Here is a 288358-nt window from a genome sequence, read left to right as displayed (position 1 = left end):
TGACAATATTAATGCAGGTGAACAGAGATGACAGCAACACTTAAATCCACAGGTAAATAAAGTCTGAACTAGTAGCACATAATGCAACTAGACCTGACAAAGCACAAGACAAAACACATGGCTATCTTAGATTTTACTTTTGATAACCTGAAACAAGTTAACTTCCAGAAAGTATTACTGGACTTTCTGGAAATGCAGAAAGCATCATATTTGGTCAATTTAAGAGACGACTGAAGATTCACCTTTTTTGTGAACATTTGACCCAATAAGTTGGTGTTTACACTTGTGAGTTTTCCTTCAAAGACGCAAAACTTTTGCTACGGTTACGCCTGGCATACACAACAATACTCAGGAGCTTTTGACCCCCAAAAACTGAGACTTTTGGAAAGGCTGCAGACCCCGTTTTAGTTTGAAATCTCCGGGGTTTGGGTTAAAGTCTCTAGAAAATGGAGACTTTTGAATAGGCAGGCGTGGTTGCCACATTCTCTTATTGGTTGGGTCGTCTGTATCATTGCGTTTGCTTTCCTGATTCGTTAAGCCCCAGTCCTTTGAGCCATTACGATACCTGAGGCGAGAATGACCAGCCTCGCACCCCAAGGACCGTTGCCAAGAAGGTATACAGCTACCTCCACTGGGCATGCGCACTTCAATATGTGAAATTGCGTTTTCGATGGTGTTAGTGTAAATGCAGATTTTTCTCTTAAATGCATGTGGAAACGGCAGTAGTTTTAAAGCGGCCATGCAACGATGTGTAATGCCATCTGACTTCTTTACTATGTTAAACGTGCTGTCTTCTCATACCAAACATGGTAAACTTGTCAAAAAATGAGTTGGGCATATTACGTAGAATTTCCCCCAGCGATCGTACAGGAGCCCAGGTTTCGGAAACTTTTTTTCGAACATATATTTTTACATATATTTTTATTTTTCCGGAAAAGGACACGGCACGGCCACTGGAGAGCAGGAGGGCATGCACAGACGTCACTTTCACTTGTGTGGAGGAGAGAGAGCATGCGTTCGCGAAGTTCAGGTGTTGGTTTGTTCACAGCATTTGGGTGATGAATGTTATATAAACTGTGGATATAACGCTGGATTTGGAGATCATTTGAAACTGATATGTTGAGCCGTCCCAGCGCTATAAGATGCCGGACATGAACCCCATGCGGTGAGTGAAACTGATGTCTGTGTTTTGTTGACAATGGGTGCGCACGTGCTTTGGTTCAGCCTACCCCTCCTCCCACATGCGCCGTATGTTTTCGGAAACAATCGTAAAGCTGTTTCTATCTTTTTAAAATGCGATCAAACTAAATACTTGTCGAAGATACGAAATATGAAATTCTACTCCATAAGTACTCAAGATTAGTCTGAGATTGGCAGAAACCCTGTATGTTACTCCCACTTTAAAACACTGTTTTTGTATGACAACTGGCGACTGGGAATAACACCTTACACTAGCAGTAACTTCTGTTGCTTTTCTATCTTTTCCATAATTAATTAAAAATAGCTATGTATGATGTGTTAAGCAAGTGTTGAGTGTTGAGTTAATGTGCTGAGCCCAGTTAACAATGTACTTGCACATGATTTCCCATTTTGCTTATGTGATTGCTTATACTGTTTGCCTCATTCGCATCTGTTAAATGATCAAATGTAAATTTATTTATACCATCTCCTGCACACTTATGAGTTATTTTATAGTCAAAAGCGACAACACACAGAGATTAAGAAAATAGGGTGCATCAAAATCACACCCAACAACACTTAAATTATGTAATAGTGTGTGAAGAATTGAATTACGAAGACTCACTTGTGACAAAGGTTTTAGTTTCTGGTTAACAGTGGCTCCAATCATGACCATGTTGGGCATCAAAGGACGTGGGAATTCTGTGGCAAAGTCGAAACGCATGAACCAGAGAGCAGCACGAGTCATAATGTTCACCACAGATGTTTTTCTCTGAAGAACACGTGAGGCAATCTCATCTGCATGTGTAAATAAATATCGACAAGTCATAGGTTGTAGCAGAGACCTTACAGCGTTCACACTTCTTTGCCATAAACTCATGCGGTCAGTAAACTGAGTAAATATTTGAGGAACATAAGAGGCTGGAGTCGGGCATTGAGTGGCAAGAGTGTCCACACCACAAGGGTGATTTATTTGCATATATATTGCTGGAACCGAAAGATGTTCACCAACAATAACCCCGACAGGCTCAAACGGATCTGTGAGGATAGCATCAAAGTTGTAGTCTTTCAGTTTCTTCATCAAGTCCTCGTTGAAAAGCAGACTCTCAGCGCTCCTCGTGGTTAACGTCTGAAGAATATTCAGTGAAAAGAGGTATCCCTGGAACTTGGCCAGGTCTGAAGACATATCAATACTCAGAATAGTGTCTAATTCTTCTGCCATGTTCCCTTCTATCTCAGCTTTAGTGTAGGGCACTGGGTAAGTAAGAGTGGTTGTATGTTCTGATGGACCCATAGTCAGACTTGCCTCTGGGATGACGACCACCACCTGGTTCCCTCTCCTCCCTAGCTCCTCCACAATAGGCTTCATACCAAGCCAGTGACTGCCATCTGATGGAACAACCAACAGTTTTCCAGCTTCACATGATCCAAAGAGGAACAGAATCAAAAGCAACCATACGATATTCATTCTATTAGTGGTGTGAAAAAAATCAACAGCTGAAGTGTGACGCCCACACAATGTCACCATACAGGTTAAGGTACTACATTTCTGAGCTGTCTGGGCTGTGCTTAAAAGTGTGTCAAAGTTTATAGCAGATAGGAAGTGCTGAGTACAAATATGTTAACACTATAAACAACTTTACTTAAAAAATATTTTACATTATACTTGAGTCACCAAAATGGCACAGTTACCTCTTGCCTTTATAAAAATAGAAAAAAAAGTAGAAAAAAACTAGAGAAAGAGTATGCACTGTTCGTATTCAACAATGGGACGTTTTACTTTCTGTAAATAAATAACAGAGCATGTCCAATTACAAAACGATCCATTGCTTCTTTTATCAAGCTATTTAAAGAAACATTTGCCAGTTTATTTGGTTGTTTAAACAACTTACTAAGAGACACATACTACCACACAAACTCTTCGGTAACAAAAGAAGACTGAATGTCTCTGCAAAAAAAACAAAGATTATATGAAGTTATATTTATTAAAATGCCCTTCTGTCCCAGGATTGCTAACTCTGTGGATTTCCCTTGGAATTGGGGTAATTTTAAAATGATTCCGCAGGAGTTTTATTCTTCTGGTGTAAATTTTACATATTCATAAATTGTACTTCACCTTAATGCATGTGGGCAATTCAGTTTTTACCAGGAGTTTGTACTATGGTAACATCACAGATTTTAACATTTGGTGGTTCAAATACCCATGTGAGATCTCTCTTCAAATTTCTAATGCATTTGTTTTATTTTTAGTGCATGATTTTTCATAGTCAGGTAAGTGCTATTTTCAGGATTGTCACATCCATACTGTACATATTCCTCATAAATGGATACATGAAAATAAAATAATTATTTTATGTTCTATAAATAGGCATCACTTCTTCATTCATTGGGTATTTTTCCTTCAGGATTGTGCATTTTTTTTCACAGAAATCCTACAAAGTTTGTTGTCTCCTAAAAACCGCATCCTTTTATGACGCATCCATAACACACGTTTATTTCCCTTTTTAATATAGAATTTTCATAGACAGATGGTTCAATATATTCGTAACAAATTCATTCTCTGAGCATATTTATGTCACGTCCATAACGCAAAATGTCACGTCCATAACGTTGGAATTGCCCATGTATTGAAATAATTCACTCTACACAAATGTATATTCCAACAATAATAAGACTGAATCGGACAGTAAATCTTTAAATAGTTAGTTCAATCAAGTTCTAAAAGGGTTAATCACCTTTCCTAAATGATTTTGTTTATTAGTTGTAAATATGGAGGTAAGATTACTATATTCATGTAAATATGTCAAGATTATTTCTATAAAAATTATCATTGATTGAAGTGTCTAATGCAAAACATGAAGTAAGACACTTTCTGGAACCGTCAACACGTAAATCTGCAAAAAGAAAGTCAGTTTTTGAAAAAGCAGTGATCAAAAAAACGTCAGGATCATTATAGAGGAAAAACTCGAATCAACATCGGTTCAGCTTTTGCACGATGAGGACAGCTCCGGCAGGCAAAGGGTCTGAAAGACGTACCATGGTTGCTCTCTTTCTTTTAGACAGTTATGTACATGTTTCGAGAAGAATTTAGTTTGCGTTTTGTTACGTGGATTTGCAAAATACATTCATGTGTTTGAAGGAGGCATGGCTTTGGACGTCGAATCGCACAGAGGGTGGGATTATAAATTCAGTGCTAGCAGGCTAAAGTTAGCACCTTTCTAAATCGACCAACCCACCTTGAAGTGTTTGGACCTGCCAAACTGCTCCTTACAGAGTCCTGTAGGCCAGGAAAGGTATTGCAATTTGTCACAATGTGCATGTTTTGAACATCTGTACATGTGTACAAGTAAAATTAAGTATAATTTGCAAGGCTGTGTGTTCGACTGCGTAAAAACGAAACTATAATGAAGCCATAAGGTTGTAGCCTATTTGCCATTTTTCATTACTAAGCCTCATTATCCTTGTTTCTCTATAATTAGAGGATTCACAGTTCAATTTATTGATGGATGATGAGATCCTCAAGTGAATCAATGCCATGGTGATTTTCCAACAACAACAACTATGTTTCACGTTACACTCAGTTGGTGTGCCAGGCAGTGATCAAGGAAAATAACATTGTGGGTTAGTGAGACACCACCTTCGACATTAATAGTTAATCATTAACAATTAAGACCTAAAAATGAAGTATAATGTAGTGACTCTGTTCTAGAATTCCTGCTGTAACTGGATGGACTGAATACTTTTTGGTAACTATAGCCTTTCTGGTATTTGCAGTCTATCAAGAAGAATCAGATGTACACAGCACTAAAAATGTTAAAGATTTTATTATGAAGGCTTACTTGTGACAAAGGTTTTGGTTTTTTAGTCGCCATCCCTCCAATCATTACCATGTTGGGCATCACCGGCCGTGGAAACTCAAAGACAAAGTCAAAACGCATAAACCAAAGAGCAGCATGGCTCATGATCGCCACCACAGATGTTTTTCTCTGAAGTAAGCGTGAGGCAATCTCATCTGCACGAGTAAACAAATGACTACACGCCATGGGTTGCAGCAGAGTCCTTGCCATGTTTACGCTTCTTTGCCAAAAACTCATACGGTTAGTAAAATGAGTTAAAGGTTGTGGAACATAAGAGGATGGACTTGGGCATTTACTGGCAAGACTGTCAACTCCACATGGAAGGTTTATTTGCATATAAATAGCTGGAATGGAGAGATATTCACCCACAATTACTCCAACAGGCTCAAATGGATCTGTGAGAATAGCGTCAAAGTTATAGTCTTTCAGTTTCTTCATCAGGTGCTTGTTAAAGAGCAGACTCTCTGCACTTCTCACAATAAACATTTGTAGTAAATCCAGAGAAATGAAGAATGTCTGGAACCTGGCCAGGTCTGTTGACATGTCAATACTCAAAATATTGTTCAGTTGATTTGCTAAGTCCTCTTCTACCTCAGCTTTAGTGTAGGGCACTGGGTAAGTAAGAGTGGTGGTATGTTCTGATGGACCCATGCTCATACTCGCCTCCGGGATGACGACCACCACCTGGTTCCCTCTCCTCCCCAGCTCCTCCACAATAGGCTTCATGCCAATCCAGTGGCTTCCATCTGATGGAATAACCAACAGCTTTCCAGCTTCATATGAACCAAAGAGGAACAAAATCAAGAGCAACTGTACGGTAATCATTCTAACAGTGCTGTGAAAAAAGTCAACAGCTGAATGAGATTAAGGCACTATGACGCCCACACAATGTTACCGTCCAGGTTAAAGTACTACATTTTAAAATGAGTCTGGACGGCCCTCAAATGAGTGCTTGCAGCTGGAAGGACATGCTCAGACCACTATAAACTTAACATATTTGATTCATCTTAATAAAACAACAAATTTTCACCTTTGCCATTATAAAGTATAGAGATATGGTTTAGGAAAAAGTGAAACTGCACTGCTCATAAAGTAAACCTTTCAGCATAATGTAAATGTGCGAACAAATACTCTATTTAAATGCTATTTTCAGAAACTTAATAATTATGTAAACAGTTACAAAAACTCCCATATATTGCAAAAAAGTTTTTACACACACAAGTGGTGTTTTTTGAGGCAATTCGAAAAAGGAATATTGAAATATTTTTTTTTATTTTATACATAAACACAAAAAAAGCTTTTGATGTCTATTTACTGTAATCACCATTGATCTTAGGTTTGGCCAACATATGTATATACTAAATCATGCGAATGTGCAGTCAGGGTAGGAAATAGTTAACAGCAACTTTTCTCACAATGAAAGATGCCAACCTCTAATAAAGGTGAGGCTGCACTTTGCCTTACTGACCAGAGATGGATAAGCTGCTTTAACGTAACATAGAAGAAGACAAAAAAACACTTAAATCTTTGTGGAGACATGTTTTGTTCTCAAAAAAAAACAGCAAAATTCCAAGCCCACCAATCTTCTGGCTATATCTCAGATCATTTTGCAAAGACCTATTAAGATTCAACTATTCAAACAAAACCTCTCTATGTGATATATGTGCTGGTTTAAAGATGGCTTAGACTGTATGTCTCTATTTTTGGAGACATTTTCTTTCATTCAAATGCTTCTGTACAAAATAGCCAAAGTAAGCATTGCCTGTCAAACTGTAATTGAATATCATAAATGGTTGTAGTAGCCTACTTGAATAAAGTGTCCATGAAATCCACAATTAGAATAATTATAAGGAGTGTTTAGACGTGCCTATCAGCGGGTAAGTGTTAACAGCAACCCAACAATTTCGGGCATGTTTCATATAACCACTTTAGGTAGGGCTGGCAGTGACTAATACGCACTAATTTGCTTCGAATGAACACTACACTTTAGGATGTCGGCTGTAACTAGACAGAGAATTCTTAACTTATAAGAAAAATATAATTTCATGACAAGCAGAAAGGTATTGCTCTGAAAATTGTAATAATGCTAATGTTAATATGGAGGCTTACTTGAGACAAAGGTTTTGGTTTCTTGGTTGCCATCCCTCCAATCATGACCATGTTGGGCATCAGCGGCCGTGGAAATTCAAAAGCAAAGTCGAAGCGCATAAACCAAAGAGCAGCATGGCTCATGATCTCCACCATAGATGCTTTTCGTTGAAGTACACGTGAGGCAATCTCATCTGCATGAGCGTGTAATACTTTACAAGCTGTGGGTTGCAGCAGGGTTCTTATTAGGTTTATACACCTCTGCAAAAAGCTCATCTGGTCTGTAAAGTGGGTATTACGTTGAGGAACATAAGAGGCTGGAGTTGGGCATTGGCTGGCAAGAGTGTCAACACCACAAGGAAGGTTAATCTGCATGTAAATGGCTGGAATGGAGAGATATTCACCAGCAATAACTCCCACAGGCTCAAACGGGTCTGTGAGAATAGCATCAAAATTGTAGTCTTGTATTTTCTTCATCAAGTCTTTGTTAAAAAGCAGACCTTCTGCGTTCCTCACTATGAAGCTTTGAAGAAGTACCATTTGATTGAAGAAAACCAAAAACTTGGCTGAGTCAGAGTCCAACGAAATTCCACTACTCAGAAATGAGGTTATATTGCCTTCTAAGCTGTCTTGTAATTCAGCTTTAGTGTAGGGCACTGGGTAGGTAAGAGTGGTGGTATGTTTTGATGGACCCATGGACAAACTTGACTCTGGAATGACGACCACCACCCGGTTCCCTCTTCTACCCAGCTCCTCCACAACAGGCTTCATCCCAAGCCAGTGACTGCCATCTGATGGAATAACCAACAGATTTCCAGCTTCAACTGAACCAAAGACGAAAAGACTCAAAAGCAACTGTTCGATAAACATCCTATTAGTGGTGTGAAAAATATCTCACAGGGCTTTTGCCAGTAGGAGATTAAGGCAAATGAAGAACCACCAGTTCTAGTGAGCATGCAGCGTAAAGCTCTCCATATGTCTGAATGACTGACTGGTTTATATTCAGATGAGGTGGAGACACAGCTGGGTGGGACTTTATCTGTAATCCACCAATGAGGTAGAATGTTTTAAAATACATACTGACGCGCTGCAAAACATAGATATTCTTATATACATGGAATAATGAATGCAGAATGTAATGTCATATAGAAAAAATAGTTCATATCCACATAGCTGAGTGATATGTATAAGCAGCCTTGAACTTTAACCTGTAAGAGGTAGCTTTGACATTTGCACAGGGAAGTATATTCCCTGTAAATGTTTCTGAAAAAATGCTGATCATACTGAAAAGCAGAAAATGTTGCCAGATTCTGCCACACAGTTCAATGTTTAAAGAATGAGCACAATGATTTTTAACAACATTTAGAATTAGGAAAAAAAATCTGAGAGTGTGGTATATTTGTATATTAAGTTCGACTTCATCTTTCAACAGAGAGATTTCATAATTCTTACATAACGCTAAACTTGAGTGTATACGTTTAATTGAGACGCTTCTGCATGCTTTCCTGGAGTGCGATCGCCAGTGATTAAAACCTACTGTGCTCACAAAACGATATTGTACGGCTTTAGAAGACTCAAAATGCAAAGGAACTTGTTAGTAATATTTTTATACTGTTTTTGGTGTGTGTTTTAATAAATCCCGCATGACTTCTATTTGCTTGCTTATTGGGAAGTGGCTAGGTTAAGGGTAGGAGTGGGGTTAAGTGCACTAAAATATATTGTTTTACAAATAATATGCTAAAATAATTTCTGTTTTACAAATGCAAGGAACCCCAGAGTGTCATTTTCAAGCCTGACATGCATTTTTCAGTGGACAAGCGTGTCTATTAAATGCTTTGCAGTGATGGGTGGAAGCTACACTCTGCAGGACAGTGGCCCTTCAAGAGCAGGACTGGGAACAACCATGTTTTTAATAATGTAAAACCAAGTGTATTGTTGCATCAGTGTCAGCAAGAGATTGATGAAGTCTATTAAATAATGTCTGTTAGAAACTCTTGCTTGTGGCAGAGGTTTTCGGTTTCTTGCTATCCAGTCCTCCAACAAAGACCGTATTGGGCATCACAGGTCTTGCAAATTCAAATTCAAAATCAAACCCAAACCACATTAACCAGAGAGCACCACAACTCATAATCTCCACCATGGAACTTTTTCTTTGTGGAACACCTGAGGCAATCTCATCTGCAATGTGTACAAACGTCTACAACCCATGGGCTGCACAAAAGTTTTATCAGGTTAACACTTCTTTGCCAAAAACTCATCTGTTCAGAATAATTAGTTCAAGGTTGTCGAAACAAAAGAGGGCGGACTTGGGCATTGACTGGCTAGATTGTCAACTCCACAAGAATGACTTATTTGCGTTTAAATAGATGGAATTGAGAGATATTCACTTATAATAACACCAGTGGGGTACAAAGATCTGTGAGAATAGCATCAAAGTTGTAGACTTTTAGTTTCTTCATCAAATCCTTATTATAGAGCACACTCTCGAGGTTCTGTGTTGTGAGAAAGTTAAGCATATCCATAGTGTTGATACAACCTCTAAACCTTCCCAGATGTGTAGATACATTTAATATAATTACACTATTGAATATGTAATTAGTAACTAGTAATTAATTACTTTTTCAGAGTAACTTGCCCAACACTGTTAGTAATGTTGATCATATTTGATAAAAGCGGTGATAAACTACATTCTTCACGCTGTAAATGCGGCGCTTGCGAATCCTGTGTCCAAGCACAATAAACGTGTTAACTATGTCTTGTTAGTTGCTGGAATAAACTTTTTTAATGCACCGCAACAGCTTTGCGTGACCCTACTTATGACCCCAAGTGAGAGAACCTTTGATATAAATGACTATACTGCCAGGTAGTGTAGCAGGTTGTAAGATTTGGGCATGAGATTGCGGGTTCGCACACTCATTTCACAATTAAATAATATCCATGGTTGGATTCAGTTTGCAATTTGTTTTATTTTTATCCTATGGGTCCTAATACATGCAACTAATACTATTTCTAAATTGCTTATAATTGCTATATAATGATTATATAAAGAATGGCGCTACCTCACTTAAAGCAGTGAAGCAGTCCCAGTATAGAATGAATAATGGATTGTTGAAAAAAATCGATTTCCATTAATTCAGCACCCCCGCAATGGTATGCACCTGGTAACGTGAGACGTATGAAAGTAACCTCCTTAGGAAGGCTATAGTTCGGGACACATGCCTAGAAAAGGTATAACTGCATTTAAGGTGTACTTAAGGTGTCTTTGTAGCACGCTTAGAGACAATATTATAAGGAAATGCAGCCGCACACATTCAGGCGGTTGCCTGTTTTTGGAAATAACTTTTATAAAATATCTTTTATAGATGTGAACCAACTAAAGACTCTTCGAAGATGCAAAGTATACTCTACAGGTGCTCAAGATTAATATGAGATTTGCAAAAACTGCATGTGTTACAATACATGCTTTAAAGAATGCTGGTAACCAAACAATGGCAGAACCCATTCACTTTTATTGTATAGACACAAAACCTATGCAAGTCAATGGGAACCTCTGTTGTTACGTTACCAACATTCTTTAAAATATCTTCTTTTGTATTCTGCAGAGCTCATACATGTGTCAGCAAGAAATACCGATATCTGGATACATTAAATTAATTTGCTTGTTGCCTATATATCTGTGGATGATGAATCAGCAATACCAAAATAACAATTGTTAGAAACACTTACTTGTGGCAGAGGTTTAGTTTTTTTGCTATCTAGTCCTCCAACAAGGACCATGTTGGGCATCAACGGCCGCGGAAGTTCAAAGGCAAAGTCAAACCGCATTAACCAGAGAGCAGCACGACTCATGATCTCCACCATGGATGTTTTTTTCTGTAGAACACGTGAGGCAATCTCATCCGCATTAGTAAACATATGTGCACAACCCATGGGCTGCACCAGACTCCTTAACAGGTTCACACTTCTTTGCCAAAAACTCATGCGGTCAGTAAAATGAGTTAAAGGTTGAGGAACATAAGAGGACGGATGTGGGCATTTAATGGCAAGAGTGTCGGCACCACAAGGATGACTTAGTTGTAAGTAAATGGCCGGAATTGAGAGATGTTCACCAAGAATAACTCCAATCGGCTCAAATGGATCTGTGAGAATCGCATCAAAGTTGTAGTCTTTCAGTTTCTTCATCAAATCCTTATTAAAGAGCGCACTCTCAAGGTTCCGTGATGCTAGAGTTTTTAGCATATCCATTGTGTTGATGAAACCTACAAACCTTGCAAAATCTGTAGATACATCGGCATTCAAAAGTTTAGAAACGCCTCTATCTACGTTCCCCTCCAGCGTGGCTTTTGTGAAGGGTACTGGATATGTCAGAGTAGTGGTGTGATCAGATGGACCCATACTCAGACTTGCTTCTGGGATGACAACCACAACCTGGTTACCCCTACGTCCAAGTTCTTCCACCAAAGGCTTCATTCCTGTCCAATGGCTGCCATCTGCTGGAACAACCAGTAACTTCCCAGCCTGCACTGAACCCAGGCAAAAAAGACACAAGAGCAACACTAAAGCAGACATCCTAACACGAAAGTAGTTTAACACATACAGTACTAAGTATATGAGGAAATTGCAAGGCCAAGAGATGGCCGTCTTGAAAGTTTGCAAGAACTCTTGATTTAGACTTCCCGGCACAGAGTTTTATCATAAAGATTGTCTTGGAACAACCCACAATGAAGGAGTGTTCTGAATAGAACCAAATTCATTGGCAGGTCACACCCACAGTAAAGGGGTGGGCAGAGCATGACATGTCAGCAAAGGAGAAAAGTCAATATTTGTTGAAAATCATTTATGGCTTCACATTATAACCACCTGTACATTAATGTTCACAGTATATAGCCTTCTGTCTATATTGTTCATAGTACATACCGACTGTCACATTTTCATAGTACATGGCCATTGTATAGTATTTTCCTAATATTGTATTCTGTATTTATTCACACTATATCCTGCACTTGCTAATTGCACTTCTGGTTAGACCTAAACTACATTTCGTTACACTGTACTTGTATATGTGTAATGACAATAAAGTTGAATCTAATCTAATCTAATCTAATTATAATTTAAAATAAAAAACTGGAAACGATATGAATTGTGTTCAAATTTTCAGTTTGAAAAGTGAGGCCGGAGAAAAGATCCACTTTTAACAAGGTCGGTCTGAGTAAACTAAGATTAGTTCAGGATTAGATTACAGTATCACTTTAAAAAAAAAACTGACATTTATTTTCAGTTTTCTTACTAAAACCATTATAAAAATGCAATATATCATCCAAATAACATTTTCAATTAACTAAATGTAACCTTTAGTCATCAAAGTCTAGCTTGAAATAGTCCTATATGAAAGTCCTACAGCTATTTTTGAGTAAATGCAAGATATATTAATTGTGTTTTTACCCACAGTCTGCTCAGTAAACTAGCTGTTTTTCTGGTTTCAATTTTCCATTAAGTCTGTTTTCCAAGGCCACATTAAAAGAAAAGTGGACTTTGTGCTTATATGAATTATCAAGTCAACTATGACAAAGCACCCTAGAACCTCTCACACCATTTCTGTCTGCACCATTATATGGGACTTGCCTGACAAGTTTTTACACAACACTTCAGCCAAACCCTTGCACTGGAGAAAAAGGAATCATTTGAACTTTGCTTACAATACATTTTTATAAAGTGCACGGTCATGCTTGCACTTCAGAATTCAAACGGTGTAAAATGTAAGCAAGGTTAAGCAAAGAGATTCAGATTAATTACATTTCTATTAGAACAGTGGTCACAAACCTTTTTGAGCTCATTTGTTGAAAGGCAAGATCTTACACTCAAAAAATTGGAAATAAAAACAGTCCAGATTGAACCTCCAGCTTGAGGCCCTTCATTTAGCCTATAATTGTATTTGAATGAGGCTACCTGAAATACTTTGTTCCACTTTTCAGATCCAACTAAGTAAATTCTGTAACATGTAGAGTTGCCACTTTCAGTGTGCCAAAATGAGGTGAAAACACCAATTTAAACACCAGTCCAAGGAATTTAATTCACACATGACAGCTTGACATTTAAACCAGGTTAAAAATTGGTTTAACAATACCCTAATTATTTATTTATTTTCTATCTAAAGATATATATTTATGATGCATTTATTTGTTTTTACTTTTATTAAGTAAATAGTATATGGATGGAAATGTTATAAATAGGCCCTAATAATAACAACAACGTAAATCATTCATTGTCAATCATTTAGGCTATATATTTACTTTTATCCATCTAATAATGTCTTGGTAATAATTATCCGTTTCACAAAAGAGCTAAAGGTCTGATAATGTAGTATGGAATGGGCTATATTAGGCTAATTCCATGGACGTTATCTACCGAATGAGATAGTAATGAAAACTGTTTACCATCACTGACAGACCCAAGGGTCATTCGCAACTTTGTGAAGAGACTGTTGTCTTTCAGAAGCTCAACATTAAAATACAAGCGCGCGTAGGCTAATTGCCAGGTGGGACATGTCCCACCACTTTTTGGAAGAAATTAAGAAATGCTGGCGGAATGTGTGTATTGTTTAGGGGCCATTAATTAACATCTAAAACTCCTGGAAAACGCAGGATGCACCGCTTTCTCCCTTTGCTCACACTTGTAAGTTATATTCGCCGAAGACAGAGAGCTGCGAACATCCGCACACTTGACAGTTACGCCACTGCATGCGCAAGTCATTTTGTGTGTCATCACTGATTACCGACATTTTATGCACTGAGTGATCACGCACAGGAGCACGGACTGGCGAGTTTTTAAAGAGCAAACACCCCGGATATTTATGTTGGACGCGTAAAGTAAGCTGTCTAATAAATTCCCCGCTGGGGTTGTTTGTACTGCCATCTTGTGTGTGTGTCGTGTCTCTTATCCTGTCACACTGGTGGAGAATGCGGGCATTGAGAGACCGACACTTACCTTGTTCGTGTACTTCCCTGTTTCCTGGGTCCATCGGAGGATTGAGAAGCTCTCTTTTCCGCGTCCAATGCGGCGCGTGCAAGGACGTCGAAGAGGAGAGAGAGAGCGAGAAGGCGATCGACGGCACCGAAGCGAGGAACGAGCCCAGCTGGCAGAGAGTGCTGTACCGCCGGCCGAGAGCGCTGCCCAGCTGCCAAAGAGTGCTGCCCAGCTGCCCGACAGAGCTACCCAGCCGCCAAAGACTGATGCCCAGCCGCCCGACTGAGCTACTAGCCGACAGAGGAGGAGGCCGAGCCGTCCGAGAGCACTGCCAAGGTGGGATTCCCGTTCGCATACCAGCCGGCGAGTGTGTACAATTCGGTACCAGCCAGTGATCCAGTCCATCTTCCAGCCAGCCTGGCAGTCCGTCTTCCAGTCAGAATGGAGCGGACTGTCAGGCGACATTTTCCCTCCCACCCCTTCATCTTTCCGAGGCGCCTACAGGAGCCGCCCGGATACCAGGTTGACGCTTGGGGGGGGAATGTGGCGAGGCACAGATCGGAGATCAGCGTCGCCTGGGAAACGCTGATTGCATACACCTGACGCTTATTAGCTGCCGGGCATAAAAGCCGCATGCTCCCAGCACTCTGGGTCCCGTATCTGGCCGCACCCACCGCCGTGCCTTATTGACCCCCAGAGCGCGAGAGTGGAGGAACAGCGAGGGAGACAGAGAGAAGGCACCCCAACACGAGCACGGACTGGCGAGTTTTTAAAGGGCAAACACCCCGGATATTTATGTTGGACGCGTAAAGTAAGCTGTCTAATAAATTCCCTGCTGGGGTTGTTTGTACTGCCATCTTGTGTGTGTGTCATGTCTCTTACCCTGTCACAACAGCCATAAAAAGATTCATGCAGAACTTAAAAACATACAACCGCTGAATAAAGAGAAAGAGAGATGCGCTTGCATAACTGAACATTAATCAGGCACAATATATTTGTCTGTTCATTCTTCTTTTAGCCTACTTTAGGGGATCGAAAGGTAACGTTTCAAAGATCGACGGGTGGTCGACCACTGTTTTAAAGAATGTGAAGCTACGTCACACCGTGTTGAATGTTTCGCCATCTTGGGAGGATCAATGCTAGTACGTTCAATTAAGTGTTTTGTTTTTCTTGTTTGATTAGAAAATAAGTTTGGTAGGTAGGTCTTGCTGTGCTAAAACTGGCAATAGCATTAAGAAGGAAAAATCCCCAATCTGGTTCTTTCGGTTTCTCCATATAGCCTAACAAACAAAAAAAGTTAACAGTAACATGTCAAAACTATAAAAGAAGGGAGTATGATCCTCCCAAGATGGTGGCGCGACATCAGCTTCACATTATCTAAACTGCTGTTGGTAAAACATTACTTTTTGGGGTCTTTTATGGAGACTCTCATTTATGAGGCGTTTTAAAAACAGCATTCATTTAAGGATGACAACTTCCCATCTTCTGTCCTGGGGCTGCTGGTGCTGCAGTTCAGAAAGTAGCCTACTTTTTGGTAAGATTTTGACAACAAGCATTTCAGCGTTATCTTAGCTAGCATGGTATGGTTAGCTCTGCTGGTAACTAAGGTAACTACAACAGCAGCCAGGTTTCCATTACAGATTTACACAATATTTTCATAATATTTATGTTGACTAACAAAGTACTGCAGAATGACTACGTTTCCATTAAACAATGTTACGCGTTTAAAGGTGTCATGAACTGGCCTTTTTTATCGTTTTATATTATAGTATGAAGTATACTTATGACGTTTGTGTGGTTTTTCAAAAACATAAAAAACTATAAGTAGACTATATTCTACCTGGGTTTTGAGGCCGGCTTGACAAATGGTCAGTTTTAATGGGCCTGTAGCATTAAAGACTTTGAAGTAAATGCCCACTGCTATGATTGAATAGCAATTTGCGTAGTTAACTTAGTTGGCCTTCTGTGAATTTGGTTGAACATGTAACGTTAGGTTTCCCTATTCGCATGGGTTTAGTATTATCTGGGGACCTTGTGTGATTTAAAAAATTATCTGTCCTCATCTCTATTTCATATGTGCATTCCCACTGGATAAGTGAAGAAAGTGATTTTACTCAAATTTACTGACTTACTGTATTTCCCGGATGTGATGACAACGCTTTGCGTATAGTTTGTATAGCCAAGAGTTGTATGGTGATTAATGATATATGACTGTACCTGTCAGCATTTAAGACCCGCGATTGTGAACCGGACAGAAGATCACCACGATCGCAGGTCTCAAATGTTACAAGAGTTTCCATGATAAATAAACAAATGGGAGACTCCCGGCCAAAACTACAGTGTTGACAAGTATGGATATGACACAGCAACCGAAATAATATCAAAACACTTCAAGACAGCCTCCATTATTTGCAAACGGTGGATAAAACCTTGAAAAATGATATATGAGCCCGACAAGTCACAGAGATAACGATTCACACACAACTAATATTATAACAGGACCTCAGTGATCGTCAAAATATTGTGTAAATAACAGTTGCAAGTTACAAGACTGTTTTCAGTTCTGACACTTACAAGATGTTCGCTTGAATACGATTCCATTTATAAAACAAAACTTCCTGTTAAAATTGATGTCCTTATTCATGACACCTTTAAAAAAAATCTTCTCGCGATAAGTCATTCTCGCCATACTTTGTACGTTTTATGGCAGGTTGCAAACAAACTTTGGGGAATAGTGCCAGCTACTGAAATGAAAGAGTGAAGAGCATATTTCCTTGTATGTTGTCCTATTATCACTGTTCCTAATACATCTCCATACTGCACTCACTCGTTTCCCTACATTTTGGCCATCATATAAGATTTCTTTAAAATTCTTTGCATCCTATCTTTAAAAATAATCAAAAAATGTTTCCTCGCTGTTTTTCAAAATAGGCCTACGCCTGACAAAACAACTCATGCACATGTGATTTTTGTTTGCGATACATGGGAGTTTTCTCGAAATTGATCTGTTTACATCGGGCGTGATTTCAATATGATATTTCAATTTGCGCATTTTGAAGGGTAATGGAAACGCAGATACTATTTGCTATGAAGTACGGGGTCAAAGCATATTTCTCAGTTGTCACTAAGTTGCCACGCATTCTTATGAAATAAAATGTTGTTTACAAGCAAAAAGTGTAAGTTACATGTTACAGAGTAAATATCTCGCCATTGACTAATTTACAACTACTCGCCGCCAGTCATGTCTCTCACAGTTATCACAAATGCACGTGCGTGATTAGTGTAGATCATTTTTTTTGCAAAAGCAATTAGTTAAGTAATTATTTGCTTATTATATTACACGGCGGCATGTTTTTTTTCAGTCTAACAAACAGTACAGTATTATATGTGCCGACGTGTGCATTACAATGCCACGTGGTGGTGCTATTGACACATATTTTATATGGAATGACTGTACAGCTTAACCGTTAAGTTTTATACTGTAAAAAAGTACCCAATGTAATGCATCTTTAAAAGCAGATGTAATATTTACATTAGAAGTTACAATTTTCTATAAAGAAATCATAAACGTAATGTCTTTATATTAAATACATATACAGATTCATAAAATGTATCCTACTAAACAATAATAAACACTTGCAATGCGCTACACTCAGGCTACTGTCCAATCTAATGTAATGCAGTCTTATAAGATATTAACTGTAGTGCCGGCAGTATGTTTTCTTTAACCAGAAAAAAAAGAGAAACAAATACGGAACAACAAAGGGTTAATAATTGACGTCTAGCTAAGCACCGAGTTCCTCACAGGCGCTAAGTCTGAAGAGCACTTCAAAGAGAGACACACACGCACCGTCACTCACTCACAAATCAAACTACAGACGAACAAGATGTGGAGCTTTCTCTCAAAGAGTTAGTCTACTGTACTTGGAGTTGGTCTAAAACTTCAAACAGGACAAACTGCCGTAAACAAGACGACAAGGCGTCAGACGATCGAGGAGTCGGATCCATCAAGGAGGATGCTGCGAAGACCTGCACCTTCACACTGATCGGACTCGCCTCGTGAGGGGCCGCTGCATCCCGTCCATCTATTGGCATTACTTTACGATATAACCTATTTATTAAGTAAGGCTTCTGTTTCAATCTTTACATTCATCAGTATCAGGATTTTCATCAGCTGTACCTTGCTGGTCAACGTCACTTTTCAACATGATCAACATCATTTGCCGAGGGTAAGATACTTTGGTTTATGTAATCGCATCCCATTAAGCACTTCAGAGTACAACAATAAACGCATTAATTTCCTTTTTTTCAAATTTAGGTAGTTGAGAGCAATGGCACTTTTTTGTCCTAAACCCTGTGAACTGGATATTTGCATCTCACACATCAAGTAAAAGTCGAAGATCATTTTTCCGTAGTCAAGATGCAACTTCTTTCAGCTGTTCTGCTCCTTTTTTGTTTCCACAAGGTGGGTGCCTTTTTATTTCTCCTGATTCATGATTAGTTGCATTGACATTGGTATTTAAAAATATATGGTGTAATTTTTATAACTTTTTGAATTTACGAGTAGTCTATTTTGTATTTATTTTCTATTTCGAATGTCTATTACTCAGTGGTAATAAATGAGTCAAAATGAATTCTCAAAAGTGTCATCACAGAATGATGCCACTTTTGAAATGTACAATATTTTAGTTTCAAAATGAAGGTGATATATTGAAGGAAACAAGCTTCATTAGATGCTATAGCAAGATCATTAAAAGACAAATAAATGTAGCCTTCTGTAAATGTATGATATGAAATATATGGGCGATGTATTTTGTTTTTTCAGTTTGTGGTATGTTTGTCTTTGTTTAAACCTAATTTAAAATGAAGGAACATACACATTATTTTAAAACAAATTAATTAAACCGTAATATTAAGTAGAATTATGACAGGCACACAGAATATACAGTATCATATCGAAATTATACGTAAAGTACAACATTGTCAATATCATGTATATGTGTAGTGTATACATACACAATTATCAAACAGACAGTTCAATGAGATGCATGTGCAAAGCAGCCAAAGCGTGGACACGATCACATGTGTGCTTTGACTGTCACTTAACTGTGCGCACTTGATACACAGTACATGTAAGGATGGCTGTATGTCCTCTTTGAACAATCCTCCAAAGACAGCCTCCCAATGGATTAGAGTCCCAGCAGTCTCTATCTTTCTCTCTTACACACTTTCACACAAACAGATTCAAATACTTGGGAAGTAGCCCAACATCTGTGCTACTCCTTGGGGACAGATAAGAGGGTCAGCGTTCACACTAGCAACTATTCATTTCATGACATCTGCTGCAGTCAACCTCCGAGAGCAAGACGGAGATCAATGTGATCAGCACTAAATTCACTCGATCACTACCCCACGCCTCTATTGTTTATACACGTTTTATCCCGTTGCTCATCTTTGTATGATGATGTTCTTTGTATGTCTGAAGTCCAGCTCAGATGCACTTTCCTGTCAAAGCGGGGCTCTCTTTAACCCCCTCGGTCGTTCAGCGTTTTGCTTCGCTCCTGTTCATGTTGCATAAGGGTATAAAGGCTGTCAATCTGTGCTCATGCTTGTATAGAATGCTTCTGTTGACTTAAAGAAGAAAGGAAGAATATTTGAGCGCAATCATGAAAGTCCTCGCTGTTTTTCATTTGAAACTCTTGCCTGAAAAGAAATCAAAACTTAGAGGGCACACTCGAACACACAGACTTAATAGGTTTACAGAGAGCAAATTTAAAGCTGGAATAATGATGTTGCAGTGAATTCTTTATCTCTAGGTCGTCCGCGGCTCCCGTCGTCTTTGTGCGCAATTAGGTTTGATTTCATTATTTATTTACTTGAGGAAAACTAGCGGTGGGGAATTTACAAAAATGTACAGTGCCGGGATTAGAAGGCACGCTTTAATCTTATGGCTCTGATAATGCGGCATGGGCTGATTGATTAGTTTTTCAGGAAGCTTATGTCAGAAAAACTAATCCGCCTTCGGATTGTGCCAGCTGTAAGGTTCTCCGCTCTGGTGCTGTATCACGGAGGCGAATTACAGAGCTGCTGGGCTGTGATAAGGCCCTCGTCTCTTTCACACGCCCGTCCCTCCGGACAATAAAAACGCTGTTTATATTCTTCAGAACCTGCTGCAGCTCGAGTCTTCACATCAAGCCCTTGCTGGATTTGCCATGTGAGGGAGAACTTACGTCAAGCTTTCAGAATTGGGCGAGGACACCAAATTAGAGGAAAAAGAAGTGACTGGAATGGTGAAATGTGTTTGTAGGTCCACTAACCCAGAAATTCCTGTGAGAGAGATTACACGAGGATTTTGCAGAGTCTTTCTGTAAATATGAGCCTTTCGCTCTAGATTGGCATTATCACTTCAGGGCTTAAACACCAGTGATGTGTATCTGTGTCTATATTGCGGTCATTGCTGGGTTTAGGAAATCTGGCCTCGGTAATCCCTCGTAAACAATATTGTCTGTGACATTTAGAGCTCTAAACATTGCCAGTTTGTTGGTGTGAGGCTTCCAATTTTGTGTTTGTTAATTTTATGTGGAGAAGTGCACCATATGAACACTATACCAAGCAGGTCTATACACGCTGTTCTCCATTTTTAAATCAACCCGCAAACCCCATATCTTTTTTAAATGAATGATCAAAAAATAGGAATATTTTTCTTCTGATATTGTAAATGAACAATGTTGGAAAAGTTGGATGTAATTATATTTGGAATAAACTCAAAACCAGACCAAACTGAAATATTTTTTTACACTGGATCAAAGACATTAGCTCATACAGAGAAAGATGGAATCATGGGGGTGTATTTCTCATTTTCAATTCATTTTTAAAACTAAATTACATTTGAGTCAGGTAATTCTATTTATTGTTTATACTATATTAGTTAGGTTGAATTCGTTTTTGATGTTTTTCTTTTAGAACCCAAACTATACATAGGCTACTATCAACTAAGATTTCAATTACATTTACCAAAGTTCCTTTTATTTTTGTCATAGCATGGCAGCGTTAATCATTACCAAAAGATATCAAATCAGTTCTTCCCCACTGATAGACGGGAAACATGTGATTTCAGAATGTTCATCCCTAAAGCACTGAGAATTTCAAGCTTCAAGATAGATGTGTTGGGTATAGCATCCCTGGATAATTCATGTGAAGTGGTCTCGTTCTTGTACTTGTCAACCTGTTGTCATTTATTTACTTTGTCATGGTTTCCCAGACAGGGATTAGTTTCAATCAGGACTAGGCCTTAGTTTAATCAGGAAATTGAGATGTTTTACCAGAAATGCCTTACTAAAAAGATTACTTGTGTGCATTTTGAGACAACACAAAAGCAATGATGTATTTTAAGATATGGCAGTGCAAGTTGTTTTTGGTTTGGACAGCTCTAGCATTTATTTGAGTCCTGGACTAGTCTAACCCCTGTCCGGGAATCCGCCCCTTTAAGTCTATCGTGTGTAAAAGTTGCCTGTCCCTGGTTTCCCTATATCTCCCACTGAAGATAGTCATAGAGTTTTTTAGAAAGACAAAAAATAGCAACATTTTTATTTTATTATACAACTGTCCTTTAAAGCTTTGTTTATACATGCTCGTTTTAGAATTTGTAATATGGTATAATAGGAATAAAGAAGTCCCTTCTTTCATACTCTACATATTCTACATGTTCTGAATGGAAGCAAAAATATTGTCAGCATCATCATCATCACAATATTAGCACCTTTTTTCATTGTTAGTACATTTATCTCCCCTTTCATTTTTTCCCTATGATGTGGTGTTGTAAGTCGTTCTGCTGAAAACTTTTCTTTTATATGCTGGTGTTTCATTGTCTTCAAGAGATAAGTACTTTAAATTATATCTTAAAACACTTCTAATAAAAAAAACAAAGACATCTGTACTGTCAGTTATAACAGAGAAGAAGGGCTGAATGCATAATCTTTCACAAGCGTGCGTCTCGCTTGTTTATTTGTAAGGAGGTGTAACAAAGTACCGTTTCAACATCTGAATCGTTTTCAGTCAAATGTCCAAAGTCTCTTAAGAATCAGATTTTTCATTTTCACACATATTTTGACACTTTCTCTCCAGTTTTGTTTTGCATATGAACCCTGTGATCATCGCTGAGGAAACTTCAAACACATTTGTAAGAACAAAAACCAGACAGATGGTATAATGGGATTGTAGAGGTGTTGATGGGATGCTATCTCCACAAGCAGCTTGTGGAACAAAGAGCCATTTTGACAGGTATAAAAAGGGAAAAAACAAGCATCTCTTCTCACCTGATTATCCTCCTTGGCCTTATTAACAAATGGTGATGTACTGTATAATGCCACACAATATCACCTTGTCTGACTTCCTTTGTTTTGGTCCTGATGCTTTTTCACATACTTTTCAACAGTTTTAAAAACTGTTGACTTTAATATTTAGTATAGCTGTCACATTAAGCGTGTTTTTGCATGCAGTTAATTAAACATGCTTCACGCCAGTAATTAAAAAAAACAAAAATATTAACACGTTTTTCACATATATTCATTTTGACATTAGAAATGATTCAATCTGCTAGTTTTAACCAAACACCCTCCATCTAAAACACATAACAAAAATGTTAATGTTATTGTGCACATATTCACAAGTTTCAGATTAAATCAAAGAAGGATAGCTTCTCTGTGGCATGTTTTTCTGTTTACAGAGATTACTATAGCAGCAAAAACATCTTGGTTATTTATAAATTCATTCCATAGAATGTGCGACTTTTTTCCCCATGAAACACGAGCAGAAAAAAGGGCAGTGTCTTGTTTGTGAAGTAGAGAAAACTGTAAAATTATTCATGTCCAGCCATATACATTATTGTTAAACCCAATAAATTGGCAATTACACTTTTTATAAAACATCCAGTTAATTAAATAGTGGGGGCTTGAAACGTTAGGTCCTCAATATTTAATTAAATAACCGAATAAAATACAATTTATTTTAATATTGATATTTTGCTAGCCCAAAAACAGTAGTAGTGGTCAAAAGTGATGTAAGGGAGGTTTACTTGTGCAAAATGTGCCTTTATGGAGCCTCAGGTTCGATTTTTAACCCTCAAGAAATAAGGTTCATTAACTTTACACAATTATTTGGCACAACAGCAAACCACAGCATATCAGGGAACATGAGTTCTCACTGGAAATAAAGCTTTTATATTTTTATAATACTATCGTTTTTTAATAATTGTTGATCTTTTCTTGTGGTAAGATTTTGTGTTATTCTTCTGGTCTAAGAAATTCTTCTGGTTCTAAACTTGTGATGTGTAATTTATTGTAAAGTTTTCCTCAGCTATAGCCTGAGCTTCAGGTTATACTCCAAACACACCAATGCAACATACACACAGATTTTTAATGCATCTTTAATGAAATATTTGAATTTTTAGCAAAGACATAAATTGTGGCCACTACAGTATATTCAAATATTTCAGGTGAAATATTATAGTTTTATTATTATTACAATATGCTTTACATAACACAAAACATAAGCAAAAATCTGAAGATATTTATACTGAAGTGTAGTAATAAATAAACATACAATGTACTGTATGTTTTTTCCACCTAATCCCAACAATTATCATCAGGAGATTTTTAAAGGGAAAGTTATTAAACATCAAATTACGCAAACATGTATTTTGTTTGTCTCACATGATTTTAATTGCAATTATTGAAAGGAATGCATTGGCGAGTTATAGCAAGCAGCTATTGGCAGCAATCACGAGCAGACGATTCAATGGTCCGCTGACTGAAGCAGCCATGCATGAGAGTTTGGAGCTATAAGGGTCAGGTGTTAATGACAGTTAGAATTATGTGGCATTTTACATGCAGGACAGAATACAGTGCACCGATCGGTCCCGCCTGAGGATTTCTCTTTTGATCCTCTACACAGAACACCTGTCATTTGTTAGCGGCCCGGCTCCTGATTAAGAGTGATGGGTTTCGGGTGTGAGGCTGTTTCACCCATCAGGGTAGCAATCTATTCTTCGGCCGAGTGTAGACTCAGGTGCCCAACTGCCTCCTCGAGGCGATCAGGATCTTCTATTGAATCTGCTAGTGTGTGAATCATTACAAATGAAATGCTGTGTAACACCACAGAGAAACAGAGAGTGAAAGGACAGGGAAAATAAAGAGGGAAAGACGGGTTTTTGGGGTGTAGGGCCCTTAAAGCAGACTTTGGGGAAGGTGAGAGTGAACACTGGAACTAATGGAGAGGCAGTCATGGCATCTATGATTAATCAAACCATGCTCCGTTTGCTGTAGTTTCCTTGGGTAAAAACAATGGTTTAATAAATAAAATCCTCATAAAAAGTGTTATCTCTTTAAGCAATGGTATGTATTAACAGATCTCTGGGGCTGAGAAAAAGGGAGGAAGAACAAGAATAGAGGGAAAATGACAAGAAGGTGCAGGTCTGACATCCAAACAGATTCATGGCCCGGGGCTGGAGAGCCATCACAGCTATCACAGGTGTGCTACTGCCAGACGAAGCAAATGCATTTTAACAGCATCCTCATCCATGATCCGCCACTGAGATGTCCCTGACTTCTTAATAACTTTCTAGAGGGCTAGTTCTGGTCACCACGGCAATTACCTTTATGTCAAGCCTTAAAAGATATGTCCACCCCAGGGACCGGCAGACAGCTTGCTCCATAATGCTCATTACAGATGAACGTCTAGACTGATTTTTCTCCCACTTTGTGGATGTCAGATTATGATCATGTCAGTAGGAAAATGGGCCACCTATTGGTATCAGAGACTGACACCTTGTACAATACGTTATCAAATTGCAGATATTTATGGGAGGTTTAACGCCTGTCCAGTATGCACATTTACATATAGACCAACCATTAAAAATAAGTGCGTTAATGAAACACAAGAACATGTCCTACTGTATGTGAAACCGGCCTATAGTTATAGACACTAACGCAAACAATATTGAATTCTGTAAAAAATCATTCTTACATGCCTCTTATGATTACAAAAAAAAGACGTTTTAATGTCTGAATAATTCCTAAGGCATCTGGTGCAATATAACAAAATGTATCGTCTCTAATCTTGATCTATCATTTGGGAGTTATTGTTATTGATTTTCTTTGTTTTAATGATTGAACTGTACTTTACGTATGCAAGTCTGGAATTATATATTAATTATTATTATTAGCTATATTTCATTATATTGAATACTTCATTTTGATCGGCTGACCAATGTTTTATGGTTGTGCATTATTTTTCAGTAAAACGCACATCTATAAAGTAGTTCCAGATCTGTCGACCAGATTACAGTGTCATATCACCATATCATACCTTGGGATTTGCATTACTTTCAAAGAATTCAACGGCTAGTAATTCAGTCATATATAGATAATATTACATACATACACACTCCTTACTCTCTCTCTCTCCACCTCCATACAGTTATATAGTTACGGCGGTGGAGAGAGACATGGTTTCTATGTGTATTGCTGTTTATATACAAAACGGTGCTCATAAATAAATATATTTTTTAAACCAGTCTTCAACTGTGGAATCGGAGCCGGGAATCGATAAGTGGAATCGGAATTGCTAAAATTCTAACGATACCCAACCCTATTGATCAGTAAAAGAAAATACATAAAACAAACAAAATTATCAATGCAAGCTCAGGCAAAAACGAGGGGTTTATTCATATGAATGTGTTCGAGCTCATTGGTACATTTAAGTATTATTTGCTTTCGCGCCAGTGACGTTATGGTTATGGGTGGGGCTTCAGTATTCCTTTTTCTAGTAATCCTACGATTCACAACCTATGAATAAGCCACCTAGTAACGAATTCCAGTGAGATCGGTTGACATTACAGATGAATGATCGCGTTATTTCTCTGTATTTTAAAGATCACAGATAGAAATATCACAATAAAATCGTAATCTTGAATTATTTTCCCACAAAAATCATGTAGTGAAAATCTGATTTTGTTAAGGCTCTAATACACTCACACATCCTGCATATTGTAGACCGCATATAAATGGTGCTTGTGAAAGACGACAATGGAAGGTTATACAGTATATCTGTCTAATACTCTAGCCTGCAGGAAAGCATTGTAGTTTAGTTTAAATATTAATTATTGTCTTCAGAATTTACCCTCAGCAAACCTTCCACGCTTTACCTGAAATACCAAAGTCACAGCTTTAGTCGACATCAAACACATTACCAAAAATGTGTCGAATTATTGCTACCCCATACAGCTTGAGAGAGAGGGACTGAGACGATTGTCAGCAGAACCTTTTAAGTTTTCCTCTCAAGGCTGTACAGGGTTTTTTGCCTGTGATCTTCCACTTGTCACAGCAATTTCCCCAGTTGTTCATCATCCTTTAACTGCTTCCACATTAGCATTATCATCTCCTGCCTGCTTCACCTGAAGTTTTCTCTCACCACATTTTCTCTAAATGTGAACGGTATTCATCTTCCCTTGTCAAGTCATTGATGTCTACCAAATGAATAATGTAGCGGCTTACAACAGAGAGCTAGAGAAAGATATGAGCAATCTGTTTTACTGAATTTGTACAAGGCCAGTGGGACTTGAAAAGTAAATTAATGTTTCACAGCAGACAGAAATCACAATTTCTCTTCTCAGAAAACATTTTTCTGATTGAGGATTAGCTTCTATCTTTGTGCGACACGTTGCGCTGTTTTCATTGCAACCGATGTATAGTTGATTTAAATATTTACTCTATATTTTCTTTCTATACCTGTTATTTTTTACATGGAGGTCTTGTTTTATTTAGACTTTGTGAAGCTTTGTGATTGATGATCAGACCCCTCAATCCGCGGGGGACCCATTGATTTCACATTATACAGAACCTTCAAATTACTGGGCTATAATTGGCCATATGCAACATTTATAATGGTGTGCATGATGATGACATGGACATTTAACACCATGTACAACATTTTACACCCATAACTAAAAGTTCACAAGGATGGATGGTCCGAAACATTAATGTTTACGAATCTTTTAAACACGTATCTGATTAAGAACAGGCCTGAAATGCTGATGCCACAGTTTGGATAAGCTTTAGACTACTTTAGATGGAAATGTCCTCACGAATGTGGTTTTGTGCTGAATGAGTTCTCATATGCTGCTGTTAAGCTTACAGCAAAATTAGTAATTATAGAGAAAATACAGGGTTGCTCGTCTGTGCAATTTCAAACAGCCTTACTTTCACATCTGCTTCCGCAAATGATCCCCTCAGCTGTGCCTCAGGATGGCAGCCTGCGCTAATTACCAGCAAAACTAGTTTGGCTTATTTCGACAAATTATTAAGACTTTATCTTAAGTGGACCAGAACTCAATCCTGGAGCAAAAAGGTTATTTGGCACACGGGATCAGTGCTGCAGTGTACTGCTGGAATCATTGCTGCGGTGTTTACAGTTTTTAAAAAACCTTCTGAACATTCGAATATTTTTAAAAACTTAAAAGACAATGGCAATGCAAACATCACAGCGAACTTTCAGAGAAGATCATTAAGTTTGCCACTGCACTGCAGCTCAAAATGCTACACTAAATGAATACTAATGGGATATGTATGATGTATGACACACGATGTTGTGACTAAAAGCATGCAAAATATATTAATTCTGTTATATTTTAGCATCTTCAAAGTAGTCGCCCTTTGACTAGAATTTGCAAGGTCACAAACTTGGCTTTTTATCATTCAGCTTCTTGAGGTCTCAACCTGAGAAGACTATTGTAGGAATTTCCATCTATGTTAGACTTTTATTGACTGCTTTTTTATTCATTATTGGTCCAAGTAATCCATGACATTTTTTAGTTTTCTAATGAAAGAAATTGATATGTTGGCACAGTTTTATTATTTGTACAAAAGTAATTTCAATCATTGAAACATACACTTTAGGATTAAACGATTTTTTAAAATTATGAGAAACACTAACCGGAAAGTTTTGGCCGGTAGTGTACATATTTTTCTCATGTAATAATAAGGTAGGGTGGTCAAAATATAGAAGTATTCACAATAAATGAAATGTACCATGATAGGCTATAGATATTGTGCTGATATTACACCTATAATAACATAAATTATTTAGCATTCTAAAAAAAAATCCTTAAGAGCAACAATGGTTCCCTCTATCCCTGCTTCTCTGCACTTGTATTTTCAGGATGACTCAGTAGCCAAAAAATGAGATTTTTTTTTAAGATAAATTTGACTGACAGCTTTATATATTTGAAAAGATTGCATTGCTCGTTAGAATGCTTCATTCTGATTGACCAATCGCGACATTTGCTGGTTCGTTATTCCCAGCCTCTTAACTAACAACACAGGGTAACCCAATATAAATAAAATCTAAATATGTCTCTTAATAACACATATGACATTATATTTACACATTTTGAAACCAAATTGCCTGTTCGTGACATTTGTAAGTCGTTTCTTACCTTAAAAACAAAAGTAATCTGCTTTTCCTCAAGGAAGGTTTTTAATCGGTAAAAAGAGCGAATAAAGTATTTCAAATTTACATTTTTTGTCCAATTCTTTATCATGTGCCAAGTAGGCGTGTAATAAACAGGATAATGTACAACCAGCCAGCTGTTATCGTGAAATAAGCCCCTTCGGTGTGATACAAGACCATCCGCTTCGCGTCGGTTCCTGATCACACTGTCTGATCTTATTTCTCCGATAACAACAGGCTGCCTGTTCATGCACAGGGCCCATGGGATGGGCGTTTTTCAGCATGCCTGCATTATTTGCTACCTTTGTTTTACATGAATATTCAATCAACTATCAAAAACTATGCGTTATTTGAAAGTTAAAAAGTTCAACATTCACATGAACTTTTTGCAATCAATGCAATGCTCAAAAACAGGGCCGCTTGTTAAAAGGGTGCAAAACCTTTCCTAGATATCGAGACAATATCAATTCTTCAAATTGAAAAACTGATATCATGACAGCTCTAATATGGGTAATAATAATCTATTCCTGTGCACTAGATATCAAACCCCATGAATTTGGCATTGCTAATGAGTTACAGGATTGTATGATATGGGAACACATTCTGGTGCTTTGTATATTATATTGCACAATTTGTCAAGATGCCATCTTTTGTTCTTTTGAGCGTAATAATGGTCATAGATTCTAATCTTTGTGTGTTTCTGTATTTCTCCGTTTTGTTGTTAGGTCACGTGCAGAAGGGTCCAGATTCCTGAGGTGGGCCTTGGGGACTGGGGGGATGCTGAAAACAAGAAGAACCCCTCCCCCAAAAGTGCCAGCCTTCGTGTTCTCAACCCCCTGCGCCTTTTCGCCAGGGGATCCCCTGGGCTCAAGAGCAACATGAGGGAGATAACGTATTTGGAAAACATAGAGGACTCCTGGGACTGGTTATCTAACCAGACAGATGTTAGAGAGGCGCACAGCAGGACTAGACGCAGACCTATCGTGAAAACAGGCAAGTTCAAAAAAATGTTCGGCTGGGGAGACTTCAACTCCAACATCAAGACTGTTAAATTGAACCTCCTCATAACGGGAAAGATAGTGGACCATGGAAACGGTACGTTCAGTGTATACTTCCGCCACAACTCCACGGGTCTGGGGAACGTCTCCGTCAGTCTGGTGCCGCCTTCTAAGGTGGTGGAGTTTGAGATCGCTCAGCAGTCAACGCTGGAGACCAAAGACTCCAAATCTTTCAACTGTCGTATCGAGTACCAGAAAACAGACCGCAGCAAAAAGACTTCACACTGCAGCTTTGACCCGTCCAACGTGTGTTACCAAGAGTCCACCCAGAGCCACGTCTCCTGGCTCTGCTCGAAACCCTTCAAAGTCATATGCATCTACATTGCTTTCTACAGCGTTGACTATAAACTGGTGCAGAAGATCTGCCCAGATTACAACTATCACAGTGAAACACCGTACGCTTCCACAGGTTAACGTTCATGTGGTACAAAGCTTGGTTCTTCAACGGTGATGTTCATGAGAAACAGATCATGGTCCAACCCGTTATCACATGTTGACGTCGAACCTCATTTTTTTCCATCTGATTTAAAAGCTATTAAAACACATCCAGATGTTTTGAATAAGGCTAAACTACTGTAATGTGCTTCAACCTTTGCTATTTGTGATAAAGCAGTCACAATGTTTTACTAGCTAAACATTGACCCAATCTTTTAACAGAACACTTCCCATCCTGCTCAGATTGGATTGGGAGGGAGTTTTTTCTCTCCAGAAAAACACCATCTCTTGCTATTTGTCAAACTAATAAATCTCCGACCCACAGAGGACAGAGTATACAGTATACGCAAAACGCCTATTCATTGTGCGCTTTATGTGTGTGTTAGTACGTATGTGTGTTATATTGAGCAACGTGGCCACTTTTTGCACTGTTGTTTAGAACAAAATCGTGGAAACTGTTTCAATGTGAAAAAAGCAAACAGTCATCTGAATTAGAGGTGCAATCGGGTCATTTCATCCAGCGAAGACATCGCATACAATTTGTTCTTAGTCATTTTGTATTTCACAAAAGATCTGTTTAAATTGAGATTGTGTATAACTTCAAAGAGTAATTTGCGACGTCTCACGAGAGCACAATTCAGTGGACAGGTGGATTTAGTGGATCTGGCAGCCGGTTAACAACCCTTTGTCATGGTCTCGCCACAGAGATCCACATTTCCAGGCTCTAATTAACATTAATTATAGTGGGAAATTTCACTTACAAACCATGACAGAAGGGACTGAAGCCAAAAACGTAAATTTAGCCTGTCAGTCATAGCAAAGCTCTATTCACGCCAGTGACTTTGGACTGGAATAGAACTCTTATTCTTTTGACTGATATTTGTCCTCGAGAGGTGATCTCATATCACACGGTTGCCAATTTATGCAAACGCTGAATAATAGATTAGATTAATTTAAAAGAAAAGAAAACAATAAAGGGCCATTTCATTTATTTTCCGAGTATACTTCGTTCTTTTAATTTGAAACAGTATGTACATATGAACTGATGTTGTTTTTGTTTACATTTTAGTCTAATATCACAATGAACCAGTTGAAATGCCATAGTCTGATAATCAGAACTGCAATTCTCAGGTTCCATATGTGTGTGCCAAATAGATGATCCAGTTTATTTCATTCTTCCCATATCAGGTGAAATAGTCAGAATCAGACAGATAACTGCATTGATCACTCCGCACCACTGTCTTGCCACTGTACTTTAACATCAAGAAAACGTCAATATTATGATAGCTGTTTATAGCTGTATTTAGTTGATAATCCAGTGTGCAATTTTGTGAATAGTGTATAAATGTGACAATATAAATCGTGTGTATTTTGCCTTTCAAGAGAAAAAAAAGAGTTTCTTTAATCTCAAACGTAGTTTCAATACAGTATGAACTTTTCCTACTTTTGGTGTTTTACAGTTATTGCTAATAGACAGATTTTGGTGATCTGGCTTGTCACGGCTTTAATTTCCAAAATGCAAATTGTGCTTTATGTTTGTCCTCTCTGTAAAATACAAAAAAAACTAAGGAAAATGCTTGAGTTGTCAGCTTTCTTTATGAGTTATACGTGACCCATTATGGTACATCACTGTCCTTCCAAAACATCGGATGTCCAAATTCCCTGCAGGATGACAAAACACTGTACATTTTGAATGATTAAATACTGTCTAGTCAAAGTTGACAAGCACTTTATAATACTAAATTGCATAAATATTTGCAAAACCCAGTGACAAACAAAGGGTGACTCATTAAAAACTCTAAATATGGAAATACAAGGTTTTACAAAGACAGCCGTGATATGTTGTAACAATTGTGTATTTTTTGCCATTTGATTATTGGACATAAAACGGAAATTATGAAATAAATGGAAAAAAAGAAAATGTTGGCAACTTAATTTTTCATTAGAAATTTCTTGTAATGTTTCTTTCTTTAATGCTACTGTCAGATCTGCCAGCTGAGTGAATCTTTATTATAATACATCAAGTTTGTTAAAAGCACAGAACAAACTCATTTAATAGGAATTCAAGGAACACTTCATCATATGTCTTGCCTCTGTGTGACCCCAGAAAAAAACCTACAAGACAAAAGTAAAGGCCATGTGGTTGCTTTAAAAAAAAAAAAACGTTCTTTTTTATGTTCTTGTTCTTTTTCATAATAAAAGTAAAGGAAAAAATAAGTTGCCATATGACAACACTGTACTGCGGTGACATTTTTTCAATATGACTTTCACAAAGCTAACCATAAAGCAAATCCATACCAAATATATGAGATTTGTAGTAAAAAGTTGGCATATATTGTTCTTCATTTTTATGATCACATAAAATAGTGATCAGATAATAAGCAAAATCCTATAACCTCAGGATGATAATGATACATCTCAGGCATTTGTTCTTCTTTTCTTTAAACTCTTAATATATATTCAATAAATAATCTGATGGATATAATTATGTTCTATAAATATATTTACAGGAATCATCAGTTCTGCTTGCTAGTTAAAGATGAACCATTTAAAATGTATTTTCTTACCCTCATGCCATTCCAAACTCATATGACTTTCCTAAATGAAATACCAAAGAAGGTTGATGATAATAGTCAGGTCATGTAACCAGTGAATTCTGGCTTGTGGTCTCAATCCTCTGCTTGCTATATTGTTGCAAACCACCCACAAAAATCACAAGGAGATATTTAACCAAATGCAAATTTTTACTTTATAAAAGTGGATGGGGACCAACAACATCAACACATTCAGCATTTACCCTTGTTGTACCGAAGAGAATCTCAGCAAGGAAGTCAAATATATTTGCCACAATTTTTTCAGGTTAACTACCATTTCATTCTTTTCTTTTGTTCGAGTGAACTGTCATGTTTTTTTGCTGTATCTCTTTGAACGTGGACGCCCTCCTGCCCACAGATTCAAAAAGAAAGCAAAAGAACAAAAGCCAAAACTGAATTGTCTGTATGAAGCCTAATTGTCTCATTAGCTCAGTGGTGCACTTACAAATTGTCTCGCAGACAGGAGTGGAGAGAGGTTTTCTAATAGTGAGATGTTATCACAGAGTTCCCTAGGAGCCATAGAAAACGTTCGGCATGAAGCGGCATGTTGGCGCGGGAACAGATCCGAGTTTGATAGCTCAGATTATGCACTGCATGCTGTTCGCTTTAATTAGCCCTGATTTCCCCATCATGGAGGGTGCGAGAGCGATGCGACGAGACTGCCGCAGAGACCACAATGGTCATGGCACCACAACTTGTGCTATTGTTTATCTGCAGTTAACCAAGAACTTTGGTTACAAACGTTCTTCCAAATATGTGTACATCGAAACAAAGAAAAGTATACAGACTTGGAACAACTCGAGGGTGAGTAAATGATGACAAAATCTTTATTTTCGGGTGAACTGATCCTTTAAATGTGTTATTATAATGGAGTGTCTTACAATGATTTCCAAAACACCTCTGAATGCTGAAAAACTTTTAATGAGTTAATGCAGGAATTCTTGCAGACCGTATTTGTTTAAAAGGTGAAACAAACTCCAGAATCTTCACAAAACATGTCCTTTAACAGAACAAGTCGGTATAGCATGACACCCCGTCCTCGAAAATTCTGTCAGTTTGACTGTAACACAACAGCTTATGATCTGTCCTTCTCAATCCATCCATACGACATACACAGTAATAATGGCACACTCCGATGCTCAGCATCCAAATATTTCCTGATTACAGAGGACAGTGTGTTTAAAGATGGATTGTCTCGACTACAGTTCGATCAGTTGAATGCAATTGTGGGCCAACCATTCACCTTACTAACAACAACTTGAAACTAGTCTGTATTGCAGACCATCTCCAGGGAAGCAACATTAAAAACACTGTTCATATTTAAAAGACTAAATGTCACTGCATGATTTAGTCATACGTTAAGGGGCGAGACTCAACAATAATTCCGTTTGTTACACACATCGATACACACATCTGAAATGCATATTGTCCACAATATGGAATAGTACTAGCATTTTTCATCCCCACGTGTTTTCACATAGAAATCGTGCCATCAATATGGGGCATATCTATCTTTTCCAAAACGATAAAGAAATGACCTTGCGCTCATCATGTTAACGTTATTAAATGTCTAGTTTCACAACTAAACATAAGGAATAATATATTATTTCCCTTCTGAAGCATTCCATATCAAAACAGCAAGACTTTGGGAACTATAGTGCAACAGGGAAGAGGCCTGGTCTCGTGGGACAAGGCAGGCACAGAGAAGAACTGAGAGAACGCTCCACACAAGAGTCATGGCAGATAGTTTAAGGCTGTTTGAAGTGACTGTAAGATTCGCAAAATAAAGCTCGGCTGCCGAAGCCATCGCTCGGGACTTTCTTTCCCAGTCGCGTGCTTTCGGCTGGAGGACGATGGGATAGAGTTGAAACTCTGTGGTTTTCTGGCGTTTGTCCCAGGACAGGCCCCAGAGAGCAGCAGTAATGTTTTCAGGACTGTTTTAGGCGCTTCCTTGGCAGGCCGAAGGGGGGGCACTGTGCTGACGCGAGCGCGCGGAAAGCCTCTGCCACTAAGTGAGGATGAGACTGGATCATTGACTTCCACCCTGCGGTCTCCATTATATCCGTGGCGTGGCTGTCAGGAAAGGGTGAAGATATTTAAGTATTAACACATTAAAAATCAATAAAAGCTATCAGTATCATCTAGCCAAATGGAGTAAAGAAATAATAGATTTAAAGGTTAAAGAGATGAAATGATTAAAGTAACGGTGGAGATGATAAATTCCTTCAAACCGGATACAAAATGAGTGCACTTGTTTCTAAAAGCAAGACGCCGGGGAACTATAATAAAGACATTGCGATATGTTTATAATGCAGAAATGTTCCCTTCCCTTGACGTTTCAGACAGTCAGAGTCTATTAATAGCCGGTATCAAGAGATACGGAGGCTGAGGGTACCAGACGAACAGCTCGGGCTGGCCAGAACCTAAAACAATGAATTCTAATGCATCTAAGAGAGCAGATAAGAGCCCGGTATTAATCTTGTGTCACATATATCAGCTAATTACATACTTGCTATTCCAGTTTTTCCCATCTTTACAGCCCAGCTGTCGGAGGACACTGCACCTATGGATAAGATAGAAGAAAAACACTTTCATTCTCAGGCTGGTAAACAGCCATGGCAGCAGGAATTTATCAAGCAGAGTTTCTTTTGCGGCGCTTGCCTGTTGATAAAATCTATGGCCTGTGCTTTGAGCTGCTCAGCGCTGTGCAAGTCGGCCAGGATGAGGGTATCTGCCACGTTCTCCACCGAGAGACTGTTGCAAAGGGCTTCCTCACACATGACCTTTAAACGCTCCAGAGCGTACTGTCAGAACAACACAAACATGCACACGCATGCAAGAGACTTTTAGAGAACAACACTAGAACAGGTTTATATTTTGTTCACATCTCTCAAATTGTAACTGGGTACAGTGTGGGCAAAAAATGTATCCCCTGCTGATTTTGTAGGTTTGCCTGCTTACAAAGAAATGAAGGGTCTTAACTGATAGAGACGGAATATAAAAAAAGGGGGACCTTTTTTATATATAGGTTATAAACTGATTTGCATTTAAGTCAGTGAAATAAGTATTTGATCCCCGAGCAAAAACATAACTTTGTACTTTGTGGATAAATCCTTGTCGGTAATCACAGAGGTAAGACATTTCTGAAAGTTGTTTTGGGTCTTTGTCATGTCAAAGGCACATCCACGACCCATATTCAGCGATCTAGTTAAGGGGAGGAGGTTCTCTTCCAAGATTTCACACTACATGGGCCCATCCCTCAGCCCCTCAATGCCATGAAGTCATCCTGTACCCGTAGCAGAGAAAAATCCCTAAAGCATAATGTTTCCAACACTGTATTCTTGGGGTCATAGTCGGCATTCCTCTACCTCAAAAAACAGGAGGCAATTTTGATCCCACAGCACTTTCTCCAAAGCCATTCCTGAATCATTTTGATTTTCATTGTCAAACTTTAGACAAGCCAGGCGGGCATTATAGGGCAGGAGGACCTTGTGGGTGCTAAAGAATTACAATCTATTGTGTCATAGCGTGTTCCCAATGTTTTGCTTGCAAAGTGTGGACCCACCTGTCTTGAAATCATTAACAAGCTTCTTCCGTGTAGTTCTGGGCTGATCTTTAACCTTTCTCATGATCCCCTTTATCCCATTGGGGAAATCTTGCAATTGAACACTCAGACAAAGATCACTGTAGAGTACTATGTCCTTGTAGTAAATTGATAAACACTGTATACTACAGTAAAGATAAACAACACTATAGCATCTAAGAAGTTTACTATTGTAAATACTACAGTATTCTACAGTAATTTATGTGGACAAATATACCAACATTGTATAGTAAAAAATTAAAAACATAGAACTTAGAAAAAATAAATCAAATTAAGAAAAGTCTAAAAATGATATTGCCCTAACTTATCCATCTGCATGTCTCATTAATGTTTTTTGTCAGTTACCTGCCTATTCATGATGAACTGCACTTGCATATGTATTTTTTAATGATGACAACAGACGATTTATACTTGTGCTCCTACTGTTTGGCCTGTGCTGCCAAACTTATCTCTACCACCAGTGCTATGTGCACAAAAAGCTAACTTATAACCTTAAAACTAATTATAATTACTGTTTGCTTTTGTTTAGTAGCAGTCACAGAGAGTAGGCCTATGACCAAATTCAGGCGGTCAAAGCGGACACTCGTTAAAATGCTTAAAAGCAAACTTGACCAATCTAAATCCCAAACAAGTAAATAGATTATATTATATTACAATTCAAATGAAATATATTTTTTCTTTTGGCAAGTAATTTTTGTACTCGGACAAGTGAATGACAAATTTAATGCTTAAATTTAAATTTTTTGGTTGATATTCGGTTTATATCAGTTAAGATAAACCTACCATAAAGATTGAAGACCCTTCATTTCTTTGTAATCAGGCAAACTTATAAAATTAGCAGGTGATCAAATAATTATTTCCCAAACTGTATCGATATAAACAAACAACTTCTGAAAGGTTCACACCTATAAAAAAATAACAACAAGTTTCCTTCCGGCTCTAAAATGAGGCTCATATTACCTGGTGGAAAACATCTGTCATGTTCATCAGACATATTAACAGATTTTACATTAAAAGCATCTGTACTAAAAAAGGCAAAGTCTATAATAAGTTGTCATTTGCTAGATAGAAACAGCTGTTTATTGTTCGGTAGTGTTAACATGTGTATTAACTATTGTTAAAGGAATAGTTCACCCCAAAATAAAACTTTCATCATTTTACAAACCCAGTGGTAATGGTGCCACAGAACTGATTGTTTTCCCCCATTCTTCAAAATATTTTTTTATGCATTCAACAGAAATCTAAACAGCATTTATATAAAATGATGTAGCTTTGGAATAATAATTTCAGTGTGAGAAAATGACAGAATTTTTATTTTTGGGTGAACTATCCATTTAAAAGCTAAATTTTTGATTATAAAATTGCAGCTGTAAATGTTAAAATTAACAAACTAATAGATGCTATACATGTAATAAAATGTACATTATAAATTCTGTACATGTATTGCTTATTGTTAGTTCAAGTTAACTAAAGTAGTTAAAAATGTTATCAAGTGTAACCTTAGAGTTCAAATATAGCAATATTAATTAGCAGACTTACTTTATCAGCAGCGGCTAATAAACTATCAGCCATTTTCTCTAAATTGGGTGCTTTGCCTGTGTATATGAAGCCCATCATTTCCTTAAAAACCTCTGGTTCCACATCACTGATGTCCACTCGGTTCTGTGAGATAAGAAACATGTGAAAAAATTATATATGTATAGTTCACCCCCCAAAAAATTCTCTCATATAGATATATATATATATAAAAAAGCAAATTACCTAAAACAATATTGCAATATAAGAGCATCACATGCGTACCTTTTTACTCTCTTCCATTTCATGCTCAAACATGGCATTAAACACCGGTGATCTTGCTGCCAAAAAAGTAATAAATCTGTCAGTCAAATGATATGAGCTTCTTTCGATATATGGCCACACTACAGACAAATGAAACAAATGTCCAGTTTTCATTATGTTATTCCCGACCAACAACTCTACTGAAAGACGAAAACAAAGCCAGAAGAAGTCACACCCCCTAGTCGTCCTCTATAGACATTAAAAGTGCATCAGAGAGTAGATTTTCAGTGATGAATCTAGATCTGTCATACTGAAGAATTATAACCTCAGAAAGTGAAAAATTACTGTCAAGGTCACACGTACTGTCTAACCGCACACACACACAGCCCCTCATAAGGGTGGGTGCTGAGCTAGCGTAGTAGGGATCAAGGGGCAGGACGCTGAGCCGGTGTCGTCAGCAGGGCTGGGGGTCTGGATTAGACTCACCTGCCAGAATGGATTTGTGGGCTTTGAACTCCTGCCCGCCCACATATAGAGAGCAGTCCGTGAACCTTGAGCACTCCCACAAGTTCCCCAGGTCGTCGGACAACTGGCATTCTGGAACCTTCAGCATGTTCATATTGGACTGTCCGGAGATGTTCACTGAATCCTGGACAACACTCACCTAATAAACATGCATTATAAGGTAAATATACAGTAAGGTACAGCCATGCAATGTGACCGAATCGTTCAATTACACAAAGAACGCTACAGCCACAAACCTTGTCTAAGTGCCAATGTACAGAAAAGAGAGTTCTAGCAATCTGATTAACCCTTAAATCTTTAAGAGGTTTGTGTGAATTGATGTGAATTAAACTCAAAATATCAATAAAATAAATTAATACATCTCTGCAGTTGCTGGAAACACAACTGACATATATCTCCTGCAGTTGGGTTATCGTATTTTTTTTCTGCAACACTCACCTACTATTGTCCAATTAATGAGGGGAAACATATAATATGCAATTTGCATTTAATTTCTACTTTGCATTGTGATATTGGTAATATTCCTGCAAATATTATACCTCGTAGAGGATCTCACCAGGCATGTAAGCTATTTTTCAAGCAAGACTCATAATTGTGTTACAGTATATTCATTTGACAACCCATTTCATTTGGCGCTCGAGGTGACGTCTCTATTCTGCTGGTTTCTGAAGAGAAGGGCAATCCGTCAAGCAACTACTAGCATATTCATACAAATGGCACAAGGCGCGCTACGTGCAAGAAATTCAATCTGCGATCTACGTCAGGAGAATACTGTACTGTAAAGTCTCAGATTTTTTGGATTTCACATTTCTGAAATTTTGTGATAAAAATCCTCCAAATGAACTCGAAAGCATGAGTGAAAGGCAGATTTGGAACAAGATCACGTGCTTGCAATGAAATTTGGCTTAGATTTATAAACAAATGACAAACGATCAAGGCTCAGAAAATCTGCAAATATAACAGTTATTCAAAACGCTGAATGCCCAGTATGTATTATAATAACAATCTATCACTCAAGTCTAAAATGCCTTTTTAAACATTTCATCAGACGGGTTTAACCTGAACGATACGTTCACGAGCTGAGGATTTGAATCAGAGATACTGAACCCATTATGCAGTAAACGCATACTTGCCTCGCAGAATAATGTGAGTTTATCATCTGGTAGCAGCCCGTTTGCCTCATCAAGCAGAAAATCTCTTCTAATAAATTTTTTGAAGCCCCAGTCTTTGCCCTGGACGAACCGATAGGCTCTTTGGCTTTCTGCATCGGGAAGACAAGACACAAATGCTTAGTTTGCGGGTGTCTAATACATAAACTCAAACGAGTCAATGTGTATGTAACAGTGATCAGGGTCTTACCCATAGCTTTTGTCTCCTCTCTTTTAGCATTCAGTAAAGAAAACTTGAACTTGGCTCTGACTTCACTTTTCGGACAACTAACTAGTAGCAAATACAGCGATAGATAATCTTTACTTTCATCATCGAGTCCCTTCGGATTGACCCGCAGGCACCTGAAGACCCATAAAGAGATGTTTTAGAAGCGGTATGAATGAAAACAAAGCAGCATAATTAAATAAACTGAATAATGTTCAGGAAACCTCACCATTTCATTTTATCATTAGGTCCTGAGGAGAAGGTAGAGCTCTTCAATACTTCACCCATCTCTTCTCGACAGAAGCTAAAGTTATTTATGGTCCACATGTAAGAAAACTTTACAACCTTGACCTAACAGATAAAATATCAACATCAGTGGGGTGAGATAGCAGTCAACACATATATCAATGTGCAGTCTTTCATAGTTGACCACACTATGGTTACTATGACAACACTTGCACTTCCTGTAACTACCTATTTTAATGGAATTCCTTTTACTAATATTTTATTTAATTATTTCCCTTGAACAGCATCATACAACGTTGTTGGTGACCAAACTACAGCGCTCTCATTCACTTCTATTGTATTGGGCAAAACCAATGTAACTCAATGGTACCACCGTTGTTTGGTTACCAACATTCTTCAAAATATCTTCTTTTGTGTTCCGTAGAAGAAAGAAAGTTATAAAGGTTTGAACTAGCAAGGGTGAGTAAATATGACAGAATTTTTATTTTGGGGTAAATTATCCCTATTAGTCTTACAAGTCAGTCATTTGTGTTGGTATCATTATACCACACTAAACCAGCAGGACCACATTGTGATAAGCAAAGCTCGAGTTTCACTATAGTTTGTACTATAAATTGTCATCCTATCTACTTTAATTCGGTGATTACCCTTTATTAGATCAAACTGTGCCCACCAATGTAACACAAGATCACAACATGCAATTACTCGAACCACACTATCACAGAGTGACATACCAAAGTGATTTAAACATAAATTTAACAAAAAGCACAAAAGCAGTCTTAAGTAGCACGGGAACATTTTTTGTAAAAGACAAAACTATGGGTCAAAATGATCGATTTTTCTTTTATGGCAAAAATCATTAGGATATTAAGTAAGGATCATGTTAGATGAAGATATTTAGTAAATTTCCAACTTTAAATATATAAAAACTTTATTTTTGTGAGTGGGTGGCCTGACTCAGTGCCCTTGATTGACAACTTCAAAAGCAATTTTCTCAATATAAAGATTTTTTTGCACTCTCAGATTCCAGAGTTTTAAACGGTTGTATCTCAGCCAGACATTGTCCTATTCTAACAACTCAAACATCAACAGAAATCGTATTTACTCATATTTCAGATTACGTAAAAATCTCAATTTTCGAAAAATTTACCCATAAGACTGGTTTTGTTGTCCAGGGTCACAAATGTAATAACTAAACAAATGTTTATTTGTATATTAAATACATCACATGTCCTTTATTTTGAACACGGTTGCAACAGGAGTGAAAAAATGGACCCCGCGGTCTCACCTGGGTATAGCACCAGCTTTCTGCCACAGGGCCACTGGCCATCTCCCCTGGAGGAGGAGGGGTCGGGACACCCGACATGGTCAGCTCTCGCCCCACTACGAGAAGCGCTGACGGTCCCAAAGCTTTCGCCACTAAACCTTAATGGAAACACAGAGCAAAGGCATCGTTTAAGAAAAAATAAACAGCAGCAATTTCTTCCCTCCTCCTGACCTGAAAATATCAGATCCTTGACTTTGCCATCAGCAAGCCATTTCGTGGTCAACCCTGACTCGGGGCACAGAATTTATCGAAATACATTTAGGTATCTAAGCCGAAAAAAGGGAAGCGAAGGAAAATAAGCCTTGTGAAGCCTAGGACATCGGAAGAATGCAATATCACAGTCCAGGTAAAGTGTGACAGAACAACAACATTGAAAATTATGTTTTTAAAAATAGTCTCTGAAAATGCACCCCCCCCACCCCTCAAAAAACAAATGCTGCTGTGTTTGATGATGCCACAAACCCTATGACCGGTTATGTCTTATGGCGTCATCTTATCGCTTGTTGGCACAGGCCTGATAGGCAGGCCTGTACTTGCCCTTGTTGACAAGGTATAGTCAAGGGCACGTTAGTTGTAATTTGACAAAACCAACGGTATCTCAGACAAAGCCACCTGACTATATTTCGCTCCTAACTGAACTATTTGAGTTTGCATAATAAAAACTACAGCTTAGTATGCAAAATCTGAGATGAAACCAGACAGGCCAACCAACTTACCGAAACTTCACCAAAAACCTTATATTTCATTTCTTAATTTCATTTTGATGTATGAGGTAAATACTGAGGAAACAAGTGTGTGCTTCACTGTGATACTACAGTTGTTCCAAAGATTTCACATCCCAACCTGTAAATAGAAATACACATCTTATCATATAATACACTTTGCAGTCAAAATAGTTTTCAAATTAGTAATAAAATCAGTATTAATAGCCAAGTAGAATAGAAAAATAAAGCAACAAAATAGTAACGTAGAAGCAAATTATGGATAGGATCAGTACAGCATGCATGATGAGACCCTAGTGAAATCATATAGTTTCATTACATTAAGTTGCTTCAAAATCTGATTTGACATTTAGAAATGTCAATACGAAACACACTTCCCAATATTCTACAAACATAATTACATATTAGAAATATTCACTGCACCATGTTTTTTTTAAATAACACGAACTCATCTGACTGTTTACAAACATCATTTGGATATTTGCAGAGTTCAGGGAGTCCAAATCCGGATTGACTGCTCTTACATTCAGTTGACAACCAATTCAACTAAACCTATTAAAAATAAATGTTTACTACATAAGCCTGAATACCAAGTAATAACAGACTCTGTCTTATGTTTTTGTAAAATTAAGATTGTTTTCTAGTCTCGGCCACTATGGCAAAAGACACTGGTTAGCTTTAAAGCAAACACCAGCATGAATCTACTTTAAAAATATATATGGCCATTTCTATCGTTTTATTCTATATAGGCTGTATATCAGTAACTAAAATCTCAGTAAACCAATCAAATAATCTTGCTTTGTGGGGACAAAAGGAATGAAGTCTTTTGTCTAAGCTAGTCAGATTCTTGTCGGCTAGTTGGCTATGTGGTTAGCAGGCTAAACTATGTCCACAACATTGACAAAAGTAGATCGGTTAAACCACAAACCTTTCCTCGCCATTCTGTCAATACTGTTAAAGTCAAAGGTCGGACGCTTGTCGAGGTCCTGCTATGTTTAATGGGCTCTATTTGAGACTGAAGTATTTTTGTATATTTTCAAAAGCAGCCCATCTCAATAGCTTGCAGTCTGCTGCTTATCCTGCCAGTGAAGGATACGAGAGCGCATCAGTGTGCAGCACAGACGGCCGCGCTCACGTCTTGCCGTGTGCAAGTACTGGTTACGTCGAGAGGGGGCGCGCCTCGGCCCAACAATACAGCTCCATTTATACTTCCATGTCAAGTCCTGGATTTGGAAAATGCTTTTACCCAACGCAGTTCATCTACAATATAGGGCCCGGTTTTACAAACAAGGTTTAAGGCTATTCCCAGACTTTTTCCTAACATATCATAAAATATGTCAGTGCCATTGTTCTGTTCAGTGTATTGTTCCTTTCCAAATCATTTTTATAAAAGTGACTCAAAAAACTCATAATCCAACTAAGGCGTAGTCCTGGCTAAAACTAAGACGGGCCTGTAGCCTATGTTTACAGTAGCATTGTTTTACTTAGGATTCAAACCCATGACCTTGCTCAACTGAGGCAATACTTTATGAACTGAGCATTTTAAATATAACTCAAATGTATAAAGTTCTGCTAATGAATCAAAAATATATGCAAAATGATTTAACATAAGAATGTAGGCTATTTAAACCTGTAACTTTAGCCTCTATCCCATCTCTGTTTGAAAGATCAAATAACAGGATGTAGTGTGTACCCCACTGTATTATTACATGTGTCCAAGTCATACTGCGTAAAACATATACAACTCAAATCATTTTTGTAAGCTTACCATTGTGGAGTTATAAAGAGCCAATTTTCAACATTGACTTTTATGTACTTGTAACTCATACTTGTTAATTTTGAACCAAACAATTACGGCTTGTAGCTTTATATCCTTTCATTACTCTTAGGAGAGTGAATTATGAGTGGTTTAAAATAGAAAGCAGTGGGAAAAAGTTACACTTCCTTATATTGGTGTTGCTGTGACATGTTTCAACAGCATGTCAGCTGCTAGCACTTAGAAAGCAGCTAACCTGTTCAGTCGGTTTTGCGTTTTTCAGTTTATCCAGCACACTGTTAAACATTAATCAAAACGTAGTTTTTGTTTTGAACATTTAAAAACAAATTCGCACATTAAAATAATTCACCAGTCTGCCCAATAGTAAAGCTGAGTAAACAAGTTAATCCCCCAATGATGTTTAGGATGAATTAGGGAACATCTTCTTTTGCCATATAGGTTTGGCATTGTATAGGCCATGTATCTACTTGTTGCTCACCTCAAACCTTCACTACACATCTGATCGGTTTAAAAAAAAAAGCACTCCATGTGTGGCAAGTTTCTCTATTGATTTCCAGTGCTTCTGTGCCGATGTTTCTTCCCTCATTATGTCCTCTACAGTGCTATGGTGTCATTCTCCTGACAAACAAAAAGGAGCTTTGGTTAAGCCACTCTGAAACAATGTGCTGTGATTATACCCTGAGGCCTTGTGATAACTAATTCCCATTCATCAGCAAAGAAGTATAACACTTTTGTAATGGAATACCATTTTACATGGGTGCCAAGGTTCCCAAAGCAAATATTTCACAGGGTTACATGCCTTGATCATAATGTCCAAGTCTTTGTTGACTGTGAATGGTATAGAATAATGTACATTTCGAGAAAAAAACTAAAGATTTTTATCAAAGGACAACATTTTCACGAGTCTATAAAATATTGATTTCACACAATGTTTCATTTGAAAACTGATATAACTAGTGCAAATTAGAATTTACATCGCCTTTGAATATGTTGACATAATTTACCAATGAAACCACATGCTGCATGTTTAACACAATGCATTTAATAGATTCTCAAGTGATGAAATAGAGTAAAACATTCTGTATTCATCAATGCCTCTGAATAATAATTACTCAGTAGCCACAAATACTGTAAAGTTGCAAATTGAAAAGAAGTGAAAATCAAAGCAATAGAAACGAAGAATAGTGTCGTAATTGCACAAATCTGCCATTCTCTTCAAACACTCTGCAGTGTGAAATGAACATCTTAAGATTGATGACAGGGGGCAAGGTCACGGTGAATGTGAATACAGTTAAATGATCATCATACAGTTTGACAGGCTTTGAAATGTCTAATTTTGTGTCTCATTCTATGATGTAGCTTCTTACTAAACTGTAGATGTAGCAATTACAGTCTTGTATACAGCTAGAGTGCACTGGTGTGGTAGACAGACCGATCACACTGCCATAAACATTTACAGAAGACGGTACATCACCACAAAAATAAATAAAAAGTACATCTAAGATCTGTTCCACAGCCAGACTGCACAACAGTCTATCAAGATGTTACTATTATTATTTTTGATATATAGCAACAATCCTCTGAGTTTGATAAAAGGAAAATAAAAGCCCAGTGACCAGCTGACCCCAGGACTGACCTAATCACACCACAAATGTGACATGATGACAGCCAAATAAAGACCTTCTTTCAGTCTTCTAAACATTGAACATTGAGTACCTTTCTCTTTCTGCCTTTTTATTTATATTTCTATCTTTTTGTGAGACAAAATTCTTCAGTACCACTTTATCTTACGGTGCCCATGTTACACATGTAATATGTATTAAATATAATGTTTACTATCCATTATGTATAATGACATGTATCTAACCTTAAACCTAACACTGTAGTACATGTCCAAAATTCATTTTTATTACTCATTATGTATGGTGAATGTATAATTACACGGTAACACTGGCATTGTAAAATAAAGTGCAACCAATTATTTTTATTTACAAAAGCTGACACAAAAGCTGAAAGCATAATGTAGTTTGAAGTTGTTTGTAGCATAATAATGAAACGTAACAAAATCCATTATGTCCGATCAATCATACCAGTTTAAAATGTTTCTCCTATAACAGATAATCCTTATTTATTCAGTCTCATGTTATTCCAAACTCATTTAATGTTATTTATTTTTGAAACACACAAGCATAAAATTTGAAATATGCAGTTTTATGAATTAAAGGAATTAAAATTCTGTCATCATTTATTCACCCTGTTATCCATTTCAAACCTGTATGACTTTCTTCTGCAGAACACAAAAAGTATTTTGAAGAACTTTGGTGACCAAACAACAGCGGTAACCATTAACTTGGATTGGTTTTGTATCCATACAATAGAAGTGAATGTGTACTGTCATTTTTCAGTGTCCGATCCTAGTCTGTGTTCCCCTATTGTTTTGGACTTTTATGTTATATGTGTTGCGTGTCACGTTTGTAGTCATTTGTAGTTTTTCTTGTTAATTAGTTTCCCCAGCTGTTTCTTGTTTCCTTTGTTACCGCAGTGTACTTAAACAACTGTGTTTCCTTTGTTTGGTTTCTGTCTTTGTTATATGCTTCGTTTAGGGTTTGGATTACCTTGGTTTGTGTATCGTCTAGTTTTAGTTCATTAAATTAAAAGTTTTCTGCAGGTGGATGTGCTTCTGCCTGGTTACTCTCTGTTACAAGAAGAACAACCACTGTGGATCCAGCAGTTGCACTTGTCCGCCTTCACCAAGGAACTCTCACTTTCGATGTAACCGTATCTACTCGAACCGGGTCGGTCCGGCATGGGAGTCGAGCTCCTAATGCTACGGCGCCTCTTGATGTCGAGGAGTGAGATTTACACACTGCACAGCTCTTCACTAGCTGGCCTCCGTTACACAAACACCTCAAAACTTCTAGATTTTATGCTGATTGATATTTTTTGTTATGGACTAATTTTTTGTGACTTTTGCAAACATATCTCATCCGTGATGGTCCTCGCTCTGTGATGGGCCCCCTCACAAGACAACCGCCAGCCCATAGCCCGCTCGCTAGACGGCCGCCAGCCCAGCCCAGAGCCCAGCGCCCACAGTCATTGTGGCCACCACACTGGTGGTCCCTATTCCTGAGGTCCTCTCCCTGGAGTCGGCTCTGCCGGTTGTGGTTGGAGCCTTGTGGTGTGTCTGGGCTGTTTATTGCCCTCCCGCTCTAGAGGCCGCTGACTAGATGAACATCCTGGACTCTTCAGTGCCAAGTGTCTCTGATAAGGTGGCCACTCTGACTTCTCCTGCAACATCCAGGCTTCCAGCCCTGCCTACGCCTCCATGTCGTCCAAACCTGCCTGCGCCTCCATGTCGTCCAAACCTGCCTGCGCCTCCATGTCGTCCAAACCTGCCTGCGCCTCCATGAGGTCCAAACCTGCCTACGCCTCCATGTCGTCCAAACCTGCCTGCACCTCCATGTCGTCCAAACCTGCCTGCGCCTCCATGTCGTCCAAACCTGCTTTCACCTCCATGTCGTCCAGCCCTGCCTGCGCCTCCATGTCATCCAGCCCAGCACGGCCCAGGTCTGCCACTACACCACGGTCCTATGTTCCCTTTTTATTTTGGACTTATTTCCTGTTGCGTGCCATGTTTGTAGTCCTTTGTAGTTTTTCATGTTAATTAGTTTCTTGTTTTCTTTGTTACCCCAGAGTATTTAAACCCTCGTGTTTCCTTCGTTTGGTGTCGGCCTTTGTTTTATGCTGATACAAATGTATAGTATTATGCAATGAAATTCGCTCTGGATAAAAGCTTCTGCCAAATGCATAAATGTAAATGTATTCAGTGTTTGTTTTTTGGCTCGTTTTATTTCATAAAGTGTTTTCTGCACATGGCTCCGCTTCCTGCCTGGTAACTGTTATATTAAGATACCAATATTGTTCAAATATCTTTTTTTTTGTGTTCTGTGGAAAAAAGGAAAGTCATACAGATTTGAAATGACAGAATTTTAGGCGAACTATGACTTGACAATTACGTTAACACTATTAAAGTAATTCAAACAATATACTTTTTAAACTATGTAAAAACTATGCTTATGTGCTATATTGAATATATAATATACTTCAAGTCTTTTGAATTCATATGACAGATTTGAGTAAATAACTAAAAATCATTAATGAAATTACAATACTTGGTAAAAACAGCACACAGATTTAAAATAGCATTGTCTACCTGCATGGATAACAGAATATGATCAGAAGTGTACAGTATTTTGTGCATTTTTCACTTTTCTCTGCACTTTTAATCACAATATGTTGCTGGTATAAAACACTCTCCCATTCTCTCCTTTGGTCATGACAAGTCACCTTACAGGAAAACGAGTTGCTCTGCGTATTCAAAGGAACATTTCATCATCCTTGACATCACCAATGTCCCTTTGAAAGGTGAATTTCATTTAAATGCAATTAAGAGTTTTACAACGTTGTTATACTTACTGAAGGACAATAAAAATTTAAATCATTGATAGGTGAAAAAATGAAAAAAACTGAATACATTATTTGTCCAGGATTATTAAATGTTGAGAATGGTTTTATATTTTTCCTTATATGCAAATCAAGCAGCAATATGTTTCTCTTTTTTTTTAGTGTGGACAGGCAGTGATGTGCACAGCTGGATCAGTGGGAGACTAGCGGGCACACAGAACATTTCACACCCGAGCTGGCAGAGCCACGCATACACACGCACACACACTGAAAGCTCTCTGCATGTATAATGAGCTTGATACTGCTAAATCTATCATTCCCAGAGTCCGTGCATGCAGGCCCTTTAATCTCTTTAACAACTGTGTTGGCTGTGTAGAAGCATGGTAGACTGGCCCTGATCATCTGAGACTTGCCTCTCTGCATAATCCACTGTATTACATTACTCAGTTCAATCAAGGCATCTCAACATTAGAAACACTTCTAGATCTCACAAACTTAGATATTTAAACCGCTAAAAACATAAAGTTGGAATTTTACACTTCTTGAGCAAATACAAGGTGTGAGACTAAAAACACAGTTTTTTAAATCGTCTGTCTCTAAAAATAGTCAATGACGTCCACTTATGATTTTGGTTATTGTATACCATCAGCCATTTTTACTGATTTCTTAAAAATGTGCAGTTTACAGTATATTGTTTGCATTGCTCAATTTTTAACCTACAGTACATCCACTTTTGCAATGCATTCATTACATTGTGACAGGTTCACAAAAAAATACGTACTAAGATGTCCCACACAATCTTTTAGATTCAAACTGAAATTATTTAAGGGAATATTTTTTATGAATTCTGCTCATGTTTCATCAAAGGGGCCATTGTTAGGTACACACCAAGTGAACACTGCAGCTGGATGAGTCAAGTTTACTGGCCACTGAAAGCAGTAATTTGTTTCTATATTTAGCATTCTGTTGTTTTTGTTGCTTGGTTGCATTATATGGTCTTTTTCGACTGAGGCAAATGTTTGATAACAATATGTTTACATAGTGCACAAAGCACTTTTATTTCAAATGACCATGGAAATGTTTATTTTTATCATATGGTTTCTTTTAATATAGTGAAAACATCTGCTGTGTATCATTCTAAATACTATCAGGGAAATTTATTGCAGATTAGAAAACATTAGATTATGCAAAAAATTATAATTTACACAAAAACATACACATGAAATAGCTGCCTCAGCAAAATACCTTGCTAAATGTGCTAAAGGCAAGTAATAGGCCTAAACAAAAAAGAAAAAAGAAACACCAAACTTTATAAACCTCTTTCAGACTGTCAAAAATAGCATCACTGTTAAAACTTTGTAATCACATTCAGATCTTAAATATAAACTTTTGAGAAAAGTGTTACTATGTGTATAGTATAAGAAAAGTTAAATACGGCATGCAATAAAAATCGGATAAACATATTTTTTTAATGTACTATTGTAGTGTTTTGTGTGGCTTATCTGTGCACTTTTTTTTAATTCACGTGCCCTCATAATTTTTAATCAAAAACTTCAACCTCCTTCCTCGCTCGAAACGACATCTCATCACTTCCTGTCATGAGGAACGCCACGTGAGTCAGGTGGGGAATAATCCTCCACGATTGACTGCAAACTCATATTCAAATATGTTTCCATTTTGTTAGCATTGCCCATCTTCCAATGATCCAATCACTTCTCGATGTGGGAAATCAAGTCCTGCCCTACATTTTCTTGCCATTTCACTCGGGTATAGCTGTTATATGCCGACTTTAACCTAAACATATATTTAAAAGCTATTGTCTTCTTGACTCAGTATTTGAGGTGCATTCCTCTACCTTTAGCTCTTTTGGACTACAACAGGGTTGGTTATTATGTAGCATGAAGAACCAGAGCAGATGCTCTATCATGATGAGATGTCCACTGACAATTACAATCATTCTTCATAGGTCATTTCCCATAGACTGATGAGAGAAATTGCACATATTGCTCCCTATTTAGTAGAGCTTCTTTATATACATAACTAGAATATTTTTCCTGGTTGCTTGTGACATAGTATCACTGCACAACCTGAAAATTTCTGTATAATTAGTAAAACATTATACTGGAATCAACAATATAACAATTTAGATTAATGAGCAGAAAATAAAAAATGCGTGCAGATGTCTTACATTGCTGAAAGTGTTTTGCATTTTTTTTTATTCCCTGTAAAATAACATGCTTTTTTGATGTTTTTCTGTAATTTTCCAGTTTTTGACTTCCCATAACCAAACACATTTTCCAGCATTTTTTCCCTGTAATTTGAAAGTTTCATTGTATTTCAAAAACACGTGAAAAAACACTTTTGTGGACATTATACATGAAAAATGTGTAAAAATATGTGTAAAAAGATAAAAGTAAGATTACAGTGTATGTTACACTGTAATTTTACAAGGAATATTACAATTCTCACATGTAAAGGAATTCAAGTAAGACATTTAGTTCAATTAGACCATTATCTGGTGATCAAATTCAGTGTGATAATATCACTATCATTTCATCTTATACAATTTTAAAAAGTTGTGACATTTCATCTTGTAGTTGCAGTCTTTATGCCATCATTATAAATTAATAAATTCTCCACATCCGTGCTCAGAAGATCAGAAATGTGAGAAGTTTAAGAGGAGAAGATGGCAAATCAAAGCAATGGCAAGTGTACATCTTATTACTTAAGAAGGAAGCAGAGAGATAACGTTCCTTTCTTCAGGTCTTACTCACATAGCTGGTTCCCGCTAGGCTGACTGCACCCTGACAAGCTCCCTTCGGCTTCTCTCTCCCTCTAATCTCACACTATGACAGGTTAGCTCAGAGCCCGTATTTGTTTCGTGTCTAAATCTGTATTTCCACCCTGGAGCAAGGCGAACAGGGGCGGCTTGGAGCGTACAGTATGCCACAATGGTGTTTATCATTTGCTGCTACTGGATTCATCGCAGGTGAGTATAATTCCTTTTAATGTGAAATGAAGGTATGATGATGTTACAATAATAAATAACATGTTTCTCTGTCCTTTGTTCCCTGTTTACACTAAATGCTAAATAAAACAGAATAGCAAGGAAACTTTGATGGTCTCAGTGTTATTGGTAATGTGTCGGGTTCTGTTAATCTCTGGTGGATGGGAACCAATACAACAACAGGATCAAGGCCTCCTAAGCAAACTAAATAAGGACATTTGTAATGGTTTTAATGATAAACAGCCAATGGTGCCTATTGGATTTTGGAAATTGTTTTTTTTTCAGCAGGTGTGTTTTGGGGTGCTGGTTTTTCAACAAGGCTGTTTTTTTCAGCTGGTGGACAATTCTGTGAAAATGTCAACCTTCAGTTTTTACCAGCGGTTTTTACTCTGGAAACAGTACAGATTTTAACATTTGGTGGTTCAGATGTGATATCTCTCTTCAAATTTGTAAAGCATTTTTTTTATTTTTAGTGCATGATTTTTCATAGTCAGCTAAGAGCAATTTCAGTATTCTCACATCCATAACGCTACATATTCCTCTTAAACGGACACATGAAAATGATTACAAATTACTATTTTTTGTTAAAAGAGGCATCACTTCTTCATTCATTGGGTATAATTGCTTCAGGATTGTGCATTTTATTTTATAGAAATCCCACAAAGTTTATCGTCTCCCAAAAACGTGTCCTTTTTTTTACATCCATAACGCATGGTTATTTAAAATTTTTTTAAATATATATTTTTTTCAGAGTCTGATATTTTTTGATCTTAAGACTCTATCAACAAGGGTTCAGTAAAATATAAACAGATGGTTCAATATAATTGTAAGAAATTCATTCTCTGAGCATATTTATGTCACGTCCATAACGCAAAATGTCATGTCCATAATGCTGGAATTGCCCAAGTGTGTTTTGGTGTGTTGGTTTTTCAACAAGGCTTCTTGACCACGCTGGTTGTCAACCTCACTCTTAGAAATGAAATGTTGTATTTAATTAATAAAGTAATGTCAACAGGTCCCACAAAACTTAGTTGCTTAAATGGAAAAGGTAATATACAATTAATTGTAACATAATGTTTTAAGTAAATCGCTCATAACTGTGTTAATTAAATGGTACATCACACACTAATTTTGAATAAATGTAAATCATTGTCTTGAATTTAATGACTATAGCTTGATCTAAGATGACCTGATTAAGTTCAATTTATTTAACAGAAATAAGCTTTGCTAATGTTATCCATTTGTGTTGATTGTACTTAATGATTGGAACTTAGAGCAACTAAGTCTGTAGGTCAAATAAAAACACTAAAATAAAATGAAATGTTCAACATTTCTTATATTATACATTTGTAACATTTATTAGACATTATCTCATTTAACTTCAATAAGATGATATTGAGAAAATAGAACTCAACAGAAATGCAAAAAAATTATTGTAACCGCCCACAACCTAACAAAAGGCAACACTTTTCTGAACAAGGGTAACCACCAAACTCAAAAATATAACTAACTCTTTAAAACTTTAAAAGTGTTTCTTTTTACTGAAAAATGCACAATATAAAACACTTATTTAAGAAAATAACTCTTAAAATGCAGTGTATGCAAAGCATGCTGGGAAATATAAGTCCTCTGCCCTATTATAACTATTTTATGTTAACACAACACAAGTCCTTTATCTTGTCCCAACATGAATGGATTCAGTTATATCACTAAACATAAAACAATCATGTTGTAACCATATTTTCCAAAAGTTGTGTTGATTTAACTTAAGCAAGTTAAGTAAATTGAACAGGCAGCTAAAATATTTTTTTGAGTGTACATAATGTAGGATTGCAAGGTGGTCCTCTATATAGACCAACATCAAACCAGCTTAACTAGTCTTTTCAGCATGGGTTACGATGTATAATTTTATCTTTAAAACGTTCTTTGCAAAATTTTTCCCTTTTAAAACATTAATTGTGCTGCTTTTCAGCCGATTCCATCCTCGATTTAAACCATGTTGAGCACTAGCTTTCATGAGTTGGCCTTTAATTTCAGATTCACATAAATGAATGTGCTTTGGTGGATCTTCCAGGCATTGGTCTTATCACAGAGAGACTGTCCCCTATAAAACATTCCTCCTCTCTCACAACAGCTACTGTATTGGACTTTCTTGCTATTGTATGTTCAGCGCTTTGGGAGGACAGCGGACAGCCCTTCAGACGGGATGCATTAATGTGAGAGTGGTCAGTGAGCAATTGCTGATCCTGGAGGGTGATAAAGAGTAGGAGCCGACTACAGAGGGTGAGGATCTGGAGGACACAGTCTGCAGAGAGAGGTCAGTGAATGTCTCTGCTACACCCTTTCCTGATACCGAGTCTAGGCGCTCAATGGTATTTCAAGGAAAATAAAGTTATTTTAAGGGAGAAGTGAAACACTAAATACAGTTCAACCCTGAACCCAAGTTTAATTTTGTGCTTATCATGGCATTCTTACCATGAGGAAAAAGAGCATATTTTAGTTTTTGTTTATGATTGGACTGAGTGGATGTCAAAGGAGCCCTTAGATGTAGAGATAAAGGAGTATTTCACCCAAAAATGAAAATTCTTTCCCTCCGTCATATCATTCCAGATCTGTATGACTGTTTTTCTTCTGCGTAACACAAAAAAAGAAAGTTGGAAATATTGGAACCCACTGACTTCCATTGTATGGACACAAAACCATTGACACATTTTTAGAAAAATATTGCCTTGTGTTTCACAGAAGAATGAGTCAGGTTTAGAATGACAAGGGGTTGAAGAAATGATTAAAGATTTGTTTATCTTTGGTTGAGCTGTCATTTTAAAACTGAGATGTGGTTGGTTGCTCGGTTACAACAGGAATGGAAATATGAATGTCTGAGTTTTGATTTTATGCTGCCATTGCAAAGAAAACAAACACAATGAAACTGTAAAATATTACAACTACTTAAAATTGTGGGTGTGACTAAGAATGTCCTAGTAGTTATAATGACTGAATGCACACATGAGCAGTACAAGCATTGATCAAATGATATGCAAAGTACTCATTTTATTCTGTTTGTGTTTTCACTGAAAATCAAACTTATGATCTTGCTAACATCATGCTCTAAAAGTTTACCATATATCAGTTTAGCAGTTATAAATGCTACGGATGAGTAATCGGACAGTGGAAGTCATTACCAAGTGAAACCCTTCCATGCCCTGGAAGCCATGTGATTTCCACCTCCATCTTATCACGTTTATGGGCAGGTGCACGGCTGCCCTCCACAAATTAAATGCGGACTAATTTCATATTGATTAATGCAGATGCCTTCTTTTTGGCTCATATTTACTACCTGGAGCCTCTTTTGGCGAAAATTACCGGTGCCATTTCAATGCACAAGGCAGCCCTTTCCAATAAGGTACTGGCTCATGTGTCAACTGGGGCTCCAGAAGTACCGCTCTGCCTGCAGGAAGCACTAAAGCTTTTAATTGCCTTCTGTGCAAATGGTCCTTTTGTATTTTATCAAGAGTCAGGGCATGCCTGGAGTATCTCTCGCTGCGGGTGAGAAAAAGAGGAAAGATGGACAGAGGGAAAAAGCCGAAGAGAACAGAAACTTTGTTATGTTCTGAAATGTATTGTTTTCCTTATTCTTACATTTTGACAAATCTCATAGCAGTATTTCCTCCAAGAAATATTGCGTCCAACACCACTGGAAATAAACAGCCTCTCCTCACCTTCCTTTCTTGCTTTTTCTTTTTAAATGTTTACTTCAGTTCGCTGGACGATAACCTGAGGTGCAGCGATAAACAATCAAAGTGCAGCTTCAGTGGAAACGATTGCGGCCAGTATCCCAGCCTGAGATGGGAGCCATTATTAACACCGGCCCTGTCCTGACAACGCTATTTTCTGGAAGGTAATTGCAGATTCAGATCTCTGAGAGAGCCTGACTAGGAGTAAATGCCACCTCTTTAATTATTGTCTCCTCTACGTCCCCTCTATTGAGTGTCAGAGATGTCTATCGGCCAGCGGGATCTTGGGTAAAATGACTCTAATGGGAAATGACCAGTGTCTGTGAGACTGTCATAGATTAGAAGCGACAATTCTAATTGATAACAGCAGAATTCCCTGGATGGATGGCTGGGAAAGTCACTTTGGAGCAAACCTAATTGGAGTGATTTGTTTCTAAATGAGGATCACTGAATAATTTCGCCTCGCATACAGTGCACACCTCAGTTGTATTCAAACATCTTTTTAGTTAAATATTCTAATGGGTTAAAGGGATAGTGCATCCAAAAAATTAAATTCTGTCATTTATTCATCCTCATGTCATTCAAAATCTGTACATGACTTTTGGAACACAAAAGAGGATATTTTGAGAAATGTCACAGTGGTTGTGTGTCCACACAATGGAAGTCATTTGGGACTGAATTTCTTGCGTTAGCAGCATGTTATCAACTTTTGTGTTCTGCAGCAAGACAAAGTGTGAACACATGATGAAAGAATTTACATTCTTGGTACCCGTTCAATTTATCCATATTGTATGGACACAAAACCAGTGCAAGTCACTGGTTGCCTTCGTTGTCCAGTTATCATTCTTTAAAATATCTTCTTTTGTGTTCTGCAGAAGAAAGTAAGTCATACAGGTTTGAAATGAGAAGAGGGTACATAAATGATGACATAATTTTCGATTTTTGGGTGGACTATCCCTTTAAGCCCCAGCCACACTAAGCATGATGGTAACAATAACTGTGATTATAAAGTTTTTAGATTTTTAGAGAACAACAGAGTTCACCAAAACAACAACAATGACGATGCTGAGGAAGGTTATTGCTGGATTCAGTTTTAGAGCATTTTTTTCAGCTGATGAACAATAAAAGTTGATAGTCAACCAAAATCCCTTAATTTATAGAGTTTGTGCATTTACAATGCAAACCTGCAGCGCTCAGGTTCAGTTATCATCCACTAATGTGAACACAAAATAGTTAGCTTTAAAGTTATAGAAAGATTTTACTATAAATGTTATACAGCAAAATCATCACGCCCAAGATGAGAGGTAAGATAAGTCAAACAATTTAGCCATTTTTTGTTGATATGATATTTTCAGTATTGACAAAAGTATAATTTTCAAATTCACAAAAGTTTCTTTCTTTTCATTCTATTTTTAAAGAAACAGTTTTGCCTGAATCAGTTTACTCACCAAACTCCTTGCAACACATTCTGACATTCTTTTCACAAAGGATGTGTGCCTCTGAATTTGTTCAAATCAAGATATCTTTCGGAAGAATGTTCACATCAGGGGTGTGTTAGTTGTTCTGGAAATACGGTAATGCACAGAAGAATCGATTTATCACGTAATTGATTATTTAGTTGAGAAGCATGTGTGTGTTTTCTGCATAGTTAAGCTAAGCAATTACACAGCACGCAGTAGTGCACAGTTAAGCTAATCAATGGTGCGACACACACAAATACCTCAACATAATGGCCATTCAATACAGATGCATGTTTAACGCTCAATATTTGTGCACACCAATGTTTCTATCACTTTAACGCTGATAGCATATTGTGCACTTCTGCTGTATTGTGTTAGCTTCTTTTGTATTTGTGTTGCTTTTCAGCAGAAAATCCATCACGTTTGACTGTCATTCGTAAGAGATGTGGTGCTCTTTTCTAAGCGTTCTCATAATATCTGACATTCTCTTGCCGCTGAGATGGACACGGTGGATCCCAAATCTCCTGCTAATGTTGAAATGACAAAACAATAACAACATTTGTCTTCTGTCAGGAGGAATTGACATAGCATCACAGGTGCCAAATTGTTTTGTGTTGTGAAGTGTGTCTTGGAGATATCTCAAAGCTCATGAGCAACTAGGATGCTGTTACCGATGTGCTTTTCACAGCTAATGTTTGACTCAAAAGATGATGGACAGAACTCCTCAAGTTAGCCACAGGGTTGTTAGGTGATGAAGCGTCTGTAAACTTTGCTTCAGAATCAGAAAGCGTTGTTCGTAATATACGTCGATAAAACAGCTTATTTTCATAAAATAAAGCATGATCAATAAATAATTTATAACCATTCGAGGCAAACACATCTGTATGTGCTTGGCTTAAAAGTCAATCCTATAAACCGGCTCTGTGTTCACATATAGGAATTAAAGACTTATTTTAACTCCTGTCTTCAAAGGTCAACATTCACCTCTCATTCAATAAAAATTTACTGACCCTGTCACCTACTTTGTATAGTTTGTGGAAGAGCAAATTAAGATTCAGGGCCAGGGTAATGGGAATGTGTTTTAATTTCCGTGTGACATTAAGATGTTTGTGCCCCACAGGCATGTGGTGGAGCGGAGAGCCGGTGTACCCACCCCCAACTCCATGTATTACTCTAACACTGCAGTCACAGGGAAAGATCAAACGAGCTGTGCAACTCATCAAATAGGAGACACTGGAAAATACGTAACGGAACAGTTTTTCTTCTCATTTGTCGGATAATAATGCTCTTTTCTCTCATTACCCTTATATCACACGTGTCAATGTACAAACCATCGTGTTTAATTATTTGCAACATTTCTTAGCCAGTGAGAATGAGTTGTTTCTGTTAAAACACACAAGCACACATACTTTCATAGCTGTGTTTAAGATGTATTAACACTTTCAAAAGCCAGAAGACATTTGTGTTTAATCGATTGTTTTCTACAAGAGAATATCAAAGACTTTGTCCAGTGATGTTGCTTATCGGTTTTCTCCAAAATGATGTTCAATTTATTGTTGGGAAGCTGCCTTAAATGTTTATCTTGCGCTGCATGATTATGTAAATTAGTTATTCTATCAATCTACTCTTTTTAAGGATCAGTTCACCACAGTCACTGATGTTCACAAACAAACATTCGAGTTTGCTAACTACATTAAAGCTACTTCGGGGAGCAAATTAATCACATAAAACATTAAACAAATATTTACCGAAAACAGATAAATGACAGATTTACTCTAAATGCAACAACTGAAATTTTTGTGCAGATGTGAAGACCTAAAATGCTTGCAGGGATTGAATTGGGTGCCACCAAATGTTTTTGATTGTTATTATTTTTGTGCCAATATAAATGAACCCAAACCTTTAAAGGCCCATTGTATGAAATCTAACCTCATCTAGCGGTCACCTCCCTTTGAAGCACTACAATGGCAGTACAGTTCAGTTCAGTACGATGCGTTTCCTGATAACGTTATCTCTAAGCATGCTACGAAGACTCTAAAGGTACACCTTAACTACAGTTGTACCTTTTCTATGTGTGTTTCCTTAGGAGGATACTTTATATTTCCCGCGTTCCCAGGTGCTGACCATGGCGGTGGTGCTGAATAAATGGATATCGATAGTTCGACTCGAACTACTTTCGAATAGTAGAAGTTACATGTATTACGACTCATAGGATAAAAATAAACAAAATCAAACCATGGATATTATTTAGTTTTAAAATGAGTGTGCAAACCCAAATGTATCAACCAAATATGTCAACCCGCTACAATAACTGGCAGTATAGTTATTTAAATCAAAGGTTCTCTAACTTTGGGTCATAAGGCGGGTCACGCACAGCCACTTGCTGTTGCGGTGCATATAAAAACAATTATTCCTGTAACAAACAATTAGACATCTATAGTTCACACAATTATTGTGCTTGGATACTCGATGCGCAAGTGGCGCATTTACAGCGCGAAACATTTAGCTTATGGCAGTGTTTATTAAAATATAATCAACATTATTAATCACAATTACAAGATCAAGGGGAATAATATAAACAAGAATGCCATAATTGTGCAGCTCCTTCAATAAGGTGTTTTGATATTGCAATTAAACTTATTCATTCATGACATTTTCTATTTAAAAGGTGTGCTATGAGAGAGCCTACCTTTGATTATACCTGTGTTTGGGAACCCCTAATTTATAATATCATATTATATTACACGGCTCGTTGGAATGATTGATTCCGATTGGCCAGTCGCAACATTATTACCAGATAACAACCGCTCAAAACTGATTACACACTGTTACCAGGATGCAGCAAATCATTTTGACAAATTTAATATAAATATGTCTTTTAATAATAAATATCTCATTATATTTACATATGATAAAACTAAATTGCCTGTTCGTGGCATTTGAACGTTGTTTCTTACCTTAAAACCAAAAGAAAACAGCCTTTTCTCACGGAAGGTCTGCATTATTTGCAAATTCACATTTAATCACCAGTTCTTTTCTCATGTGGCAGGTAGTTGTGTAATAAGCGGGATAACGCACAATGAGCTGTTATCGCGACGCTTGATGTCTGGTCCTGATCACACTGTCAGGCTTATTTCTCTGATAACATCCAGCTGCCTGTACATAATCCCTTACATATGTTGCTATATTGTCTTTATTTACTCAATAAAAGCACAGAATGTGGAACATAATCAACAGGTATAGCAGGAAAAACACCTAGATCTCAATTTAGGGGCTGCTCTGTTGAGTTTGTCTTGACAAAGTTAGACCAACAAGATCCAAAAGCTGCTGAATTTGCTGCCATGGCAGGTTAACTTTTCTATAATTATAATTGCAGCAAAGATTGTAGCCATGATTAAATGCACTGAAATGCTCCGCGGATGCCGGCGTCTTTGATTTGACAAAAAAAAAACTTGGAATTCCTACCAAAGTCTTTCTCTTTAAATATACTAAAAATTCTTTGGTTTCCCAGCACGTTCAGATAATGTCATTATAAAGCTAACAACCATCAGTGTTAAGAAAAGAATATTATTTGAATGAAAATACGTCAATATACTGGTGTATTTAACTTTAGAACTGTATTTGTATAGACTGCGATGTAAAGAAGCTTTTTTCACAGTGGCCACTAACGGAGTGAACACTTGATGGTGACAAGGTATGGCTAAAAGCGCTCCAGACAAACCTTCCGAACTTCTTCTGTGTGTCTCAGTTTTATCAGCCTAACCTTTTCTCCGGCATTGTGGGATTTACTGTTCTTTCAACACTGTATGAAGAGGAACTCATCAGAGCAATATTTATGCTGCACACAACAAAGTCCAATATGGCTCTTGTTGAGGTCATGCTTTCCTTTTCAATCCATCCTTCAAGCCTTACTTAAAATAAGATGCTTTTCTTTCTGGGCACAGGAGAGAGGAAGCTAAGCATTATCTTGTTACCAGGCAACAAGGATAGTGGTCTATAGCGAAAGGTCACAAGGTGATCCACCACTCATTTTCTACCATTAGTCTCAGAGTCATCGTCGCAACTTCAAATAAAGCAGTATTTATGACACATGGAGCAACACAACAGACAGTTTCTGTTCAAATATGTGAATCGCAATTCGACAAAACACAAGTTGCACCGCACGGGAGCCCCCCGAAAGATGTGTCGTTCTCCACACAATTACGTCGGATGGAAAACGTAATGTAGTGGAAAAGAGGTTAATTTGATTAGATTTCACATTTTGTTGGTAATTAACTAAAGGTTTCAGATGGGCACGATTGCTTAAAAAGAATGAAAGAAAGCAAGAAAGCAGAAAGAAACAATATTGATAGCTGTAAATGCATGTCAGGACTAAAATAAACAAAAGCAACATTACGGAAATGATGCAATTCATCATCAATGACAGTAGTTCATTACTCTAATGGGACAACCGGGGGACAAGTAGTTAGTGTGTAACAATGGGACGACAATGGACGCCAGTGTCTGCTAAATTGAAATTATTCCCTCATAGTCGAAAAATACAGTAAGTCTGTTTGATTTGACAAGCTCACTTTGCACACCTCAGAGACCACATTATCCCAATATAACACTTCACACAACATGACGTTTCTATCTTTGTCTCTCTCTATCTTTGGCATATTCTTTCCCTCCGTCTCTGTGATTTCCATACTAACAAACACATTCTTGGAGGAGGGAAGCAAATAAGAAAAAGTTTCAGTCTAATTAATATGGAAGGCTTGGTGGCACATCAGCTCTTCCTGAGTCTGCTTTGACTTTCTCTATGTCAGTTCTTCCAACAGGAAGTTAATGATCCTGGCAACAAGATGAATCACTCCAGACATGGTGCAGAGCAGCTCTGACAAGCCAGCGAGACGACTCCTGACACCTGCTCGTGTCGAGCTGGAGAAAGAGAGAGAGAGGAAGACAGAGATGGAATAAGAAGGCTTACCTGTTGGAGTTGAGCTATGTCTGTTCTAACCAGAACAATCATATCTGTCTGGAATGAGAAAAAATACTTTGAGATAAAATACCATGGTAGAACATAAAGGCAGTTTAACCAGAAAGATGTTGATGCTTTTTTCTAAACCACGTAAGGAAGGTGACACAGATCTCCAGAAACAAAATAAGGAATTAACAAGGTCATTGATGTGAGATACATATTCAAGCTGATGAAACGCTGGTTTTATGAAGAATAATTGTATTCTTCAGAAGATGAGATTGCAAAGTCTGTGCGTGTTACTTCAACTAAAACCACTTTTGGGTCTTTGGACTATCAATTTTCTTTCAATCTTTTTAATTGGTTCATTGGTCCAAAAAACAGCATTTGATATGCATGTGAACAGATTGTTATTATGTATTATTTTATGTATATAAAATACATGTTCAGACTATATCACTTTTTGCAAAGATCTTAAAAATGATTGCTTGATTAGAAAAAATATTAAGACACAATACTGTATGAATTGGTTTTCAAAGTCCTGACAAATGTCAATATAATAATTTAAATAACATTTATAAGAATCATTAGCTGTCAACCAGGCCAACAAATAAGTGACATTTTAGAACCATCCCTAAAATATTTAGTCCTTGTCAAAAGAGCACCCTCAGATGTGTCCGAAAATGCTCAAAGTGATATACGAGCCAGGGCCATCAGTCCTGGGGTCTCCAGTGATGCATGCTGGGGTCTATCATTTGCTCCTTTCATATTAATGATGAGATCATGATTTTGAGGGTCACAACGATACCGATAAAAGTGTAGTGTCAGATATTTATTACTGTCACCATTTGAGCGTTCATAATTCTTCTTGAAAAGGATTTTTATTTTCTGTTCCAGCCAATGTTTTATGTATCACTCCCTAGTTTTAGCCAGGTTTTGGTCATTTACAAACTAAAAAGGAATATCATTTTTGAACTCAATGAACTGAATTCTTGAGCAAATGAAAAGGAGTATCCAGAAGTTTAAACCAAAATGTACACTATTGTTAACTGGTGATGTAGATTTACCATTTCTCTCTCATACCAGTCCTGCTCCTGCTGTTTATCAGACACACATCAGGGTAATAAATGAATCACAGCTATCTGTAGGCACATATTCAATCATTTAGATTACCTTATTTCCAAAGGAGTGAAAGCTGTGTAAAAGCTTTGGTCATTAATAAGAAGTGAGCGGGACACAGTAGGATGTAGGATATACCTTATGAGAAGACAGGAAGGAAGTCACTGCTGACAGGAAGTCACATTACAGTAGATCCTCAAGCATTTTAAACAAGCACTCAATTTGAAGTTACAGTTAAACAGTCAGGTAAATTTCAAGTTAAGTAAAATGTGAATTTAAAAGTAAAATGTACACTCAGTTTGTCAGGGGGCAGAAGAACCCAAATGCGGAGGAGCCAAGGTGCAACACAAAAACAAAAACCCCACGATGGGGACAAATCAAACAAAGTCCAAACATAACAAATTATTGATCCAAGACATGACAGGGCAGGGCAAGGCGGGAACAATCTAGGCAAGACGGGAACAATAATCAAGACGGGAACTAACACGAAATGAAACAGTGAGTACAAGGGCTTTAGGTAGGGAACACTAACTAGGTAAGTTAACACTATCAAACACTAATGGGAAATTGACGGGGAAACAAGGAGGCGGGGCCAAGGCACACGACAGGAGGACACGTGGCGCAGTCACAATAAAAGCCACATGTCTCCACACATAACACAACAGGCACAAAAGAAACCTAATTTAATCTTATGCAACCGATCCCATCGTATAATGATATTTGTATATGTGGTGGCTGAAAAAAAATCATCATTATAATATGACAACCCAAAATGTAGTTCAGAAGCCTTTAGGGTTCACGACATAGAAACGAAACCCTGCTAAGACGAATTTCTCCATGGAGAGTGAAACTTTAACCTTGAAAATTAACAATGTAACAGTATGTAATTTGACAGTTTGAAAGGTAAAAATGTATCATAATTAATAATTAATGCACATATGAAAACAATAAAATGAAAAAGGAAACTTCAGCAAAATCACCGATAAATTGGGCCTCAGAGGAATTGATCTTACATCAGAAACACCTGTTAATTATTTAATATACTTCTCCATACCCACCTAAAAAGCTACTAATTTTTCATTTGTCTAAGTAAACAAAACATGAGCATCTTTCATTTTTTTTCTTATTCACAGTAAAAAAATTAAAGTTGAGAGAAAATAGTTGAGACAACGTAAAAAAATAACTCAACCTGATGCAGTAAGATACAGGCAGTATCTCTTGCCGCTTTGCGTTGGGTCCTTTTAACACTGTCGGGGCTTTTATCTGCGATACCAACTGGCTGCTTGTACATTATCCCGCTTAAAACATGGCTACTTTCCAAATGAGAAAAAAACTGGACATGAAATGTGAATTTGAAATATTTTACTAGCTAATTTTTACAGAATCCAGACCTTCCGCAAGGAAAAGTCATTTACTTTCGGTTTTGAGGTAGAAATTACATTCAAATGTCACGAACAGGCAATTTAGTTTAATCGTTTGTAAACATTATGTCATATATGTTATCAGAAGGCATACAGTATTTATATTTAATTTGTCAAATTAGCATCCAGGTTACCAGTGGTATTCATCTGTGAATAACGAACAGGCAAATGACGAGACTGGCCAATCAGAATAAATCATTCCAAGGAGCCGTCTAATAAGATTGTTCAAGCCAAAATAAATTTGTTCTTCCCTGCAATCATGCAACCAGGTTGATCCACCTGAAACTACATTTTTATTGAACTGTTAGATTTTTGACTTCAGAGAGACCAAAACCATTGGCCAATTAACTGTTATATGCTCTATATACTGTAGGTCATTTTGAGATAAAAGAGTTATGCACTTAGATCTAAGGATCAGATTTTGGTAACACTTTAGGATAGGGACCAAGTCTCACTATTAACAAGTTGCTTATTAGCATGCATATTATCAGAATCTATATTATTAGAATATTTGCACTTAAAATGCACATATTCTGATTGACCATATTCTACATCCCGAATCCTACCTAATACCTAAACAACAATTATACTAACTATTAATAAAACCAAATTAGGAGTTTATTGAGGCAAAAGTCGTAGTTAACTCATTCGCCGCCAGCCTCTTAAAAAGGCTGGCGGCAGCTACGGCAGCGTTTTTTAACGTTTTCACCCAAATTTATTGGCTCACAGTAAATGTTTTGTAAAGAATTGTGACGCGGGTAAGAGACACGACACAGACATGGCGGTGGTGTAAGCAACCCCAACGGGGATTTTAATGCACAACGCATAAATAAACATAAACAAAAGGGTATAATCCAGGGTGCTCTCCGCCGCTCCGCCGCTCCGTGCTTGGGCAATCGGGTCCTCCGTGTCCCCCTCGCTGGGGACATCCTCACTCGGGGGTATGTGAGACACAGCATAGGGTGCTGTGTGTCCTGGGACCTCGAGTGCTGGGAGAAGGCGGTTTATATGCCCGGCAGCTAATCCCAGGTGACGCTGATCCCAGAACAGCGCCTCGTCACACCCCCCCCCCAAGCGTCAACCTGGTACCCGGGCAGCTCCTGGATGCGCCTCGGGAAGACAATAAGGGGTGGGAGGGAGAATGCCGTCTGACAGACGGTCCTATCCTGACGGGACCACGGCCTGCAAGACGAGCTGGACGGCGGACTGGATCGATGGCTAACGCACAACTGGGACTCCCCGCTAGGCAGCACTTGCAGACGGCTGAGCAGCATCCTCTGTCGGCTCGGGAGCCGTCCACGGGGCTGAGCCAAACTTCTCGGCAGCTGGGCAGCGCTCTCTGGCATCTGGGCAGCACTGTCGGGCAACTAAGCAGCGCTCTCTGGTGCCTGCGTTGTACTCTCGGTCGGCTGGGCTATTCCCTCGGTCAGCTGGGCCGCATTTTCTGCCGGCTTCGACTGACCTCCGGTTCTGAGCCGTCGATCTCCCTCTCTCTCTTCTTCAACGTCCTTAGGATCCTCCCTCTCGAACGCGCGGAAAGTGGGTCTCACCGTCCTTCGCTGGTCCCCGGAAACACGGAGGAAAACCCGCACGGTTGTCGTGTCGGTCTCTCACCTCTAACGCCCGCATTCTCCACCAGTTGTGACGGGGGTAAGAGACACGACACAGACATGGCGGTGGTGTAAGCAACCCCAACGGGGATTTGAATGCACAACTCATAAATAAACATTAACAAAAGGGTATAATCCAGGGTGCTCTCCGCCGCTCCGTGCTTGGGCAATCGGGTCCTCCGTGTCCCCCTCGCTGGGGACATCCTCGCTCTCACTCGGGTATGTGAGACACAGCATAGGGTGCTGTGTGTCCTGGGACCTTGAGTGCTGGGAGAAGGCGGCTTATATGCCCGGCAGCTAATCGGCCTCAGGTGCGCCGGGCTGTGTCCCAATTGACGCTGATCCCAGAACAGTGCCTCGTCACAGAATATATGGACAAACAATATTTCAAATGAAAGAACTGAGTCTCAGCTTGTAAACAAAAGAAACTGTTTTCTTTTATCTTCATTTGTTTGTTTTTTATCACTCTGTAGATGTGGCTAGGTTTCTTCAAAAATGCATCATTTTGATTAAACAGCTGAGATAATTTACGTATTTTGTCAAAGATTCCGCCCAGATTCCACTCAGAACAATCATTAAAAACCGCTAAAACATATATGTTCTAGGTTCTGGGATTCTGTACTTTTTCCCAGTGGTGTGTAATAGCGCCACCTGCTGTACAACAGTACAAACACTGATGTAAAGACTCGTCTTTGGCGGGGAAGCGTTTTTTTTACTCGTCAATGGTGGTGAAAGAGTTAATGGTTTGTTAATAGCGAGAATTGGACCTTAATATAAAGTCTAACCCAGATTTTTTTTTTGGTACAAAATCAAACAGGTCAAAAATGAACTAATATGCAAACTCACAAACTGGATCGATGTTGACCACATGTTGAAACTTGATGTGAGATTTGATCTTACCCACGTGTCCACATTGACAAGTCTTTGTTTTATAAATGAGGACCATTTCTTTAGACTTGATTTAATTATGGACATAAAAACTGTCCCTCAAATTACTCTATGTGCCTCGATGAGAAGAGCTATTGCTCTAAATGATCAAACCATAGAAAAAAGCAAAGCAATTGCACCACAATGCCCTGACGCCACACTAAAAATAAAACATTGTAAAGCTACTCTTATTTTCTTCACATGATGCAAATGCATCTTTAAGATCGTTATTGTCTGCTGTAAGGATCTGATCAAACTCTGGGTGTGTGTTTGTGTGAGTGACCTTATGAGTCACTAGTTAGTGACCTTACCTTCCGCCACGCTTCCTGAGACAACTCCTGACTGACATTTAAGTGCCTCTAAGTAATGAGAAAGGAAGTAAAAGCATATTCACCAATCAGTATTAAAAAAGCCAGAGAGGATAACAAATTAAGCTGTAACCTTGTGGCTAGACATGAGCCGGAGGTTCTCATGAACAACAGGGCTGACATTATTGTCCTGCCCGATCATGATCAGATGGTTCAATGATTTGGTCAGCAAGTTGAAAGAAGAACTGGTGTGTGTCAAAGCTTAAATCAATATCCGTGCATCCTTGAAGAGCGCATGTATTATGCCTCGGATGGCTGTCATTGTTACGGAGATACAGAGACAGTTATTTTGTAAGCTATTTCATAAAGTCAAGAACGTAGACAAACAAAATTATTCCGACCCATCATTCCCCCACCTGTCTCTGTAATAGGTTTTTCATATCTCCCACTCGAGAGTGGAAATGTAAACCACACTCTCCTGTTCACCAGACCATTACTTGGATTTGAAGCATGAGAGAAATCTTGCAGCCAGCTTAAAGGAATAGCTCACCCGAAAATGAAAATTCTGTCAACATTCACTCACCCTCATGTTGTTTCAAAACCTGTGTGCTGTTATTTTTTCTATCAAACACTGGGAATACAGTTCCATGAGTTATTAAAGGATACTTTTATGGTGATTCATTATTATTATTTACTTCATTTTGGAGCTTGATAGCTACTGCTGCTCATATGGATTTTTTTTTTTTAAATCAGTATAGTGTTTGCAAGCATACAGTTCAAGAATAAAGACAGAATTTTAATGTTATAATGACTATCATAAAAGATTTCAAGAATAGAGGAACCATAGATGACTGTCACTAGTAGAAAATAAATGAATAAAAGAGAGTAAAATAAAACTAGAGACTCGGTTGGAGATAAGATTAAAGAGTGTTTGGAGAGAAATTGAACAGAGTTTAAAAAGAAGGTGTGAAAATGTAGCACTAGTGAGAGATAGGGTCAGAGGGAGAGAGAGAGGGAAAATAAGCTGTTCTGCTTCATTTGTGCTTGAATTACCTGAGCACGCAAGGAACAGATACAGAAAAAGGAGACCAAGCGCCACATATAGATAATGTGACAGATGTAGAAATGTAGAAATATATACTGTATTGTATTTAGACATATACTAAAGTATGTTTACAGCTTTTTTCAGAATTTACTATTTATAGATAGGAAAAATAACAATTTTTGCTTCATTCTGGGAACTACTAACAATTTTTCTCCCAAATGTCAAATAAAAATATTGTTTCTATTTGCATTTATCTGTAGAAAATTACAATCGGAGAAACAGGTCAAAATAGCAGAAAAGATGCTTTGTTTTTTCAGACCTCCAATTCAGCATACATTCACTTTTTAGCAATACAATAGTAATATTTACGCATGTATTTATGAAAAGTTAAAAAAAATCTTTGTGAGAACCTTGATTTTTTATGTCTTGTCATGCTGTCAGTTTTTACATTGCTGTTGGATGACTTTGTCACTCCTGAGGTTTGCTTTTGTTGAAATTCAGCAGACACTGAACAAGAATAACCACAATATATCTAGAAATTATAAATACTTTTTTTTGGAATGGTTCCTTACTTTTTCTGTGGCTATATTTGTGTTTGTGTGTGTTTAGAAAGAGAGAGATAAAGATAGCGATAGGGATACAAATTTGAGCGTAAGCATAGTGTCTGTAAGCAAGTCCAAATGGGTGACTTTCCTTCCCTTCTTGTTATTTGTAGCCCAGTCAGTGACTAAATGAAGCGGATCTTTCATGAGGCCCGTGGGGACCGACAGCACTTCTGACGGAGAGAGATCATAGGTGGACCCAGACCAGACCTGCCAGAGATTAGCATGTCTGCCAGCAGTCTGCCAGCAGCTCTGCTGTTCCATTTGTTCTTAACTGATGAGATAATTTTTCTAATTAACCTTAAGAGCAACACTTGATGTCCAGTGTTGTTGTTGTGGAGCTGAAAGAAACACGCTGCCCTCGTCTCACTGCACGTTGAAAACAACAACAGTTGTCCTTCATAGATCAGCCTTAGGTGGTGGACAGCGTCAGATAATGGATGAGTGTTGAAGATGGGTGATGTTTGGACAAGCCTCATGTTTCACCTCTAACACACAATCCTTTAAATAGGTAGAACAAAAGAAGTATTGATTTGATGTTAGATCTGTGCTGTCTGTGGTCACTGCTCATAACTAGCAAAAAACAAAAGCATCCAGATGTCAAAGTATTTTCAGAACTGCTTGCGCTATTTTGTGTTGGTTTGAAATATATGTTCCACAGTAAACGCATTGTAACACTTTACATAAAGCCTTTATGTATTATGCATTCTAAAGGTTTGTTAAAGGATATGGTGCATTGTAATTGTTCATAAAGTGTTGTAAATAACAAAAATTGTTGTAGAGAATTATAACTAAATTAAAAATGCAAAATGTAACGTTGAATTGATAAGTGTTATTGTTTAATAAAAATGTTGGATAATGTGGTCACTAATATTTCACTTTTTTTAGTTTACAGTCACAAAATAGCAAAACACTGCTACTGTTTTGAATGTGAATGTGATTTTGTTAGTTACTCAATACAGACAGTCTTATAACTCTGGGGATTCACTATCATATTTAAATGAGCTTTTAACACTTTGCAATCTGTATTAATGTGTAGCCATTGAGCTGTGGCTCTCAATTTCAATCATATTTATATCCCGTCCACTCTCTAATATGCTATGCATAAAAGTGATCTCAAATAAAAAGTATGTCAGTTGTTTGAAAAAGCATAGTCAATTTACCTGTTATTGTTATATGACTATAAAACTGACAGATAAAACAAAATGAGATTCTGCCATAGCAGGGTAAAGAGATGATGAGGACATCTTGTAAATTCCAACAAATCCCAGGCACATCTTATGTGTGTCTCCTTGTGATATATTTCCAAAACATTTGATCCTGAGGCTATAGCATCACACACTTAGCAGCAAATAAATCCAGAATCGAAATTCCAGAAAAGATTTCCCCAAGCCAGGAGAAGTTCATGGTTTCGATTAACTGTGTTTAGCGCAGTAGGCATCTGGCTGGAGAGCAGGAATTTGAGAATTTAATGCCAGTTCTGTTCCTCGTCTTGGAGGGGGTTACTACTTCACAAATGGCTCAAGGCAAGGGGTTCTTCAAGTATTTGTGAAATGGCTTTAGCGTATCAATGTTTCTTCTCACTAAGTTTAAATGTAATCTTGACTCCAAGCAGCCTGATATGACATGAAGTCTTAACTGGGTCAAGGACTAAAGTTGTTTAACTTAGGAAACAGTACATTACTGCATTTGTTGATGCCACAATTAAACAGAGAACAGTATACAGCTCATGCTGAGGACATGCATCTTCATGAGTGAATCTCATGTATGGTATTACAATTAAGTCTCTCCTCTTATGCCAATGAGAGACGCTTGGGACCGGTGCATTCACTAATGAGCATGTAAATGCAAGAAGGTTTTGCTTATGTTCTTATTATGTTGTGGAAACATTACAAAACAGAGTTTTTATGTTTTAGAACATACAGCAGTGACATAAAATGATATTTAAATGTTCCAGCAAGAATAATTTTGATGAAGATTAGTGAATTTGAGAGGAGAACGTTAGTCAAAGTTCTGTTAAACTGAACCAGACTGCTTTTAACAATCATGTCAATCTCAGATTTGGTTTCAAAATGCTTTATAATATTAGTTTTCCTTTTTGAACAGATCTTAGCTGTACAGTTAATGTCATCACTTATTTTCAAATTGTTAATTTATGGACTGATTAAATGATCATACGAAACTATGGATTCACTTTAAAAACAAAGTCTACTGATATCACAAAAGCACCAAATCTTGTAGGATAAAAAGTATAATGACATCTGTCACAGTTTCCCCACAATGGGTACAAATGTGCAAGGCCAAACTTTAGCTTTCCTGTAGCTCAGTGGTAAGAGCATTGCGTTAGCAATGCAAGGTTGTGGGTTGGATACCAGGGGATTGCACTCACTTTGGAAAAAAGCGTCTGCCAAATGCATAAACATAAATGTAAATAGAGGCAAAAGTGGGTCTTCAAATAGGTCCCATGACTGACTATTTATACAAAAAACACTTTAAACTGGAGTAAACTCTAGCCCAAAAATATAAGATTAATGAAAAATGAGCCAAAAGGAATAATCTTCATCCAAAACGGGTAAGAGATTATAAATACATAAATAGATTTATAATAAATTAAACCTGCAAGCAGCGATGTTCGGGCCCTGGTGCAAGTTCCACCGCAACCCCGTCCCACCACCACCCGTTGGCCTCAGGAACAGCGAACGGTGTAAAATGTGCATATAGGAAGTTACATTGTAGATGGACTGTCATTTATCACACGTACCAGATTTACTGCAGCCAGTTTGTGGCACAATACTCCAGGTTAAAATTGACGTATTTAACACGCCTTTCAGGACATGACTCATTTCAAACTTGTGAAGTTTGGAGCAGACTGGACAATGGGTCTCATTCTCTAAGCATGCGTAGGCATAGATTTTTGCGTGAAACCGGCAGGTGAAAGTTCAATGTCAAGGTATAGGCCATATAAACTTCACATGAGACTATTTAGATAAGATGTTAATCATGTTAAAGCTCTAGGAGGAGTTTGTTAAAATATGACACCTGGAAATGGCAAAAGTTGAGCAGACATGCAGTGGAAATTGAAAATAAATGACCTTCCGGTGGGTTTAGAGCATGGATAATTAAATTCCACCGCTACACGATTACATAAGGAAAACAGTAAATGGTAGGTGATAAAATGACTATGAATTATAGAAGGATTTGTAATTTATTTATACGTGCCATATTTCCTGTTGCTAGTTGGTGGCGCTATGACTCTAAGTGAACACTGACATGAATATGTGTTCAGGCCAGGACTTTTATCAATTGTGTGATGTATGGGGCCTGTTGGAAATTGTAAGCATGAGTTACGCCAACTTCCTGTTCATGGCGAACGCCAAACTTTGGCAAGCCCCCAGGGTCACGTTCCCCCACAAAAAGTCAGTATCTTCACAATTTAGCATCGCAAAGGCCTTAAAATTAGTATATGATGAGAATATGATGTATATCAGATCAAAACTCTAGGAGGAATTTGTTTTAGTACGACGCCTGGAAATGGAAATTCAAAATTATTGACTTCCTGTTGAGTTTAGACGTTTGCTTCATGAGACTTTTTGGTTGGTATTGGGGGGTTTCGTGAGATTGCCAAATTTCTAAAAACATTATCCAAAAGGTATAATAGGAAGACAAATGAACATTCCCAACATCAAAAATCAGGTTCCAAAACAAGAAAAAGCAAAACACAAACTTTAAAAAAACAACTTCCTCATTATAAAAATTGCAAAAATTCCCAAAGACTACAAAACTAGAATTATACCTGTCGGCTATAGAGCCACCTCTACCCAGTAGCAAACAATCAAAAGACTTTGTCCTTGACAAAGACACACACAGTTTTACACTGGCGGCCAGCGACATTTCCCCATAGGGTGTGACATACACCTACGCAACATTTATCAAACTTTTCTAACAGTATTAAATTCTTGGTTAACATTTCATAAAGAAGGAATACTCCATTATCTTATGCAGAGGGAGAGAGATATACAAATTGAAGAGCAATGAAAAGGGATTTTAACAGGAGCATTCTCCCTGTACTCTCATTCTCAATTACTAATGGTAAATGTTTTTCCCTTGTTTGGCAATCTGTGCTGCAACAGGACAACAGGTATTTGACAATTCCTCTTTTTCATTAAGAAAAATAAACACACAACTTGTGTCAATGTGTATATGTATGAATCAATGCGTGTGTGTAAATGTGTGTGTGTATACAAAAGTCCAAAGTAAGAACAAAAATGAGGTCATTCCGTGATCATCACAACAACTCTGGATTCTATCTTTTGAGGATGTTCCAGAACGTTTCTGACCTTAGATTAGCTACGCTCAATAACAGTATACGATCAGAACTGTTTCCGAGAAAGAAAGCGATTTTCATTCTGACGTGTGATGTTGGCTTCTCTCTAGTGAAAATATTGGCTCATACATCAACCCCGCACCATCTTTGACAAGCTTCTCTGATAATAGACAATGAGAACCAAAGCTACTCCTGTAATAAATAAACAAATGAACCAGAATGACCATCACCACCATTATTAGAGTCACCGGCAAACTTCTAAAATACTATTTAAATAATAGCAATAAGTGTTTCTTAAAAGAGTTTTTGCTATTTTACTTTGAAGTAAATGTACATTGTTTCTGCATTTTATAGAAACTCTTCATGTACCTTAAAACATTTCCTTCTCATATCAATTTAAGTAGAAATCATTTAGCAGTTATTTTGGATTTTTTTTTTCTTAATATTCATATCATCATCATTTCTATAATTCATATAAACTTTGTACTGTAGTTACCAAGAAGGCCATTTTTTTATTAAACCTTAGTATGTTTAAAAAATGGCATGACAGAAGGATAGATTAAATTATGCATGGATCAGATTTATGTAACATCCCCAGTGTGAAAATGTGAAGAGATTATAAAAAGGCAGATTTATTCATTTCACTGAAAGATATCCACAAATAGAAACACATATATAAGGGAGAATAGAGTAAGCTGTCACGTGGCCATATATTTAGGGGACATACAGCTGGCTGTGATTAGAAAAATGTAAAACATTGCTTGTGCTAAAACATTTTGTAAAACGTTTTCAAAATTGTATTTTCAAAATGGTAGATATTTACATTGCGGGTGGAAAAAAATTCATATGAAAGCAAAAAAGTAACAATACATCACACATATTGGTCAATTGCTGTGAATGCATACAGCTAAATCATTTAACTAATTATGCATAAAGTCATGCATTTTTATTATAAAAATACAAATTATTATTAAAGGTTTGAATCATTTTTTTATTGTAGCTCTGCAGTTAGGTTAATTTGTGCCAGCGGCTCAGTAATTACATAAATACTAAACTTCTTCCTGTCAGGTTTGTGAATAATATATAGCAAAATACAACCCAGTCTCAAGGCAGACTGTGTTGCAAAATAAGACATGGAATGGGATTATGCATTAGCATCTTGTTTATTGTTAAATTATTATCATAATTAATGTTAATTCATATTTCGGGAACACTTTACATTAAGGTACCCTTTATAAAGCATTTATAAATGTTTTCATTAATGATTAATAAGTCTTTTACAAATGCATTATGAAGCAGTTAAAACTGCATGAATAAGAAGAAGGATTCTAACAAAATTCCTGCAACATAGTGAGCTATGTTTAACTCATATGTTAAAAATGCTAAATACATGTATTTATTCATTATTTATTTGACTCGAAAGCATATTGATTATTATCTTGAAGTTGCTTGCATTATAGGCAGTCAGACTGGACACTGTAGGGTGTTATGCTATATTTCTTATACCTGCTCACTATTCGGCAGGTATGTCGTTAGAATCGCCCTTTTTGTTCATATATTTATAATTGCTTCATAATGCATTTGTAAATTACTTATTGATCATTATCGAACACATTTGTAAATGCTTCATAAAGGGTACCTTAATGTAAAGTGTTATCCATTTTCTTTGGTCCTTCTTCAAATTTAACTTAAAAGCATACATCTTAAAATACAATTACATATACAGTATTAATTTCACCTTGTTTAGAGGACAACCAAAGCAAAATATGGCACAAGTATATCTTCTCTCCCCAAGAATAAAACCATGCACAAACATCTTGTGACACCTGATTGTCTGCTCTTTCTATAATTGTTCTTCATTAACTTTCAATATTGAAAACGCGATACTGACATTCACCTATTTGAAAAGAATATATATTTATAATAAATGCAATAGATATACTGTAGTCTGTATACCGTCGGTCTAGTAAAGTAGGGGATTCCAGCTCACACTGCAGATGCCCAGTTTTGAGCTACGGCTGCCGAAAAGCGAAAGAAATTGTGCTTTATTGAACTAGAGCTTGTCAGCATTTTCAGAGAGCTAGTAAAGTATAATTGTGTCATCCTTTACAAAGCAGTGTTGGGTTGACAGCAGCCACAGAAGCCTCATTACTCTGTGTTTTATAGGGCTGTTTGAGGATGGCAAGATCGTTTGGTGATGAATAATGTCTTTCTCACGGGGAGCTACAGTAAAACATACACCAGCACCGATCTGCGAAGAAGATGCATAGATCATCTCAAATAAGATCAAGTCCCCGGAGGAATTCAACATGGTTAATGGTTTCCGTCTGACACCCCTTGACATGCATATGGACGGTAGTCGGGAGTGAGGAGGTGAAAGGAAATATTTGGTGAGAGAGTGACGAAAAGACGTTTGATAGCTAAAATTCTATAGCAACAATTATCACCTGCATTAAAAAAAAAAGGAAAAGGGAGAAGCTGCTTAAAACAATTGCAATTTATCTGCAGAAAAAAAGAATCTCACACATTTTTTTGTCCACATCAAAAAAGAAGTATAGTTTGTATGATACATGCACAACAAAAAATGTATTAGTTCATCAACATTATTACTGAATGTTGTATACAGTCACAAAGCAACAGCATAAACAAACGTTACTACTATTACTACTGCAGATTATTTAAAAAAAACAAGCAAAATAAGTAAATTACATTAGCTAGCAAGTTAAAAGTATGTCTGCCAGTAGTATTTTGGGTCACCAGCAGAAGAACCGTTACTTGGCTAAACTTAAATGAGACAATTATTAGATAACAAGATATTCATTTAAATTAATATGATTTAAATTAAATACAAATAGTCATAGTATTAGCCACAAGCTAGACCGATCAACGAACACAGACCGGATGTTTACTTCAGGCCAGGCACGTGCTCCCGATGAAACCATCTATCGTCCTGTTTAGTAACAGTTTGTAATAAGACAGTAAAGGATAGCTTCAGTCTAAAAGTAATTGTGTAAAACTGTCTTTGTTGTGTCTCAGACCTCAGTGGAGCTGTGAACAAGTCATACAAATCCAAAACAGGCTCATTTGACAGTTTAATGCAGTCTACATTAATTTTCTGCTGGAAGCACATACAGTGAGCTGATTCTGAAAAGAAGACCAACAGAACTTCATTACACATTATTAAGGCAGGGAGCCACTCCTGAGACCCCCGTCTTCAAATAATGTATTAAGTTTGAAACTTAATTTTGTATGCACAATTGAACGGGGTCCCATGAGGGGGAATAAATTTAAGATTCACAGAATGGATATGGGATGGGAATGGTTTTTAATATAACCAAAGTTAAAACGCGATACGATTAAAAGAATGAAGCGGATCTTCCATTACTTCTTTGAAAGAACGCAGTCCTGGATATAAGATCCATTTAATGTGATTTGCTCCAGATTTCCCCTTGAATAGAATCTGATGGACTGACAGCTCCAGTGACTTACAGATTGTAATGAAGTCTCATCATTAAAGCGAAATTACCGCAAAAGATATGGTCTGATGCACGTTGTGTCGAAGCTTCTTGTTAAAGGTGTGTTGCATGGGAAGGAAATATGAAGCTGAGATTTTTAGGTGAGAAGATCAGCGGAGCATTGTTAAGGAGGCCAGGAGCGCTCCATATTGACTAAAGGAACATCTGACGGTGAGTCTTAATTAAGCCAACAACACACCGGTGTGCCTTAAGAGTCGCCTCATGGCTCTCATTATTTAACTCCAGCAATGCACCATTGCTCAGCCCTTTAACGCACATTAAAACCCCCAAAAGTTTCGCTTAAGTCACTTTCTTTGTAACTAAAGTGCTTGAAAATTACAAATTGGTCCAGGATTTATGATTCTCAATTACACGTATTTATCTTTGATACAAATCAAAAGATAAATAGCCTCAATCAATATAAATTGCGTGATGATTCCTTTTCAACCGTCCAATGAATGCTTTATAACAGAGAAGTACGCTAAGCCATGATATATTATTAACACATCGTAAATCATTGCAGTCTCTGTTAATCTGCTCCATTCTTTCAAGCCATCCATTTATTTCAAGAAATAAATGTTTTACTTTTTCCTCTCAGTCTGGTTTTAGATAAATGGGCAAACCGAGTCTAATCTTGATTCTGGTACCAGGTTGGACCATAATTCCATCCTTGGAAAACTTATTTCAACCCAGGATTTCAAAGTGCGTGGTTCATGAACCCAAGCGCGCTAGAGTTTCACGGAGACTGTAGAAGCATCAGCCCATCGTTTTTGATGTTACCGGCGTCCTCCAATAGGTAATAGAGGCAGAAGGCAGAAATCATCAATCAAAAGGCGGGTCACCATTCATAGCCATCTCAGGACGGGCACTATATAACGGCAGCTGCTAAACAGCACTAATTTCCCCGAATGAAATACGTCGTGGCCACAGCGGCTATTTGCAGGATTTGTATCGGAGGCCATATTTCAAGGTCATGCTTCAGCTTCTGCCCATTAAAGCCTGTTTGAAACATTGAAGGGGCAGTTTATGTCTCGTCACAATCTCACCCAGGTCTCCACGCTGGCAGGTGCAGGGAGTGCTGGGTGATGAAAGAGAAGGGGATGGGAAAACGAAACGAAATAGAGGTGGAGTAAATGAGTTAATAAATGTGGGTTAATGGACAGTGTTTTTTTATTGACCATCAATGAGATCTGAATAGGACAACCATGTGAATAGATGTTGATGTTATCTTTGATTATATTTACTAAATAAAGATAAATTTTGCATGCTTCATGTTTTAAAGTCTCCAGTTATTTGATGACAAATTGAATGCACTGAAATATACAGTATTATTCATACTGTGGTCACTAGCCATTCAAGTTTCCAAAGGCATAAAATAAATAAAATACTGATTAATATGAATGTTCCATTAATGCCTTAATTCTTATTCAAAATTTCACAGCACACTTTTATGCATCTGTTTGTTTTTGCAGAACTTGTCAGCAGTGCTGCACACACTTATATATACAAATTAGGGTGCCTGTCGTGGCTGTCCTGAGTACAGGTGCGTTTTTGCATCACAGCAAACATTTAATTCAATTAGGTTTTTAAAAATTCCACGCACTTTCCTTAACAAAATGTTAAGCTGCTTGACACGTACCAGTCTGCAGTTGTTTCCTGGTGGAGATGTTCATTACCCTCAGTCATGCAATCTGTGCAGCAATAGGGAAAACTAAACCAGTGGCAGGTGTTGTTCTTATTGGAAATGACTGTCTAATTCCGCCACAATATTTTTTAACTAATGCGTCTGTGATTTTGCGTGTGGGGTATGAGAACAAAATGAGCTTCCTCCCAAGTTTACCCTTGTACACAGAGCACAAATGGGGCATGGAAGATATGAATGCTTGGCTTTATTTGCACAAATAGAGCACACTTCAAAATATATAGCAGAGAAATGTTTAAGAAACACTTCAACGCCACCTGCTGGCTACTATCGTAATCTCATGTGTGCAACAACCACAGCCATATGCAAACATATGGACGGGTTCCACTCCACTCATTTCAGAGCAACTGTGCTCATTCATCCATAGCTCAGAGCTGCAGTGTTTCAGACCCCCGTCGGCAAAATGACCCCTGCACTACTGTGAAAACTCCCCCATTACCATCAACATTCAGTTGCAATGTGAAAACTTTATAACACACCCAGACAAAGGAAAACATATATAACCTTTTTGGTTATGGCACATTAAATGTATCCTAAATGTAGGTTTAGAAGGCACAGTATGCCCAGATGGTGAAGCACTGAACATTCTAGTTTTATTTGGTTATTTTTAGACTAGTGCATAACACCACATACACATTTAATCTTTATTTTGGGACTTTAAAAACAACCTATTAACAGTTAGTTATGAGTTTGCATGATGGCATGTTTGATATGTACAAAGACATACTGTAAACATTGCTTCTAACGTTGTTTGTATGGATGGGTATAGCCTATACCTGTAAGTTAGTATATACGTTTAAAATGTTGTTTTATATATGTACAATTAATCTTTAGACACCTAAATCACAAACTTCATAAACAAGTCAGGGATGATTCATTGCGAGGACCATTCATTCATTTATTCATTCATTGTTTTCTATTGGGGACACTGATCGGGATTGCAGGAAATGTACAAAAATATAGACCTAGCAACTGAAAATACTAAATTCTTATGTCACACAAAGTTGCCAGTAGATGGAGACATGATATATCTTATTTCTCTGGGTGGACGCACTACAGTGTGTGTACCAGATGACTACAATCAGAATCAGTAAATTCAGTTGCAGAACGGTGGACGTTTATAGCAAACTTATAGGAAATATTATTTTTATTTATTGCACATTACTTACATGAACAGTTATCAATTATTGTTTCCTGCGTTCATAGTGTAGAGTGACTTTACAACTACAACACCAAGCTTTCAGTTAATATGCTTATACACAAAAAATGACTAAATGTCACAATATAGCTGAAATGCTTAAGTAGAGTTATTCTTTAAAGGAAATAGCACTTAGGAAATGATGCACATTCACATGAGATCTAGTCTCACCCACCTCCTTAAATGCTGATTTAACAAGACAACAAGTGCGAATCCATTTGAGTGAGATTCACTGATTAGAATATCCAGGAAATAAAGTCTAAAAAACACTTTAATATCTTAATAAAATATGAAAATATACCCGACAAATATTGTACTCGACGCCATGTTGAGATCACATGTATGCAACAAATAATAGATATATACATGGATAAAAGAACATTATAGAAAGATATATGGGAACTGTATTGGATTTATTATAAACTAAGGGCACTGGGGGTCTTTACTGTACTGTGTTTTCTGTTAGATAGGAACCATCAGACAACCATTAAATCCTAACCCATCGCATAAAGAAGTGTAATGGTTTAAATGGCAATCAACTAATGCTTTATAATGTAATAGTAATTATAACGGAACCAGAATATTTTTTATATTTTCAGCAGAATGTCTAGCTTGCCTGGATTGATTAAGAATATGGTCATTTATATAGGCTATATTTTCCGGTGCGGTTTAATAAGCCAATAAACAATAGAGGCAGATGCAAGTGCAGTGATGTATGAGGGATGATGCAAGCTCATTGATGTCTTTAAATGGGCATCAGGAGAAATCACAGCAGATTATCAAAACATTCCTGCTCACCACTGTAAAAAGTTTTTTGGTTGCCTTAAATATTTTGAGTTATCTTAATTTAAGATTATTATTTAACACAACGAGACACACTATATTGATCCTATCAACAGCTTGTTCAAAACAACTAAAGATTATTTGTTACCAAAACACTGTGTTTAGTTGTATCAACTCAAACTTTTTAAGTTATCTGAACTATAAGAGAATTATAATTGTAATTGTCCCAATATGTCATTTTAGGTTGAGTAAACAGACAACATTTAGATCAACTAAACATATTTATTTACATTTATAATATTAATCCGTCATAAAATTCTGTCATGTTGACATACAGTTTGTGTCATCGACTATCTGTTTTTTCAAAAGAAGTCTTTATATGTATGTGTTGGACTATTCTTGTTCTAATAAAACATCAAAATGATCAGACACTAAAAATCCATATTTCATGCAGATTTTTGAGGGTTCCTCTAGATACTGTCTTGTACAAGAGAGATTCTTCAGGAACCACTTAAAAGTTTACTGATCTTACAAAACCATTTTTTTTATCCGAGTTCCTTCAATAACCTGCAAAACATTTTGAGATCCACGTGAAAAGATGACTCCAGAACTTCAGAACTGAATATGTTTTTTTCAAGAATCTTATAAGTTCTTGCGAGAACCACAATGTTTATTATCCTATTATGAGATTTGAAGCACTTAAAATACAACCGAAGATTCTTTGAGTACACAACAGCATTTTTGAGGCACCTTTTATTTTTGCAGTGTAGTTCCATATCACTTCGCCAAGTTTAAACATAAGAAAGGTTATAGTGTAGCCTACCGGCGATCACCGCACACAGCACACTGTACTGAAATCGAATAATAAAATAACTACATAGAAAAACAAAATGCATTAATAAAAACTGATAGCCTACTGGTTCGTTTTCCTCATGCTCCTTATAACTGACAGCAAATATATTTTGGTAGACCTTCATATGAGGCTACGTATAGGTTTAGATCAAACTTCGCTTATGAATACATATATAAATACGTGCATACACACAGGCCTACATAAATGACCCACATAGATCTAACTTCAGGGGTGTGCATTAACTTTCGAATAACGACCCGCGGTCAATTATTTCTTACATTCATTGGTTCATATTGATATTTTTTTATATAAAAAATAAATGCAATTTGATGTATTTTTGTAACTGTTTTTATGAAAATCTAATATACAAAAAATCCAAACACTTTAAAATCTTGAAGTGGAAGATGAAAAATGTGACTGTCAACACTTAATAGTGGGAGATGAAATGTTCAAATAACATGAGTCACAGAAATGTTTAAGGGATTTAAAAATCAAATTGTTTTAATAGACACTGTAAACTACAGTATAGTGGAAACTGTGGATCTCTTCTGTACTGTGTTAAATTTTAGTGGTTATCTGGCAGATAGGAACCCTCAGACAACCACTTAATCCTATTGGAATAACCCACTAGGCAGGCATACATGAAAGAATGTTGTAATGTTTTTAATGCTAGACAATCAAGGTTTTATCCTGTAATAGTATTCGTATCGGAGACAATTAGGCCTATAATTTGTTTTATTCTAAGCAGAAGTGTTTTGCATCTTGACAGATAAGAAATGTGGTTATTTATTAGACCCAGTGCCTTATCCGGTGTTAACAAAACATAAACTACAAATAAAGGCAACATATCAATGGAGACAGATTCAAGTGCAATCTGATGTTTGAGTGATGAAGTGAGTTCAATGATGTCCTTAAATGGACACAAAGATAGATCACCGCAGAACGAATGAACAGAACTTTCCTGCTCATCCTTCCATTCACTCATCATTTCTATAATGGTCCCTTTTGGGTCAACTGAGCATGTGCTTCTCTTGTCTCGACTCATCCATCCACCGCACACACTAGACACTGAACTGAGTTTATTCTGCAAGTTCACAGCCCTGGAGCAGTGGGAATACACCAAGGGCATTTTGTAAAACTTATCCATTGTTAAAGCAATTTCACACCTGAAGTGGGAGTAACTTTGAATGAAAGCCCACAGAGCAAACAACCCTGGCCGTAAAGCTCTAAATATGCTGTAGGGTAAACATGCAGCTACCCTACTTGTACTAAAAGTTATACTGTCTTTAGTTACAACAAAAGGACATGATTTCGATGTGCAAGAAATCTTCAACATACAGGTATAGGACGTCAAAAAAATGCCAAAGATCTCAATGCTTACACGGTTTAATGAAATTAATGAAGGACATTTGGAAGCCTTTGTAGTGTCAGGGTGGGTGAGGCAGAACCCAGGCGCAGGCAGATAAAGGGTTGAACTAAAGACTTTATTAATAAAACAAAAACCCACGATGGGAAAAGCACGATAAACAAAACAATTCAGAACTAAAACTTTCCACAAGATATTGTAAAAAGTGTCCAAAACCACGACAGGAAAACGGTGGACAGGGAAATGGCAAACAGGAACAAAGTAAACAGGAACCATGTAATCCAGACTCAATGAAATGTGACGTATGAAATAAAAATTAACCGACACGGGACAAATAAAACAAGGTGTTAATGAAGGGACACTAACAAGGGATAATGGCATGTGGAAGGTGACTGGAATATGAACGCAGGGCCAATGAACGCAAATGTAGAAACACGTGGCGCAAAGTAACCACAATGGCCACGTGTCTTCCACACATAACAAAACAAGCATAAAAGACATGATACTGTCACAACTGTGTTCACAGAACTAGAAAAGTCATGAGAAGGAGGACAGACTCATGACATATAGCTTTCATCTGTTTGTTAAGTTGAACACAAGTTTATTTGTTATGTAGGACAGACACGGAGAAATGTTGATTGACACACACATTTGTTTTTATATCAAAATACGATTACGGGCAACAACAGGAAATAAAAATTGAAATGAAAGTGCCCAACACATTAGAACCATTGACTTGATATAATGAATTCAAACTGTTTGATTTTGAGTTTTAAATGCAGAATACTTCAACCTTTGTCCTTTCTGGTTAAGTATTAAACTCCTGTCAAACTCACAAGAGGTGTATGGTCACATAAACACAGCTAGTCCTCTAACCATACATCTTGTTTCATCATAAAGAATGTCATTGTAAAATCATACACTCTCAGTTAATAAGTCATTACACATTTGAACTTCGTTACTGAGGTACGTCTGGGTTTTATTTAAAAAAGTTGCACATACATGAGGTTTTATGGTCAGGCCATGCCTTTTGTAACCTGTATTCTATTGGGCATTTAATAGAAACAGTGAAATCAATACATACATGCAAGTAATGATGCTTAGGGTATGTATTTAATGTTTAGTACAGTATACCTTAAGACCTTGAAACAATACAATATGTTTATTTTAATTTGGATTGTTAACACAACTATTGTGCAGTATATGTTACAATATAACATATTTATTTTCTTAAAAACAGAACAGACAATTTGAGTGTATACACGTTCTGCATTTCTATAAGACTGAATGCTAAACACAAGACATACAAGACATAAGGAATCATGGCTCAACCACTAAGACTCCCAGATTGTTGTTGAATATTACCCTGCCGTCCACCTCTTTACTGCAGTCTGGATGTCTTAGTAAATCCAGCACTCCTTTCTTGAGATCTTCAGGAGCATTCTTACTAAACCCTATCACCTCGGTTAAGAAATCCAGCAGCAGTTCTCCAACCTCATCTCCTTCTGTAAAGCACTCCGTGATGTCCATCTGGGACGGGAGCTCATAGTTACGATAGGGGATGCCCTTGGCGTCTAAGCAGGCCTTAATATCTCCTGTAGTGACACACTGGCTGATCTCAGTGTGACAGAGTTGGGTTTTGAAGGTTTGCCATAATTTCCCCCATCCACTCTCACCTATGCAGACACAGGATTTTGTTAAGGTCAACTTTCATAACTAGGAGACTGGAGAGACTAACAAGGTGAAATGCATCTTCAATTGAGGATCCCATTTGCACATGCAATCACATTCTTTATCATGTCATAAAACATAGATGAGATTGTTTCAATCCAACTTCAAAGGGCCCTTTAACACCTTTTAGATGTACTCCTTACCTTAGTCACAGTGCTTTTTGACCCAAATCGGGTTTGTCAGACTTTGATTAGATAATCTGATCTAAATGGATATATATAAATCGTGTAATTTTGAAGATAGAGCATTTACCTGACACCAAAATGACTAAGAGTTTTCCATCTTTATCTAAGAGGCTCCGGAAAAATGAGATTGTGGCCTCTGGATCTTTGACATAGTACAGCATCTGTTAAACATATATAAAATATTAATAAACTACATGATTGACTGGAGGCCAAAAGTAGATTGCACTGGGATTCAAAAGCTAATTTAAATCTAAATAAAATGTTAAGATGCAAAATGAACATGTAATAGTAAGATCAATGGTATCATCGCTGTTGGTCGCTCATAACCTGTATCATGTGAACGAAGTCCATCTTTTTTCCAAGGTGTTTCTCTTGCCAGTGCTTTTCAAATTCAGCAGCAGTCATCTCATTCCATTTAAAGTTAATATAATCAAGATTTGGCGTTGTTGACACCCGAACTAAATGAAAAGAAACAGCGAATCAAGAGAAACAGAATGAATATCTATTTATTACAATACCCATTTAAAAAGTACGATCAGCTTAATAGAACTTTGGTCAAATGATGAGCACCTTTATACTTGTGTAGCATATCTTTGCTCGGTTCCACTACTTCATTGTCAACTTTCACATGTGGATGTTTCATGTGTAGCTGCGCCAACATTTCCAGATCAATCTCACCTGAATATAAGATGAAATTTCGAAATGTGTAGACTTTGTAAGGTATTACATCGAATGGGTAAAGTTTAAGATTTATTAAACAAAATGTTAAGAATGAATTGACTGTACCTCCTCCACTCCCTACTCCCATTACATTGAAAGTGGGTCTTCCTCCACCAATCCTGAAGAAAGATTTTATTGTATAGTATATTTTGTCTGGACACGTGACACATTTTACAGTCTTAACATGCCCCAAGAATAAAATTCATTAAAAATGATGAATCACCTTGCCAGTATGTCTGGTAGAGTATTATGAATGAAGTCCAGCATACATTGGTGCTCTGATGAACGTTTCAAAAAGAGTTCAAATGATTTGAGGTATCTTGAATAATCTTCCACAAGTGATCTGAGCGGAGCTGCCATGGTCAGGCTGGCTGAAACATACAAAGAGTACTAGGTAAACCCATAATATACATGTTCCTAGATTATGCCATGTTTCCTGATGTGAAGTCATTTACAGAGCTAAAAGGGGAGTTTATTCAATAAGCCATTTGTGCTTCTTGTGCAACATTTTAGTTTGTTGAACTATTATTTTCATAAAAATAACCCAACCAGAATAGAGGGTATGGACATGTCGTCACTTTATCACGTGAGCACCTCATGAGCACACCGGAGCTCGCCCCCTGGGTGGCAAAACACTCAGCAAAAAGACTGCTTACAATATCAGGAAAATAATTCCATGCCACATTTCAGTGTCCAGGAACACCTGAGTTAGTTCCTAGGGAAGCCGTAGTTGCGTCTAGAACGCTAAACCAACGGCAGGAGGTAAAGCCACAGGAAGTGTTCGCACCACCATCTTAGTATGCCCAACTGACAGAGAGCGTCACGATCAAAAAGAACACATTTTTCAGCTTATAAGGGGCGCGATAAGTTTTTAGTTCACATGCGTGTTTAAATTAATTGTTACTTCTGATGTTTTTCCAATGTTTATGTTTATTTTGGGAAGAAAAGCAATGAATAGAAATCAATGTATCTAGGTGTAATGCACACTGTTATAATAGCATATGTGTAAATGTTTAGAAATAAAGCTTCATGACTTAAAGAACATATACAGCCTGTATTAAGATTTCAGAATAAGCACATTTGTCATATATTGATGTGTTTTGTTAGTCAGCTGATCTGATATGTACGCTACTGTAATGAAAATTAAATAACTCGCTCTATATCTAATAAGACGGGAAAATCCCTGACTTTAAATAATTAACTTTTAACATGCTTAAGACATTTGCGTTGTAAGAACGTACTGTGAGACTTTAGATATAAAAAAGATACTTCTGTTAATGTGTGATTAATGATAAAGCAGCAGACTGACAGTTGAATATGGGGAGGAGTTAACAGATGCTCCGCCCAAGCCGTCTTACACATGCCATTTTAAATGCATAGTCGTCACAGGAAGGAAATGCAGATTCAGATTTTAACTAAAGATTATGAGGGCACACGAATTTTAAAAAGAGAATGACCCACATTGATCAACTATTTACAATATACGCTGCAGCTGCACTATTTCATGAAAAAATAGGCATTGTAATTTTAAATTTCCCTGGGACTTTAATCACACTATTATACGGCCCTCAATCTCTATCGAGTTCCACGTTTCTCATCATTTTGGCAAATAACATCACTTAGACATTGAATAAAGCATGGCAGGGGTATGAACTAGAATAATCTCATTTAATTTCTCAACAGCATTTGTCAGGATCCACTCAACGCTGTTTATATATTTAAAATAAGTCACAAAAGAAAATAGTCACATGAGCAGGTGCTTAATTTATTAGGAATACGTACATCTACTTTAGTTACAACTGATGACGTCATATTAATAGAAATCATGATTTTTCGTCATAATTCACCAGCCGGTTCATTGAAAGCGTTGCATTTATTGTTATTCCTTGTTATTTGACACAATTGTCCAAATTGTAATGTATGATTAGCACTAGGTGATTGACACTAGGTAAACACTGTCTCGTGTACACATCACCGGTCTATCAATAACATAAAACAAGCAGAAGCGCAACAGCTTACCTTCACTGTCATCCGTGATACGATCAATGTGTGACGCTGAGCACAAGCGCAACCAGAGAGCTCTCTGGTCACGCCCACCTATAACAACACGCCCTCTCTCTTAAAGCAACAATGCTGCGTAAGAGAAAGAGCATTAGACACTTTCTAATGATTAAATCACACATACAATCTTAATTTTTATCCGAATTCTTAACGAATCAATTTTTATTTTGTACATGTATGTTGTGGAGTGCTCTAAGCATTGTGTTAAAACTAAATCAGGCGAGGCAAGGCAGGGCAAGTTCATTTATATTTCACACACAAGTGCAATTCAAAGTGCTTTACATAAAATGATTGACAGAAAGAAATAAGACGTATCTTTAAAATGCAAATGATTTAAGATCATAAATACTTTAGATTTAAGAAACAATAAAACAGCAATACAATTGATTAAAAATGTGAGTGTATATATAAAAAGAGTAAAAGAAAAAGAAAAATAAATTAAATAAAAATTGAAATGGAAGTGCAGTAAATGTAAACCAGCACAGTGCTCAGGTTGTGAATGCAGAGTCTGATTTCTACTGGAAGAAGATTCCAGCTATAGGTGGTTACATAAGCTTTATGTAAAATTGATGAAACTCACACATTTACAACAAATTAACTATTAGTCGTTAAAATACGAATCTATGAACTAGATAAAGTGACTGTTATTAAAAACTACTGAGAGTTGGTGGCGATGCTAAACTGCACGCTTGAATTTGTTCACACGGAATTCATAATTGATAATTGTAATTCAACGTACTCGCCATTCTTCTCTATTTTTCATGTCTTCTACAAACGTTAACAAGCATTTAAGCAGCCTATTAGTCACCATTCCACTTTAACATACATGTATTAATTACTAATAAAACTGTTGTTAAAATTATTAATCATTATTATTAAAAAAGTTATTAAATCTCACTTTTTGTAATAAGAAAAGACACAGACACAAAGCTGTATGTGTTAACATAACAATTCACAAAATTTTATGAGACATCGCATTAAACCCCTCTTGTGTTCCTCAATGTAATTTCTCATCACTATAACGTGTATTAAAGTTGAACACAATTTAAACTGCATTTTAAAGTCACAAAACATGAATTTTATGTTGAACCATGGTACTAAATTAGAACCATTAAAGAGTTAATGAAAAGACAAGACTATATGTCTATAAGACACACCTCATGGACTGGTGCACTGAAGATCTTGTCAAGACTCTCAAAAGACTTAAACAAAATTAACTATGAATAATATGATAATTATAATCAGCCTACTAATAAACAATTACTTAATAATAATTAATGTTATATTTATTTTATATCAATTGCTTTTTCATTAAATTATCTGTAGTACTGACATATACTGCCTGACAATTAATACAGATACAGGTCTCTTAAAAAACATATAAATAATTAAACTGCATTCAAAGTTTTTATACCTCAAAGTCAAAACATACACAGTTTATATCTTTTGTGTAAGTCACAAAGCTTTATGTTTCGTTATGTCTCTCAAATTATCAATTTAAAGTTTAGCAGCAATAAAAAAATGTCTCACTAGTTTGGTGAGAACAACCATCTGATCTTTCTTTTATCTGTCTTTTACAATACCTTAATACATACGAGACACATGAAGAAATTTTCTGAATTCTTACCTCAGTCAGTTTGATAATGTCAAACTTTGTTAAACACATTTGCCTACTGGTGAATGAAAAATTATGATTAAAATGAAAGTGCCTTTTTTTGCCAGCCCGCAAAGATTCATGGGAAATTCATTCATCTGCAGTATTATTAGGGCTTAATGGATAAATGAATCCTGACAGAATCACACCATCCAGACACGTGTCCCCTAGGTGGTACTGACAAATCTATTTAAATTCATATCATCCTTGAACAGAAATGACAGGCTTTACTAATAAAATCTGATTTAACAAAAGATTTAAATGATTAAACATCCTGGAGTGTAAGTATTTGATGGGCTGCACTTTCAAGACATTCAGTGTTTCACACAAAGTGCATTTGGCAGAGACAATGGGCAATTCAGCAATACATTTAATATAATTATATTCTATAATACTATGACAGGATAGTTTCTGTCTTGTTATTTCCATCTTTTGACTTATTATCAGTAAAGTGTATTTTAAGTGATGATTAGGGCTAACAGACATTTTTTTCATTAAAAAATTTGATAATGACTAATAATAAACTTTAAAAGCTATTATCTGGAATATTCACTGGATCAAAGCTATCGTTGGGGATATACTGGACCAAAGCTCAGTAATTTATTCCCATGGCATGCTGTCAATATTAGAAATATCTGAAACCTGACACAAAGTTAAACTATTCCTTATTTAACAAATAATAATTACTGATAGTTATTACAATCACTATTTGACACACATCAAATATACAATAGACTTCCACTGTATGCACGTAATGCATGTCGGTCAAAGTGGCTGACACTATTATTTTGAGGTATACATTTTTGATTATACTATAGACCTTAAAGGAACAATTCACCCAAAAATGACAGTTCTGTCTTCAATTACTTACCATGTAATTGTTCGAAGAATTTAGGAAATCAAATCGTTCTGGGGGACCCTTGACTACCATTGAAATTCTGTTTTACTATGGTAGCCAATGGTGTCCGAGAACTGTTTGGTTACATGTATTCTTCCGAATATCTTTCTCTGTCTTCATCACAAGATTTGAACAACTCTAGGGTGAGTAAATGATGACAGAATTTTCATTTTTGGTTGAACTATCCCTAACAGTGATTGTCAATGTCTGGTGCAGAGCTATTCACAATCAATTAATGGGCGTCATTTCCCACAGAGTATCACAATTTATTAGCATTTTCATTCAACTCTTCAAGTACACACAATTAAAACAGGAAGAAGCATGTAAAGTAAAAGTCAGTCTTTTACAGGCAACTGTATACAGTATAGTGCATACTGAACATATCAGAAGAAGCCATGTAAACAAGTCAGTGGGTGGCACATAAAAATGAAAATAAATAAACAAAAATCAAACAGAACACACTGCTGACTAGGAGAAAAATGCCCATAAAAATGCAAGGCCACTTTTGGAATAATCCAGTGTATGAGAAAATCAATCTAGCATGCACACGTACAATTGGGATTTCAAATAAACACAGATATATATTGCCATTTCTCCGCAGGGTAAAAAAACTAGCTATACACATTTTAGGTTTTCACAATGGTGGAGTAGATTAGAAATATGCCGAAGTCTTTTGATTTTATCATTGTAAGAGAGGCAACATTCAGATGAATCTCATACAGACAGGACTGAAGCGGTTGTTGATGTCTAGCCAGTCTGCACTTATAAATAATATGAATAACAGAAGGTTCTCTCATGACACAACTTAGGTAAGAAAGATGAAACTGTATCACCTAAAGAAGAAAATAAATAAATAAATTGTGCATGTATGTAATGTGACACATACATCACAGAGTCTACATTCTTTCAAAAAAGATGATTTAGAGGTCTCGTGTAGTGAAGTCAGGTGTTATCATCTTATAATGAAGACCGCAGAGATAAAAAAATAGTTTTTCACATTCGCAATACAAGGAGTAAAAGAAACCTTCAGACGTTATGAAACCGACAATCACCCCCATTATGCCTGCAAGAACCAAGTCCATGAAGCAAAACCAGCTTAAATAAATGTCAAACACTATTATTAAAATACAGAATATGCACCTGTACTCTCTACTGCAAATGACAACATTCATAACAACTTCTCATTCTCTCTTCCAGTATAATGCTCATGCAGACATAACAAACGCATTGGTCCTCTGTATCTGTGCTAAATGAGCTCCTCTATCCGAAGGACTTTGATGGAAGCCGCTTTGGAAACCCTTCTGTGCGTCACAGGGACACAGTTCATTATCGGCCGGTCTCAGAGCAGACTTCATCCATTTTTCAGCTGCTAGGAGGTTAAAGGTCAAACGGAGCCGGACCGAGGAACCACAGGGAATGGTCACTTGGACCTCATGGTGTGTATAAATAAGCTGTGTTTTGGTTTACTGTGCGAATCACAAACATACACGTTCAGAGACATTCAACGATGAAAACATTTACAGCAGTCCTGTGCATCACAATGAAAAAACACTAGAAAATCTGTTTGAACACAAATCAGGAAACTACAGAATGACAAAAGCACTAATATAGTGCATAACACATCAGTCTTTTCTCCTTGTCTGTTCGACAGTCACCTCCAGACCGCTATGAATGTGACTGATGGCCTCTGTGTTTATTTCATCTCGTCTTCCCCATGTAAGAAAAACACAGGAACGAAATGTCAAAGTCCTCCATCTGGTCAGTGGAGTATCAGCTGTGTCTTGTACTCTTGAATGTCACGATTTTCCATGTGATCGCTGATCCGAAGCGGTCACCCCCTGACACACAAAGTTTTGCACGTGCTGCAGATTTTGTCTGTCTGTTTATTTAAGAGGATCCCTCTTCGGTATTTCTTGGAGAGATGAACATTTTTGAATGTTACAAGTAGTTTGATTTGTGCTATGAAAGTACAGACGCTCGATCACATGTCCACATCTCCGTCATAGGCCAGAGTCAAGGGCTTTTGTGGTGGAGATGTGCTTTTACTTTGCTTGGTTGGTTTGCTGTGATAGAAATGAGGAGATCAAGAGAAAAACAAATTCAACTCTTGCATTGCTATTAATAAGGTGTAGTTCTAAATTAAACCACTTGATGACAGCAGCGAGTCACAAAAGGCTTTTATCAGACAGCAGAAAATCTGCAGTTGTTTCAACTTCTGTATAAAATCCTTTATTTTCTGTATATTTCTGTATATTAAATTGAAAATGTGTTTTCCTGTTTTTCTCTACTGTCTGTACCACTATGTGTTTACTGTAAACAAAGTTGTGAAATGTGTTATAGCAAAAAGAGCAATACATTTGAAATAAATGTAACCTGTTGCACAAAGTAGAATTATACAAAATATATGTTTTATTTGATCTTAAGTGTTCTAAATCTTTAGTAACAAACATACCAAAACAGAAAGGCCACAGCAATTATGAATAAAATCAGAATGAATCCTCCAGCCGTTAACCCATAGACCCACAGTTTTATTCTTCCATCTGTGCAACCGGAAAACAAGAAACAGTGATTAATGACCACACGCACACAGTATTCTATTCTATTAATGCATCTTGATTAATCGCATTTAGAATAAAAGTTTGTGTTTACATATATATGTCTGTGTACTGTGCATATTAATTTTGTATTTATAAAAAAACATTTATTTAAGAAAAATAAAAACTTAATAAACATTTATACATAATTACTGTTATTGGTAAAAATAGGTAAATACATGAAAAGATTTTCTAAACAAATATAGATGTACGTGTATGATTTTGTGTTTATTAATACAATAATACACAGACATTCCATTCCATTTTCTACCGCTTATCCGAACTACCTCGGGTCACGGGTGATAATGACTAAATGTTACTGTTCTTTTTTATATAAAAATCATTTAGTATGTATAATAATCAATTTTCCATCTACTACTAGCCAGTTTCCACTATATAGTCAGACCTATGCCATCCTTGTGGTGACATTTGATAGATAACCCCATAATGATATATAAACCTGTACAAACACAGACACTCACTCACTTTAAGTTATTTCTATCGCCGGTGGGTATATTGGTATATGTGACAGTGCCTTTAAAGATACACTCTACTGTTGCTACTGCTACTTGAACCTTGTAAATCAGGTTGATATTTAAGTGCAGTCACCATAGAAATACACAGGAGCATTTCATTGTTCAAAGCAGCCTGTGGTTACTGCACAGTCGCCTGTTGCTGCAGCAACAGATGGCACATTACCGCTCACGACATTGTGCTTAAAAAGGCTGTTGCACCGTGTTCCACATCTCTATGAATTCAAAAGAAAGAATGAGGCGCGTGTCACATGGCTTGCATAAGTGATATATGATGTGCCGAGGATTCATCTCTTACACAAAATCAAGACAAAAGACTCAGAAGACGACAGTCTGATGAAGAGCACAGAGAGATTTTCTTGTAAAAGGCCTGATTCCTTTGAGACTCACATACTGAATGATGCAAAAACTACTCTAAGGGAAATAATGTCTTGATAAACTTGCCGAACATTATAACAAGTATATTATGATATCGATGACGTTTAAGAGATCATTTGACGCAGATTTATAATATTAAAAGGTAAAATTGATGAACCAAAATTAATTTAATGTAATATTCTTTTGTTTTCTACCAAAGATACAAAGTCATACGGGTTTAGAATGTCATGAGGTTTAGTAAACAACGAAAGAATTTTAGGTAAACTATACCTGTAATAATCATCAGGATTTTGGCCAAACATTTTGCGGCTGAAATCCACACGTAGTGGAAACCTGACATCACACAGCTGTTGTCCCACAGAGCGCTAAATTCAGTTCTAATCAGAAATGGCCTCCAGCCAGCAATAAAGAAACACTGTCTGTCAAGTTATGGGCAATACAAATCACGCTGTTACGAGACTCTGTCCAATCCGGCTTTTCTCATGGCTCCAATAGGGCATAAACACTGAGACATTAAACAGACTTCTACACCCGCCTGTATCTGAGGTCTCATAAAGGCGTCCAGTGATTTTGCAGTAACTCAAAGCTAGCACAGATCTGAAGACTCCAGCGACCCAGATCAGCCTGATCTTCATCTGCATTTCAAATACCTGGGCCGAGCGGCTGCAGAGACCATTCGCCGAAGAAGTCCTGGATCTGAGTCGTCCCTCCTGGTTTTAATCTTCCCGAGCTGGTCTTGACGTCCGCCTTCTTGTTGTCGGCCCCTGGGGTCTTGGTGCAGTAATCCAGGAACCCGTGTGTGTTCATGACTTCGGTGTAACCCCTCTCACAGCCGCATACACCGCTCTGGAGGAGACATCGAATGCGATTTACAATGGCAGGAACAATAAAGACAATGCTGAGGTATATTTAGAGATATACAGTACATGCATAAAATATACACTTAAATGAATTATTCAGCCAAAAAAAATCTGTCATTATTGCCTCTGGTGCTCCAAAGCCTGTATGTGACTCTTTCTTTTGTGGAACACAAAAGGTGATATTTAGAAAAATGTCTCAGTGGGTTTGTGGCCGTACAATGGAAGTCAATGGGAGCCTGAGTTGTTCGGTGACCAACGTTCTTCAAAATATCTTATTTTGTGTTGTGCAGAAGAAAGAAAGTCCTGAAGGTTTGGAATCACATGAGGGTGAATAGTCGGTGACAGAATTTCATTTTTTAGTGAACTATCCCATTAAGACATGGTATGGTTGTAGTAACACGTAATGCACTCCAAGTGGCAGTCAATGTCCAGTGTTGCGAGTTAGCTCTTGCAGCAATTATGCAAATGTCCACATGCCTGAAATGCCACTAATGATAACAATAATGATAACAATAATATCCAGCTATTCAGGTCATAACACTGAAAAACAGGTCACTGGTTTTAATTTCTGCCCTTTGTCCGGCATTCACACGATGCAAGTGCATTGTAAAAACATTTCTAACACGTGTCGGTATGTAGCACACGGGAGGTCCGGCGGTTTACCTGTTTGCAGTGGGAGAACGGTTTGGTGCACGGAGGGTGACAATGTCTCACAGTGGTGGGCCGGTTTTGTGGAAAGCAGCCCCCTTCCGGCAGGAAACAAGAAAGAGGTAATTATTGCCATTTCCCTATTGATAGGCAGATAAAAGCGCTGTCACACCTGATTAATGGCTTAAAGGAAGCATCACAGCTTCTGATCAATCAGTGTAGATTGTGATTTTGGAATGGAAAATTACATGTCAAAACATCAGAAGCTAATACTCCGGGCTCGGGCTTTTCTCAAGCGAAAGAGATTACCTCTCCGAGCGAATATTTGCCAGAGACGATTCCTAACTCAGATAAGATCACCTTTATCTGTTATTTACAGCACTGCGCACAACCCCAAAGCTTTCATTCTCGCCCTGAACGTGAAGGCGAGCTCGCCATCTGGAGCGCATTTATTTCGCTGGAATGAAACAATGTTTTATAATGTTTATATTGCGCCTTCGGTCTAGCGCCGGTTTATTGATGACTTCCTTTGAAACGGAGGGAGAGAGAAAAGAAAAATGCCACATTAAACCATCCCAGACAAGGCCTGTCAAAATCAAACTACACATTTTCACCCCGTTTTTCTTTGTTTAGGGTTAACACGCACGTTTTTAGAGTGTTTAGAGTTCTGCCTCTGTGTGATAGTACAATTCAGGAGATAATAGATTCAGATCATGTGAGGTTTATAGACGGTTTCAAAACAACAACAAATACAAACGTTACTGCGCATGCACGCTTTTGTGGGCCAAATTTAACTTCCGGTACACATCACGAAAGAATAGAGTCCTATCAGATTATTTCTGATAACAAGATAAAGACATTTAGTGACATTAGCTAGGAGGTTAAAAGTATGTCTAGCCAGTATTATTTTGGGTAACCATTGGAAGAACCGTTAGGCCCGATTCATATTTCGCCTCTAAATCCATGCCACTTTCTCTCTTTAAATGACCCGCGGTGCACGAGGCACTCCGAAAAGTTGAACTTTTTCAATCTCAATGTGCGTGCTGCAGTGCATGCGCTTCGCATCTGCGTTGCCCCCTATTTGGGAGCGCCTGCTGCACGTTTCATTTAAATAACGCATAGGCGCGCGGAAAAGACGCAAAATGTGAATCGGGCCTTACTTGGCTAAACTTAAATTTACACGATCCCATTCAACAAATTATTTATTACTATACAGTCAAATTTAATAAATTGTTTATTTATACAATTATTGTACAATAAAATATGAATATGAATATAAATTAAATAAATATAATTATATTATTAGCCACTTGCCAGCTCGATCAGCAAATAGAGCGGAAGGTAACTTCGGGCCAGGCGTGTGCGTCCTGATGTGACGTTTGATTACGTATTTGTAAGTGTAGTGAGTAATAGTCAAAAGTATATTTGTCATTCTCTCAGTCTTGGTGTTAGCTGTGGGCTACCTGTCACATTGACCCCATCAGAGCGCTGGCACCACACTGCTCTTTCATTCTCATTCCAGGCACTTGTCCTCCACTCGTAACTGTGACATTTCCCTCCTGTGGCATCAGAGAGTCACAGAGAGATTCATTAGATTTGCACTGAGCGGTCAGGTGTGATAATAGCCTGAGAATTATATACTGATCGAAGTTTATACATGCACGCTCACTTAGCCTTTTAAAGCTAGCGTGGCTGCACTGACGACACGAACACTGAACCGGAAGCGTGTTTGACGAAACGTAGACAAGAGTCAGACGTTTGCTTGGGGGTGCGATGCATAGTGCATTTACCAAGGGTATACTTTAAGAAAACCTCCAGAATACAGACTGGTGTCTTAAGGTCTGAGACAGCAAGACTGAAATTATGTTTTTATTTAAAACTAGAAATAAAAAGTATTTTGTGAAAAGTTACAAATTTTATAATACACATGTCAGCTCAAAAAAGGCCAGATTTTTTTTCCACTGAAGCACATCAAATGGTATTTGGACATTTTGATATGTGTACCACAGGCTTACAGATAAAGTGAAACAAATACTACATTTATGAGTTTTCTTTGAAAATGAAAACATTTGGAAACTGTGAAGCAACACTTGTACTTAAATTGCTATGCAGCACAACTAATGCTAACAATACTATTTTTTTATGAAAAATGTGGATTATGGTAGAAAAATGCAAAATGTCTTGTATCAGGGTCACTTTTAGGGTCACTTTTTAATATTTTTCCACATTATAGAATAATTCAAGACTTGTTGTCTGACATTTTAAAGTGCTGTCTGACATTTTTCTTCTAAAATTATAATTTTTATCAGGCTCTGATGTTTATATTAAACGTTGTTTTACTTAAATGGCAAAGGGGACATATTTATTTCCATTAAAGAGAAATCACTGAACCTAAACATAAGAGCCTGATAATAATGCTACGTTTAATAGAACATTTTTAACGGCACCTGCAAAGCTTTTGCATCTAAATTCTTTAAATCAAATCTTACCAAATGACACAAGTGTAACTAAGACATCTTAATAAAAGTCCCCTTTGTCATCCAGCTTTTTTTGAATCAGTCTGAGATGCTTTTTGAACAGTGTTAAAGGATTTCCCAGCTGTACTGAGCTCTTATTGGATGTCATGCATTTCCAAAAACATTTTCATTGAAATTATTATTTTGTACTGAAACAAACCAATTTGCTTGCCCAGTTATATTTTTGTTAAAAAAAATAATTTCAGAAATGTATGCATACGTCTTATAAATTAATGTTTATAAAGTAAAAAATCTTTTCATTCAATTGACCCTAAACGTTTGAATCATAGTGTATGTTTATGTATACATTGTTCATACATCATGACTATTTTACAGCTTGTACCTTTACATGGACGAGTCTCAAAGACCTGAGGAGGGCAGCTGTCTTGATTCTCCAGCACTTGTACAACGACGGCCCGTGAGCGTGCCTGACGCCCCACCGTCTCGAAGCTCCGCCCTTCTAAACACGTCAGCTGACAGGAACTCCACAACGACCAATCGGTAAGGTGACAGTCTCCTGCAGATGATAAACAACACATATTAATTCTGCGACTCATATTAATGCTAAAATTAGGAATAAGAACGAATACAAATGATTGAATCACAGTTTACAGACTTTGACTAAGTATTAGAGCTACTGGGGTGGACTGGGGCGTTCACCAACTCCAGCAGCACTGATACAAGGTACATAAAGTAAAATAATGGAGGGCTTAGAATTTCTACATTCAGTCTAGACTGATAGTATAAAATGGCTTTGAACCTATAGCCTACCTATCGACGTGAATGTTGACACTACAATCCTCACATCATCAGTACATGCTGCTAGCGATATGAGCTACAAGACTTTAAACTATTGCTGCTTAAAGTTCATGAATTTAAACCTTGAATGACCTTTGCATTTATCTGCTAAAATCCTTACTTTTTGCAATGCTTTATAGAACATGTAGTATGCAAACTGGGATTCACCCTATGGCAGGCTTGTGACTCATGCATTCATCAAATATGTCCCAAAGGTTCACCTCTTCTTAAAGTTTCAACACCTGCACTCCGGCCATGTGCTAATAAAGAGATCTTACAACAATCTGCCTCTAAGCTGCTCATGAAGGCTTCTGAGATTGATCTTATTCTCCTGTCATGGAATCAAAGGACTTACGCTACTCTTCAGATACATTTAGCGCTACCTCAGCTGAAGGTCATACATCATTGGCCCTCCTAATCCCTCTGCGCAGGGAGCGTTTCACAGCGACAGTCCCCCACCTGCGCGCTAACGCTAGCACCTCAGCCATGACGTCCTTTTGATTCTGCAGCCAGGCTGGCTATTAGAGACAATCTGTGCGCCCAGGCATCTCATTATCCATCATCTTCATGAAGCCAGTCTATTTTCATCCCTCGCCGGAGCCGCTGAAACATACAATACAGCAGCGCTGCCACACACCATATGCCACCCGCAATCTTCAGACTCTCAGTTTCTTTTCTACCTTTCTCGCTTTGACTCTTGTCACTTTTGATTTTTCTTCCTCTACACATTCAGTTTCCATGTGGACCTTGTTCACCTGGGGACTGTATTTTCAGAGAAATGCTAACGTACAGTACATCAATGATACTGTGGTCTCAAGGTAAAATGTGAAAATAGGAGATCTTTCTGTTAAATGGCAATACTGTAAATGCACACAGCAATCATGCCAATAAAGCATTCTTGGGTTATTTTACCAAACAATGGTGTGGCAATTTTTAGTTTGTTATAATAAACAAGATATCGTGCATGTGTGTAAAACACATATGAAAAGCAGTTGTTTTGCAGAACGTGTGGTGATGCAGCACTACACCTGGACAGGGGACTGAACACGGCTGCAGAAGTTCCTGTTCGCTTTCCTTTCTCACGCGGTCTCCACACTTCTCGTCCTCCACAGCTTTATGAGGTTGGGGGCTGTCCGGCCAGTCCGTCCAATGCACCACACACGTCAGGTTCCTTTCCCTTCTGCCCTCTCCGCATTCTGCCCCCTGCACAACACCACACAGAGCAGATACAGTACATTCATCTGAAGGCAGTGGAGTTTCTTACAGTGACACCTTTCCCTGACTGAAGGACAAGATGGAAATGAATCACTTTAGATGAACTTTGAACTAATGACAGCTGAAGTTTAAACCGAGGGTTTGGTTAGGCAGGTAGCTTCTGAAAATTAGCCACTGGTTTTTGCAAACATAATTATTTTAAGGGAGACAACAGCTACATAATAAATAAATAAATGTCAAGTATATTGTAACGCTACATTTTAAGCATCTTGGTTTACACTTGGTTTAAAGTTACAGCTTTTAAAATGAAAGTTTCACCTCTCAATACACAGAGGGGTGGTTTCCAGGACAGGGCTTATAAGTCGTGTTAAATAAAATCAAATTACACTCACATATCTTAAAATATATTAGTGTGATTATTTTGTCTCAAGATGCACTCCACTTATGTTTTTTTGTAAAGTATGTTTTTAACACTACTCAAATATCCAAATTTAACTAAGGCCTAGTCCTGGATTTAACTAATCCTTGTTCGGGAAACCGCCCCAGAACGTTTAGCCTTCCCGTTATGTTTGGTATCAAATTTCTGAAATCTTCTGAAAAGTCTCCTGATTGTATTTTTAATCCTTGAGTCTTGATCACTACTGATAACATAAATATATGACAAAAAAGGTTGCTTTGTCCAAATATTTAATTTAAAAGGAAGGTACAGTCTAAGTATAAAAGCAAACATAATTTAAAATTGAGTAATTTATATAAGAGATAACGTACAGACAGTCGGTGTGATTGTATCACACTGAAAGGATTTATTCTTGCGGTAATTGACGGGGTATGCACATTATCCCACTTATTACACGGCTACTCATCTCATAAGTAAGTTACTAAATATTAAATATGAATATTTTAGAGACCTTCCACGAGGGAAACAAGTTTAAGGTAAATTACAACATTCAAATGCCAGGAACATGCAGTTTGGTTTGATCATTTGTAATTATAATATCATATACTATTAAAGGACATATTCATATTACTTTTTTTGTGTAATATTAAAGGAAAGTCCATCTCAAAATCAAAATTGTGTTTATTTTTTACTCGTCCACATGATATTGAACACGTTTTAAGACCCCCGGGCATCTTCGGAACACCAATAAAGATATTTTAGGTGACATCTGAGAGATTTTCAGGCCTCCTCATAGACATCATGGTTATAGTTTTGGTCAAGGTCCAGAAAAGTGCTAAAGGCATCCTTAAATTGATCCATCCCCTCATAGTGGCTCAATTGAATTTTTTCAAAGCGAAGAGAAGGCTTTATGTGCGAAAAACAAACCAAAATACGGACTTTAATCAATATATTCTCCTCTGTCTTGTCAGTCTATGGTGCTCGTTCACAAGGGCACTTTGATGAATGTGCATTTCGGTGGGGACAGACGCCGGCGTTCTGACTGACGACCCGGTAATGTAACTCTGTGTTTACAAGCAGACGCACGCTGTGTATAAGCTGATCTTCGCAAAATGTCTGATGATTCCGATATTGAGGAAGACTTGCACTTTTTTGCCCAACCGAACAAACCAAATGCGTGTGCGTTTAAGTCCCCTCATGAAAATTTCAATCGAGCGGATGGACCAATTCAACATTGTCTTTAGTACTTTTACCATGGTATAATATAGGAGGCCTTGAAATCTCTCAGATGTCACCTAAAATACGCCGGAAGGTCTTAAAACATGTTGAACATCATGTGGGTGAGTAAAAAATAACACAATTTAGATTTTGAGATGAACTTTTCGCTTAAACTGTGGCTGTCAAAATGATTTGCAGCATACAGCTTACTATGTGTTATTAGTTTTGAGTGGTTGTAATCCTGTAATATCATACCTTGGAATGTAGCGACTGGCCAATAAGATTAAAGTATTCCAGAGAGTATCATGTAATAATATATATTAAAACATTTGTTGGGTTAATATAATGCCACACTTCAAATCATTGCTAAAATGTGCCTAGAATAGGAGGGTTAACCTCAAGATAAGGAATCTAGCTTAAAAAATACACAGAACAATATTGTCCGCTGGTGTGGATGCTAACACAGTTATTGTATCGTTTTTGGCTTAAACGAACAATATATTCAACCTTATACTCTATAGGTTTTTCTTTGCATTTTAAATATGCAAATCAGATCCGTTCAGATATGTGCTTTACCTGAGGTGCACATGGAATATTAATAAAATTAAAAAAACACGAAAGAAGTATTATCACAGTCGTTTTGGAATATTAACAATTATAAATATAAAATCCTCCACACCATCCGCCAAAACATGTGTTAAAAGTACGCAACATCTCTTTTGTTCATATTTAATATGGCGAGACTCTGGGGACACAGCCGAAATCCAGAGACATACAATTAAAATCCCTTTCAGATACAAATGACAGAGAGAAGAAAATAAGCAAAAGGAAGATGAAAATCTGAACTCTGCCACAGTCCTCCTCTAATGATAAGATTGTAGATCCCTGCATGATTTTAATAAGCCTCTCATACCTCACGTTTCAATGACACCAAGTTCTCTTCTCCCACATGCGCTTGGCATCTGCGCGTGCAATTTCAACAAAATTCAATTAAAGAACTTCAACGTGGTGCCAGCGATATGTGATGATGTAGAGAGCCTGGTCTGCATGCCACACATGGTTAAATAAAACAGGGATTGATTGCCCTCAGGTCTGGTGGTGTGCAATATGCAGTTAGCGCAGAATACATGCAGATCCATTTATTATGCCACTGAATCTACCTCCACTCTGCAGGGGGACCAATCGCTCAGGAGCCATATGTAGCAGGGGCTGATGGGACAGGGTTTGGTCTGGGAGAGCTGGGAGGCGCAAGGGCGTCCCTCCTCGTGAGCTTGCTGTAGCACGGTGCGAGAGCGGGTCATCACCCCTGCAATATTTAGAGAGATCTGTGACTGTACAATAGAAAAAAGCAGATGCAGGAATAAAATCTAAAAATAGAGAAAGGTTGCATTTAAGTGTGTTCTCTGGAGACTAGGAACAATGTAGTGTATTAATGCATTATGTATACTGTTAAAATATTTATAAACTGTACATGCATGGGTAGATGAAACATTCATCTGAATGCAGAGATGAGCCTGAGTTGCTTGGATTTTCTTTCTGACAAAATCTTAATGAGATAATTCACCCAAAAATAAAAACGATTTCATCATTTACTCACCCTGATGTCATTCCAAAACTGTTTGACACAGAACCACTGACACATTTCTCAAAATATCTTCTTTTGCGTACCACAGAAAAATGAGTCACAAACAAGTTTATCATGACATGAGGTTGAATAAATACCAGAAATTATGACACAATCCTCTATCCAAAACTGAAAGCATCTACCATTCACTTTCCTCATTTTAGGAGGAATCACAGCCTTAAGAAAAACCCATGTTGGGACTTTAACAGGCTGGGTGGTGTCCATGATGTGCTTGAGTGGGCCTCTATCAAGGGCTAGAAGAAAAGCAGTTTGGGAAGAGTACAATTGGAGCCATCACTGGAGACTGAGAAAGACAGAGCTTTCATCAGAACACATCCGAACTGACAAGGTGACGGTAGATCTGAACTGAGCGCCACTCCAGCGAGATGGACTTTAAAGAGCTCCGCTTGCAGTCCGGCATTAAACATTTAGCATAGAGAAAGGAAGAAGTAATAGTCACAGGCAGCGCAACATAACGGCTCATCAAATCCGTGTTGCGATGCCTTCAAGAGCACCCTCTACAGCTGGCAGTTTCAAGCACGCCATTCATTAAAACAGAAGCATCGCGGCCAGATGATAAAGCCCCTGTAAATGCCTGAGATTTGACAGCGGAAATATCTCTACTTGATCCTGCAGGGAGATGGAAGAAAAGAGAGCGTTGAAGAAGAAAAAGTGATTCGAATGGTAGGCTGGGGGAAGCTGTCTCCTGACAGAATTTCAAAGACAGATAAAACACTGTATACATACAACACATAATGAACCCCAATCTCTGTCTCCGGCGGGCTGCACAGCAGAAAGCTGCACAGCAGAAAGCATCCTTTTGACGCAGGTTAGATACAACCTGTATTTATTTCTATGCGGTAACTACAAATAAAAAGCGGAGAGAGTTTCCCTTTTTGGTGTGCCTTGAGAATTCCCTCTAGATTTATAAAGTAAACTGAAAATGGATGCCTGAAAGAAAATTAATGAAGATCGCTGAATACGTTTAATTAAGAGACTAACAAGCTGAACTTGTAAGAATGTGGGTCATTTGAACCATAGGGACCCATCCTGAGCATAAGATTAGTAATGAGCCTATTTTATATTGCAGAAAGCAACGCTTTTACACCGTCAGACTGACAGCAAACAGGCCAACACACTAAAGTCTTCATAATTTACTCTGCTACTCATACTACACCTGTATGACTTTCTTTCTTCTGCAGAACACAAGAGAAGTTAGTTTCAAGAAAACTAGAAAATGTAGGCCCCCATTGACTTTCACTGTATGGATACAAAACCTCTGAGACATTTCTCAAAATATCTTCTTTTGTGTTCCACTGATGGAAGAGTAATGTACATGTTTGGAATGGAATGAGGGTGACTAAATGGTGACAGATTTTTTTATTTTGGGGTGAACTATACCTATAATAATGGCAATTTTGAGAGCAGTAATGGAAAAACGTATATTTCTCTTAACTGATTAAGAGCTCAGTGTGTTCAGGAAAGCACAAATTTGTTAATTTATCCTCATTAACCTGCAAGGTGATCCCTAAATAGGATTCATGACAAAATGTCCATAATTAAAAAAGGATCCCAACGTTGCATGTTAATGATTGCAAACTAAATAGGTGTCAACCGATGGCTTGAACCCAGGGCAAGCCCAATGTTTATCTCTGAATGAAAATGTGTCAACAAAACAAGCACATTAAATATTCTGATTTCTTTGCATGTTTCTTATTAACAATTCTGCTGGTTGCTTCAAAACTGAAGCATTCTCTCAGATGTTTTGTACTTCTTGTAATATATTTACCTCATTTTAGTTTTATTTATGTGTACAGACTGTACACCGTATGTGTGTGTATGTGACAATGCTCATTTGTCGTATGGGTGGTCTTATTATACACAAGGAATTGAGGTCAATTGGAATTCAGCAAAATATGTTTTGACATATATGTGGCACTAAGGTCCTGTACGGGTCCTCAGAATGGAGTGGTGCAGAGATGACGCATTTTTCTATGCAAAACTCCAGAGCTAGTTAGCATTTAAGCACTTCTGGTTCCATTGCCAGAAAGTCAATGGGTTGTCTGAATGGGTTTTTGGCTAAGTGCCTAAAATAAGTAGTCTAAATATTTAAACTTTTTAATCTATGACATAAAACACACCAGGTATAACCCGCTCGTGATATTTTAAAGCTTTATCGTGTCTTACAACAAATTGCAATTGTTCATTTGTCTGGGATGTTAGACATCATTGCACATATAAATCTCACAAATAATGCAACATGGGCACTCATGGACACTCATGGACACTCATGGAGACTCATTCTCAGAGTGATTACCTATCAGGGAAATGTTTTTAATAAGGCTTGTTTGTGGTGACTTTGATATCCATTGACCAAAGCATAGTCTGTTTATAGCCTCATGTTAGCTTTCAATTTCTGGTGATTGTATTTAGGCCTTTAAAATAGCAAATGTTGTGTTAATCTGTTAAAATTATCTTGATATCATGAATCTTTGTTAATCACAGATTTATTTTTTGTGATCTTTCAAAAGTGTATGGGGTTTTGGTCGTTGGAATCAGTGCATCATCAAATACGTCATCCCTGCACAGCACTATTAAAAAGTTTGTCTTTGACACCCGTTCATTTAAAATGTTGGTTCACATAACAATGAACCTGTCATTTTCTCATCCTTATATTATACAACCCAGAACACAAGAGTAAATATTTTAAATAATTTTGCTGTATTTTCCATATACTGTAGAAGTCTACATTCTACAAACTATCCCTTCTATTTTGAGGTGAACTATACCTTTAAGAAAAGGTACTGGTCATATGTTTAATTACATACTGCGACTCACCTTTGCTACCGCAGGTGTGTGAACACTCCGTCCATGATGACCAGTCAGACAGGATGCAATTAAAGGGGCAGTGCACCACACAGTTCATCGTCAGTCTCCACGGCTGAAGCAGGCCCAGCTAAAACAGCGGGACAGCCATTAACCCCACGCCCAGACACCACACACAATTGCACTGATGAACCAGCCGTGAGCCAACGCGGGGCTATTACTGTAAAAGCTTCAATGAAAGAATCATCCTCTGGATATGGGCTAATACTGTAGGGAGTTAATGGACAGTCATGGCTGATTTGCGGTGCATGCAGCTAAAGGACATTATACAATCTCACAGTGCTTAATTCCCCCTCAGAGGACATTTATCTGGCGAAGGGAGGGCTGGAAATGAAGGTTGTGAAGGTTATACAGAGGTTTAGAAAGGTTACCTCTTCGCACACACTCAGATCCACTATTTTGCCATCGCTACGGATGCAGTCTAAAAGGCGTGTCCTTGTGCCCTGGCCGCAGATGGCGTGTTCGCTCAGCTGACATGTGCTCCAGTCTGTTCCATAAAAAGTAAAATCACATAAACAGTGTCATTCAATTATCATATTTCTCTCATTTTTACACAATAGTTCCTTTTAAATATTTCTAACATGATGAATACTTTGCATGCTATTCATTTGACTGTATGTACTGTAGTATGCAACATAAAGAATGTTTTTTTTTATGTGTCAGAATATATACATATATATATATACACAATTCTATACCAATTTTTAAATATCTGAATATGTCGTACTACCTCACTGCATTATTGCTAGTATATGCTACATATATTGAAATGTGAGTTGGGCAAAGGCCTACATGAAGTCTATCAAAGTGGCCCGCAAAATATAAAAGTCCGTCGCTATGCGTCCTAAATAGAGAATACTATACGCTCTTTGTGATGATAAACCGGCTTTATGCCAGTCTAATGGCTTAGGGGAGCGCTATCTGTATTGATATCATCAGCGATTTCATGGACTATGTGCAGTAAAAGGCTTATCGGCTCTCTTAATATCTCCAAGCCCATTTCCTTCATTAAGGTCTATCTGATGAATTACTTTCTATCTAGGAAATATATATCTCACAGCTGTACAAGAGGATATGTCACAGGGGGAGATAACCTACTTAGCTCAATGTGGCCAACATGAAATGGCTGTAAGTGATTGGACGATACAAAGCATGGTATGTTAGAGGTTCAGGAGTTCACAATTTCAATGGAAATGTTGAATAGAGTACAGTGATGTGGTGGAGCAGTCTGATTCTTGTTAATTGTATAGTGGACAAAATCTCACAAAACAGCATCACAGATGAAACTGACTAATGTACAAAGGATGCTTTTTAATGCACCGTTGAGGTAGGCCCTTCATTAGATATGCTTTTGTGTATGCTTAAACAAGTCCTCTAGGCATGATTTTAATTTCTCTTTGTTCTAAGTCTTTGTAACGTCTCATGAAAATGTGTTCAAACACTTAAGGGAGATGTTTTTAGACTTGTTGAGCTTCCATGGCATTTAAATTCACTATGCAAAGACTGCACATGACTTTAGTTTTGTTAAACGCCCCATCCGGATTTGATTTTCATTTATAAAAAACTTTTGCCGTAAGGTCTTTCTCAGAAAGTTTTTGCATGATGTTTCCCCTGGAACTGTCAAAACCTGTGCAAGTCAAATAAGCTCATGTGTCTTGTGGAGGACAGACGAAGCTCTCTAGTGTTGGTTTTTCGTCCACTGTTTAGACTTAAATTTCCAAAATAAGAGCCACTTTTATAATGATAACAATTATGCATATTTATACATAGATTACATGAAACACATTTCTGATGTCAACAAGATGTGCATTCCAAACACGAACAGACATTTTAAGTATTGTTTACATTTTACAATAAGGTTGTATTTGTTAACATTAGTAAGTGCATTAGCTTATATGAGCTAACAACAAGTAATATGGTCACATGTTTACCACCCATTGCATTACACATTAACTTTTTTAATGTTTGTTAATGTCAATTCAATTATTCATGTTAATTTATTGTATATTAAATTATGTTAACAGATAGATCTTTTGATTTAAAAAATGTATGAGTAAATGCTCAAATTATCAAGATGTCTTTAGTTAGCGCATGTTAGCGAAATCCTTAACTACCTTTAAAGGTCCAGTGTATGAAATTTAGCAATCTAGCGGTGAGGTTGGGAATTGCAACCAACGGATCCCTCCACCCCTCCATTTTGAAGCACCGTGAAGGCTGACATGTTTTTGCTTCTTTGATGAAGGAGATCACATTTACAAAACACGCTCTGTAGAGCAGTTTATCCGTTTAGGGCTACTGTAGAAACAACATGGTGAATTTTATGTAATGGGACCAGTGGTGTATGTAGATAGAAATACTGTAGCGTGTTCTAAGGTTGTGTAATAAAAACATAACGCTTCATTATATAAGGTCTTTATACACCTCTGAAAGCATAGTAATGTATATTATATTGCATTTCTGTCGATAGATCCTCAAAAAAATTGCAAATAAGACCTTTAACAAATTCAACCTTATTGTGTATAAATGTTACTAGTATATTATTAGCGGTTGTATAAGCATCGGATTGTCAAGACTGTAGACCCACCAGAGACATTGTAGTAATAATTGAAGCAGGTGGTGTTGAGGATGCATGTCTCTGTCTGGTTACCCTCTGGGCACCCTCTGTCGTCCACCGGGGGGCGCACCATGTGTCTCGTCCTCATTCTCACTACGCTTTCATCACAAGGCTACAAAAACATACAAATTACATATCACAACATCATACACATGTCATAAAAAAGAAGCCTCTTATTGCGCATGTATAAACCAGCAAGGCGAGTAGCACCGTTGTGCTGCTTCACATTGTTCAAGCGGGTGTCAGCAGCAGTTAGCCACATGGTCTTGCAGCGCTAAGTGCACTGTTAGAAGCTGTTAGGCTGCAGGCAGCAACTAATCTACATCTCCATCACTGTCAGACACTAATGAGGCCCTTTAAACGGCTAGCTGGCCCTCTTCATGTGTTTCACTATTGGGGGAGCAACCATTATCAGGAACTCCTTTCGGTTTATGCCACATATCTGTAGCACCCAGGTTTTGGGAACATTTTACAATTATGTATCGCTAATTAACCAAGCTCAATCACCGTACATGGGCGTTTGACATGTTAGCTGCGCCGGCTGAGCGCTTCGACAAAGCTGAGAGAACAAACAGTGTTTGGAACGGGGAGCGAACAAGGTAGAATTTCGATCTAATGTGATTAGCATTGAGACCAAATTATACTGAAATGGGTTGGCAGTCTTGTGTAGGTTGGGCAGAGCCAGGAAAACTCATCCAGTTTGTTTCTGATTAGCCGACAGTGAACTGTGGAGCTGCACTTTAATGAGTCGGCAGGCCGATGGCGAAGCGTATCTGGGGTAACTTTTTATGCACAACATTAATTAGAATAACAAATGCTTCATTACTACCAGATATTTATCTGCATGCTGATTTCTTGGTATTCACCGTTTGAAATTCTGCCACAGGAACTCTGAAGGAGCGCATCAAGATTTGACTAGTGAGAGCGCTAATGTAAAATATTCAAATGGATGCAGCACATCTTGACACTGTCTCATACCATGGCCGGGTCTGAGAAAAGAATCTTGCAACAAAATTGTAATGTTTTTCTGTTCGTCTTGCACAGGCGGAATCATATGCCAACAAATTCTCAAAGGGAATATTTTAACAGCTCGTAAACATGACTGGATGATTATCACCTACAAAAGCAAAAGATGAAGATAATGTCAACACAACAATTGTTACTTGGAAAAAGACCAGCATTTGTTTTCTGGCTTTTTATAGAGTCTACTACTGGCATGGATCTGGTCCACCAGAACAAATGTACTTACTCAAATAATACAGCTAGTCAAACTACAAACTACAGTATCTAGTACATTAGTACCACAGTAACTTAACACATAAGGAAGAAGTTTAAACTTGGATGGTTTAAGATAAAATCCTGAAAACAACTGTAATATTCCTGCAGCTGGGAAAAAAAAGAAAGAAGAAAAAAATATTAAGTAAAGCAAATGCGCAACAATATCCAACAAAAAAACACAGACATATGACATAGTTTGACTTACCACGTGCGGTTCAAGTTTGTCATTTTTAGCGATGGTACCGCGTCATCTATTAGTCTCAAACTATCTCCAAATCCAGCGTTATTTCCTCCGTTTATATAACATCTATCACTAAAATGCCTTGAACAAACAAACACCTCTCACTATCGCAAGAGTAACGAGCTGCAGCTGCAGGCCCACAGCGCAGCAAATCTTGACGCACGCAGCGCAGCAAATCTTGATGGTAAGCGGGTCCCTCTCCTCGGTTGACACGTGGGCAGGCTATTTCTTTCGCTTTTTCGATAATTTCCCAATAAAGGACTTACGTCCAACTCGTTTTTTGACAAGTTGACCATGTCAAGCATGAGAAGACAGCACGTTTAAAATTGTAAATAATTCAGAATGCATGTAACAACGTTGCATGCCCCCTTTAACTGTGAATGTATCTTGATTTAAACATTTTTAGGAAAAAAGATAAAAAGTACTAAGAATTTTTTTGCACTGTGGCCTTTAGCTGGTAGGTCAAGTTTACAAGTGCCATTAACCCTCTAAAACAAGCAAATGACCAGTCCATACTAGATGACCAGCTATGACCAACAAACCAATGTAACCTGCTTTACAATGTCTCGGGGAACAGAAACTAAAACACAGAGTTTTTTGTAACAAAGTCACCTCCAAACATTGCTGAATTTTCAAATTGTGCTTTTAGGATCTATCACAAGGACACCTTACCTTCGGACAGGTGCTCCATTGACTCCACTGGGACATCACACATTCATTAGGGCAAGGCAGCGTGCAGGTCTGAGCTTGGGGAGGGATTTCGTCTTGGTCACAGAGTGTCACGTTCACACTGCTAAGCTGATCCCCACCGCCTCTCCTCACACACCTGTCACAGAGAGAGAAAAGCACAATGACAATGTAGAGGACGAGGATGGCATATCGGAACGGGTCGTGGCCTCCAACAAAAGGCATGTGTGATGGGGTTGATCTATAAGAACGTGCCCTTACTCACCGGATCTTATGACTTTGTACACCCTCTCCACAGGCTGGAAGCTTGTCCACCGTGTTAATGGTGCATACTGACCAGGGGTCTGTCACCCACTCGTACTGACTGCACTCACCCCGACAGGGCACAGCCTCATACACCTATAAACACACACATAGACACAGCAAAACTGAAATGATTGCAGCAAAAGTAAATTAAGTTGAAAATCTTTAATTGCTTTATAATTTGTTTCAAGCTTTGAGGAGTTGACGTGAATCAGAGAAACTACAGTATGATATATGAGAAATATGTTGAATAGCTCTGCTTAATGTGTTTTCTTTTTAGTCTCGTTCCTCTGGGCCTTAATCAGTGTTAATGTGAAGAAAAACAAGACTGAAGAAAAACAATAAATTAGATTTCCATAAGATCTCAATGATAGGTAAGTGACAATTCACTCAGATCATGATCTGATACAATAGTAGTATGATATTTTGAACAAAATATCAAAATTAAACTCGAATTCAAATCATAATATATTTATTTTTAAAAAACAAATATTCTTACTGTCAATGAAGAGAAATTTTAGGTCAACATATTCTGATCTACTCTGATAGTTTATTCCTGCTGTTTGAGCACACGACAATTGATTCTTATAATGATTCACTAGGAATCAAAAAGGAAGCGTAGAATATTCTCTTATTTCCTAAGGAGACATGATTAAATCACAAATGCATCCAGACGTCTTACAAGCTTACAAATCATCTGACATTCAAAGCATCAAAGTCTGTAAGAAACTTGCTCATAAAAACAAACTAAACAAATGAGAGTGAACATTAATAGCATCCTCCCCAAGGTCTCTAACGCAGCCTCTCATAACATCCCATCTTCCTCTCCTCTCCCCAAATGAGTGTCATTGAAATTCCGATTAAAATAATCAAATAATTATCAAGACAATGCTCGATACGTGAGAAGTAAATGAAAAGATGATGAATGAGATGGCCAGTACATCTACAGAAGCATTATGAATAGCGTGATTTCAATACAACAGATGAGTTTCAAATATAAGGACATCAGGAAATGGAATTGCCACCTTAAAGAAAAACCATTAGTATAGTAATACTCATACTTGGCAGCAAACGGATTTATTTAAAAGCCTTTAATGGGGAAAGTCGGTTTTATAGCGTGCCTGACAGTCTTTCTATGGCCACAATAAATATCCAAGCTGCTGTCTGACTTTTACAATGCAAAGAAAGCGTTCGGCTATTGCATATTAAGGCTCTCCGCCTGCACTTTAAATAGAACAAATAAAAGGTTCTTTGAGCTCCTCCTTCACGCCGACTTTTACTCCCTACAGCTCTCAAGCGGAGGTTTTACTTTACGTGAAATGAACCAACTATTTTGCTCCCAGGTCAGTTACTGTAACCTCTTTGAGAATGCAGCTACTCTGGACCGGATAATGAAGTCCCCCGCTTCCTCTGAAATGTCAGTCTGAGGGCCAGAGATGACATGAAGATGTACTTCATACTAATTCAAGTCTCAGCCTGTGATCAAAATAAACTATCTCTCCCTCTCATTCAAAGGAGGACCGCATCCACGGAGACCATCGAGGGCACTGGGGGTTAACAGATGCACAGGGAGAAACACAGAATAAGGCACTGACCTGAGCCTTTGTAGATGTCCGTATTAGCAGTGCATGACAAGCAAAAAAGAGAGAAAAGAAACGATATATATATTAGTTTCGAGCTGTGGCTTTAACTTTGCTGTAGCCTGCAGCTGTTTTGACTAACTCTCCCTTCTGCAGATTATTAAAAGTACAGAAGAAACCTGGCTTTAAATGTCAGGCTTTGTCTGGGTGTGTGTGATTATTTTTATATGATTGATGAGGACAGTAATGACCATGGTAAATTACTAGATTGAAAATAAAATTACTCTTCATATTGCATAAATAGGCAATAGGCACTAAACACAAGCTACACTATAGAGGGAAATTAAATTGACTGTGATTCTAAAAAGATGTTCAGAAGACGGGCATGAAAACTAATTAAATCTTCCAAAAATGCCCATCGTCTTCTCTTTGATATCCGGTTCTCTCGCGTTGGACTTAAAAAAAGATAAAGGACAGTAAACAGATGCAGTCTCATTAAGTATTTGTATTTTACTCACACTTAAAAATGTATGAATGTCATTGCATTAAATAAATAAATATCAAACAGAGGCATTTATTTAAAAGAAAGCACAGCACATAGCTTTTAGCTAAAAAGTGTGTGGCTTTGACATGACAAAAGATGTAACAATTCTATATTATTCAAAATAATGTATGTGAATATACAGCCGAGGTAAAAACTAAGAGACCGTTTTAAAATGTACATGTAATCAGAATTTGTAGATGTTCTGTGGTCATTCAAGTTCAATGTCCGAACAAAATCAAACCTCAGGAGTGACAAAGTCACCCAACAGCAAGGTGAAAGACTGACAGCATGTAAAACTAAGTAGTTCACAGAATTAAAAAAATCTATATCGTTATACCTAAACACAAACATACACTGTAAAAACAGTAGTGTTAAAAACAACACATTTTGTGTCCTTAACTGAAAACACCTGTGTTATTTCTGGGACATCACATTCTGTGTATAACACAAACATTGTACTAAAATAAACACATCCTTTTTAAGAGGGTATAAATAGGACATTTTAAAATCAGAAAAACAGATTTTGAAATGGTGTGTATGTTTTTTCCGAGGCTGTTTATACCACCCATTTGTAATAAATACTTGAAACTTTGAATAAAAATTAAATATAAAAAAGAGACAAAATATTTGGACACATTCTGACTGTCAAGTGAATGAGCTGTGGTTACTCTGCTAGGACTCTTGTGTGAACCTAAGGGGAACTGACTTCATAGATTGACTAATGTATGAATAACCTTGGGAACAGAATAAAAGTCATTGCAAAAAATGTCTCAGAAAAGTGAAGTTAGTTCTAAGAAAAAGGTCATTAATGTGATATTTTGTTATAATACAGTGACATTTAAGAATGGCTATGTGATTTTGGGACCAATTTAAAGCAAAATTACATTAAAATTGTATACAAATTACAGAACTTCTTTATTTTTTAATTGTTATTTAAATAGCAAATTCATATGAATTTTTACGATTTTATTCTTACTTTTTAGTACGATTTGCGTTCCCATGAGTGACATTCGGTTTAATGAGTGACCTCTAATTCATATGAATTAGCCACCTCGTAAAAAAGTTACACATTTTTGTGAGATCAAGTTAGTCGTAATATTCAATACTGAAAAGTGTATTAACAAGCTGTTCCCCCATTCAATAGAACCTTGAAATATGATGCAATGCATCATTATATAAAGTGTGAATAACATCACAGTATCGGAACCAAACCAGATGTTTCTAAAAAAGGCACATAAATGTCAGTGACCCGAGCAAAGTGAGAGAGAGAGCAGTGTTAAAAGACCATAATGTAAACACATCTATGACGTGTAATATATGCACCCCCCCACTCACGTACACCCACACACACCGAGCTCCTCAATGTGCGAGCATCTTTTGTATGAGGAACAGAGACGGTGGGGTGCTAAGCCTAGCAGGCAACTCTCGACTAGATAAATCTCTTTAAGTGTCACAGCCTGACTTAAACTTCAAACAGATTGGGCCATTACTGTCTCCTGCCCCCTGGAAGACAGACAAAACAATCGAGGCGCATCGAAACGCAGGGAGATAAACGTTTCCTCTGTGATGTCTTCTAATACACTTAAGATGATGTTGTGATACTGAAACGCTGATACAAGACAAAAAAGAGAAAGACGGAATAAAGGACTGTGATTTCAGGATGTACCTGAGGGCCAAAAAGCTGAAAGAATACAAAATGAAAGTCAAATGGATCAACCTAGTGTACAGTACTCGAGCTTCCAGGATTTGGATGTTCAGAATCTTGCACATACCTTTAAACTGACAGCTGGCATGTTAAAGTGATAGTTACCCCAAAAATGAAAATTCTGCAATCATTTTCTCAACCTCAGGTTGTTCCAAATCTGTTCTGCTAAACCCAAAGAAAGATGTTTGGAAGAATGTCAGTAACCAAACAGATCTCATCCCCCATTTACTGTCATAATAGGGAACATATATACTATAGACCCGTTTGCTGTCAATCACTCTCTCACCAGAACCCGCAGAGAGGCGGATAAAAGTACATATCATGTTATATGCTTATATTGTAAGTGTCATGTGAGGAGAAAACAATCACAGATGGTACACAGGCATGCCAGTCGCAGTCGCATTACTATGAACGCTGCTAAGTGCTCATGCGATGCTAAGGCTCTGCGCATGCATCCAGTCTGAAACAGTAACGCACACGCATCTAGTCCTAATGCAAGATGAGCCCGTTTTAACTTTATTAACATAATGTGGCCTTTGAAAGTTTATCAATAAATATGCACTGTATCACATATGAATGTCCTTCCTCATAGTGAGCCTCCCGCCTGTTTTGATTGACAGGAGTTTCGTCCAATCAGAAGTAGCTTTCCCATTCCAACAAAAGACCTTTTCCGGTTTGATTGATTTTTATTTGTATTTAGTCGTCGTTTTGTTTTCTGACTTGTTATTTAGTTTCCAGAATTGTTGTTGTGTTTTATGGTTTGCTATTTTGTTCTTAGATATGATATTGTGTTTTCAGATCTGTTATTTTGATTTGGGATTTTTTTATTTAGCTTTTTTTAGATTCGTTATTAGTTTTGTGATTTGTTGTTTTGCATTGATTAGATTGGGGTTAGGTGCTCAAAAAATATCTTTAAATCCATAAACATTTATTTAACAATTAATTATTTTACAAACGCAAAAATAAATGCGTCTTTATCTGACACAAAACGGCATATGGGGTTGTTTTCATAACAATCGCTACATTTAAAAACGACTTCAATTTAAATCGTGAACTTTTGTCGTGATAAGCTACATACACAGGAGGATGTAGGATAGGCTCACATTTGACGTGAACACAGCATAACAGCAAATGTGACATGTTGATAACCTCAAATCTCATTCGTCCTCAAGTGTCTTGTGAAGAAATATCATATACAAATTACACTGTAAGCAATCCCGTAAAACGGGTAATATTTTTTTAGCCTTTGTTTGCAAATTGCATGTTTTTCAATTAATTTTTTTTATAACTTGTACATTTCCTAAATTGTGTAAAATATGTGTTATTTTACAGTGTAGTCATGTCAAGAACGAACGAGATCTGAAGATATCAATGTCTCGCCATATTTAAATTTAGCTCTAAAGAACACAAAATATTAATTGTTTTCTCCCACACACCTGACCTATACTTTCAGGATTTGTAATCTTTTTGATCAGTACAAAAGAAAATATTTTGAAGATTGTTGTTAACAGCCCTCCATTCACTTGCATTGGTTACAGTGGAAGTAACATTTTTTTATCTTTGTGTTATGCTGAAGAAAGAAATTCATGTATCCACATATCTGGGATGGCATGAGGGTGAGTATGAGAGAATTATAATTGATATATGAACTTTGTCTTTACAATCCTGTTCACCCTCAACACCAAAATGTTGATACTGGGTATTCAATTTTATTGGTAATTAAAAGTCTCCGCACAACTTTCCCATTGACTTTTTGTTTTATTACTAAGCTTATAATATTTCTGTCAGCTCACATAAACACTTTTACATTTTAGATTTCATCAGACTTTCATTAATAATTTCTTATGTTTATCAAGACATCTCCCAATCACACATACACACACATACCATATGAAGATTAATTTCATCATTAACTGTGAAGCGCTGAACTGAGACTCGTACATCTTTAGCACTTGATTCTTCACAGGTTCAAACACCAGCTATTCATTTTAATACCGAGAGCTTTCAGTGGGTTAACATTCAGAGTTAGATTTTAAAACACCGCTGACCTTTTTTCCAACGAGAGGATTCCATTGCTATCAAATGACAAGTGAACATTCATTATTTATATTATCACACAGTTCTTGTTTCGTTATTCTAATTAGTTGATAAAGCGATGGCTAACCTTTGTAACACAGTTAAACGCTCTGGGCCATCTGGACTGCAGAAGGAGTTTCAGAATGCTGGAGAGACTCCAAGAGCAAATTGAGCGCCACACCACCAGGGACCTTCTCAACAATATGCATATTCAGAATGATTGTGTGATGCAAAAGGACATCTTCACCAGAGGAGAGAGGGAGCCATCACACAGATCATATTAGTTATTCCAGCTTTTCTCTAAAGAAAGCCTTTAACAGACAGCATAGCGTGTCAATTCTCATACACATTTTTCAGCTAGATAAAAGCTCAATAAGAAAAATATAAAAAGTTAGCAAATGAAAATGTGGAATTAAAGTCACACCCGCGTTGCCAGATTTTTTGTGATGTTCATAAAGTTAAACTGGTAACAGCTTACAATAAGGTTGTTTAAAAGGAGTAGTTCACCTTCAAAATGCAAATTCCATCATCATCTACTCTCCCTAATTTCATTTCAAACCTGTAAGACTTACTTTCTTCTTCAGAACACAAAATAAGATATTTTGAAGATTGCATGTTGTTAAGTGAAGTGGGGGGCTGTGCTGTTCTGTTTTCAACATTTTTCAAAACATCTTCTTTTGTGTTCTGCAGAAGGAAGAAAGTCATACAGGTATGAAATGATAAGAAAGTGTGTAAACGATGACAGAATTTTCATTTTATGATTTTTTTTTCTCCTAGGATCAAACCCATGACCTTGGCATTGCTACTGCCATGCTTTCACACCTGAGCCACAGGAACTGTATGTTTGTGTACCTATGACATAATATCAACAGTAATACATTTAGCTTTTCTTAAAATTATTTTGAATTTATTAACTTTTGAATATGGCAGCTCATTTGGTCTCATGGGATTGAAAAGTGTCCCTCCAACTCAACCCCAGGTACTTGGATTTTTGGCACATTACTTAATTCACATAGTGATTTCTGCATACTGCAGGGTCTTCAACTACTTTTATCTGAGGGCCAGATTCCAAAAGTACAAATAGATTTTTTTTACAATATCATTTCTTCTGCTATTTTGTATTTCTGTCCTACTTTTATACTGTCTTTGTTGCTATAACTTATTCATCATATATTAAAAAAGGCACAGAAATATTGCATCCACTATTTGTGCCTTTTCATTCAATTTAATAAAACGTATATTGTCTTTTTAATCGCATTATCATTTACTTAATGCGTTACTTTACCCAACAATGAAATTGCTGTTCATTTACTCAACCCCAGTTCCCCAAGATGTGGGTGCCATTGTTTTTTCAAGAAGATATTTATAGAGATACTTAGTTGAATTAGTGAAAGTCACATTAATAAAAGTCAAAAACGCTAATACATTCAGCACAAACGTAATCCCTGCCCCTTGATGTTAAACTGAATGCTATTATCATAGATGCGGCTGTTATCGCATCTTCGGATAAATTCCACTCGCATTCATGTGCCCCACGCACTAAGAAGGGCAGAACATTTGAAGTGCAAGCACTGGAGGGAGATGAACAGCTGTTTTTGTAAACGTAGCTGTTTAAATCATACATAATGAATGCAGTAATATAAACAACATAGTTTTTCCCTTTTCTGAGACAACACCTGGTGTAGCCTTCCTGCAGTTACTTTCAAGGGCAGAAGACACGCTTTGGAACCGTTGTAATTAAAGTAACGTTGTAATTAACATCAAGTTTCTTGGACAGACCAATCAAATCGCTTTATAAGACGTCGATGGTTATGAGCCGCTTGAATTATTTTCGTATTGAATGTAGTAGCGTTTTGGACTTTCAAATATGTGGCGTCTCAGGACATGCATTTCTTAAAGCACACCATTCTCAAAGTCTTTCCACTTATTTGAAATCTTAAGGCGGGCAAAGTAAAGATGATTGGGCAGCAAGTTGACAAGCCCTGCTATACAGCATGGAAGCAAGCGATTTTGTAAGCCGCTTCTGTGATGCTAAACTAATGCTAGCATTGTCACCTCAGGAAAGCTAGGAATCTTACACCTCCTCTTGTTGAAATTTTCTCTGGTTATAAATGAGTCTAAGCGCAACTCAAGTTCACAGGAAAAATAACAGCTCTGCTGGCATCAAACGTGTGTGTGTGTCTGTGAGAGAGGAGATGTTGAGAAACGCTGTGGGTCTCTTGTTAATGAAGTGAAGCAGCTTTTCCCCAAATCAAAACATCAATCTCCAAATACTTCTCGGCTAAAGTCAACAATTTGACACAGAGCATCAAAGCATAACATATCTTTCGCCTAGTCATCAACCGCAAATCTATTTTTCCACAGTTGGAAAAGGCAGATATACACACGAAGCATACATGAAAAACGTATTGATTTTGCTGTATTCAATAAAGGAAGCAGTGATTGTTTCAGCATGGGGGCAGAGGACATCAGTTATGGCCGTACCGTTGCGCTGAAATATATTTCGCTAAAATGGATTGGAAGAGCATGACACACATCATCGTCTCTAAGTGGCTGAACTCTACACCAATTACAGAGGTAGCGGTGTGAGGAGAAGAGCTTTTCGTCTGCTCGCATCGACTCTTGTTTTTAAGCAACAACAGAAAATGTCACACACTCTTTAACCCGTCATTTTCAAGAGGCTTCATCTCTATAAGCCTCCATCGAGTCGATTTATACTATTACACAGAGAGTAAACAGACTCCAGACTCAAGAGTTATAATACTGCAACATGGATGCACTGTCTCAAAGGTTATGTACACAACAGAGAGGACTTGAACAATATGGATAAAAGGAAAGGGAGGAAAATTGTTTAACAGCCGTTTTGTAACATTGGTTCCTTTCACCAAAAATGAAAGGAAATTATTGTAAACAACCTATACTGTAATTTAAAGTAGTTCAAATATATTGCAGGTAAACTACATCTATTAATACATCTGTCTGGCAATGTAATTTTCGATCTACGTAGATGATTACATAATTTCTATAAAATGCTTTCGTGACTGTGCTATTTTTCTGGTTAATGAAAACAATAAGAATCTATTAATTTATTAATCAAATACATTTAAGTAAAATAGATAAAATAAGGTAGATACAAAAGGTAGATACAGTACCAGTGAAGAAAAAACTAAATGCATGTTTTTGTGTTAATTTGCATCATTTTTGTGCAGTTTTCCAAGTAAATTTTAAGAAATTTTTGTGGGCATCTTTTAAGTGAACTGAAAAAAAATAAGTAACATTTTATTAAAAACTGCAAAAATTATGCAAATTAACAGAAATACAATAAGTAATTAGTTAAATATAATATGTATTTACCATTGACTGATGATTCAAATAACTTTTTTCCTTTATTCCTATTATCTGTGTATTAGCATTGTAGAGAAAGAAATAAAACCTTTAAGGATGAAAAAGGAAATTCACAGACATCGCATGCTGTATCTAAAAACTCAATAGCCCAACAATCCGTTTAGTAGCAATATGGTCATTTTAAACAGTTATAATAACTGTTAAATGCTTCAAAAAGGTTTTAACAATATTTATCAATCATGTTTCTATACACATTGCATTTATAAACAGAACATCCGTAGCATACAACGTTTCATAGTTTTACAGTGTTTCATGGCACTGAAATGTCCACTACTGAGGTAAAGACCTGCTTCATTTAAGAGCCATGGGAGAGGCCAAAATGCTTTAGAGGGAGATTGGTTTCTAAGCACAGATTTACAGAGGTTGTTAAATTATGCAGGCCCGGTGAACACAGGCTCGTCTCATCAGCCGACCAGTCTGCCTCAGCGCACATGATGGCTACCATATGGTACTCGGCTCTGGAGGTGGGCAAGAAGAATGTTATTTACACAGCGTGTCTAGCATCAAGCCCTGTTCCGCGGGTAATGCAGACTTTCTATCTGAAGAGCTGCATCTGTTGCATTGATAGAAATATCACCCGTTCTCCACAGTAACTAATGAGGATCCTCACATTACAGTGAGAGGTAAAAAAACGATAACAAGTGCTTTAAAACAAGGATGATGTCATGTACGTTAAATGAGGCTTGTACTGCGAAGAACTTGAATGATGTGACAGACGATCCAATGAAATTTGAGTAAAGTATCTTCTTCTTAACTTCAGGCTCTTTTTTATCTGTGGTGTTTATTGTGCAGAAATAGAGTCCAGTAGATTTGAAAGCATTGGGAAGCATCTGGACCACATTTAAGTGTCTTGTCATTCAAATAAACAACAAATGCAAAAAAAAGTGGTTTCGGCAAATAAAAATAAAAAGTAACTAGGTTTTGCAATCAAAATGTATAATCTTAACAAGTTACTTGCCACCAGCCATTGGAAATTAAAAATGGCACCATTACGTGATTCAGAATATTTGTATTATAATATTATTACAATTATTATAAGAATTACGTTCAATGTCAAATTGAAATAAATGTATAAATAGAATAATGAATAAATAGATATCAAATGAAATAAATCATGAAGAAAACATATCTCTTCCAATGACATAATGGAACTCACCAAGCTCATCATTTATATTTTTGAATCAGATAGAAAACGTCATCTAGAAATGTTTTTTTTTAAATATAAGGAAAATGTACAATGTGTCTGTACATTGGGCCGTTTATGTATGGAGGCATTAGAGTGATGCTTTTTGTCACTATATACAAAAATAAATCCCTATTCATTGTCATAGAGAACAAAATAAATAGGCAAAAAAGGAAAATACAGGTTTAAAGTATTCTCTTTATAATAATTGATTCACAGAGAAGCCACAGAAGAACTATTTTTGGTTTCCCAAAGAACCATTCAAGGTTCTTAAAACCTTTGTCTCAGGAACCAGAAAGATTCTACAGATATTAAAGGTTCTTTATAAAACCATAACGGCATGATTCTCTAATGGCTGTCTAGCGTCTTTATTTTAAGAGTGTAGCCTGAGGGTGAATAAAATGAAGGAATCTTAAAACAGAGGTCGGCAACCTTTTTGACATGGTGTGCCATACAAATTTATCAAGATATAATCATCTAGTATGTTATTGTAATATCAGAATCATTTTTGAAGAAAAATTATATTTTTAAGGAAAAAACATAAAGCATTGAATTGGTCCTATACCTGTAAGCCTATAAGAAATGGTCATCAAAGATTTTTTTTAATTTGTTTGATAACAGTTCTATTATCTTAACTAAGAGGAGTCAATGTTGTGAAAGTATTTTTAGTCATGCTAATAATGTAGTTAACTAATGTTAACAAATAAAACCTTATTGTATTCTGTGACGGTAGAAAAACCAGCTGCGCCATGTGATGTCTGGTGGTCGTGCTCCGCTACAGCTCTGGTCTCTGTTCAAAACCCTGGGGCGCCACACACATAAATACATTTAATTTATCAACATAATCTTTTTTGTACAAAAAACCTTCATCCTAGAGACAATAAAATATATATATCTGTTTGGGATGACGAAAAAAACCAGCGCATTAATACAAAAAGCCTTATGTGTTACTCAATTCTACCACATTAATAGCAGAAACAGAAAAACAATAAGGGATTTACCAACGCGTTAGGGATTATATTGATTAAATAACGTTCAAATACCACATATTGTTTAATAAAAATAACATGCACCAGGAGTAGATTTTGAACTTGGGCGCAATGCAACTTGCACATACAGAATGGATTTGTCCGGTGTGCGATACTTGTTAGGTGTTCGAGAAAGGATGGGCCGCAGCGAATTGTGTCTCATATGCCACCCTCTTTACAGTATATTTTGAAGGCTAATAATATTACCAAGCACATACCTGTTGTTCTTAAACTTCGATAAGTCGGTATGCTTTGCCAAGCGTATTTGGGACATCTTTTACAGGCAGATTTTGTGATCTTGTTTCAAAGTAAGGTCGGTAAAGGGCATATAAGATTGAGTGCATACATGGCTGTGTGCCAACTGCATGAATGCTAACGCCGGACGTGACAACTACTGCATAATTAAACTTGATAATAAGCATTACTATGTAGTTTGTCGTAGAAGCACGAACTGGGCTTAAACATTTTCGTAAACTAAACAAATAATATTCATTTCAGAATTAATATAATATTTAACTGCAAGTGCTTGGCTTGCCGTTGATTTCCATTCAGTGTGCCAATTGTGACACGCGTGCCTTAGGTTGCCGACCCCTGTCTTATAACAACAAGTGGTCTGATCAGATCTTGTTTATCAAGTTGCATGGCGCTGCGTGGCCGGTTAAATCACAGCTCCATTTTCAGAACAGCAGTAAAGCACATTGAAGGGACGACATCTCTCCACGCATCTAACTTTCTTCCGCGCCAGTCACAGCAGATGATCATCAGTACAGGAAAAGCGGGCAAGATAAGAATATCAATCTCATCTCTGTCGAGTGACTCACTGTGGGGGACCGTGCGAGAAAAAAAAACATCTGGAGAAGGTCGCTCATCGTTCCGTCTCCCATCTGCACGGCTGACTGCTGACGATCACAGGGCAAAGACTCGCAGAGAATCATCACCATTTATCGACATAATGAGATGAAACGTTACGTGTTTAGTATAGTACAATAGAAACGTGGCCTGCTTTGGGGTTCTGTGTGCTTCAATGTTTTCAATAATCCCCCCCAAAAATATTCTGTCATCATTAACTCACCCTTAAATTGTTCCAAACCTGTATTAATTTCTTTCTTGTGTTAAACATAAAAATATATGTTTTGAAAAATGTGAAATGTCAAACAATTTTGGAACTGTTCGGTTAAAAGCATTCTTCCAAATATATTTCTTTGTGTTCACCAGAACAACAAACTTTATAGAGGTTTGGAACAACTTGAGGGTGAGTGAATGATGACAGACATTGGATGAACAAACCATTTGAGATAATGAGTTTGATTCCCAGGCTTAAAACATTTTCCAAACTGTAAAATGTACTGAATTTGATGAATAAGTGACTGGTCGTTGATGTGTCTGCATCTATGTTCCGCACACAAACTTTTTGACAGACACAGAAGCAGCTCCGACCCCGAGGCAATCTCCCTCCTTCCACTTTCACTACTCCTATAGTGTGCACTTTAGTGCCTTGTTATATGTACATTTTATTTCTACATGTTTATAACACTACCTCTACTTACGGCATTATCTAGTTGCACAAGTGTACATACAATCTGTTAATATGTATATTTTACTATATACTACCCTATATAATGTCTCTTATATGTTTTATCCCCATTTTTTGTACAACAGTCTTTTTTTATGCATATTTTAGAATATTTTAGACTGTAGATCTTATTATATTGCATTGTCATTGTGTTGAAAGTCTGTACTAGAAGTTTCAAACACCAAAGAAAATTCCTTGTGCAAAGAAAATTCCTTGTGTGTGCAAGCACACTTGGCAATAAAGCTCTTCTGATTCTGATGCAGATGTACAGCATACTACATACTTTCTATGGACCCCTCAATTTATCCTTCAACAACTAAACAATTTTTCAAGCAATTTACAATTTTTCACAACTTTTTAAACCCAATTGCTCTTCAGTTCTTTGCACACATGTGCACACACCTCAGCAGATGTAACCGGTCATCCGGATAATGTTCGCCTACTGAATCATGAATACTAAACATTCGGACATCCCAAACAAGCAGAAAAGGACCCCAACCATCAGCAGAGAGCAAAGAGGGAAAGCGCAGTAAAACGGGGACCTGTTTCGTGGACCATGCAGTCCAGTGTCTCAGACAGCCGATCGATAGGTAAGTGGATGAAAGGCAGCCCCGGTCCTGAAGCTAGCCAGCTGTTTACTAGTCTGAGAAAGCGCTGGAATGATCTAGTGATTGTGACAGGCCTCTCCAAGTCTGTAATACCTGAAAGTCTAAATAATGGATGAATGCAGAGTGCTGCTCTTTGACTCCAGCAGCAGAATCCCACACTGGGGGAAACTGAGAATTGCTTGTTAAAGGTAGAGGGCAGACATCCAGAGACAGATTATCAAAGACACATAACAAGGTAAACCTCACGAGGAACGTGGCGTGTTAACAAAGTTTCTGCGCCAGCTCCCGTTTCTAACAATTTACTTTAAAGAGACCACGACATCAAAGCCGATCAAACAACATTTGATCTGAAGCAGACGTGATGGTATTGAAACCTTATTTGGGATGTTGACAGCACAGATACCCTCATAAACCTGATCTTAAGAGAACATTTGCCAGCCTTGCATTACACTTCAAGCAGCCTATTCTGATCTCCCATCAGATTCATTAAAAAAATCCTAGCCCAGTGCCTCCTAAAATGTCTTATTTTTGCTTGCAAATCAAGGTCTAGATATTCAATATTCAGATGATTTTCGTACAGTATAAATGCAAACCTCTCATTTCTCATTAAACTGAAAAACCTCATTATGTCCTAAAGAGCAACCCATAAGCCATAAAATTGTCCAAACACGCATACGGTCTCCACTGTGGCTTTGGTGGTGACATTCCACAATATTTGTGAAAAATCTCCAACCTCCACACCTTCGCATAGGTGGCCGGGTCACAAACCACCAGCTGTACAGCCCGTCTGCCATGGCCACAGAGCGGCCGTTTGCAAAATGTTAACAGTGAGAGTTCATCTCCCCAGAAGATCAGAGAAGGTATTAGATTAGATTAGATTAGATTCAACTTTATTGTCATTACACATATACAAGTACAGTGTAACGAAATGTAGTTTAGGTCTAACCAGAAGTGCAATTAGCAAGTGCAGATATACAGTGTGAATAAATACAGAATACAATATTAGGAAAATAATTTACGTTGGGCATGTACTATGAAAATATGACAATCGGTATGTACTATGAACAATATATACAGAAGGCTATATACTGTGAACATTAATGTACAGGAGGTTATGAACAGATAACAATATAGACTATACAATAGTGCAAGTGACTTGAGTGTGCATTAGTTACAGACATTAGCTATTAAAGTTACAGTGCAGTAGATGAGTTAATGTGGTTATTAAAGGTACGGTGCAATACATGAGTAGATGCAGATATACAGTCACAGTGCAGTAGATGAGTTAATGCAGTTATTAAAGTTACAGTGCAGTAGATGAGTTAATGTGGTTATTAAAGGTACGGTGCAATACATGAGTAGATGCAGATATACAGTCACAGTGCAGTAGATGAGTTAATGCAGTTATTGAAGTTATAGTGCAATAGATGAGTAGATGCAGTTTGTTATGCGATAGATGCAATAATGCCATAGATGAGTTACAGTGCAGTAGGTGAGTTAGTGCAGTTATTAAAGTTACAGTGCAGTAGATGAGTTAATGCAGTTATTAAGGTTACAGTGAAGTAGATGAGTTAATGCAGTTATGAAAGTTACAGTGCAGTAGATGAGTTAATGCAGTTATGAGAGTAGTCCATTAGTGCAAATGAGCATTCAGTGTAATGTTCCTGGTGTGCAAGTGAGCAGTATAGAGTGCAAATGATGCGTGTAAACAGTCCGGTAGAGCCGATACATGAAGTACTGGTGTGTACAGTTCCGTCATGCATGGCAGCCCTGTAGTGCAATGTAAACATTATAATAGCAGCATTAAGTTAAAGTTATGAGAGGTAGTGAAATCAGTGGGGAGCAGAGTTCAATAATGAAACAGCTCTGGGAAAAAAGCTGTTTCCTAGTCTGCTGGTTCTTGCCCGGAGGCACCTGAAGCGCCTACCGGAAGGCAGGAGAGTAAACAGTCTATGAGCGGGGTGAGAGGAGTCCTTGAGAATGCTGCGAGCTCGACGCAGACAGCGTTTATTTTGGATGTCCTCAATGGAAGGGAGTGTAGTTCCTGTGATGCGCTGGGCTGTTTTCACCACCCGCTGCAGTGCCTTGCGCTCAGCAACAGAACAGTTCCCGTACCAGACTGTGACACAGTTGGTCAGGATGCTCTCTATCGTGCAGCGATAGAAGTTCACCAGGATAGTTGAAGACAGTTGGTTCTTCTTCAGTGTCCTCAGAAAGAAGAGACGCTGGTGAGCCTTCTTGACCAGGCATGAGGTGTTGGTGGTCCAGGACAGGTCCTCCGAAATGTGGGTCCCCAGGAACTTAAAACTGGAAACACGTTCAACAGCCGTCCCGTTAATGTGGATGGGGTCGTGTGTGCCTCCTTTCGCCTTCCTGAAGTCCACGATGATCTCCTTTGTCTTTGAAGTGTTAAGGAGCAGGTTGTTGTTTGAGCACCATGTGGCCAGGTGCCGTACCTCCTCCCTGTAAGCAGTCTCATCGTTGTTGCTGATGAGACCAATCACTGTTGTATCGTCTGCAAACTTGATGAGGGAGTTAGATCCATTCACAGGCCTGCAGTCGAGTGTGAAAAGGGAGTAGAGAAAGGGGCTCAGTACGCAGCCCTGTGGTACACCAGTGTTGAGGGTGGTTGTGGTGGAGCAGATGTTGCCTAGCCTAACAAGCTGAGGCCTGTTCGTCAGGAAATCCATAATCCAGTTGCAGGTTGTATTGTTAATGCCTAGGTTTCCAAGTTTGATGATTAGCTTGGAAGGGATTACGGTATTGAATGCAGAGCTGAAGTCTACAAACAGCATGCGTGCATAAGTGTCCTTATTGTCCAGGTGTGTGAGCACGGAGTGCAGCGCCATGGACACTGCATCATCTGTGCTCCTATTGCTACGGTAGGCAAATTGGTATGGGTCCAGTGTGGATGGTAGAGAGTCTTTTAGGTGTGACAGGACCAGCCGCTCAAAGCACTTCATTACAATGGGTGTGAGTGCTACAGGGCGGTAGTCGTTCAGGCATGTCGGGCTGGAATGTTTTGGAATGGGCACAATGGAGGTGGATTTGAAACATGCTGGAACCACTGCTTGGGCGAGGGACAGGTTGAAGATGTCCGTGAAGACCCCAGCGAGCTGCTCCGCACATGCCCGGAGTACGCGACCAGGGATGCCGTCAGGGCCAGCAGCCTTGCGCGCATTTATCCGGCTTAGTTCAGTGAAAACATCTGTGGAATTTACTGTGATGATTGGGTGGTCGGTGGAAGGTGTGAGCCTGGTGGCGGGTTCCTTATTGTCTCTCTCAAAGCGTGCATAAAAGTCATTAAGCTCGTTCAGAAAGGCAGCATCTGTGGTTATGGGGATGGAGTGGTTGGGTTTATAGTCACTAATGGCCTGGATGCCCTGCCACATGCGTCGAGGGTCAGAATTGGTAAAATGCTCCTCTAGCTTCAACTTGTAGCAGTGCTTGGCCTTTTTGATGCCCCTCTTCAGATTTGCCCTGGAAGTACTATAGGCCTGTGCATCACCTGATCTGAAGGCGGTGTTGCGTGCTTTCAACAGGAGGCGCACTTCCTTGTTCATCCATGGCTTCTGATTAGGGTATATGGTGATCTGCTTTTGAGTTGTGACACTATCAATGGTGGTATTGATGTAGTCCAATACAGAGGAGGTGTAGCTGTCTATATCCGTGTGAGAGCCACTGGTGGCCTGAGAAGCAAACATACTCCAGTCTGTGTGTAGAAACCTTTCCTGGAGTGTGAAGTCTGCCCCCGCAGGCCACACCTTGATGGTCTTCATTGATGGCTTCACACGATTAATGAGAGGTGAATACTTGGGGGTGAGGAACAAAGAAAGGTGATCAGATTGACCCAGGTGGGGGAGGGGGGTTGCGGTGTAAGCTTCAGCCATGTTTGTATAGACATGGTCTAAAGTTTTGTTTCCTCTTGTGTGGCAGGAAACATGCTGATGAAATTTAGGGAGCACTGTCTTTAAGTTAGAGTGATTAAAATCTCCCGCAACAATAAATGCAGCCTCCGGGTGAGCAGTCTGTTGTTTACTGATGGCTGCATGAAGTTCTTTCATAGCAAGCTTGGCATCAGCATCCGGTGGAATATAAGCTGCCGTTATAATGGTTGAAGTGAATTCCCGTGGCAGATAAAACGGTCTACATTTAACCATGAGAAACTCAAGGTTAGCCGAACAGTGTCTCCCGACAATAACAGAGTTCGTGCACCAAGCTTTATTGACATAAATGCACAGTCCACCTCCTCTTGTCTTACCGGATTCCTCTGCCGTTCTATCCGCGCGGTGTGTGTTGTAGCCCGCTAACTCAATAGCGTTGTCCGGTATGCCGCTGTGTAGCCATGTTTCCGTGAAGATTATGACATTGCAGTTCAAAAGTCTTTTGTTGTTGATGATGCGGAGTCGAATCTCATCCATTTTGTTCACTAATGATCGTACATTAGCAAGGAAAATGCTGGGTAAAGAGAGCCGGTGTGGTGTTAGCTGTAGCTTAGCTCTTAGCCCTCCGCGTTTTCCCCGCCTCTGTTTACGATCTCGACGCCGCCGGCGAGCACTTCCGCCGGGCCGTGTGGGGTGCGTAGCATCGGAGGTTTTGACGATCTCAGGGACGAGTTGAATGTTGCTGATATAACTTCCGGGAATGCGCAAACCGATATCCAAAAGCTCATGCCGGGTGTACGTTGTGAATGCACAACTGTTCTTAACGAACAGGCCCGAGATGAGCAAGAAAAACACTATATAATTGCTAAAACTGGAGAGACGCTGAGCCTCGCGATGTTCACGCGCCGCCATCTTGGTCTAACCTTAGCGGTCTCTATAATATAAGCCTATAATATATAGTATAAGCCAAGGCAAACTCTGCTACCGGCTGAGGGGGTATTTTGAATCATGTTATACAGTGGGTCCATAAAAGTTGCTAGTAGCCACTTAACCATCTGTACACACGGCCGCAAAAGAATGCATTTGAATATTTTTCACGCACGCTGAATCATCTGCACACCGACCTCTAGAGACCGCCATGTCCTCTACAGCCTATTCTAGCACACGTAGCACATTTATATTATAATTTTTCTTTAAACATGACCCATCTGGAAGCGAGCTGTCGCAAATATTCTTAAAGATGAATGAGAATGTGCTACACTTTTACATTTTTAGTTTTTGCGGAAATGTTTTGCAAAACTATTTCTGTCCGAGTTCTTACGGTTCTGTGTGCGTTTGCTCAAATGTACCCTACACGAACATGCGCTTAAGCTGTTCATAAAGTGCTTATAATGCATTCAATACTGAAACCTTGATGGCTGTGCGAGTTTTTCGGGTCCACGTTGACCCGTGAAGACCTCTAATGAGAATACGAGTTTCACATGCTCTACTAACAATATGTAAAGAGACCACCAAAAAAGGACAGTTGTTTCATCATTTACTCACTCTCATTTCAAACCTGTGTGACTTTCATTCTTCTGCAGAACACAAAAGACAATATTATGAAGAATGTTGATAACTAAACAAATCTAGCCCCTATTGGCCACCATTGTAGGGACACAACTCCTTGAGACATTTCTCAAAATAGTTTCTTATGTGTTCCATAGAAAAAAAAGTCACACTGAGCTTATGAACAACATGATGGTGAATAAATGATTACATTTTTTTATTTTGGAGTGAACCTTCCCTTTAACAATGCACAACAAAACACTCTGACTAACAGTCAATGGAGGAGAGGAGAGATCATGAGAAGATGGTCATCGCTAAATGGCGTGTTTCGCATGAAGAAAATCTACAGCATTAAGGAAGGAGCAGTATTTACACGGATACTTATCAGCATCTCTGTGCCATCTTTCTGCTAGAGAAATTGTGTTTGCTTATACTTTGGCTTGGAGGCTGAAGTACGTTCTGTAAACTGCATTTAATGATGAGGCATGCATTAGTCAGTGAAATGGTAATGAGTTGAACGCTAACCGTACTCATAATGCAAAATGTATCTTTAAGCTGCTTAAATATATTCCGTTGGGGATATTTCAAGCGTTCGAAAAATGGGTTTTTCTTAAATGCCCTAAATGAAACAGTTTACATGAGCGATTATCTAAATCATCATCCCCGTGATCATAGACCCTAATGGTTCTCATTATTTCATTCTCACCGTCGATTCACCATATGGCAGAGAAATTCTGCTGCAGGCACGATCTTGTATCCCGTTCGGGACTGCGAATCTCACCTGATTCTTCAAGTCTAATTTGGGGCACGGCCGCCCGCCGTTGAAGGGCTTTTCGCGTAGCCACTTAGATCTGATTTTCAACCCGCTGCCACAGGGGGCGCTGCAGGACGACCACGCCGACCAGTCGCTCAGTTTGCAGTCCAGAGGGCAGGGCATGTGGCACACCTCTTCCGCCATACCTGGGAGAGAGATCGTGTTAAGTAATCAGTGTGCGGGAGCCCCTGCCTTTCAGGATCACACTGACAACGTTATAAGAAGCACAGGGTGCCTATGCTGAGACCTCTATCTAATTCACACTGACAGTTCAGGGCACCCCACAGCTTCCTTTATGACTAATGACTCCTCGCCTTCCCGGTAGAGGAAGGATAACTTAACTTAACAGAGAAAGAGAGAGAAAGGAACGGGTGTACGAACCTGTTTCGCTGCAGAGGTCTGGGTTAACCAGTTGGTTTTGCTGGTCAAGACAGGCTACAGCTCGGTAACGCAGACCTTGACCGCAGTCACGTGCCTCCCTACGACCTCTCCAACCCTGGAGAGATCCTTGCGCCGGGGTCTCTGACAGAATACAAGCCGACCAGTTACCAAATGGCCGAGACACAAACTCAACACACGGACATGGCTCGGACTCCACCAGAGGGTACAAGTCTTCTTTCTGACAACGCTCTTGTTTTCTGCTCCGACCTGAAAGTGAGAGAAAAACGTGCCGATTTAAAAAGATGTGCGACGAATAACAGAGATCAGTCATGTGAAATTTTAGGTGCCAAAACAGCTCTTTTGCAGCCACATGGGATTCCAGACTGCACTCCGGGAGCTGGAGTGTGTAATATAGCTGTCTTTGAAAATGATTAAAACATTAATGATGTATAGATAACTGGGACTATTATTCATTCTGCTGTCAACTGTGGCCTGCTAAGTGCCACTGCAAACATCCCCGGGGAATCATTACCAAACTATTCTGAGTAGATTGAAATGGAAACGGTTTTGAATTTCAAGCGACAAGCACAAGAAAGAAGAACTTCAAATATTTATTACAGTAAATGCTTTTAAAAAAAAACACCATTCCAAAAGATATTTGATATTATTTACTCAAATTAATGTTGTTGTAAACCCTAAAATATCACTGAAATAAAAAAAATCTAAATGTCCCTGTGGTTGTTCTCCATGCAATAACAATGACTAGGGAATTTTGGAGCTTTAAAGGCACAGAAAAGTACAATCAAATATTATAAAAATTGCTTTAATGATTTCACTAGGGAATGTAACCTGTCCTGTGGGTTTTTCGTTCTGTCCAACAGGATTCCTCAATGTGGAACTATAATCCTTCAGGATTCCTGTAAGGTATTTTGGGAAACTATCCCGACTTCTGACAACATCGGAAGTTCGCCACTAGGCTTATGTTCATTGATGGAAACCAAATGTTAATTCAAAAATATTTTTTATTTTTAATTTCAATGTTTTCTCACACAAAGCTAAGAGAAGATCTGGAAAACAGGTATGTAGCACTTTCATATTTTTGTAGAACTACCTGTGAGAATCTTTTTCAAGCTTGAAAGTTCCTGTTCCCATTTATTGAATTAGAGGTATTATTTAAAAGTGTTATTTAAATAATAAAATCAGGAATTGTTGCAGCGTCTATTGTAAATAGCTAATAAGTGCGGGTCATTTTCTTTTTTAAATTCATGTGCCCACATAATCTTCAATTAAGATCTGAAAATGCACTTCGGTCCTCTATTGGCTAGCCATCTCAAATGAGGTAAATTAGACGGCATGGGTGGAGCATCCATTTACTCCCCCCTTCAACTGTTAGTCTGCTGCTTGTGCCATTTCAAAATGAAACAGCTGTTTTTATACATCCAATTAACGCAAAAACGCAAGTTACAGCCAACATCTTACTGTCTCTAAACTCCTTTTCACTCAGAAATGCGTCCAAATACGAAGTTAAAAATTATCGAACTTCTGGTTTAAAAGAATTGAAAAACTGAACAAAAATCTGTATTTCAAGAAAAAAGGAAGTCATGTAGGTTTGAAACGACATAATGGTGTGTAGATGATGATGACATGTAATTGTTGCTAAATAATAAAAGCGGCTCAGTTCTGTCACAGGTGTATATCAGCATTGACTTTGTTTTGGATGATACTGTCTCTTGACATTTGACAAAGATAATCTCTTTTCTCTCTCTCTACTTTCCCAATTCACTTAAATACAAACACAGACTCACACCACTTTCATGTTCAGTGGACCGTATACATCTAATTTATCTAATGAGCAGAGAAATTAATAGATTTCACAAATAAAGGATTCTGTTTAAGAGGCTATTAGCTCCTCTTTGCACACTTCACTTCCCGGAACATTTCAAATTAGTCTTGTCCATTAGACATGATGAAGATTATTAGGTTATAAATAAAAGGATCTGTCTGTGATGAGAGCTGCTTCTTTCAGACATGCCATCAATGACACTGAGGACTAACGTTCAACAGGGTCCACGGGCCTGTCAAGTACAATAACATCTTCCTATTAAATCTGGACAATTATGTACAGGAATGCTGAAAACCCATTACAGCTGACCAAGAGCCGAAACACAGTGAGTTTGCTTTGATGTCAAGGATTCAGGTGCAATGTGCGCTTGATAGATTAAAGATCCCATTTTCAACCTTTAGATAGTGGGTAATGTTGCTGTTAGATCATAAATAATACCTGCAAAATGATAAAGCTCAAAGTTCAGTGCCAAGCGAGATATTGTCTTTAACAGAATACACTTTTCAAGGACTACAGAGAAGTCTGAAGGCTGAATCAGACTACAGCCCTCTACTTCCCGGGTACATGATGTCACTATTCCGAGTGCTTTTCATAACCTATGCCCAAAGGAATACACCAAAAAATAGGTGAGGCCTTCCTTAGAGAAGTCTCTAATCTGCTTGTTTTATTATCCAACTCGGGTCGAATATAAAAAGGCAAAACTAACGCTTCTGTTATTAGTGTAAATTTATAATGATGCCATTCGGTCCGGTGTCAATTCCCTCGCCATAGTTGGGGGAAAATTTTTGATTTTTGCACATGCACTTGCAGACCTCAGTTACACTTCAATCGATCCACATGATTTTAACGGATAAAGTGAAGTTGACGCTATTCTTACTGTTTATTTCAAAAATGTTATGAATACACTTGCACTGCGACGGGCACCGACCAATCACAACAGCCTGAGAAACGGAAGCTCGCTGATATGGTATGGGTTGGTCATCTTCACAAACACACTCTAAGCGATCACGACAGACCTGGTCAGCTTTACCAATCCGACCATTTCGGAAGGAGGGACTTTATATAGACTGGAAGAGATCCAGTCGTTTTGTTAGAAGAGGGCAGCGGTGAACAATCCACTTGAAATATGTGAAATATAAAGCGTTTTTTGAAACTAGAAACATAAACATCCATTGTTAAACAGCCAAATAACACAATCAAAGCCTCAAAAACTACGAAAGAATGCCCCATTTAAATGAAGGGTTCTGCTGTGATGTGTGAACGAAATTTGCACGATTTGCTGACAGCTCAGCATGAAAGACAACACTGATGAAAAAACATCATTATGATTCTTTTTTCTGTTCTTTTATTGCATCAAAGGTGTCGCCTCTTCAACTGTTCGATCGATAGAGGCAATTAAAAAACAAAGAATTAATGAGAATGTAAAAATAATGTTGCATAATTAGGTTTATGGATTCACATGTAAGGAAAAGTGTACAGTAAACTGTTTTTTTGTGAAATATAAAGCCGGTTTCATACGTGAAAATGATCACACACAACGACGTGGCAATGCAGCAAAATGCAATGCCAGAGGTCAGGATTAAATATCAACAAATAAGTCAACAAATTTATAATACCAGTATGTTTTGACCTTGGTTCCCATGTGAAAAACAGCTTATAAATCAAACTAAATTAGTAAAAAAATTATATTTGAAAATGTAAAAATGGTGAAAGTTTTGTGTGATGGGAATGTTTAGGGATGGGGTGATTTTAAGGGGATACAGTATTTGTACAGTATAAAGATTATTATGTCTAAAGTAAAAAAGCCATTCACATGTGTCTGTGTGTGTGTAAAGGCCGGTTCTGGGGGGGCCCCTCGGTGTCAGCACACTTGGCCCCCCCACTGGCCCCCCTAAATCTGGAATCGTTTCTGGAATTTTTTACCACAAGCGAGTAATTTCGGATGCAATGCACAGTTTATCCTGTGAGTAACAGTAATGATGCTTGTGTGCCAAAACGAAAATTACGCAAACAAGACGCAAACAATGTTGAGTCTGTGCGCCTTCAGCGAGATTACGCTGGTAATGGTAATATTTTGTAAAAATATCATTAAAATGCATATCATTACACATCATATTAAAATAATGACCCATATTTTCCGGTGTTGCGCATGTTAAATATATATATAACGCAGTCGTGACTCGTGCCTATACAAAAAAACAGCTGCTGCCAGAGAACGTGTAACACATACAACTTATTCTATACTGTACGGTATATTACTTGTGGTGTATTTGACAGTCCTCTTCATTTACACATTTTCAAAATTTTCCTATTTGGAGTTGAAATGAAGAGAAAAATTCCTAAGGACATAATGTTCTTTTTAATATTAAAACTAAAGATAATAGTCAAGGCTAGGGAAAGGAGATGCTCCTGAAAAAGAGTCAGAAATGCACAAAAGCTTAGAGAATAAAGAAAGTCCAGGGGACAGAGGACCCATCAGCAAGGTCAATTAGTTGTGCAGAGAACTTTTTTAACCCTGAAATTCTATGTGAAAAATATGAGTTTTTACATGAGTATTAAGTTTCCATGGCATTCACATGAAAGTGTGCCAAAACCATACTATATCACACGTGAAACATTTGAAATGTATGTCCTTTGTGTAAAGGAAATACCTGATAATGTGACTCATGTTTAGATGACTGCTTAAGTTGATTTTTGGATATCTTGTTTGTGGTTATTTTTGTAAATGTAAATTTAAGATGCAGGAAGTGCCTAAATGTTATTATTTATAATACTTTAATACTTTACTATTATAAGACTAAATCAACTATTTTCATGTGGTAACTAATTTAAATTGGTAACTAATTTGGGACAATTGTGACCCTGGACCACAAAACTCTTAAGTAGCATGGGAAAATTTTTTGTAATTGCCAAAACACATTGTATGGGTCAAAATTATTGATTTTTCTTTTATGCCACAAATCATTAGATATTAAGTAAAGCCCATATTTAATGAAGATACCGTTTTAAATACCGTTTAAAAAATCTATACGAACCTATACGATAGCACCGGTACACTGTGAAACCCAATTACAAGCTGTGTATAAAAACAATAGAACAATTTCATATAATTGTAAATATGTGTGTGAAATGCTACAGTACGTCTGAATTATTTTTACATAATTTATTTTCTACAACCTGCCTAGCCAGCATACTTGTTACAGGATCTTTCTAGGGAATGCTGCATGGTTCTTTGAAGTTCAAATAATTTTACCTAATGTAGATAATCATAACTTTGAACAGTCAAGAACCTGGAACTACTTCACAGCCATACTTTCACAAAAAAATAAACAGTGCCTTGGAATCTGTCATCCAGTCAAACCCACTGGTGTCTCGGTAGGTGGATTACTCGATTTCATAGGTTGACAGATTCCAAGTGGATTCATTTTTAGTAACCTTGTGCCTATGAAGTAGTTCCTGATTTGTTGAAGATTTTAAGTATTTTAGGGGGCAAGTATGATCTATTATTACAGGAGAGAGAGAGAGAGAGAGAGAGAGAGAGAATGGGAGCGAATGATGGGCACTGTCAGAGAGGTGTGGAAAAGAGAAACGTACTCTCTGAATGTTGTCCAGAAGACTCCCTGCTGTGTGTTTGCCACCCTCCATCTGTTTTTGGTGTTCAGAGGCACTCAGTGATAGAAAACATCCTTACGGTGTGAAATCACCGTCAGTGCGCTGCAACCTTACTGACAGTCTGCTCCCTGCTTTCACTGCACACCTACAGTATGCGTGAGTGTGTGTAGCCTACTTGTGCATATGTATATAACAAACACAAGAACGCGCACGCACACACAAAGACACACACATACACACAGAAATGATTCATTATTGAAGACACCTTCAGAAACCACCACCTGCTAGATATTGTGTGTCAGTTAAGAACGCGACAAGATCATCCTTACCATGCAGTTTTTCTTGGTTTAATTACTGTTTTTGGATATAATCTGACATTCTAGCGTTTGATCGCCTTAGATGTGGGAACCATCAGGTATTGGAGGCCTTTGAAAGTCTACCTGATGCGGAGAACACGCCGTGTCGTAAGATGTGAGGGATCTTAATGAGCAAATCATGATTTTTATAGGAACAATCTAACTAAAGCAGAAAGTAATACCCTGCAGTAATGCAATAATAGACAGCTCGAAATCTACCCGTAGAGAAGTTCACAGCACGGCTCTGACATCTAATGACAGACAGAACTGTTATAACAAGTTGGCTTTCAGCAGTAATGTTAACAGAAGAAAACAGAGAAAAGTTCAGATATAGAGGACCGTTAATGAAACAATGAAGGTTAATTCTCTTAATAACAAGGCACCATACACACACTTAAAATAATGGCTATTTCCAAATCTACTGTTTTTCATCACTCAGGAAGATACCAACACTGACTTGAAGTATGTTATAGTGATATTTCTCAATTGTGACGCTCTTGAAAACATTTGGCATGAGCTTACTAAAACTCTGCCACTAATTTGTGTCTTAACTTGTCAGGATTTAAGCAAGCTTTTCGACTTTAGCATTTTCATATTCGAATATAAACTAGACTAAACCCTAGTGACGGCAATGAATGAAGGGATTAAAGCTTGTTCTTTATTTCCTCAAACAGTAACACTTGCTCTTTGATAGCTCATTCCAGCACTCTTCAACACATACACATTTTTTAAGGTGCTTGTATTTAATAATGGAATGATAACATGTTAAAGGTGATTTTTCGATGATAGGATGTAATATGCACAGCTCAGTGGTAAGAGCACGGCGTTAACAATGCCATGACCGGTCGTGGGTCGAATTCCCAGGGATTGCACATAATTAGAAACAAATGTATAGTATAACGTAATATAAGTCGCTTTGGATAAAAGCGTCTGCCAAATTCAGAAATTAAATGAAATAAATCTAATCATCTAAACATTTTGGCTCTTTGGCTATTTCAAAGCAGGTTCAAAGCAGAACAGAAATTTCAGCTACTGGCAAACCAATAGCTAATGTGGGGCCGGATGACCTTTTATGCCTGAACGATGGTTTGCGGGACAAGCAGGGCAGACAGGGCAGAAGACTTGTTTGAGTAACCTGTTTGGAAACGATCATTATTCTTCCTGTTTTGTCTGGTGCCTCAAGTGATTCAGAAATGCTATTTTCATCTACAGGAGGGGCCAAAAGTGATGCCCAACAATCTGTTGTCTTAACTCAAAACGTTTACTTAAGATGTATTAAAAACATGTGTATGCATTTTGATGGAAACTGAAGCTCAGCTTTGTTTTATTGTTACAAGGATAAACAAAATTCGAATAAATGATACAAATTAAAGTAATTTTTTTGCTTTTTTTGTGTATTCAAATAATTTAATCTAACATTAAAAGCGAATAGAAATATGCACATTTTGCCACTGCTGTAGGCATGTTAAATAGAGAAATTAGATTTCTTTAAAGCATTTTATAACTGCTCAGTTTCAAGGTGCTTTATAAATAAACTCTTTCTCACAAAGCTACATCCCCCTTACTTACCAAAGTTTGCTCGGTGATTCAGAGATCGCCCTTGTAGCAGACCTGGGCTCCACCCTGATCTTTAATCATTAGGAAACATCATCTCATAGTTTTTGCTCATTAATTTAATGAACAGTGGCAGTTTCTCACCTGTCAGGGTGCGTTTACGAGTACGTCGGCTCCCGCAGCCAGTGCACTCTGTGAATTTAGACCAGGCACTGAAAGTGCAGTCATCCCTGCATGGCACCCAACAGTTCCTGAAGCGTGACAGCATCGGCCCGGCCCACTGCAGACACGCAGACACGGCGGCTACTTCATCGTACTCGTCCACACAGCTTACTCCTATGAGGAGACACATATACAGGCTATAATACAATAGCTACAGTCATTTAAGACTTAAATTATGATCTGTCTTGTGGCAAAAAGGTTTGGCTTTAGCTATATTTTTTGAAAATAAAAAATTGCAGTAATTACCAAATCACACTATGCCACACTAAAACTCATAATTCCTTCATTTTTTTCCAGTTACTCTGTTTTGCCTTTAATATACTTCTATCCACATAAATCTAATCAGCTTCAATAAAAGGACATAAAATGTTGTGCTCTCTCGGTTTTTCAACCACAAGATAACAAATGAAGGAAACTGCTGCTGAATTAAAGCACGGTGACTAAAATACATAAACTTTTCTCCATCATTTTTCCTCCACAGTGCTGATGTAAGATCGCCTCACAAGACAACAGTCCTCCTCTGCATCAATGGCACTCTAGGACGATAAATGATATGCTTGGCAAATGTGAAGCCGGCTGTTACCTTTTCAGCATAGCCTATTGCTGCACCCATTCCACCCACAAGGTGATGTACTCCTAGCAGGCAGCGGAGATTGTGCGGAGGACTTTTTGCTCACTGACTTAAATTTGCCAGTCTGCCTTACACGATGACATGTTTTGACACAGTCCTCCAGACTGTGGCTGGATTCCACTCAGTGGAAGCTTTTCAAGAGTTCAGTTAACACACTGAATAAGGATGACACTTGAAGAAAACTTTTGTAACTAAATGGCAAAGCTTATTAGTGGTTGCGCAAACATTGTTTGACAGTGAATGTGGTTCAAAAACATAATTACAGCTCACTGTAAATGTTCCTAATGGCTAACATAAAGAGTACTTTAGTAAAAAAAAGTGTATAATATTGACTTTACCATGTTTAAAGGGTGCAACAGAAGTGGCCGAAACTAATGTCTAACTTTGGACAATTGACATGTTAACTATGCATTTAAATATTCTTGATATATATAACATAGCCTACTGTATTTATGTTAGTTGTAAAGCTCAGTTTTGAGAAGAATTTTTATTTGTATTATGCAGGATTAAGGAGGATCTATTGACTGAAATACAATAAATTATCCATACAGTAACTATGTCTTCAGAGGTGTTTAAAGACATTACATGATGAAGTGTTATGTTTGTATCACCTTGATGAGCTATTACTATCAACGTACACAGCGGGTCCCCTTACATGGAATTCGCCATGTTGTTTGTACAGAAGCTCTAAGAGAATGCTCTACAGAATGTGTTCCGTAAAAACATTATCTTAAAGAAGCGAAAAAGTAAGGACATCTTTGTTCTGTGTAAGCCACCGTAGTGTTTCGAAAGGGAGGGGAATGGTGTGGAGTGAGTCGTTGGTTGCAAATCGCAATCTCTCTGATAGATGCCGTAAAAATCATTACATTGCACCTTTAAGGAGGCTTAGCAAAACTGATGCACAGTTTATAAAGATATAGTTGGGTAAGGATTAGGAGAATGGCTGTAAAATATTACTACATGAGAGGAGCAATAAATATTAGTAGCTAATCAAATTGTTCTTCTAGCGGAATTGGTAGATTGTAGCTCAGTTGGCAGTGTATGTAATGCAAATATAGATATAGATATAACTGTAGTCAGTGTATCCGTGATTGCAAATACTGTAAATACTGTATTTTGTCTGATGACTAGAGAATTTTACTGAAATTTCTATAAAGCACAGCCTTTTATTGCTTAATGCTTGTGTGAAACGGTGGCGAAACCACTGTGATGAAATGACTCATATTTGACAAACAATACGAAGTTCTAAACCTTGAATATGATTGGACGAGGAATCCCACGAGTGCTAATACTGTACTGAGTCAATGTTGTGTAATATTCAGACCACAAAAACAATACTATGACAAAGTCAGCGAGTTCATTAGTGTAAATGCCGCAGGAAACACAGGTAAACACAGGTCTCATTGTCAGTTCAGCATTTTTTTTACTCCAGTAACTAAAGTAACTGGACCAGTAACAGTTCAGAGCTAGAAGGTTATTAAAAAAGTTGCTAGGGTTTTGAGCCAGCAATGGCATATCCTGAAGTTCCACACACAAGGCTTTATCACACTCTATTTTTCTCCATTCATATTATCTTACATTGTCCATTCAGCTGATTGTATAAAAGCAGCATTACACTCACAATCATGCTGTTGTACTGAATATGAGCACAGCCAGACTGATGTATTGCTGAATTTGATCAAAGCTGTTGATAAAATTGTCCCAGACAACCTCTATTTTAATATGCAAGCTTTAATATACTTGTAATTGCAAATTCAACTGAACATAAGTGGCTCAGCAGGGTTTGGAACGATATAATAACATAAATGCAAAGCTGAGTAGTGCCAAACGCAATAAAGAATTCCTCAGAAGCCGCTCGTATTTTATTACTCACCAGCATTCACATAGAGACTATTGACAGGGTGTCTAACAGAGCTGTGCCTTTTGTTACACTAAATGAATCGAGAAGATCTATTCCGAACTTATTCAACATAGTGTCTATACAGACTGATGAACGGCAGTGCATTAAACCTTGTTAACTACAGAAAAGTAGTCTATGTGCATTCAACATTCAAACATGGTCAAGGATTAAAAGAATTTTGAGGACAAAAGCAGAGAAAGTAATAAATGAAGAAAAGATGAGTCTGTATCACCGTAAATGTTAAATTAATTCTGTTAAAATTCTCAAGACCTATAAAGTAATGACGCTAGTGCAAGGGAATGCTGACAAAATGTATTCTTTTCTTTAGCTTCTTGTAAGGTTTTTCCTTTTTAAAATGATTATACCCATTTTTAAGCAAAAAGATTTATACGCCAGCTCTAAGCTGGCTGGGCTTCTATAGTCAGTCAGGCTAAGGGTGGAAGTATTAGTGTGATTTTGGGAACCCATTTTAGAATGTACAAGAAAAAATAAATTAAGCCCATAATACACCCACACATTCTCATATTAAGACAATTATTTTACTAGCTAACCCTAAAAAGTACCATAAAGTACCATAGAATTACCATTTGAGTATACACATAAATTTACAGGACATGTACAGTTTAATAATAAGTATCATGTTTTACGACTGTACAATGGTAATACATCAATGCTGTTTTGATGAAAAAACACTAATTTATCGAAATAAGACACATGACCAAGCAAAGAGCTGTGTAATTATTTGTGTATTTCTTCAAGACTCTCATTTCCTTTACAAGCTTATTTAAAAAAGTTTATAAAAATGTATTAAAACACACAAAGCGTTGCCAGACTTGCATTTTATTGTGTCCTATCTGCTGATTTTTCTCTAATACATTATACTTTTCTTGTGTTCCCAGATGAGATTCAGCTCTTTATTCCCAAATCATCTACATGATCTTTCCCTGTATTTGTTTGATTTAGAGGTTCACCGGCTGGTTAGATAAGCCTGTTTACAAAGCGGCCTGTATGAGTTGCATACGTTTATCCCCACAGTTTACATACCTAGTAACATCGATAATTGAGCTTAATCCATTGATTCAGATTTACAAGAAACAATCACGATCCCCCCAGATTTGTGTTTGACAGGGTTTGATCCCATGACAGGGGGATCATTTGACTTTAGAACAAAGACATCGAACATGTTAAGACCCTTAAATCACATCCGTGTGGCTTTCACCTTCCACACAGTCATGTCATGCTCTCAAAACGTGACCTTGTGATGTATTTCGAGAGGAACAGATGTAAAAACATGAATTTAACACATCTTATTGATTCCTATTTGAATTTCAAATCTTGCTCTCTGACCAGATCGTTTGCTCTTTTCGGTTCAGAGCAACGTGGGTGGAGACTGTATAAAGCAGAGAAGGGATGGTGTGAATATTATAGTTTGCATTTGTTTTCTACAGATATGAAAAGTTATACAATCAATTACCACAAGTATTTTGCTTGTTATATGCTTACAAAACAGAAATAAGCTGCAGTACATATATACAGACTAATCACAATAATAACATACTATAGGTACAGTAGAATATAATAAACCTCAAAACGCAAACTTATTTACGAAACACGTTCTGTAGAGAAGTTTGTCTGTTTAGGGCTCCTGTAGAAACAACACAGTGAATTCCATGTTAGGAGACACGCTGTGTATGTAGACAGGGGTGCCGGCAGAAATTCTGGGCCCTATGGAAACCAAAATTTCTGGGCCCCCTACATTTTTTACAGATAAAATTTAACCCAATAAACATGCCCTGTATACTTAAAAAAAGATACTTAGCACATTGCATAGTTAAAATGTCTAAAGATGAGTACAAAGCCTACAAAAACAAGAATTTTTTTTAGAAATATGTACTTGTTTACATAAAAGGGAGAACATTTATTATCTCAATTGCAATTGCAAGCACAAGAGAACATTATGTATTGACATATACTTAACATGAACAAGCTTTAGCTGGGTCAAACTGCTCATTCAGGAAACATCAGCTACAGTAGAGACACGTTTTATTCAATTTTATATTATATTTTTCTGGGGCATTTTATTCATATTAAGAACGTCAAGTTTGACAGTATCGATCTTAGCAGCCGCACTGTCACTTCACAGAACACACGACACGGCAAACTAATTTTGTAATTTTTGAAGCGTGTAGATCACTTTTTGTTTTGCGAAGTTATCATCATGTGGCGAACACAGTAGATAAGACGTGTTTAGAGGCTTCAATCTTCGCGAAGTTTCGTGCTCAGGCTCACCTTGTTCGGCTGAGACGGGGACGGGGGGTGGGGGACGTGGGTGTGCAGCAGCCGCTGAATCTGTGTCTACGAGACATGATAACCCGTCCCGGAGACAGCAGAGATGTTATTATTGTTGGATGTAAATCATAATTCAGTAATTATTTTACTAAGCTCGCTAGATAAAAGCAGGTCATGTAGCAACAAAAATAAGTTTTGGAATACAGGAATAGGTCAAGCTACCTTTCTTTTTGAAAAACTGTGTGACATACTGTCGACTTTGGCGTTCTCTGTCTTCTCTTGACTTCTTTTCTTTCCGTTTTTGTTTCCCTGACTTTTGATGTGACGTGTCTGCGTGTGTCACTGTCTGCGGCAAGTCCAATAAGCAAGAGACGCTACACTAGCGAGCGCAGGTGGAATGAACCATTGTGAGAGGGAGCAGGGAGGGTTGTGACCGAAACAGTAAATACATTATTTGTTTTTTAAATATTAAATCTATGGTCAAAACGGACAAAATACACATTTAGTGCACGAGGGGCCCTAGCATATTTAATGTATGTATTAAAAAAAGAGAAAAGAAGTAGGAAAATAAAAAGGGGGTCTGCTCTTCTGGGCCCTAAATCAGGCTGGGCCCTTAGAATCGTCCTAACCTTCCACCCCTTTACGGCGCCCATGTATGTAGATAGAAATAGCTCCTAAGATAAAAACATAAAGCTTCATTATATAAAGTCTTTATACACCTCTGAAGACATAGTTATGTATATTATATTGCATTTCTGTCAATAGATCCTCCAACAAATGTATTCTTGAGAATTTTTGTCTTTCCATTTTATTCGCCTCCCATGGTAGAACTCTGATTCTTCCCGCTCTCTCTCTCTCTCTCTCTCTCTCTAGCACTCTTCCCATTCTTTCTCACCCTCGTTCCCTTTTCACAGAATCCCCTAGAGACAGAAAGGTTGACAGTAGTGACATTCTGATTGGGGCGTCAGGTTGTCCATTTTTAGCACAATTATTTCCCCTCACTCCTCCATCCCTACAGCTCTCCCATTCAATTCATCTTCACTCCCAATTGTTCACATTTTATTCTTATCTTGGCTCATGACAGAGACCATCTTAATAATGCAGCCACTTACAAAGGTGACAATGTTTGCTGACTACTCAAAAGGACACGGCTGAGAACTTTCTATGGCCCTTAAAAGACTCTGTCACACTTGCCAGCTAAGCTCTTCAGCACTCATTAACTCCACACACAGAAAGCGCAAAAACTCCAGAAGATTCCTCATTTCATTAGAGTAACCCTTTCATGTGCTGCTAATATTACTGCTTCGATATGTGGGGATCTAAGCCCAATTTAATGGCTAGTGGAGTTCTGCACAATACCAATGGCAACGTAGAAAGCGCTCCTGTAGCCACCCCATAACAATGTGAATTGATTAAATGAGACGTTTCAATCCATAATGCGAGACAAAGATTAGTATGTGTGGTATAATCGATACATCTGTCATCTTGAGCTAAATCAGAATGCGCTGAATAATGGCGATGTAGTGTTTAATTCAAAACATGCAAAATACGATTTCTAAATGAAAAACATGTCAGAAAAGTGTCAAAAACTTGTTTTCATGAATTAACAAACACATACAATTTTGACATTCTACAAACTGCAGTTAGTAATTATAAGTTAGTGGAATTTCTAAAGTAGACTATCGAAATAAACTGTAAGCATAATAGAGCTATAATTTACAAAAGCTGTACATCAGTGATTTTACCATTGGTAAGATTACCCCAGACCTGAGTGGCATACATTTAAACTTTACCTTAAAGGTCCAGTGTGAACATTTTTGGAGGATCTATTGACAGTAATATAATAAACATAACAATGTCTCCAGGGGTGTAAAGATCTTATATAATGAAGTGTTATGCTTTTATTACCTTAAAATTTGTTATTTCAATCAACATACACCGCAGGACCCCTCATATTTCTACAGTATCCCTAAACTTACAAACTGCTCAAAGCTACAAAGCATGTTCATAAATACGTTATCTTCTTCACCAAAGAAGCAACAACGTGACGACATCTTAGTTCTGCAGCGTCCGTAGTGCTGCAAAAGGGAGAGGTGGAGTGAGCCGCTAGTTGCAATTCACAAACCCAACCTGCTATATGCGGATACATTTCATACACTGGACCTTTAAAAAAAATCCAAAGCGACTAAAAGTGCATTCACTGAAAACATTTTTTTATTAGTATGTGTTTTCTTTGTGAATAAAACACATGATCTTTACGGTGCTAATACACTGTTCTACCACTCAGCTGAAGGAACGAATGGGTTTATTGCTGCTATTAAATACGCAATTTACCAAAAAGCACAGACCTTCAACAAATGACCTAGTTCAGCCACAAACTGAGGTGCTGGTTGGTCCGTAACCCTGCAATTCGTGTGCCAATTCAATTTTATTTATATAACGCTTTTCACAATGTGCATTGTTCCAAACCAGCTTTACAGGAGAAAATAAGAAAAACACATGAGATATATGTAATATCTGATAAATGCAGTCTCCCGTTGAGCAAGCCAACACTACCCTGTGGCGAGCAAGCCAAACTCCAATGATAAATAAATGGAGAAAAAACCTCGGGAGAAACAAGTCTCAGCCGGGAGGGCCAGGTCTCCTCTGATGTGTCACAGCTGCACTCAGTGACTTTGATGACAAGTTATTGAGTAAAGGTTTCAACCAATCAGCTAGTACACCATTGTGATTGAAACTGACTTTCAGGTAATTCATAACCAATGGTAACACTTCATAACCATTTTACAACCACATTTAAGTAGTCTCATTGGCATGCGGTTAGTATGGAGCAGGGCGCTATCAGAGGCCTAACAGTGACCCACCTCCAGCCCAATGTCTAGACTACTATCAAGTTTATATTGTGCCTAACATTGCAGCGGCCTCATTTGCTTGCTCACAGCATCATGTGTATTAGTAGAAGCAAGTTACAGTACTATAGAATGAACAGTCACAGATGTTTACGAACAGCTTTTAATGTGATTCATCCAATAATAATTTAGTAGGCCCTATTAATTTCATGCAAAACACAACCCATGTAACAATAAAGATTTCCAGCTGTACACCTGCAGTGAAGACAGCATTGTTGACTGTAACAGGTGCGTTCAGGTTTAGATGTGTCTCGGTGCTCGCTGGCAGCATAGACAGGCCGTCAAAGGCTGACAGCAATGAAATTCTTGAAGGTCATCAAATAGCTGTACATCTTTCCACTGTACCAGATGCATCTCCCATTGGTAGTTGCTGCATTATGTCACAGCTCATTTGCATAAAATTAGGCTTTACTGTCGCTTTCGACTCACAAGTCTCAAGACACCAACCCTCATAGAAAACAAATGAGTTTAGTCGCTTTGAGGCAGCAAATCTGTATAAGGATCTCAATATGTGTGTGGTTTGTGTTAGTTTTGCAAAGGTGTCTGTCTTTCTGGTTCATTTAGTGTAATTCACTGCATCGCCTTCTATTAGTTATTTGTTTTTGAGGATGCTGATAGAGCATGCGTTCACAAACCTAGTCGGCTGGCTCATTTGCATCCGCGTGGCAAAGAGAGTTTGTGTGCTCGTCTCAAGCCACCACTCCACCTGAGAACGCCCAGCATAATCAAATTACAGCAGCTGGGGAGCCTGCCTAAAGTAAAACAATAAATCATCCAGGTACATAAACAACCTGCGTGAATTTTAATCACCAGACTAAAGTAAAAACAAGAGCTTATTGCAGTCGCAATATTCGCTGATGGATTTTGTGGAGCAAAAAGCAAGAACGAATCGGCGAACGTTTGTAAATTAGCCGAGATTTATTGTTGGCTTTAATTCATGCGCTGTGTTGGAGAGATCCAGCGGGAGGTCAACGCGATGTCAAATGCTTGTTTAAATAAACCATGAAATTGAATCCGCGCAAAGGCGACTGCTTGCTGCCGTCCGTCTTCATGCAATCCGTATTCTAACCTTGCTCTCTCTGTAGTGGCAACATACTTGTGGATATTTGAATCTTCTCAAGCAAGATAACATTTATACAGACTTATTATTTCTAAGGAATGGCCTCATTAATTTTAATGAATGCACTCGATATCTGGAATAATACTGACCTTTGACTTCACGCATAAATGTCAGCTTTCTTCCATTGTACCAATATGATATTCTGATAAATCGGGGAAGGTCAGCAAAATGTCACATTACGCTACGTCCAAAAGTAATAACTTTTGGTTACAATCATTTATTTAAATCTAATTCTGACAAATGTCTGTGAAATGTGGAAAGTTGGAATACTATTTAAAATGTAAAAAACGCATTCAAAGTAATTTGAAGTCATTCACCTCTATAATAACACTTTATAACAACTTCAATAATTCAAAAAGTTAAAAACAGGATTAAATATGAATTATATATTTTCTCGTGATCTTGATCATGATAAAAATTAGCATGCATAGAACTTCCTTCAAATAACGGTTCTAAAAGCTTTCCAGGTTGAGACCTTAAGAAGCTGTATGATAAAATCCGAAGAGTACAATACAGCAATTCTAGACTTTCTTAATGATGCTAAAATATGGCATAGAGTTCATGCATTTTGGATGCTTTAGTCACAAAATAATTCCCACAGTTACAGTTGTGTTATTTCATGATTTGATTGGTCTAAAACTGTGGTTCTCAACTCTGGCCCGCGAGATCCACTTTCCTGCCGAGTTTAGCCCCAACTCTGATAAAAAGCCAATCAGCACATTTAAGAATATATGGGTTCAACTTAATGTCGTGCTGCGCAAATCTATCAGCGTATGAGATTTAAGTACCGCGATTTAAGTGGAGATTGCACGATAGGTATTTGAATTGCTCTCGCGGTACTTTAATGTGATATGCCAAACAATCTGTGCAGCCCAACATTAAGTTGAATGCCTCTTAAGTCACTGATTAGCCTCTTCAGGTGTTGTATCTGCTCTAAAATGTGGAATAACAAATAAAGAGTGAATAAGTGATTCAAAATTTTTGAAAGGTAGTCTCAAAAATGATGTATTGAGCTGTTATTATTGAAAATGAATCAGTAAGCCCCGCCCATAAGTTATTGTTGCTAACTCGGACCATCGACCAAAGTTGTTGTCTTTCAAGGGCAGCTGTCAGTGTAAAAACCGTGTCCTAAGTTGTTTTTGCTACTTTCTGGACACACTCTGTCTTTGGTCAAGGAGAATTCAAGTGGCACTTAAATATGTCATGTATGGATATATTCACGATTTTAAAATAAATATGGTGGCTAAAAATATATATATTTGGAAGTGAGGGTTTACAGACCACAATGCAAGCAGGAGAAGCCAGATATGTTACGATCGTCACGATCGCAAATGACAACATCTAGGATCAACAGTTCATGTACCTGCAGGGCAGAAATTAAAATAATTTACGTTGAACCACTTTAATATGAATAGACACTGAAATGTAGACCTTTGTTTATGACCTACAATGTACATGTTGTCAAAACAGTTAGCTTTTCAGGTTTGTACGTTAGCATGGACTCACTGACTTAACAAGTTTTAGCCAGAGAAACTTTACTGATGCACAAGATGACATTAATGTTCTGCAGATGGAAACTTTAGCTTAGTGAAAGTATGACAACTACAAAATAAAAGTTTTTGTCTTCACTCGGATTGGAGTTGAATCGGGTTACTGCGCCCACAATTTGCTCTTTTGTGTGGGTTTAGGAAATTGAATAAAATAATTCCATTCCTCATGCTCCCAGGACACCAGGTTACAAAAAAAAAAAAAACTCACCCCTTTTTCTCTCTCTTAACAGGTATTGCTCTAGCTTTTGTTGAAACTAGTAACTTTGTATTAGCACCTATTGTATTATTGCTCCTGTTCGACATATCCCATATTGCTCTCTGAACAATCTGTTAGTTGCTTTGGATAAAAGTGTCTGCTAAATGACTAAATAGTAAAGTAACCCAGGCACATCGTTTTATAAATTTTTTAGCATAAAACATCATAAAACCGATGAGAGCTTCAGATCTTACAATGATTCTCTATGGCAAAGAAACCTTAAGTTGTCTGAGTTACGATGTTTTGCCGAGAAAACCACCCCCGCCATATTGTGCACCCCCCTCAATGACCTAGCTCTCCGATTGGCTAATTCTAATCTTGCTTCACACCTAATCCTAACCCTTACCATCGTGGGGAAGGGGGCTGCATAATCTGGCAGGAGTGCATTTCTCGGCATTACACGGTCCCGTGCAACTCATATTCAACTGCCCTAGGCTCATCTGAGTTCGAGGGGAGGAGCTTACCGATATGTCAATTGAGAATAGTATGACACAGTTAAACCTACACCAGGACTATTAGTTGAATTAATATATTTATGTTGCTTTTATAAAAATGCCTTAGATGAATACAAGTCTGGGACTAGCCTTAAACCTTGTCTGTGAATCCAGGCCTTAATGTATTAAACTTATAGTATAATTAAAAGAGTATTATTACCAAGAATTAGTTGTGTTTAACATTTCTACCACATTCTCTACAAATGTTTTATTGACACACAGTGAGTGGGACCGGAGAAAGGATCTGCACTGTAAATGAAAAATGCATGTGAGTTTCATGCCAAAGTAATGCTACTTGTGCCACAGAGACCACAGAGTTTCTCTTCTCACTGTCTTTGATTGACAGCTTTTACTTCCATTCTGACATATAAGAGCGTAAATGCTTCATGCAACATTAACAATTCAAACACCACGCAAACCCAAGTAAACACATCATATATGCGTACAGTAATGCACACGGCTCAGAAGGATTGAAAACATCAGGCAGAATGACAAATATATCAGAACTCAAAGATTTACAGGCAGCAAACATCTCTTACTGTACCTCTCATCTCTAATCCTTTCCCACATGATTCCGTTGCTCCTGTCATTCCCTGCTGAACAGAGTCCGGGACTAGAGTACATGGATGCCATTGGTGCGTCTTCCACCTGCAAAAGAGAAAAATATTTATAGCTTGGCATAAAATGCGAAAGTTAAGATGCATTTGTATAGTCCAGGTACAGAAATTAGCATGAAATTAACAGAAATAATAGAAATACTGTATTGCACATCGAAAAAAGGATTTTTGCTCCCTGTCCAGTTTATTTTAATGTTCGATTATCCAACTCAAACTTAATCCATATAACGTATGATTTCTGTTATGTTAACAGAATTGTTAAAACTGGGCAGATGATGTTTTAGTTCCGAGCATGCTTTGTGTAAGACTGCATTAAGAGAGATGTTTCTCAAAAAACAAATTTTCAGTTATTTGTGCATTGAATTATAGATACAATGTGTGACCGATGTACCTCCATTTGTGGACCACACTGTAAACTCACAAAACGGCACATAATATATTACAATTCAGTTTATTCACCTGTAAGTAGGACAAACCGAAAGCGTCTCGCATTCTCTCTCCTCGTACAGCGTGTCTGGACACTCTTGACCGCCGTTGACAGGCAGCTGGATAATGATCCTGTATCGTGACTGCGTGTGCACGGTGCCGTTCCCTGCATGACAGACACACATAAAACATTATTTTCACAGAGCTTTCATTTTATTAGTGTTCTGTCAGTGATTATCACAGCAGGAAGAAATGCACAAGCTCTTTTTATAAGAGGTAATGATATGACGCCTGTGCTGGAGTTGACTACATACTCTCTCTGCTCTGTGGATTGAAAGCTGATGTAACAACTTCATTTAACAGACAATGTATGGCTCATTACACATTGCTAATTACTAAAAGACTGATAATAGCACAATTAAGAGGGCAATCACATCAACAGAAAACTCAACAGGGTAAAGCACATTATTTACACACGGGACATCGCTTATTTTAAAACATTTCTTCTAAAAGCTTTACCATTTCATTCCATCATAATAAACGTCCATTCGCTTCTGTTCGGTGGGAGTAATTGTTAATTAATAGTCCCATTAAACCATAATAAAACTGTTCTACTAGTAAAAGAAAAAAAGTCTTTCTGAGAGCGGTCTACTCTGGCTTTTATTGCTTCTGCAGTGGAGATATTTGACATAGCAAGAAGTCTGTGCAATACTGCTTTGAGCGTGTAAAAATCTGGCTTTAACACACACTGTAATCCCCACAGCTATCCTGTTTTCATTACCGACGCACAGACCTCGTGGCAGAAATGAATTCTAGTTTTTAATAAATAAGTCTTTGAATTTAATGCTTTTCCTAAAGGAAAGGAAGAATATGATTACATAAAAGAGGGTTTGTGGGAGTCAAAATATTGTATTTTGATATTTTGGTATTGCAGTTTTGTAAAAGCTGATAGATAGTAGGATCTGAATTTCTTAAATGCAACCTGTTTGTGTGTATATAATCTAAGATGATGAAATTCTGACTTGAGAGAACAGACATACATTTTGGTTTGTATTTAATTTCTTTATCTTTATTATTTTTTATTACAAATCTTTATGTTGCCTATGTATTTACTTTATTAGTTATAGATTATTACATTTTTGCCTTTGGTTGACGCTTTCAACCAAAGCAATTTACATTGCATTGTTCTATATATTTGTCTCTGAATACTGTATGTGCAATCCCTGGGGTCAAACCCATGACCTTAGCGTTGCTAGCATCGTGCTCTAACCTCTGAGCCACAGGAAAACTATTATAATTAATTTCTATCTAGTTATTATATTCTATAGTCCATTTCTTAAATCTATATTCTACATTCGGTTGGATACTGCATACTTGTCTTCAAAAGTAGATATAAGTTTGCAGTTGTCTCATTCTCAAGGTTCATATTAAAGTCACGAAACAATGTTCCTAAGCAGTAATTCCACCGTCTATGTTGGTATACAACACATGCTCAAGGTGTTTCTAGTCAAAAGAAGGCAGACAAAGTTAGAAGGAGATAGAGGGAACTCTAGACAGAGTTCTAGGCAGAGTTAGAATGGGCATCCTAACGCAACTATGTTTTCTCTCAACAATAATCTTTGTTCATTTTATTAAAACATCACTTCGTCTCCTGCCTGCTGCTCTTCCCGTTTAAAATACAAGTCTGTAGGATAGTTAGATCTATCAGTTTCAGCGTATGAACAAGATGGAACAACGCTACGGTATCATTTTGTATCAATAACAAGAACAAAGTAGAATCTATCAGACCTATCAAAGCGTACATAGAAACACTTTCGGTTCAGTAGCCGATAAAGCTCTGTCGACGGCTTTTGTGGGATAATGCTGATTTCAAAAGACTTGTAAAAAGACTTGTTTAGTAAATAAGTAAATCATTATTAATTGTATTATTTGATACAAAAATAAATTAAATAATATTTTGTAAATAAATAAATAAAAATTAAATCTGATTACCCTCATTAATTTACTTTATCTTCATTTATTTAACATAAAATTATTTATTAAAAGCTAATTGATTATTTATTAAAAGTGAAATAAAGTTTTTTTTATTTACAGTTGTATTACTGAATATGAACTTGTTTTCGTTGCAGTATTTGAGGTCTGATAAAATATAGAGATTTTTTTCTGTTATTTTGACCTGTTTCTATTTCATTATAGCAACAATAGTGTAATCATGATATTTGCAGTTAAACTATCATAATACAAATGGTAATAAATCCAATAAAGCATGGTATAAACATGGATAAATAGTAACCACACTTACTATGTGTTTGCTAAAACAAAACGTTGCTCATAAATATATACAGGATATATATATATATATATATATATATATATATACAGTATATAAGAATAGTAAAAAAAACATGTTTTTTATTATGTTATCGTGTTTTTTATTGTGTTTTCTTGTTAGCTGTATATTTTTAGTTATGATGGCTTAATTAAAGAGTTATTTCATTTTTGAACAAAACTCTTCATTCATACTGTATATAAGCAGACTAAATTACCATACATGTTAATATCTACCATAAATGCTTAATTTTTTTACAACTTTGGAATTTAATATGGGTAATAATAACCAGAATGAAATCAGAGTGGAATTGATGAAATTAAAACGATGCCCAACTTTATTTATAAGTGCATTAAAGTTAGCATGATTTTTTAAATCCTATAAAAGATGCCAAAAATGTGTCTGCTTATCAAGCCCTAAATGTTTTTTTTACCCGGTGGACAAAGTGCACATTGGGTCCAGTGATTGTATCAGTTGTACCTGGCAGACATGTGGTTGGGCAGGCAGTCCATTCGCTGAAAAGCGTCACAATACAATCTGTCTTACAAGGCAACAAACAGGGCCGAAACGTGTCTGGTCGAGCAGAATCTGGACACCTGTGACACAAACAGAAAAAAGACATTTGTATGATGTTTACTGTTAGCAATCAATGATGAGGTGTCTTGAGTCAAAGTGTAATGAGCTGATAAAACCGCACTGTCCATGACCAGGATCCTCACAGCAGATATCTACCATGACCTTACGTACTGCTGTAAGGACTTACTGAACCCCATAAACACAAACATTAATGTGGGCTGACACACTACAGATACTGTGAAACATCCGTTTCCGTATGATAGAAGATCAAGACTGCAGTGTAAAAGAAGTTTATGTAATAGTCCTCATATCTCAGCAGTTAAAACTAGACTGTAGGCCTATGTGTAGACTGTATCTGAAGGAACATAGCGTAAAAGTGAGTTACTTTGGTATTATTGACATAGAAAGACAGAGGTTTTAAAAGGTTCCTACACGGAAGAAATAGCTCACATTGTTCTTACAGACTATGTACTGTATATGAGCTAAGGCAATTGCTTTTAAATTGTGAGGTATAAGAGTAAGTGGGAGGTACCAGAGACTGACCTGGCTCTCAAATCTTACAGTTCTCAATTTCAGATCTGCTGTGTTGACGATACACGTGAGAACCAAATAGGTCTGTATGCAGTTTCTTCATCTTATTATGTCAAGCAAGCTCACTGTGCTTCATTTACCTGAAGATGCTGTCAGGTGTGCTATTAATGTATTCGACGGGAATGGTAGAGAGGAAGATCAAAGACTTTCAGTAAAAAACGACTTCTAACACAAAGCCATCATATGGCTACAGAAGAATACAGACCTCTTTTAAGAAAGTTTCGTATAAGAGTTTAATGTTCGTATATCATATGACGACATATGTTAGAAAACGATCACAATGATATTGTAGCGCACAGAAATGTGTCATTCATGAATGAAGTGCTACTTTTATTTATACTAGTTATAAAGAGCTGACGGTAAATTTGAGAACCCTTGACGGACAGATAGAGTTAGTTCAGACTGGTGCGGCTGTGTGATTCATTGTTCTGAGTTAATAAAAGTGTACCTAGAAGCTCTTTGTTGTTTTTCAGGCGGTTCAGTATTTTTTTAATAATTTAAAACCTATTGTGGGTGTGATAGATGAACACGCAGTCATGCACAGGAGTGACAGCGCTCGAGCTGATCAGAATGAATGGCAGGGAAACATCATATCAAGTTATTCCTTCAACTATATAACGACTCTGCAGTTGTTTGTGACATTTATTATATGGATTTGTGGCTGATGTTGTCACTTTAGATTATAAATGTTTCAGATTATTCGATTAATTTGTCCTGCATATTCTTTCTTATTATTTATTTTAGTAATGTATACAGTATGTGGTGCTTAGAGAGTGGCTATATAAAAACATATCCTGTATATATATATATATATATATCTCCTCATTTGATGCAGTACATTTAATATCACGCACACTCTTACTTGAGGAAGTTTCACATCACTCAGAGGATTTATGCTTAGTAAATTGAGAAAGTTCTCAGATGGTCTGAGTCATGAGAGAAAATGATTTAAGCTAAACGCACCCTTTTATATCACTTCAGTGCTCAAGTTTTTCTAGCTTCAAGTAAACCTTCACATAGGCTGTATGTCCTGCTGAGAAGATATCTCAAACTATATCTTTGCGATTGTGACCATATACATCCTTTCGTTTGAGATCTGGTTGCTCTTTGGAAAACGTCAATGCCTGTGAGCTGGATTCCAGACATATCATTCCAGACTCAGTTTCCTTCCCAGCATGTAGCAGCTATAAAGCGAGGAAGGCTGGACACAGCAGGACCCTAACAACTACAGGCTGCAGAGCCAAGCAAACAGGACAGATCAAAGGAAGGGACAACTAAGAAAAGAGGCATGCATCTTTTCTGTTTTTTCTCTCTTTTGTGCTCTGTGAGCAGAATGTCATTACAGAGGGCAAACACCCAAAGGCAATGACGCTACAGAGTTTCAAGAATAAAAAAAAACAGAACAGAGAAAATGAGTGGGTGGAGAGATGCAAGACAATCGTTGAAAGGAGCACAGAGCAGGAGATCTTACAGAAGTCAACAGGTAGGCCCTTTCCTCTTTACTGAATCAAACAGACATATCGTCCTGTATTATATGATCAGAGCTGATATCGGGGAGGACAGCTGGGAAAATTGTTGCATGGCCTTAGATGAAGGCCACCAAGGTACATGACACCATCCAGTAGACCTCAAATGTTCTCATAGCAAACATGAATACTATATATTTAGATTTAAAGGCATACGATATTTAATATATAAATATGTGATATATTTTGAGTGATTTACTGTTTTCTACATAAAATCATTCTACACAGTTCAAAGAAGTTCGGTGAAAATATAACCATGATATCTGTAGTATAGTGAGTAAGACAATGTTGAAGATTGAAATCAATAATTAGGACCCCAGCTTCAATTTTTGGTGCAAAACATTTTTTTACTGTAGTGTCAATGAAATAATTCATTTGAGTATTTAAAATCATTCAAATAGTTAGTTGTGGTAAGATCTAGTCCTTGATTCTGATTGGTCATTAGCTGTGCTTTATTCACTAGTGGTTTATCGTGAATAAATCACGGCTGAGGGGGCTGCATGCACTCTGCTTCTATCATATATAGTAATAAAAACACATTACTTATTATTTTCATTTTTGACTTATTTTATGTTTTTAATGACATAATTCGCTTTTGAGACTTTAGCCTGGATTTTAAAGACACGGATGACAACCTGATCTCACGGGAATTTATATGTATTTTACAAAGTGGCTAATTCGTATGGATTTGTACTATGTGAATTGTACAAAAGTGTATGATTATTTGAAAAATGCCACACTGAAGCCCTTAACCCCACCCCAGTGGCGAGATAGCAAATTGTGCTGAAACATACGAAAAAGATTGTACAAATTCATATGAATTAGCCATCTCATTAAATAGTAACAAATTCACAGGATTGTGTATACTCAACTATACAAATCAAGTACTTTGCAATCTGGGAACATCTTGCTGTTTACTATCTAGTACATTCAAATGAAGTGTAAATGTCTCAACCTGTAAATAACCGGCATTGCACTGACGAAATCTTAACTGAAACCCAGGTGTGTTAAATGTTGTAATTAAATCATTAAAGTACAGGTGAAATAAAAAATCACAGTGTCTATTTTTTCATTAAATATTGCAGCGTTTATTGTAAATAGTTTATCAATGTGGCTCATTCTCTTTTAAAAAATCGTGTGGCTCATTTATCTTTAGTTTAAAGAGTAGGTAGCACTAGATCATGAAAATGACATTTCATACAGTCTGTTGCAGTGTTTGAAAGTAAGCTGTCTGGCAAGTCGTAAGTCCGAAGGTGAATAAAAAATAAAGTTATTGGCTTGTAAAAAAGGGAGTAAACTCTGAATGACGCAAACGAGATGTGAACTAGTACCGCCGCGTACATACATCACTGGACATAGTCCCCGCCTGCGTTTTGCTGGGACTACTGCGAAAACTACAAAAAAACACTGTCGCTCATTAGTGATGCGTGAGTATCAGGTCTAGAGCCTGTGTTCCACGTTGTGAAACCTAGTCTGTCTCATTTTAACAACCAAAGGAAGAACTTCTGAGGGAACAATGCTTACAATTCATTTTTCAAACGATACCAAAGGAGTATAACCCCATGGTTTTACTGTGTGCACATCATTTCACCGAAGATTGCTTCAATAATCTTGCCACTTTCAATGCAGGATATGTTAAACGACTATCCTTGAAAGAGGGGGAATACCAACTTTATGTGGACCTGTTAGCTCCACCGAATCACAACCTGTTAGTGTGACTTTTGTCTTAACTTCAAGAAATATTTGTGTACCTTATGTCTGTGTTTAGCTAATGAATATAACGATATCATTAGCATGTACAGTTATTTCTAGGGTGTTACAGTTTATTCATTTTGCTATTAACTTAATTTAATTGTAAAGTACTATCTGTATTGTAATAACATCTGAAGATACGAACACCGTACACTGTATGCTGTGTCAACTAGTCCATGTATAATACTGAAACAAGAGAATTGTAAATGTCCTTTTTCCTACTGGCATCTGCAGAAGGATCGATTCATTTTCTAAATACTTTCAATGTTTATGAACTTAATAGAATGATTTATTAAATTGATGAGCAAAAGCACAACATGCATGTTGTCACGTTGGGAGTTTTGTTGACAAGAGTTGTCACTTGCCACTGACAAACATCCTGCTCCAGTTTTTTTGTGGATTAGCGTCTTTCATAACTGCATTACCTCGTCTACTGCACTGTAACTTCAATAACTGCACCTTCGCAACTTCTCTACTGTACTGTAACTCATCTATTGCATTACTGCATCTATTGCATAACTAACTGCATCTACTCATCTATTGCACTATAACTTCAATAACTGCATTAACTCATCTACTGCACTGTAACCTTAATAACTGCATTAACGCATCTACTGCACTGTAACCTTAATAACCGCATTAACGCATCTACTGCACTGTAACTTCAATAACTGCATTAACGCATCTACTGCACTGTAACTAACTTCACTGTAACTTCAATAACTGCATTAACGCATCTACTGCACTGTAACTTCAATAACTGCATTAACGCATCTACTGCACTGTAACTTCAATAACTGCATTAACGCATCTACTGCACTGTAACTTCAATAACTGCATTAACGCATCTACTGCACTGTAACTTCAATAACTGCACTAACTCATCTACTGCACTGTAACTTAATAACCGCATTAACGCATCTACTTCACTGTAACTTCAATAACTGCACTAACTCATCTACTGCACTGTAAATGTATAACTGCATCTACTCATGTATTGCACTATAACTTCAATAACTAATGTCTGTAATTTATGCACACTCAAGTCACTTGCACTATTGTATAGTCTATATTGTTATCTGTTCATAACCACCTGTACATTAATGTTCACAGTATATAGCCTTCTGTTTATATTGTTCATAGTACATACCGACTGTCATATTTTCATAGTACATGCCCATTGTATAGTATTTTCCTAATATTGTATTCTGTATTTATTCACACTGTATATCCTGCACTTGCTAATTGCACTTCTGGTTAGACCTAAACTACATTTCGTTACACTGTACTTGTATATGTGTAATGACAATAAAGTTGAATCTAATCTAATCTAATCTAATCTAATTTTATGATGCTTCTCGGGCTCGGGATCAAACTGGTAAGGTTCCCTTTGCGACACATGATGAACGTGTTTGACCAATCACAACAGACTACACCATCTGACCAAATACATGACACAAGGCTAGCGGATAGGAGGGTACAAGACGGATGAATCGTGGAAGGAATCATTTGAGAGTCAGACAAGAAGTATGGTGAGAATAACTGCCTATAATTGCGACATAATAGTGTTTTTACACCTTGCATGTACATAAACTTGTTGGACACTCCATAAACGAAAGTAGGACCTTAAAAAATCATATGTTAGTTACTCTTTAAATCTAAAAATGCATTTCCGTTCTGTCCTGCCATGTTAGACAGCTTGGACAGTGCATGCGTTAACTCCTCCCCTTCAACTGTAAGTCTACTGCAAGTTCTATTTTAAAATGCAGAGGCTGTTTTATTCATCCAATCAAATCGCAGAGAAGGATGAAAGCCTGTCGTTCTTATTCAAAATTCCATTTCACTCAGAAATGCGTCAAAATACGGAAGTAAAAACGATCTCTACTTCTGGTTCACGGAGACTTTAAATCGGAAGTAATTTTAGTGATTGACACACAAATGATATCATTGCATTGTTTAAATCTGTTGCGTGTCTTTATTTTGATCACATTCAGTTCCCTTAAAGCTCAGACTTCTCACAGCGATTTCTTTGACAGCAGCAATATTCAAGCTGGTAATTAGTTGTGGCTTTTTAATCAGCATGGCACAACGCAGGGGTAATTTTCAAGACATTTTGGATCTACTTGAGACTTGACACATTGTCTTAAAAATGTGTATTGCGACACAGCATGATGACCACAAAACGTATGCATGGTTACATAGACAATTAAAAGTTAACGCAGACTAAATGGAAGATATTCTGTTTGAATCACCCATGTTGGTCTCTTTTCTGTTATCAAACACATTTTTTCATTCAGCTGTGAAAGATCTGTGTTCAAAGAGCCCATTATTTGACTGCAAACATTATTAGGACTATGAAAAAAAAGATAAGCTTTGTTATATATTGTGAATCACAAGTTGGGAAACGTTGGTACAAGATATTTATTTATTTAAGACCGACGAGACGCACCTAAAATCATTTCCTACCAGAAGCTGTGAATTTCAGCCCCGGTCCTGCCAAACGGCTCTGAGAAGCTCTGAGTCTATCTATTCCACTCTATAGAGGCAAATCATAAAAAGCGCATTAATATAGCGCGGGTTTAGCTTCTGAAAGCTGAAGATAAATAAACATCCTGCTGTTGGGCCTTTTCATAAATCACGGCGTTTAAATAGCTCAGCCCTGGTGTTTTAAATGAAATGTGAAATAATGCGCTTTTGATAGAGAGCTATCTGAAGCACACTCCACCTACATGTGAACCTTCAGCAGGGCCCTGGTAATAACAGAACATGAGCCATAACTGATGCGCTCTGCTCTTTCCCTCCAGCGCATGCAGCAAAGCAGAAGAATAATGATGTGTGTATGTCTGTGTGTGTGTGTGTGTGTGTGCGTGTCTGAGAAAAACTCATAAATTAACTCACACGCTCAAACACATACATGCCACACGCGCACACCTGTGATTTATATGTTTGGGTGAATCTGTGAGCGAGGGAGTATGTGATTACTGCACACTTCACAAGAGCAGCGTGATCTGTTCTTTTTAAGCTGTGTCTGATGTATTTACACAAATGCAATGGCATGAAACAATTACAAATCTTGTTACAATACACTCACAATACACTCTTAAAAAACACAATACACTCTTAAAAAAAGTTGCTTCAAAATGTTTCTTCAATGCCATAGAGGAACCTTTTGGTTCCACAAAAGGTTCTTTGTGGCGAAAAAAAAGGTTCTTCAGATAATAAAAAGTAAGAAAAGATTTAAAGAATCTTTGGCTCAATGCTTCTTTGTGGAACCAAAAATGGTTCTTCACATAGCTGTGAATAAACTTTTAAGCACCTTTATTTTTAAGAGTGTATTGGCAATAACTGTGATACTAAAAGGCATTATTATAAATATTGGGATAATTCTATATGATAATATTTTGAATAATTCAGCCACTGTTTAAAGTTTTGCTGGTTAAAAGCTCTCTCTAATCCTTACAGAAGAATTCTTAGTGTGATTTGTGGGCAGAAAAAGGAGAAAACAAAATAAAATGAAAGATTTATAATATATTCTGTTTTGTTTTGGTGTTCCCTTTGCCTGATTTCCTTATTACTAAATTAATTCCGCACCTGTTTTTGTTTAGTCTGATTATGTTCCCCATGTCCACCATGTATTTAAACCCCATGTTTTCCTCAGTTCCCTGTAGGCTATTGTTTATGATTTTTCTTATGGATCTGTTCTTGTGTTTTCTCCCGTGTGCTGCTGTGGATTTATTAAATGCGTTTCGAAAGTAGAAAATTGACAGTTTTTCTCCATCTGCCCTACTGAGGACATCTCCCAGCATCACTCCCGAACCACAGGCTAGGCAGCCATCATCCCTATACACGGAGCATCTGCAAGAATCTGAGCCCATCATTGACCCGGAGTCCAAGCCTGCAGACCCCTCTGACCAGGTGCGTGAGCCGGCAACACAGTGCCTTGTCGTGTGAGTGCTGGTGCAGATCGAGGGCTTAGAGCTGAGGGTGAGCTGCAACTGGCCACTGGCATTATGGTAGTCTGTTTTTTGAAGAGGTTGACTGGTTTGGAGAGATTTTTCTCAGTTCCCCCTGCATCTCTAGTGTCTCCTGGATCTCCCATGTCCCCTGAGTCTCCACTGGTCCCGCTCGGCTCTCCTTCGTTTTCCCGATTCTCAACTGGTTCGGTCCAGCTCTCCTTCGTCTCCCGAGTCTACGCTGGTTCTGTCCAGCTCTCCGTCAGCCAGCACCTCCTCTCCATCCTCCTAAAAGGTCCCACCCAGCCTGCCTCTCCCGCCTCTCTGTTGCTGCCAGTCAGTCCATCAGCCCTGGGTCAGCTGGTATCTGAAGACACCTCAGCTCACCCTCAGCATTGTCAATGCCATTGGGTTGGATAAGCTTCTGGATCTCCAATTGCCAGCTAACTCGGGGGTTGAGAATCTCTACCAGGCTCCCTTGATCCTCCGGCTCCGCCTTGGTCAGTCGTCGACCATCCGCAGCCTTGGGACTCCAATCCTCCAGCTACGCCTCGGGACTCAAATACTCTGGCTACGCTCGTCCCTACGTCCCGGCTGCTCTGTCAGGCTCCTCCTTCCCTTCGGCTACACCTTCATTCTCAGATCGCTCTGGCTCCGCCTCAGTCTTCCGGATCCCCACCTCTGCCTCAATCGCCAGAGCTTAGCTGGGCGCGAACTGTCACAGTTAGATTCTGTTCTGTTTTGGTTTTGTGTTCTATGTTCCTTCCTTCCTTCTGTGTTCTTTAGACAACCTTTGACTAAATGGTTCTCTTTGGAACCAAAAATTTTTCTTCTATGGCATCGGGTTGAAAAACCTTTTAAGCACCTTTTTTTGCAAACTGAAGTTTTGGAGATACTATTCACGACACAAACTGATTTTCAGCTACTAAATAGTTTGGAAGTAGGTGATTTTAAACACAGGAATAACAATAAAAAAGTATAAAATGCAAAAAAAACAAGTAAATTTACACAGAATCAATCAGCATCAGAGCCAGCTTTCATGTGGTATAGCATCTTTGAACAGAATTCTGATCATAAGTACCTATAGATGATCAATTAATTTGTAAACATACAATTTTGACACCTCTTGCTCCTTCACACACATTAAACCTTTCAAGCTATTTCACAAGTTCTCAAACTGTGAACTCAATAGAGAGTCAAAAATCTCCTCCAGAATGAGATTCCACACAGCAAGATTTTTATTACAAAACCAGTAAAATACACCGGCCCGTAACCGCCCTGTACGTCTGTGTCATTATTATAAAAGAAAGAAATGGATAAACGTCTCCATTATTTAGGAGGCTCATTTCCTGATGCACAACACAATATCCTCTCCATGCAATGCAATAGTGCGTTTTATTCTAACCCAGTGCACCATTACACAACTCCCTCAGGAAACATTTATCAAGAAAATACCAAGAGCAACATGAACCTCAACGCTTCAGATTCAGGACATGTAAAGAAAGAGCCCAGTCATGCCTGCACTCACATCCATTCACAACAGATGACTGAGAATATTAAAAGACTGAATTTTGACAAGCTCAAAAACCAAGTACTACAGTGAAAGGTCAAAGAAATGAGAACAACTGTTACGAAAACACTTTCAGTTCTTACCGTACAGCACATTTACGCTGTGTAGAAGTATCACAAGCCATAACGAGTGAATCCGATATCTTTGAAGCATTCGCTGCTATTTGAACTACGATTTTTCAATGAAACCAGCTGGTATTACAGAAATGGATCAAAGCGGTTGCCAAATAGCTTAGCGGTTGTGAAGCAGGCATATGCGGACTAACACTAACTGATTTGAGAAACTGAAGGGTGAGACATGTTTAAAGACATTCTAGAGTGAAAATATTGAATAAGTGAATCAAGTGCTGTGACCAAACAAAAATATGCAAATTTACCAAAGTTGGCAGGAAAAATAGGTAACACTTATGGTAAAAATAATCATTCTGTCACCATTTGTTCCCCCTTAAGTTCATGACATAGCTTTGAGCAATATAGGTTTTCGGTGTGTAATCTTAGATAATGTTAGTTAATGTCAATGCAATTGTTCAGTTTAGTTTATTGTGCAATAACCTATATTATGAAACAGCACGTTGGAATGGTTGATTCTGATTGCTTCGGGTCGGGTCCTGTTCACACTGTTGGGGCATATTTCTGCGATAACAACTGTCTGCCTGTACATTATCCCTTACTTAAAATATACACAGTTTGATTTAAAAATGAATTAGTAAATGTTGAAATTAACATGAACTAAGATTAATAAATGCTGTAGAAGTATTGTTCATTCTTAGTACAAGTTATCTAATGTTGTAACTAATTTTTAACAAATACAACCATATTTTAAAGTGTTATTAAATATTGAGTGTACACCGTACAGTGTGTCTTACAGTGGTAGTAAATCCACTAACTCCTCTTTTTTAAAATATATATTTTGAGAAAAATATGCCGAGAGCGTTAGAGAGAAAGCTATAAAAATGTATAGTCCCATAAAGAGAACAATAGATATACAGTACTGTGAATTGTGGTAACATACTCCTACATAGTAATTTTGAATGTAATATTTTTCAAGTCTGCACAAATGTAACGAGATATTTGAATGTGTCAGTGTGTGTTTTTTTAAACATTTGTAATGAGAAAACCAAAGCGTTTCTTTGAATACCATGAGGGGTTGTGTATCTCTGTACATTAGTTTACAACTAACTGTCCTTGCTGTCATTTTTGAAGTAATGAGATTGGACCCCGTTGTTCTGACAGTGTGGTCGATGGATGGAACTTCTATATTGGTTTCCATAGCAATTATTTTTTTATGTTCAGACTTCAAACAACTAAACAGATTCCACATGGCAAATCCTGTGTATGACAAAACTGTTGCTGCCTGTCTTTTAGCTTGTGTCAGAAAATGTATAGACAAGCATATACCATTTTTACTCCATTCTATACGCAAAGGTGGAAAATCTAAATTCTTTATAATCTAACCTCTAAGAAAATACCACCATAATACTTTTACTTGCATGCAAAAACAAAAAAATCTATGCGTTATACATTTTTCCAATAAATATTAAAACAAAGTACCTTTTGGGAACAACCGGCCCGACGCCCATTTTCATGCAGACCGCTTTACGTATCTGCACCCCGGCAGCGCAGGTGTCCGTTCCGTTCCAGTAGCTCGTTCCATTTACATTCATTGAGGAATCTTCAATGCACGGTCCCCATGACGACGTTTCCCAGTAGAATATGACGCATGGATGATCATTACAAGTTCTCCACTCCTCCAGAGCAGTAGCAGCTGGACACGTCTTATCTGGGAATGGGAAAGATCATTAACCGCATTACGGATTGAAAAGCCTCTCTTAAGTTTGCTTTAATGCTCCATAAAATGTTAACAAGCTACATGAGGACAAGAGACGTGAATGGGAACTCTACTGGGATATAAGTGCAAGGATGTAGATATACTGTTTGAATATGGGAAATTATAGTATATTATGAGATCAATAAACTGTGTAAAAAGTAGCCTTACCCCAGTAAAATATGGCAAAACGTTGATACCTCTAAATCTCATTGGTTTTAAGTGTTTTGTGACTAAATGGATAGCTGCGGGAAGTGAGGGTGCTGCGGGGGCAGCTGAAACAGTGTGAAAGATAAATGAATAAAGGCAGAGACTATTTGCACTAGGTCCGCTCACCAATATGTGATTGGAATATCAAAAGTGTAAAAATGACTTCAGTTGGAACAATGACTGCAGTGGCGTATGGTGTAAAGTCTGTATAGCGTGACACAGGAGGCCGGGGTTCTAACTCGAGCCTTTGTTTTCAATAAAATTAATTTAAGACTTAAAATGTGTTTTTATTCAAAAAGTTTAGGGTAAGGTTAGGGGTGTAGGGCTTCAATATCTCAATAAGTTGCCATCATTTTAATAATTTGTAAAAATGTAATGATTTACACACTTTTATTGTTGCATAATGTTTAATGAATTATGTGCTTTCACCGTGCAGCATGCAGTTGTGTTTAATCGCGTGACTGGTTTGCCCAATTGTTTTTGATTGGTTGGTTAAGCTGCCGCCGCGCAGCTAGTTTTCATGCAACAGATTGTGTTCTGGCTAACTGCGTTTACGTGTTTGTTTTTATGCTGTATCCTATAATCATGCTTGTGTTTGTTTTAATTTCAGAATATACTCAAAATATTTAAGATTTTTGTCACACACACCTATTCCCTTCATGAAAGATTTATTTACTTACTAAAATTGAATGAATTACTATTACGATACTGTTTATGACCGATGTATTTTGTTTTTTCGAGCTTCGCCATAGTACATAAGTGACAATAGTCACTTCCAAAATGCTTCCAGTTAGATAGGTGCAGAGCTACCTTATGTGCAAACGTAAAGCAAACTTTAAGGTATTTTTACAGCAGAAATGATGATAAACTGCCGTGACACGTGACTGACTGGAAGCATTGAGGTCAGTGTTAGGACATTTAAACTTGTATGCTCCCACCTCCGATCGCAGCATTAGTCATCTGAAAGCAGCTTTAAAATAATCCTCCACCACCTGATGCAGGAAGTAGAATGAGTAACTCACACCTGATTCAGAAACACCTGCGACAAGTTCTGCTGGATCAGCCTCTAAATGTACTTCTGCACTTTCTATAATTAAAAGTAATTCCTGCACCATCTGCCCTTGAAGCTAATGACATTGTATTGACATTCAGCCTTTCTCCATAACACAGGGACTCATTATGAGTCTAACTTAGACCAGCTGAATATTAATAAGGGCTTGTCTGATTAATGACACTCAGTGGATGGTGTGTAGAGAATGTGAGGCTGGGACATTATTTGTATTTTCAGAGGATGCACAGAAAAGTGTGTGTGTTTGAGATGTGAGTGTTTCACAGTGTTTGTGTGTGTGGTGGTAGAGGGGGCGGCAGTAGTCTCTAGGCTAAGGTATATTTAAGTCTTAATTATACCATTCTTTCTGTCATTCCAGAAGGACTGCGTGTGATTGGAAAAGCCCACAGCTGGATGTCGGGAGACAGAAAAATGAGATACAATAGAGGCATTTTTATCACTGTTCCAGCAAATTAAATCTACAGAATGCTAAATTGCTCCTCCGCTCACAAAACAAAAATCAGCACTCGTTGAGTGTGTTACCGTATGTCTCCCTCCGAGTGAGTTTTAACTATATCCCCCGTGAAATCAACTTCAAAGCATTATCTCAGTTTTCATTTTATTAAAGTTGTTTAAATAAATTGGAGAATAGCGAAACAGCAAAAAAAAAAGAGGCGAAACTACACCTGCGTCCCCAGAGGATTCCAGGATTCCAAATTCATATAAAAGTATGTGCATTACCCAGACAACATGGGTTTGCCAGTTCCAGTAAAAAGCCCTCTCAACATTCTTCAATTATAAAATGAATCTATGCCAAATATCTGAACACATGACAAAAATCAATATGTCATCTCACAAACCTCTAAAATATGTGAAAATATTTAATAAATAAAATATGGAATCGTTCTGGGTCTATGTGGCATATATTTGCATGAAAGAGTCGACTGACCTTCGCCTGGTAATCCCAATACGGCTCGTGTGCGGCTCTGCCTCCCTTCAGAGTTTTTACTGGAACAACTGTGAGAGCAGGAGGACCAGTCGGACCATGAACTGACCACACAGTCACCTGGACACGCCATCTCACACGACACCTCTTTAGAAGGTGGGTCATCTTCACAGAGTTCTTCAGGAATAAACTGCCCTGTTGATTGAAGGATGTAAAAAGTTTTAATGTCAATTCATGTTTTGTTAGACATGTACAGTACAAGCTTTGCAAAAATCTGTTTACACTGCAAATGGATTTCAATGGGAGTTTATCCAAAAATGTACATTTTTTCATTATTTACTCAGCCTCATGTCTTTCCTAACTTATTTGACTTTCTTCTGCAGAACACAAAAGTAGATATTTGGAAGAATGCTGGTGTCACGAGCAAGGCAGGACCAGGGCCGTGAGGGGATGACATGGGGCCAGTGAGGCAAGTGATAATTAGTGTCAGCTGCGCGTTGCACCGGCTCCGTATCTCTCATGGTGGAAATTGGAAGCATAAAAGTATGAGCGCCAGAGTGTACGACGAGAGAGGATCAGGCCCGGACATATGTTAAGTTTGAATTTATGTTCTTGTCGCCGGCAGTCGACCGTGAGGTGGCTGCCGGTCTTTTACTTCCGTGTTATTGTTTGATTATTTTGATTCAACTTTGTTTGAATATTCGACGGTTCCTTCCTCCTTCCTTCCCAACTGTGAACTTTGCTACAGCTGGTAACCGGACAACATTGGATCCCATTTCATTGTATCGACACAAAACCACTAACACATTTCTCAAAATATCTTCGTTTGTGTCATATACAGGTTTTGAATGACGTGAGGGGGAATAAATGATGACAGTTTTATTTTTTGGGGTGAATTATCTCTTTAATGTCATTCATTCATCTGGCTTGATGGATATCATGAAGTTCTTCAGGATAGATTTTCCCAGTTGCCTGTTTTCTAAGTTAAAAGTCCTATATATAATCAATTTTATTATTTAATTTTCATTTATTATTAATTTTCTATTACTGTAAACCGCAGCATCCACTAATCTTGAAACATCCTTTTTCATTAATATCTTCATATTTTTACCTCTGGAATAAGCCATTCAGTTAAATGCCGTAAAATATCAACAGAATAGTAAACCATTATTTCCGAGAGGTCACACATAACAAATGCTCTTATTTTGCCAGCTTTCATCTTTTGAGTACCTTTGATGAAGACAAAATCGATTTCATTCAATTAAGAGATTTCATCTGCTTTTATGTGTTCAAGTACTGAAACAGGAAATGTGCAAATATGGAGGGCAAATGAAATGACTTTATTCACGACGAACACAACCCAGCCTTGAACAATGACATGATTCTCCAAACCCTTATTAGCGCCTTACAGGGTGACATAATCAACGCTGTCAAAGCCGCGACAGCACATCACATTGTAATGATAATTTCTCTATAATAAGGTTCCACTCTGCGATCTTCAAACAAATTAAGCAAAAGAAATATTTGCTCTGTGTGTTCGCACTGATTTCACTAATGACTGCTTGATCGCATGACTGGGGTTTGTTTTCCCATTCTCTTCAGGAAGGAAAAGATTTATACAGGAAAGGGTATTTGAGTGCAAGAACTGCCAATTCCTTTATTGGCTGTCAGTGAGCTATCAATCAAAAAGAGGAGAAAAATAATTCTTTCTGCTGAGGTTGGTAAAAGGAAAACACTAATGTCACGCATGAAAGAGAGACATTAATCCTCTCATTCACTTGTCTGGGATTACACAAAACATCCGTATAAAGATTAAACCTTAAAATCATTCAGACACAACAGACACACACCCCTCTTATGCAGCATGGATCAACAGATCGATTTCCTAAAAAATTGAAGTCGGTTTACAATGTCAAAACATTTTTGTGAGCAAAGAACTTTGTATCCGACAAGGCAGCATCACTGTTTCCATTGAACCCTGTCAGTCACTTTCAAACATGGAGTTCAGCAATAACAACCCAGGGGCAGATGTCTTATTTATTTATTTCGCCCCCTAATACAACTGCTTCAATGCCAAGAGGCCAAGAAATGAGAAAGCGTGATGTTCACTGTCAAATGAGGCATAGATGCAAGATATTCCCTAAGGCGGATCTTCAGCCCACCACCTCCGACCCTGAGCGCACCGGTTCCTTGAGTCATCAAAGCACAGAGGCTGGTGAAGGAAGGTTGCGGGTGTATTCTTGGCCACCGAAGTGTGCTACAGAAAACGCTGCCGGTGATCACGTGATCCGAACTTCAATGAATCTAAAGATAATTGTTGTGTGTATTAGGTGGAGAGCCCTGGAGCACAATTTAACCAACTGCAGACAACACAAGAAACATCCAACTGCAACTTATCCTTGTAGAGGTTTTGAGACTGGTTCGGAAAAGAGGTATTTTGTTTGCTCCTGACACAAGAAATCTGAGAGTTGTGGAGATTTATTGACCCCTTAAATTGATTTCATTAGAATTTTGCCAGACCCTGCAGATCAGGTTTTTCATATTATTGAGAAATGTCAGGAAATTAAGACCGATATATGAAACTAAATAAACAGTCGGTTTAGCGTTAAAATGCATCTCTAACATCCTATGAAGTATCTGCTGTTAATGCACAGCCCACACAACAGAAAATACAGAAAACAATGCAAAACTAAATGTAAAAAGTCCTATTGTAAGATGGTATTTCAGCAAAGGATAAGGTCAGCAAAAGACACAAATTCTGTCTTCATTTAGTGGAACAATAAAATATGTCTGTGTGGTTTTGTGCCCATACAATGGAAGTCAATGGGCCCCCAATGTTTTTTGGTTACCAACATTTCTAAAATATCTTATTTTTTGTGTTCTGCAGATAAAAGAATGTCACAGAGGTTTGAAATGACGATGGAAAGTCAATTATTTTTGGGTGAACTACCCCTTTAAATCAGTACATTTACCGTACAATCTGTGTACATACAGTGGTATGAATGGCAAAGCGAGACAGTAAGCATGCAGGTAAACTCCAAAGCAAGAAAATAACACATATTACAGTACAAAAACGACAGTTCAAAAGCCAAAAAGAAAAAAGAATAAAAGTGAATATTTCTATTTTATCCAACAGGCAAAGGGCTTTTATTCTCTTCTGAATGACACACACTCTGGTAATACCATAACAGGTGCTCACCAATTTTGAACAACTGACGGTAATAAGCTAAATTGCAGAAAGAAAAATGCTCTCCCTCTCAACAAAAGCACAGAGTTACAGGTTATACCGCAGACATCAAATGATTCCAACTTCCCACCTTCCTAAATCAATCCTCAGTTTGCTCTGTGATACAATATATCAGAAATAATTGTAAAAGTTTGAAAGGAACATTTCGCCCCACGAGAGCCGGATGAATATGTGCATGCAGATTGTAAAAATTAACCTTAACAACCTACACAGAAAGCAAATTTCATTGCAAGGGCCACCTATTTCTGACTGAAATCTCACCGGCTCACTTATAGATAAATAGAATACTGTGGCTTTTGAGCGCCCCTTAATCTGTGTACCATTTCATCCTATGCTGTTCAGACAGTACAACATCCTCCACACGAAAATGAAAAGAGTAGGAGGAAGAGAGAGAAAAAAATGAAAAAACATGTCATACTGAATTTATTACCTCATAGATTAAATACAACTGACAGTCGTGTTATAAGATCTGAACACTGACAAAGTTAAAACTGGTAGCCGTTATGATAAAGTGTAACGCAAGACCTGTAGTGCGACCCCGGTGATCTCTCAGCGGGCACATCTTGTAAGTGGATGAAGGTTGAACTGACTTATCTCAAATTCTTCATACACTCAAGGACAAATTCATTTCTTCAACAGCTCACTGCGGGATTGCAGTAAATTAGTTGTTTTGTGATATTTTACAGTGTATAGAGAACAGAAATGAATTTGAAATACGCAATGTCTTTTTCTCATTTTAGCCCAGAAAACATCTTACATCATCAAACCCTTACACAAATAAAACTATAAGCCACAGTGTTTAGCATTAGTCTTTGCAGGAGAACAGCTGGAAAAAGCATTTATACTTTGAGGAAAATTATACACCAAGCTTGATTTGGAATTAAAAGACAATATGCGATTCTTTAAAATGAACAAATTTCAGAGTTACAGCTTAGGCGCTCAGATCACTTAGAATTCATTGACACATCAGGAAAACATAAATATTAATGTTGAAAGGTTCATGTAAACACTGAATCCTCATTATCGACAGAGGTGTGTACAAACAGCAGCTGCATATTCAGTGCAGTACACCAGAGAGAATCCTGGAGATGAAAAGTGAATGAAGAAGTGTCAGACCACACTTCACACTCTGTCTGTCTAGCTATATTAATGTTTATTTTAGCGACAAATAATCACATGAAGGAACTCTGTACATGACTATATGCAAAGAAGCGTATATACTTACAATTAGAGAAAATAAAGTGCAGGCGAGTGGGAGAAATGTCAAAAGGTCCTCATCACTCTAGAATAGACTGAAGATTAGATGTTACCCTTAGATGTATCAAAACTATGACCTTTAGAGAATGTAAATAAACAATAAACCTGTGAGATATGAGAATGATGGAACATCTCAGCTCACAAAACATGTCTAGCTGGAGTAACATCACCAAAGGTCAAAGACAGACAATAAACGTCACTTAAATATAAACAAGATACAGTTAAAATGAAAAGAGACACACGTCTGTTGTTTGCAACTTTCTTGAATATGATGATGGCCATAAATATTGTGTGGATGTAACACTGTTGTAATTCTAAGCAAACAACAGAAATTTAAAATATGTTGTATACTATATATAACATGGCTAGCATGTTCACAGTTCACCCAAAAAAATACAAATGCCATCATCATTTATTTACACTAATGTCATTCAAAACTTGTATATGCACAACCGTGTTTTTTTTTACAGTTTTTTTTTGTTCTGATACAATTTAGAATGTGATGTTGCGTAAACACCACATGCAAGACTAGATGCTTCTGTAGTCGCTTTCTTGTTTAGAACGGTTTGGCTTCTAACGAAATCATATTTTTTTTTTCTGTATAAAGTCCCCTGAGATCCACTTATAATGTTTGTTATGTTTTTGCACAAAACAGTCATAAATAATCTTTCATGACCGTTTGTCCTGACCCTTAGAATTAAACAGACCTTTTTGCTGCTGTTTACAAAATGATCCATGATAAAACAATTGTCAGCCCAGTTAAAATTAAACATTTTATGCTTGTATGTGATATTGAGAGTCTTTAAAATGATACGCAATGTGTGACAGACTATCACATGTTGCTCTTAAAATCATCTCAAAGGATGGAAGACAATGATATCATCATTATACAAAATGTTTACAATATAACAACAGACAAGACTCACCCTAGAGTTGTTCATAGTCTGTAAAATTTCTTTGTTACGATGAACACAGCGAAAGAACTCTTGTAACCAAAATGTTCTTGGTCACCATTGACTTCCATAGTTGGAATAATTACAATGAGAGTCAAAAGCGCCACAAAACTGTTTGCTTTCATTCATTCTTCAAAATATCTTCTTTTGTGTTCACCACAACAAAGACATTTATACAGATGTGGAACAACTTGAGGGTGAGTAAATGATGACATAAATTATTCATTTTTAGGTGAACTATCCCTTAGCTTTCTGAAAAAAATGCCATCGTTATGAAACAGTGAGCTTTCCATAAACTGTATTATTTCTCTGTCCTTGTTCAAAGGTGCTGTTAGTGTATCTCCATCCATCACTTCTTTAAATGTTTTAGAGTCTTAAGCTAGACCTGCAGCTTATGTCAGTGAGAGATGATTCTGAGAATTGATCAGAATAGCTCTCCTCAACCCAGATATTGACATTCGTGACATGCTGGTAGAAGGTTATTTACCAGATTACTGTCACCTGCATTGATCAGACACACTGATAACTGATCACACAGACTGTGAGAAAACAGATAGTTCCCACCCTCTTCCCTGATCCTTTTAAAAAAGTACCAACCAGTTCCGTCCGCACCTTATACTACTGTGATCTCAAAAATAGCCCGAATTAAAGGCGCTCAAAATCTTTCTGATCATAACTCTGTTTTAGGACTCTTTAAACGCAAGTAAGTTAGGGCGTAATTATTACAACTTTTTAAAGTACAAAGTGGGCTAGCAAAGGTTTGTTTAATGGCTTCTTCAAACATTTGGAGACAGGACTACATGAACATCCTGAAAGAGACTTAACAACGCTCTCTAAATGAGTGTTGGAACCGTCGGCTCTTGATCTGCCTGGAGGCTGCGGTCCACGACATGAAACAACATTGGAACAGTTGGGCGACTGTTGGCCCCGTTTTTAACGTAATAAAGATAATGACGAAAGTCCATCTGCGTTTCACACATGTCTCAGTAGGGGCACATGCCACATCCAGGCAACTGCCAAGACTGTTTCATGATCAAACCACATTAAAAACTATAATACTGATGGGCAAAGGCAAGCATGTGATGAACTATTCTGACCAATTATTTCATCGTCATTTGTCAGAAGGAATTCAAAGGATTCAATAGATTGTTGCACTATTAAAATAATGCCTGTGTTAAACAGAACACAATTAACCATACAGCAGCTTTTGTACATTTAAACCTTTCATTTCAACAGGAAAAAGCTGCAAGCCATAGATGCACATTAACTAGAGCTTTATTTATATTGCTTGTAGCTTGCTGTTTCATTTCTCAGGGGACTTCTTTTAAGTATCAGCTTTGTCAAATCTTTAACTGTGTATACAATTTTAAGAGAAACATCTGAAACGAAGCAAATACTTAATCTGATGTAAATAAGAATTTCATTAAATCTCTTGAATTGTGAAAAAGATATTTCCTGATTAGGGTTGTACAATGAATTGCTTTTCAATTTCAATTTTAGTTTCAAACAATTCAGAAAACAAAATAATTGAGCTAAAACAATTATTTGCTTGATTCGGTTTCACAATGTTTGACTAATTGTAACTTTTACAGCGGTGCATTTTCGCCCCTCCCTCACAGCCCAAATTTACCCTCCCCGACTGGCTTCCGCATGTTAAGTCAGATATGATGGATGTACTGTAGTTTTCCAAATTATGAATGTAAGTTTTGGAGATATAATAAGTGTCAGTGCACAATATATCTAAAAAAATTTAAAGGTCAGTAATTAACTTTATTACTTATTATAGTATTTATTTAAAAGTATAAATTCATACTTTATTCATTTTAGCAATTTATTTTGGTACATTTGATTTTTTAATTATTAACTCGAATTTAAGGTTAAAGTCACACTGTGTATTTATTTAGTTGGTTAGTTATTGCAGTATTTAAAATTTACATTTCCAAAGTCATTGAACTAAATAATTGTAATGTATAGTAATACACTTATTCATTTTTATTTTATACAATTATTTATTTAAATGTATTCATTCGTACTAAATCCAATTATTTTTTAATAAATTCCATTTACAATGTTATTGAGTAACCGTGATAAATAATCCTGATCTCAATATTGATCTTTCAATCTTTAAAACACCATACATTTGATAACTAGAGTCTACTTCTCAAGAGAAAACCTTGATAAGCAGACTTAAACAAATCTCCAGTTTCCATTGCTGTCTAACAACATTCCAGAGATGCCCTTGTGATATTTCTTGACTTTGATCTTTCTTATCTATCTCAAAACAAGCACTCCGCATACTAAAACAAAGACAGAAAAGCAGGGATTTTCTCTTCTCGACCGTTCAAACACAGCTGCCAGTCATACTCTCGTCATAAAGAGTACAGTAGAAAAACGCTGGGCATGCATCTCGTCCGACTTTGAAAGGGGCGAGTGCAAAATTCTCAAAAGCAGAAACCACCTGCCACGTGTGGGGAAAACTGTAAATGGATCTCAGCTCCAGGACCTTCCTGCATTATTAATATGTGGATGTGTATCGCTGGATCTCACTCTCAAATGTAATATTAAGATTTCATGCAAGTCCAAGCACTATTGTGTTTTCTAGCTTCTTCTTTTAGCCTGCCCAGTGTTATCACTTGTGAATTTTCAAGCGTGGACTTTTATTTGAAAGCTTGAACATGCGGTTGGATGGAATTATGGTTCGAGCACAGGAGCCATTGGTCTCCCTTCCGACATCAGTTATCAGCGAGATGCAGTTCTCTGGTCACCCGCGGTGAAATTGCATCTATGCACTCAATCATGTCAGCTAACTCGCAACACTCATAATTTAGCGCTGCAGAAGGCCGGCCCCACACGTCACTTACTAAGTGACAACGAAAAAGCTGTACAAAGTAGAAACCGCGTCCACCTTCTCCCTCCCCAACAGAGCAATCAGTGCCAGTCTGCCCACGGGCACCAAAAGACATCTGTGATGCAGATGCGAGGGTCAGCATGCCAGTGAGTCAAATGGATGTGTTATTTTAATGTTTTCATGCTGGAAAGACCAGATGCTCCAAGGATATTGTGTTTGGGATGCAGGGATTCAATATGAGATGCTGACATCTTAGAAGGCTTCTTAAAGGGATGGTTCCCCCAGAAATGATCACTCTTTCTTCAATTACTGACCCTCATGTTGTTTAAAACCTTGACTTTCTTCTGCAGTGCACAAAAGAAGATATATTGAAGAATGCTTGAAACCAAACCAAACAACATTGGCCTCCATTGACTTCACTCGTATGAACACAAAACCTTTTCTCAAAATACGGTCTTTTGGGCTGAGTTATCTGGAATAAAGCTACTACGTATATTTCACCAAATAAAAAATGGATGGAGAAAAAGAGACAGCAATGGTCTCTATTTACTGTATAGTAGCAATGCCTCTTTGTCCAAGCTGTTGTTTACATCTGGTCTCTTCAACGAAGCACAACTGAGATGCTTCATACTCTTCCCACATGTACTGTATTCCAGCAGTGCTCATGAGAGAAGGACAAGATGTTGCGAGATCCATCAAACGCATCCCTTATTAGACGGAGCTCACAGAAGATAAATGGCAGTATTGGGACCGACCACACAGAAGCATACCTTTAATCTGCTGCATATATTACAGTTGCTATTGATCAGCGGGTCACACCGTGACCTCACACAGCCACCTGGCAGATGTTAGCATTTTAATAGCAGAAAAGACTAAACCGGGCCAATAAGAGAATATGCAACCCGGGGGCTCGTGTAAGGTCCCATGGTGCACCAGTGCTGGTGTTTAGAGGGGGCGGGCTGTTATGTAATAACTGATCCATACTTTATCAGAACGTTAACCTTGGAAGGGCATCGCTCTGCACAGTGAAGATATGAGCTAGGAGATGAAAAGATGAAAGATGTCATTAATATTAAGGCCTCAGCTAGAAAGCAATATAAATAAAAAACATGGAGTTTACACATATTCTTCAATATGTATCGATTCTAGTTGTCCTCGGTGTGACATTAGCTGTAATTACACAGATTGTCATGTGGATTAGCCGGAGGTCAGAACGTTTTTGGTTGAAATTTAAGGTTGGAAAAAACATACTGAAGAAAGGTGACCTTGTTCCTTATATTATATTGGAGCTCTCTTGTGCTGTGTGCTTTTCTGGCAGTGCGGGAGACATACAATGAAAAGGTCATAACCAGCATAAAATTACAACCACTGCTCCGGGTTTCAATGAATTTGAGTAACGTCCCGCTGACACAAAGTTAAATGATAGAGGCCCTCGATATGTTGCTTTAGGGACGGACCTTGGCTGTGCTGTGTCGGCAGAGAAGCTGCCTGTGACATCACACCGCCGCCACCACATGGCAGACCGACAGATGCCAAACAGTGAAAATAGTGGGAAATCAATGAAAGTGTTTCTAATTGAATGCCGCAAAACTTTCCTGGTAGTTGGGACATACTTTATTTATGACTTCTCGGTGTAACAGAGCCTCTGTCATCGGGGTAAATGAACACAGAACCTGAAGTGCCATGCAAATAATGAACAAATTCTGTTTCTCATAGGACTCCGCTAGTCTATTTGAATTCCTTTAAGGAAATGTGGAATTGCTCCAGAGTACAGAGATGGAATCTGCCACTCCTCATTTCCCAGACGGAGTTGAACTCCTAAGAGGATCCGGCAATCAGAAACACCTGGAATGATATTCAGGATTCCCACTGACAAGAGCCCTTATTAGACTGCCCGCAGCCAGGGTTAGATGCTGGAGAACCAAGGCTTTGGACAATTGGAGAAGTTCACAAAGAGAAGTTTTTGCAGGAGCTGAGGCATTGTTTTAGTTTCACTGAAAAGGGGCATTCTTTGACTTTGATGGAACGCTTCACAGTAGCCATTATAAAAGCGCTGTCTTCTTCGTTCTGCTCCCCGGAGTCTACAAAAACTGCAGCGCTTCTGAGATATCCACCAGATGTGAGCTATTCAGTCTTTCCTATTTGTTTAGCATATGTCAGCAAATGCTATTTTGTAAATAAGTGTGCATAACTCTTTTTTAGTTCTTAACGTATCTCTGAGACAATAAGTCAATTTTACACCTGTATGAACTATTATGGCTAGTCAACTTATTAACAATTGATCATTTAGCTCTTATCCAAAGCAACATACAGTGCATACAGTAATACAGTAAGTGGAAAGAGGCCATGCTCAAATCTCAAATCTACTACACCTCTACTAAAGTACAGTTAAAAAAAATAATAATAAATACAATTAAATAATACAATAAAAACAAAATACATGATAAAATAATAAAATACAATAAAATATAAATGTGGTGAGGATGACGGGAAGACAGCTGTGAGGCGGGGCCGGTGGCGTAAGTCATAAGAGGACGAGTGACGGGACTGCTGAGGAGAGAGGAACAGGCCCGGACATAGGTTTGTGTTCATGTTCATATGGCCATCAGTCGACCGTGAGGTGGCTGACGGCATTTTACTTCCGTACTATTGTTTATTTATTTAGATTAAAGTGGTTTAAATGTTCGCCGGTTCCTGCCTCCTTCCGCCATGAAAAGGGGAGGAGCAGGGTACGGGGAACTCGCTACTGGCTGTCCTCAGCCAAGAAGGCCAGCCCCAACTGCCAGGAGGCGGAGGAGGATTGGGCCGTCCACCGGACCTCCAGCAGCACCGTATAGCAACACGAGGAAGAGCCTCTCGGCTGAAGTCCGAGCGACAGTATGTCGGGGAACCGGACCTAATTTTTTTTTCCTCTCTCGTCCCTGTCGCTCCTGGTGCTCCCGTCTCCGTTCTCCTGTCTCGTAGGTGCATTCCCCCGGACAAAAAAAAGTGTATTCTTGAGCACATGCACATGCCTTTTTATCCACATCGTTATGTCTGGTTTTAGTTTTATCTGCCCCTAAAATTGACATGAACAAAATGGCCAGATGCTGGTCACTTTACATCAGACCTGTCATCACTCCCGTTTTTCCCATTTGTCACACCCATCTCCCACCACCCTGCCGTTTTTGTTATCTCTCCCATGAAACTCACGTATTTCAGTAATTTCTCTCGTGAAACTCCCAGACCAACGGGAACCGGAACGCAATCGCGGATGGCACTTCGAATTTTCCCGTTTGATTTTATGGTGACTTTAAACATCAAGGTAATTAAAAAACAGTCTTATAAATGAATAATCATTTATGCTTTGACTTATAATAATGTTTAACATAGTCCTTAATGCCATATAGAAGCAAAACGTTACTGCGCAAGCACAGTCATGGACTGCCCTTAAAACCGTCTATAAAATGTCACAACGCAGATGTGCAGACATTAGCTACCCACATCTATAAATGGCTAATTTGATGATGCCATGTGCCATGTGTAGGAATGCACTGAACATTGTGAAGAATGACCTCATTGCTAAAGTGGACGAGCTGTCAAGCGAAGAGGAAGTTCTTCGGGAAGAGCTGGAAACAGTGAATCAGTCCAAGGTCAAAAGTGGACCAGAGAAGTGCTTCATTTGAGCCGGGTCTTGTTCTGGAAAATGTCTAAATGAGAACTTTTGCATTCTGGTATTTCTTTTTAAATGATACGGAATCCGGAGATGCGTGCATGTGTGTGTCGGTACGTTCAAAACAGGATAAATCGCCCTCCGAAGGGTACTTCGGGAAGGGAACACCTCAAAAAACGTTGTCCCAAATAAAGAGAAAATTAAGCTGTTGTAATTGCTCCTATCGCCAAGGGTCAGACTGGGCGGGTTTATGCATGTGTGTTCTAAGGCTAGGATTTGCTTATAGCTCTCAACATGTATTTTTGACCAATCAGCCCTCTTAAGTTCAAAACAATTCTCACTGGTTTCGTTGTGCGCAGCCAACAGCGTAATATTCAGAGATATATACGTGATACTGTGTTCTAATATAAAAAAGATCACGTCGCTAAAAAAAAATCGCTAGATTGATGGTGTTTCTGATGAGAAGAGATTCAAAGAAAAGATGGACCTGCAGCACATCTGGATCAGGATATCAGGTTGTGGGCTCTTCATGAATGGAAAGGTACATCATGTAATTCATTTTACTTCTCACGTTCTGCGCAGAATAAATCTGAGTAAAATGTCATTAGTCAGTTAATTAATAGTTTGTTCCAGGAAAACTGAAGATGTATGGTCAGTGTCGGTCACCGTGCCTTTAAATAGCTTTTTTGATTCAGAAATGATTGGCAATATTCATATACAAATTAAGTACTGGCCCCGGGGGACCCACAGAAAGAGATCACAGGTCTCCTGGATTTTGGTACACAAATGACAGGTAAGCTTTACATGTTGGTCATATATGTTCTCTTGTTTCCTTAGCATGCAGTTGTTTGGCAAAATAAGCTTCACTGTTCATGCAGATGGTCAAATGTCAGGCAATATGAGAACATAAACGCTAGGTCTGTTTTAAGACAGTCAAGGCTGTAGCCAGATTTCAATCAGTGTGAAATGTACGACAGCTGTCTCTTAAGAGTTCTGCCAAGTTGTGAAAAGAGTTCAGCTCTGCCCTTGAATACAGAATAGAGGGATGTGGAGTATAATACATCACTACACAATGTGTTTTAACCGTCCTGCAAACTGGAGCACACTGAACATCAGGGTAGACAAAAATGCTCCATTTCATGGCCAGAGTGGAACAGCCCTTGATATTCATGCATCGATATGTTCATTCTTGGGGAAATAAAATAGAAGCCGAGCTTTTGTCCTCCAGAGCCCAATTAACTCCAGTAAAAGGAAGTCTTGGAGGCTGCGTTGAAAATAACATGTGCCCGAAAAATGCTTCATTATTCTGCCAGTCTCCTCCTTAGATTTGGGATGAAAGGTTAAACAATAGAGTGACTGATTCACTTCATCCTTAATTGAACCAGACTTCTCATCAATGTAATTATCAAAATAAAGAGAGTCATTTAGAAGCTGTTAGCTGTCATTACTAAAATTAGTTTTACCTATAAATAAAGGGTAATTAAATTTCTTACAGCACAGATGTATTCAAACGAGAGTGAAAATTAGGTCAAAGCTAATGTGTACGGTAACACAGAGGAGTTCATTCATAATGATAGACACTAGAAACAAATACAAAAATAAGAGCCACTATTCCTCATGCCAAAACACCTTATTATATCAAATTAAATAAATGCAGTGGAAGATGAAAGGGAATTAAGATCACACTCTTGTCATCAAATTTGATGTTATTTTCATTAGAAATTATCACAGAAAAGAGCTGACCGTAAAAATGATTTACTGTTCTACTAAAAGCCCTCACACGTGTCAGTTATCCTGACATATAATTCATAATAAACTGCAATGAATTCTTCATGCCTTTCTAAAATATCCATCCATTATCTGTTATGACACAATAATAAAGTATGCATAAAAGCTGAAGACAGTTTGTTTCGTAGGTTGTAAAGATGGCCTATTAAGGTTTCATGAAAGGCTTGATGAAGTTCACAATGCAGTTACTCATCTTAACGCATTCATTCATTTCTCATACATTACAGAGTTGGGTTAAATAGGTCAAACTAGCTGATCTCCAAAGCACGCTTCTAAAATAAAAAGGCTCTCAAACAGCTTTACAGCAAAAATCCTAGATTAATGCCCTGCTAAAAGAGTAAAATGACACGTTGGGATGCATCCGGATGCAGTTTAATGGACACTTAAAAGCCCTTTTCTATATTTGATATCATTTGTTATAATAGCATATTTTAGAGAAATTCTGAAAGTCCAGAAGTCTAACAGTATATACAGACAAAGTGGTCTTTAATTATTGATAAAACATATAATTCCCAGAGCTAGACTTTTACAGTAGCTCGAATGATCAGCATGTAGTGCTAGTAATGCAAATGTCAAGGTTTTAGCATATAAAGACAGTTTATAAATTCGAATATTACTGAAAACAAGTAAAATAAATGACAAGTAAATAACATTACTAGCAAGTTTAAAACTATGTCTAGCCAGAATTATTTTGGGTTACCAACAGAACAACCGTTACTTGGCTAAACTTAAATGCGTCAAAGTTTCACGACCCATATAACAAATTGTTTATTAATAAAATTAACATGCAATAAAATTCAACCAATTCTTTCTTTAATTTAATTATTATACCATATAATGAAAAAAATTAATATAAATCAATAAAATATATATTTTTATATAAAAGATCATACAGAAACATACAGGAAAATAATTTCAGGCAAAGGTCGTGTTTCTGATGAAACCGCCTACACATCACTTTGTAAGATGTAGACACTTTATATTTTAAATCTAACATAACTAAATCTTAAAAATATTAATTTAACATTTTGATTCGGTTAAATTAAGGTGACCTTATCAATTAAAGGGGTCATATGGTGCGAATGTTTTTCTATGTCTTTTGTGTGTTATATGTTGCACAGTCATGTTTTTGACAAGTAAAATTGCTAAAATTTAAGTGTCGGAACAAAAGATAAATTCTATCTTGTGTAACTATACCCCCACAAATCTACGTCAGTTCGCGGTAGCATTTGACTAAGACCACCCGAATGTAGACGCGAGTAAGGTGGGCGTAGATGTAAATCAGCGCATTTCACCGAAAATTGCTTCACGAATGTGGGAGAGAGATTAAGACCGGCTATGCGCGAAAGCTTTGGTTAAAAAGCGGGGCCATTCCAACTATGAAAACTTTGCTGGCACTTCAGGTTCGCAGCCTTTAAATATATTGTCATTGTAAAAGACTTTGTTGCTGACTAAAGTGACTAGAGTTTGTCGTGTGTTTGCGATCTGCAAATGCAGACACGTGCGCAACATGGAAAAAAAGACAATATAAGTCCTAATAATCAGTAATAATGTTCCAACTAGAGGCAGCAAATGTCGTGTTTATAATGGGGTTTATTATCTTTGTTGAGTCGCGACGAGATGTGGCCAAAGACTGGTTGATCAAGAAGGGTTAAAACGCTCACGTTATTTATTATGTTACCATTACCTGCTGTAATGCGAGTTTCTATCTCACACAAACTCTGTATGATGTATATGGTTGTTTGTTTATAGTCTTTATAACATTGTATATAAAAGGTAAAACAGTTGGCTGTATCAGATTTGGGATCGAAGTGATATATGAAGTCACAATGACATTTTATCACCTGTCTGTCTGTACAATTGCTCGGGAACATGATGTTCCGAATATGGTAAGAGGCGTTGCATTTCCCTTACACTCTTGCAGTATTCAACCAATCACTACGCACTGGTTAGCTGGCCAATCATAGCACACCTCGCAGTTCAGAGCGATGAGCTTTGTAAAAAATCAGTGCGTTTCAGAGAGGTGGGGCAAAGAGGAGATACAAACATGCACGGTATGTGGAAAATACAGCGTTTTTGGACCTTAAATCGTGTATACACATTGCATTACATCTAAAACAAACCCTAATATTTTTTTTAGCCATGTCATATGACCCCTTTAATAATCGACCAAATTTGTACACCCATATGTAACAGAATACTGAAAGTGTTTCTCATATGTTCTATAACCAGAGAGATGTCGGTTTTGCTGGTTGTTGATTAATACCAGCTGTGAATTATCACAACGCGCTCAAGAAGTAACGTCACAGGAAAATAACTGAATGGTGTCCCAATGTGAAGGGAGGCAGGGTCCTGACCAGTAGTGGAACCCATGAACATGATATACTGATTCACGACTTTGGGAGCAAGGAAGCTGATCGAGACACTCCCTTGACTCTGGCTGCGTAAAAATACCAAAAATGCAGTCTTGACCACTTGAGAATGCTTGCACGTGGCAGGAAGTAAGAGTGTAACGGACATTTGTCCAAAAAAAAAACGACAAACTGCATTGCCCTTAACGCACGCTAAACCCAAACTATCTTGAATACCGCTTCCGTGTATCCCATCATGCATCACATTCTGGATATATCATGAGACCTTTTGCCCTGGTCTCGCGAGATGTTGCTGAAATCTTTCCAGTGTAAATTATACAACTACTTTTTAAGGTTATATCTATATTTATTCAATCTTTGGCTAACATGTGTTTTTCTTTTGTTTTTGCCTTTTTCGGTACAGCTGCTTGGATAAAATACATGTAAAGCGCTATAAAAACACTTGACTTGACAATATAATTAGATATTACATAAAATTCTGTAGTAAAAGGTAGTGTTGCACATTTTATTGGTGAAAACTTCAGAGTTATGTATTTTGAAAAGCTGCTTTTTATCACATAATTAGAAACACCACATTAATTAACGTTATATGTTTGCATTTGCTAAGTGTGTCCCATCGGGTTAGAAATACTACATGCTCACTTGGGATCTTCACACCCACTAGAACACTTGGGCCAAAAACAGGAAATACGTCATTAAAGTAGCCAAGTGGTCAAGTGCAAAGACCGCAAGTGGGTACAGGATGCAGCCGCTGACTCTTATGATGTTTTATAATGCCTCGTTGTAAATTCTTCTTCGCTGAAGCAGCGGCACGCGACCAAGGAATAGTGTAGCTCACAGCTCGATCTGCTGGTGTAAATAATCACTGTGTGATTGAACTGGTACTTCGCATGTTGATTGGGCTTTTTCAGCGTATTTACTGGTTGTTTTGGACGTACTGTAAAACGGGAAAATCTGGTCACTTTATTATAAATGTTCTGATGGTTGTTTTATGTTCAAACGTTTGTGTAGTGTTAACTGAAACAGGAAGTTCTTCTTGACCAGTGTTGTTTTTAATCTTTTGAAGTGGGCTATAGCTGTAAAATGTATGCATTAATTCCAATGCCAGGCATTTGCCAAATGCATGTATACAAAATATAAATACACATTCTTATACAACCTAACAATACTTTCTTCTATGAAAGCACTGCGAACGTTTCCATTAGCGCTTGAGGAGAGGGATCTGCCAAATGAGGCTTGTTCCAGCACAAATTAAGCCCTGTTTCAGTGTTAAACGTGAAACAGATAACCCAGGATTCGGTTTACCAGGGGTTAAGAATAACCTAATGATTTCAAGTGTGAAAAGCCCTAAAGTGTGCTGCTTGTTAAAGTGTTTTCACTAAAGTTTTCACTTGATGAACAGTAAAATACATGTAAAATCGTACAGATTTTCAGTGAATAGAGGGAGATCAATATGCAAGGGTCAGAAAATCAATAACTCCATGTGCCCCCTAGCAACCACCTACACCGTTAGAAAATGCATTTATACTAACAACCACTCTGAAAACCTTAGCAACAGCACCTCAATGGCTTAACAACCACCCACATCACTCCAGCAACTGCAAAGCACTGTTCTCCCAACTACTCAGAATCCCTTAGCAACCACATAGCAACACCCGGACAAGCCATATAGCTACCAATCATCAATACATATAAGTTTTATAATGGCAAGCAAAATCGAGCAATGTTTGGCATGATGCGCACTATGATTATTTAATATACCTTGAGAGTTGACGCAAGCGGCAATTTGAGTCCTGGTGCCATTTCCACAGTTTCCATTGCTGGGCACACATGCGCTCTCAGACTGTACATGCCACTGAAAGCATACAGGATCCTCACAGGGCATGGACTCCAGAAGGTGGGCACAGTTATCTGTTCCAGAGCCCTCCTCCAGCACCTCTCTCCTCCTCTGCCTGTAGCCTGTGAAGAGAGAGACAGGTGGATTAAGGGTATTGTGAGGCGAAATGAGTGCCAGTTTCTGGTCAGTGAGTTCTGGACTGTAATTCTAGAGGCGGCTGAACATGCCTGCAATAGAAACTGATTTGAAAAGACTTTCTGTCAACAGTTTTTGTGACAGAATGAAATTCTCCTCCTGGTTTGCTAGAAATTCGCCTGAATACACTTCATTCGGTCATTTGTGATGCTATTATGAATGACCGCAAACTGAGACCCAAATTATGACTGAAATATTGTTAAATTGTGAAGGTTGGAAACATTAAAGCTCTGGTTAAAATATAAACTTTTTAAAATGAAATAGCAGTGTGCCACGCTGTTTAAAAGATCACTATATTTTAAGAAGTATTTTAGGCCGTTTTTAATATTTCAAAAACTGGCATATGTTTAGCCATCCTTTGGACGATATGAAAAAGCATTAAAGTTGAGTACATTGAGGAGAGAAACAGTGATGAATCAGGCTATAATCCAAACATCATTTATTAAATCGCAGCAGATTTTTTAAGCATGAGGGCCGGACTATAGTTATCTGTGTACTATCTGATTTTGTTTTCGCTCTATGATGGATTGATAATAACTGCCCAGATCTTTCCTCTCGAGTATGTTAATACAAAGGTGGGTTTGTTTCGGTTCACACCCCCCCAGGGGGTCTTGACTCAACAGTCCTGGGAAAATCATAGTGTCAGCCAAGATAGAAAGCCTTTGAAATAACACCCCACAGCTCTCAACACTGCTTTGACACAAAAAGCGTCAAACTCTCTAAGACATTAGTGTATTGTATGATGACAGCCTTGAATGTATCAAATACATAATTAAAACCTAGGATTTACATATTTTACCGGCCTGCTTTAATTCAACACATCTATGTAAATAACCAAGTATAGCCTATATATATACCATACTGTTCTGCAGACTTCTGTAAATCCTTAAATCTGTATCACAAATCATACAGCATGAAGGGTCGATAGAATTTTCTATTTATAAGTCACAACATCAAAGGCATTTTCTGTGCGCCTTCAAGAAAACGATCACTTTTTTTGCTATTTTCTATTTAATCCATTTCATATGTATACTAAATTCTGTTTTATGTAAAGAGGGGTTTATGTTGCATTATTTCACAGCACAGAATACTTGATATATGTACTTTATAGAATACTTTATCAATATTTAGTATCTAATAATATACTCACGAGGTACGCAGATGGCTAGCTGTACATTATCTCTAATGGTTGGTAGACTCTACTCCATCCTATTTATTATTAAACAGCTAAATTCTAAAGAAAATAAAAAATAAGTAAGGTTCTCTACTTTGAAGAACATGACAAGTTATGGATTTAAAAAAGCATCATTTTATCCTTAGACTACAAAGGCCAAATCCTGTGACACCAAAGGAGCAAATACAGCAACCAATCTTTCTTTAACGACACCTGAGCTGCACACTGTTGGACGTCCTATATGCCATATCTTTGTTCGTACAGTACACACATACAGGTCATGTCTGCAGTCCTGTCTACAGATCAATCGGAAGGAATGCCTAGATGCCCAATCCCTCCTCCAAACTGTGAAAAACAATTTGGTGGAGACACATCCCTGTGTATATTAATAATTGAAAGGTTCACAGGAGCTATCGGATTTATTCATGGGAAAGACCTGTGGGCTACAGTTCACATCTAATACTTCAGAAGCTTATCAGTCCCACTTCAATGCTCCCAACTCACATTAATGCAGAATAGAATTTGCCATTTACAATCATTACCAACCCCATGTTCAATTCCTTTCTCCGCATGCTTACACTCCCGGTTAAAGATCACACAAAGAGGGCAAAGAATGTAACTGTGGGCAATTGGAGATTTGTAATACAGTAGAAAGGTTAATAAAACAACAACAAAAAAACCTACAGTTTTGCATACATCATTCAATATCAAGATCAAATGATCCTCCGATCACTTAGGGAAAACCCTAGAGAGCAGTAAATACTGAAAACTCTTTTTAACAAGGTGCTTTCTAAACTATAAATACCCCGCTCTCAAATTAGAGATGATCCTGTAGGAACAAAAAATGAAATTTCTTTACTATCTTATTTTTTTTCTTTCTAGATGGGTTGAAATAGAGAACAAATAGATTTTTTGCTGCATCCTGCCATTTCTCAACTGTTTCAGAAGTGAGCTTAAATGACACACGGTGTTCTGAACATAAATACATTTCTCACCAGCTTCTTCATCAAGATATCAGAGTAATGCTTTAAGAAATAATAGATACTTCCTTCAGTTTTTTATTCATAAATTAATTGATATTATGAACAGTGATGTCTGATATCTTGGTTATACCCTGCACATAACAAATCAGCATCAGTATCACTCACATTATAAACAGACTGATAGCCCAAAAGACATACTGGATACATTTGAATGAAAACTATATTAGGTGTAAAAAGAGGATCTTCTGAAAAATTGACTTTCCTTTAGGATTACCATAATTTATTATATAAAAAAATACTAGCAAAAGATTGCCTTAACCAATTAAATTATAAGACTGTAGCTTTGTTAAAGTAACAATTATTCTTATGCCATAATAGTACATTTTGGACAATTATTTAGATTGCAAATGGCTTCGAGTTGTGTGATATTCCTCTGTCCTCTGTTAAATTCTCTCATTATGAAATCTTTCTCTGGCAGCTCAACACAGCAAAAGATGTTATCACCTTCAACAGTGTTGTCTCACACCAGTGCAAGAGGTGTCACTTAATCACACTATTTTAACTTCAGTTTAGCTCAGTGTCAATAACTGTGCAGTGTTCTTAAAATAATATACTTCATGTGCAGATATGAATCCTATTGATATTAATCCTACTTATGATCCCTGATCCTTAAAAAACAAGAAACCTGTCACCAGGGCAATACCCTTTTGAAAAGTACATCTTTGCACCAAAAATATTGCATGTACCTCATAGGTACGTATTTGTACCAAAAAGTGTGTCTTTACTATCTAATGCATACTGTACTGTATATGTGGACCATATAGATGGTTTAGGTGCAAAAAAATAAACAAACGTTATGTTGCCCAATCGTTACTTCCAGAAGACCTCCACAAAGAATCAATAACTGTTGAGTAGTTTTAATTCAACTGAATACAAGTACTATACAGTACAATATTAATATAAAATACATTTACTTAAATATAAAATGAATTGTTAAATTATAACCAAACGCAGACCAGATGGTAACTTGGGCCAAGCGTGTGCGTCCGATGAAACCGTTTATAGTGTACTGTCGACAACTTGGGGACATTTTTGACCATTTTTCTGACAGTGTCTGTGTCAAAGCACTTGCTACGGCCTATTACCAAAAAACATTGAAGCTTACATGTTGATGTTAAATTGCAAAAAATCTTTCAAATCCAACCCAATCTTTTAAAGTTTTAAACTGGGTCGAAATGACCTGCAACAGCAGCAAAGTGCTAAAGTGGATTTAATAGCTTCTATTATTAACAGCATTGAGTATTTCTATTGATGCCGGTTGACTTTGTTAAGGTCTCCTACCCTTCCACCCTTGGGTTTCCATGCAGTTGTCGTGGAGACAGGCCCCCCAGGAGGACCAGGATGAAAGCAGGCATTGCTGTGGGCATGGTTTGGAGCAGGGCTGTACTGCAGAAGGTAAATCTCCTGCACACAGATGCCCACTCACTGGCCGAGACACTGCAAAACAAAAGAGAGAGAGAGCGTAAAAGGCCTAGATGAAAGTAGATTGAAATTGTCCTGCTGAGGACCAATTCACACCCTTTTGTCAAACAAAGTAGTGCAATTTTCTTTAATTCTCATTTTTAAAACAGAAAAGTGTTATTTTTAAGTTTTTCTGGTTAAAATACTTTACTAAAGAATGGACTGCAACAACTTCATTTCACTTGATTCACTTTGGTATAATTGTGCATTCACCAAGGGCCGTCTCGGCCTCTCACATTTACTGTGGTTTATTAACATAGTGTGAGTTCTCGGCGTCAGGTGGGAAGCAAACAGCACTGTTGATTTTCATTGATCTTTATCCCCAAACAAAATTGATTGAAGAGAGCCACCTTCATCTGTATGCCTTTCCCAACCCAACTTGTTTAAAACCAATCCCAACACGGCTTTCGCTGGCTAAAGCGGCTCCTCGAAATTAATTTCGGAACAAGGTGACTCTCTCTGATTACCTCTAATCTTAGAAACATGCTTCTAACAGGCGAGGTTACTTGTGGTATTAAAGCAAATGGCTGGAATGCTTTGATAATCGAAAAGCCTTCTAACCGAAATTTTTAAGCCAAGGATAATTTTGTCATTTTAGATTATTTACTCAAAGGTGACCAAAATGCATGAGCAATACTGCCTTCATAAAGTTCTTTAGGATATTCTTTCAGAACAAAGGATTTAAAGATAGGCCCCGTCACGTTTGCAACTATATTAAAATCTGTTTGAAACAAAAGATTGCAGGTTGCTTTTCTATTCTTGTTTCTTGTTTTTGTTCTAATTTTTAAGGGGGCTGAGATTACTGTAAATGACATTAAACATTTTATACCTTACATCTCAATTTATAAATAATTATTTATTTTTGTGTACTGTACAGTTCTTGCTCAATATTTGATTTTCTGTTTATTTTCAACCAAAGGGCTGCAAGTTAGGGATTGCAGCTTTAAAATCGAGATAAAACTGCAGTTATATTTTTGTTTTCTTCCTAATGTTGATGTATATCTGAGTTTAACAGATTCTGGAATGATAAAAATGTAGGGTGGAGCTTGACATCATCTTTGGGATTTGATTGGATTGTTGGCATTTGGAAGCTTGGCTATTGGACAGTAAATAAAATCCCGCCCTAAGGTCGAGACATACATCATGCCGAGGAGAGATGCCAATTGGACTGAAAGGGGAAGTTTTGATTATTATTAAGATTTTGATCACCTACAGGGATAAATCATTTCTAATAAACACTTCAATATTCTGATAAAATAAGCATTGAAATTTTATGGGGACTTAAAAAAGTCCCCTCTCCCATTGACTCCCAAACTAGGAAAAATTACTTTACCATTTTTTTGTTCTGTTGAACACAAAAGAAGACATTTTCTAGAAAGTAGGATAGCAAACATTTCTGACTACCCTTGTATTTCTCCTATAACAGTAGTCAATGTAGGGCAAAATGTGGGCAAAATGTGTCTAGTTATAAGCATTCTTCCAAATATCTTTCTCTGTGTTCACCAGAACAAATACATTTATAAAGATTTAAAACAACACGAATGTGAGTAAAAAGGTGACAGAATTTTCATTTTTGGGTGAAGAATCCCTTCAAGAATTAGTACTAGTCTAGTACTATTACATTTTCTGCATTAATAGATCATTGAAGTTTTGCTTCCTTGCCACTGTCGCCTTTGGCATGCTCATACTATTATCTTAAACACACAGATTCTTTTTTTATTTCTTTAATGTCTGTGTGTTTTCTGTAAAGCTGCTTTGGAACAATCTAAATTGTGAAAAGTGGTTGAGGAGGATTGGTGGTGGTTGAGGAGATTGTATAAGCGCTTTAAGTACCCAGAAAAGCGCTATATAAATATAATGAATTATTGTTATTATTACTAAAAGCGCTTTATGAATGAACTTGAATTGAACATAATTACGAAATGGAGTCGATCCAGCTACATTTAAGAGTACCGCACCTACATGCTCATTGTGGATCACATTGACTTGGCTATACAAGGTAACCTGTGATGAATAAGCTAATAAAAATATTCACAGAATGCACTGCACAAAGCTTAGCTGCTGAATCTCACTGCATAGCCATTATATAGCACATATAGTTCATTATTTTGTCAGCTTGACGCAGAAGACACCGTACCCTCTTTTCTGTGGTGAGGGGTGGAGTTATCTGGAACCTGCACACAGTACAGCTGTCTGGTCTGAATCCCTCCACCGCAGAGAACGCTAACATTGTTAAGCCTTCTGTCCTGTTGGCTGAGGAGCGGGGCCACCTGACAGTCTCCCCAGTCTGTGCTCTTCCAAATATACCTGCAGAACAAAACACACACACATACGTACACGCGCTGCGGTTAAACACACTTCTTTTGTTTAGACCCTATTGTGTCATTTTAGATCCTGCTGGGCTCCTCTTAGAAACCGAGTTGGATAAATGGACACAGCGCGCTGGCGCTGAAAGATACTAATAGGCTTAGCTTCCTGTTTTCCGGTAGGAAACTATGTACTAATGAAAAAGCATTGACTTGGTAAAAGTGTTATGATGCATAAAGGAAGGTTTTTAATGAAATAACAGCCGGCTGCAATTGATCAAATACATAATCCCATTAATTAGCTTCTCACAATCTTTTAAACGCTTGGACGCAACAGAGGTTTAGTAAATAAATACTTGATCACAACACTTGAGAAATCATTTAGTACTGAAAAACCCCAAGATGTTTAGTACTTTTTAAGCTAAAGGTTGAATTATTATGAGAGTCATTTGGATGTCAAGGTGATATTGCCATTACAAACCTACACATTGTTCCTGCGGCCCATTTGGTGCGTCAATACATTATTAATGCAAAGGTCATTGGTTCAATGCCAAGAACATCCATAGTGATTAAATCTGTACTTTGAATACAAGTCGGATAAAAGTGTCTAAATGCAAATGTTACAAACCTAGGACAGTTCGGAAGCAAATCTCCGATGATGTTGCAGGCCTCTTTTTCTTCAAGAGTGGGACATTCTTTCCCGTGACCAATGGGATTTTGCGTTATGCTTCGGCTCCGGACGCGAAAACCTGGAGACATATCTGACGCTCTGCATGTCTTTGAACATGGACTCCAAGCTGACCAATCAGACGTCTCACAGTCCCTGGGCATAATGCAGGACTGGAATGTTCCAGGGCCATTGTCAAGGGTACAAAGACTATAGACGAGAAAAAATAAATAATGCTCGACAAAATAAAAGTGATACCTAATTACAGACTCATCCACACAAGTCACCCGATTCAATTACTTGTATATCATAATCTGTTTGTGTAGCATTCATTCGCTCCATTTTAAATGATAATTAGACTATAATTGGAAAAACTGCAGAAATTGAACTCAGGTGGGAAATATTCAAATCACCACGTTTCATTAAGCATGCACGCAGAATACACAAATGAATATGTTAAGTAGCGCAAATGCTCGCTCTCACTGTAAAATAACAGAGTTCTCTCGCTTGTTATGCTACACCTGCAGTAAACCTGTCAGTTCCCATTCTGCTCTACAGAGCTCTACAATACCCCCATCTTTGAAGTGTGAATGATGATGTCTGCGATTGGTGTTCAACTAATGCAGAATGAGAAACCCACTCCTTGAAAACAAAGAGGTTCCTGTGGCTTAACCAACAACATCTGCTTTGCCAAAGACAAAAGACATTTCAACAGCTGAACCAACGCAGATTCATATTTAAAACATGATACTGACAGAATACAGGCTCCAAAGTCATATCTTACTGTCAAACACAGATTTGATCCAAGTCTTGACACACAACAGAAAATGATGACACAGATGACAAACCCAACACCTCATGAATGCAAAATTGCACTTGTGTCTTTATAAGCCGATGACAGATGACAACGCTATGATATTTGTCTATAAAAGCTCCTATTTTCACCTCAAATGAGGATTCATTTAGGATGATCCCTATTTTACACCTATTTTACACATAAGGAGGTGGTGCTTTACATTCTGAGGGCTTAGACCAGACCACATCATGGCATATTGCAAATCCCAGATAGCACAGGTACGTCTGTAAGACGTATGCTTAAGTTTTGGAAACATCTGCTGTGAAAAAACGGTTTAGAAAATGTTTACAGTTTTACATATGTAAAATGAGATGTCTCAGAGATGTACTGCAGATGAGCAAACAATCAAAAAACGTCTTGCAGATGTTAATGCAGACATCCAGTAGTCGTCTCCCTGATGAACGTGTGCTATCAGAGATGACAACATTCCAGGTGATCTCATGCAATTTCGAACAAAAGGTTAAGGTTTGGGTAACATGTCCCCTTAAGACCATTCTACACACATTCCAACCTGGCACACATCTCAAGCTCCTCTAAACAACCTCACCAAAGGTAAAAAAGAGCCAAGACATGAAAGTCTATTGTTGAGACTTAAAACCTTTATCAGGAGAGCCTGCCTGCAAATCAATATTTTGCAAAAGTAGGCATTTTTAAAGTCATGTTCAAAGCCAGACTTAGTTAAAGCATTCATTATCCTCAGTTTGTGGGAAATCCATACTCTTTGTGAGAGAAAGACGAGCTGCGTCCCAGACGAAGTCTAACTCTACCTCAGATTGAGAGCGCAACGAGAATAATGCACAAACCGGCCTGTAACAGTGATTGACCGCCTCTCCAAACTCGCGCTGGGGATCCAGAGATTGCCGCAACAGAGTAAATTCAATCCTTTCCATTTCGCTGCAGTCCGTTCTGCTCAGGGGGGCAGCTCTCCCATGCCGCTGCCAGGCATGTCTCTCCGCTCACCTTGTACGGTTTGGCAGTGAAACGGAGATTAATGGAGGACTAACCGATTTAGCTAGGCCCACTTCACAGAGCTGTCTCAGAAATCCTACTTTCACACAAGAAGCGGCGGTACCTTGCTTTCAAGAGCATAATCTGGGATTTAGACCTTAAAGGGGTTTATGTTCTCACAGGGTTTGTCTTTTCAGGCATGCATTCCTTGTACATAGATTATTGTAAATTGGATAGACGTGCTTGATGCGTCTTTGGGTGTCTTACCTCAGCATTGCATTCTTCCCATCGCTGCGCACGCAACGAACTTGTCGCGTCTGGTACCCGATCTCTACGTCCAGGCCCTTCAGGCCGTGGTAATGATGGTTGAGATGGTGATGATGTTGGTGGTGCTGGGAATTCTGGATATGCCGTTTGACTGTATTCCTCTCAGTTTCTCCTGTGCTAAAGTCCAGCGTGGTCCTACCACCCATCCAGAGTCCCTTATGTTGTGGCTGTCTGCACTCACTCCACGAACCGACTTTAAGGCTGTACTGATGCTCGCTCTCTCCAACAGGGCAAGGTGACAAGTTTGCACAAGTCCTTGTTTGGGTGAGGTTGGGGCAGTTGGCTCCTCCGTACATCGGTGCCGCCAGGACGTGGCGGGTCTGATGCTGGAGACCCGAGCCACACGTTCTACTGCAGCCAGACCAGGAGGAGAATTCAGAAACAACGCAGTCGTGTGGACATGGGATCAAGCAGGCCTGCTCCAGTGCCGGGCGAGGGGAGAAGAAATCGCATATTCTCTCTGTGACGGTTGTGCGGTTTGACGTGCGGACGCAGTGGACCTTCCGTCTCTGAATGCCATGCTGAGCCGTGATGCACTCTGATGCTCGAAGCCTGAGCTCGTTGGACTGGAAGGGGGCTAGAACGCACAGTCCCCATTCGGTCACATCCCATTCGAAGAGGTCTTGGTGCCACTCACACACTTTGAAACAAGGCCTTTGGCTCTCAGGTTTGTCTGCGTGGCGGCAGTTCGAGTGGTGTGTGGTCCAGCCCTCGGTGTGGATGCACCACACGGTCCTGGACTGAACTCCACCTGTTCCACATTCCTCTCCAATACACCTGCCCCATTGACCTGAAAAGGAGAAGTGAAATTTTAGCACACAAAATTGAAACGGATAGTTTACCCAATTTTTTTATCATTTATTCACCCTCATTTTCTTTATTATAGCAGAACTCAAACATAGATTTATTTGAAGAACGGTGGTAACCAAACCCGCATTGACTTCCTTGCGATACAAAACCATTCCACAAAATATTTTATTTTGTGTTGCACAGAAGATAATGGGCAAGCAGGTTTGGATTGACATAAGGGTGAGTAAATGGTGACATATTTTTATTTCTGAGAAAATTTCCCTTTAAGGTCAACTAATTTCATCAATATGTCTTTTTGTATGAGCTAACTTAAGTTCATAGCCACAACAGGCATACACGTCAACAAAAAACATGTCATAGAGTGCAAAAAATTACAGACATCCTATGAAGAATGTTTAAATAAACATTTTGAAATAATCTGCAAAGTAACGCGTTAACATCAGGAATTGTAAATGTTTCATTGATGTTTTCAGAATGAAATTCAAGTAGATGTCTTTTGTTTTTCCTTCTACATTTATGAATAAAAAATCTCATAAAATCATATTTGAATGGTGAACAATTCAAAACAGAAAACAAACAAGTAAATAGAAAGCTTTTTTAAATCCAAGCTAGTATAAAAGCAGCATTCTCAGGCGAAGATCTTAAACTGCCGAACGGTATTTGTAGCTCATCGGAGCACATCATTACTTGTTTTCATGAGACTGCAACATCACCACAGGTTTATCACATCACAACATTTATTTATTTAACTGAGGGAATTGTAGGTCTCTCGCACACTGAACTAAAACTGCTTATCATCGAATGTTTATCCACCTCAAGAATCCATGCTAATATTAACATTTACAGGTATTTCACAGCCTCCCACCGGCTCTCTCCCTGGCTGGCTACACATGCACAAATGGATTAAGATTGATTTTCCAGTCAGATATTGTACCTGCATATGTGAAGCTGCAGGCTGAAACTGTTAGTGATTGCAGCTGTTGTGTTCTTTGAAATCATCTACAGCTCAAGTGTGTCATTTCTGTGCCACTGGTGTAACACAACAAAATAGCAAAAATAATGATATATGTTTTCAAAGAGGGTTTTACCCATGCACATTCATCCATTGATGACAAACAGACCAACAACTGCTACCAACCTCTCCCCATTGGTTGTTGCTATGTTAGGCTGATAAACCGAATCCACAGTAGGCCTACATAATAGCCACAATATTTTAATTTTTCGTTAGAATTCACATATACTATCATATTTTTCATAGCCTGCTTTCATTTTAGGCTGGGACAGGAGAAACGTTTCAATATTCAAAATGAAATATATATATATATATATATATATATATATATATATTGAATACATTAAAATTCTAAGTTATATTTAAGTTATATTCATGGGCATCAAAGTGAGAGCTGCGGCCTTTATAGAGAAATGAGCAGACTCACACTTCTCGTGGTTGTTTGGAACGCTGAGAAGAACCTGAACGATCAAAAGCTTGGCAAAAGTCTGGAATACAGACGCTACACTACAGATCCGGTTCATGTAGTGTGAGATGAAATTTTCCTTCTATTGTATATGCATATATTTAATATGATGCATGCATATACTGTACAAAATCCCACATAAAATATTGTGATGCTTTCTTATAAAAACTAATCCTAATCTGACTGGCCGGATATACTTTATCTAGGAATCAGAGAATATTACTAACTCTGATTTTGCTAACAAAGTTTTGTCAACAAAATAAATTGTTTTCATTTTAAAAAAATTATGGTGTCTGAGTTGGCTGGTTTAGTGCCGAACAAGTCTTAGAAGAGACTCAATTTTGTCTGGGGCATCCAGCAGCTAACGTTTCCATGACAAATTTTATAGATTACAAAATCTTCACACATTTAAAGTTGCTTTGTGTGTGATATTTAGAAGCATCTATTGACAGAACTGAAACAAACTATACATAACTATGTCTTCAGAGGTGTATAAAGACCCTACGTTATGAAGCGATATGTTTTTATTACCTTAGAATGAGCTATTTCTATCTACATACGCCGCGGGTCACCTTACATGAAATTCACCATGTTGTTTCTCCAGTAGCCCTAACTGGTCAAACTGCTCCACAGAGCTTGTGTCATGAATATGTTATCTCCTTCGGCAAAGAAGCGAAAACGTGAGGACATCTTAAAACTGTGTCAGCCACCGTAATGCTTTGAAAGAGAGGGCCGTTGGTTGCAATTCGCAACCTCCCCGCTAGATGCCACTAAAATCTCCCCATCGCACCTTAAGGCTTTTTTTTTCTTTTGTAATGTGGTCATGCACAGATACTGCATTGCTATTATTTGAATTTGTTTCATGCAATTAGAGCTGCACGATTTCTACCTCCCACGATTAATAACAATCGTGGCAGAATGTGTTAAAAATGTTCATTTTGGTCACTTTGAAATGCAGTATTGCAGAAGTTCAGCTGAAGTGAAATAAAAAATGTAAGTAAAAGAATTATCATGACTATACATCGTCATGATTGAAATTTTTACAAATAATTGTGATTTCACTCAATAACATTTAGCCCTACGCAAATCTCATTATTTCACATAAAGCCTACATGCATGTATTTTAGATGAAGCCTATATGCATACATAGACAAAACAACCTAGTTGCTTTACATATCAGTTAAACAATGGCATGTTCTAAGGGGCCAGTTCTGAGCCAAGAAAAGTGCAAAGTGTACTGGACTACATGCCGACTGTCAAAAGTCTTGCTTACAAGAATCACATAAGCCTCGATCCCACCGCATGTTGGGGTAAATGCATTCCGTTTGCACAACTGTTTGTACACACCTGCAGACACACAGCTGTTGACTGCCGACGCTCCAGCAAACTCATAAAATCAGCGCATCGCTGATGTCTAACAAGCCACTCGCTTCCATCAGTCCTTCGCACCTGGTCAACTGGAGGCATTATTCTGCACAGTCTCGCCACGGCCAGCTCGGGTGTTGCAGTGGCAGCTGTGGCGTGTGGGTGATTTATAGCAGTGTGATTCAGAGTGATTACACTGACAGTTCAGCAGCAAACACAACAAACCGTTCCCTTCCAGAGATCTACGCCTCCAGGGCTGAATAATCACACAGTCCATCACGGGCCAGACCCTCCTCATCTTGCTGGCCCTCCTTTCACACTGCTTGTTTTACGTTTGGTCTCACCTGCACCCTATGGCATTGCCCCATTCTTCTCAGGTTTTGTAACTAGATCGTAAGACCATCGAGAGATCTGACATATTCCCTTTCCACACATAGACTGATTGTCGATAGACCTGAAGGGTCTCTGCATGTTAAATATTATTCACCATATATGCTAACACATTTCTGTTGTATAGATGCATTGTGAGCTTGTCTACTGAGATGGCTGCATTCTGTTTGGAATGTTTCATAGGAATAGAGTTTTATCGATGACTCATTTTCTTGCTTAAAAACTTGTGAATTCATTCTCTATTCTCTTTTGGTTAAAACAAAAAGGAAAGTTTTACAATTTCCATCAATATGTTAATTATTGTGATGCTTTGAATTAACTGTTATACGCAAGTTACTCATGAATACATCCCTGCGTTGAATGCCGTCGCATTTAATTTATTCAGTCTAGCAAGTGTTTAATTATTGAATTCAGATGTTTGGCACATTGTGTGCTTATAAACTGGTAGTCCATCCATCTATTCCTGCTCTTAATTTCCTCCAGGTGTCTGTCTGGACTGACGAGAAATATTGATGACTGATGTTTAATTACTTAATAATTGACTGGAGTTCAGTCAGCTGTGGAGCAACGCTGGGAGACGTTCTGATCTGCTGAACACAAACGTCTCATCCTCACCCAGCCAGATGGAGCTACAGTTCACACACCAGATGTAGAAGGTGAGGTACAGGGAAAAAGTGTTTAAATCCCACGTTTCCCTGGCAAGTTTGACAGTACGAAAAGATAAGTGTTCAATTTTAGCTGAAATGTAAATGTACAATTTCAAGTTAGCAGGTTCCTTCTTGTTGGACAGCTTGCATTTATAAAAACAAACCCGTGGTGCTAAAATGTAATTCAGCTGTCTCAACTGTTTACACCTGGGATAATACTGTGCAGAAGATGTATGGTAATTATTAAAATCACTCAGATAGCAAAGACCATTTATTTCACAGTATCTTGGGTAAATAATGCATCATTTAAAACATTACTTTAAACCACACACAAAACCTTTAAACTTTGACTTTAGTCCACATAATTGCACAAGTCACACTTGGGACTGAATCATATGGAATGTTAAAGGATCAAAATACTTTTAAACAGTTATCAATTTTTATAAAAATTGCCGTTGATACTATAGCTTGACCAGATCTTATTCTGTTTTTCTTCCATATGGTTATATGTTTGAAACATTACAATGAACCAATAACCTCATGAAACAACTCGGTCACATTCAGTTCGAATGGTGCAAAACAATCTGCTGATCTCAAAGATCATTCTAGTTACAGTTGACCTGTTGTCCATGAACTCTAATGCCAATGTGTTTCTTTTCAATAATTTTTAATGTTGCACGAATAAACACACACACACAAACAGAGTTACCAAATTGTTAATACAAATATGAAACCAAACAAAGCTTTTGTTTTGAAAAAAAGTGATTCAAAAGCTTTCTTTTCATCACTTGTTCACCTTCATGTAATTCCAAACCTGTTTGACTTTCTTCTGCGGAATGCAAAAGAAGATATTGAATTACATATGAAGGATGTTGGTAACCAAACAACGTTGGCCTCAATTCACAAACGTTGTATGGACACAACAACGCTGAAACATTTCACAGAATGACAGGAGTTTTGAATGACATGAGGGTGAGTAAATGAGTGCGTTTACATTAAAAAAATAAACGAATGTCTATAAAAAATATGTCAAAAAACAAACTGTTTCACGTGTTTACATGCGTATAGTAAACCGGCTACGCAAAAAACCTGTTAACATGGAAGTTTGAGACTCGCAGGTTTCCACGCATGCGGTGACGTCATCGTTGATAGTCTGTTTAGTAATAAAAAGTGCGAAGGGAAATCGGTCAGAACTGACAGAAAACCGGCAAAGGCGTATACATGCAGCGTGAAATCTAAGTAATGGGCATAAAAGTACCTCTGCCGAGTGGATTTATGAGCTTTCCACGATAAATAAAAACCGTTTACAAGTTAACATGATCTTACTTGTTATCAGCTTTTTAAACATAATCGGAGTAAGACTGTGCATGTAAACGTAGTAAATGTTAACAGAATTAAATTTTTTGGGTGACCTATCCATTATAAGAAATCATTTGGTGTCAGTGTTTGGGAAAATTTCAAAAGCCTGTATGCATAAATGACAGAAACATTTCTGATATGAAACTATAGATGGTACAGTCCTAAACGTAATAGGTTTGTTCGACTTCATGCGGTGATTTGCAGACAAATCGGCGAGATTAGCCACTTGCAGTCAAGGGAGGAGTTGAAAAAGGCACAGTCAAGTCAGACTGTTACCTAGTACACTTTTGTTACCTAGTACATGTATTGATGTCCGGCGATCTTGGTGGTTACCATCAGCGAGTGATGAGGGCCACAGCGAGAGAAATACACTAAATAGCATTAGCATTTGAAGCCTACTATACTGTGTCACACGAGTGTTTACATTTATAACTTGTTATTGCCCAACTACACCATGCCAATTTGCAGTGATTAGGTACTGTTTCTGTAATGACATAGATTGATTGTCTGAAGTTTATTTGTATATCACGTCTGTGTGTGAATGGTTCTCAGTATATATGGTTGTATTTATACAGTACTTATTCAATGTTCCTTTAGACCATTAATACAGAAATCATTGCAAAATAATAAGTTGTGCAGATGTCAAACAAGACTGTCAATGACTGTATCTTTGTGAAGAATCTCTTTTTCAATCAATAATTCTTTTACTGGAATCCTGTAAATATTTGGCCGCCTGAATCAGCGTTTTATAGAGTCACCACACTACGACTGGGGTCGCAATACTCGGCAGCAGCAGCATTCCTTATATGCACACAGCATCATGTTGTTGATGTATTGGCAGTAGCTAGTCTTCGTACTTGCCACGCTACAGCATCAGCAGCAGCGTAGTAGATCTATTCCGCCAAGACCAACTACATTTATATGTAATTTACAGTACCATGGTAAACCCTCCGAGAGCGTCATGACAGAAAAACATATTATTGTTTAGCATTGCAGTAATGAAAGTATAATTAAATTAATATGGAAAGTTATTCATTTTATTGTGACTATTATAAAAATAGTGCATCTCTATTGCATTATGTTTTTTTTTTTAAAGTTTGAATGTTGTTACTGTCACAATAAATCAATGCAAATAGCTAAAATCCTTACGGTTCAAAATTGTAATTTACACAAAAATTTCTTCTTTTTCCTTTTCTTGTTTAGTGTTCTTGAGGTGTTCTTGATGTGGTCTGTGAAATTCACCCACATACTGTATATTCTAAGAATGTTTGTCTTGTATTCTTCAACCGGATTAGACATTATAAGAGAAGACAGCTTTTCTTCAAAATTGAGGCGGATAATAATTGTGGCCAGTGTGTGAAAGAGTACATAACTAGAGATTTTTAAGGTCCTACTTTGGTTTATGGAGTGTCCAGCAACAAGTTTATATACATGGAAGGTGTAAAAAAGTAAAAAGTGAAGTTTTCGCAGGCAGTCCTTAGCAAAACGTAGGCAGGGACTATATGTAGTGACGTAAATCACGGCGGTTCGGGAATCGGACTAAGGACGGCTCATTTGCGTGATTCAGAGTCGACTCCCTTATTCCAAGCCAATAACTTTGTTATTTATCACCTTCAGATTTACAACTTGGCAGACTGCTTACTTTCCAACACGGCAACATTACCCAATGCATGAAATGTAATTTTTATGATCTCATGTTATGTACTCTTTAAAGAAAAACATTTATTTCATAATGCGATACCCACGATTTTTTATTGTTTAACTTCAATGAAACATGCTAATATTTACCAAGGCGACTAATATTTTAACTGTATATTAATCAATTTAATTTAAGATAAGTGCAGTAGCCTGTGTCATGGTGGATAAACCTAACTTTAGTGCCATATTCTAATTTAGTTACCAACAACACTGCTACAGCACCTACACAATCAACTGGTATGATGAAATTCCACTCACTGCCACCAAACTGCCCAACAGCTTCAGTCAAAGTGGCATTATTCCCCAGGTGTAATTGCTTGACTTCTGTAGTGTGAACGACTCTTGACACGAGAGCACTACCAGCCAAGGGATAATTGAGAGAGGATGCTCTCTCACCTCACTATCAGAAACACCAGCACCACACCACTGAAGAGGCTGAAGAGCTGCACAAGGATGCAATGATGAGACAGCAAGAGACATTGAAAGAAAGGAACACAAATCCTAATGAGAAATTAAAATTTCAATAAGAACATGCTTTTGCTCAATGACACTGTCAGCTGGTTGCTTTACTTGAACAAATAAGGCTCTTCGTGTCTTTGACAGTATTCAAATGCTGTACAGTATGAATTTAATATCTGCTGCTATTGTTCAGAACTGCAAGTACAGTCTGAATGAGAGAAAAGACCAGAGCGAAATGTAAGTGGGCAGATTTCCGTGACAGCGGCGAGATTAAGATGAAGATCGTCTGTCACACTGATCCGTTCCTCTAAATACAATCTAAATCTCTGTCAGGCAGCGAGAAATAGCCATGACAACACTTTGAATTTGAGGGATCCTGCGCTGACCCCAGGAACCGATGTGGTACTTGAATTGAGACTTTAAAAGATTAAATAACATTGGCTTTACTTGAAGGACCACACTTTTCTGGCACTTCAAAACAATATCAAGACTGAGGCGGAATTTACTAGGAATGAATTGTGGTTATAGCAGCCCATTCACTGAAGGAACTATGTAAATAAGTTAACAACGCAGAGTGCCTAAAAACTCGGCACGGCACAATTCTCCATTTAGCAGGTTGGAACTGTGGACAATGCAGCAGGCTGTTGTACTTTTTATAGGGTCTGTAAATCATTGCATCTGATTTGTTTCTAAATATGCAGGTCTAGTTAACGTATGTGATAAATTATTACTGCCTTGCATGTACACAAATATAATTTTTCTAAGAAATGTTCAGTTTAATGCTTTCTAGTTTTAACATGGATACCAGGAAAGTTGAAAGAAAGAAAATCTGATGATGACTTAATATACCAATGCCTCTGTAGCACATTTTAATGCTGAAACACTAAATAATTTCACTGTTAAATGGAACAGTTCACCCAAACGTAAAAATTATATCATCAATTACTCATCCTCAGGTTGTTTCTGAAAGTTTTTTTCAAACATTAAATTCCCTTACGTAACAACTTTTCTTAGTCCTGTATTTGTCAATTCTCTCAGAAATGTGAGACCATGCGTAAACCCGCGAGAGCGAGATGAAAGAGCAAGCCTACGCGTCAACCAGGGAGAGTGGGACAAGGAGTATGCGCATGCATTTAAATTACATTTATGCATTTGGCAGACGCTTTTATCCAAAGCGACTTACATTGCATTCTCCTATACATTTGATGTGCAATCCCCTGCATGGGATCGAACCCACGATTCCACGAACTTGCGTTGTTAACGCAATGCTCTTACCACTGAGCTACAGGAAAGCATGCAACCAGCTAAAGCGAGAAAGAGATGGTGTACTGTGTTTGCGAAGTTCAGCTGTGCTTGTTTGTTCACTATATTTCGGTGATTAATGTATATATTACATGTAAATGGTGGATATAATGCTGGATTCGGAGATCATTTGAAACTGATAGATGTGGCGGTCCAAGCACTTAAACATGCCGGTCATGAACCGCATGCAGTAAGTGAAACTGAGTCATATGTCTGTGTTTTGTTGGCAATCGGTGCTACACAACACTAACTTATAGTGAATCTACAGTTATGCAGGGACAATGCAATACTGACGGATGTCTCCAGATGAGCATATAGTACACACTGATGTATATTATGATGGTGCCGTTGATGGTGCTTCCTGCAGCAAAATCATGCGATAATCATTTTTACTTGTCTGTTTCTCATGGGGAAACATCGAACCATGAGCCACCGCTGGTGCCAGCTGTTATCTCCAGAACCATTAGAAGAGACAGGGACTGTACTAGCGCTCTTCGGTGGTTGGGCTAGAAGATGAATGGAGTCCTTCACAGCTTCCATGCATCAGATGGGACGTTCACCTTCATCTTCCTCTAAATAAGATATGTGGCGCCACAACAGCAAAAGCACACCGGGAGAAAGGTACAGCCCAGAACCCACAAAATGGAGGGAAAACCCTGTGTCCAAGGACAAAAAGAACGGGGAAAGCTTATTCATGGGCAGAAGAATAACTAATGAAAAATGCTCAGATTGATTGACAGATATTCAAAATCTGACTAGATCAGCACCAAATTTGGCCGATCTCATGAAATGATGTGAAATATCCACCTTGCGTGTTCAATTATAGGGTGCAGTTAACTTCTGTTTGGCATTATCTTGTTAAAACAAGTGGTCTAATATGGATAGTGTTTTGTATTAGCCCTGTTCAATTTGATCCAAATATTTTATTAAACTGCTCATTGTAGAATGACTATTCGTTGTGCTTATTTATCAGTTCCTCTATTAAAACACTTATATCGCTGCTGTCCATCTAAAACCTTGTATATCCATATTTTGTGATTTTTTTGCCATGAATCATTGTTCTTTCAGTTTCACTACTGTCAAAAATGATTGGCAACTAGCAAACAGTATAGATTGGCGGTATGGTAATGTTCTGGGCAAAAACTCCTTGCCCATCCATGTAGCCATCATGTATAACCCCTCTTAGGGAAAACAGAACAGAACAACAGATACCATTAGTTCTTAACAACATTTAAGGGTAACACATTATGTTAAGTAATTGAGACTTAAGAAAAGTAAGTCGAAGTCGAGTCTCGATTTTAAATGTGAAGTGGAGCTGTGGATGGAGGAGGGTAATTTGCTCATGAGCAACGCAATAAGCTGTTGTTAGCTGAATGAATTTTAAAACAGCTGTAAAGGCATCATATTTCGATGGTTAGATTAGGATCAGCTGCTGCGAGCTTGACTCATGTGACCTGCCCGAACTAACACTATACAATTTATTTATTAGTCAGCCTATATGTTTGTCGCTGTGCTTTGCAAATATATATCCATAAAAGCATTAAAAATGCTTATCAACTTTGACAACACAATATTCAAAGTAAACACAATCATTTAAAATGACAGTGTTTTTCTATTTCAATATCAGTGGTTTTGGAAGGACAGTGAAAAATACATAGTTACCGTATACAGTATAACATAACCAAAGCAACAATGCTGATGAGAGCATCCCTAATTCAAACCTGAATCTCCCACTTGAGCCCCACAGTTCCATCTATCTGGAGCATACCCCGTGCAGCATACTAACAACCACGCAATGTTTCCAACCGAAACTTTACTTTGAAGTATTTACGTTGGTCTCTTTAAGGCACACAACAAAATCGCAGCTCCGGAAAACTGATGTATTTTCAGAGCAGCTTATATGATATATGAATTTGAAAGATGCGCGTTAAACTGAAGCCCGCTGTGAAGAAAATGAGCCTCGACTCTGTGAAGCTCCTGATACATGACAAGAGCTGAGACAAGACATTCAGGAAGGTTCTCTATAATTTGGGACAGATGGCGCCTCAGCAGCACCAGCTGCATGCTGAGAGAAATATGCTGGGTAGAGAAATACAGCAAGCATATAAGGAACAAACAAGCCAAACAGTTTTATTTACAGCAAACTCTTGTCGGCGTAAAAAACATCTGACAACTTGTGAAGACGCAGGGCATGATGGGATCTTTTATTATTTATTCTTCACCTACTTTGATTGGAAGCTTTAGAAAAATAAAGACTTGTGAATCATTTACAATGTTCATACTCTGCATTCTCAGATCAAAAGTAGAAAATAAAATGGAATACAAATAGTCATAATTTGTAGTCGAATAAAAACGTTGCTGTTAAACGTGGGACCCCAAACTGTAGATTGTAAACAGCAGCGTTTGTAGAAGTGCATGGAGGTGAAAACATGAAAATATGACTAAAATGTTATTTTCCAGCAATTGGCAGAGGTGGCCATTTTAAAATGGAAATCAAGATATAACATGTGATCTTTAACAATGAGAATACTGACAGCGTAATTCACACTTGTCAGCCGTAATGGAGCCACGTATGACGGCACTTTAAGGTCTTTAAAGTGATAAAAAAGGAATTGCTATCATTCCCTCGCTCCATCTTGCTGAAGGGAATGCAAAGGGAGGAATAAATTACACCACTGTTTACTTTGCAGTGTCCCTTATATCCGCTGTTCTGGATGTCGGGCTTCAAATCCAGATTTTACATCTGACACAATATGAAAACGAACCCCTCTTTTAAATAAAAATGTCCTTAAAAAATGTAAAAAACATTTTCCATGGCTTAAATTATTCATATGTTTGCTTTCTGAAGCTCTCTAGAATTTCAGTGGTTTCATGCCTTTGACAGCCAATGATTAACTGCACAAAGCACATGGTGAGCACAAACCATGTTTGTCTTTGTTGCACATAAACTTGTATTCAATGTAGTCAAGTTTATTTTTGCTTTTTCATTAATGTGTTTTTGAGATTTCAAATGCATAAACCAAAGTACAACAGAGTTTGCATGAACATCTTTTTATGAACATTTTCCTGTCTTGTAAACTCTTATATGAATGGTTTAATGTATTTCCTCATTTGCATTTAACTCAGTTTTCTTTTAAACAACTATACCAGATTTTGATCAGCCCTAATTTAACTCTCATTTTGTAATGACATAATTTAAAACACAGAAAACACTGATGCACAAATATATCATGTCATAACAAGCACTTAGGGGATTGGATGGATTGCAAACTGAGCAATAATATTCAGAGCAACATGATCTATTTTTGGTAACAGTTTCAAAACAGAGGTTGTTTCATCAAGCTCCAGTCTTTCTGTGATCACTGTTTTAAATGCAAACTACACGCAGAAGCATATGTAGACCATGCAAACAAAATCCTCATGGGCTGCAGTTATAATTGGGAGCTAATGATGCTGTTTTAGAGGACAAGCCTCCCAGGACTTACAAGAGAGAGAGAAAATGTGAGAAAACACATGACTTCAATAGATCTGTTACACAACACACTACAACCACACTAAGGTGTGAACATTTCATGTCGTATAGTCTTTAGCTTGAACTTTATTCACCTGAAAGCAAAAATTAAATACAAATTAAACAGTGTTGAAAATGACTTTGCTCTAGATTTCTTTTCTAATATAAGGATCTTAATGTCATACTTCGAATATGACATTTTTCTTTCTCTACAGCAAGTTTTAAATCCAGTTTATTACACCATGTTTACATATCACATCCTAAGAATGCACATTGAATAAATGTAAATATACAAATATATATATAACACAGAGATAAATCTTAATTTACGTTTTTTCTTTAGATTAGTTTTTTAGCATACAATAAATTTGTAATTAAAATGTAATATATCAGGTCATTTTTGTACTGCAAACCAAGTGGCCTATAGATGGTTTCAGCTACAACAATGTAAACAAATGTTATGGGCTAAACTTAACTTCAGGTAGACCTCCACAAAAAATCAATAACTGTAGAGTATTCTTAATTGAGTTTAATGCAATTGAAGTTTGTCAAGTTTCTTTTACTTCTTTGAGAACATGACAACTTTGTTTGACAGTAAACCTGACATTAACGGTTTCAATTGTTCATTCTTTGATGTTTTCTATTTTGTAAAGAAAACACAGTGAACACGTCTACGGCAGTTATGCAAAGTAAAACTTCACAGAACTTGCTGATATCCTTGTTCTCTCCACTGTGTTTAATTGCTTGTGTTTTCCCATAAACAAAACATGCAAGCAAGTCACTTAAAAAACATCTCCCAAGTGAAAAGGAGCATTCCTATCTCTTGGAGTATTTGACAAAAAAATACTGATGTTTGTTTCAGTAAAACAGAGTTGGCAGTCACCAATGGAAACCATCTTAAAATTGTGACGTTTTCTTATCTTTAATTATAACGTTGCATATCTACACTGTGGAGCAGAAACCTCATGTCTCCATTTTTCATATTTATTTTATAAATCATAAAATTTGTTATCTATTCTTGTTCATCTGTGGGTTTTGAAAATATTTAACCAATATATAGTATTAAAAAGTGTGTGTCAATCTTGACAACAGTGACAAGAGCCAATTTTTGTTAAAAATACTTATTTTTATTTCCTACTAGGGCTGCGACAAACGATTATTTTGATAGTCGACTAATCGAACGATTATTAGATTGATTAATCGACTAATCGGCTATTATTTCAATGACTAATCAGTACGTTTTTAATGATTATTCAGCTTTTGCAACTAGTTAAAACATTGAGTTATAGTTATAGATCTAGTAATGAATAAAATCAATTCAGCTTTTGAAATTTGCTTTAATGAACTTGAACCAACTGGTTACTCTCTTTAAGTTTGCTGATTCTGTCCATCTCGAATCACACAAATACTCTTTCTCTAGAAACTTTTAAATACAAATAAAAATAAATAAATCAGGTACATTAAAGGCAATTTTTTTTTAAATGTAAACGAATCTCTTGACACAAGCATTAAGCAGCATTTATATGAAAACAGTTCAGTTTAACTCTATCCCCGTCAGCCTTTTAAAAAAAAAGTTGCCAGCCTACGCCAGCGTTTTTTACATTTTAACCAAACTTTGATGGCTCACACTACATTTCTGTAAAGAATATATGGACAAACAATATGTCCAATGAAAGAACACAGTCTCTGCTTTTAAACAAAGGAAACCGTATTCTTCAAACTTGATTTGATCTTTTTTTATCACTCCTTAGATGTGGGTAGGTTTCTTCAAAAATGCATCACTTTGATTAAAATATAATTTTGAGTCAGTTAGTTTTTTTGTCAAAGATTGCGCACATATTACACTCCGAACAATCGTTAAAAAACCGATAAGAAATAAACTTAGGTTCTAGGATTCTGTATTTTCCCGAAAGGTGTGTAACAGCGCCACCTGCTGTACAGCAGTATAAACACTAATTGCCGTTATAACTCGTTTGGCGGGGAACCGTTTTTTTTAAATGACGAGATAAATCATCACTCATGTCGGTGAAAGAGTTAATGAAAAAGAGCAAGAAACAGAAGAAAATATTTTAAAATAAAGTCAAGATATAAGACTCCTATCACTTAACTTCCCTCTCATATAAGGATTTACCGCTCATGTAATACCTAATAGTGTTATAATAATCAAAACAGGCTTGACTTTTAAACTCGATCAAAGCTTTTTACTTTGCAAAACAAATAATAACATAACTGTAATTATATGATTATTGTTGTTATTATCATTACTGTTATTATTGCATTCTCTCATAAAAAGATTTACCGCTAAATTAGTTAGTTAGGTCTAGATTGAGAAGACTCGCCTCTCTTCTGCTCATTCTCCGGGATGTTTCCTTTTAAATACTCCAGCATGCAGGTTGTGCTGATGTGAAGGGCAAGTTCCGCCTTGCTTGTATTACACAACCGCATTTTGTCGTTTTCAATTTGGTAAAGCTTTCCTACACTTTACTTGTTCGCATTCGTTTGTACTCCGCCATAATTCTCGCTGCATGTCTTTCACTGCGATAGCATTCGGGAAGGCTGCATTACACTCTAGCGCTACAGAAACGTAGCGGTCAAATTGTGATATTGCAGGCCCTTAAATTAAGTCACGTAATCAAACGACTACTCGACAACAAGAATATTTGTCGACAATTTTTTATTGTCGACGTTGTCGACAATGTCGACTAATCGTTTCAGCCCTATTTCCTACACAGTAATAGTCTTGGAGATACAAGGTTTTCCCAGGCAGTGACAATATGTTAAACGATAAAAGTTTACCAAAACAAGACATGAAAATACATGTGTTCAACATACAGACTATTGATGGTTTGCTAGTGAGTAAAAAAACACAATTTATTACCAGAATGTCTCTTTCAGCATTGCTCTCTCAGTCTAAGGCATTTCCTTCAATATCTAAACATACTGTGTACATGACCTTCTCATTTATGAAACAAACCCATTCCCTTTGAAGGAGATTTGCAATGATCAAATGTAAAAGCAAAACCCAGCGGCGTCGACAGGTTGAGCTCTGTTTATCATTACAACTGTGTGCTCCCTGCAGCTCATTGAGATGCAACCTCAGGAGCCTCTTATTTAGGTCTCCCGTCCGTCCTTCCGAGATGCACATTCCCAGCACAACACCATGTACAGCTGTAAAAATCTGCATGTTTGCGCAGAACATTTGATCTGGGACTAGTTAACGTTAATTCTCCTCATTTAAAGACAACTGTTGATTTGAATATTTTAGTGACATTTTAAGCAGAATATGTTGGCTGCAGCTCACACTGTATCAGATACCCTAAACATGTTTCATTCAGGAAAATGACCTAACCTAACTCAAATTTACTAGTCTTATTCAAGAGCAAAAAACTCGGTAACCCTTACAATAAGGTGCTATTAGTTAACATAGGTAAATGCATTAGGGAACATGAGCTAACAATGAATTATTCATTAATCCTTATTAATGTTAGTTCATGTCAATACAGTTATTCATGTCCGTTGATGGTTCATTAACTAATGTTAACAGTGACAACATTTGATTTTAAATAATGTATTACTTACTTAATCCTCTTCGTCCCACGTGAGACATAAGGCCGCAATAATGTTTTAGTAAATGCTTAAACTAATATGAAATAATATTAATAAATGCTATATTAGTATTGTTCAGTGTTAGTTCACGTTAGCTAATGCATTAACTAATTGGTAAAAAATAGCACCTTATTGTAAAGTGTTATCAAAAACTCTTTAACACAACTAGGCTGTACATTGTCTAATTTTAGTTAGTAGAAAAGCAGTGGATTAGTACATCCTGAATTGTGCTATAAAAAAAAACTGCTCATGGACGGAGACATTTTTCAACTTCTGTCAGCATGTATTGAACAAGCACAATGGAGGTCATGTGATCAGCAGCTCAGTGATCAGAGACATAGATCCATTCCAAACTGCCGACTAATAACAACACTAGGCTAATTGTAACTAGACTAAACTAGATATTTAGTAATAAGTCTACATAATGAACCTTCACAATATTGTAACTGTGCAGATGAAAAATGACAGTAAATAACAAACAATATATTATTATCAGTACATTAGCTTCTTTTCCATCAAACTTTAAGCTTAACTCCTCACTCAGACTGAGAAACTAAGATTCTATAATAAAATATACCGGCCAGGAAAACATTAGTTGAGAATGTTCTCATTGTTTATAAAAGCTTCTTCCAGATGTGTTTTGGCATTTATATCTGTTTAAAACAGTTGCAGACTCCATTATATTTTTTTGTAATTATTTATTTGGATTTACACTTAAATATTCAATTTATTAACTTGACAAATTTTAAAGGTAATAATGCTGTATACCATGACACAAGTTCCAGTAATTATTTTAAACCGAAAACCTGATACTGTCACATGCCTAGGTGCCTAGGTGCCCACAACACCAATTACATTTTTAAGGGTCAGATGAGGTAAAAAACAGCTAAATCTAACAAGTGCCCATTTTCACTTGTTACAGTGGTAGAAGCCTTTGATTTCAGAGACTTTTCAGTCTTTTCTCCTAATCAAAGGTCTGGCTTTCAGACAAACATCTCTGAACGATAAAGTGTAGTTTTAATAACATGACAGTAGTCTCTCCACTGCTAATGTCATGACCTGAAAAGACTCCCACAAACTAGCACAAAAATCCAAGTCTTAAAAGGCAAAAGCGTTCACAGGTTACTTAAAAATCCAGGACACAGCTTTCAGTTACAGCTACATACCGTATATATGCCTATATTATGTAGTTGCTGTATACAGTAAAGAATGTTAAATGAGGAATTGCTGTGAAGTACAGAACAGTAGCATTACCATACTCTCTAGCTCTGGACAGCATGGTGACAGGAGGACAATGACATCCACTGCAGCTTAGCCATGGCTCTCGCAAGAGCCCCTGGAGTGGCCCCGGGGCCATGTAATACCATGTTAATTACCACACACACCGAATAGGGTTTCAAACAGGAGTATGTGGGTGAGTGGAGAAAATCTAATCACAGGGGAACCAATTTCACTGAATATGTCGGTGTAGTGGCTGGGTAGGTAATTTGTGATGACACACAGAAAACATTACTGCCATAACAGTTGCTGAGCTGTAAATTTCCACCTGATGGAAAGTGATGGCTTTTTGACAATGTTTTCGTGTCAGTCTCCCAAGTCAAGCAGTTTATTTTTCTCTGCGTCAGCGATGTCACATTTACACTGACTGTCATATTAATTTCCGGTGAGTGAGAAGGATCAAGAGATTGTGCTGTCAAGTTACAGTACTTAAACCTTCAGTTTGTAATCACAGTTCGCCACATTCCTTAGTTTAGCTTAGTTTATTTATTTATATAGCACAATACAACAACGGTCGTTGAAGCATTGTGCTTTACAAACATTTTCCAATTATAAATAGTTTAAAAAAAAACAGAAAGACATACAACAAGAAATAACAGGTATAAAAATACAGCACATTCCGGATGACTCGCATGCTATGGGCTTTTTCTAAAATGGGATTTTTGAGTTTTATTTTAAACAGAGATTCGGTAGTGATCAACCTAATGGATAAATGGAGGCCATACCAGAGTTTGGTGCCGACTATTGCAAAAGCCCGGTCACCCTTTATTTTTAGCCATGAACTGGAGGACTTTGACAGTCTCAGATTTGATGACCTTAAACATCTAGCCGCTATGTTAACAGTCACAAGATCAGATAGGTAAAAAGGAGCCAGACCATTTAAGTCCTTTGAAAACTAATACTTAAACTTTAACCTCTCTTCTAAGATGAACTGGCAAGCAATTCAGAGAGAGTAGGACTGGTGTAATGTGCTCAAATTTACATGTTCCAGGGAAGAATCTAGCAGCCGCATTTTGGACTAATTGCAAATGATTTATATAATAGTGACTAATTCCTACATAGATTGAATTGCAATAGTCCAGATGAGAAAATATAAATGCATGAACTACTTTCTCAAGTTCAGAAGAGCGTCAGAAACTTTTGACTTTAGCCAGAAGTCTTAAAAGAAAGAAGCACGATTTAACAACTGGTCCGAGTCAAAAATAAAACCCAAATTTCTAACAGACGGTTTTACATAAATAGCTAAGCTTCCTAGCACTTGATTAAGGTTGCCAGATTAGGCAGTGACAGACACGATTGCCACAGTCTTACTCTCGTTTACAAACAAGCAGTTATAGAAGACAGCCAAGCATTGTCAATTTGCTTTATGGGCACATATATTTGTGCGTCGTCTACATAGAAGTGAAAAATTACTCCATGTTTTCTCAAAAGGAGCAAGTATTAAGAAAATAAAATGGGGGCAAGAATAGATCCTTGGGGAACCCCATTAATCAGACGTGCTTTTGAAGATGAACATTCATTTATATTAACAAAGAAGGTTCTGTCGTTCAAATAAGATTTTAACCAATTCAGTGAAAGACCCTTTATACCCGCACATTATTCAAGACGAGAAATAAGAGTGTTCCTCTAATCAAGAGTAGAAAGCTACTTAGTGAATTTCACAAATAACCTACAGAAGATTTTGGTGTTTCGCTACTCCTTCAAAACCTTTGAGCAGGACTGGCCAGCTCTGCTCCCGAAGGTCCACTGTCTAACAGCTCCAAGTCTAATCAAACACACCTGAACAAGCTTATGAAAGGTCTTCAGGATTACTTGAAAATTACAGGTAGGAGTGTTTGATCAGGGTTATAGAAAACTCTGCAGGACAGTACTGTGGCACTAATGAAGGAGGACTTTGCAATAGAGGAAATTTTTTTTTTTAAGAAGTGTTAGATTACTTTGATAAGTTAGTCAGAGCTGAAGACATATCCCTGCTGAAAAACATAGATAACCAATCGAATGCATCACAGACATTTTTATGGTTTCCTTAAGAATACTATTACAACCCAATATTTGTATATTTCCATTTAAACCAATAAACAATTCCTTAATACTTTTTTTGGGGGCCATTATTCTAATAGGATTTAACATCTCAGCAATATAATCCATCATATACCAGTAGGCATAATTACAGTTTCCATCAAAACCAATTCTTTAATAGTTTGTATTGTTTTTTTTCAGCAGGGATGTTTGATAAACTGTATCAAATAATATAGTGACCAAAAGTGATGTCCAAGCGTGATTTCCCTGCTTTAAAAAACAATACTACCATTAAAGTTGACTACAATGATCAACAATTATAGCAAAAATCAACGACATATGCGCTAAATAAATGATTTTGCTTCATTTCCTGCAATATATTTTCTTTAATATGCAATTTGTTTGGAATATGAGAATAAAACCAATGCATCTGTAATGTAGTTTTGTCAAAAAATCTTTTAACTAAGATAAGTCGGCTTTTTATCTTATTTTGTACCACACTCAAATTTTGATGAACTAAAATAAAAAATATATATAATATCAAAAAGCCCTTTGAATAACACTTTTGTCCACTACTGTACACAATTAATATGGTATGAAAAGTAAATGGTTTTCACACTATGTCTGTTTCGCTATTTAAAACAAAACAAAAAATACATTAAAAAACGTTTTTAAGAGTTTCATGTTACATTTTGTACCCTTATGGCTAAATTTCCCGGTTGTTATACACTGAGGTCACATTAAAAACATCCCATGCCAGCTGATTAAATAACTATGTAAAGTTGTGTAGGTGATACAGTGACATTTTCTTTTCTCCTCTAGAAGCATATGGACACATCCTCCTGTCCCTTCCTGTTACACAGCACTTGGCCTTTTACCAATGCAGCAGCTAGTTTGATAGCCATGCCAACAGCTTCACTACAGAGCCTGTCTGTCACATTCCTTCTGGCATTGTCTGTCGGTGGTTCACACCTCTAACCTGTCGTGTGTAGAGCTGAACTGACCCTGTTGACACTGACAACCAAGACCATTTACAATCTCTTCAATGGGGCAAAACAATTATGGATGAGAAATATATCAACTGAACCAACCTATTAAACTCATGATTTTGATTATAATGTACCAATGTATGACACACAGTAGATAAAGTTTTAAAAGGTGAAATGTCTCTTGTCTTTGGGGTGGGGGCATTAACAGTGAAATGCTGGCAATAACACCATCTTATCACATTTGGCAACTAATGGAAATGGTTGGGAATGTTACAGAATAAACCATTCACCCGGACATTCCAATTCACGGCTGACTTCAAATGAACTGAGCCTTTTAGAGGCATGTGTGGTATTTATTGATCATTTGTTAATGTTCTAGAAAAAGATGGCCTCTAATCGCTGAGTAATGGATAATATTAACTTAAATCATGATAATACAGCCACAGGAAAAAATAGAGACCATTTCAAAATTCGTAAAAAACAGTTTTTCTGAATTTACTATATATATGTAGTAAATAGGTATGTGTTTAGGTAAAATCATAATTTTTGTTTTATTCTGTGAACAACCACCGATATTTCTCCCAAATTTCAGATAAAAATATGGCAAAATATGCTCTATATTTTTTTCAGTCCTCGAAAACTGCAATTAAGAAACAAGTTGGCATTCACTTTTAAGCAATACAAAAGTAATATTTCTACATTTGTTAATTTAAACCAAAAATAATTTGTCATAATAACCTCATCATAGTTTATCATCAAATAATGATTTAATGAAAATTTGGAATGCTTTTCCGTGGCTGTACATATACAAAAAAACCCCGCAAAAATAGGGCACAATGTTCTGTATTAAAAGGAGAATCTTTTAGATTTTTCCGGAAGCCATAAATATCTCCTTAAAAAACCTAAACAACCCAAAAAAATAAAGGTGCATTAAACAAAAAACCTAAACATTAACATGCTATTTGTGAAGTTTATGACAAAGAGAGACTTGTTGTTTCCCTGTTTATGAATATACCAGCAATGTGATATTTTATAAGAGGTGACATGTGGTGATTTATCATATGTGACATATGGTAATATGAGTTCCATATAGACACACTTTCACACTGAAATCTGACAAAAATATTACTGAAGACTTAATAATTCGAAACTCTTATAAAATTCTTATCTCTAGAGGATGTTGCGGAAGCTAACAGATATTAAGGTTGTGGGAAATGTGTGTGTGGCTAGTGCTGACATAAAGTGCAGAAAAACAAAACAAGCTGATTTGAATTCATTTGGGAGTGTGCTTGCACATAAATCACGGTCATTAAAACATAAGGTCTTTCTGAATCAAGCCTTATGGCTAAATGAACGGTTTGACAACGTGTGTCAAAATGCTACACGCTGTAAAACGTAAATATGTTCAGTAGTTACTTTACCAACACCATGTGTCCACATTTCACTGGCCAGTATTTTGACACACATTGTCAGAATGTTAATTTAGGCCATTAAACTTGAGTGAAACCAGTAAATTTAGATATTTTCAGTAGATGTGTATGTTTATTTTATTAATAGGCTATTTAATAAAAACGAAAACTCTTCAGAATTTCTAAAAACACCTTAGGAAGCTCAACACTTTGCATGCTGTTGATGAAATAACCTTCAGAGCTTAACAGAACTTCAGAGGCACAAGGATTTCTGAAATCTGTATCTTGGCATAGAACGCTCTAGTGGGAATGAAAACGGCTTGGAAAATTCCTGACTGATGGGACTGTGGAGACTGAATGCAAAGCTTTTAAGACAACCTCAATCAGCTCTTGTGCTCATGAAGATAGCGCCGCGCTGGCTACATCTTGCGATCGCGTGATCAATGCTAGAAGATCTTTGAAGACTCAGTCTGCAGACTGTTTCAAGGTCGCTTTGATAAGCAACACATACAGATGACCGTTTAGCAGAAGAAGTGACTGCTGCAAATGCGACTGTTATCTATTATCTGTAATTGTGTCCGTGCGATATAATGAATGTTAATGTAGAAGAAAGTATTATTGGGGCCATCACAAGGTAGTTAAAGGAAAGCTCATTATATATTTCTGGTGAATATCGCTTTGTTTTTTTTATTCAGATACAATATTGGCAGAAATCTTAGTATTAAAATACATTTAAATTATAAATGTTGCCCCCGGGGATGAACTGAAATACGTTTAAATTGAGGCACTAAAATGATTTACTCAAAATATATAAAAACTATACATTTATACAGTATACATAAAACCCCTTCAGCAGCCAGAATGTCATCGCTAGTCTTCAAGAAGGTCCCATTTAGCCTCCCTCTCCCGCCTCCTCTGTCGTTGCCAGTCAGTCCTTCAGCCCTGGGTCTGCTGGCATCTGGAGACACCTCGACTGTTTTCTTTTCTTTGGCTGTGTGTATGGGCTTTGTTTCAGGAAAATTGGCTTACTATTTATGGATTTGTGCTAATCTACTCCCTTAACTTGTTGTGATCTTTGTCTGTGCAGCGTCTAAGGTGAACATAGATAACGTAGACATGATGTCACTGACAGCCGATGCAATCGTGAGTAACAATGGCTAAAATTGACTAGAATTTTGTGGGATTCAAACATTGTTGAAAATACTGGGCCAATGAAAGTACACATGTGAACATAAAATATACACTGCACATATAACACTAATCATCATTAATGTGGTCTGGCTCCTGATGTACAACCATGGAAAATGGAAGCGTAACTTTGCTTTATGCTATAAATATAAATACATTAACTTCAGCTTTAGTTGAATTCTCATTTCCATTTGTAAGGGGATGTTCATTACCAGTCTGTTACTGTTAAGTGCTGTGATTATACTGTGACGCCACCGCCTCTCTGTATTCATTCTCATTTTCTTATCTTCGTGATCGGCAGCGGCCATTGACCGCTGAATGATACATGACGAAAGGCCCGAGATGAACTCTACGTCCTTAATGAAACCCTCATTGATTTCTCATTCCAGGGAATCATTGCCTCTTTTATCATGCTCTCAACCTCAAGTTCCCACATTTAATCTGAATCGCACTGTCTGGAAACACTTCTGTTCAGATCTCCAGAGGATCCTAGGGAGATTCGTCAGCATAATACAGGCAAACACAAACCTGTTTACCTCATTAAACCTCATTAAATTGCTCCGGTTTAAACAAACTACTCTGCCAAACCTGTGGTTGCAAGAAATTTACTGTTCAGAAAACATGGGATAGGATTTTGGTGCCTGTTTATGTGTTTATGTTACAGTACTTAACATTTGCTTCATTAATTGAGATACAATTAATATACAAACTACCTAAACATCTCCTTTGTATCATTAAATATACTGTTGCTACCATAAATAACAAATGGCTAAATAAAAGTCAATATGATAAGATGATCAACATTTCTATGAAATGAACTCTCAATAAACGGTAACACATTATGCCAAATGAAATAAACAATAGCAACAATTAGCATTCGCATCCAGTTTATTACAGTAAAAGTTCAGTGAATGTTCCTGTTCTGAACATTTCTACAATGTGTAGTAGGCAAGCATGACTACTGAACAGTCCAAGAGGGACGACTGTTTAATGTCTGCTGAAAATGATGTCAAGCTTTGAGAATAATGTGGATAAATGTGCCACAAATCTCCACGAGAGAATGGATTGGTGTAATTGCTGTGGGTGTCACTTGCAGTAATTTACAGTGGAGCTGATTCTCACTGTGTTCTAAGAGAAGCTGAAGAACAGAGACACCCGTGGTGTTATTCTGCATCTTCAAATGCCAGTCCACCCTCAAATCTTTATAAGTAGCACAATGCCGTTCTGTGCTGTACTTGGTATTTGTTAGAGGAACATATTCAAATGTCAATCTGTCACTTCTTTCCAAAGCTAAACACAGACACCAATCATTTGGCTTTTTGTTTCATCTCAGAGACAACTCTGCATAATGATAATTATGAAAAATTGATTATTTCTAAATAATCATGGCACATTTTAAACACATTTTAAAAATAAGTTGTAGATTTTCAATAGTTAAACATTGTTCAAAATAAAAAAATATTTTAACACTTTCTGGTTGATATATATTGTGGGACATGTCTATGAGTAATGTGAAAAAACGTATAAAAAAGTCTTAACGTCTAAAGAAATGACAAATATAGAAAACAAAATAGAAAAACTCTCTAAAATCAACGGTGCCATTTAGCACTTAAAGTGGTTCTTGGCTCGTAATCATAGGGGAACCACATAAGTGCTATATGGAACCATATGTTGGTGCTTCGTGGTTCTTCAAAGGTTCTTCAGCATTTCTTTGGGATGGCTAAGGTACTATATTGAACCGCTGAAGAACCATACAGGTGCTTAATAGGTTCTTTATACGGAAGCAATCAATTTCAATTTTGTGAATTGTTGACAGATTGTTCTGTCTTCATATAGGTTTACTCATCTTCATGTTGTTCGAAACAACATTATGGTATCATTCAGCATCTTACAAATACTGAATGTTACTGACAGCCTCAGTCAACATTCACTTTTACTGCATAGACCAACATGCAAGAACTTCAACAGACAAAATATCAATAGTCTTCATAATTTGAAGAATTTGGTTCCAAATATGTGTTTTTATTGTGCATTCTAATTGATATCAATAAAACTGCAGTCGGTTTGTTTTGATTTAAGCCATGATATCTCCATTTTGGAACCAAACTCTTAATTTATCCTCTTATTTTCCACCGAAGACAGTAAATTCCACAGGTTCTGAACAACATGTGTTTTCATTTCTGGGTAAACTATCCCTTTAAATGTCTTTGCTCATGATGGAAAAAATAGGTTGATAATTCATTTGCAATGTCAGATATATTATGGATCTAAAATAGCTACATACCAAACCAATAAATGTCTTTTTAAAAAATAAAACCCTTTGATGTATGACATGGCTCTAATTCATCCCTGCTCGGTTATGAGTAACGGATGAATATAAAAAACACAGAACAAATTTAAGCCCTCATGTCTTAGATAAGCATGTGGGATTGAGATGAGACATTTTCTAATATGGCAGATTCAGACCTTAAGAAAATCGGTTAACATCCATGAGGAGGCAATAACAGATATGCTAACAGACAGTGTATTGCCATGTGTGTTTATTCGATTATTTCCACTGCTGTAGAAACGCGGGCCAACTGGAATGCTCTCTTTTTAAAGATAAGCTTTATCAACAGTGCAAACAACCAGGACTTTGAAGAACAGGAGATAATGTGATTTTTGCAAATTGAATAAGTAATGTGTCCCATTGTCCTTCAGCTAACCAGTTAACTAAAAAGCTAATTTACACTAAGTGTTATCTTGTTTACTAGGCTACTAAATAACCCACCCCCTGAATATCAGTTAATATGCCAATGTCTCTGTCTTCCTGATTTGAGCAGCCAGGTATTTGTAAACAATACTTTATTTATTGGCAATCTGATAAAAAATCTTGTTGAGTTTGACTTTCTAGAAAATTGCTAAAACCAGACAATCAGATAATTGAAATTGTGATTTTCAAACGCACTTGACATTTTTATGTGCAGTATGGATCAGATGGCTGTGAATAGTCTGCGAAGCGGGGCTAGAAGTACTGCCATATTAATCAATGTACTTTATTGCATTCTTGAAGTGTTCTGTAAATCTGGTTTCTCACTGTATACTCACATTCAAATAAGATACTGAACGAGTGATTTAACCGATTCTTTCATTAGTTTTAGAACCACATGTGATTTCAAACCATTTTACGGGAATCAATCCCTAGATCAAATGTGATGTGACAACAGGCTGACATGTTTGTTTTAAATTATATTCTGTATAAGAGTTGAAAAATAAGGAGGAAAGAATAAAGCAAAAGGTCAATAGAGACATTCTATCAAATTCGTTTAAATTAGATCTTTTGAACAACAAATCATTGCAAGATTGGTCGATTATGCCGTGAGTGGGATTTCTAATGAGTCTGTCTACTGAGTTTACTGTGTTGTTCAAGCAGGAAAATAACATAGCCACTTTCATTGGATTGTTTGAAACAAAACTGCATTTGTTTATTCTGTCTCTTCTAAACAAAAGTGTTACCAGCAGCGATCATAGATAACATGCAAAAATAAACCAAAAGCAGGACACTGCTGTCTTAAAAAATATGTATCACATAAACTGCACATTCAATAAAAATAGACCATCTGGACTCAATATTTAGATTGTTAATGAAGCACTTTTTTCTTCTACAAGATAGATGAAATAATGTGTGGATAAATAGCACAGCATCGCTTTGGTGAATTGTGAATTTTACTCTGGATTTTTGGTAAGAAGCACTTGACAATAAACCTCTGAATTTATTTCAGGTGCCAGTGATGTTATCCCTAAACTGCATGGATTATACAAAAAAAATCTGCACTTTAATAACACAGCAAATGTTTAAAGTAAGTAACTTTTGTAATGGCAGTGTGAGGGACCGAGAGGCCAAAAACAAGGAACACAAGCTTTGCGCAAAAGAAAACGGGTCTTTATTTGAACCCAAGAAAAACACTCAAAATTTCTTACAACAAAAATAAAATAATCAAACAGTAACGGAGATCAAAACAGTTAGACAAAAACCAACCAAACAAACTAAAAAACTGACCTCCCTCAAATGAACAAAGCAACAGCTTTTAAAGGAAAGGAGGGGCCCATTACAAATTAGGAGGGGAACAATTTAACTTTACACATCACATATAAGTTTACATACATCAAAATCAAAATGAAACAAAGACATATTATAAATAAAGATAAGGAAAGCCAAATATAATCAAAATATCATTAATATACAACTAACTAAATCAACTAATAAATACATTGACATTCCTTCCTCCCCCGGCCAATCCCAGCAAAAGTATGTCCGGACCCAATAATACGGAATCAATGAGGCTTAGGTTCGGTTCCCGCCCGGACTCTAATCCTCATTGCACCAAGATGCGGCTGCAGCGGACCATGTCTGAAGTTCATCACGGTAAACTTAACTCAAAAATAGAAACAAATATAAGTGATATATACACAGTAACTAATTTGTGTGCACTCCAAATCAGTAACTATGCATATAAATTTGTGTTGTAAATGTAATCAAACCCGACAATAAAGAATGAATGAATATGATACGTTTCCTGTGGTTACTGTGAGCTATCATAATGAAACAAATGAAAATGAATAAACGTTTAAATAAAGCTTACTCTTAAATGTATGTCCTTCATGTAAATGCATGTGTGTGTGTGTTATTGATACATCCACATTACCGCTCTTGTGAGGCCACGATTCGGGCCGTCACATTTCCCCCCACTTCAGGAATCTCGCCAGTAGAGCGGGATAGATAGTCAGCAGTAACGTTGACTTTACCAGAAACGTGTTGTATCTTGAATCTGAAGGGCTGCATGGCGAGATACCATCTTGTAATCCTTCCATTAGAATCCTTCATTTTCTCCAACCACTGCAATGCTTTGTGATCAGTCTCTAGAGTAAACTCACGGCCTAGTAGATAGTATCGTAGGGAATCCAACGCCCACTTTATGGCCAAACACTCTTTTTCCACCGTTGAATAACGTACTTCTCTCGGAAACAGTTTACGACTAATGTAGGCCACTGGCTGTCGACTCTCTGGTGGTCCTTGCAATAGAACGGCTCCTACTCCCCTCTCAGAGGCATCAGTCTGTACAACGAAAGGACGACTAAAATCAGGATTGTGTAGCACAGCACTAGTTGTCAAAGCTCCCTGGATGTCCCCGAAAGCTTTCAATCTCTCCTCAGTCCACTGCAATTGGTTCGGGCAACGTGCCCCCACCATGTCCGTTAACGGAGCAGCCCTGCTGGAAAAGTTAGGGACAAAGCGATGGTAAAATCCAGCAACCCCCAAAAATGATCGCAGGTCCTTACGTGTCTGGGGTAACACACTCTTCTCTAAAGCTTGAACTTTCTTCACCTGCGGTCGCACAACACCCTGGCCAATGACGTAACCCAGGTATTCAGTCTCTTGTTTAGCTACAGCACACTTGGTGGGGTTGACAGTTAGGCCGGCATTCTGAAGACGCCGCACGACTTCTGTGAGATGTGACACATGTTCCTCCCAGGTGTTACTGTAAATGATAATATCGTCAAGGTATGCAGCAGCAAAAGGTAAGCCACGTAATACTTGGTCAATTAACCTCTGAAACGTCGCCACGGCCCCATGAAGGCCAAAAGGTAACACCTTAAAATGGAAAAGGCCCCTTGGGGTTCTGAATGCAGTCAAAGGCTGCGAGGATGGAGTCAGTGGAATTTGCCAATAGCCTTTAGAAAGGTCCATTGTTGTGAGATATTTGGATTGGCCCAAACGATCAATTAGGTCACTTATGCGAGGGGTAGGGTAGGAATCAAACTGTGATACTGAGTTGAGATATCGGAAATCTATACAGAACCTTATTCTCCCATCTTTTTTTGGCACAAGGACTATGGGGTGACACCACTCACTATTCGAAGGCTCAATAATACCCAAGCGGAGCATAAGGTCTACTTCTTCCTGCAAGGTCACCTGCAATCTTTCAGGTATCCTATAGCTCTGGCGTTTCACGACAGCATCAGGTTTCAGTATTACACCATGCTCAATCAAGTTGGTAAACCCGGGATATTCAGAAAATACCTTCGAAGTGAAGAGAACTTGTACTTGAGACCGCTGAGAAGCTGTCAGATGATCTAGCCCGATGTCCCCAGGAACTGGCTGTGGCAGATACTGCTCATCAGATTCTTCCTCTCCAACACAGCGAATCATCAGTGACTTTGACTTCTCAGGACGAGGAACCCACTCTTTCAACAGGTTGACGTGCAAAACCCGACTAGATCGATCTTGACCCGGCATACTGATTTCATAAGTCGTAGGACCCAGGCGTTTCTTGATTTCGTAAGGACCCTGCCACTTTGCAAGTAGTTTACTCTCTCGACTGGGCAACATGACAAGTACCCGTGTACCGACCTCCAGATCCCTTTCTCGAGCCAGAGGGTCATACCAAGTCTTCTGCTTTTCCCTGGCTTCTGCCAAATGATTCTGAGCCAAACTGGTCATCTTCTGCAAACGTTCCCTCATCTGTGAAACATAGGAAACCACACCGGTGGGCTCTTTTTCAGGACTCCCTTCCCACAGCTCCCGGAGCAGAGCCAATGGGCCCCTGACATCACGGCCATACAACAGCTCGAAAGGAGAAAAACCTGTGGAAGCCTGAGGGACTTCCCGATAAGCGAATAGAAGATAGGGCAACCATTGATCCCAGTCTTGACCAGTCTCACTGACAAACTTCCTTAACATCTGCTTCAAAGTCTGGTTAAATCGCTCAGTCAACCCATCCGTTTGGGGATGATAAGGAGTAGTACGCAGACTCTTAATTCCTAAGAGCTGGTAAACCTGCTTCAACAAGGTAGACATGAAATTAGTGCCCTGATCGGTTAGAATTTCTGCAGGAAATCCGACCCTGGAAAATAACTGGACCAAAGAAGTAGCTACAGGTTTCGCCTTCACAGATCTTAATGGGAATACCTCTGGGTATCTGGTGGAGTAGTCCGTTATCACCAGCATGAAACGGTTCCCTGAGCGACTCCTCTCCACAGGTCCAACGACATCCATCCCAAGCCTCTCGAATGGAGTGCCAATAATAGGGAGTGGTTGTAGTGGTGCTTTTGACGGACGTCTGAGGGAAACCTTCTGACAAACAGGACAGCTTTTACAGAATTGGGCCACATCTACTTTCAAACCGGGCCAGAAAAACCACTTCTTGATTCTTGCAGCAGTCTTGTTTTTCCCCAGGTGGCCAGCCCAAGGAATCGAGTGACTCAGATGTAACACCATATCTCGAACACACTGTGGAACCACAAGTTGTTTCTGGACTCCAATCTCCCGATAGAGTATCCCCTTCATTACTACATATCTGGCCGTAGTGTCATCTAGAGGCTTCTCTCTTACCTCTGCAGTTCTAGCAAAGCACTCTGTGAGACTATCATCTTCCTGCTGCATCTGAATGATATTGGTGGGCATCTGGAAGTTCACAGGTAAGTCACATGCTAAATCTTCACTCTCCGAATGAGCGGCATATTTTACCTTTTCTTGTCTTTTTTCTCTTCTAGTCTTTCTCGTCTTCGACACCCCGGATTCAATATCTGCATTGAAGAAAGGTAAAGTACTTAGTGGGTGTTCAATCCCCTCCAACTGGTTCGCCTTTGCTCTGGTCACCACCACGTTACACTGTGAAGCCGGTTGCAACAACTCCAGCAGCACTGGTATATCTCGACCCAGAATCACAGGAAAAGACAAGTTATCAGCAACCCCCACTTTCATCAGGTAAGTCTGTTCCTCTACCTTGACATACACATTGGCGGTTGGTAACAATCTCTCATCTCCATGTACACAGAAAATAGGCAATTTGTTGACTGTACTGATCAAAGAGGGTGATATGAACTTTCTTCTTACCAGAGTCTGATCACTACCGGTGTCAATCAAAGCAGTCAATTTCTCACCATTTATCTCCACATTTGTAGTTCTCAAAGAGCTTGGGGATTTGATTACATTCCTCCTTGGCACAAAACATAGCTGTGTAAGCTGAGCTGAGATCTTCGGACAATTTGGTTTAGTGTGCCCTTCTTGTCCACACAGATAACATATGGGAGGTCGTTTAGGAGCAAAATTCAATTTGGATGAAGTAGGATTCCTCATATAGGGCTTACCAGACCCCTCCACCTTCCTTTGCTGAAAGTGAGGCATGTCGAGAGAACGACGGTCATTGACTGGTTTCCAAGCCCACGGCTTACTCTTTCCTCTGGCCGCAACAAACACATCCGCCAAAGACGCTGCTTCAGCTGCGGTTCTAGGGTCTCTCTCGCGAATCCACACCTGGAGTTCAGGGGACAACATTCTAAGATATTGCTCCAAAATGATGATTTCACTCACCTCTTCCACTTGTTTACTCTTAGGCTGGATCCACTTTCCAAAAAGTTCTTTGAGCCGGTTATAAAGCTCTATGGGACTCTCTGATGGATCTACTGATAAGGAACGGAACTTTTGTCGATAAGTTTCAGCATTGACATCATATTTCTTTAATATAGCATCTTTCACTTTATCATAGTCAGTAGACTCGTTCCCATCCATATGGACATAAGCTGCTCTTGCTTTACCAGTCAGCAAAGGGATTAAATGCCAAACCCAGTCACTTTTAGTCCACCTACAAGCAACTGCAATCCTTTCAAAAGTAACAAGGAAGTGTTCTACTTCATCAGTATCACTCAGTTTCTCCAATCGAGGTATCTGAGATAATGGTGGGCCCATATTGTTCCCAGCCTGATTAAAACTCTGCTGATGAACTGAAACCCCTAAGTTTCCATCAGAATCTATATGATCCACATCAGGCCTTTCCAAAGACTCCTGGTCAACATCAGGCAAGGGAAGGTTGGAAGAGGTGCGTGCTTGGACCTCTATTTGCAAAAGGCCAAACTGGTGCTGGAGAGCCTTAAACCGTCGCTCCTGATCCATCTGCTCCTGCTGCCTTGCAGTCTCCCGGCCCTCTATCCGGGCCATATGGGCTCGAAGCAGATTTGCCAACCCAGTCACCGAAACGTCTCGGTCTCCCATTACCTCGCCTCCTTCAGCTCCTTCTACCATGTCCTGGTCCTCCTCACCTCTCTCTTCTTCGTGCTGCAAGGGAGGAGCCTTAGGCCCACCTTTCTTTAAGGTACGACTCATATCCACAAGGGAAAAAAAAAACAGCCTTGAGGTCCAGAAAAGAACAAAACACAGCTTTGTGTCCTTGTCTGCCTGCAAGATCCCACCGCTGCCACCATATGTGAGGGACCGAGAGGCCAAAAACAAGGAACACAAGCTTTGCGCAAAAGAAAACGGGTCTTTATTTGAACCCAAGAAAAACACTCATAAATTTCTTACAACAAAAATAAAATAATCAAACAGTAACGGAGATCAAAACAGTTAGACAAAAACCAACCAAACAAACTAAAAAACTGACCTCCCTCAAATGAACAAAGCAACAGCTTTTAAAGGAAAGGAGGGGCCCATTACAAATTAGGAGGGGAACAATTTAACTTTACACATCACATATAAGTTTACATACATCAAAATCAAAATGAAACAAAGACATATTATAAATAAAGATAAGGAAAGCCAAATATAATCAAAATATCATTAATATACAACTAACTAAATCAACTAATAAATACATTGACATTCCTTCCTCCCCCGGCCAATCCCAGCAAAAGTATGTCCGGACCCAATAATACGGAATCAATGAGGCTTAGGTTCGGTTCCCGCCCGGACTCTAATCCTCATTGCACCAAGATGCGGCTGCAGCGGACCATGTCTGAAGTTCATCACGGTAAACTTAACTCAAAAATAGAAACAAATATAAGTGATATATACACAGTAACTAATTTGTGTGCACTCCAAATCAGTAACTATGCATATAAATTTGTGTTGTAAATGTAATCAAACCCGACAATAAAGAATGAATGAATATGATACGTTTCCTGTGGTTACTGTGAGCTATCATAATGAAACAAATGAAAATGAATAAACGTTTAAATAAAGCTTACTCTTAAATGTATGTCCTTCATGTAAATGCATGTGTGTGTGTGTTATTGATACATCCACATTACCGCTCTTGTGAGGCCACGATTCGGGCCGTCACAGGCAGTGATCATAGTTCTCTCTTTATCTATTTTTGGGACAAAAAAGAAGAGAAAGGAAAAGTAATGATTAATTTTATAATGGTTACACTTTTCAATAAGGTGCTACTAGTTACGTTAGTAAATGCATTAGATAACATTAGATAACAATGAGCAATTTCATTTTTCTGCATTTTTTAATTCTTGTTAATGTTATTCATGGTATTTCATGGTGCATAACTAATGAGTTTAATAATGTATTAGGTGATGCTGAAAGTAATATTCATAAATACTGTAGAAGTATTGTTCATTGTTACTTCATGTAGGTTAATGCATTTACTATTGTTATTAAATTGCACCTTATTGTAAAGTGTTACCGAAAATAGAATTCTGTCATTATTTACTCATCCTTGAGTTGTTTCAAATCTGTATGAATTTCTTTGTTCTGATGAACACAGAGAAAGATATTTGGAAGAATGCTTGTAACCAAATGGTTCTTGGCCACCATTGATTACAATAATAGGAAAAATTACAATAATAGTCAAAAGTGAATTTCCTACATTTTTCTAAATATATTATTTTGTTTTCAACAGAACAATTTATACAGATTTGGAAAAACATAAGAGTGACTAAATAAGGACAGAATTTTCACTTTGGTGTGAACTGAATACAGTTAGGTTTGGGGTTTGGGTAGGGGTTATAATATTTACGCATGCTAACATTGGGTTTAAGGTTTGGGTTAGGGGACAGGTTAATAGGACAAATTGCCATTTAATATGCATGCACACTAAATTGGTGTATCATATGCACACAAAAATAGGCGTATGCGTGCACAATTATATTTTGGTGTAGGTATTACACGATATTGCAACAGTGTGTGTTATTTATACGCAATTGATGAGAATGGGTCCGTGAAATAGGAAAAGTAGCAAACCATTACGTAATATATAAATGGGAGTTGACAAAAAAACATACAGAACATCTTCTGTTTACTTTGAGGCATACAATTAAAAAATATATACATTTACTAACACTAATATTTCTGAAATTGAAATTATTCAAAGTATTCCATTTATAGCTCTTACTTGTTATCATATGTGCGTTGCTGTATGGACCACTTCTTAAGATGCAAACAACGCTGGTCCAACACTGGTTATAACTAAATTCAGATATTTTATTATTAAATTCAAATATTAAAATGAAATACATAAAACTGAAATTCTGTCTGAACCAGTTTTTACTGCAAAGTATTTTATCTATATATTATGGGAAACAAATACAAATAATTTTCCATACACTTACACTGCCCTGTTTTCCATTGTTAAGATGGAAATTATGTATGGCTGCACTGTTCGATTGCACAACTATACAATTATTTGGAGAAAAATCATAATTTTCAAATGACAGTCATGCAAATGATATATATCAATATGAAATATTGCTCAAATTTCTTCTAAGGCTCTATGATTTTTAGGTGTCAGTGACATTCAGATATCCTGTGGTATTCCTCATATAGTCAGATCAGTGATCAATCTCATTCTCTATCTCTTCAGGTAGTCGCTGGTGAAAAATGAAGCAGAGGGGATTGTTCCTTACATGCCCTAATGAGAGTGCTTTGTTTTAATCGTAAATGATCCTTCCATTACCCACAGCTTTGGGTTCCCCCTGTTTCCACGACAGAGATGAAGGTCAAGCCCAAAGCACACACATCAGCCCTCCATAACGTGAAGAGTCACACACGGTTCCTCCAAGTTTAAGAGAATGACTTCACGTTCGACCATGGGACAGTAATTGAAACTCAGCTCCTTCTGTAGTTAAGTGTGTCGAAGAATTATAGGTCACATATTACTGCAAGTTTAAAGCCATACAAGCTGATAAAAGCCTATAAAATGTTTTGCAGAGCTCAAAATTTACGGCGTCTTTACATATCTGCTGACTCTGTGCAGTTTGGAGCTAAAGAATGGCCAAAGGTGGGCTCTCAAACACCACTAACAACCACATGATAAAATCTATTCTATCTATTAAATCTATTAAAGTTCTAATCTATAAAAGTTCTAGCAACACCCTGATAATTCAAGTATGGGTAAATGAAACTCGGTTGACTTTTTGATGAAGTATTTAATATTAAAAGCACGCATTTCGAATTCTCTGGAAGGCACTGCTAATTGCTTCAACCATATGATAATCCTTAATATAAAAATTTTACGTTGATCTGAATGGTTATACAGTATATTAGAAATGCATGTACAGTAATGGCCAAAAGTAATGTGCATATGTGATCACACAAGTTAGATTAACTCTTGTCAGCTGTTCGGGTCTGTTAGACCCATTTTCGATGTGTACTAAAAATATGTAACTATAACTTATTATTTTTTCAACCTAAGACATTTATATATATTCAGTAAAACTAGTTTCACTGTTATCATATTGTAGATTTTTATTTTTGGTAAAAATATCTTCTTTTTTTAACCACTCTCAATGTTGCTTGTAACTGGGATAAAGTACTGGGATGAAGTAAACTTCTGTTTAGTATTTAACGTGCATTTATAAGACTGTACTGTTAAAAAAACAGAACAATTCTGTGGGTCCCTACAACATCATACATGGGTTAAACCATTACAATATGAGGTGTATGGTACAAAATGGACTTTAACGGTATTTATTGGAGAGAGATTTTGGAAAAAAGTCAAAATTACAGCTAAATAGGAAAATTAATATAAAAAATACCTATGTATAAGGAATAAATTGAGTACAATTTAAATAAAATGTATTAAAATCGTTTGTTCCTCTCATATAATAATATTTTCAATCTCAATTTATTTTTAAAGTATAATCACAGATAGACTAATGTGAAGTTTAAATAAAATAACAACATACAACAAGAAACATCACATTTCATAAGATGTCGCTTTCCTGTTCCTCAGTGGTTAGTGCATAGCGCTAGCAACGCCAAGGTCACGGGTTCAATCCTAGGGATTGCAGATACTTAGAAACAAATGTGTAGTCGCTTTGGATAAAAGTGTCTGCTAAATGCATAAATGTAAATGTAGCTAAAAGTTATGTTTTTAACTTTACTTTAAAAGTGTATAAAGTTTGTGCAGTTCTAATGTGGACAGGTAAACTGTTCCAGAGTTTAGATGTGGCTATACCGCGAAAGCGTGGTAAACCCTGGATTTAAGTTTCCTGGATGGTGCTCACACAGCAGATCAGAAAGATATGGGTGGGAAGACCATTTAAACATTGAAAAACAAGCAAAATCAATTTGAACTCAATTCTCGAGGGGACTGGAAGCCAGTGTAGGGACATTAAATCAGGAGTGATATGTCCGCATTTATGAAAACCAGTTAAAGTCTTGCAGACGTATTTTGGACCATTTGTAGTCTGGATAATGAAGAGTTATTAATACCCAGTTAAGGGAATTGCAGTAGTTTATTCTAGAAGAAATGAAAGCATGAATCGCTTTTAAAAGAAAGAAAGACTTTACGTTAGCCAACGCTCTTATATGTTAAAAACTTGATTTTTCAACTGAATTTATTCTGAAATTATATCAAATTTAAGTACACCATCAAAGAGCACACACATTGTTTACACATGATTCTGCTGAAGATGATAAAACACCAAAACATAATTGAGCAATGTTTGGAATATTAGAGGAGCCGAACACAATGATCTCCGTTTTCTTCTCATTTAAATATAAAAATTTGCCGACATCCAGGCTTGTAGCCATTTTTTTTTCTCATTGAGTTGTGTATAATGTTTTGCCAATCCATCATAAATTCACAAAGCTAAGCTCCAGTATACACACCCACACAAAACGATATTTTTTTTCAACTAAAACTTTAATAATATATTTGAATAAAGAGTGAATACCTGGACATCACTTTTGGCCACTACTGTACGTGTTTGTATAGTTGTCTCTGAACTGGATTTTAACCGGTGATGTGCTGTCTTAATTCCCTTAATTTATCCTAATATGTCATTTTGAGTGAGGAGAGTGATAATCTTGTTTACATCCAAATGACTAAAATAGCTAAAAATGTTCATTGTTTTTGCTCACACGTCTCATTTTGCATCATAAGACATGTGATACCATGAACATGTAACCCTGTAGATGTGTGGATTACGTTTAGAATGGATATATGTGCATTTTGGAGTGGGTCACTGGGTTTCTATTCCTGCTTTCCTGTAGCTCAGTAGTAAGAGCATTGAGTCAACAGCACAAGGTCGTGGGTTCGATCCCAGGGGATTGCACATATCTATGTATAAATGTATAGGACATTGCAATGTGAGCCGCTCGTCTAATGTATTCAATTGCATTACAAAGTCAGAAACAGCCAGAATTTGTATTATTTAATATGTGTTCGCCAGAAGAAGGGAAGACATGTACACCTATGACAGTATGAGGGTTAGTAAATTATGGCAAAAATGTAATTCTACTGTGAATACTGTTTTGTTCAAGCTGCCCTATCTATCGTCCAACACTGCTCAGCAGAGACGTCACAGAGCCCCGACTGAAGATTTGATTAAAGTATTTTTGCATACAGACCTTTTCCACTGTACTTCATCAATCTCTTTATCTTTTGAGCGGAGTCATCGTCATACAGACAGAAACCTCATGAAAGTGCTGATCACAAAGACAATGAGGCCTCAAAAAACAGTTGAAACCGCAGTCGCCGTGACAGAAAGAGCAACCGAGGCTGCAAGTTAAATTCATTAGTTCATTTTCCACACTGCTGATCTGAGGGAGATGCACAGAGCTTGTTACTCCGGGGGATATTTAAGTCAATCTTCAGGTCTGTATCTCAGATGTGACGCTAGGACAACAATCAGGCTCAAATTGAAACACCTTTGGGTATTTTAAATCATTTATGGAATGCAAATGAGGTTCTTTACATTTCATTCTTCAAACATTTTGATGTCAACAGCTGCAGAGAGCTCCATGTGCTGAGGGCCCAGTTCTTATCTGGAATCAATCACGGCAGCTGGGGAAAATTCTGACCCGCTCTGACAGAACCAGAGAGATTAAGAGTTCGAAATCAGATTTCCTTGTTTGGGAATCTGAGCCCAACATGTAGAAAATCCTGTCTTACTTCACAATGCCTCGGCGTGGACCATAAATCTGGAGCTAGGCATAGCGGTAGGTAATTACTCCAGCTTTGAGGACTAGGAATAGATTACTATATACATCATTATATGTGATTACACTTTCTGAAGTAGGCCCTGTCACTGTTCATAGAGAGATGGATAATCATTCTCCCAGCATACATTATGCTAACAGAAACGTGATGCCCGAGTTGAAAGGTGTAAGATGAGGGCATGGGTGATGCTGGGAGCCATGTCGATGACAGATGCTCATTTAAGAACAAATGAAGTCATTTGCCAAAAATGTGTGTCATCAACAGGAGGGAAAATCAAAACAACAATTAATAACAGACGCAAGAGAAATGTGCTTGTTATGAACGTTAAGAAACCTCAGTCAAAAGCTTGGTTGACTTTATAACACCCTGAAACATGCAACCCAGTATCATGCCAAAGCATGTAACAGACACGCTGGTCCAGTCAAAAATACGTGTCAGTCTCAGAACATGACACGCATGTATAAAGGTTGAGTAACTTAAGCAGAACGGGTTACTGAAAATTATTTTATCATTTAGTCGCTCTTCTTTCTTCTGCAGAAAACAAAAGAAGATATTGTGAAGAATGTTGACAACCAAACATCACCCCATTGACCATAATTTTTTGGGTTAACTATCCCTTCAAGACCATAAGCAGTCATTCAGTCAGCCCCGCAACTAGTCAGATTAAAAAATACATGCAACTTTGTAACTTTGTACATCCTTTCCCACCTCAAAGCCACTTTCCTAACAGCAAAGTAATAATTAAACATGAAAGATAAATGATGAAACTCTGTCTCTATTTATCGCAAGCCTTCCTGATAAACACCGTACAGCTCCGAGCTCAGGTCCAGGGAAGATAAAATCCTGAATGGATGCATGCCGCGTCACGTTAAACATCAAAGCCGACCCATAAAAAGAGATCTATCGGCGAGATGGGTATCTCCATATCACCAGGATGATAAACACAGAACTCTTACCCGTTTTCCACGTATAGTGCCTGTGCTTTGGGAATTCCAGGTCTGACCGCACTTGCATGGCAATGAGAGACACAGAAAGCAGCAGGTAGTTGCCCACACGCCATTTCCAGGCGGTTACACCGGAATCATCTTTAAGAATCATAGTCCAGCCAATTTACGTCCTGTCCACTTTTAGTCCTGAAAAAAACAAGAAAGGAAGCAAACACAATGTTAGGAAAATGCACCAGCCGTGCGTGATAAACAGCTTGAGGGAATCATTACGGTAATCACCGGTAGAAGTTTGACTGCTAATCCTTTGAGGGACGTGAAATCGAGGGCATATGCTATTAAAAACGCAGAATGATCAGGATCGCTCCGTCTGAACAACGCCATTAATAGCATGTTATTAAAAGCGTATGCAATGATGCGGTAAGTATCAAGGTAAACACAGGCAGAGCCTCGAGTCTTCCAGCCTTGAAATAATTGAAGGTATTAACACCTTTTCATTGCAACATTTAATTCTGTCCCCCGCCGCTGTAATTCATATCCTTGGGGTGAAGGATTAGAACTGGAATCGCTGGCTCTCCAAGCATGTGAGCAGGAATTTCAATGCCTATGATTTTCAATACACTTTCTCACAGTACTTTTTGAGCAGTAAAGCAAGTGTTCGGATGCTGAACCATCTCAGCACATCAGGCTTGTTTCGTCACAGGGTGATTGATAGAAATCTACACCCCATTCAAATGGCAAAAAAACCCAATGGACCGGATCCACGTTACGGAGCTCACATGTAATAAACTTTCCCATTGACAACCGAAATGGGAAAGTAACTCATTTAAACAGCTCTGCAGCGCAAACCAAGGTTATTCATTCGTAACAGTCCCACGGCGAGAGGAGAAATGGGAGCCTCTATATTTTATAGCATCATTGTTTCAGTGATTGGACACAGCTCTGCATAGACGGGTGTATTACAGTATTATCTGAATTAAAATTTTGATTGATTTTCCTCTTATGGAGGGTGCACACAATGCATTACCTCCACACAATCTGTTCGAGATGGCTAGACAGAATCGGTGTATTGATGGATGAATTGCTATCAAACTCAAATGTGTGTTTGGAATGTGGAATTATTTTGATGTGATTTCTCAGGGAACGGCTGCAGCTCCCAATTGGTTTTTGGTTGATTTCATTTTGGAAAATTAGATTTTTATTTCATTGCTTCGGCGGTGTTTCTTCGGTGGGAAAATCTGATTTGAGAGGAATATGGTGAGGCATTGACAGTGTTGAAAAAAGATCTCTTATCCTTTAACTGCCCCCACAAGTAAACGTCTTGATCAAATAAGTTTCAATCCGGGACATCTCTGAGAGGCTACAGCCAGTTGTTTGGGGGATTTATTATCGATATCGGATTTTGTTTGGTGTTTATATTTAGGTCTATAGATGATGTTGACCTTCAACCTTAAAAATCTGAAAGCTACACCCTTAACATTTTTTAAAACAAAACGCTGCATTTTGAGACATTGAGAACTGTGGGTATATCTTGTAGCTGTTATGTGTGAATTCCAATATCAGAGATGTTTGTATAAACATACAAATATCTAAACCGGTTAACCAAAGTATAAATCAATAATCAATACTACTGCTAGTCTCTTTCTTTGTTTCAACTAATTCACACTGTTCTGACCAATACAATAAAACACCAACCTTTCTAAGCTGGCTTTTGGGTTTACTTTGTAACCCCATCACACTGCGTTTGTTGATTCAGTGCAAATTATCTAAAATCCAAGCATGTTTTTAGAAATGGCGTAATGATATTTGCTTGCCATGTCTTTGACTAACAACAGTCTTAAATGTTTTACTGATTTACGATTAGCAGATTCAACAGTAAAACAATAAATCAATTTCTGTTGTTTTATTCATGAAGGTTCTTTTCTCTTCATTACAGAATTTCAGTCTTTGGTCCCCTTTAAGGTACGCCACAAAGTCATTTAAAGTTTCCAAACACTTTATGGAAACAGCAACTCCCTTATTTTTCATTAAACTGTCGAATTATGCTCCTGTAGGGCCTGTAGACAGGTTAGCTTTGGTGTTAGTTCAGTTGTGTTGCCATACAGTAAACTTGGAAACACTTAACAATAAGGTTATTCTTGTTAACATTAGTAATTGAATTAACTAACAATGAGCAATATCATTTTCAGCATGTATTTTTGAAAATGTAGTTAATGTTAGTGCAATTATTCTGGTTAGTTCAGTTACAGTTACAATGTTTAATGTATTAAAAAATGCTGAAACTTACATGATCTAAGATAAATGCTGTAGAAGTATCAGCATCGGAGGGAGACTGGCATCCAACTCTGACGAATCCGAGCTCCCCCCAGGGGGGTCGAGCTCAGGAGAAAGCAGAAGTGATGTCAGCCATGCTAACCCGGGGATTCGTGGTTCCTGGGGTCGGAGGAGTGGGATGCCAGTCTCCCTCCGATGCTGACCCACCCGGGTTGCCATTTTTTCCCCGGAGGTGCATGAGGAGCTGTGAAAAGCTTGGGAGCGCTCCACTCACGGCCCACTCCAGTTAAACCGGATCTGGCTCCCTCACTTCCCTCGATGGCGGGGCAGCCAAAGGCTACGTCGAGAATGTGCGGCTGCGGTGCACCTGTGCTCGCAGACGGCTGCCACCTGGGGGAATCGGCCATGCCTACCGTCCAAGGCGTGTGCCTACCGTCCTTCGGCATCACTGGTGTCGAAGTCTTGAGCTGCCGCGGGCCATGCTGCCTCCTCCCTCTACGCCATGGCCATCCTACAGGTCGGCCAGGCCAAGGCGTTGAGAGAGCTCCACGAGGGTAAGGCCGACCCGGGTTTAATGCAGGATCTCCATGCCACCACTGACAGCGCTCTACGGGTGACCAATGTGGCGGCGGAAAAATGGCCACGTTAGTGGTCCAGGAGAGACACCCCCGGCTGTACCTTGCGCAGATGAGTGACACCGAGAAAGTCCTTGAAAGTTCTTGATGCACCCGTCAGGGTGGGTTGTTGGTAACCGTCAAGGACTGCGCTCAGCAGTTTTTGACGGTGAAGAAGCAGACAGTGCCAATTAGCCACATTTAACCGCGCCGCGACTCGGCCGCCTAGAGGCCTCCAAGATCCCGCGTGACGTCTGCTTCCCGGCAGCCCAGGACCCCTTCGACATCGGCTCCGGTTCCTGTGCCCCCACAGGCAGCACCCCGGAAGCAGAGGTAGAGGGGGAAACCTCCACCCCGTCAGTAACCTTCTCGCAAGAAGTGACACTGACGGGAAGACCCCAGGGAGAACAACATCGGGCCCGACCTTCACAGCCACGGCTCTGATCAGTCGGTACGGGACGGCTCCTGCCTCGTCACCAAAGTCGGACCCTTTTCAGGGCCTGGCGCCCACTTACTCACAGAATTTTTCCATGCTCCCCGGGTGTGCTTGGTATCATTCCCGGGTGTATCATTCCCAAGAAAGACGGCGGGTCCCGCCCCATAGGTGCGCTGGCATATCAATTGGCATGAGTTGTGGGCTGTGCTAATTGCACTAAGCAGGCCGCGTCATCTCGTGCAGGACAAGCATGTGCTGGTCCGAGGACAGCACTACAGCTGTGGCGTGAATCAAATCGTCAGGGTGGCGTACGCTCACGGCAGCTAAAACATCTTGCTCGACGCCTCCTCCATTGGAGTCAACAGGTGACCCGTTCCCTGCGGGCCACACACATCCCGGGAAATCTGAACCGCTTTCTCCTCAGTATATGCCTCGCGGAGAGTGGCGACTCCACCCCTGCGTAGTCCAGCTCATTTGGATGCTGTTCAGGTAGGCCCAGGTAAACCTGTTCGCCTCCCGCAACACCACCATTGCCTGCTTTGGTACTCCCTGTCAGAGGCCCCCTCGGCACGGATACCCTTGCGCACAGCTGACTGCGGGACGGGGAGAAGTACGCCTTCCCCCCCAATGAGCAGACACTGCGCAAGGTCAGAGAAGAGGAGTACCAGGTGATATTGGTTGCACCACACTGGCCCAACCGCCTTTGGCTTTCAGAGCTGAGGCTCTGGACAACGACTCCCCCTGACCCATTCCCCTGAGAGAGGACCTGCTCTCTCAGGGGAAGGGCACGTTCTGGCATCCCAGATCAGACCTCTGGAACACCATGTCTGGTCTCTAGACGGGACTAGAAGATCCTGAGTTGATTACTCCCCCTTTATGGCGGAGACAATCACCCAGGCTAGGGCCCCATCTACTAGGCGGTTATACGCCTCTAGACGGCGCCTCATCTCATCCTGGTGTCTCTCTCAACGAGAAAGACTCACTGAGGTGCTCGATCAGGATCGTGTTGTCCTTCTTAAGAGACTGGAGATTAACATCTCCCCTCCACACTGAATGTGTATGTAGTCGCTATCACCACTCATCACGACTCAGTTGATGGAAACTTTCTAGGGCAACATGACCTGGTCACCAGGTTCCTAAGGGGCGCGAGAGGGCGGAATCCACCTCGTCTCCACTCCATACCTTCTTGGGACCCTAAAGCCCCTCGGAGGTTCCGATCTTCCTCACCTGACGAGTAAGACAGCCCCCCTGATGGCGCGCGCTTCCTTCAAGAGGGTAGGGGACCTTCAAGCATTCTCTGTGTCCCAGATTGCCTTGAATTCGGCCCTGGAAACTCTCACGTCATCTTAAGACCCAGGCCTGTATGCGTGGCCAAAAGTTCCCACTACTCCCTTCCGGAATCAAGTGGTGAACTTGCAGGCACTCCCCATTGCTCCCCATCTTTCTCCAAGAAAGCTCTGGATTCCCCTGACCACCACACTGGAAGGTTGCAGTTTCGCGAAAGCTTCGAGCTGACACGCCCAGGCCTGTTACCGTCGCTTCGCTAGAGATTGTGACCCGATACAGCGTTGTGGCGTTTTGCATAGGTAACCTCATCTGTCGTTCTCGACACAACGTCGAGAGACCGACAGAAAGGGAACGTCTTGGTTACGTCTATAACCACGTAAAAATATTTGGCTAATTCTATTTATTCATACATTGCCTTCTTTTAGATAAATCCATTTACTTATTGATTTAATTAATCCTGCTCTTTGTAAACAAATTCCTCATCACAGCCCTGCCTAAATTGGTTTATGCTCATTATCTGTAAACCAATAAACATCATATAAGTTTCTGTCCATAACAGTGTCATCTTTTAATATAAAGCAGTGATGGATTTTTTTTAATTGCAACAAGATATTAATAAAATGCGAGCACGATTTACCTAAAATGACGGAACAAATTAGCAAAGCGTGCTCACATTGTGGAAACAATGTAATACACATTTTTTCCTGAATGTTGTGTGCGGCACTCCACAATTGAATTAGCTGTAATTGAATCATGTCTTATTTGTGTGGCTGGAATTTATGTCTATGTACACTTGTTACAATTATTTTATGTGAAACAAATTACACACACACACAAAATAAAGAGTACATTTTGAAGATGTAAAATCAGTGAAATATAATGTTCAAATTTTGTAAATGTGTCATGTGCTGGTTAAGGAAAAACAGAGAGCTATACACATACTGCGCACACAAATATACACAGACCTCCAAATAGACCTACAAATAGTGTGTACGTAAAAATGCCACACACCTGCAAGCTGGCAAATACAGAAACACAAATAAATGAAAACACATCAAAGCAAAAAAATATTTACAGTGAAGATTAAAACAAGGTTACAAAAACTGGAGAAAAAATGAGTGTACCGGGAGAAAAAACCCTCCCCGAGATGGACAAGGTCTTTCCTGTAGCCTGTCTGCCGCAGGGAGGACGTGAATACCGATGCAACTTGCCGCGTACACATGTCACCAGCTGCAGCTACTGTATCCTAGAAATCATGTGCGTCAAAGTTCTGTGCTGCTTTTTTAGAATAACTAGGTCAAATAAAGCTTGTGGGCTCAGACTGGAACACAGTGTGCAGTCTTAAAAACCTGAGAAAGTTTCTCATCTCCAGGACTCGTGACACGGACTCAAGAGTTTCTCATAAAGCGCACAGATTCTTTAAACACAGCATCGGCTGTTCGAGACATGGCATTATAATTTCGAACCATCAGCTGGGAATGCTGATATATCTGTAAACAGGTGTGTGGGGTAATTAATCCTGCATTATGACTCCCGCAATGCTCTGAAACGTGCATCTGTAACAGGTCTGTGGTGGCTTCAGCCAGCGGATCTCTGCAGGACATCACCAGCTCTGACGGTAAAGGAAACAAAAGCTCTTAATCCTGTTTGGTGTAGCACGCATGTCGCTCGAATTTTCATACAGTAATGCTACCAATTGGCATTAGTTTGACAAACCAAGCAAATCTTTAAATACTTCCCTGTATTTCTGCCTGATTTAGTTGTCCTTACAGAAAAACGCAACTTTATAATGCCTTTCCCAGGATTAGCGACAAAAGATTTTGTAAAAAAAATATAAGAACAGAAAGAATTCACGAAACAATTGAGGCATCTTGGACGGTTCCCAAAAAATTCATTTATCAACCCTCATGTTGTTCAAAACTTGTACGTGCCTCTCTTCTGTGGAACACAAAAGAAGATATTTCTAAAAATGTCTCGGTGGTTTTGTGTCCATGAAAGTTAATAGGGGCCAGTGTTGTTTGGTTACCGACATTCTTCAAATGATCTTTTTTGTGTTCTGCAGAAGAGAGAAAATCATACAGGTTTGAAATGACATGAGAGTGAGTGAATGATTAAATAAATTTCATTTTTGGTTGAACTATGACTTTAAAGCATTCTGAAACACTAAACAACATTTATTTAGTGGTTAACAGAGTTGGTTGTGTTGCACATCATAGAAAACAATGTTAGGAACTGTAAGTTATTAGTGAGCATTTTTGCCTTCCGGGTTTAAAATCCTCATCTGGCCAACGTCGAAGGATGTGATGTGTCGATGTACGATGGTACATTGATGACACGTCTGTGTCTCATAATTACTCATGAGACTGGGATTTCATGACAAATGAGAAGACTTTATCCTAATTATTCATGACAGCGCCTGGTGTGTATCTATCTGACCCATCAGAGAGGAGCGTTCATGGCAAATGATAATATAACATGCTAGCAACCCTGTCATCACTAGGAATCTCAGGCTCTACCCTCCGCTGGTTCAAATCCTACCTCTCCGACAGATCCTTCAGGGTGTCATGGAGGGGCTCGCTGTCCACTGCTCACCACATGATCACTGGGGTCCCTCAGGGGTCAGTGCTTGGACCGCTGCTTTTTTCCATCTACACGACATCCTTGGGACCCATCATACAGGCACATGGCTTCTCGTATCACTGTTATGCCGATGATACCCAGATCTACATCTCGTTTCACCCAGATGATACCACTGTAGCAGCTCGCATTACAGCCTGCCTCGAGGACATCTCAGCTTGGATGAAAGGGCATCACCTCCAGCTGAACCCTGCCAAGACAGAACTACTTGTGTTTCTGGCACACCCTATGGTCCAACACGATCTCAACATCCATCTTGGCAATACCACAATCACCCATTCCAAAACAGCCAGGAACCTCAGAGTCATATTTGATGAACAGCTGTCCTTCAATGATCACATTGCAAAGACAACACGGTCATGCCGATATGCCTTATTCAACATTAGAAAGGTCAAACCCTATCTCACTGAGCATGCGGCACAACTCCCTGTCCAGGCCCTGGTAATCTCAAGGTTGGACAACTGCAATGCTCTCCTTGCTGGTCTTCCTGCAAAGGCTATCAAACCACTTCAGCTGGTTCAGAACGCAGCAGCACGCCTCGTCTTCCAACAGCCCAAAAGGGCTCACGTGACTCCCCTTTTCATCTCTCTTCACTGGCTACCGGTTGCAGCCCGTATCAGATTCAAGTCACTAATGCTTGCCTACAGGACTATCACTGGATCTGCACCGGCTTACTTCCACACTCTCCTCCACTCCTACACCCCATCAAGATCCCTGCGTTCAGCAAACCAGCTGCGTCTTGTATTGCCTTCCCATAAGGGCAGTAAATCACTCTCCCGCTCGTCCTCGTTCACAACTCCTTCCCGGTGGAACATTCTTCCTAACTCTGTCCGTTCAACCACATCCCTAACAACATTTAAAAAACTACTTAAAACCCATCTCTCCTGTTAATACTTGACAGACAAAAAAATAAATAAAAAAATAACCCTTTATCTCAACAGGTAGTGGTCTAGCTTTTGTTAAAACCAGTAACTTTGTATCAGCACTTAATGTATTGTGGCTCCTGTATGACATATTGCTTATTGCTCCTAAACACTTTGTTAGTCGCTTTGGGTAAAAGCGTCTGCTAAATGTCTAAATGTAAATGTAAATAACATAATCTGATGGATAAATGAAGAAAAAGCAGACACTTACTAGGAGTTGCAAAAATACATATTCATTTAACTATAGTGTATATAAAATTAAATTTTTATGGGTATATATATATATATATGTATGCAGAATATATGTGGGGGAAGGGTTTCTTCACTGAAATTGATAAATACATGACAGTTTTTGAAATTGTGGCACACAGAAACAGGTGCGGATGACAATTGCCATTTGGAGTTATCAGCAGGCCGGAGATCATTTGGACCAGAACAGCTCAATGTGTCACGTTCGGAACTCAAACAGACGAAGAGGACTTCCGACACTGACAGGCTTTCCCGACCAGCAGAATTAGAGTAGCTTCGTTACCACAAAGTCATTTTCCGAGAACGTAACAGTGAAAGAAACGCAGAAAAACAGAATATTATTGAGGGAAATCATCGAGCACGAAATGTGATACAGTTTTGTTATAAACAGGGTTGATTATTTTCATAAAAGGTGAATAAACACAAGGATCACAAGTTAACACTGGTTACACATCCTTCGCATTGGGTAGCCAAGTTGATGAATTGCTGACTGCCATTCAAATACGAGCGAATTCTAGGGGAAGCGAGGTAGCTCAGGGCTTAGATTCCCACAGCTCGCCCCCAGGCGTCGAAAGTCTTTTGCGCACGTTCGAATCTCGAGAAAGGCTGTTTACGTGTTAACGAAGTCAGATTTATAAGCAGTGTCTAGAGTACACAATAACGCTGGTTTATTATGCGCTTGTGAAATGATGTTGCAAGCTAACATGTTGTGAAAGTGACAGTTATAAACAGCCTTTCGATGAGAAAAAGCATCAAGATGTAATGTAACATTATATTGAATTGAGACATTTAGTTAAAGCGGTAGTAATATGCGGCTTTCTTTTACAACATGGCCCATCAAATAGAACCCAAAGAAGGCAAAGAACTTAGGAGTTTCATTTGACAGAATAGTGTCTTGCATCACATAAATGATCAATGGTTAAGTATGTGGTTTTGTAGTCATGAATTTTTCCTGTTTCTGTCTTGACAGTCTCAATTGGACTCGGTCTTGACTTGGACTCGAACCTCTCTGGACTTGGATTTGACTTGGACTCTAACCTCTTTGGACTCGCTCTCGACTAGTCCTGGTCTTGGACTTCTCTTGGACTAGACAACAGTGACTTGACTACAGCCCTATTCGAATCCCACGACTTTATTTAGTTATTTATTCTCCATCATAACACTAATTTGTAGACCTTTCAAGGATGCCAAAATCGGGTAACAAGAAAGTCTGCGTTTCTTAGACATCCATATATTGTCTTTCGCTTTCAAAATCGACGAATCTGATGTTCGTTCACATCTGCATTGAGGACCTGAAACCGGAACTTGGTCATCTGTTAACACGGTAACCAGAGCTGCATTAAGCCCCGACAAGATGTTGCAAAACGTTTTTTAAACGGAAATGGTGCTGCGGTTGAATACCCTGTTGTAATGACGTAAGAGTTGAACTATAGCAGCTGAGAAGGCCATTCATTGTGTTCTTTTTGAAGAATTTTCGGAGCCTGATGAAATTGGTATAAATATGTGATGAATACTGCAAATTAAGTCTCTTCTAATATCTTCAGTTGTTGCTTATACCGAGCTGCAGCAGCCACATTTGAATGACTTTCCTTGACCCATTGTGCGAGCTGTCTCTTTAATACCGCGTGGGTTCCCACATGTTGCTGCTGATTGGGCTGACATTCGTGACACACAAACGGTAGCAAAACGTTGCGCACTGGTTTGAGCTTGAACATGCCCCAGTTGAACCGTAACACCGGAACAGTAGCAAACTGCGTTTTACTCGGGAAAGCTTTTAGAAATGAAGACGAGTGGACTTTGGGACTCGCTCATGAAAGCAGTCTGTGTCAGGAATGAGATACCGTGACGTGACTTTACCATCTCTTCAAATGCAGTATCTCTCATATTTTAACTAGGACAGTTATACTTGCATTTTGTTAAAAAATAAATACTCAAATTACATTTAGTGGTTTTTGTAAAACAGATGTGGCTTAAAAGTATGATTCATGTGATGAATATAGACTCTACAAAACAGGTAATAACTAATATATTTTAAGATGGAATCGGATCACTTTCTCTCGTGCCCCGTCCACTCCCCCACTTTTCTTCTCACAGCGTTCATTTCCGTTTTAGTTGCATTTTTCAAAACGACAGTGAGGTAGACTGTAGCTCAAAAGGGGGGGGGGGTTTCACCACCTACTATGTAAGGGATAATGTACAGGCTGCCAGAAATAAGCCTCACAGTATGATCAGGACCCGATGCGAAGCGGAGTCTTGTATCAGGCTGAAGGGGTTTATTTAACGATATCAGCCGGCTGCTTGTATATTATCCCGATAATTACAAGGCTACTTCCCACATGAGAAAAAAATATACACTTAATGTGAATTTGATATATTTTATTTCCAAATTTTTACCTAATGCAGACTTTCCCTGAGGAGATGCCGTGTACTCGGTTTATGGTCAGAAACGACGTATAAATGTCACGAACAGGCAATTTAGTATAATCATTTATAAATATAATGTCATATACCGTGTGTTAGTTTTGAGAGTTTGTAATCTGGGAATAAAAAACCTGTAAATGTTGGGATTGGCCAATCAGATTCTGAATGTGAACCATTCCTGTGCAACCATATCAACATCATATTGCAATCATATTCAGAATCGACCTGAAAATTGCGTGTGCAATTCATTTATTTGCATGAATCCGAAATATCAGACAAAAATCAATCTTTCCAACTTCCAGATTTTTTTAAGGCTGAAAATGATATTTGCCACAGTGCAGCAACTGAGTGATCCCGCTTCAGTATAACATTACAATAATCATCAGCTCTGAAAAATACAATTATACTTCAAAAACGAAAAATATATGCACAGTGAACTTGTCTTTCTCAACGTTTTTATGGCAGGTATTTTTTTATCACAAGCCGGAGGTGCAATCTGCTTTAGAAATAATAGACATAATGCGACAGACAAGGTCTACCTCAAATTGTGGTTTATTCTGCAACAAGGAACACTTATTCAAATTATCGCTGAGCCTTCTCTTCTGCAGATGACCCAGAAGAAACTGGAGCTGCAATTCATCCAAATAATCATTCCTACTGTATAACTCACTTTCAAAGTTAACTTTGGGCCCATCAGAAGCGAAGACTTAAAGAGACCTTGTTAGTTCTATATTCAGTAATATCGGAATGCTTACTTAATAAAAACTACTGTACCTTTCCAATGGGACATTCAGTACATAAGTACATAACAGTCCAATTATTATATAACTAATAAAGAAGTCATATGTTGGGATAAGCCCTCAAAATCATTGCCTTGTCAAAGCTGTCTTATAATTGAATGAATAGATGTGACACACAGTGAGCATTGGAATTGGAAATGGCAGCTATTACATTTCATCAGTTTTAGTTGTACAAGAAAAGAAGCAAGCAAAGCTTGACAGACACATCTAGCACAATACAGTACTTTAAACCATTATAGGCTCAAGAAAACAATGAAGACGCTTGAGCCCAAACTGGAAAGATGGTCAATTACGCTGACGGCACAGTGGTATCTACCTGAAAGCGTAGGATGGGACTCATCACTTTAGCTGTGATGGTAAGGTAAACAGCTGGATGGTTGAGGCCTGCTGATGTTGCTGGCAGCTGAATGCTCCTCAGAAGCTCTCTGTGACACGAGGACAGCAGATAAACACAGCCTTTCGTCCTTTCCCTGATGCATCATCTGCTGGCTAATCTTCGGTGGCTTCCCCTCGGGAAGATCAGAGCGTGAAAGATGCGTCTGTCACACCATCACCGGCCGGCCGTGAGAACAGATAACCCTTTGGCGATCACTGGATGTAGTATCCACTGATGGAAATTTCGCACAGGAAGAATCCTGAAGCCAGTGAGACTGAAGAAACAAACAAAAGATAGAGAGAAAGACTTTGGGTTAGACAAAAGAAGTGAATTGCATCTTAAAAAACACCCTTAAAGGCAGCGACATGTCCTACATGGATGACTAGATTACAACCAGCTGAATATAAGAAAGTTTTATTTGGTTCAGCAAATTGTTGCTGTCGAGCAGAACCGCTCCAAAACTGCTACATATTTTCTAAAAATAATTAAACTGTGTTGTTGAAGTTGACAAGCTCATTGGTTAAACATCTGCAAAACCCAAAGACAAACTTGGGATGACCAATAATAATAAAATATGAATGTACATTGCCAAACAGCAAGAATTACGGTCCTTTATAAAGAGACATGGCATGGAAAACTGCATTTCCCTCGCACAACCTGAGGAGCATCACAGTCCAAAAAGAGATTGTAGTGCTGATGTTAGAACCATGAAAACATTATCAGATGACTTTGCACATTTATATATCAGTTGTTCTTTGTATTCTGTAATTTCAGAGGGCCTTTTTGCTTAAGATTCGACAATTTCACATAGGTTGAGACAAGCATTTTTTTTTGGATCTATGCATGTAGGCAGCATTTCTCAGTGAGTAAATACTGTGCAAATGATCATACAGTAAGTAGTCAGTACCATTTATTTCATATGGTAAAAATAAAGAGATGCTTATATTTTTGTATTTGTTCTGAAGCATTTGAAGTAAATTGGAAAAATACAAATGACGTTGACAAGTTATAACGTTGCACACACAACGTGAAAGCATAACTAGTAAGCTGTGAATGATTTTTCAGCCTAAGAAGGAATGATTACAGACGTTTAAAAACGAAACTAACCTGCCGAATTCGTCCCTATTCATTAGCAAAACAAACAGCTTGCCGTAGCTAAACATATTAACGCACATAATTTATTAACATTCATACAGCTAAACTCCAAGTGTCCATCTGCACTTATATATAGTAAGTTTAACACTGGCTTTGAATGTTTTATTTAGCCTGTGACTGACTCCCTTCGCAATCATATGCTAACAATATCCTACTATATATACGGTACATGTATATCAATTTAGACTGTTGATAAATATTACACTCATCGGCAGTTTTGTCTCATTCAGTCGGTCTCGATCCCTCTTGAGAAACAACTTTGAAGCTTGAAAAATTACTCCGGTTTGAAGTGATTCGCGCAAACAATTCCACTTAAAATAAAATAAATCCACTGCTGTCTCCTCTTAGTTTGGGTGCAGCGACAACATTGCATGTTGTCCATGAACTTTAGCCATGGCGTCACTTACACCGCTGTCACTTGTGAAAACAACAATGGCGGAGCGCAGTTGGTGGAACTGTGTAAATTAAGGGGCGGTAATATTATAATAAAATCTGTTTTGGACATCACAACCGAGCGAAATCTGAAAGGCTCAATTTCTCACATGCTTGCAGGGAAAGGCACACCAAAACAATCTTACTGGGTTCTTATATTTCACATTTTCTGGGTTGCTAGAAACATCCGGGGCCCGATTGTAGCACATAAACACAGAAAAAGTGGGGTTTTCATATGATGTCTCCTTTAAGGGTGAGTAAATCATGACAAAGAATTTACATTTTTGAGGAACTATCCATTTAAATCTTTCTCAAAGTTGAGTTTCAGTAATATTCCAAACGCACCAATGCAACATGCATACATCTTTCTAATAATCTACAACGTAGTATTTAAATAAATTATGTGATGTCAATATCCAAAATTGGACATCACTTTTGGTCTCTAGTATCTTGTTTCTAGCTGATTTTTGGCTGGACGGCTGGCCTTCATGATGATCCAAGCTTGAGTTGGTATGGCCAGCTGGTTGCCGGTTTGTTACTTGTCCAAGATGACCTACCAGCTTGGATCAACTAGAAACCATTCACTATTCCAAACCACAGCACCGTTTAGCTTATTCCGATACAAAAGATCTCAAATTCTGAGAATAAAAATCTGTGATGGTAAATGTATCATGATATCTTCCGGCTTTTAGCTGCTAATAGTCTTCGGTCCGTATCATTTCATAGCCTTGTCTTATTATAGGTTATTGTGTGGTTATTGTGGCAGTTTATCGGCTGTCATCCCCCATCAGAGAAACTAAAAACAGTGAAGAGACAGAGCTGTGCTGCATCTGGTTGATGTTCAATGATTACCTGTCAACACGGCATGCAGGACCGGCTAGCTCATCCTGCTCATTCTTTCGTTCTATTAACACCGCATGCCCTCCTCCCATCTCTCTTCTCTCTTACCCACTGCCACATATTGACTTTCAATGCTATGCTCTACCTCCCTACGCCAACTCTGACCTCAGTCTTATTTCCCAGGGCTTTTAAGTGCCCACCATAGTGTCCAAAATGGTTTTCTAAACTTCAAGAATGTGACATGCTTCAGTCTGGCCAACAGCAAAAAGAAAGATGTAGAGCCGCAAAGGAAAAGCCGGATCGATTCTCTTCATGCGATTTCAGTCACACTTCAGTCGTGGGGAGATAGCATGAAGGGATCGGTCTTTCAACATTGGTCCTTACAGTATACAAATCTTCACAGAGAATAGTGGGTTCAACTTTCTGCCGACTCAATTTTGAATGTTTATTCGCCGAAACATCCTGAAGATTTAATTTTCAACTAGCTCTCCAATCCTCCATTTCATCTTTCATCTGGGATAAAAAGTTCTGCTGGCTTGGCTTTTATAAATGGGATGATCTTGCTTGTTTTCATCCTATAAAGCCTAAGTCTGATCACTTCTCATTTAATCTATGGCAATTCTAATGCACGCATTCAATGTAACAGACAGATTGAATGAGTGACATGATGGAATTATTGATGTGAGGATTAAAAACACGTTTTTAAATGAGGTTTCTCTACTTTGGACAGCATTGAGCAGTTCAGTTACAACAGTGAAAATGAATCACTGTCATTTTAGCTCAAATGTAAAAGTACATTTAATTTAGGTAGGGTGTAAACACAGACACAGTCATTCAATACAACCACCAAATCCCTCATAGACAGACTCTTCATTCAGTCCTGAAAATCTATTCTGGTAAATCTCCCAGATAATGCAGATCTCTCTCACCAACGCTGAAAAATCAATTAAACGGCCAGAGATCACGGGAAAAGTCCATTACACTTTATCACGGGTTTGCTGGGAAGTCAGTTCCGGAGACGAGCAGAGTACTGGATGGGTCAGGGTTGTGAACTCAATCAGTTCACCGGTTATTTTGAGACCCTCAAACCCAGGGGGCCACTATCGTCCTGTAGCCATTGACCGGCCCGGTTGCAGGTGCTTAGACATGGATGGTTAAACAAGTGTACTGTAGGTAAGGGTCGGGTCACGCTGGACTTGATTGCCTAAGACACGAGGTGGGAATCATTCATATGAGGATGAATGGTTAAGTTGTTCTGTAGGTGAGATCAAACTAAGAACAGGAAATAACCGCAACGTGTGTAAGTGGTATATGGAGATGGTGTCTCTCATAACACTTCATTATGTCACATTACATAAAAAAGAAGCAACGGTTCATTATATATAATCCCATTTCCAGGTTTCCTGACAACAACTACAGCAAACATCACAGTAAACTAATATAATGTAATCTCATCCAGTATAGCATAACTGTCAAGATGTCGTTCTTATTTCTATGTCTTCCTTTCAAAACAATTAAAGGCATCCAACTGAAGTTACATCGGTAATGCTTTGGGAGGATAAGAAACTGTTGTTTAGTACAATTAAAGTTATAACAGAGTATAATTTTATGCTTTAAAACTATTTGTAGATTTATTACTCTGCCAGACTGTATATAATATATACATTTTCTGGCAGCTGGAGAGACAGAAATATTCTGTAAAATATTTTTCCCTGTAAAATACACATTTCCCCAGTTTTTCTTGTAAACGTGAGGTCTTTTTCTGTAATTTGATGATTTTGACTGAATTTCATAAGTGGACTGAAAAAAAATCTTGTTAAAAATATCCCGGAAGCTGGGGCACCAGAAATATACCATAATTGTTTCCGTAAAATGATCTTATTGTTGCAATTTTGCTGTTTTATTCTGTAATATGTTTTTGACCATATTTAAAAAATATGTGAAAAATCAGTAACATTATGTAAAATTAAAGTTTTTGGGAGATTATACATGAAATATTTCAAAGAAAAAAAAGGAAAATTCTATAAAATTACAGGTTGTCGTTGAAAGGGCATTCCAGAAGGTCAAAGCGGGAACCAATGAAGAAACAGAAGAGCCAGCATTCCCAAGTAGTCCTTTACCAGCTGCATGGCATTTAAAAACGTTCAGACCTCATAAGGATTGTGTTTTATACACATTAATTTCAGCATAACATTAAGAAATGCAGATGCCTCCTCTTTAATATATAACCTGTGGATTTTACTACACAGTAGCTCACAAGCTACAGCATGCAACACTCTCTAGAAGTGGGCCGAACTGTAAATCTGACACGAGCTGAGAAAATTGATGGATACAATTAGCTTTGTCGACTAGCATATGCTTTGCTCCCAGAATTCAAATTGGTATGATTAATTGTGAGGCAAATGTGTTCAGACAGGCGGACTTTAAAGAGACAAGGCTGCGGTAAAGAATTTAAACATGAATGGACTTAAAGCTTTACTGCATGAAATCTATTTCAACCAAATGTGATAAGGAAATTAATTTGAGACAGTTTAATCAAATATTAAGCCTTTTCAATTAATCTGATGAAAACTCTTTGTGAACTTGCCACCGTTAACAATTACATGCAAGTCTATAAACAAGTAGTCCCTGGACAGCAATTATGTTAAACAGAACAGCGGGGAGGGAAAACTTTTCATTTAATATTAACTATTCCATTTGGAGTCAAACTTGACATTTAAGTCTCAGGGTCTGTCTGGAATTGATCAATGTCCTCATGTCATTAACTAAACCAAATTTGATTCATTTAATTGGATTTATAGAAGTATTCCGCACTTCTAGAAGTGGTGTCATGAGTTTTACTTCACACTTGCAGAGAAAAGCTTTAAATGAAACTAACAGCAATCTAGTCTTCTTCTTTAGAATTTTTTTTATTAATCCTATCAATCTTGGTTTTTAGTTGGTAAGGGAATTTTTTGTACCAAGTACGAACATTTTTTTATAAAGATTATAATTGAAGGATTATTTTCTTCTTCTCTCCCTCTGTATTTTATAGCCTAGGACTAAACCTTTCTTTTTATCTTAACAGGAGATTGTTCCGTTTGGTCAGAGAACATGGAGTGAACAATAGCTTTAATGATTGGAGCAGCATGTCCTCAGCGCTCGCAGAAGACAGCTGGAATTCACCATTCAACTGACTAAACCACTTTGCCTGCATTGAATGCTGGTTTAAAAATAATGTATAGTTGGGGGGGTATAGACTGCAGGTCGATCTTTATCTCCATCTGTATGAAGCAAAACTCCCGACTCTGTGTTCTTTTCATAGAATCCCAGTTGGACTGCAGCAGGCTTCCTAATCCCAGTCAATGCTTTCATTCTTTTGAATGGACAGAGAACAGCTTGTGGCAAGCCATTGATTACATAAGACTTATTGTCTGTTTTTCCATACTGTTTGAATGCAGGTGTGCAATATTATCCATGAAAAAAAGCCTGAAATGAGAGCTCTTAAAACTCACCTGCTGCTTTTGAGACTGGAATGAGATTAAACGGAGACACCACAAACCCAAAAGGTTAAAATTAATGGGAGGGTTCATTCAAAAACAATTTCTTCTTCATCATTTAGTAACTTCATGTCACAGGTAGCCTATGACTTTCTTCTGCAGAACTCAAAAGATGATATTTTGAAGAATGTTGGTAACCAAACAACACTGCCCCACTTTGACTTCCATTGTGTGGACATAAAACCACAGAGACATTTCTTAAAATATCTTCTATAAACAGGTTTTGACTGATATTAATTAAGATAAATTGTTATTAATCAGTGGTATATATATATATATATATAACGTATATATTATAGTCACTTTGGATAAGATTGTCAATGCATTAATGTCAATTCCAAGAGCAAATAATTTGAACTATACTGTATATCAACAAGTGTCTTTATCCTGTCTGATTTTATTTCTCCTCATCTTAAAAAACATTTTAGAAGTAACATCAAACGCACAGTTGACACTTGAATAATCGTAATGGAGAACTCCATTAAGTCTCCTGAACTATGAAAAAGAAACCTAGAGCAATAAAACGTTTCCTCTGGGACGGCAATACAATCCTCACACACCATTTGACGTTCTCCTTAGATTATTAATGGTTCTATGAAGGATACTCTCATTGTGATGACAGAAAGCAGCCAAGTGTAACAATTCTAATGATATGGGTGTCAAATATGCCAAGCAAGAAGCCAACATGATGTGTGGTCTTCATTAGCTGCCATTAAAAGCTTTAAGCTGTGAAAGTCAAAAACAGACTGAAATAATGAGAGCCCGAGAGCAGGTGCCAAGACGGAGAAAAGCGTGACGTCTCCTGAAGAACTAGTTAAAAAATAAAAGAGAGGTATGACACATGAGAACAAACAGCTGGAGCCCCCTCAGGTGAGGGGACAGTGATCCTGTCAGCACATGTAAAAAGGACTTGTCAGCGCTGATTTTAATTGGGCGCTTTTGAGGTGGCTGGTTTTATCTAGGAAGTAGAAAGCATCTCCCTTCAAGTGGCAGAGGAGGCAGTACGCGTAGGAAAGCAGAGAACATCCAGACAGGAAAGCAGAAACCAAAAATAAATGATCCGCTCACTCAGAATTCTGATAACTGGAAAGGGAAAGGCAGAGAGGACGAAAGAGCGAGCCGGTGTGTAACAAGAGAGACGATTGCTCCAAACCGAGAGAGTTGCCTTTGCAATGTCAAGGCATCATAGATGTGAGACATTTTAATTATGCTGCCTCCTAAAGTGCCTTGTTGACATTAGCATCACATGTGTCCTTTGCAAAAGATAAAGGTTGCCGTGAAATGAACTTGGAAGGAGAAATAAACCTAAGATGGCAGATGAGTTGTTGATTAAAAGTAAGCTAAAAATTATGAACATACTATATTTAACAAGACACGTAATAATGAAATGTCATTTGTTGTTGAATAAAATTTCATATAACAAAACTTTTAAAAATCATTCCACATTATGTGAGAGTGCAAAGAATTTTTCATACTTTTGAAGCTTTGGTTTGTCGACTTTATATATATTTTAAAATGTTAAAGATGTGAACAAGTTGGTCTAGTAAAGCAATTCGTAATATCTGCCTCTATACCACCATCTCTGTTTAAAACACAAAATTGCAAGTTACTTTACTTTATATTTTCTACTTAAAAGCTTAATATTCTAGTCAGGCTGTTTGCAAAACTTTTTTCATTCTCATTACCGATACAGGTAGTTTTATGCATTTAAAAAATTATATATAACATTTTCTATGAGTTTCATTAATGTCTCAATGAAAACATGCTGTGGGATTGACAGTTCCAAACCTCTTGACGCGCACCCCCACTCTAGGCCCAACCCATAAAAATTAGCTGCCTTCACTTAAATGGCTGTTTATCTCGAACCCTTTGGACTATGTCCGCAGTTGTTGTATAATTAAAAACACTTTGGGCTACGTTCAACATGTTTTAAAATAGTTTTAAATTAAAAAAAATAAAGGCTGAAGTACATTGAAATAAAATACTTGTTGCATAACACCTGTATATCCCTTAAAATATTCATGATAAATGTTTTGTTAATCTTATTAACGTTATTAAATAGCAATCAATATAGACATTGTAAGCAGTTTAAAATAAGTGATGTAAATAATGCCCATAAACGAGTGCGTCCCAAGAGGTTAAGGCCATTGTTTGTAAAAAAGGATCAAAATTGTGTTAAACTGTCAGAGAAAGTTTTTAAATTAGTTCTTTGAAACATGTCATACCTTGTTTTTAATGAATTAAAAGATAACGGGTTGATGCGAGTGTTTTTAAGGAAATCATGTTTTGATACCAAGATTTTGTGAGAATCACCTACAACAAATTGCCAGCATTAAAAACTGACTTGTATACAGTCTTCACTAGAAAAGAAAAACAATCAAACTAGTCAAAAGCTTCAAATAACCTGTTAGAATAGGGTCTAGTTTAGCATTTGGGTTAGAAAATATTATTAGCCTGGTATATGAAAACAACAGAAGCCTGTGAGACATCCTCAATGTGTGAAAGAGATCGTAAATCTGTTCATGAGAAAGAGTGATACCAGAGAGAAGAGACAGGACACATGCTTGAGTTTAGAGCAGAGAGGAAGATACGAAATTGTAATTAAACCCTCCGCTCTGCTGTTCCACCTGACTGCCTTTCTTCGTTAAGCAATTCATAATTAACACAGCACAGGCAAATACATTTTCTCCGCCCTCCGTGTGATATGATATCTTAAGGTGTTTCTGTGTGCGTTTGTGGATGGGATATGCGTGGATTTGTACAGAGTGATGGCTGTCCATCGCATGTCCACAGGGAACCGGGATTATTCTTAAGCAGGTCTGTTCCGTACGGCTGCCTGATAACGCCAGGCCCCCTGCTTGAACAGACACCTGGCTGAGGAAACCCGCAACCCTCCCCTCTGGAGCGGACCACTAATAAGTCGCTATAGAAAGAGAGAAAGATAGAGCCTGCACGAGTCGCCCAGAGTCCCAAGACAGACTACAGCTGAGCTGAAACCTGTTAAAGTCAATTATGCTGGGGAAGAGTTCTAGGAAAGGGGAGCCATGGGTGAAATTAAAGCTCAAATTTGAGGTGACAGAAAGCCTTGCCCGAGTGATGGGATAATCTTATGTGAAAATTAATCAAAATAAGCCATCACAAAAGCATCCTGTTTAGGAGTGAAGAAACTCAACAGTTACGTTGATTTAATGGTCATGTTTTCAGCGCAAAAACATTGCTTTCCGTATAGATTGTGCTGGATAAACAAACATCAGTATTTGTCTGGCGCAATTAACACGATGCCATTACCATAGCGAAAGCAGGTACATTAGGGTTTGTTAAAAGGGATGTTTGTGTAGCCTGCATTTTCTACCGATAGCGACACTTACTGTAGATATAATGATATAATCGATACCATATGCATTTGTGTGTGTGGTGTGATGTGGGCCAGGTTATAACAAGTACTGACACTTTTGGCCATATAAACCTGTGTTAAAAACTGATAAATAAAATAATGACTAAGTTACAGTCCAAATACTATAATGTGAAGTTTTTATGCAGACCAATATGGGCAGCAACCAGCTATATCATGCAGCAAGGCATATGGTTTTATGGATTTCAGTGTATTTGTCCTGTTACCGTTGGTTTTGCTAACTTAAAATGTATCCTGATTGTATTTTAAACTTTGAGTTTTGAAATAGTCAGCAAGAAAACATAACATCAATATATGAAAATAATAGTTATGTTTTAAGCTATTATTGAAAAAAAAATTCCCATACTTTTAGGAAGTAGAGCTTGAATGATTTTCTAAAGATCTAAAGTACGAAATAAAATACAGTATATGCAACGTATATTACAATTTGAGTAATTTATCATATAGTAAATTTGCAAATAGAAGCAGGGAAGAGCCTTGTGTGACTGCGGCATGAGATACCAAATCCCATTATCATTTATTACACTGACGTCCAAATAATTGATTATTTATTTACTTATTTATATCTTAATACATCGCAAACTTTAAAATAAATAATCAGATACATGTCAAATATGAAACACTTTTTGCACATCGAGAATATTTACCAGTTTGCAATTTGCCCCATGCACACCTTGAATGTGTGTGTGTTTATATGCCATAATCTGATTTACATAATTAGGCTACTTCAGTGAATTGGGCTGTAAAACAACGCAGACAGCACATGCAAATAAACAATGCTGTCAGGCGACATTCATAGTGGATTTCCCCCGAAATGTTTTAGTGCAGTGAGGTGGTCAAAAAGCTGGAATTTTCTATTTTCACAGCAGATTAGTGTTCTTCGAAATTAAACTGTCAAAATAAAGTCCTCTTTCAGTTTTATAAGCGAAAGCTGTGATCATTAAAGCAGTATCTGTGTCTAACAAACCACAATGCATTCCGATTCAGCTAACAGCTAGCTTGTTAGCAAGTTTAATGAGATGTCTTAAATCTCAACAGTGGCCAATGTTAATGTATTTTATATCCTAAGGTATTGTAAAGTAAAGCTTTATTTGCTATAAAGTAACAGTGCTAACACTCACTTTCACACATTGAAAACTGCTGTGAAAATGTTGATAGCACAAAACAGTATCAACATAAACAATTTTGATGTTTGATGCTCTGATAAAACATGACCGGTCTATTGCAAAAAAGAACGTTTATATCCTGAGGTACCTGCTCAGAAAAAAGTTTGCCCTTTTGACGGTACCAAAACAAGCATTACGCCTTAAAAGTGCAAATTCGAACCTTTAAAGTTGAAGCGCTGTTGTTATCTCGAGGTTAATTCATTCATAATTGAAATTTCATTTGAAGAGCATGATATATAAAATATGTATATCTACAGCTTAGCACGCAAAAGACCTTAGCAGTGTGCTTCAATTGTGAATGTGGATTAAAATCCCATTCTGTGTTTTTACGACACAACTCTTTTGTCTTTTTTTTATTCTCTTATAACCTGAATGTCAATAGGAAGCAAGTGTGACCTTTAAACTGCGGCATGATGGGAATGATTAAATAGGTTGAGAATATCATTATCATTTCCTGAGTACATTCTCTCCAATCCCCTGTAATAAAGCTTTGATATACATGTCTTATAAATTTAGTTAACCTTTATCTGATGCGTGAAGCTTGTCTCATCTGAGAGGAATTCTCAAGACATATTAGGACAAAATAAGAGCTCTTTTTCTGTATCGGCTTCCCATTTCTCAGCAACAGCATGGGCCAGAAATCAATCCAAATTAAGAGAACAACCAATAATTTGACCAAAGACAGACAAACAAGTCTTGTATTAGAATTGTAATTAGAATTGGAAATAACAGCAGTCAGACACGCATGACTGACAGCCGTGCAGGAGGTGTGCGTTAAGAATGGGGTGCAAGGATGGCAGGTGAGACACGGCTCCCTGACCGAGTGTTTGTGGCAGCTGCCATACTGCTTTTGTCTGGAGATAGACTGCTTCTTCATGGTTGGCTTCACCCATTGATCTCGCTTCTGTATTAGTAAATAGGGGATTAGATTTTAACCCTTTTTATTCATGAGCCATTTTGAGAATTTGCAAGATGGACACCAACCAAAGGATGTTTTCTCCTCCCAAGGATGGGAAAGAGCCCTTTCAAACACCCACCAACCTAAACACAAAATCTCAGTATTGATCTATCCAAACTTGAATGAGAATCACATTGGTAAACAAGATTCTACTTTACAGCCGAAATCTTCTATTTCGTTTTCCCAGTGTCGACTTTCATTGATCGCTTTGGGTCAGAAATTCATGCTGTTTTAGTTATTGAGGGTTTCGAAATGAATTGGCATTAAACGTGTTCAGATTCTATTGTGACCTGATTGAACAAAATTCAAAAGATAAGTCAATGAAAATAACTTGTATGCATCACAACACACATTTCGTTTAATGCATTATCGCCTTCATCTTTAAAAATGTGCATCCTTTATGAGGACGGAATGACAATAAGATGGGCTTTATCAAATAGAGCGTCCTGCGAACAGTAATATTGATCTGCACTTCAGGGTTAAAATTATATGGAAAATGTGTGACACAAATGTTAGAGAAAGATGTAAAGTCAAGCTGCAAGTTAAAAAGAAGACCTCTGAGAAAACTTGGGCAGATATCCAGACCTTTATCTATAACTCGTTCTAGCAACTCAGAACAATCGATACGAGGCAAATGTTGCGATGTGTCGTTAAAGGCGCATGTCACGGTGTTGATTGCTAGCGCCCCTGGGTGGCTGCGACTGTGCTTTGTGTTGTTTCTGATGGTCTATAGATCATTGGCGTGGGTTGTTCTCTGAGCGTTGACCCTGTTGAGAATGGAATCAGAAACCCTGTACTCAAAACGGCTGTGCTCATAATTACCCAGTTTCAGAGGTTTGGGATCACAGGTGGCAATTTTCTGAGTTCCCCTGACAGGTGCATCATGCTGTAATGGTTTATCATAATATTTTACACTTGCCAGTACTATGCTGAGGAAACCCAAAAAAATCTATATGTTCTATACTATAAAAATGTAAAATATAATTTTACAGAATTTTGTGTTATTATTTATAGTCTTTATTTCTGCGGTCCCAGACACATTTACAAGAAAAAAAATTTTATATGTATTCTTACATCCTACAATTTTACGAGGAACTATTTTTTTACAGTATATTTCCGTTTTACATTGTTAAACTACAGTCAAGTTTATTTCTATTGCACTTTTCATAATTTTGTATTGTTGCAAAGTAGCTGTACAAAGAACACAATGTGGAACAAACAATAAGTATAGAGAAAGTGGTAATTTTATAGAAACATTAAAATATGTACATACAGTACAGTACCAAAACATTTGAGATATTTTTCAGATATGAATGTAATATATTTATAAATTAAAGATTTCCAAAAATTCTTTAAGAGTTAATTATAATTATTAAATGTATTTTTTGTACGTACAAGAAGTCCTATGGCCCACACAGACATCTGATCTATCATCAAGTCAACTTGGGATTACATGAAGAGACAAAAACAGAGGAAACGGTGACTGCAAAACAAGTGTTTACTTGGAACAAACTACCAGAAGAAAACCGATCAGATTTCTGTATGAACTATACCATCTGTTGTATCCCGCAAAACAAAAGTACACCCATAAATTATTATGTAAAATCAAACTGGATAAGAAGTTCTTTTAAATGATAAATCTTGGGTAACAGGATATACACGTATAGTTGGATCAATCACAACTTATTTAAAACATAATTAAATAAAAAATATACATTCTAGGTTACAGCACTCGCCACTAGTCAATTTTTTACAATGTATAAAAACTCATCTTCTACTAAAATCTTACTTGATTATTATAGTTAATGGCAAAAAAAATTGGAAATCTCTTTTTACATATAATGCCGACACTCCAAATGTGTGATGATGCAGAGTAGTATAATATAATATGAAATACTGTCTTTTGTATTTCAAACAAACCGTTATATACATAACTCATTGTCTTTTGACAATATTGTATAAGCCGATCTTTTCATTTTAATTTGAATAATATGGCAAAACATAGGGTACATATGATACAATGTTTACTCTTTGTCTTTATCATACATTTTCTTCTTTCTGAAGAGCTTTTTGGTGTTTTCTGTTGATCGAGGATGTATAAAATGAAGAGGATACTGATGGGGAAGTGAATATGTGCTGCCAGCACCATGGCTTAACATGTGCAGACGTGCACAAGCCCATGTTTCCAGTGAATTGATGCTTTGTTTCACGTATCCTATAGTGATTGCAGGAACAGTGTCAAACAAGTGACCGTAACATAATTGTGCTGTGCTTAACAGCTCACACCTGACCTGGTGTCTTGCTTCTAATATGAGATCAGACCTTCAATGGTTGCAGAACAAGTCCAATCATCTCTCACATCTCAAACACTGCCATAAATATCTCAACAATGCCAATTCCCTTATCAAAGCCAATGGGTTTCTCCGACCATCCCTTCCACCAGGCCATTACGCTGCAATTAGCAGCCGCAGCCAGAGGCACAGCTGCCGCACCCGCATGGCGGTAATTCAATAAGAGCCCCCCGCAGGGTGCGCGGAAACACGAGTGCACCTCTTACACACCTCATAGAGGGAGATATACACACTGAGTGGGCTCTCAGCAGGAAACATTGACCCAGTGCCATGAAGATTTCTCCGATGTGTGGAGGCAGCAGGAAATATTTGCTGAGCTTTGCCATATGGCTGATTGGATTTCTTTTTGGCTAAATTGGATTATAGGTTCTCGTCAGAAGTGATGCAAACTCTTTAGTGTGACGATGCGCAACAATCATTGGAGAGAAATGTTGTCGTAATTGCTTTATTCGCGAGTTTATTATGATGTTGATAGCTGTACAGCACGCATTTACGGTTATACCATGAAGCTCTTTGCCATTTGGTGTAATACCATAGTAATAAAACTCTATTGAAACTGTTTGAGCTGATAAGGTAGTATTAGATGCGAATACTGTAAACAATGACATAATCTAAACAGATTTAAAAAGGCTTTGAGTATTTTGAATGAGCACTCATAAAGCACATCTCATGTTGTGAATGTGCTCGAAAATCCGAAAACAGATTGTGATTATTGCACCGGAAGCTTCCATTATAATTCGAGGTAATTATCGACAGGGAATGTTTTATTGACTGCTTATAGCTTTGCGCTGGAAAAAAAGAAACTAAAGAAACCAAAACATTGCCACTGCAGCAATATTATTGCACCTATCCAAGGAAACATGCAAGAAATTGCTCAATAAATCACAGCCCTCCCTCGTAGTTGAAGGCAAAGCTTATGATGGTGCCATTTCAGTCGCGTATTCATCAGTAAATATGAAGACTCTTTCGCTACGAAGTATCTTCATCAAACGCACAACTTCTCACAATGCTGTCACAACTTCTGTCTGATAGCTCACTTTCAATGTAAATTTAAAAAAATGCACAAGATGACAAGATCTTTTTGTCTTCTGCGTGATAAATGAAGAGATGTCAACTAAGCCTTGAGCTCTGGGTTTACCTACGCACTAGTGTGCGTGTGTCAGAATGTGACAGGAGCAGGATAGAAGATGCAGTCCGAATGTGAAAGAAAAAAACTGAAAGGGGAGGCAGGAAGAACTGAGAAAACCTGCACAAGGTGCTCATTTTAAACAATATTGAGGAACATTACTTGTTACTTGAATGATTCTGAGTCAAGGGCAAGGTTAATAACTCACGATATAGAAAACTGAACAAAGCTGCAAACAACTCTTTAAGTGGAGAAAAATATATAAACCTTTTCTGCATTCTGGTGTTCAACGTGAGCTTGGATGCCCCATTCACACTGCCAGCAACTCGGAGCAACAAACCGGTGTGAAGTTATTTATTCTCATCTGAATTACAGAATACTAGCATCATGTGGCAGTGACAGGATACAGGGAAGTCAAGTGATGAAATCAAACCTATAGACCACTTCGGGCGACATAAACAAAGTTGGTCCAGAAGAACTTCCTTTTTCAGTCTTTAACACTACACAAATATTTTATCAAAATACATCCAACAGAACATTTATAGCCAAATCGAAATTTTAAACAAATATTTTGTAATCTTAACTATACATGTAAGAATTAAAGGTCCAGTGTATGAAATTTAGCGGCATCTAGCGAAGTTGAAAATTGTAACCAACGGCTCATTCCTTTGAAGTACTACGGTTGCTGACCGAGGTCAAAGATGTTGTCACATTTTCACTTCTTTGCCGAAGGAGATAGCGTATTTACGAAACATGCTCTTTAGAGCAGTTTGTCCATTTGGGCTTCTGAAGAAACAACATAGCCAATTTGATTTACAGTATGGGGACCTGCGGTGTATGCCGATAAAAATAGCTCATTCTAAGGTAATAAAAGCTTAACGCTTCATTATGTATGGTGGTCATACACAACAGTAATGTATACTGAAAGCCCCCCCACCAACTTAATTGAAAGAAATAGGCAACAAGCAGCAACAAAGTTGCTTGCTCCAATTGTCCATATTTGAGTCTTGGTTGACTTATAAGACATCCTTTTAATTATTATTATGGGATAATCAGTAACAGTTTTCTGAAGGCTTGCGACTAGACAGGCATAGGAGAGAAAAGTTACCACAACGTCATCATTGTTTGTAACATGAAGTACCCGCACAATTTGCACAAACATGAATATTTGGAATTACATGTCAAATTTATAGTGTACTTGCAGAGCTTTGCAAGCATTGTGTGAGTTAAACAGCGCAGACTTTCATAAACTTAAGAGCAACTGCTGAGTATTTCAGAGTTTAATTGTGCACATGCAAGACTTAATTCTTGCCAACTGTTTTCATACTTATAAGAAGATAGAGTGAATACTACATTTAAATGTCACCGCTAATATGTAATTATTACAAAATTCATCTTTGAGATCAATTTTAAAGATTAAAGTTAAATGGGATCATTTCAACAAAGAAGCCAAGATCCACAGGCTTATTGCCATAGACCTTCTGCAAAAGCAAACAAAATTTTCAAAAATTGTTATGATGCACTGCATTTATCTTCTGATTTGTCTGGCAAAATCACATAAAGTATAATTACATTTGGGCCACCAGGCATGACTTAGTAAAGCTAAGCGAGGTAAGAGTACGCAGTAGTTTAGATTACATCTGACCTTGACTTCACCTTTGGAACCGAGAGAAACTCAGACGGAAAGCGTCTCCAAGGGAACAATGCATTACTTAATCAACTGATAACAAAGTCAGATAAGGTCCCAATTCCATTAGGGTCCAAAATAACTCACCAAGTTCTTGTTTGTATCTTTGAGTTAGTGGAGCTATATTTTCAGGCTTCAGAAGGGTGCGTTTGAGCTTCTAATGAGGTCTTCTGTTAGATGTGTCAGCAGAATTGGACAGTGAGATGGAGTTACCATCATTACAGCCGTTTTATGATGTCTGCAGTGTCACTAATAACTCTCTAAGTTTCACAAACATTTCCAACAAATAATCAGCGTTAGAAATCACTGTCTGACAGAGACTTCTTTTAATGGCCATTTTGGAGTTCATTTAAAGAGTGCGAGCATTAAACGAATGACAAAAACAGCGGTTGCTCTGTCCAGTTTGTCAGGAAGACATATAACCATAACGACAAAAAATACACTCTAATATCTTCTTGCACGCTTTAGGCGAAAAAAGTGCAAAGAGGCAAAATGGCAGAATGAAAACAAGTGCTCTTTTACTGTTTGTTAGATATCATCTCGGCTGCTGTTATCTTTTAATAATTGAGGATAATGTCGGAAATGGAGCAACTTGGATCAACAGCATTGAACTGATGGCTGTTGTTAATAAATAATGCAATCAGAGCCTTATGCACTGGGGGAATACACGGCCCGCTGTGATCGGAATAGTAATTGAAAAGCCAACAAGTAATGAAGCGCAAAGAGGAACGTTTGGGCTAGTTTAACCTGCAGTTTAGTTCTCTCATTGTGTGTCGAATGTACTGTATATCTCAGGATTAAACAACTAAAGAGTTATTTAAATAGAAAATGTAAAAAGGATATAACAGTTAATTTATATTGAGCAAGTTTCACGTCCAAAGCAAGCCCTGCTTACTGTCATGGTCTAACACAATATTCTATTGAGACTGCTGTGGTTAACAACAGTAATTGCTTACAACACAAATTACACAAACAGTACACAAAAAGGTCTATATTATGCTACTCTAAAACTAAATTACAAATGTATTTGTTTGGAGTCTTCCTCCTACTCTCTGTGTAAAGTCTCCCATTAAGACCAAAAAGGGCATCTGATCAATATGCAAAAACCTACCAAACTTTTTTACTTTATATGAAATTCAGGGCTGAATAAACTCAATAATATTAATAAAACACAATAATAAGCAGTAATTACAGCATACACAAATGCAGCTTTCTATATGAGGTGTTTCAGAGACGACGCCAGGTTTAGTTGATCAAAACAACATCTGACAAAACCAAAAAACATATTTCTGTTGTCACCATAGCATTTTACTCACAAAAATTGAGTTTCTATATATTTAAAGAAGAAAACTTTCCAAATATCTTCATGGAACATGATCTTTACTTATTATCCTTATGATTTTTGTCATAAAAGAAAAATGGATCATTTTGATCAATACAATGTATTTTTGTTGATTACTAAAAATGTTACTGTGCTACTTAAGACAGTTTTTTTGGTCCAGGGTCACATATGTACACCGGTGTCATTAAGTGCGTTAACATGCACAAAATAAACAGATATCTATCAAAATTCAGCTTATAAAAGAAAACAGTTTTCACGTGTTTACATAAATATCAATAAACCGGCTTTGCAGAAAAACACGTTTACAAAGGGTGCTTCTCAATTCTTAGTTGTCCTTCCTTGTTTCCTTTCCACGCTTCCTTTCAGGAAGCAAGGAAAAGACGTGAGGAAGGAGGAATGAAAATAAGTGAAATGGCTTACCCTCGGTCTCTATAGACTATATACTTTAAATTTATTATATATTTTCAATGAGAAAATACATACTTTTGGTAGATGTGATAATCCCCACTTAAAATAAGTTAAAAACATACTTAAAAGTGTTCAGAAGTATACAAGGTATGTCAAATATATGTTATACATAAATATGAACTATATAGGCTATTAATTCAGGTTTAGGCATTATTCAGGTTTAGGCTGTGTCCAAATACCCCCATTTGCGATCGTTGCACTTGACCACTTGACTACTTTCATGACAAAGTTCATATTTTTGCAAACATATAACGTTAATTAATGTGGTGTTTCTAATTATGTGATAAAGAGCAGTTTTACAAAATACATAGCTCTGGAGTTTACAGCAATAAAATATGTAACATTACGTTTTTTTACGAAATTAAATGTAATATGAAATCATATAGTCAAGTCAAATAAGATTTATTTTTACAGCGCCTTTTTTATATTGTATCAAAGCAGCTGTACCCAAAAAACAAAAAAAATAGAACAACACAGCCAAACATTGAATAAATAAAGATATAACCTTATAGTTAATAAAGTTAAAGTAATAGTATAACATACACTGGAAAGCTTTCCGCAACATCTTGCGAGATCCGAGCAAAAGTCTCATGATTCATATCCAGAACATGATGCACGATGGGATACGCTTACCCTTAGTACTGCTTTGGCATTTTTAAGACATTGCACTCTTCCTTCCTGTCTTGTGAACGCACTCTCAAGTGGCCAAGACTGCAAGTGGGGGTATTTGGACGCAGCCTGAGTCAATTGAACACTTCCGCAAAGGAAACACATGTGTATCCTCGCTCATAACTCCTCAGAAGTCTCATATCTCCTCGATCCTCCTCCCGGTGCAATTAGAGAAATTGAGATGTTCTTAAAGATGGCTGTGCTCGATCGGTTGCCGGGTCATAGGATGGAGGACGGAGAAGTGATGAAACAAGTAGCACATTGAGAAGCACCCATAGAAGTTTAATTGAAACTTGACATGTTCCTTGCGTGCAATGACGTCACCATCGATAGTCTGTCAAGTAGGCTTATTAAAAATGCAGTTGGAAATCGGTCATCGGTTATCTCTTCTCATGTCTGCAGTACCTGCATACGCAAGAATAGTATTTCATTTTGCCGTTTCAATATCAACTGTGTGATTCGAGACCAGACTTTTATGCGTTTATTTACTGTTACTTCCATTTGCGGCTTTTCATATTGCGCTGTCAAACATGCGCACATAAACAAAACTGAGAGAAAAACGGTAAAAGCGTTTACATGCAACGCGAAAACAGAGTGATGGGGAAAAAAACGACCTCTGCTTAGCGGCTTGCCGTTTATGAGCTTTCCCTGATAAAAGAAAACCATTTAGACGTTTACATGACCTTACTTGTTGTCAGCTAATTAAGCATTATCGGAGTAAGACTGTGTATGTAACGCACTCTTTTTGTGTTATGTAATAAAAAAAAATGGTACTAAAAGGAATCAAACAAAAATGACTATATGGAAAATATAAATTGACATAAAAGTCATTAAAATTACAGAGGACTCTGTGATGTGGAGGACCCAAAAATGGCTACAAAATAAACAAACAGCCCAAACTTAACTTCCGGTATACCGCAAATAATAAATAATTGTTAAATAACATACAATTAATATACCACAAAATATTCATACAAATGAATATAAATTAAATCTAAATTAAAATAAATTGTTATATTACAATCAAACACAGACCTTAAGTTAACTTATGGCCAAGTGTTTGCGTCTGATGAAACCGTCTATTGCCCAGCCGTAAATATCATGCCCCACCAAGGCTTGCCCAAAAAATAATTGTGTCATGTTATAGTTTTGCTTTTATAATGTATGTGCGGAGAACATCACAGTCATTTACTACATGTTTATTACCAATTTCGATTTAGGAAGGGTGGGTTGAGATCAAAATAAAACATGGACACTTTTATTTATTGTTGCTTTCTCATGTTATGGGTCTAAAGGCTATAATTGTAAAGTAAATTCCACTCTTTGTATCCAATTATTTTAATAACTAATTAGACATTCTAATACATTCTAAAATATTCATTAAAGTATTCCCATGTTTCAAAAAACCTACAAATGCATCATGGAATGCTTCCTATCTATCTGAAGTTTTTTTTTTTTTTTTTTAATATTTCGGGAATTAACAAAGTCTTGCTTCTATTAGGAGATTTTGACACACTGGATTCCAACACACGTCTCTTTTTAGAATCTGTGGAATGCAGATATTAACCTAACCTGACACTTAAATCCTCTTAAGGTCTGAGTGAGAGGAATGTTTTAAAACTGTAATGTGATACAACAGTAAGCATTACTTACTAAACTGAAAGTGCTTCAAAAAACATGAACCTTTATAAATATTATTCATTAAATAGGAGAATAATATGATGAATGAGTAGGAAATGAATGAAACCAATATGAGAGGATTACAGTTTATCTAGAAAGCAAGACAATTGTTACAGAGAAAGAAAACATGCTATTAAATTCGTCATTTTCAGGTTTCTATAAGATTTTAATAAAAGTCCCTGAATCCATTTTAAACATCTTGACTACATGCAAATACCATATGACTCATTCGGGACTAAAATATGAGCACATTTGAAAAACAACAGGCTGAAACCCAAACTGAAACATGACAGATCTCCAACCGCAAACATGTCACACGTCAACAACTCTGTGCAGCTGTGCTTATGACAGACACCAGACACAACACCATGTCATCCATCTACCCGGGGCGTCTTTTTGCACGATGGCTATGGACAGTCACCTAGATGAGACAGGTGGAGACATTATCAAGCTTCTCTATATTCTTTGGCTTGACTGCTGCCAAACGGCGATACTGTAGCAGTGTGGTGAAGAAGCTGCGGGGTAAATTTAATCTGAGGAGGGTAAGGTGACAGGTTCAATCAGTCACCACCTGATTGTGCCTTTTCTCAGATTGAGGTCTGGAGGTGAGACGAAAAATAACACAGTAATTTGTTTCTGAAGCATCTCTGTTAGGTCTCTTAAACTCAGAGTGCCAATATCTTGAAAAAGCCCAATGGCAAATATAAAGCAAGATGTTCACCTGATGATTACTTACAGTGCTACCATTTACAGTGGGGGTTTTCTGTCGAGCGCTTCAAATTTATGAATCAACCTTTCTGTCTGGCTTTGAGATAAATACCATCGAACCTCGCTGCTGATCTGTCAGAGTTAATCTACTTTAGCAAAAAACATTCTAGCTGCAAACAGCTCCACTTTAAAGCAATTTTGTGGGAGACGGTTTTACAAAATCCATAGAATTGCCCGACTCATGTTGAATCACTGCTGGGAGTGATGCTCAAATGTTTACACCCTTCTTATGATATAGATTTCAAACTCCATTTTTCTGGTGTTAGAAAATGCTACTGAATGCAGACTGTGCATGGATAGTTACAAGTTATTCATGCTGAATCTTCGAACAATAAAACCTCTGTGTAAAAATACTGTGCGTCCCTCTGTGTGTAATAAGTAGAATGTACACGCAGTGTGCAACCACCTAAAGGAGCATTTACTAATGCGCTCTTTAAATGACCAACAATGGACCTGAACACACCTACATTTTAGATCAGAACAGCCACGCAAAATGCTATTCAAACAACGCAGCGCAGGATGGGAAAATGAGAACTGCGTCGGGATGAAACTAGCAAAAACACTTAAGTTGTCCCAGGTGTACGAAAGGCACTAAATCTCAATTGAAAGTGACAGAGACTGAACCTTCAATACTTTTAACTAATTTGCAAAGCATTTTGGAAGGTATTGTGTATAAAGTGTTCCGTCTTCAAATCCACTTTATTTTATAAGTTTAATAAAACACAAAAATGCTGTCATCATTTATTCACCCTCGTGTCATTCAAAACCTGCAATGTGACTCTTTGTTGTTGAAAAGAATGGGGATTCATGTATTTTGGTTACCAAAGTTTATGTTCTGCATAAAATAAATAATGAAATAATCAGTATTTTTGGGTGAACCATCCCTTAACAAACTTAACAAATTTTTTAGATCCTCAAATATAAAGGAAAGGAAAGGACAAAGACCTACGGAGGCAAGGCAGCTGAAAAAGTGGGTAGTCAGTCACTGTTATGCTATAGGGGACTCATGAGGAAAAGAAAAATCTGTGGCCAGACAACCACGACCAGACACGTTACCTCAAAGTGAATTACAATAAGGAACCACACAGACGCCAGACATACACCCAAGATCCTTCCTATCTACCTCATGACATCAGATTCATCAGTCAAATGGCCTCTTAGATTTGTCCGTTAAGTGCTTCCAGAAGATAAGCTGGAGAAAAATGACACAGGTACTATTACCTCTACCTCTAGGTCATTTAATCCTTCTTTACTTTTTCTGCATTGAATAATAACAGTAAACTCATCACAACTATGGAATAACACAAATGTAACTGGAATTATGCTGTGATTTAAAAATCCATTAAATAGACACATTGTTATATTTTAACATGTTCAACTTGCAGAAATTCTTTTTATCATTTATCACCTTGAGTTCTTACCTTGATATGCCTTGTACAGTATTTAAGGAACCCCCATCTATTCTTGGCTCTTATTTGACAGTTTAACTAAATTATTTGGTCCAATAAATCAAATAAAATGTTTTTAAAAAGGCAGGAAATTGGCTCACTTATTGTATTACATATTTTTCTCCACTTAACTAAATGGGACTCCACAACAATTAGTCACAACTAATCGTTTGCAGAATAAAAGTTTAGGTTTACATAGTATATGTGACCCTGGACAACAAAACCAGTCTTATGGGTCAATTTTTCGAAATTGAGATTTTTGCATCATCTGAAAGCTGAATAAATAAGCGTTCTATTGATGTAGGAGTAGTTAAGGATAGAACAATATATGGCGGAGATACAGATTTTTATAACCCCGGAATCTAAGGGTGCAAACATTGAGAAAATTTAAAAATGCAACGACTGATTTTATACATCCAATCAAATAGCAAAGAAAGACAAAGCCGACTGTTTTCTCATTAGAAAATCAATTTCACTCTGAAATGTGCAAAATACAGAAGTAAAAGCCATCACAACTTAAGGTTCACAGGGACTTTAAGAAATGTTTAAATGTGTATATTCATTTGTATATTAATATATAATCTTTATTATATATACATATTTTTTTCCTCAAGTTTAGACTGTACATGCATGTTTTGTGTATTTATATTTACGTGATACACAGTACATACACAAAAATGATGTAAACAAAACCTTAATTTTGCAAACCTTTAGACATATACTTTCATATTATATAATCCAGTCAAGTGACCCTCAACTTTCGACCAGTAGTGCATGTGAACACATTATTCTTTTGAACCAGACTAAAAAATGCAGGTGTCTGAAGGACTGTTCCATTATGCAAACAGCAAACCAGTCCTTGACTGTTCCTTGCCTTTACGCTTACATACTTGCATGTTTTGCCATGTCTGCGGTTTAACTTGCCGATTCAATGGTTTTCTCTCAAGTTCAAAGCTATCATTAGACACATTTTAGTGCATACATCAAAAAGGGTTGAAGCTTGTTTGTATGTAGCCTATGTGCAGGTTTGATACCAAAGAATAGAATTCTAACTGCAAACTAACAGCGTGACATGAAGCTGATGTTCTGGGATACCGCCTGCTGCGCTGCTCATTCTAGATCACTCGAAAAATGAAACATGAGCCAATTTTGCAAAACTCAGTGGTTTTGTGCCCATACAATGGAGGTCAATTGGGGCCAGTGTTTTTTGGTTACTGATATGGTTTAAAATATTTTTTTGTGTGTTCTGCAGAAGAAAGTAAGTCATACAGGTTTGGCAATGACATGAGGGTGACATTTTTGAGTGAATTATCCCTTTACCAATGAGGAAATAAAGAGAGTGTGTTTTTACAGCCAGCTGGTTATATATCTTTTTTTTTAAACTACACTTTAAATTGCTGGCTCGGCAATGAAGCCCAGAGCAGATTCCCATGATTAACTCAGCAAACAAATTTCTCTAAACATGTAAAGAGAAACCTGCAAACAGCTGTCGACTGCAGACCCATCTCATTCTGTAATGCATCTCCCTCTTTGCTTGCAGTCAAAATGCATCCCGTCACTCTAATGAGAAAGCAATCAATATTACATAGCAAGCTATTGACCTGTGGATTGTTCTGCAAAACTGCCAAAGACGCAATTTTCTCTATATTGGTAGCGTTGCTTGTCAACACATGTGCGTGCCGACCACCATCTTTTAATGCGCTTCTGTAAACAAAGAATCATGTAGATGCTGAGGACCAAATCTATTAGTAGTGAAAACGTTTTTCTAGCAATAGCTCCCGCTTTCACAATGCGAAGACGCAGCCTTTGATCTCTGTAACTAATGCCGAGGGCTGTCTGACGCTTTCGGAAGCCATTGTTGCTCTAGCTGCTGATATTTTACCACCATGTTCTGTTTCTATTTATATAGAGCAACACTGAGCAGTCCCATGTGAGTTTATGATAGCCTCTCGCTTTCAGTTGTGTTTCAGCACAATCCCCACAGCCATAAATTAGGTAGGGACACACAGTTTAATGTGTAGCTGCTAATGGCCGTGTCGCCCAACACTTTTTTTCATATTCCGAGACCCTGAATTCCCGACAATGGGCGTTTGGCTGGGAAACAAGAGAGAGCAGGGAGTGTCATTATTTCATTGTTTGTAGGCAGTCTGCGTGTTAATTGGATGCAAGACGCAGCAAATGTTAAGGAGGATGTTACGAGCCGTCACAAGGCACACAGCCCGAAGTAATGATCTACCAGGGGAAACTTTTCAGGGTATTGTGGGAAAAACAGTATTTTTAACAGGCCCGCTGGCAATGGTATGAGCGTACGCGTAAGCCAACTTCAGAAGAAATCCGAGGGGGGAATGGTTTGATAACATCCAGGTTGTGGAAGGCAGAGGGTCTAATGCAATCAACATAAACAAATGTTTTTCACAGCAGTTCAGCCACATATCTCAAGAGAAGTAGCAGCCCCTCTGCCAGGCTCTAAAATTGCAAGTCATTTTCTTATTTCGCCGATATAACTCTCATCCCCTCGGTGGACGGACCCCTATCTGTTTTTGACAAGCGCTTCAAAGCTGTCCACTAAACTGAAACAACTTTTTCAAATGCATGTGCCCATGCTTTGAATCGGAACATCTACTGCAAGCTTAAAAAGATAGGACCACTTTTGTCTGTAGGTGAAGGAATTACTTAATGCACTATTGAGCGGCGAGATACCGTAAGAATAAAGATAGCTGTCAGGCATAACAATGTGTCCTGAGGTTTCGGGTCAGCCCAGATCCCGATGGATTTAGTCAACTCCAAGAAATTCACATTGTGCGCAAAAGCTCCTCCTTATTCCCATAAGTCTTATCTCTTTAAGTTCTTAAATGGAACGCTTGTCTGTCACTTTCTTCGCGGAGGGAGGAGGGGCAAAACGCGAACTCCTCCAACAGAGATTAGGAACTTCACAGGAATGCGGCTAATGGAGGGAAGAATGGAGGACTAATTTCGTGTGTGTGCTGAAGAAGGCGCTACCAGTGCATGATGGGATATACCGAAGCAGGCTGCTGGAAGCTGGAAATGGCAATACATCCATCTGTATGTGGGTGTTCCTACTGTTTACACATAATTATGCAGCGTCAGAACTGCCAGTTAATAATAAGGGCAATTAACAGATGCTAAGATATGTAACAGACAGAAAGATATTAAAAAAGAGAAACAGCTATAACTATCACAGGTATGCAAAAACTGTGTATGGATCTTAAAGGGATAGTTCATCCAAAAATACAATTCTGTCATCATTTACACACCCTCTTGTGCTGTTATTCGCTCTCCAACATTCTTCAAAATATCTTTTGTGTTCCTCATAAGAATGGAAATCATAGGGTTACTTCCTCCAAAAATGAAAATTAATTTAGTCACCATGTTATTCCAAATCTGTATAACTTTCTTTTTTCTACATAACACAAGATATGATATTTTTGAAGAACGTTGGTCACCAAAGAGCACAGGCTTCCATTGATTTCCAATCTAAGGTCAAAGAAGAAAAAGTCAAATATAAGTTTAATCAAGATAAGGATAAATACATATTGACAGAATTTGTGAACTACAGCATCCCTTTAAATTTGAAATATGTGCATTTGTTACATCACTGGTGTAAACCATCAAGACAAATTAGCCTCCAGAAATCTCACACAATTAAACACTTGGCACATCTTAAATTCTGAACACAGGCACACACGCAAATACATCCGACAATAGTGACAGCCTTAAAGATGTTTTTATCCCATCCCCAAAGCATTTCAACACCATCATCACTTGCGGCACCCAATGAGATCAAGCGCACGGGGATGAAAAGCAATTAGACATAAATGAGAATATGGTAGAACGCAGCAGCTCGAAATGATTATTTTGTAAGCATCAGGGAGCTCCATTGAGTGTCTATGATCCTGAACTAATAGAGGTGATGGACACGCAGGGCTTAACGCAGTGCGGAGAGCATAAAGGTGAGTTATCCCCAGCGTCCTGCCCGCTGAAATCAGTGTCAATGGATGGATTGCAGGAGCAGTTGCTTAGGCCTGGAGATCCCTGAACCAATAAGACAGCCACTTCACAAGGCCCTGTGAGATCACGCCGCCACCAACCGGAGGCATTAGCATTCCGTCGTCTGGTGGGGGGTGGTGGGTGATGTAATTGAAAAGTGTGGTGCAGACTACAGATCTAGTCGTACAGCTCTGCTCTCCGGGGTAATTGCAGCAAAGACACCTAGCGCAGATTCATGGATCTACGCAAACACCAACATACTGTACTGTATGCTATGCAGCGGATCTTTCCAATACTAAGCTACGTCTTCCTACTGTCTACATACGACAGCAATTATCATTATTGTTTACTAATAAAACAAAACCTGTATGACTCTCTTTCATCTTTGGAACACAATTTTGAGAAATATCCCAGTGGTTTTGTGTCCATATAATGGAAGTCAAAGGGGTCCATTGTTGATTGGTTACTGACAACTTCAAAATATCTTCTTTGTGTGTTCTACAGAAAAAAAAAATAAGTCACACCAGTTTGGAATGACATGAGGATGAGTAAATGATGAAAGAATTTTCATTTTTAGATGAACGATCCCTTTAAGAAAACAAACTTGGTTATATTACAGTAAACGTTTAGTAAGTATGATTCTGCCAGATTGATAAGCATTTGTAATACTATAGTTTCCCTATAAATATGAAGGTGAAACTGTAAGAGCGCAGTCATTTTTTTGATTACCACACCACCACCACTTTGTACAACAAAATCGACCCTGAATTTACAGGAGGATTAGCTACAGTAGTCTTTAACAGTTTGACTTTGGCATGTTGCTAAGCTAATGTCAAGACAAGTATTAACACACACCACACATAAAAACTGATTCAATTATAGTGAACTATATCATATTAATACTTTAAAAAGTATGGAACAATAGTAAGTAAAATATAATTTTAGTTATAATTTATTTTTTGTCACAGGGTATTCTAACATCAATTTAAATAAAACATTCAATGCTTTTTATATTCTAGCAAAATTAAGTACCTTATAAGCAGCATAATGGTGTAACTCACCTTTTGAAATACCCCTATGTATATTTAAAACATCCCTCTTGGCATCTCACCAGGTTAGCAGTTACGCTAATGCTGCTACACAAAGGCCATACATATGCACATGCAGTCTATATGCCTGAAGGCTGTATGTCACAAATCTAATATTTAAAAGACTTCATCGTGTGTTCGGGACTCTACTGTTCTGTTGTCAGAGCGCATGATGGGATCGAAAGATCTCTGGTCTCCATGCCTCCAATCTTAATGTTGCCCCAGGCAACATCCTTCAGCCGAGACTGACACATGCCTACAGTACAGCATGAGTGAGGCCCTTCTCTGTGCCACCTCAGACTCCCTGTGCTATTAATTATCCAGGGCCGATGACAGTGTGCCACTGACCGGCCGACAGCACACTGGACAAACATGATCGATATATCGGCACAGAGTGACACCTCCAACAGTTCAGAGCGTAAACACATTTTAAGCTAAATCTCACCAGTTAACAGAAAAAAGGGGATATGAGGGAATTGCTGAGGTATGTGAAGGGCAGGAAGTATTAACCACTAATTTTGCTCATATTTACAGCAAGGGATTTGGATAAACGTTGAAACTTTGATATTAAATTTGGCATGAAATGGATATTTGCAGGGGGGAGTTCGATTCAATTCAATGCAGTTCTATAGAATTAAATGCGATTCAATTCATTTCAATCCAATTCAATCAAATTCAATTCAACGCGATTCAATTCATTTCAATGCGATTCAATGCAATTCGATTCTATTCGTTTGATTAAATTTCAACTCCATTTAAATCTAATTAATTTTATGACAATGTTGCATTGTAAAAATTAAATCAGAAACCATAAAATGATTACTTTTTGGAATACATACAGATATATGGTAGTTCTTCAATAATATAAAACTTTTCCAATGACTACAGGAGACACGATATCACGGAACATGACACATGGTATGTATATTAAACCAGATTAATATTATCAATCACAGATTTATGAGGCATAAATGAAAAATAATGGATAGCATGAATAGATCATATATAATAACACTAACTGCCTGTACAATTCGGTGATCACAAGTAATAGAAGGAAGCTGCCAGGGATTCAGCCTGTGTAGCAACTACATAGCAACACATCCAAAACAGCCTTTTTTACATTTACATTTTCTTATGAGATAGAAATGTCTAGACCAGACTAAATTTGCAATAGCCAAATCATCCCAGTTTACTGGCTCACTGTGAGACGGCTGGGGGTGATATCTCTTCACATCAGTGGGTTTGGTTTAAAATGATAAAGGTATCTGATCTTAAGCCCAACAGAGGCAGTAGCATGGAGAGGAGGTCATTAAAATGCACAGGAATCAGGCCGGTCACTTCGCTTGTCATTGACAAAAAGCTTCCCACATGCCTGTTCCATCTTTTGTGTTTGTTAGAGCAGCTGTACACAGATCCATTACAAAGACAGCTAAATATGCACATATAAAGCCTTCATCTTCCTTTCATCATCGCAGGCTCAAAAGCAAAGCTATGATTCAAACACACAGAAGATTAAAAAAGCCTTTTCAGTTTCAAAAACACATTCAGATGTTCCCCACTGGTCAGCATCATTCTTGAGAAATGGTTAATCGCCAAATTCATTTTGGTGTCTCTGTTCCAGTTTTTAACTTTACTTCTGGGCATCTTCACACTGTCTGTGAGGTTCAGACGCAATAAACTAGCTCCCAGTAGACATACAGTGCAATCAAACCGCATCAAGAAACAGCAGGCTAAAAGAACGTGTCATTTCCTGGTTTCTGAGGTCTGATGAGAACGCACTTATGTATGCTTACGCTTAAACATGCTCCGATTCTAAAGGTCATCTGACGTCAACCTGATACGTGGGGAGGAGACATTTTCAAGCTAAGTGGGCCATGTAATTACCATAATTTTCATAATATTACTTGTTTTTAAAGTGCCAGCTCCAGGAGGAACTTCTGTTCTGTGAGATGCTGATGGATTCGGCAGAAGTACGCCAGTCGCGCCAACCTCTTCTTACGCCTGAAGGACGAATTCACAGATAATTGCTGATGGCTTTCTCTGCTCTTTCTGTATTCATGCGCCCTTGCCATTACGATTTTCATAAGAAGAAACCAATCGGTCATAAGAGGCAACTAAGGAAGGAGGGCACGATCGGATGACCGAGAGAGTTGATCGATAAACACTGGAGAAGGGAGCGCAACACTGTTTGCGCGGAGGCCAGATGGAGAGAGCTGTTGAAACCTCATACGGGCTGAAATCATGTTCCGAGCCACCAGGGACACATCGTGTTTATCTGCGAGGGCGGGGAGTGGCGGGGGCTTCGGCTTTCCTGGCATTCCTCGCCCATTACTGACTCACAGAGGAACCTGTCTGCCAAGACCTTAAACGCTGCAATACATCTCAGTGATATTTGCGCAGAGATGTGTTCGGCATTTAATTCCAGTGTTAATCAATTGGTTTTCGTCAACAAACAAACGAGTCTGTCACTGTCACGAATGAGCAACAGGGGAAAAATGAACGGCTTTCTGTTATTTCAATTAAATTACACTTTTTTTATTTAAAGACTGACTAATTGTGGTGTTGTTTCATTTTTTTTCAATTAGAGAGAGAGCGAACTTAAATTGCTCACTCTCTCTCTAATATGTGGAAATCAGCTTGGCTTGAGTCAATAAGCATGATAAAGTTTTACATTTAAGTTACCAACAAGGGTTATGTTAAATTAAGAGCCAAAGAGAGGAAACAGCACGTGTTGTCTAATATTTCAGCTCAGACATTGCTTTTTATAATTCACATTTCAGTTGTTTCTTTTCAGATTTTCTGGGGTCGGGTCTGGGGGGCTAAGTAAAATTGCCACCCCAGATTTTCCTTGGGCCCTAACGAAAATATCTTGCTGATCATTAAAAAATAAATAGATACTTCCTATTACTTTGATCTAATGAACCAAGATCTGTTAATTTAATCTTAAAAAAAATATGCATGCATCATATATAATGACATATTGTTGCCCAACCAGAATATCTGATTGCCCCCCAAATTGAGCCAGCCTAGCACCAAGCCTAAATGCATCTTATGGCTATTGCATTAATGTAAGAAGCACATGTCAGATAATTCAGTATTGGAAAAACTGAAATTTTCAATGTAATGTAATGCCAGACTTTCCTGTCTTTTTTCGGATCTGAGCACAGTTTGTGAAACTGTTGAGATCTTTCCCAAAACCTTTCAAGAACACATGAGAAAAATCTAAGAAGCAACACAATTTATACACATCTCTAATTAATATCTATGGCATCTTTGAGAGATATGTGAAATATTACAGAGAACCCATCTGTAATGCTGTGCTGTGAGTTGTGTGACATAACTGGAACACTCAGTCACAATCAACCGCTGTACACACTGCAAATCACTCGCTCGCACTGTACATCGTTTCGTTGACTATAACAGGAACGTTTTATTGTATCGCTGGCTCTCAGTGTTGATGGGGTGTTATAGAGTGATTCACTGAACCAGTGTCAGAGCCTCCGCACAGTCGGAGCCCGGGCTCTCCATCTTATTTATTCGGACGATTCAAGTAAGAGAATATGCATTGGTTTCACACCTGTTATTACTCTGCCTGAGACGCCTCTAAAACGAACTTCAAATCCAAATATACACTTTGAAAGGAAAGCAGGTTTTTTAAATGATGCAATTTATAAGCAATTGTAAGTCAGTTTACTTTTTTTATGTTGTTCCAAACTGATTTGACTTACTTCGTCGGACATAAAAGGAGATTTTAGGTTGAAAGTTACGGATTATAACATTCTCAGACAACATTACCTTTCTCATTGTTTTAATTTCACCAAAAAAGGAGGTCATGCAGGTTTGGAACAACATGAGAGTGAGCAAACAATGACAACATTTTAATTTCTGGTGTGCTGTCCTTTAAGCTTGAAGCTCTGAAAACAAGCAGCGTGAAGTCGTATACCTGCTAACCATGAAGGAAAGGAAATCTCAGCTGTGCTTGGTTAATCACAGTTAGAGATGGCTCTCTGGAGGTAGATATATCTACATCCTGGTTGGTTGAAGGCTTACATCCTTGAGACAATAGAGACAACATCGGATGATCAAACGTTTGTTGCTTGACACTGATTAAAACGAAATACTGAAACAAGAAAATAGAAGCACATATGCTACAAGTGAAAGAGGAGTTTAAAAAGACCAAACAGAGCTGTTTCTCCGCTGTGAGTTGTATTGAGAGATCCAAAACAACGAGAAATGAAAACGTATTCATTGAGTAAAATGAAAAATCTAATTGTTGTTAAAGAAATCAACTTTCCTGAAAAATTCCAGTAAATCCTGCAAATATCTCATGTCAAAGCATGAACTCGTGGGCAAAATTCATGGTTATTATTGCCATTTGGTGTAGGATTTACAGAACATTTTCTCTCTCAAAATTTTAATACAAACTTGCATTAAAACAAAGCAAAATGAAAATATAAGTTGCACCTGACATCTCTATATAAATCCAGCTCCTTCTGCCTACTTTCCATCAACTAACGCAAAGCAATTTACATTCACATTTTGAAAGTTCTTGAAACTTATATTCTTCAGAAAATGCTTCACATGCAATGCCTATAAAATATTGAAAAGCTTTCATCAGAAACCTACAAGAAGTATATATTTATAATACTTTATCATCCTTTTCTAGGGCAGGTATACGCAAAAGTGAGTCATAAAAGTTCAAAGACACACTTCAACATCCGGCTCAGGAGATGAAAAATACACATCACAACACAACACAACAACAACAACAGCCCACAATATACCCGCTGAGTGATCGCTGAAGATGTTTACAGGATCTAAGAGGGCAAAGGCACACCGCTCACCTATTAGTTTTTCATAACAGCGACGTGAAAAACTAATTGCAGTTTGCTGTCGTGGCTCCTAAATGTATTCGCCGTTAATGTTGCATGTGTAGAGAGCAACAACTAATGACAACCATAGCAAGAGCTGAAAAATACCCCGCAGTGGGAGCAGACGCACACCTTGCCACATTGTAGTCGGCTTCACGCGTAATGGAATTGATCAGTCTAAGCACACCTCCTATTATTCGCCCCAAACAAAAGGAATTAGGGATTGGGAGAAAGAGACGGGGTGTTCAAAAGAATTTCTTATGGGAAAAGATAAAATACAATGAATGCAGAGAAACGCAGATTTCGTATCGGACCCCTCATGAGCATGAATCCCAGCTGTCGCTTTAACTTCAGGTGACGTTTAAAGAGGTTTAGCATTGTGAAAGAGTGGACAGGACCTGAAACCATGAGTCTCCAAGTGACTCCATTAATTCAGTGCCTTTATTTAAAATTAATGCGCTGAGGAATGACAGATCTCTAAGCTGCCACTGTGTCTCCTAGCCTTGGCACTCCTTTCCTCCCTGCTCCTATCAAAGTTTCTACAATATCAGCTCCATGGCTCCATCCAGCCCGCTACTTATGCAAGAACCCTCTCAGTTTATCCCGCAGTACCTCATTCAGTGAAAACTCAAGTGGTTTGTGCATCTCACATCATCACTCAGTCTCAAAACACCTCTGCAATGAAAATCACATTCACTTTAATAAAACGGTCCAGGAATCCTGTGCTAATGTACAGTCAGATAAAACATGCGAGTCTTACCTATGCTGATGCTTCCCGTTGACAGCCGGCGAGAGGGAGCGAGAGAACATACACGGTTGAGAGAGAGGGGCGAGTGAAGCCGACACACAGGAGAGGGAGAAGATAGCGAGTGACGATGTGACAGTACACAGCTCACTGCTCTCTCTTCACCCGGAGTGCTTGAGTTTGTGGAGGTGGTCCTTCTCGCTCCTGTGACATCTGCTTCTCTCTTTAAACTCATTGGCTAAGAGGGATGATTCCTATTAAGCCTGCCCTGCTCCCCTCTAGTAGTCCCCTCCCTTTGCAAACAATCGCTTCTATCTCCCTCTCTCTCTCTCTCTCTCTTTCTCTCTTTCTCATGCACACACACACACAGCTTTTATTTCATGTTCTTCTGCCCGTTTTCATCCGAGTCTCAGTTGCTCACTGTCATCTGGTTTGGTGGCACACACATGGTGCTTCATCACTAAAGTGCAGCACTATGGTTTCAGTCCCTATGATTTTCTCGCACTAAGTACTTTATTTTTTACACACTGCTTATATTCGATATAGTTCTTTTACAATGCCTCCAGCTATGTTCATCATGAATTGAACATCTGAACACAGATTTCCTCTATTTCTTTTTTATTCTGAAGATTTGCTTAATAGGACAATAGGTCTTATGCTCCCAGTATTTCATCACAGTTTAATGCCCAATAGGACATTTCCCACGCCTTATGCATGACAGGGAGAACAGTCAAGAATATGAAAAGGAAAGGAGGTCCGAGGTTTCACTTCACTGGGTTCGTCAGTGAGGGATATATGCTTATGAAATACATAGCATATTTATTTTCATTTTTATTTATTTATGGAATCATCTTTGCTTTTGAAAAAAGTACACATGGCAGAAAATGAAAGGAGCTTTTTAAACTTTGTTTTTGAAATGACCAAGAGATGTGAAACGTTCTGAGTTTCTCCGTTTTTACTTTGCAATAAGAGCCTTTTTGAGGAGCTGTGCCATATTTGTGCCTTTAAAATGGTAAGTTATTACATGAATTATCCATCACTTACAGCAATATCTATAAAGCACCAGATGCACAACACGTTGACATTTTCATATGGGCTTTATTGAGTTGCAGCAGAACTAACATAATATTTTATATTCAGGGCTCTATCGATTGGATATGCATTCAATTCATTGTGCATTATGTGTCCATTAGTTTCTATGTACAATATATATGTAAATAAGCAGCATTTTGGGGTCCTCAATATTTTGTCAAAAGGGGAGACCAATTGTTTTTGAAAAGTCCTATACGACCTCAGTTCCACCTCTAGATGTAAATGGGCATCTCAAGCGTTATGGATGTGACAATTTCAGTCAAAACTTGAAATATAAATGCTCACACAATGTATTAATTACGAATATATTGAATTATCTGTTTATAGCCAACATACATCCGAGAAGAATTTCTCTGAATTCAAATGTGAAGGGATGCCTCTTCAAAGAACATAAAATAGATAATATATTTTAATTTCATGCGCCCATTTATGAGGAATTTGGACCGTTATGGGTGTGACAATTTACTTACCTGACTATGGAAAACTATGCTTTAAACACACCACAACAGGACTTTACATGGATTTTTAAATTCCCAAATATTGAAATTTGACCTACTGTATCATTCAAATTTAAGATTTTTCATCTACCCAAATGCTATTTTATGGTTCCTCCACCACAAAATCCGCATGTAACGCCTACTGTAGTGTTCCGCCATAGTAAACCAATATGCTGGAGCCAGTACTGTATATGGACAATGCCAAACGCATTTATCCAAATGAAGAACAGACTGGTTCCATAATGAGATGCATTTTGTAATTTATTATACACTACAGAGAAATACAGTACCACAGCACAACTTAAAATGGCCATAGTGCAGTGGTCTGCCGTATTTCAGAAGGAGCAAATTATTTTATGACTTTTACTGTATCTGACTATTGTTTATGTATTTTTTGTAGCAGCAGGGATGCCACTTATGCACACCCACAGTCAACAATCACATAGAGAAGGTCTATTAGGTCAAATCAGAACTGGTTTGCATTAAAAAGAGCGGTGGTCTATTGCCATTGCAATCCCAGGGTGGAGGTTTAAATTTCCAATGTATTTATTATGTATCATGTATCCCATTATATTTTTGTTGTGTGTTCTGATGCATGGGTTCCCAAACTTTTCAGCCCGCGACCCCCAAAATAACACTGACTCGAGACCACCACTATCCTCGGAGGTGGTTAAATTATACAAACTTTGGGCCTCAAACATGAAACACGAGCAGAATGCTTTTATGTGTAAATCGTTCGTAAAGTCGTTTTGACCTAAATGTTCTGAAAACATGTATTTGCACCTGCTCCTTACCATGTTTAAATGGTGCATAAAATATACTTTCTGTTTAACGTTCTGTATTCTTTAAGACAAACTGACGGCACTGCATTTTAATGCAGTGTGTATCATAATGATATTTAACAAGTTATTTTGTTCTATCTTTTTTCATTGTTTAGCTGGTCACTGTCCTTTGTTGCACAGCTGTCCAACCACAGTGAGGGGGGGCGGGACGCACACTACATTGACCAACCATCATACACAACAATGGATAGGTTAATATTGCTGGTTACTTCATTTTTACAATGGTCTATTCAGTAATCTTCTTTAAAATAAGGCACTAGTAACATGTCTCTTTCATGGATTTTCCAAATCACAGCAACCAATGTGTCTCCGAAAACGCGCAGTGCTTCAAAAGCGCTCTAAAGCGCCACCATCTGGTAATTTTGGAACAGCATCAGGTATCATTTCAGTTGGCTATAAACACTTTGGTGGACACCATTTAATTTATGAATTTATTGGTAAGCATATAGCCGATAATGCATTAATGCAATAATGTTACCAAACCAGAGTATGTAGTCCAGAGGATTCCAGCATTCCTAGGGCGTCTTTACACATGCAAGTTAAAGAGCACGTTCCACGCGATTACATTTTTCAACCTTCAGATTGTGGGTATTGTTGTTGTTAGAGCATAAATAATACCTGCAAAATGATAAAGCTCAAAGTTCAGTGCCAAGCGAGATATTGTCTTTAACAGAATACACTTTTCAAGGACTACAGAGAACGGCTGGATCGGACTACAGCCCTCTACTTCCCGGGTACATGATGTCACTATTCCGAGTGCTTTTAATAACCTCCGTGCAAAGGAATATGCCAAAAAAGGGGCGAAGTCTTCCATAGAGAAGAAGAAGAGCTGCTGGAGTAGTGTTCGGTTATCATTTCCGTAAACATTTGACTGAGCAATACGCACTATAATACTTTCACTTTCATCACAGTACTAGAGCTGGTAATAAGAATTCCGCTACACACATTCTAAGATAACCAACGGTCAAAAAACAACTTCCATAACTTAAACATCGGCTGTGAAAGCTGTTCTTTGTACAGCTATTGTGTGTGTGTGTGCGCTTACCACTTAAACACTTATGAAACGTCCTTTGAAGTCCTGCTTACAAGTGTCTCCTGGTCAATGTGCTTGTTTTATTATCTAAATCCGGTCTATCCATCCATTTTCTACCGCTTATCCAAACTACCTCGGGTCACAGGGAGCCTGCGCCTATCTCAGGAGTCATCGGGCATCAAGGCAGGATACACCCTGGATGGAGTGCCAACACACACACTCACAACACACTACCCGGAGGAAACCCCCGAGGCATGGGGAGAACATGCAAACTCCACACACACAAGTCGGAAGCGGGAATCGAACCCCCAACCCTGGAGGTGTGAGGCGAACGTGCTAACCACTAAGCCACATTATTTTTTCGTTATATTTAATTTAATTAATTTCGTTATGTTTCATTTATAAGTTAATTTAGAATTTTTTTATTTAGAGCCTATGATTGTTTTTGACTGTGTGTGCGCGGAATGCTGATTTTTGTTTAACTTCCTCCTATAGCATCTCCTTCTTATGGAAAAAACCTTCCGATACGAGGGACACGATCGCATGCGGACCTCTGTTACCGCGTCTCAAACGTGTTCAAATATTAGGTTTGTCGGACATATATGCAGTGCTGCGCATACCACAGGAGTTATATAAAAAGCTCTCGTGTTACTTAAGTCGAACACATAATAAATCACAAATTTAACATTACTCTATATTGTGATGAGAGAGGGTGTGCTTTTCTCAACGTTTACCTCAAAACAGTCGCATCATAATAATGTAAGTGTGCTTCGGTCCAGTTCGTAGAGTGGGGTCAGTAGGAGTGGGGACAGTAGCGCGTGTGCACAGATGTAAATGATTTGGGTCTCACCGAGCTAGAATTGAAATGCAATACGACAAATATAACGATGAATGATTGTGTCTGGAAAATGTTGTCTTTCAATATGCGGTTTACGGTGGCCGCTAGGTATCACTGCGCTGCAACAGAAGAAAACACATGCAACACAAAAAAACACAGGCAAATTCAGAAAGCATCTCCATTAGTTTGACGGCACATGCCCTGCAAATACTCGAAAAACAAACAAACACAGAAACGCGCTGCATATACTCGCAACACAAACAAACACAGAAACGCGCTGCAAATTCTCGCAACACAAACAAACACAGAAAAGCGCTGCAAACTGCACAGACGATAACGGAAGTGTTTCCGGGGACCGCAAAAACTGATGCACCTGATTGGGACGCTCTTCACTTTGACTGTTCAAATTCATTAGTGAAGTTGCAGCGCAGTGACACCTAGCGTTCACCGTAGCGGTATGGTGATCGATAATAACAAATTTCTATGGAGTGTTTGTTAGCTAGGGATTTCATTTAAAATGTTGCGTTTAAAGCCTAGTATTGATTTTATCCTAAATTTTGCATTGTTATTATTAGTGTCTGTATTTTTTTTTGCGGGGGGCGTTTATATCATTTAATTTAAGGCATAATTGTATTACCATATTGTTAGAACAGTGCTTTTGTGGTTAAGTTTAGCATTCTTTCGCATAATTTAATTCCTGTTTAAATTCATTTATGCCGCTTTAGAGCTTAATGCGCAGTTTGGGCCACAAAATGCACATATGCAATAAGATGATTGTTGTTAAGACGAGGCTGTCTATAAAAGAAGTAGCGAAAACAGCAATCGTTTACTTTTCTGTATCCTGACGTACATAGGCATACGACTGAAACGGTTTGTAAAAAAAAGTGGGAGTGGATTGATATCAATTGCAAATTTTGGCAGTCCTAGTAAATTCCGCCCTAAAGTTTGATAAACATATCACACAAAAGTGAGTTTTGTTTGAAGTTTGTGAAGTTTCTTTCAGCTAAAACTTCTTTCCAGAGTTAAGTCTTGGTTATCTATTCAAGATTTTTAAGAGTTTTATAAGAGTCATGCATGCCCTTCTTTTGGACTATTGTAATTCATTATATGTTGGTTAACCTAAGTATTCCAAATCACGACTCCGGTTGGTTCAAAATGCAGCAACAAGGTTTTTAACTGGGACACGCAAGAGAGAGCCTTTTCATTCGATTTTAAAAACTTTAAACTAGCTACCAGTGTGTTATATAATTTATTTTAAGATATTGAGATGTACAAAAAACTACACTTTGTCTCAGCCAAGATCACTGTAAAAGGCAATAGGTGATCAAGAGGTGAATTCGCAATAGTTGGGTCCAAGCTAATGAAGAATATTCCATTATCTGTGAAAAACTCCAACTATGTATTAGTTAAAAACTAAATTGAAAACTTATTTTCTTGCCTTGACTTTCAAATCTTGTATTTTAAATGGTTATTTTTATCACATTTTCTCATTGTTCTCATTTTATTTGTACAGCACTTTGGTCAACTGCTGTTGTGTTTAATAATTGTGCTTACTAAATACAAATACAAATATACATGTGGGATGGCATGAGGTAAATTGAGGTCAATTATGCGAGAATTTCATTTTATGGTGAACTATTCCATTAAATTGATTGTTTAAGCAAACTTATACAGAATTAAATCAGGATAAAAACATCAATTATCAAATGTACTATTAGAATTAGCAAAACAATTGGTGGGTTTCACATCAAAGTATTTTTCAAAGCACCTATTTCAATGTGCAATGCATTCTGCAAGTTGATTTTCCAGGAAAACATTCAAGTACAAAGTCTGAGAGGGACAGAGAATCAGCAAACAAGACTAAATACTTCTAAATAAACCAAAGGAACAGTAGAGCACAATACAGAATCCAGAATGACACACGGTTGATTACACACATAACCACAACAACCTCAGATGATTTGTTTAGGAAATAACCATATTTTTAACCATTCATTCAGCATGGTTCAGACATAAAGCTAGATAAGAGTCACACATGACTCAGTTAGTCTAAAAAGTCTCTAATGCCGTACAGTAAAGTAGCACTGGTTAATGGTTCAAAGTTTCCATGAACAATTGCTTTGAGGTTCTTTGATCTCTTTGATAATTGTGTTTCTTGGGTAACGTTGTAATTGGCAGATCTAAAGATAACCCCCTTGAATTCCCGTCACTGTTGTTTGATACACGTCTGCTCTTTTAGCCTTTTATGCAAAAGAAAAAATTTGCTGTGCTATAAATGGAGCATTCTCCGATGCCTTAGGAGGCTCCGACTTGTCGTTTGCAAGTAGGACATGTCCCGGTGCCTGTTCGACAGAAGCCGGGAGATAGAGCCGACAGGCGCTTGGGCATGCTGAGTACTGCCCAGCCATTATGTATACACCGACTCGATAAATGTGATATTTGGAAGAATGCTGGTTACCAAACAGTTCTTGGCCACCATTGGCTAACATTGTAGGAAAAATTACAAAGGTCAAAAGTTCTCCAGAACTGTTTGCTTTCCTGCATTTTTCAAAACATATTCTTTTGTGTTTAGCAGAACAATGACATTTATACACATTTGGAACAACTTAAGGATGAGTAAAGGAAGACAGAATTTTTTTTGGGTGAACTGTTCCTTTAAAAACAGTGTTATAGCGTCTTTTGAAATTGGAGGGATAGTTGGAATAATTTTTTTTAAAATCATTTACTCAACCAATGACAATAAAACTTGTATATTACACAAAATAAGATATTTTGAGGAAGTGTCCCATCGTTTTTTTGTCCATACACTGCATCATAAGTCAATGGGGGTCAGATTTGTTTGCTTAGCAACGTTATTCAAAATATTTTCCTTTGTGTTCTGCAGGGGAATATCATACAGGTTCAAATTAAAATGAGGTGAACTCATTGGGTGAACTATCACTTATTTTATACTAATGAATGTATACTGTTTGCCAAAAGGATTCTGTTGTAACTCTCTCAAAATACTCTAAGGTGCACACTGAAGTGCAGGTTTCATAAGATTTACGCTGAAATTCCAACAGATAAACATAAAAACCTGATTAAACTTTGACCGATCAATAAGGAGAATTAATCACTCTCAATGAATCCAGCTAAAGCGTAACATAAAGCAAAGTAATGTTTACTCTAGTCTTACTTTACAGTCAGTCTCACCGACTGAGGGTGAGAAGCGATTGTAATAACAGCACAATGGCCAAGGGAATGTGTTTTTCTATAATGTTGACTAAGAAAAGTTCTTTCTTGCAAATACACACACACACAGACCACCAGCGCCAGTTTCTTTGCATGCGTGTAGGGGAGTGTTTATCATTTTGGGGAACCAAAGCAAAGTCAAGACCTGAGGCCTATCATTTTTGTTCAAATTGCAGAGCAGTGTTGAGTACATGGAATTAGTGAGACATATATACATACAAATAAAAAAAACTGGATTTATTTTACGTTGAACCACAAAACAGCCCAAATTCTTTACAGTTTGTTATGAGAATAAATCTTCTTGATTTTGGAAAGAAAAGTGTTATTTTTTTTATTCAGAATAATGCAGAATGCTTTTTGCTGGAGTATAAGAAAGTGAAAGGTGCAAGATTCTGCTTTCATCCTTGTTTTCATAGCATTGTTTTGCTTTATTCGTAAAATTTGTATTTGTTTTTCTTGCTTTTGCTTCCATTCCTTTTTGAGCACCACTTTGATACGTGCGCTTCATTGCCGTATATCTGTGTATCTAAATCAGGCAATCAAATGATTTTTTCCTCATTTAGCCACTAGGAGGCCCCAAACTTGCGGGGCCCTAAGCATTTGCGTGGTTTTCATGGTGGTTAACTATGTTACTGCATGCGTGCATGTGTTAAGCCATTTCTGCGCCTCAAACTCTGCTTCCATCATTTTTGAAGAGTAATGACTTTGAAAGTTTGCATTAGACACATCTACACTTGATGAAACTGATTTTGAAAGTGGATGCAAGCACTAAGACAGTAAAGGCAAGAATAAAAAAAATCATATTGTGAACTAACCCCAGACAGCGCAATCAATCTGGCTTACGTCTATTTGACGTCTGCATTTACATCTCCTAGACATCTGCAATACATAGTTTGCTCATCTTTAATATGTCTCGGAGACATCTGAACGTCTGTAATACGTCTGCTGAAGATCTGGAGATATGCTGCGTAAAAACATCTTTTTGGCCATTAAATCACACATAAAATACGAGTGTAGGGGAGGCAGAGAGCGAAAGTTTGTTACCATTGTGGCTCTTATAGTAATTTTTATTTTATTTACAATGTTATCATATAGTAGAAATAAAGATCCAATAATATACATAAGCCTACGACAATCTGCTCTACAGAGTACATTTTGTAAATATGTCATCTCCTTCGGCAGAAAAGGTAACGACATCTTAGTCCTGTGTTTGTGTGACCTTTAACACCATTTCATAATCAGGACTATTGATAATATTTCTGCACTGTTATTGTGAACAGTAAAAATGTTTCGAGACAAAGTTTTCTAATATAGTTTGTGTACAGTATACCCCGCAGCCTCATCAGTACTGTTTAAGAATCCCTACACCAACACTAAACCAAAAATGTGTAACTTGTATTGTATTGCATATCATTATTATTAACAAAGTGCCCATTACGACAATGATTTGCTTTAAATGAAATCCAATCAATTCTATTAGTGAAAATCTGACTGACCAGTAGTAGCTTTCTCTCCTTTTAATGAAACACCTGAGCCTGTTTGAGAAATAAGAGACACCCAACA

At 37.9% G+C, this 288358-nt stretch overlaps 6 protein-coding genes and 1 pseudogene across 11 annotated transcripts in view; 1 reads left to right on the top strand and 6 right to left on the bottom strand.

Moving 5' to 3' along the window:
* LOC130427148 (UDP-glucuronosyltransferase-like) overlaps nucleotides 1-11771 on the bottom strand; it is an 18709-nt gene extending 6938 nt beyond the window's left edge. The window contains exons 1-2 of one of the 5 annotated variants that reach the window (XM_056754215.1): nucleotides 5019-5150; nucleotides 1805-2568 (exon numbers count right to left, since the gene is read on the bottom strand). In XM_056754215.1, the coding sequence (XP_056610193.1) occupies nucleotides 1805-2548 (744 nt within the window). In that variant the 5' untranslated portion in view covers nucleotides 2549-2568; nucleotides 5019-5150. Of the gene's footprint in view, nucleotides 1761-1804; nucleotides 3182-5018; nucleotides 5889-10850 lie in introns of those variants that run through there. The other 4 variants (XM_056754213.1, XM_056754214.1, XM_056754211.1 and 1 more) reach the window with 4 other exon arrangements.
* Nucleotides 6023-8069, bottom strand: LOC130427150 (UDP-glucuronosyltransferase 1A5-like). The gene has a single exon (XM_056754216.1). The coding sequence runs from the start codon at nucleotides 7992-7994 to the stop codon at nucleotides 7080-7082; it is 915 nt and encodes a 304-aa protein (XP_056610194.1). The 5' UTR covers nucleotides 7995-8069; the 3' UTR covers nucleotides 6023-7079.
* LOC130427188 (UDP-glucuronosyltransferase 1-2-like) lies at nucleotides 8979-9785 on the bottom strand (annotated as a pseudogene).
* Nucleotides 11772-17940: 6169 nt separating the features above from the next.
* Nucleotides 17941-32330, top strand: nxph2a (neurexophilin 2a). Its single transcript, XM_056754914.1, has 3 exons — nucleotides 17941-18316; nucleotides 18406-18552; nucleotides 29318-32330. The coding sequence occupies exons 2-3, from the start codon at nucleotides 18508-18510 to the stop codon at nucleotides 30062-30064; spliced, it is 792 nt and encodes a 263-aa protein (XP_056610892.1). The 5' UTR covers nucleotides 17941-18316; nucleotides 18406-18507; the 3' UTR covers nucleotides 30065-32330.
* A 1154-nt stretch (nucleotides 32331-33484) lies between these two features.
* Nucleotides 33485-43378, bottom strand: spopla (speckle type BTB/POZ protein like a). Of its 2 annotated transcripts, none has more exons than XM_056754912.1 (12): nucleotides 43185-43375; nucleotides 42251-42377; nucleotides 41496-41632; nucleotides 40191-40312; nucleotides 39947-40098; nucleotides 39721-39848; nucleotides 38549-38726; nucleotides 38084-38139; nucleotides 37823-37945; nucleotides 35341-35483; nucleotides 35189-35242; nucleotides 33485-34752 (listed from the first exon to the last, which is right to left on the bottom strand). In XM_056754912.1, exons 3-12 carry the CDS (start codon nucleotides 41571-41573, stop codon nucleotides 34608-34610), a joined length of 1179 nt encoding a protein of 392 aa, XP_056610890.1. In that variant the 5' UTR covers nucleotides 41574-41632; nucleotides 42251-42377; nucleotides 43185-43375; the 3' UTR covers nucleotides 33485-34607. The 2 variants fall into 2 exon arrangements, with proteins under 2 accessions (XP_056610890.1, XP_056610891.1); XM_056754913.1 differs by lacking the exon at nucleotides 33485-34752 and adding an exon at nucleotides 34760-35102 and having other exon boundaries at nucleotides 43185-43378.
* A 40141-nt stretch (nucleotides 43379-83519) lies between these two features.
* Nucleotides 83520-87115, bottom strand: hnmt (histamine N-methyltransferase). The gene is made up of 7 exons (XM_056754096.1): nucleotides 87081-87115; nucleotides 85285-85432; nucleotides 85128-85180; nucleotides 84912-85019; nucleotides 84669-84799; nucleotides 84409-84502; nucleotides 83520-84101 (listed from the first exon to the last, which is right to left on the bottom strand). Exons 2-7 carry the CDS (start codon nucleotides 85419-85421, stop codon nucleotides 83746-83748), a joined length of 879 nt encoding a protein of 292 aa, XP_056610074.1. The 5' UTR covers nucleotides 85422-85432; nucleotides 87081-87115; the 3' UTR covers nucleotides 83520-83745.
* Nucleotides 87116-89945: 2830 nt separating this feature from the next.
* Nucleotides 89946-279401, bottom strand: thsd7ba (thrombospondin, type I, domain containing 7Ba). The gene is made up of 29 exons (XM_056754951.1): nucleotides 279278-279401; nucleotides 245450-245783; nucleotides 233505-233681; nucleotides 193769-194618; nucleotides 191659-191907; nucleotides 190862-191031; nucleotides 188545-188700; nucleotides 184776-184973; nucleotides 166901-167092; nucleotides 164420-164648; nucleotides 153382-153497; nucleotides 150606-150738; nucleotides 150074-150177; nucleotides 138303-138494; nucleotides 130794-131060; nucleotides 130380-130558; nucleotides 110427-110560; nucleotides 110147-110300; nucleotides 107926-108067; nucleotides 105713-105828; nucleotides 105294-105411; nucleotides 101992-102137; nucleotides 99030-99204; nucleotides 97547-97720; nucleotides 96151-96246; nucleotides 94703-94785; nucleotides 93830-94025; nucleotides 92127-92214; nucleotides 89946-91737 (listed from the first exon to the last, which is right to left on the bottom strand). The coding sequence occupies exons 3-29, from the start codon at nucleotides 233644-233646 to the stop codon at nucleotides 91656-91658; spliced, it is 4881 nt and encodes a 1626-aa protein (XP_056610929.1). The 5' UTR covers nucleotides 233647-233681; nucleotides 245450-245783; nucleotides 279278-279401; the 3' UTR covers nucleotides 89946-91655.
* Nucleotides 279402-288358: the final 8957 nt, after the last annotated feature.

The sequence above is a fragment of the Triplophysa dalaica genome, chromosome 8 (assembly GCF_015846415.1).
Source record: "Triplophysa dalaica isolate WHDGS20190420 chromosome 8, ASM1584641v1, whole genome shotgun sequence".
Taxonomy (NCBI): Eukaryota; Metazoa; Chordata; class Actinopteri; order Cypriniformes; family Nemacheilidae; genus Triplophysa; species Triplophysa dalaica.
The sequence above is the reverse complement of the archived record's forward strand: the minus strand, read 5'-3'. Positions and strand labels throughout refer to the sequence as shown.

Bases quoted from the DNA above. Each gene is read 5' to 3' on its own strand.
- hnmt (XM_056754096.1), bottom strand. From the start codon at position 85,421: ATGGCAGCTCCGCTCAGATCACTTGTGGAAGATTATTCAAGATACCTC. The intron at 85,020-85,127 runs GTACAGTCAATT...TCTTATATTCAG, and splicing joins GGGAGTAGGGAGTGGAGGAG to GTGAGATTGATCTGGAAATG. The intron at 84,800-84,911 runs GTGCTCATCATT...CTTTTCATTTAG, and splicing joins TATGCTACACAAGTATAAAG to TTCGGGTGTCAACAACGCCA.
- LOC130427150 (XM_056754216.1), bottom strand. From the start codon at position 7,994: ATGTTTATCGAACAGTTGCTTTTGAGTCTTTTCGTCTTTGGTTCAGTT.
- thsd7ba (XM_056754951.1), bottom strand. From the start codon at position 233,646: ATGATTCTTAAAGATGATTCCGGTGTAACCGCCTGGAAATGGCGTGTG. The intron at 191,032-191,658 runs GTTTGTAACATT...TTTGTTCTGCAG, and splicing joins TTGCTTCCGAACTGTCCTAG to GTATATTTGGAAGAGCACAG. The intron at 108,068-110,146 runs GTAAGGTGTCCT...ATGTTTTTGTAG, and splicing joins AATGGAGCACCTGTCCGAAG to CCTTGTGATGAAAGCGTAGT.
- spopla (XM_056754912.1), bottom strand. From the start codon at position 41,573: ATGTCGGGTGTCCCGACCCCTCCTCCTCCAGGGGAGATGGCCAGTGGC. The intron at 40,099-40,190 runs GTGAGGTTTCCT...ATGGGTCTTCAG, and splicing joins CCTAATGATAAAATGAAATG to GTGCCTGCGGGTCAATCCGA. The intron at 38,727-39,720 runs GCAAGTATGCGT...CATGTTTATTAG, and splicing joins AACTCACATTATTCTGCGAG to GTGAGTGTTGTCCAGGATTC.
- nxph2a (XM_056754914.1), top strand. From the start codon at position 18,508: ATGCAACTTCTTTCAGCTGTTCTGCTCCTTTTTTGTTTCCACAAG. The intron at 18,553-29,317 runs GTGGGTGCCTTT...TTTTGTTGTTAG, and splicing joins TCCTTTTTTGTTTCCACAAG to GTCACGTGCAGAAGGGTCCA.